The sequence below is a fragment of the Lissotriton vulgaris genome, chromosome 1_1, assembly GCF_964263255.1.
Source record: "Lissotriton vulgaris chromosome 1_1, aLisVul1.2, whole genome shotgun sequence".
Taxonomy (NCBI): Eukaryota; Metazoa; Chordata; class Amphibia; order Caudata; family Salamandridae; genus Lissotriton; species Lissotriton vulgaris.
Genome location: NC_141685.1, coordinates 188,268,249 through 188,534,258, shown reverse-complemented (window position 1 = coordinate 188,534,258; position 266,010 = coordinate 188,268,249). Strand labels below are relative to the sequence as shown.

The following is a 266,010-nucleotide window of genomic DNA, read 5'->3' as shown; positions in this document are numbered from 1 at the left end:
GTGACTGCATCAGAGTAATGCGATTATACAACCTGAGTGAGTAGCCTACAAAAAGCAGGAAAAGCCAGTAAGGATTTAAAGGTTGCACTACCCCCAATATACACAGAAGTCACAGCAAAATCTTATTTTGCCAATGTTGCCCACCTCTTAGGTCCACTGCCTAAGGACCCCAATTTTTACAGAAAAAGAAAGAATAGAGAGGCAACAAAAATCAAGAACAGTACATCAAAAATATCAGACAAAATATTTGTATGCATTCACAAATGAGTAATAGTCCTTCATTGATGTTCATAAGATGATTTTATTGCAATCTTCATAAAGTATCTTGAAAGAGATGAACAATCAATACAGCAACTCGTTTCGCCCAGATTGGGCTTCCTCAGGGCAGATATTATAAACAACGAAAGCAAAAAAGGTAAGACACTCTTAGAATGGCGCATAAGGGTCTCTATTTCCGAGTTTGGTACTGTCTAGAAGTTGGGGTATCCAAGAGCTTCCTATTTCCACTGAGAACAGCAGTGTACGCTGAGCAGACGTGTAAGCATATCAAGGAAGTAGAGCTTAATAGATAGTCGTAGCGTCTCGATCACAGATTTCAGTGAACTATTGCTGGTGAACACTATATGTGTCCCTAGACATCATGAGTAAGGTAAGCGTACCGCTTCTACATCCTTCTCCTGGTCATGTTTCTAACCGACATATGGGTCAGAAAACCGTGCGGTTTTCTGACCCATACGTCAGTTAGAAACACGACCAGGAGACGGATGTAGGAGCGGTACGCTTATTTTACTCAAGACTGATGCCCCATAATGTTGATGCAAAGTCATTTGTGGTGGAGTATCTTAGACTCTTGTTGAATTGTACCATCCACCTTGTAGGTACTGCTATTTGTATCAGGTCCACGTTGTAGGCAGACACAAACGCCTAAATTGTGCACTATTTATATGAAGCATAATGTAGGTGAGCAGATGACAGTAACCACTGTACAAGCTGTATTTGGTGCTTAGAAGTAGAGTGACATAGAGGGCAATAAACATTCCACTAAATCTTTTTTTATTATGAACAGTGCTCATAAGACCATACAATTCAATACCATGTACGAATAGCCCATTGGGGAACAGTTCAGGCATCATCTGGGGATTACACATGTAAGAAACACAAGTGTCTTTCATGAATACAAATTGACTACTCCTCCAAGGAGTGCACTGTATTATTGACACAGGCGAAAAGGCAAACAAGCAGTCAGGAGGCGCATTGATTGTATACCCCCACCTGACAGGATGGTGACAGCCCCAAACACCTGCAGGGGAAATGTGCCACCTCATTTAATAGCTGGCAGACGCTTTACCATGTAAGCAGACTGGTGGTTTACAACTGCACCTACGTTGGGGCACCACATGTTTTTTCCAGCATAATCTGGTGTACTCCCCCCTGTGTGGGATGATAGCACCCACTGTAAACTGCACCGTTGTGCAGTCTGGGACAGTGCACCTTCCATGTAATTCTGAACTGGGCCTTTAAATACGGTACTATTTTGTGTGCCTATTTAATTCAGGTATACAAAGAATATGGTACTACGTGTATACTAGGGTAGGACAAGGAAGATTAGATTAAATTTCTAAGGTGGCGGAAATGTTTTTGTCAAAGTGCTTTATGCCCTAAATACTCTCCCGTACCCTGAACATAATGAGATTACGTAGAATACACCTCTGCGTGCCTAATACTGCCATTTTGCATTTCAAGACCAGTGATTAATGTGGCTTTATCAAGTTCCAAGCCATTAGGCGTTCCCGACCTGTCTGATACTTGCATATGGAAAAGATGGGTCTTTTGAACCTAAAGATAGATAAATATATTCATAGGTCACGATTTATGTCTGCATCTAATATGAAACTGTAAATTAGGAGACCTGATAAGTGAGAAGTTAAAAGACATCCGCTAATCGAGCTGCATTTGTACATAGGCCTTCCTATATTATGATATCTATTACTGCTTCAGTCTTTAATTGTAATGAAAACTTTAATACCCAGGCATGAAGTCATCGTCGAGCTGTTTAGATAATCCACCTGTCTCGCCACCTCTTCCCCACTGCATCCTTAACCAGTGGCCTAGCCAGTGTGTCCTGGGCCCCAAGGCAAGAAAGGAAATGTAACCTCTGCCCTTTATTTGGACTGTAGAAAACCGCAATAATCATTTTTCCGTGGGCCCCTCAAGCCTGTGTTTGAACTGTGACAAACAGCAGTTATCAGGGTTCAATGGGCCTTTAAGGCATCTGGGACCTGGTGCCACTGCACCTGCTACACCAATGGGAAGCTAAGCCCCTGCCCTTTAACAGCTTCTATTCTAGCCCCACTGGAGAACCGAAACAGCCAAGTACTGATCTGGCCATATATGCAGGCATGCAGCCACCTCTTCCACTGAATGGATTTAAGTTGCATGAAAGCAGCATGCGGGAAACAACCATTTTCTGAGGTAAAGTCAACCAACACCTCGTCTGTTCCAACCTGAATCAATTTAAAACCAGGGCCGAAAAAACGGTTCATCGTCATCCCTTGCTTATCAGAAGGGTAAAACAGATTCATCTAACATTACAGTGTACCACATAACAAATTGTGATTCTGTTTACCAATTAAAACTAGCATGCATATAGAAAGGGGAGCCTTTGGCCAAAATAGCCATTTTCCATACCCATACGTTTAACCCCTTCAGCGCGGCGCGAATTTTCGCGCTGTGCTGAAGGTTCTAATGAGCCAACGGGCTCATGACGGAACGGTTCCGTCATGAGCACAGCTCAACCGACGCTCATAACGGAACCGTTCCGTCATGAGCCTGGAAGGGGTTAACACATCTTATACAAAAAATGCTATTTACATTGTCATCCAGAAATAGTCATTAGCGCCTACTCATAACTAAATGCCACTTAGAATTGTCTTTCACTTCAAGCTTTCAAAAGTAAATTGATATAAAAGCAGTATTGATTTTTTTGACATTTAGAAAGGGGAGCCTTTGGCCAAAATAGCCATTTTCCCTACCCATACTTTTAACACATCTTATACAAAAAATGCTAATTACATTATCATCCGGAAATAGTCATTAGCGCCTACTCATAACTAAATGCCACTTAGAATTGTCTTTCACTTCAAGCTTTCAATAGTAAATTGATATAAAAGCAGTATTGATTTTTTTGACATTGTGTACTCTTACCAAATTTTAGAGCATCAATTTTTTATATGACACACCATAGAAAAAAGGAGTTGTTTATGTATACTAAACTTCCAGAAACGTTCGATTAACCAGTTATAAAGTCACGTCTAGCTTAGTTTATAGTCTTCTTTTTTTTTAATAAAAATTATTTCACATTGTTACTGAATCTGCTTGGCTAAACACTTATAAGGTCCCAAAGGCAAGACCTATTGGCTGTGACAATGCTTGTTATTGATTGAGTACATTAAGCAGCAGAACTTTTGATTAAGTCCTGAAGAATGCTGCAAACACCTCTTTGGAGGGTTAATAGGCTGAAACATGTTGACCACTTATTGACTCGAACAGTGCATATACATTTCTCCAACAGTGTCCTGTTTTTAATCTTGGCCCAGTGGAGTACAAATAATGGAAACCACATACCCTTTAGCAAGTTTTAACTTTCACTCTGCTGCCCCCACTACCCTGAGCTCATTATTGTGATATTTAGTATACCTTTATCTATAACAAAATATGCCTGAACTCCTCCCTCTCAGTGAGGGGGTTGTATCACGGTGCAAGGAGATTCCCAATGAGGAAGCATGCCAACTATGGTGGGTAAGGGAAATCGTCCTTTTAACCCCTTCGATGCTGGTGACGGAACCATTCCGTCATCAGTCACGGTTGGGCTGTGCTGATGACGGAATGGTTCCGTCACGACCACGCCCATTATCATAGGGTCCCAGCACAGGAGGAAAATATCGCCCGCAGCGATGCGGTTAAAGGGATATTTTATCTTAGCTAGGTCTTCATTTGCAACAGTAATCCTCAAAGACCCAAGGTTTTCTTGATTGTGGTAAAAATAAGTTTTTACCCCTTCATTGTACGTTCAAGCACAGACCATTGCATGAAATGTTGTGATCTATGTAGGGAAAATACACTGTGCACTGAGAAAATATGTTAAAAAAACAGAAAATTGATAACCGCATTTAATACCTTTTCATACCTGGATTTATCGAGAAGAGAAACTGTTAATTCTAGCAGATTTTTGATATCACAAGGTATAAGAAATTAGGGGATCTTTATCTGATATCTTTATCAGTAAAGTATCTGAAATTATTGAACATAAACTTTTCCAAGTATTATTTCTAAAGATTAAGGAAGTTCTATATTAGTCTTTTCTAAACTAAACCCAGGGCGTATGACTACAATAACCACCTCTCTCAAATCAATATTGTGCTTGTTTTAGTGAGAAAGCTAAATGATCTAGGAGAAACCAGGATCTGGCGTCAGTATTTTTGTTAGGAAGCTTAGTTAGAGAGTGAAAACACTTTTTAGAATGCCCCAAAAAATGTGATTAATATATTTCAATATGTTTGACAAAAAGAAGAGGTATATTTCATGACAATATTGAAATGGGAAATAACAGGAACAAATATTTACACATTACAAAAATATTAAAGACTACATTTCAGCAATGCAGGAAATACTGAGATTCATGTACTAATAATCCATTTGGTAAAAAGTGGTTGCTTGTAGAGTCAGCACACTACTTTGTATGTGATAGCTTTTAAATAAAGGCATTTTTAATGCACCCCATTTAACTTTCTGATTCATAAATGTCCCCTTGGGTTACTACCTCCTGTTACTGCTTTTCAGCCCACATATGGTTTCAAAGCTCAATACATACCTTAACAATGTATTAAATATTCAGAAGGGAAACTATTAACATTCCCCTTCCAAATTCTGAATTGTTAAATGGGCTTAGTACATTTCAAAAAGGGGTTTAGCATTTGCAAACTCTGTAAATTACTGAACCAGTGGATTTTTTAACACTAAAACATGAGGCCATTTTTCTCAATCTCCTCCAAATTAAGTTTGCTAATAATGTTAGTTGAATGATAACCGGTGCACATACCTATTTAGTGTTAGTGTTGCTTCAGATCAAATAAAGACAGAATTTCTGTTAATGTTTTGTTAAGTATATTTGCAAATGTTGTCACTTAAACAGGAAAGCAGCTAAAGCAGTCTCTGGACATAAAATAGGATGTAATCATAATCTTTAGATATATTTTCTGAGTTTCAGTAACAATGTGTGTCTTCTGGGTTTACTCTAAACCACTATAGTAAACATATTCAATGCTTTTAGATTTGATCTGTTTGTACTGGTTTCTATTGCAGACAATAATCTAGATTTATACCAAGGATCAATTCCACCCATGGCTTTTAAATGTATTTAGCAATGAATTCTATTAGTGTTATCGCAACTAAAACTGTAATAGAACTGATCCGAGAGATGGACCTTCAAGTATTATGCTCAGTCAATTTATTGAACAAACTATGGAATTAAAATCTGAATAGATTAGATCCACAAGCATTGCCTGAGCAATGTATTTTACATCAATAGATTACTTATCAGCACATTTTCTGTAAGTACAATTCAATCGTCTTCTATTTTTCACGGAACTCGTGCATGGTCTGTTAGAACTCTTTTAAAATAGGACATTTAAATATTCAAAAGTTCAGGAATTCTAGTTTCAAGCCTGGTCAAACCTTAATGAATGCTATACCAAAAGATGCCCTTCTGTTCCTACATTTTATTGCGCATCATGATTCAGAAATGGCATGTTTTTGCTATCGGAGGTAACATTCTAAACATATTTATTGTTGTTGCCAGCCGAAACTTTTTTTTTTGCAGAATTTTATATAGCGTGAACTTGAACCGAATCGGATATCAGAGCGCTTTACATAGCACCAGTTACGTTACATGAGGACAAATATTCATTTTTGTTAGGCACGGGGAGATTAAGTGATTTGCCCCGAATCACAGGATGTTTGGCGTCGTTACCAAGACTCGAAACCAGATCCCCAGTCGAGCGCCCTAGCCGTTAAGCCAACTCCTCTACCACATTATCACTAATTGGGAAGATAACAACAAGTGGTCTTGTGATGCTTGCTGGAATGGGAAGTGTTTAATGAAAAAGTGGATGGAATTCAAGTTTAGGAGACAATTTTACAAGTGTATGGATTTTGTATATATTTCAAATTGTTGATTTCCAAAATGGCCTAAATCAATAAATTGAATTGAAATTCAAGTTTATCATTTGAATCCTATTGTTGGAAAATATGTGATTTTGAACCCCATGAGGTAGTTCCTTTCCAGAAAGCATTCAGGTTGTAAACATGAGTCTAATAATGCTGAGGAGGTTAAAATATTCAAATTGAATTCTAATTACATATGAAATGTTCATTGTTCAATATATTTCTCTTAGTATTCTAATGTGAGGACTTTATTGCTTGAGGAACATATTTAGTATTTGTTTTTCTATATGTAGGAAGCATTACATTAATGAAATCACTGTATCCCACCTTCTTTGTTTCCTTTCCTGTTCTTTATGAACGTTTCTATCGTTGAACTTTAAAGATTGCCTGAAATTAGGAATTGTGCTCTACATAACTTTGCTGTGTTACAGTATGTTGATTTTTATGTACTACTTTTGTCTCTTATGTGTATGGCAACTGATGTTTTGTTTTGCTTTAATAATCAGCTTATGTATATTAGGTTTTATTATTCAATAAAATGTTTCAAACACAACAAATGGAAGTTGATATGTATTTACAACTGCAGCATTTTTATTGTATGGGCAGTTTCAAAGGGGCCAAAAAGCTGGTCTGTGGGATGTACATTGTGTGGACTGTGACTCCTGGAGTTATTGTGAGGGATACCATGCTACACTGTAAATGAATCCCCTAGTGATTATTATTAACAAACTTTATTCGGTTTTATAAAAGAAAAACGTCTTCCAAGTTACAGATTGAGAAATATAATATGTCCAAGTTAATCAGAACACAAGATAAAAATTCATGAATTACAGTACAGAAGTTAATCACAGCTTGACCTGAGTCTAACAGCGACCCGTAAAAAGTTAAGCGTATGCAAAACAGTGTCATTAGAGAGCAGTTGTGAAAAGATAAGAGCTGGTCTTACCCTCCTAAAACTCGCTTTTTTGAGAATGGGAATAATAAATAACTTTCTAGGGACAGCATAAAAACTACAAAACATTCAAAAAGTGCACCGTTGCAGCCACAGGGCATGAGGCACAAGGCCTCTGTGGGAGCCGCAAGGGTGTGCCAAGATGAAATGGAAGAGGTTGAGCCGAAACTGGGTCAATAGAAAACGATCATTGATGCTTTTAAGCCCTAGAAGATAAGGTCCGGTGGTTGGTACAGTTTTTACCACAATATACTTACGCACATTAGGCTAATACAGCTCATTTCGCTCTCTATCACTGCAGGTCATTCTTAAAAAACACTCTTTGACCAGTGAAAGGTCTCTCTTACATATGCGCTCAGGGTTAGCCAATAGTTCCTACCTACCCTGGAGAGGCCAACTCTTATATACTGGAGCCACCGGATGCTTGAGACATGGTCAAATGAAAGGCATTCCCGTAGGACATCTTTGCTAAGTATATTTTCTTAATTAGCCCAAATATTAAGCCACGGGACGGAAAGCCAGTACATCTGAGAGGAAAGGCATCCCCAACTCTTCGTGCACAACATAAAATGGTGTGCTTTGTGGGACAGAAGGGGCCAATCACAGGAAAGAGTTTTCAGCACTATGTACTTCCCCTACACCAATGTGGCCCCATATCTCACTCCCATAACTATCCTTTGAAATATGTTTGGCTTCATATATCTTCAAAAGAGCCGCTATTGGCTTCCCTCCCACTCTGCTGGCAAAGTTAAAAACAGCTGCAAAAGCTTTCACTATATCCCCTTTCTTCCAGGTAAGCAAAGGGCACCAACTCAAGGAATTGTCAAACACAACTCTGAAATAGGAGAAACCATTGGTCTTCGATATTGACAAAAGTCCAAATTTATAAGTGAACTGCTTAGCTTTACGAGGTCCCACCTGCATAATGAACTACTTGGAATGATTAAACGAAAGATACAAGTCCTTCATAAAAAGGGCAAAAGAATCCAGAAGAAGTTGTAGGCACGTAGCTGTCTTCGCCAAGAGGACTGCATTGTCCGCGTATAGGAGGACTGGCAGGCTACCCTTGCCTACCTGGGGACAATCCGCATTTGTGGCCAAGAGGGCCTTCTCTAAGGAATTAATATATAGGTTAAAAAGAAAGGATAATAAAATGCACTCCTGATACACCCCTCTCTTGAAGTCAAGTTGACTGGACACTTTCAGATCCTTTGAATAGTGGACAACCGCGGTTGAATCACGGTGAAGATCCCTCAGAAATAAAATGATGTTCCTGTCAATGCCAATGGAGGACATCAACTACCACAGCTTGGACCTATTGACCCAGTGGAATGCTGAGGACAGGTCCATGAAGGCTAGGTATATGGGGCTGGAATGAGCCACGGTGTATTTGTTCAGTACAATGTACAGGTTTAAACACTGTTCCACAGTGGAACGACCAGGGTGAAAGCCGTATTGGATATCGGATAAAAAGTTGTTTTCATCAACCCAAGATACAAGTGTGTCAAGTACCATGTGGCCCACCACATTAAGCACAGAGTCCAGTAGAGAAATGAGCCTATAACAATAGGTACTGTACCGATCTCCCTTTTTAAATACCGGGAGTATATAAAGCCCAAGAATCTGGGCGGCCAACCTGGACTGCAGCATTGATAACAGCTATGAGGACAGGCACCCAGGTTTCTACGTGGGTGCTGTAGAGATCTGGCGCGGGAGCCTTGTTTATATGAATACTGGCTCTTGGCTCTTGCCTCTTGCGTGGTGAAAATAATTTCTGACTTGCCTTCCACCCTTTCCTGCTCCTCTGTTGGCAGGGTATCCGAATGGAAGATACCCTCGAAATGATGTACTCAATTGTCCTCAGTGATATGGGCATCCAGTAAATTAGCATTATTTCCAGATAGAAGTGGGCTGTTAATAATGCCCCAGAACTTTGAGCTATTACACAGTGTACTAGCCTCCACTAAATCGATCCAGGCCTCCGCCTTCAGGGCCGAGTTGCTAGAGCAGCCTTATATGCTCTTTGTAGGCCTTTGACCGCCAGCCGGTCTCGGGGCTTAACTCCCAAGGCCTGTCTCAGGTTCCTGGAAGCCTGGGAGCACGCCGAACCAAACCATCTTGGACCTGGTTGCTTACAGTCCCCAGCCGGGGCCCGTAGTAACTTCCTAATGACAGTAGACATGGATCCAAATGCACCCATGATGTCCAGGGCACTTGCCTCATCATTGAGACAGGTTGCAAACTTGCTGCGACACTGAGTTAAAAGGGACTCGTGGAGTAGCTCTGGGACAATTCACCCCCACTTTATGATCCTTCCCTCTTCCACCACTTTAAGGGGGACACCAGCCCCCCGCCTACCCTGGCATGTCCGAGTTTTCGGGTATAGCCTGTTAAGACACAAATGGGGTTGTGGTCACTACATTCACTCGCCAACACAGACAAATCGGTAACTAGAGAATAAGGGGGGTAGATACAAAGGTGAATTCAATAAAGGTCTCGCATCCTATTCCAATAAAGGTGGGAGTAATTTCTGTTTTCCCCGGAGGCAGCTTATTCATTACAGATGTTAGATCAAATTCAAGCAAGATGGAGTTAAGCTCAATACCCTGGGTAGTATGTTTAATGTGTAAGCCTGCTTGTCATGCACAGCCCATAGCTTCCACTCCTCCTTGCCTGATGTCCCCACAGATATGAGTGTTAAAATCCCCTGTTAAACAAATGTAGTGATAACTCTGACCTTTCAAGATGCTATCCTGAAGTACAGACCCTAGCAGAGTTATGTAGCCCTCATTCAGGTGTGCAACTCCCACTTTGTAACAGTTTATCAGAAGTAGCTTGCTCTTTCCACTGGTTAACAAAATCACATGTAAATTGGGAGAGACGTATAGTGAGGTAGCGGAGATGCCAAGGACAGCTAGAGAAACAAAGGTGATAAGCCTCCCCTTGGCTCTCCCTTACCTGGATGGGGTAGCTGGAATGAAGAGGGTTTTATAGCCATCCGGGTGATAATTATTGTCTACAGCCCATGTTTCTTGGAGGCATATTACATCAAAACTCTTAACAAGAGCCAACCATTCAGTGTTTTCAATCTTGCTGTCCAGCCCCGCAATATTTCAAGAAAGACATTTACACCCTCCATTCACACTCAGTGCCTGTTCCGGGGGCGATACATTTCCCTGGGATGCGGGTGCCACAAGGTCCGAGAGACCTACACATCGTCAATCGCAATCTTCCAATAAGCTCAGAGGAGTAAACATTTGCTGTGCTTACCCCTATAATCGCCTCTGCACGACCCCTATGGCCCACCTCTTGGAGCCCCTCGCCCTGGGACCGTAGTTGGTAATAATTGAGTCTGTAGAAGTGTCTCAGCAGGAGTGTCAAGATTGCTGAGTTTCAACACCTGTAGTTAGACTGGGCAACCGTGCTTAAAATTCGGTTTACCATGACTGGATTGTTAAAATTGATGATAATGCAGTCCCCCAGCCAGGATTTCTTGGTACTACCAACCCACTGTGTCCCGTGCACCATGAGAATTTGGTTTTCCTCCCTAAGCCCAGGGGCAATGTTGGAATTGAGCCAGTGCACCACCTTTTTATTCAGCTGGTAAAAGTCTTGGTCGCGGGGTTGAGGCATGGTACTCTAGTTAACACCACAACAAGCGGAGTGGATTCAGGTAGGAGATGAACAAAGCCCAAAGTAGGAGAATAGTTATTCAAGTCCCCGGGGGGCATGGCTTCCAGCCTTCCCACCTATCATCGGAACTGTAAAATCCGCCCACTTTGAAACCCTGAGATTGCAGAGACTGAGAAGAAACTGGGTTCAGGGTGACCCCCGCCCCCTCCGGTTGGCTGGACAGTCTTTAGCGTCAGTCCTTGGCATAATAGGTGGTGTTGTGTCTCCTGCCATGTGACTAGGCTGCTTCATGATAGGCACTGCTCTGTCTCGTGCCCCCCTGCCACTACCACTGGGACTGGAAATGGTGGCCGAGATCATAGGTCTTGTAGGAAGGATACTTGTGGAGAGAAGGGCATGGTCCCCTTGCAAGGAGGCGATCAGTGCAGACAGGGTGCTTTCCAGTGCAGAACGTTGTAGTAGGGTGGGGTCCAATTTAGTTCCAAGTGCTGACAGCAAGGCCGTTTTGAGCATGTCTCATGAAATATCATCCAGGTTAGGCACTACTGGGTGGACCGCTGAAGATGACTGTGATCCAATGTTCTTTCTGCGTTTACAAGGGCCCACAACTGAGCGGCTCTTCCTTTTAGTGCCACCTGGCCCAACCCATTGCCTGGGGTCATGTCAGGGGCTGACCTAAAAATTGGCGACTGGGCACTGATCCATGTGACAACAACTAGTGTAAGGGGGTCGATACCCCCAGCCTGGTCTTGAGGCATATCTTGAGGTATGTCCACCAAGCCTACTTGAGGGGACTGAGGCTGGGTATGGGAACCAGCATATGGAGCAACAGAAGAAACCACTAGGGAAGGGTGGGAAGGTGAGCAAGATAATCGTCTAATAGCCAATTCAATCTCCTTGTTCAGAACCCCAGCCTGCTGCAAAAGAACATCCTAAGTATGACTTTTATGGTTTTAATCTATTATAAAACTGGATAAAGTTTGTTGAATCCCCTTATGTTTAGAAGAAACATAGACTAGACAGTACTGGAACTTAAAGTAAGCCTTTTCTGCCTGCTATTGCATTTAGTGAGCCAAGTTTATACAGGAAGTAACTCGACTGGTATGAAATACAATCTTAGGCATCACTATCTCCTTATGCCTTTAGTCTCTTATCTGTAAACACTTTGAGTGCTTGGGGAGACTCTTCGTTCTGCTTCCTGTGTGTGTGGGCCAGCGGGGCAAGCAGCCTGAGGACTTCACGCCCCACAAGTGACCGGCGGACCTTGAGCCCCTCCCCTCTGACACCGGGGGCTTTAATTGCGGCTCATGGCTCCCGCTTCGCGGGAAACGCTTCGTTCTGCTTCCTGTGTGTGTGGGTGTTAGAAAGGCGATCTTAGGGGGGGAGGCAGAGGCTATCTAGCCGACCACCCCGAGACCCACCTCATGGAACGGGCCGAGCATTGTCGAGAGGCCTCCTGGCGAGGTTCCTCTCCTAGGATCGTACAGGCGAGCAATCACACCACTACAGAAGGACACCACACAAGGATAGATTCTTAACGTCTTTATCGGTAATCAAGGCAGGTTATCGCGCCAGGATGCCCTTTGGGTGACAGCTGCGCTATACAAGTATGCCTACATACATGCCTACATACATACATTATCTCAGTGATATATGTACAAAGGGATCGAGGGATCCTTAAGGTCTCGAAAGTTGTGGGAAGGGGGTAGCGGGACAGTCTCGGCACCAGCCTGGTACACGGATACCCTGCGCTCCGCTCTCAATCCTCGAGCTGGGGGGTTCCTCGAGGTCGGGCCGCGGCAGCGCCAGCAGGGCTCCAAAGATGGTTCAGCGAAGTCGGGCCGCGGCAGCGCCAGCAAGGCTCCGGGGGTAGTTCAGCGAGGTCGAGCCGCGGCAGCGCCAGCAGGGCTCCGAAGATGGTTTCAGCGAGGTCGGGCCGCGGCAGCGCCAGCAGGGCTCCGAAGATGGTGTCAGCGAGGTCGGGCCGCGGCAGCGTCAGCAGGGCTCCAAAGATGGGTTTAAGGTTCCGTAGTGAGTTCGTCTCAGGGTCGGCCGCGGTTCAACCTGCAGTGCTCTCGACTCCAGGATACAACTCCCGACCCATTCCAGAGCTGCCCCAGATTTAGATCTGGAGTCCTTTGAAGTCCGGACCCTCGCACCTGGGGGTCAGAGCGGCTGGGATGAGAGTGTCCAGACACCCAGCAGGAGGGTGGAGCCAGCGCCCAGGGAGGCCGGAGGACGATCGAAACCAGGCGTCCGGGGCGGCTGGATGGCCATCGAAACTCCCCTCCTCCTTGATGTGTCACCTGGTCGGATCTTGGTGCCTCGATGTCGGGGCTTCGCTGGGGCTGCGGCCGAGGTCGGGCCGAGGCCACGGGGCCCAGACCTGGAAGGGCCAAGATGGAGTTGGGCCCTGAGAGGGTGGCCCGGGATAGGGGTCGGACCAACAGCGTGGGGCGAGTAGGGGTCGCCATGTTCTGGAGGGGGAGAGCCGGGGGTCGCCATGAGTGGTGGATCTCATGAAGGTTGGCGGGGGTAGCTACAGGCCGGAGGACAGGGGTCGATGTCGTCCAGGGCCCGCCATGCGGGAGGAGTGGGACCACGCCACGAGGCCGGGTCCAACACACGTCCCCCCCAGCTGAAGGCAGGGAGAGTCACCCATCTTCTTGGGGGTTCTCCTCGTTGAGGCGGAAGAAGCGGGACAGGCCGTCAGCGTTGGCGTGGTCGCTGCCGGGGCGATGCTCCACGGTGAAGTCCATCCCTTGTAGGGAGATGGACCAACGTAGCAACTTCGGGTTCTCCCCTCGCATCTGCTTCAACCACCGCAGGGGGCGGTGGTCAGTTTGCACCCGGAAATGGGTGCCGAAGAGATAGGGTCGGAGCTTCTTGAGGGCCCACACCACGGCGAAGGCCTCTCGTTCAATGGTGCTCCAGCATTGCTCTCGGGCCAGCAAACGTCGGCTGATGAAGGCCACCGGCTGATCGACTCCATCGGCGTTGATTTGGGACAGGACTGCCCCGACACCGTGCTCGGAGGCATCTGTTTGGACCGCGAATTCTCGGCTGTAGTCGGGGGCTTGGAGCACGGGGGCGGTACACATCGTGGTCTTTAGGGTCTCAAAGGCGGCCTGACACTCGGGGGTCCAGTGTACCTTCTGTGGCTGTTTCTTTGAAGTGAGTTCTGTGAGGTGCCCCACAATGCTGCCATTATTCTTCACAAATCGCCGGTAATACCTGGTGAGCCCCAGGAAGGCTCGGACCGCTGTCTGGGTGACCGGGGTCTCCCAGGCCAAGATGGCGTCGATCTTGGGTTGGAGGGGGGCCACCTGGCCGCTCCCCACTTGGTGTCCCAGATAGGTCACGGAACCTTGGCCGATCTGGCATTTGCTTGCTTTTATGGTCAATCCGGCCCGGCGGAGGGCCGCCAAGACCTCCCTGAGGTGCTGGAGGTGTTCGGCCCATTGGAGTCTGTACACTGCGATATCGTCCAGGTATGCAGCGCTAAACTCTTCTAGCCCCGCCAGCACCTTATTCAACAGTCTCTGGAACGTTGCGGGGGCGTTTTTCATCCCGAAGGGCATCACCCTGAAGTGGTAGTGACCATCGGGGGTTGAGAAAGCGGAGCGCTCTTGCGCGCCTGGAGTGAGTCCGATCTGCCAGTAGCTGGAGGTTAGGTCGAAGGTGCTTAGGTAGCAGGCCGCCCCCAAGCGGTCGATCAGTTCATCAGCCCGGGGAATGGGGTGGGCGTCGGTCCGGGTGACGGCGTTCAACCTCCGGTAGTCTACACAAAACCTTAGTTCGGGAGAGGCGCCAGGGGCGGTGGCTTTGGGGACCAGGACGACTGGGCTGGCCCATGGACTGTTAGAGGGTTCGACCACCCCCGGAGCCAGCATCTTGGAGACCTCCGCTTGAATGCAGGTCCGAACTCGCTCCGGAACTCGGTAGGCCCGGTGTCGCACAGGCGGGCTGTCCCCGGTGTCGACATCGTGGACGCACCACTGGGTGACTCTGGGGTGAGGGAAAACAAGTCTGCAAATTGTCCCAACAGCTCTTGGCAGTCTTGGCGTTGTTCTGGGGTCAGGGCGGAGGAGAGGTTGACTCCCTCTACGGAGCCGTCTTTCTCAGAGGCGCTCAGGAGGTCCGGTAGGGGCTCGGAGTCGTCTTCGGCCCCGCTGTCAGTGGCCATCAGGAGGCTAAGTTCCGTCCGGACAAAGTGACGTTTGAGTCTGTTGGCGTGGAGGACCCGGAGGGGGTTCCTGGGGGATTCCATGTCCACCAGGTATGTGACAGGGCTCTTGCGCTCCACCACTTTGAAGGGCCTAGTCCACTTGTCCTGGAGGGCACATGGTTCGACCGGGGACATGACCCAGACCTGTTGGCCCGGCTCGAACTCAATGGAAGAGGCGTTTTGATCATACCAGCGTTTCATCTCTTCTTGGCTGGCCTCGAGGTTGCTTTTGGCAAGTTCCCGGAACCGCGAGTCTGGTTGCCGGGGGTCAGGAGGTACCGGTATACATCGGGGGGAGTATCTTGTGCGGCCACCTCCCAGCCTTCTTTGACCAGGCTTAGGGGACCCTGGACGGGGTGCCCGTACAATATTTTGAAGGGACTGAACCCCAGGGACTTCTGAGGGACCTCCCGATAGGCGAAGAGGAGGCAGGGCAGCAGCAAGTCCCACTGGCGTCGTAAGAGCTCTTCCAGGCCCATGATCATCCCCTTGAGGGTTCGATTGAAGCGCTCCACCAGCCCGTTCCCTTGGGGGTTGTAGGGGGTCGTAAATTTGTACGTGACCCCGCATTGTTGCCACAGGGACTTCATGTAGCGGGAAATGAAGTTCGTACCCCGCTCACTGACGACTTCTCGGGGGAAGCCCACCCGGGAGAAGATCCCCATTAGTGCTCGGCCCACCACGGGAGCCGTCACGGTCCGGAGGGTGATGGCTTCGGGATAACGGGTGGCATGGTCCACCAGGACGAGGATAAAACGGTGACCTTGAGATGTTCGGGGCTCCAGGGGTCCCACGATGTCGATCCCCACCCGCTCAAAGGGGGTGTTGACGACGGGGAAGGGTTGCAGGGGGACCTTGTGCTTTCCGCCGCTCTTCCTGCTGGCTTGGCAGGTGGGGCACGTCCGGCAGTGATTGCTTACATCATTCCTCATCTTGGGCCAGTAGAAATGGTTCACCAGGTGGCTGTATGTCTTGTCCTGCCCCAGGTGCCCGGCGAGGGGCACATCATGTGCCAGATTCAGGAGGAAGTCTCTGAACCGGAGGGGGACCACCAGCACCCGGCTGGCCCCCAGCTCGGCAATCTTTTGTTCACTGTAGAGGAGATCGTTGTCCCAATAGACCCAGTGGGACCCCGAGGGGTCTTCGGCGGTTTGAGCGGCGGCTTGCTGGCGGCTCCCCTCCAGGGAGGGACATGTTTTCTGTTCTTGTCGGAACTGCTCTCGTGTGGGGCCACCTTCTTGGCGCCATTGGGCCAGTTCCGGGAGGTCGCTGAGCAGGGCAATTTCTTCGCGGTCGGGCCCCAGGGGGCCGGGCTCAGGGTCGGAGTCTCCGGAGAAGGCGGTGGCGGAGGCTCGGGCCACTCGGGTTCCTCGGTTGGGGTGGTGGCCCGGGCGGCCATGGATCGGGTGGTCGCACAGACCCACCCAGGAAGGCCTAGCATCCCCAGATGCTCTCTCCGTGCGACGTCGGCCCAGGGGGAACTGTCCAGGTCGTTCCCGAGGAGGCAGTCTATTGGGGCATCGTCCCGGACAGTTACTTTCAGCATGCATGTCACCCCTCCCCACTCAAAGGGGATTCGGGCCATCTGGCACAGGCTCTCTGAATTGTCTGCTGACCGCACGGGGCATAGTACATTGGGCAGGATCTGGTCAGGGGTCACCAGGTGGCAACGGACGGCCGTCACACTGGCTCCCGTGTCGCGGAGGGCTCCGGCCCGGTGTCCATTAATGGTGACCCACTGGCTGTACTTCTGAGTGTTGGCCGGGATTGGGACCCGGGGGACCATGTCTCTTTCACCAGACATACCAGGGACATGGGGGCGGGCTCCCACTCGGTCTGGTCTTGGTCATAGTCCTCTTCTTCGCCCCTCTCCTCTCCCAGGGAGGCGATCTGGCGGTTTGGCGGACCGGTGGTGCTGGCTCGTTGGTTCATGGGGCAGTTGGGGTCATTGGCATAGTGCCCGGGTCGCTGGCATTTGTGGCAGATAACGTTCGAGCGAGGCCCCGGCCGTCCTGGGGGGGGGGGCCCCTCTTCTGGCCAGGGAGGGCAAAGTGTTGATCTGGGGAGGCCCCGCGGGGGCGTCCCGGTTCCGGTTCTGGCCTCCTCCGCCGCCTCGCGGACGGTGGGGCCCCTGGGTAGCTCGACCGTGGTCTCCCATCGAGGTCCTAAGGGCGCCCAGGGGGGTTTTCCATCGGTCGGCTTCGATGGTGCGTTTACGTGGCTCGGTCAGTTTGCTGTCGAGGAGATGCTGCCTGAGTTCGACAAAACAGTTGTTGGAGAGGTGCTCCCATACAATGAGGTTGAACAGCTGCTCGTAGGTGGTGACTTGGCTGCCTTTGATCCACCCCTCTAAGGCTCTACTATAGAAGTTCACATACTCCACCCACGTAGTACCGGGGATTCTCTTACAGTCTCGGAATCGCTGCCGGTACATCTCGGGGGTGAGCCCATAGCGGGTAAGGAGGGCGGCTTTCATGTGTTCGTACGAGGTCATCTCGGCGTCTGGGAGCTGTAGCAGGGCGTCTCTCCCCTCGTTGACGAACTTTCCCCATAAGCCGGCACCCCAGTCTTTTTGCGGCACCCGGTGCGAGGTGATGGCTACCTTGTAGGCCTTAAACCATTGTTGGATGTTGTCATTTTTATAGTATTCCCTGACGACATCTTTGGGGATGTGGACCTTAGTGTCCGCAGGAGGAGGTGGGCTCCGGTTCCCGGAGGCGCTGGCCTCCCCATTTTTGGCCTTAATCTCAAGTTCTTTTAAGCCACGCTCGTGCTCGTACGTGAGCTTCTTTTCCTCTAAGTCCCTCTGCCTTCGTTTCTCCTCCAGGTCCCCTTGCAGCCGTAGTTGCTCAAGGGCTATCTTTTTCTCGGCCAGCCGTAGTTCTCCATCCAGACGGAGTCTGACCAGCTCCAGTTCGTGGAGCCGGCTCTTTTCTCGCTCTCTGGCGTCTTCGTGGGAGAGGCCTGTGTTTACATTGGTATTTCTTTCCTCTGATGTGATGGCTTCCGGGCGCCTATCTGGGATCGTGTCATCTTCGTTCTGGGGTGGCGTCGCTCCTGTCTCTACCCATGTTTGCAGGGCCTGCTTGAGATCGTCCTTGGTGCTTAGTCCAGTGGTAGCGATGCCCAGGTCCTTGCAGAATTGTTTCAATTCTTTGTGGTTAGTCTTCCAATCGTTCCTTCTGGAACTCCGTGGTCGGTCTGGTCTCCTTGGTAGTCATGGTCGTAGTGTGTTTCTGTCAGCAGTGGGTGAGTCACTCTCTGTACGATTTGCGTTGGCTCGGATCGCACCGCCTGCCACCAATGTTAGAAAGGCGATCTTAGGGGGAGAGGCAGAGGCTATCTGGCCGACCACCCCGAGACCCACCTCTCATTATGGAACGGGCCGAGCGTTGTCGAGAGGCCTCCTGGCGAGGTTCCTCTCCTAGTATCGTACAGGCGAGCAATCACACCACTACAGAAGGACACCACACAAGGATAGATTCTTAACGTCTTTATCGGTAATCAAGGCAGGTTATCTCAGTGATATATGTACAAAGGGATCGAGGGATCCTTAAGGTCTCGAAAGTTGTGGGAAGGGGGTAGCGGGACAGTCTCGGTACCAGCCTGGTACAGGGATACCCTGCGCTCAGCTCTCAATCCTCGAGCTGGGGGGCTCCTCGGGGTCGGGCCGCGGCACCGCCAGCAGGGCTCCAAAGATGGTTCAGCAAAGTCGGGCCGCGGCAGCGCCAGCAAGGCTCCGAGGGTAGTTCAGCGAGTTCGAGCCGCGGCAGCGCCAGCAGGGCTCCGAAGATGGTTTCAGCGAGGTCGAGCCGCGGCAGCGCCAGCAGGGCTCCGAAGATGGTTTCAGCGAGGTCGGACAGCGGCAGTGCCACCAGGGCTCCGAAGATGGTGACAGCGAGGTCGGGCCGCGGCACGCCAGCAGGGCTCCAAAGATGGGTTTAAGGTTCTGTAGTGAGTTTGTCTCAGGGTCAGCCGCGGTTCAACCTGCAGGGGTCTCGACTCCAGGATACAACTCCCGACCCATTCCAGAGCTGCCCCAGATATAGTTCTGGAGTCCTTTGAAGTCTGGACCCTCGCACCTGGGGGTCAAAGGGGCTGGGATGAGAGTGTCCAAACACCCAGCAGGAGGGTGGAGCCAGCGCCCAGGGAGGCCGGAGGGCGATCGAAACCAGGCGACCGGGGGCAGCTGGAAGGCCATCGAAACTCCCCTCCTCCTTTATGTGTCAAGTGGCCGTTCTACCACCTGGTCGGATCTTGGTGCCTCGATGTTGGGGCTTTGCTGGGGCTGCGGCGAGGTCGGGCCGAGGCCACGGGGCCCGGACGTGGAAGGCCCAAGATGGTGGCCCGTGATAGGAGTCGGACCAGCAGCGTGGGGCGAGTAGGGGTCGCCATGTTCTGGAGGGGGAGAGCCGGAGGTCGCCATGAGTGGTGGCTCTCGTGAAGGTTGGCGGGGGTAGCTTCAGGCCGGAGGACAGGGGTCGATGTCGTCCAGGGCCCGCCATGCGGGAGGAGTGGGACCACGCCACGAGGCCGGGTCCAACAGTGGGCCAGCGGGGGCAAGCAGCCTGAGGACTTCACGCCCCACAAGTGACCGGCGGACCTTGAGCCCCTCCCCTCTGACACCGGGGGCTTTAATTGCGGCTCGCGGCTCCCGCTTTGCGGAAGACGCTTCGTTCTGCTTCCTGTGTGTGTGGTGGTTCCTGTGGCATAATTACTTGTACAATTTATATTCAGTACAACAGCTAAATAGCACTTGAGTTTATCAGTGGTAAGTCAGACAGCATGACAACTCCTCATTTCTAAGTGAATGTAATTTCTGAGGTCCGTTTTGATCATTAATGCTTTGCTTTGCTTCCCGACAGTGCCCGGCTGGGTTCACTGTAAGTCAATTTAATTATTTCTTCACGCATGGGTTGCGTAATTTAAAGGCACCACGAGGTACATTTTCTTAATTTTAGTCCACGTTTAATCACTACTTAATGCGACTACACATATATTTATACACTCTCCACTCTTTCCCCTTAGATGTCCCTCACTGCTTAGTCCTGACGAGACCCTCATGCAACGGGCCGAAACGCCGTCGACGCCATAGAAAATATACCTTACAAACACAGTGTTCTATGATTGCAGATAGTCACTGATCACAAATTGTTTCTATTATCGCGTTTGGTCATTTTCCTTTTTTGTAAACATCTATAGCTGAAAATTGTATAGACCACTTACTGTTTTATGTTTTGTGTTTTTCGCTCACAATATCACTGGGGACACTGCACTTTTCTATGTTGTATATATGTCGCTGATATGACTACAGAATTATCTGTCTTACTTGAAATACAAAAGAAATTTCTACAAATTGGTATGAGTGTGCTTTTCTCTTTGCCAACCCCTCTCTGATAAACTAAAGTGCTATTTAGCTGTTGTACTGAATATAAATTGTACAAGTAATTATGCCACAGGAACCACTGTTCTTTGGATAAACACATTACCCTGGTTCTGTCGTGAGTAGGGTCTCCCTTGTTCTCTTTTCTCGCTCCTGTGTGTGTGGGCAAGCAGCCTGAGGTTTCGCGGGAGACGCTTCTTTCTGCTTCCTGTGTGTGTGGGCCAGCGGGGGCAAGCAGCCTGAGGACTTCACGCCCCACAAGTGACCGGCGGACCTTGAGCCCCTCCCCTCTGACACGGGGGCTTTAATTGCAACTCGCGTCTCCCGCTTTGCGGGAGACGCTTCATTCTGCTTCCTGTGTGTGTGGGCCAGCGGGGGCAAGCAGCCTGAGGACTTCACGCCCCACAAGTGACCGGCGGACCTTGAGCCTCTCCCCTCTGACACCGGGGGCTTTAATTGCGATTCGCGTCTCCCGCTTTGCGGGAGACGCTTCGCTCTGCTTCCTGTGTGTGTGGGCCAGCGGGGGCAAGCAGCCTGAGGACTTCACGCCCCACAAGTGACCAGCGGACCTTGAGCCCCTCCCCTCTGACACCGGGGGCTTTAAATGCGGCTCCCGGCTCCCGCTTTGCGGGAGACGCTTCGTTCTGCTTCCTGTGCGTGTTGGCCAGCGGGGGCAAGCAGCCTGAGGACTTCACGCCCACAAGTGACCGGTGGACCTTGAGCTCCTGACACCGGGAACTTTAATTGCGGCTCGCCGTTCTGCTTCCTGTGTGTGTGGGCCAGCGGTGGCAAGCAGCCTGAGGACTTTCCGCCCCACAAGTGACCGGCGGACCTTGAGCGCCTCCCCTCTGACACCGGGGGCTTTAATTGCGGCTCACGTCGCTTCGTTCTGCTTCCTGTGTTTGTGGGCCAGCGGGGGCAAGCAGCCTGACGACTTCACGCCCCACAAGTGACCGCGGACCTTGAGCCCCTCCCCTCTGACACCAGGGGCTTTAATTGTGGCTCGCGTCTCGCGCTTTGCGGGAGACGATTCGTTCTGCTTCCTGTGTGTGTGGTCCAGCGGGGGCAAGCAGCCTGAGGGCCTCCCTTGTTCTCTTTTCTCGCTCCTGTGTGTGTGGGCAAGCAGCCTGAGGCTTCGCGGGAGACGCTTCTTTCTGCTTCCTGTGTGTGTGGGCCAGCGGGGGCAAGCAGCCTGAGGACTTCACGCCCCACAAGTGACCGGCGGACCTTGAGCCCCTCCCCTCTGACACGGGGGCTTTAATTGCGACTCGCCTCTCCTGCTTTGCGGGAGACGCTTCGTTCTGCTTCCTGTGTGTGTGGGCCCGCGGGGGCAAGCAGCCTGAGGACTTCACGCCCCACAAGTGACCGGCGGACCTTGAGCCTCTCCCCTCTGACACCGGGGGCATTAATTGCTGCTCACGGCTCCCGCTTTGCGAGAGACGCTTCGTTCTGCTTCCTGTGTGTGTTGGCCAGCGGGGGCAAGCAGCCTGAGGACTTCACGCCCCACAAGTGACCGGCGGACCTTGAGCCCCTGACATCGGGGGCTTTAATTGCGGCTCGCCGTTCTGCTTCCTGTGTGTGTGGGCCAGCGGTGGCAAGCAGCCTGAGAACTTTCCGCCCCACAAGTGACCGGCGGACCTTGAGCGCCTCCCCTCTGACACCGGGGGCTTTAATTGCGGCTCGTGTCGCTTCGTTCTGCTTCCTGTGTGTGTGGGCCAGCGGGGGCAAGCAGCCTGACGACTTCACGCCCCACAAGTGACCGCGGACCTTGAGCCCCTCCCCTCTGACACCAGGGGCTTTAATTGTGGCTCCCGTCTCGCGCTTCGCGGGATACGATTCGTTCTGCTTCCTGTGTGTGTGGGCCAGCGGGGGCAAGCAGCCTGAGGGCTTCACGCCCCACAAGTGACCGGCGGACCATGAGCCCCTCCCCTTTGACACCGGAGGGGATATATTTAGCAGAACTTTCCCGTCTCGCAGGACGCGCGCCGGTGCACGCCGGGCTAAGCCCGGGCAAAGGGCGGGCCCTCTGAGGCCCTCAGAGGTCGAGGAGGCCGGGCCGGGTGCACCCCCCTAACATTGATATTGCAGGAATCCCCATGGTACGTTGCTCCGACACTCCTTGTTGCATCTGGATTGACTGCCGGACATTTTCATATCTCATATGAGGGATATAACGCTGACTTGCATTTATTTACCTGCCCCCTGTGAACTTTACTGCACTGTACGGCATATTGCTTCTCGCATCCCCCCAAGCCCAGTTTTACACCTACTGTCTTTTGTTTTGGATCTGAGTAACTTTCTAATTGTGATAATATAAATATTTCAAACTTACACTATGTCTAATAGGGGCACTAGAAGCAAAACAGCAGCTGGGGGGGCTCCAGTGATAGGCCCAATAGATAATTTTATAACAAGGGCCAATGATGCCATAGATCAGGGCATTCTACTCCTGGAGCGTAGGGTTTCGCAAGACCTAGCCCTAGCTAAACGATCATTCCTTGGACTCATTGCATCGGCAAGAACACCTATTCAGGCCAGAACTATCAATACCGGACCTACGGAGTAGCTTAGCGAGCATCCAAGATGGTCGCATGACCAGAGCTCCCCGGACCCTCGCCACTCCTCGCAATTTATCCTGAGGATATCCTGATTTCTTGGACGGTACTTCAAAGATGAACCTCAACTGAGTCCATAACTCTTCTCAGAATTGAAATCGGACTTGGGCAACCGAAATTACGGCACTTTGAACTTTTGAGGCCCACATGGAGGCTGTGCCGGGGACTTGGCTACTTGCAGATCCGGGACGGAGTTGAACAACAACTGCTGTGGTACCTCCCTGGTGGCCGCATCTCTTCTTTCGGTTTCGTTCCCGGATCCCCGCACGGTCTGATTGAGAGACTGTTTCGCCCGGCTGGGGACCAACCCAGCCCCCACCTAGTGTCTGACCTGCCTCCTCATCTCATCTCTTTTGAACCACACTGTGACTTCTTCTTGGCCATCCGAGCCAGCTCTTGTGGTTTTGTTGGCGCCCGGACTGCCGGCGGCCATTTTCACCAGGTCGCGTGGGCCCCTCCGGGGAGAAGTCTCCAGTATGGCGGGCAAGGGTGATGCAGAGAAGCGGAAGACCAAAACGTCTCTTCGTGGTGGACCGGTCCAGACAAACGTTATGGATCGGTATACTCAAGCCAAAGGCTCCCCTGGGCTCTCCAGTCGTACCCCGGAGGACGTCCGAGATGACCCTTCTGTTCCTGCTGAGTTATCCCTGCAGTATATTATGGGCGCCATCACCGGCAATACGAGGCCCTGGCTAATAAAATTGACACAGTCACCGTGGATGTCACCTTGATCAGGGCCGACTTGTCTAAAACAAATGAAAAAGTGAAGTCGCTGGATCTGAAGACCTCCAGCCTCAGGGCCGATGTGGTGGAACTCCAAACCGAACTTGGAAATCTGAAATCGGTGAATGATCAAATGTCCCATCGGTTGGAGGATTATGAAAATAGGGCAAGACGCAATAACATCCGCGTCATAGGTGTCCCAGGAAACCCCGAGACGCACTCGGTGGACCTCCTGGTCGAAGATCTGATCCTCACCCACCTTGCCCCTTCTGGCCTGAGTAAATTCTTCGCGGTCGAGCGTGCACATCGCGTCCCGGGCGGTCAGCCCAAGCCGGGTGCCCCTCCAAGGCCTATCATTGCGAGACTTTTCCATTTCAGGGACCGTGATGCGATTTTGCAGGCATCGAGAGTGCATTGCCCGGTGAAATTTGAAAACTCTTCGATTAACTTTTTCCCGGACTTCACTCAACTTTACAGAGACAAAGGATGGGCTTTCTTGGGGTTAAGCGACGTCTCCGGGACCTGGGCCTGAAGTACGCTATGCTTTTCCCTACCGGGCTTCGAGTGGAATATGAGGGACGGACCTTCTTTTTCGATCGACCGGACAGTGTGAGTGACTGGTTGGATACCCGGCCGAGGTGATCGGACGGAGCACTCTGGCGGTGCCGAGGGTGGTGAGCCTACACATAAGTGACTTTTCGGTCCCTGATTTCAGAACATTGGACTTGCTCAGATGGGTGCTATCTCTCCTGTGTATGTTGCTCTGTAGTAGTCCGCATTTGGGTGGCGGGTGGGAAGGGGCCTCTTTCCAGCTCCGGGGTCTTTTTGTAGAATGGGGTTGTTAGGGCGACAGGCACACTGCACTTTTGGTGGCTTTTTAGTCTTTTGCAGGGGTGCAGGGAGGGGGGGAGTTGTAACGGGTTCTAGTTGGGGGGTGGGGAGGGTGTTTGTTTTTGTGTTTTTCTTTCTCAAGGCGGTGAATTGGTTCTTTCTCTGCTTCTGATGTCCTTCTCTTTGTGGGGAACCCCATGCAACATGTCTGGGAATGGGGGGTAGTGGGTTGAAACTCATATCCTGGAACGTCAATGGTTTAGGTGATCGTATAAAGCGGGATGTTGTACTGCAATATTTACGACGTTTGTCCCCTGATGTGGTGCTCTTGCAGGAGACGCACCTAGTTGGCAATGTGTGTCATGCTATGAATAGATGGGGCTACCGTTTGGTTGTACACTCCGGGTTCACTACTTGTTCTAGAGGGGTTGGTATTCTGGTCCGGTCTTCCCACCCTCTTGAGATTGACGCGGTCATTCTCGATGATAGAGGGCGCTACGCCGCCCTCACTGGTAGATGGGAGGGCAAGACTCTCTCCTTGGTTACTGTTTATGTACCCCCAGGCCTCCAGACCTCTACTTTCTCAGATGTTGGTCGGATGTTGTTGGGGCTCCCTGATGGTCTTCTCCTTATGGGTGGGGACTTCATTTCGGTACTTTCCAGCGATTTGGATCGTCACCCCCCCCAGAGACCTTCCCGCGTCTCAATCATAGCTTGGTGGGTTCCTAGACACCTTTGGTCTGGTGGATTGCTGGAGGTTAATACACCCGACGCTACGTAACTACACCTTTCACTCCTGTGCTCATGGGAGTCTCTCCCGTTTTGATTACTTCCTTATGCCCGCTGTCCAGTCCTCCTACATTGGGGAAGTTAGCCACTTGGCCCGGGGTATTTCAGATCATTCTCCGGTTCTGCTTCTTTTTGATATGGGTCTGCACGCCGCGGGCGGGTCGCCTCTATCAATCCCTGGCACTTGCGTAACCCTAAGACCCACGCCAGCCTCATGAAGTCGCTTGACCACTATTTCCTGGAGAATGAGGGGTCTGTCTCGTCTTCGGTGTCCCTGTGGGAAGCCTTCAAGGCTGTTATTCGCGGACACGCCTTATCCTTAATAGCGGAGACTAAGAAAGCTAGGAATGGTGAGGTCGAGAGACTTGAGGCTGAAATTTTAGCTTTAGAAGATGACCTGGACGTGGGTGTCACCCGGGACAAACTCCACGCCCTTAGCTTGAAACAGTTTGATTATAAATCCCTTGTGACAGAGGCCGCTAAAACGATGTACAGAGAACAGCAAGGTAGATTGTATGATGTTGGTGATAAGGCCGGTAGGCTGATTGCCTGGCTCGATAAGAAGGAGAGAGCGAATCGTGTTGTCCCTGTGATTCCGAATCCTGATGGAGTGGAGGTGACTGACCCTGGTGAGATTGTGGAATGCTTTGCTGATTATTTTTGTGTGGTCTACTCCCCGGTGTCTGACAGAGACGAGAATGACTCTCGCTTTTTGTTGAGACATCGCGCTGCCCTGCCTGTCTGAAGAGGATCGGGAGAGTATGGAGGCATCGTTGTCGGTCGACGAGATTGCGACAGATATCCGTTCACCCCGTTCCGGCAAAGCCATGGGGCCGAATGGCCTACCCAATGAATAATACAAGCTACGCCCAGACAAGGTCGCACCATATCTTCGTGATATGTTTATCGAGTCGCGTGATCTTGGCTCCCTCCCTAGTGATCAGCGCCTGGCCACTATAGTGGTAATTCCTAAGGAGGGTAAACCTTGTGACCGCTGTGCCTCATACAGGCCTATCAGAGCTTCTGTCTGAACCGGCCATCTTGGCTTCCTTGGATGCCACGATGGCTTTCGATACAATAGAGTGGCCGTACCTTTGGGCCGCTCTTGAAAAGTTTGGCTTCGGTGCGGGATTCATCAGTTGGGTGCGGCTTTTATATGCTGATCCGCTGGCTCAGGTGGTTGTCAATGGTAGGGTTTCTCAGTCCTTCCGTCTTGGGAGGGGTACTAGACAGGGGTGTCCACTGTCCCCCCTGCTCTTTGCTCTTGCCTTGGAACCGCTCGCGGCCTGGCTCCGATGGGAACCCTCGATAAAGGGCATCCAGTGGACCCCTGACTTTGAAGACCGGGTTTTGTTGTATGCCGACGATATTCTTCTGTATCTCACTTCCCCTCGCAAGTCTCTCAATGTCCTCTTTGACGTCCTAACTTCTTTTGGCAAAAACTCCGGTTTGATTATTAATTGGTCTAAATCGTGTGTTTATGTCATCTCTGGTGGTCTTCCTCCCTTACCGACTAGGTTCCCCATTCAAATTTCTCACTCTGGCTTCAAGTACTTGGGGGTTTACATATCGTTGGACTCGGCTGCCCGCTACGAACATAATCTCCTTCCTCCTCTCCGACGCCTGAAGCTTGACGTGGCCCGTTGGCATAGACTGCCGTTGTCCCCACTCGGCCGAGCGGCGCTGTTTAAAATGATGTCCCTACCCTGATTTCTATACGCACTTCAGAACTTCTTTGATATTATTCCGGCGAGCTACTTTCGGGAGGTGGAGGATTTACAGAGGAGACTCGTTTGGGACGGTCGAGCACGCATCACTCTCTCAAAACTCACCCTCCCCTGGTATGACGGGGGCATCGCACTCCCGGACATCAGGAGGTACTATTGGGCCTCCCAGTTGTCCGCCATTAACCATGCTACCTATGCACCCGGTCCTAACCAGCGTTTGCGATGGATAAATACCTGTTGTCTGGTGGCGACTTCAACAGAGCGCTCTTCTCTCGGACGGCGGGGAGGAATCCCACGGGACCCACCAAAATTGCAGTGCATGTATGGAAGGATGCGAATGTGGCTACGGGATGGCATGATCGGCTGACGCAAGCGACCCCTTTGTTTGCGTCGGAACGACTGGGATGCCTCTGGACGACGAAAGGTTTTGAGAACTGGGACACAATTGGAATTAGTAGAGTGGGTGATCTTTGGGTGAAAGGTTCGGTTAAATCATTTGCAGAGCTTCAGAGTGAGTATGAGTTAAGTGAACGGGAGTTCTTCAGATATGCACAGGTGCGTCATGCTTTATTGTCGGTCTTCACGACCGGTACCATGGTCCCTGAATCTTCCCCGCTTGATGACCGTATACTCGATGGTCATCTGCCCGATAGTACTATTTCTTGATCTATAAAAAATTGATCAACTATCGGGCAGATCTCCTTGTGCGTCTCAGGGAGGCCTGGACTGGAGACGGGTTGGAATTGGACGACGAGGACTGGCAGTCTGCACTATCCTCCCCGAAAGAGGTCGCCATTCCGGCCCGTCTCCGCCTCGTCCAGCTCAAAATCCTTCACCGCGTGTATGTGACTGGTCCTCGTTTGGTTGCTATGGGTTTTTCGTTCGATGGGCTGTGTAAGCGCGGTTGTGGAATGAGTGCCACTTTCCTCCACATCCTTTGGGAGTGCCGTGATGTTGCTGCGTATTGGCACCGCGTGCATGCTGTGATGGAGTGTGTCACTGGGGTCGCTTTGTTGCCTGAGGCTCGAAGATGCTTTTTGAATGTGTGGGAGCCGAATGACTACAACGTTGCCCAGGCCCGGTGGGCAGCACTTGGGAACATGATTGCCAAAAGAGATATTGCACAGCTTTGGGGTTCCCAGCGGCCTCCCACCTTGTCTGTATGGGAGGAGAACATGGATTGGTGCATGTTCAGGGAAAAGACGGTATATTTAGCTAGGGGCAAGCCTAGGGCGTTGAGTAAAATTTGGGGCCAGTGGAACGCGTACCGAGGGAACATCTGTACACCCGCCTTCGAAGACATCCCCGACACTTCTCTGTCCCCCTGACCTCTTAAGTTCCTTGATTACTGTACTTTTGTCCGATTGTCCTGATTTCCCCACTGCTTTCCCCCCCTGGTTATCCCCATCGTTCTCCTGACTCCCTACCCGCTATGGTAGGTTTCCCCCGCTTGAGCTCGACATCTTCCACCATGACTCTCGCCTTGAGTATTTTGTTCTTTTGTTCTTTCTTTGTTCCTTTATAAAATTTAAAAATATTTTGCATCCTGCATACCTCCTGTGTTGCCGAACATGTATCCTGTATCTCTGCTGGACCTATTGGGGTCAGCCGCTGCCTTTCGTGCTACGTACATACTCTACAAATACTAGCGGCCGGCCCCTGTGGTTGTAGGCCCATATCTGTAATGCTTTGTTTTGCACAATAAAGTTTAAAAAAAAAAAATACCGGAGCTACAACTGACGCCCGTGCCGATATTCACAGTTTACCAAATGAGGTTAACCTTTCAGCATCGAACCCCTTAATAGACTCAGACTCGGAACCTAGCATGGATTTGGAAAGGACCCCTAACCTGTCCATTAATCCTACACCAGATGAAGCAGTCATAGACAGTACGAGGCAATTAAGGGGCAGGCGGGAGGGTACCATACGGAAACAAATTAAACACACAACAAAGCATAGTATGTCTAAGGTTAGAAAGCACAGCGCGCCAAAGTGAAAGCCTAGGAAGGGCGCTAACCCACACTCAAATACAGACGGAACAAACGTAACCATAGAGATAGAAAGCGAGGAGCCTCAGGGGAGGCTGTCGGGCACAGGGGACAAACCTGACGCAAATATTGCAAATGACCAACTGTTGGAAAGAATGGGCGAACTTCTTAGCATCTATTTGTCCCCGATAGAATCCAGACTTGCACGCATCGAAAAGCAACTAGCTGAATTAAGCGCTCCCATTAAAAATACTCCGGGCGATGGGGCGCCTACTGGTGTGGGAGCTAAATCAAGTTCCTCAAAACCTACATGTCCCAAACCCAAGAACCCCCCCAGCTCTAATCACAACTACAAAGCTTAAAACCCCACAGGTCCTAGGTAAAGGGACTGCTGCCAACCGACTGGCAGCAAACACTAGAGCTAATCCTACTGTTAACCCTTATACGACCAATGTAGTTTCAGAGTCAGGGAAGGGGCAAAACATTGCCCAGAGTAAAGGGATTTCTACGAGTCAAATTAATAACCCTATTCAAAATCTCCCAAGGGCCCAGCCCGCCCAAAATACGGCAACTAATATACCACGTATCAACCTGCCGCCTGAATGCGGGGCGTACGTGCTGGTCCTAGTTAATGTTTCCAAACTTAGGAAGGACCAAGAAGAAACCCCCACATCCCTTAAAATAAGACCCTACATTGGCTAATTGCAAACTGCAACTTCCCAATGGAAGGGGCAAGGGAGATTATTCATACCCAGAGTGGGATGGATAGGCCCACTGAGGAAAAAGTTCGAGGGGGACTGTATAACCATAAATTTTAAGAACCCCCAATGGGCCAAAAAAACTCTGGCTAGTGCACCATTACCCTCACCATGGGAATTTAACACCACCCTGCTCCCATTGGGTTACTTTTATAGACACCTGATTCCCCCTAAGCCGAACTTGGCGAACAACCTTGTTGTGCCTCACCAGGACCCAAATTTCTGTACTAGGATTAAGTCTCCACTCTTTCGCCAGAATCAAGACCGTAATCCCATGAAGGGCCCCGTCCAGCGTCATCAGGCCCCAACGTCAGTACATCCATTGTACTACCCTCAATTTCCCATAATGCCCCAGTACAACCTCAGTATACGCAGTGGAATGAAGTAAGGCCATTATTCAATATCCCAACCTATAATCGGTTTGAATATGCCTTTTCAAACTTAGATGAGCAGGATTGACTGGATAAAATGGTTGATAACAACATCGGAAGTATAGACACAAGCAATGACAACAAGGGATATCTATCATTAGTAGAAGATAGATCAATTCAGAATAGACTAATTGATAATATGGATGGCAATAGCGGCTGCTCAGTAGTTGGCAACAATAACGAGGAACACCCACTAGTAACACCACCTAACGTCACCCAGGATACACCAATACATGACCACACTGCTACACCTTTAGCCGCACATGAATATAAAACTCCCACACTTCCTGAACCTGATGTGAATCTAGTGAGGAGTCTTAGGAATAAGCCCATCAGACATCCCAGTCACCGTGGTTTGTCAATTCTTAGCTGGAATGTAGCTGGGCTAGAACCAAGGCTCTCAGAGCCTCAATGGGCCAAGATAACTGATGGCATAGATATTGTTATGTTTCAGGAGACTTGGGCTGTTGGGAACCTACATATAGAGGGCTATCATTGTTTCAGTGTAACAGCGCCCAAACCTAGTTTTGGCCGAGCAGTGGGTGGTTTGTTTATTGGGATTAAGATTTTGGCTGGTGGCACAATCAGAGATTTGTCCAGTGGGAATCCGAATATACAAATTCTTGAATACAAGTTAAAGACCCGGATTTATTTAATACATTTTTATAATAATTATTTTTATTGTGTACCTAACAAGAACTTTGAGGCACTTTCAAAGACCTTACACAATCTGGACTTTAGTCCACAGACTGACGCTGGGTCAGGGATCTTAATCGGGGGTGACTTCAATGCAAAGTTACTAAAGAATTACGGGACTGAGGATAGGACCCACTCAGATCAAGCGGAACGAAGGGGCATTGAATTAGCCAACATACTAACTGAGTTCACCCTCGGTGATGCCATGATAACAGGCCACACTCCCAATGCTTCTCATGCTCCTACATTCAGAGGTAGGGACAGCAGTTCCACCATTGATTATATCTTTATGACGCCCCATTTAATAGATTGTGTAGTAAAGTCTACAGTGATGGAGACATCGTTTGGCGATCACAATCCACTTACAGTAACTTTGGATTTTGCCCCTAGTTCGGTTTACGCGAACTTAAATGGCGCAAGGGATATCACACACTCGGCCGATGGTTTGCGATTAAAATGGAGGGGGGTTGACAGCGGGGCAATTTTGGATAGTGTACAAACTAAATACCCGCATCTGATTAAGTCCTGCTCATCCATGGACGGTAATCACCACAGGATAATTACCGACTTTGGCAAACTGTTCAACCATAAAAACCCTCTTGTCAGTACCGTTACCTAAGGAAGGGATAGAACCAAGGTGGTTTGATTCAGCTTGTTCACTGGCAAATAGGGAATTAAGAAGGGTACTTACCACTAAACCCAGGTGTATAACGACTGGCCAGACAGCCAGGAAACAGTACAAATCTAAAATAGCAGAAAGAAAGTCCGCACTACTCTCGGAACAGTGGGAATCGCTGGTCGCCAGCGCAAATCTGGGGGGCAGCGGGCCCTTCTGGTCTGCAGTCTGGAAAACAAGGGAAATGGGTTAAAAGCTAACACCAATTAGCTGTAATATAACTAGTAGTGTATGAGAGGCCCACTTCTCTAAAATCTATGCCGCACCACCTGAGAAGTCGACGACTCCCAGCCCAGGACAGTTGCGTGGCCTACAGATTGATGCCCACGAAGTAGAAATAGCTATAAAAGAGAGCCTTGGAAACAAGGCACCAGGCCCTGATTGTTTTCCCATTGATATCATTTTGTATAGCCCTGATTTATGGGCACCAATTCTTCTTAATGTCTTTAACAGCTTGCCAACAGTGCCTATGTGTTACAATGATGGAAGGTCCAGAGGTGGTAGGTTTCAAGTAGGTATTTATTGAGATACAAGGTGATATTAAAGCCAAGAAGTAAAGTAGGCCAGTAAGTATCTCTGTAAATATGCCCCACCAGGAGCTGTCCTCCTGGCAGCTCAGCCTTCAGTCACCAACTGAATCTGTCCACCCATCCAACATTCTATGACATGTATAACATTCCACACAGAGATCAGGGGAAGAAAGAGAATATAGAAATAACCATACAACACTATGCCCACTACTTGGGCAACCAGTACCATCGTCCCAATCTTTAAAAAGGGAGACAGGTCGGACCCAGTCAACTATCGTCCGATCTCCCTCTTGGATAACACCTTAAAAATTTTGGGGCGAGTAATCTATAATAGGGTGCTCGAATGGACTGAAGACACAGATTTACTGGATCCGTGTCAGATGGGATTCAGGAGCAGGGTGGGGACAGTGGAGCAATGCCTGAACCTAAAATTGATAATTGACAAGTATAGCATTGCTCGATCATCCCCCATCTACGTTGCTTTTATGGATCTTTCATCCGCCTTTGATCTAGTGAATAGATCTAAACTCTGGACCATCTTATTGAATTACGCACTAGACGAGGCTCTTGATAGCTTCCTGGCTTATCTCCATACTGATCTCAAAGCACAGGTCAGGATTGGGATGGGTGGAGAAATCTCTGGAGCTCTTGACATCGGCAGGGGGGTGAGACAGGGGTGCGTTTTAGCACCCCTTTTGTTTATTATCTACATTAATGGCTTAGCCAGAAGTCTTAAACAAGTCACTAGTGACGTCCCGACAATCCTGGGGGAACCCCTACCAGTGGTATTATACGCAGATGATGCGGTGCTTATGGGCCGCACACCAAATGTCCTCAGCTTACTTGTTCAAAGTTTTGTCCAGCATATGGAGGGATTAGATCTGCGTGTAAATTTAAAAAAATCTTTTATCATGTCATGTGGCCCTGGGAAACGGAAACTCAATACTATACATATAGGGACAGAGAAACTCGAATCTGTCCCTACATTTCCTTACTTAGGTTTTGGTTTTCGCTGCGATCGGCTCGTGGAGTGGGCATTTGGCCCACGCCACGAGCAAGTTCTCGAAAGCCACCAATTCTATTTTGAGCTTGCCTCGCCCGAAGAAAATAGGTGCCACAAGAGCTATCTTAAAATGTTTTATACTACAGTGCCTACCAGTATCCTCATATGGAGCTGAGGTTTGGGGGTTGGGAAGTAGCCCATCCATTCAGCGGGAAGAAAGTCGTTTTTGCAGAAAAATCCTGGGCGCCCCAATCTCATCCTCTGATTTTATCTGTCATAATGAATTAAACCTTCCCTATGTATGCGATTTTATCATAGCCAGACCAGCACTATTCTGGATTAGGGGATGGAGGAACAACTCAGCCACCCTCACACAAAATATTATAAAGGATTGCTTAAATTGTGACAATGGCATGGCAATTCCATGGCTCTCAGGAGTCTTCAAAACACTGAGCGCCGTGGACAGAGGTAATCTTTTCTCCAACCCCACCAGGATTGAGCTTAAGGATAACACTGAGGTTAAACATGCACTGTATGCACTTTATAAATCTGAACGGATGGGAAGAGAATCATCCAAATCAACTGTTGTAAAATATTTGGGAAACGAATTGTGCAGGCAACCACTCCCGCCTTATCTTACCCTACCCGTGACCAGCTGGGAGAGATCACTTTTGTTTCGTTTAAGAGCGGGTTCAGTGAAATTCTTGTTGTCCTTCCCTTTGAGTTATCAACACAGCACTGATTATAACCCATGTCCGTGTGATGGTGTTAGTACACAGGATGATTTGCACATCCTATTCTTCTGTAAATTTTACCTAAGATATATTAAATGGTTTTTAACCCCATATTTTAAGAAACCCAGACCCCTTTCGCTCGAGGAGTCTTATATAATGTTGGTTTCCCTGGATTCAGATGAATTAATCTTTCGCACTAGCACTTTTCTGAGACTGATAACACGAGTGCGCAAAATGATGGAAAATCCTTGAAATTAGCCTCATCAGAATTGTATTACATTTTAATTATGAATTTTTGTAATAATGTGTAATGTAAATAAATAGTTTTTATGTGGTACTTTTATGAAATTCGAATAAAGGTCTTTTGAACTTGGAACTTGAACTGAGTGCTTGGAAACGAGCTTTGTCAAAGTAGCGAGTGCTTTAAAAAATTCTTGTGAACCCAAACAAGGTGTTTAGTTCAATGAGTTGGGCAGCCACAAATCTCACTCATTTATTCCTGGCTTGACCTCTTTGCCAAAATATTGTGGTTGAGAACTCTCTATTAAAGGTCTGGGCAGCTCGCAGTCTGTGGCATTTCCTTGATAAGAACAGTACCAGTCTCACCATCACAGACCGTGACATCCACGTTTGTAACAAACCTAATGGAATCTATAAAACCAGGAGATTTTTTTATCAGTTCTCAGCCTACCCTTTTGACAAATTGTGTTCTCAAGATCTATCTCTTTGTTTTTAACAGTTACAGGAATAACTAAACATTTGAGGTAAGTTTGTGATAGAAGAACAGGACTGTAAACTTGGGTAGTCTTAGATGCATACTTTGTATCATCCCACTTGTACCATACAGCAAGCGGCAGCTAAACCGCCACCCGACTGATTGGCCATCTTACACGACGGCCTTTGAACTCTGCGCAAACGTGCATGTACACGCTGCAGCTGTCAGCTGCATCCCGCTTATGTTGTAGGTCTTCTCTGTCATGTTTCCTTAACCAGAAGCACAAAGAGAAGCCACAATGATTTATTTGTTCTTCAGAAATTGAACCAGGAGTTTTGAAACTTCTAATGAATATATGAATCCCTCTCTAATACTTTAAGTTCTCTGACTCTAGGTTCCTTGACTAATTGTAACAAAATATAAATTTTAGCTAGGACAAGTGGATATTGTCCTTATGGAATCCCTTTGGGATCGTAAAGAAGTGCCGCACTCAGCGCAACTTCCTGCAGATTCATTTTCTAAGGCCCTGCACTGAAAAACTAGGAAAGATTGCATCAAAGATGGCATTATGAACTTTGGTACTCTATGTTATATAGCGATCCTAATTTAATAAATTTTCCTAATTGGGTTACCTTGCCCCGTGGACAAAACATTGATCCACAGTTTTCATCTCATCCTGGCTGGGAGGTGAGTCGTAACATGCTTTCTACATTGGCTTTCTATTAGGCTAACAAGGGATTTTATTCCCATTCAGGGGTATTTTTAGGTATTTTACGACTCATCCTGGACATCCCGCGACACAGCCACATCTCCGGACACCTGAGAGACCTGCACTGGCACCCTGTCAGCAAGAGAATCACGTTCCGACTCCTCACCCACGCACACAAGGCCCTCCACGACCTGGGCCCCAGGTACCTCAACAACCGCCTAACCTTCTACATTCCCACCCGCCAGCTACGATCGACCAACCACGCCCTCGCCGCCGTTCGACGCATCCGAAGAGCCACCATGAGAGTAAGATCGTTCTCCTACCTGGCGGTCAAAACTTGGAACACCCTCCCCATCCACCTCTGCCTGACCCAGGACCACCTCTCCTTCAGGAGGCAACTCAAGACCTGGCTGTTCGAGCAGTAGCAGACCCCCTTCCCCAAGCGCCTTGAGACCCTCCGGGTGAGTAGCGCGCTATACAAATTTCGTGATTGATTGATTGATTGATTGACTGCCCCCTTACATGTGTTGCTTCGCTGTATGTTTTATTTACAATCTGGAGCACTATTTTCTTCTAAGACTTTCTCCAACCTGCTGTTGCAGGCACGACATTCTCACCCGCAACAAAATGACTTTTTTTTTGTTGCAATGCAGCATGCACTGCTTGGACTTTAATAATGGCGGCTGCTCGACGTTTCTTTTGTCGTGCATGTCTCATTATTATTGAAACATTGTAAGTTTTTTCTCCCAGCATGGCACGATGCTAATGGAGCCCATGTGCCTTCTTTTTAAAATGTGAGGCTGTACTGACTTGCCCGTCTCATAAAACTTGATACTTTATCAAACAAGCATTTGCAATGCAATAGGTCTCGCATTAGGAAAGTTTGAGCTATTGGTATTGTAAATAACAAATTTTGTATTTTCTGTGTTGGTTTTGAAAATAGCTAAATTAATAGCTTTGTCATTTACATTGCCAATAGTTTTAATGATGTGTTTTATCTAGGAACCCGATCAATATTGTGACCTTATGCCCCTATACGGCTATAATCAATAAATATCCCTATAATGGCATAATAATCGGAGCCATATTTCAGTAACTCGCCTCTGCAGTCCATGACAGTCCATGACACAGCAGAAGCCACTTCCTTAGATTACTAGATAGCACACCGAGATCTTTCGACACACCAAACCCCCAGCAACCTGGGAAAGCCCCGCTTGCTTTGTTTTGATTAGTAATAGAACTCCTGCGAGCACTGTAAGAATGACCAGTTCTTAGTGACATCTTTATTGACGTCTTATGTCCAAAAACGTACGTCAAACTCGGCACCTTTCAGGTATAAATATACCAACGTTGCATTAAGCAAACACACGGTGGTGGTGAATACTGGAGCAGAACAGCTGTCCCCTTGCAGAAAGCCCAGCAGATGCGAGAAGCCCACGGATGCTGCCCCTCCTCTTTGACACGCTGAGAAAGACGCTGTCTTTTCTCCTGTCGAGAAAATCCAGCTCCGGCGTTTCCAGCATACCCTTGCGGGTGACTGGGATATCGGGTCCTGAGAGGGAGATACCAGACCTTCTACATTCTATTCCAGAGGTACGGTGCTGACTAAACCCTTAGAGAGAATTCTTGAATCAAACTCTTGGCAAAACCAACTTAACTTAAACTGCTACTTACTCACTCTCTCCCACGTATTAGGCTTAGGTCAGGTACACCGGGGTAGGCGTAGTTAGAAGCACCAGTTGAGGTCGTTAGCCAATGTATATATGAATGTATATATTTTATTCATTTTAACTATCTTATGGCTAAGAAACCATATCAATGCTTTTACAGTATTATTTCGTAATACTCCTTTTACTGTACGCACTTTTCATAATAACAAGTCTTGCAATTGTGGTAATTCATTTCTCTTGCATGAGAAAGAAGACTGCTCAATAAATACATTTTTTATTGAAAACTCCTGTCTCTCTATTCTCTGCACCCTGGTGAAATTAAATCTGCACAACTGACTGAGTGAAATAGCTGTCTATTGTTTCACACAACTCTAGAGATTGACTCTTATTTTGGGGAGCAAAGTTGTCATGTTTATGCGGTTGTCGGAAGCTGAATCCCTTCCTGTCTGAGCCAGGGAAGCTGATCACTTCCTATTCAGTCAAGAACGTTTCCAGTGACCTGAGCTAGCTGGCGCAAACCTAAATTAAGTCTAACATAGTCAGTAGAGACCTAGAAGACCTCATTCCTACGTCTACACTGCTGTTTATGTTATTCCAATGCGCAGGGCCTATAGGGAAAATAGGAACTACACTACATGGCGCCCAACGTTTGGTAAGGCGATAAAACTAACGCAAGACGTTAGAGTAACTCAGTCGTGCTTTTTCACACAGACCCTTTCTCCCGTAAATACTCCAATAGACGTCTGGAGTGGGTGAAAGGTTAAAATCCGCCGGAACTTAGTAGGAAGAGATTCCTATGTAGAGTTTCTGGTTTCGTCAACGTTGAAGGATACAGTGTTCCAAAATATTGTGCACCTAATCTTTGTTTCCTTGAAAACTGCTCTGCAAACCTTCATTAATACAATGTCAGAAAATGGCGATAACAACGGAACCAATGAGGTCGCAGTAGATACGAATCAACCGGGTTTCGATGTTACAGGGATTAATGAACCGGGTGCAATTATCATCCCGGCAAACATAAGAAAAACTATAACTTTAAAACTTATAGAAAACGGACTGACAGCACGAGGTGGTACAGTCATTTTCGTGATAGAGGAACACGAATATCAGCAGACAGAGGTATTCTATTCTTGGATAAACTTTCCATCTGCAAAAGCTACAACACACGAGTTCCATTATTACAAAATAGAGGAACCACCGGAAGAGTACGCTCCTTTCGAGGAGAATGAAATCCCATTAAAATACCACGAGCACCTGCTCTGGTTTAAAGGCGCCCTAAAACATAATGATCACATCACCAGGCTCGGTCCACTAGGTAGACCATGAGCAACGTGGCCGGTTCTAGCCAGCTACACACCACATCCAGACATTGAAAAAATGTCAAGAGAAGAGCGTTTAGCACAGCTAAAATTATTAATTAAAATACACAGACAGTTAGTCCAATATGTAATGCGGACTGCAACAGTCCAAACAGCTGTTAATATTCCACAGCTAACCCCTCATCAGGGGAACACAAATAAATTCACACCACAAAACATACAATCATGTCTTGGAAAAACTCCCGCAAAACGGGAACAAATTCCTTTCTGGTTAGCACAGAAAATTACTCAAATAGAGGCAGTATTCCCGAATACTACCCCTATTGAGAAACACAGAATTCTGACTATCTGCCTTCCAATGGGGGTCGCACCACATATGGAGGACTGTGACACTTGGGGTACAGTCTTTGCTTCCATTTACACAAAAACACATGGAGTTCCGTCCATGGCGGTAATACCAGATGTGCTAAAACAAATTCAGAATGAATACGGTCCAGAACCTGCTTTAACTCTTGGTATGAAATTACTGAAAGACTTCAAGCAGGTCTCGGCTATATTACTAGCCAACATAAAGGGAGAAGCAGCATCTGTGGCGATCCGCCAGAAATTGAAAGAAACAGATATAACAGATCAACCAATTGAACTTGCCAGAATCATAGAAAAATGCTATGAAGATTAAGGTAGAGATAGTTTGGGTGGGAAACCAGTAAAACCCCAACTACTTGAAAATCCTGAAAAATTATTTATTAAAAATAATCTAAACACTCCTAAAAAGAGCTGGGATGGAAATAAACAATCCACTCCCAAAGAAAATGTTTTCCAGTCCAGAGGAAGGTCTCCTCGACGTAGAGAAAGTACTCCAAATCGAGAAAACCAGTCTCCCCAGAGGGAGCACTCTGAGAAAAGATATAACCATAGAAATAGGGATAACTTGAAAAAGCCTGATAGATATCAAAGTATTGATACACGTCCCTCTCGATCTTTTTCGCAGAAATCGGAAAGAACACGACGGTTAGAACCAAGGGAAGAGCACACCAAGTCCAAAGACAAGGAACCTGCTCAAAGTAAAAAATTACAATTTCCAAGAAAGAAGGTAGCCGGTATTAGAGTAATCGAACATGCCGAGAATACTGAGGACACAGCTGAAAAACGGAGAGTGGGCACAGACAATGCTAGACAGTGCAGCAGAAATCAGCATAGCTCGCAAGATTCTGATGAGTCATCTGGAGACAGTGGACACGAATGAATACATTCAAGTAGAAACTGCAGACACCAGAGTTAGCGAACCTCATCAGATATACGAAATAACACTGCGTATAGAGGGAGACAAGACTAGGAAAATAAGGGGTCTATTTTGGGATAACCTCTCAAAAGGCTATGACATCCTGTTAGCCGAGAAAGATTGGCCCCCAGAGTTTGTCAGGGAGTGCCCTCATGACGAAGAAATGATTATGCCTGCCTTCTCAAATCATATTCCAATTCACACTAAATATATATATGCAAGGAAATGGGCAGTAGCTCAAGCACCTGCACTATATAAAAATCATGTAGGATGGGATGAGGACTCTCCTCCTCACAAAATCCAGTTAAAATGTCAACCGACTGCACAAAGGCAGTACCCAATTAACAAGAAGCTAAAAAACAGGTCAGGGAAATTTTAGATCAACTTGAATACCAAGGGGTAATTGAAACAGGCACCTCTCAAATAAACAATCCTTTGTTTCCTGTCTCCAAACCAGACGATTCGTATCGTCTAGTCTTGGATTACAGACACCTTAACTCATGTTGCAAAACATTTGCGGTACAAAATTCGCACAGTGCGGCACTAATGAATAACATAGTTCGCAAAAAATACAAAACAACATTAGACATATCTAATGGGTTCTTTTGTCAAAATATTGTACCAGAAAGCAGGTACTTGACTGCTTTCTCAATAATGGGGTCACAGAAAAATTTCTGTAGGCTCCCACAAGGATTCAAGAACAGCCCAGGACTATTTTCAGCCAGAGTAACAGAGTTACTACAAATGTATGATGATGAGGCATTATCTTATGTCGATGACATCTATCTCACAGACGACGACTTGGATACTCACTTGAAAAGAGTGAACACCATAATACTTGGATTTGCAGCAAAGGGTTACAAATTCAACTTTAAAAAGTCACGAATTGCCCATCTAACAGTCCTGTTTTTAGGATACGAATTATCAAGTGAAGGAAAAAGCCTAGCAGACAACTTCTTAGAGAAGTGCGCTGTACTCCAAGCACCGAAAACGCTGAAGAACTTACAATCGATTCTAGGCTTCCTGAATTTCGGAAGAACTTACATTCTAAACTATGCAGAGAGGATTAAACCTCTCTACGAATTAATAAAACCTGATTTTAAACCAATCAACTGGACTCAAAAACACACAGAAATTTTGAGATCACTGCAAACAGACATGTTAGCTAAAACAAGATTAGAAACATGTGACAATACTCGCAACCTTGTAATCCGGATCATCCCAGGAAGATACGGATTCACGTACCTGACCTCTAATGAGGGAGAAATGGTACCAATAGCTTACAAATCACATTTGTACACACAAGCAGAAAAAACATTCAGTCTCACAGAAAATACTGTAAAGGCAGTTCAAACTGCTATAGCAAGAGAACGAGCCCTAGCCCAAGGCAAAAGAATCACTGTTTTCACAGCAGAATCAGCCTTCGAGGCACTATTCAGCCCAGTAAATCTAAAAACAGTGGCACTAGATCCGAAATGGATACAGTGGGAAAATTCTCTTGCTGCAGAAGACGTGACCTACTATTTGTCCCGAACATGAAAAAACTGAATGATTTAAAATATGAAAAAGAATATCCTCTGCCAATCGAAATTCTGCCCCTAGAACAGTACTCTTGTATAATATATACAGACAGATTTGTACAGCATTACAATGTAGAAGATAAATCCTACGATGCGGCCTGCGCGATTGTTAAAGGTCGCTGGCTCTGCGGTAAATTCAGACCAAAAATAACAAAAACTGAATCACTGAGAAAATGTTCGGCTCAGCGAGCTGAAATCAGATCTTTAAAGATGGCGCTTGATAATGCCGAACATGAATTCCCGTCACTAATCGTGTGCGATTCACATTTTTGCGTCAATTCTTACAATAATGAGTTGCAGAACTGGGTTCAAAATGATTACAAAGATGACAAAGGTGCCACAATCAAGCATAAAATGCTCTGGAAACAAGTAGTTCTTTTACAGAAAGAACTACAAAAGACTCACGTGATACACACTCTGAGTCATCAACGTGATGGCTTTCTCGTTGCAGGGAATTCATTGGCTGATACAGCCACAGCGGAAGCAACTAAACCGGCTTCCGTAGCCACAAAAAAGCGTTCAGAAAAATACATAGACGGGGAAACCATGCTGGCGGTAAAAACGTCTTCAAAAGGCAACTATGCAGCACTACCTGTGAACTATCCACTCAATTATACATACGTAAATGATGCAAACTCCGTTCCTTTTGCTCGAATCCCTGGAGTGGGGGATAGGGTAATTCCAAACACGAACCGGAGATTCTTATTAATAGCAGACGCACATATGGGTGAAGGTCCGAGGCACAAACAGATGAAGGAATCTCTGACAGAATTACAATCAGAATACTGGTGGCCAGGGATGAGCCTGCAACATTATAAATTTGCAAAGAGCTGTCCAGACTGCGACAGAGACCGCAGTAACGAGCCAACCGGAGTAATGCCATGGTCATTTCTGTAGGTAGCATAGGGCTGTCTACATATGAAATCCAGCGTCCTATTAATTTCTTTTTAAGACTACGTTCACATAAAAATGTGGCCCCTGCGCTCGGCTGACGCCAGAACTGTTCTAAAAGATTTGCGAGTCTTTATCGGCACATACGCAATTGCCATGCTTCATTCTGACCAGGGTCCTGCTTTTAGCTCTCGAGCTTATAAGGAGGCCATGACCAGCATGGGCTTTGGATTGCGGTTCTCTTGTCCCTTCCATCCTGAGGGAAACGGGGAAGTGGAAAGAAAAAACCGAGACATAAAGCAATCTATAACGGCAAAGGTATTAGGTTCGGGTGATGGGTGGGTCCAACATAGTCTTAACAACTTGCCAAGAAATTCTCCAAAAGGTTTCAGCCCGTACGAACTATTGTTCGGAACTAGAATGTATGTTCAGGACTTGGATAGTCATGCTTCAGTGGTAGAAGATAAGAAAAAAGACTTTGACATCAAAGATCGTTTGGCTGTTTTACAGGACTTCAATGAAACACGAAAAGCCCTGAGCAACATAAAGTTAAAGCAACAGCCAACAACCACTGAAGACACACCACTTGTCCCAGCAAGACCTGTCTGGATTCCAAAGATTGGGGATCTGGTCAGAGAGAAAATAGCGATGAAGAAGGAATTTGGGCCTTCGTACAGAAAAGCAGTACCTGTCTTAGCAATCAACGGAACAAGATCAGTCGTACTACCGCCGCTTGCTGGTAAAAAGGAAAACAGAGTTGTATCCATCGACCTGGTAAAACCACAATCATGTGGCCTATAATAAATAGTAGGCCGAGTGGACTCCCAAGAAGTAACAGAATACCCAAATTTGCAAGTATCCAAGAGGTTCAAACTGAAAGACTAATCACATTTGATAAACCTACAGTGAATAAAAAAGGACTATGCAGAAATGTCATGGAACTTTTGCCTCTTGAAACTCAAATTGAAACAGTTCTTCATAAAACACCAGTCTACAATGATGTAGCATCAGAATGTGCTAATGAAAGGCAAATGGAAAAAACAATTCCAACAATCGACAGAACTGCATCTGGCTACTTTATCAATTTCGATAACTTTTCTGAAGATCAAAGCGACCCTGAAGTGAAGCCAGAAACAAACTCTTTTAAATAAAAAGCGACAGAACTCTCATCAAGTCAAACAAGCATATCTAAATGCACCATTGATTGAGCATTGGATTGTATCAGGGGTACTTATACTCCTACTATGCCTAATTTTAGTTCTAATTTTAGGAACATTTATTACAGTACAATGGACACAGCAAGTCAGAACATCAACTTAGTTCTGAAGCCTCACAAATCATCTCACATCGAGAAAAGAGAACTATCATCAGTAAATGTCACAGCCATTCCAATACCCGGCGGGGTAGTTTGGGACAAGACAGACTACCAAATATATGGCCCGGTCGAACTCATGAAATATCCTCATCAATTTAAGGTTTCATTAAGTGACTTCGTAAAACCGAGTACATTCTCTGATGATTGGGACTTTGAAAGTATAAATAATATGATGTCGGATTTAGTTTTGTCAGCAAAATTTACAGAACATGATTATTTGCAAGGTTCATCGAATTATGAACAGATGTACTGTTTTACTCATTATGCAGACCACTATTTACATAAATCTGCTCAACCTAGAAATGTTTTTAAATATAACCAATGAGAACATTGTGCTACTCCACCTAAAAGCAGTTCAAAAACATTCTATGAGAAATTCCAATACTTCTCAGGCTTAACACAAGTGATGCAGAAACATTTTATTATAAACTGTTAGATAAAACAGGGACAAAAACCATGCGGACAAATACTAAATTGATATATTCAGAAGCATTTTATGAAAAAATGATTATATTTGGTTTTGATTTCTGGAAGAATAACATTGAAACAAAAACCATCTGGGGTACAAAAGATTGGCAGGTACAAGGCCTAGAAGCATTATTTCGGGCCTGCATGATCCCAGAACAAATAATGTTCTTGAATGACACAATTCAACAAACAACCTGTCTTGGCCTAGCCAAGATTAAAGACCTTAACAAACCGTCTATTCCAAAGCCAATACCTGATAATGCAACCACAGATATTGAGGTAGACGTATCTCAAATTTTAAATGAAAACAGAACACATCCTGATTGGAAAAAGTGGTTAATCTGGCCTACAGACACGAATAACTGTCAAGACAGATTCCTGAACAAAATACAGGGGTTAAAAATGACCAGTTCAGACCCTAGATACTCCCAGAGACACCATCCAGGGATAGTAACAACATACAGTGTAGGGAAACTATGCCTTGAATGGCTACAAATATCCACACTGGCACAAATTAAGCAACACTTGTCTTTACTTAAAGATGGTGCTGACTTGCGAGATTTCATAATGGGACCACGCAAACAGCGTCAAAAACGTTTCATAGCGGCCAGTATATATGCTGCTTACAACGAGGCATGGAAAGAGACTCAAATTGAAACCGCAGAGAAAATACGAGAAATTGATTGTATTAATTTGGAAAAATCACTTTCTGTTGTGGACAATGGGTTAATGACTCTGTCCTCCAGAATATATTCACTGGACAGTATTGTATCATCTGCTATAGATATAATAGACCAGGACCTGCTAATGTTACAACATGGTCAGTCCCAATTACGTTCTATTGTACAGCTAGGCTGGACGTTGCAAAACCTCGGTTCAGGCTATGTGCCATGGCGTTTAATCAGCACAACGTCATTGTTTTCTATCTTTAACCTTACTGATAAACAAATCAGTTTGGCACAGAAAGAAGCAGACTATACAATCCAGAGCATTGAAAAACTTGAGATATTACCATTGACAATGTCAGAAAGACCTGTCATTGAATGGATAATACACAGGATTATCACAATTCCGATAACAACTTTCCAGTTTAGAAATTGCCTTGAGTATATACCAGCAGGCCAGTATGAAAGGTTGGGTAAAGGATACATTAAGTCATCATGCAAATTACCTTATACACATACATGTTATAGTGACAACAACAAAAATGTATTTCTTAGTGGTAATGAGTGTAAACAATCACTAAGCGGTATACTTTTGTGCCAAGGTATTAACTTGCATGGGGCCTGTGAGGGGACTTCAAATAACCTTTCATGCCACCAGCACGGCACACCTGCAACACAGATAGAGCCATTCTTTAGACAACTTTCTAACGGGAGTTACGTTCTAATAACGGATCACAGCTGTTGTGGCTTGGTGCCAGGGAAAGCATATCTCTTAAGCGTCAGCTCCATGGTCACTTGCTGTATGCAAGCATTGCATCCAAATGGCCCTGGAGACTCAGTGGCTCCGATTTGGCCTCCTTTGAATATCTCTTCTATACGAATTGATACTTTAAGCAGAATGAAGTCTGTGCTTTTGCAGACAACAGTGCCCATCACGTCATCAAAAGAGACGTATGATCTCCAAGTTGCAAGGACAACTGCAGAGATACATACACTTTTATCAACAAATTGCCCTGTGCATTTCACAGAAATGCTCAGCTAAATCCTAAATATGTTGAATGCCAGTGGTATCTCGAATGTATTTAAGACAATTTTTTCGGGACTGTTAACACCCTTTGAAGCAGTCCTGGGCATCTTTCCCAATTTTGTCCATTCGGTCTTTGGCGGCCTACCACTACTTTTGGGACTCGTAGCAGGTATTTAATTTTTGACCCTGCTGCTCCGATATGGGAAGCCAAAACGCAGACAAGACTCCTGCAAGGATGGAAGAAACGATCCTAGCAATACGCTACCGGGACCGCATAACTAAAGTCCTTGGAGATCTGAATATGACTTGGTTTCTTTCATTCAGACCTATATGGCAGACCTGCATCTTACCTGTGCTTCGATGTATGCTATGCGGAGAGGAATGCGTGTTAGACACCTGTCTTGCACTACAATCAGCAGTACCAATGGATATCGATACTTTGCTAAGTCCAGTAACGGCTCATGCATCGTGTTGTCCCCAGCGGTTACCAATCCTGATGACGGCATTCGTTGAGACTCCTGCGCTACGACTAGGTGGTGGCAGTGAAGCAAGACATAAAAGCAACATCACCCAGGTACGACCTTCTGTGAGCATTGCTGATCCTGAAATCGATGATAGCAATCATTCTCACCACTGCCAGGTTACAGCATTATCAAACTTGGTCGAACTGTCACCTGAATATGTAGACCAATTCTTTGCGAGCCTGTCTGAAATTATGTTCTCCCCTGAACAGAAACAATAACATTTTGGAAAACAATCCGGCACACAGCGTTCCTATGAACTCTGAATTCGGCCTTCAGCTTTGATAAACAAAAGCTACTGAAAAGCGTTTGGAACTATTTTTGCACCGCTCATCATGAAATTATTTTTTTTCCAAAAATCCACAATATTTACCGTTTTCTGGCACAAGTACTTTGCTTAAAGTAGAACTATTCATAAAGAACAGAGCTTCTATTTTTGGTAGATCTAGAGACAAAATTTTACCTCAGCCTCTAGCACATTTTCAGCAACTGCATTTATGTGTGATGAAATAGCCTCGCCCTTCTTTTCTGTATTGAGAGACATTTCACGTGTAATTTTTCGCAAAATCGTTCAACTGAATATATATGCACATTTTTTTTGAATGATTACTCTGCTTAAAACTTACAGTACCTATTATCATTTTCATGTATTTCATGTACACCATTTCAAATGCAAATGCAAAATGTATTTTGGGGTGGGTAGAAATACACGTGCATCTTATTGCTTAAGTTTTTAGTAATTGATGGACATAAATTCGTGGAGTGGGTGATGTGTTTTATCTAGGAACCCGATTAATATTGTGACCTTATGCCCCTATACGGCTATAATCAATAAATATCCCTATAATGGCATAATAATCAGAGCCATATTTCAGTAACTCGCCTCTGCAGTCCATGACAGTCCATGACACAGCAGAAGCCACTTCCTTAGATTCCTAGATAGCACACCGAGTTCTTTCGACACACCAAACCCCCAGCAACCTGGGAAAGCCCCGCTTGCTTTGTTTTGATTAGTAATAGAACTCCTGCGAGCACTGTAAGAACGCCCAGTTCTTAGTGACATCTTTATTGACGTCTTATGTCCAAAAACTTACATCAAACTCGGCACCTTTCAGGTATAAATATACCAACGTTGCCTTAAGCTAACACACGGTGGTGGTGAATACTGGAGCAGAACAGCTGTCCCCTTGCAGAAAGCCCAGCAGATGCGAAAAGCCCACGGACGCTGCCCCCCCTCTTTGACACGCTGAGAAAGACGCTGTCTTTTCTCCTGCCGAGAAAATCCAGCTCCGGCGTTTCCAGCCTACCCTTGCGGGTGACTGGGATATCGGGTCCTGGGAGGGAGATACCAGACCTCCTACATTCTATTCCAGAGATGCGGTGCTGACTAAACCCTTAGAGAGAATTCTTGAATCAAACTCTTGGCAAAACCAACGTAACTTAAACTGCTACTTACTTACTCCCTCCCACGTATTAGGCTTAGGTCAGGTACACCGGGGTAGGCGTAGTTAGAAGCACCAGTTGAGGACGTTAGCCAATGTATATATGAATGTATATATTTTATTCATTTTAACTATCTTATGGCTAAGAAACCATATCAATGCTTTTACAGTATTATTTCGTAATACTCATTTTACTGTACGCACTTTTCATAATAACAAGTCTTGCAATTGTGGCAATTCATTTCTCTTGCATGAGAAAGAAGACTGCTCAATAAATAATATCTTTTATTGAAAACGCCCGTCTCTCTATTCTATGCACCCTGGTGAAATTAAATCTGCACAACTGACTGAGTGAAATAGCTGCCTATTGTTTCACACGACTCTAGAGATTGACTCTTATTCTGAGGAGCAAAGTTGTCATGTTTATGCGGTTGTCGGAAGCTGAATCCCTTCTTGTCTGAGCCAGGGAAGCTGATCACTTCCTATTCAGTCAAGAAAGTTTCCAGTGACCTCTGAGCTAGCTGACGCAAACCTAAATTAAGTCTAACATAGTCAGTAGAGACCTAGAAGATTTTTGCGCAGGGCCTATAGGGAAAATAGGAACTACACTACATTAACTTTCGCAAATGTGACACCTATAGCATTTGTAATGCAATGTGTGTTGTATTTACGTGACTTAGATGTATTGATGTTACAAATAACAATGGCTTTTAATTTTTTTAATAATTAATACTTAAATAAAAGGTATTGTAATGTATAATGGCAATAGCTTAAACTTTTGTAAATAACTTTTGTGAAGATTATCTTCAGTGTATTTTATTGTGACGAAAATCCAAGAACAGAAGTGAAAACATTCAACATGTTTTTATGACATTTGTAATAAAGCTTGAAACATTGACAGAACATATTTGAACCAGTTGTTGTTGAATGGTTGCACAGATTGATGCTGTGGTGGCGATTAGTGATGTTGTTTTGGCGACAAGTGATGCTGTGGCGTTCAGTGATGCTGTTGTAGTGCATAGTGATGTTGTGGTGCCCCTGAGTGATGCTGTGGTGGTGCTGAGTGATGCTATGGTGATGCAATAGATAGAGTGAGTGTGATAGATAGATAGAGGGAGGGTGGGCGATAGAGGGAGAGCAATAGAGGGAGGGCGATAGAGGGAGGGGCGATAGAGGGCGGGTGATAGAGTGATGGAGGGCGATAGAGTGAGGGAGGGCGATAGAGTGAGGGAGGGCGATAGAGTGAGGGCGGTAGAGTGATGGAGGGCGATAGAGTGAGGGAGGGCGATAGAGTGAGGGAGGGCGATAGAGTGAGGGAGGGCGATAGAGTGAGGGAGGGCGATAGAGTGAGGGAGGGTGATAGAGTGAGGGCGGTAGAGTGATAACATAACATAACATAACATGTGTATTTGTAAAGCGCACGTTCACCCAGCGGTTTCTTGGCGCTGAATAACAGATGTTTATTGTTACCCAACTCAATGGTACTCATTTTATCGACCTCAGATGGATGAAAGGCTGAGTGGACCCGCCGGGATTTGAACCTGTGACCATGAGGTCGAACACAGGCCCCTGCAGTGGACGCATTAGTCCACTGAGCCACCAGACCCGGCTTGATGGAGGTCGGTAGAGTGATTGAGGGCGATAGAGTGATGCAGCGCGATAGAGTGATGGAGGGCGATAGAGTGAGGGAGGGCGATAGAGTGATGCAGCGCGATAGAGTGATGGAGGGCGATAGAGTGAGGGAGGGCGATAGAGTGAGGGAGGGCGATAGAGTGAGGGCGGTAGAGTGAGGGAGGGTGATAGAGTGAGTGAGGGCGGTAGAGTGAGTGAGGCCGGTAGAGTGAGGGAGGGCGGTAGAGTGAGTGAGGGCGGTAGAGTGAGTGAGGCCGGTAGAGTGAGGGAGGGCGGTAGAGTGAGTGAGGGCGGTAGAGTGAGTGAGGGCGGTAGAATGAGGGCGGTAGAGTGGTAGGGTGAGGGCGGTAGAGTGAGGGTGGTAGAGTGAGGGTGGTAGAGTGAGGGCGGTAGAGTGAGGGCGGTAGAGTGGTAGAGTAAGGGCGGCAAAGTGGTAGAGTGAGGGCGGTAGAGTGGTAGAGTGAGGACGGTAGAGTGGTAGAGTGAGGACGGTAGAGTGAAGGTGTGAGGACGGTAGAGTGAGGGCGGTAGAGTGGGGGCAGTAGAGTGAGGGCGGTAGAGTGGTATAGTGAGTGCAGTAGAGTGAGGGCGTGAGGGCGGTAGAGTGGTAAAGTGAGGGCGGTAGAGTGAGGGCGGTAGAGTGGTAGAGTGAGCTCGGTAGAGTGGTAGAGTTAGGGTGGTAGAGTGAGGGCGGTAGAGGGGTAGAGGAAGGGCGGTAGATTTGTAGAGTGAGGGCAGTAGAGTAAGGGAGGTAGAGTGAGGGTGTGAGAGTGGTAGAGTGAGGGCGGTAGAGTGGTAGAGTGAGGGCGGTAGAGTGAGGGCGGTAGAGTAGTAGAGTGAGGGCGGTAGAGTGAGGGTGTTGGAGTGGTAGAGTGAGAGCCGTAGAGTGGTAGAGTGAGGGCGGTAGAGTGAGGGCGGTAGAGTCCGGCCATGGAAAACTAACAAAGGAAGCTAAGCATGCATACAGAGAGGCGAGTGAGAGACTAGTGCTGCCTGCTCTGTAAGCATTAGAAAGAAAAGTGTGTGGCAGAAGTACAGGCTACCTGACTCTTCGCATGCACCCATTCAGATGTTGGCCTCTCAGCGGAGTCTGCCAACTAGACAAAAACGTGGAGGTGGGGCGGTTAACTAATGAGCAGTAAAATAAAAGTGCGCTCTGAATTAGTGAGAGCGTGGCAGAAGTGCAGGCTACCTGACTCTGAAGTATCCAACAAAGTGGGTCATCATTCTGCCCTCCAAAGTCCAGCCAAGGAAAACTAACAAAGGGGGCTAAGCATGCATGCAGAGAGGCGAGTGAGAGACTAGCGCTGCCTGCTCCGTAAGCATTAGAAACAGAAGTGCGTGGCAGAAGTACAGGCTACCTGACTCTTCGCACGCACCTATTCAGTTGTTGGCCTCTCAGCTGAGTCTCCCAACTAGACAAAAGTGGAGATGGGGCGGTTAACTAATGAGGAAGTAAAAAAAAAAAGTGTGTTCTGAATTAGTGAGACTGTGGCAGAAGTGCAGGCTACCTGACTCTTCACACGCACCCATTCAGTTGTTGGCCTCTCAGCTGAGTCTGCCAACTAGACAAACAAGCATTGCCAATGTCAGCAAATCTGGTTTTCAAGTAATAATGTATTACAGAGTCATATTTACAAATTACATGTTATTAGAGTGCAAATGGTAAATCTGGGCAGTGTGGCTGAGGCTGAAGGGAACTGCCTGTCTGAAGTACGGAGGGTTAGAGTGATGCAAAATGAAACCAATACAACTAGCTCGAGTATTTACAATGAAGGCCGATAAATGCTGCATTTCTTAACAGCTTGCTACGGCTTCATTTCATTGAGCTATATCAAGAGTTGATGTCTAATTTGATGTTAGTGAATGTGTTCACACCTGTAGGATGTCCCAGCTGGCCGTGCTAGGGTTTGACATGTTTACTTATAGATTACAAATAGAAGTCTACAACAATGCTCGTTGCAAAGAAAGACTCGAGTTTGAGAAATTGGGAAATACTGAAAGCCAAACGTTAAACCAATTGAAGCTCCTTACTAGTTTTTTTTGAGACAGAATCTGTGGGAAGAGATGAACAACAAAATCACGCAGGGGTAAGCTTTCATGGGCGGGGGAGCGGATCCCTTTGAAGCACAGCCTCGCGGCCGTGAAGAAGTGTGAACAGCAGGGATGTAATTAGGAGGGGGGAGGAGAAGTGGAGAAGTGAGGCCAAGCAACAGATTGGATGTTTCCGACCCCCCTATGGGCGGTCGCATTCAAATACTGAGGAGGTAACCGCCGACCCAAGGTCAAGTGGTCGTGGTCCCAGACAGCTGCGGTGTCGGGTGGACGTAAGTCTGCCCCATCGTAAGGAGCCCCATTGTATCAACACGTTTTTGCGAGTGAGCGAGCCGGGGGCCAGCCTTACACGTTATTAAATTTGTCAAATTCCTGCAAGCCTTTCATTGGACACAGACTGTTAAATATGACTGTCTGTGCTCCAGGCCGACAAACCTACTGCAGGTACGACTCTGAATTGTGACTGGCTTCACCGCAGCCATAGCGCACTTTCAGAGGCATCAACCAAACATGTGACTGACAGAGTCCCAAAACGGTCTTCTTTTGAGAAACTCTAGGTAAACTTGTGATTCACTGTGCCCTGTTTCTCAGCACTTCGAGCTACCAGTCAGATTCCTCATTAGTAGCACAACAGAGTGCTATTGAATAAATATCACACAAGATAAAACTTGATAAAGCGTGTTCAGAATAGGGTGTGGTAATGACATCCTGATTGGGTGTTCCCCAAAGGGGTAGTTGGCGTTTATCGCAAACGATAAAATATGACACCCAGAGGACCAGAATTTATCAGATGTGATAAATAGCCCTTATTTTAAGTTATTTCTCAGAGTTGGGAATACCATCGATTTCTATGCTTACCACACCACAATCAGCATATCCAGGCATGAGTCCAAAGACACATGGGGAGGCGCGGCTGCTGCGGTCACTCTCTCGCGGTTTATTAAAGAGCCACACGTGACGACCCAGCTGCGGGCCCTTCTCAAGCTCAGCGACAGAGTTTGAAGGCAGCAGCTGCAAATTAGAAATGTCTATTTTTTTATTTACATGTGTCTGGGGATGCATGTAATTTATTTTCCTGCGAGTTGAGCAGAGCTGGGGCTCACGGACAGCTGAGTGAAAACAGGCACCTTGATTAGGCACGAGTCCGAAGACTGGCGGAGAGGCACGGTTGCAGGGTGGCTCTATCTTGTGGTTGTTTAAAGAGAGCCACACCCGACGAATCGACTGCGGGCTGTTAACCCACAGACCACGAAGGGCACCAGAGCCAGGCAGGAGGAGGTGTTGAAGTGCGACAAAGCAACTTCCTGAGCAGCAGAGTGAAACCATGACAGAAAAGTAGCATTTGGAAGACGAGACATCAAGTCCAATCCCCGTTAGAAGAAATCCAAAAACAAAACCTAGCAACCGGAAGTTCGGCAGCGTGAAGCCGGTCGTGGGGCGGGACTTCCGCCTTCTGCGTGAAGCACCCACATTCACGGAGTGCCAGAGAGCCGCATTGATGATGCGGGCGAGGCTCCAATGCCTGAGGGAGAGCCCCGCGGTGGCTGCCGAAGTCAGGAGTGACGGTGATGCGGTGAGTGGGGCTTAGTTGTAAGGGGGTCGGGGGGTATGTCTGTGTGTGTGTGTGTGTGTGTGTGTGTGTGTCTGTATTTGTGTGTGTGTGTGTGTGTGTGCAGGGGGGCGGGGCGGCAGCGTGTGTACAGGGGGGGTAGGGGGCTGCAGCGGGTGTATGCGTGCGTGTCTGTGTGTGTGTGTGTCTGTATTTGTGTGTGTGTGTGTGTGCAGGGGGGCGGGGGCGGCAGCGTGTGTATGTGTGCTCGCGCCTGTGTGTGTGTGTGTGTGTGTGCAGGGGGTGGGGGCTGGCTGTGTGTGTGTGTGTGCGCCGTGTTTGCATGATGCAAGCCAAGCGAAAGCACAGGCTGTGTGTGCGTCTGCGCAAGCGCGTCTCAGAGGCGCACTCCTGCTGTCAAAACTGAGACTGCAAAAGCGCGCATCTGACTCGTGTCTTCATTCCCAGAAACGGCTGACAATAGTTGCCGAGTTGCTTCGCATTGAATGCAGGTTGAGCTCGACCTAAAAACATATATATATCTATATATATATATATATATATATATATTGATATATTTCCAAATGCATGTGACACTCTGAGGATGCCCTGCCTGGCGGACCCGGGTTCTTTACACAGGCGTCGTCCGTATCATATATTCCAAAAGAGACCGCCTCTGCTTCCAGAGGCAAATAGAGACCACCAGTTGGTGTAGTCGTTTAGAATCCTTTATTGATTCGTTAGAAGGTTCAGCATCAGGCATTTCAGCCTCCTCTATGCTTTATTCATATGCATCTTGTGATGTGGTCAGGTGATCTGTTTTTAACCCCACTGGTCATATCAACACTAAAGATGGACAATGAGTTAAGTTACATACATTAGTTTGAATACTAAAGTAGTAGCTTTAGTGGTCCTCTGGTACAATTTTAACAAGTATGAATATTTATACCTTGTATCTGAACCAATAATTGGCATCTAAATCAAGGCTTATTAACAAACCATGTGTCAGTTTGTTTTGTCAAAACCACAGTAGTCATCCCTTTTCACAGTTCTTACTTGTATTACTGGCCTGTTCTATCACTTTCTTAGAGTAGCCTCTTTCTCTGAAACTCACTTTCATCTTATTCATTTCATCATTGTAGTGACAGAGGTATTGGTACCGATTGGCTCGGTTATGATCGTTGCCCACCACCATCTCAGTATATGCTGCTGTTACTCGAACATTTGTGTGATGCTCTTTCTGTTTCCGACTTTTACCTCGCCTATTGGCCGGGCTTGCCTACTTGCTTTGGCATGATCTTATGCCTTCTTACATACTGCCTTTGCTCTTTTTCGGGCCTTAAGGCCTATGCTCGAGTGATGCCATGTTCTTTTCTGACACCATCTTGCTGTGCCTCTTCAGGTAAAAGGCAATGTTTTAGTTTCCATGTGTTGTTCGTTTGCAGTGAACCAGAGAGGACCGGTTCTTATCGGTGGAATGTGCTCTCGCCGCGCTGGAGCCATAACAAACGCTTGGCCAGCTGCTGTTGTGTGTTTGGTACGAGGTGGTACAGGAATCCTATGAGAACGGTAGGCGGGATCTTCCAGAAGTTTCGAGAGAGAGCTACATTCTATATTAGAGAAAGTGGGTCCAAGTGAGGGTGAGATGCTGGTCTGGCGGTTTTGGCGGTCTGGTGAAACATCACAGTGCAGTCGTGTTTGTGGAACAGAGAGTCCTGACCCAACCAGAGAGGAAAAGAGAGCCGGACCCTTTTTCTACTACAGAATGTCTAAGACTATGGTGAGGTGTTCCATGTATATCTAACTATACCTTCATTTTCAGGTTCTATGTATATGTATGTGTTGATTATTGACAAATGTCTACTATGATATTTAGTTATTTCTTCTTCCTTGTCATTCTGTTATCATGTAATAAAAACCCTTGGAGCATATATTTCGTCCTTATTCTTTGTGGAGGAAGGTCGGGCCCCTTTTATACCAAGTACTTACAGAGGGATGGGCTATTTCCCCTCTAATTGGTAATTGTAGATACAGAAGGGAAATCGACTCTGAAGCAGGAGTATCCAGATTGCAGGTAGGCTAACCCAACATAGTGTAAGAGGTATGTACTCTTTTTCTCAGGAAGGTGTTGCTCGCGCAGGTGTGCGTTTGTTGGGAGACGTTGCTATTCGTACTTAAGTGCGTTGCTCGCGTAGGTACGTTGCTCGTGCAGATGCGTTGCTCATGCAGATGCACGTTGTTCATCGGGAGACGTTGCTATCCGTACTTAGCTGCGTTGCTCGTGCAGATGCGCGTTGTTCGTCGGGAGATGTTGCTATCCGTACTTGGGTACGTTGCTCGTGCAGGTGCGCATTGTTCGTCGGGAGACGTTGCTGATTCGTCGGAAGACGTTGTGGTGCTATACATACCCTCGGAGCTATGATCTGTAGTATCTTTAGCTGTTAGTATTATTTCTTTCTCAGATAGATATTCTAAAAGTGTGGTGTTTCTAGGAATTCTGAGAAGGGATTGTGGTAGGCGATGATCCTATATCTAACTAAGACACCTACATTAGAGAAAATAGTGATCATTACATCTTGGCGTCGTGACTCTCAGGATCGAAGGGTGAAAATTTGTAAGGGTAATCGATTATATTTTGGCGTTGTGACATTTATAGAGTTGAGGCTAAGTGAATTTTAAAGAAAAAGATATATCATGTTTTCTAGGAAAATAAAGACCGAGTTTCAATTGCCTTTGGAGATTCCCGGATGGGAATCGACTCCATATGGAGTATTGGCTCCTGAATGGGCTAATTCGACGGGTTTAAGTGAAAACTGGAATTTGTGTTTGCTCGAAGCTGAACCGGCTCAGGTGGTGTCATGTTTACAGAAAGTGCCGGTAGTGAAGGGAGAAGAGCTTCCTATATTAGGACGAAGGGGATGGATTTTGCTAAATGCTTACAGATTAGTGCATGAAAAATGTGTGAAATTACAGCGTGAGTGCAAAGAATTTGAAGGTCAATACGTGGAAGTAAAGAATGCTAACACACTGTAAGGATGTCAGAATAAATTACTGTCAGACAAGTTGGAAACTTATCAGACTGTCGCAGAAAGGGCTGCAGTGCGTATTGCTAAATACAAATACAGACATAGACGAGGCTGAGTCAATAGCAGAAAGGTATGTCTAGTTATTGCGAAAGCAGGGCTTGACTGGGATCCCGAAAAGTGGGACGGGAATATCTGGGACTCTTTGGAGTTTTCAGGCTCAGGTGAAGAGGAAAATAACAAAGCAGAATCTGTCAAGCCTCAAAATGAAGATAAATCAGAGGTGCGCAGAGAAGTGCAGGCGCAACCGATACATCGAAGAAAATTGCAGGGTGGTCCTAATAATCCCCAAAGGATAGCTCTAGATAGCTTAGAGGACTTTACGCAACAAGACATTAATGATGAGGGGGGGCGTGGCTAGCAGCCAATGCAGACGGTCGCAGCCTAACGAGGCTCCCGACCCTCTGCCCATAATCCGCCGAATCATCCTGTTTTGGACCCGGGATCCCCGCAGAAACCGGGTCGATCCCGCAGACGATACTAAGGTCTGTCCCGGCTGGAGTGGCGAACCGCGGGAACACCCGCAAAGGGCACTACGGACCGGAGATCTCCCGACCCTCGGAGCGCAAGATGGCGGCTGCCTGACCTAAGCGTAAGGGGAGACGACCGCGAGTCCGCCCGTGGGGTCATACCGCCCGAGAAAGGAGCCAAACAAAGGCCAGTACTGGATACCCTTAACAAGGGATGGTTATGGTCACCTTATGAACAAAACATAACGGTCCAAATTACGTCATAAGTCAGAATTTTTTTAATTTATTTTCTTTAGTTAAACTTTACTTTAGTAAATAATTTCACAAATAAATTGTGCATGTATAAACTTTTCAAACGTTAGACATAACAACACAAAAAATACTTTTACATATTTACAATTTTACAATTTACACACATCCTCTCAAACATTCATTCTGCATCCATCCAACTATACACACAAACAATAAAAAACCCTTTTGTCAAAAAAAGCAATTGAAATATGCAATAAATGATAATCTCTATTTGTATTTAGGAGCTGTTTTCAATTGAATATATGGAATATTAATTCTTTTTAAGAAAACCAAAGCCTTATTGTGAAGAATTTTAGTCATATGACAAAAGAGTTCAGTCAATCCTATTGAAGGTCGAAAGGTCGACGCGTTTCAAACCCCCAATTCTGGGGTTCTCATCAGGACCAATCTTTTTCTTATAAAGTCACTTAATGACCATGCGTGCTTCTGCAGGACATTCGACAGGTACACAATGACACTTATGACAGTGGCGCAGGGTCTGCTGCAAGCAGGAAGCATTGCTTCCTGCTTGCAGCAGTCTAAGTAACGATCGGCTTCCCGTCCCGGAGATTTATCCACTGGTTGAAGCAACGGAGTGAACTTCTAAAATTTCAGCGGACATGTAAAATGAGCCACCGCTAACCGGGAGACCCTGCGCCACTGTCATAAGTGTCATTGTGTACCTGTCGAATGTCCTGCAGAAGCACGCATGGTCATTAAGTGACTTTATAAGAAAAAGATTGGTCCTGATGAGAACCCCAGAATTGGGGGTTTGAAACGCGTCGACCTTTCGACCTTCAATAGGATTGACTGAACTCTTTTGTCATATGACTAAAATTCTTCACAATAAGGCTTTGGTTTTCTTAAAAAGAATTAATATTCCATATATTCAATTGAAAACAGCTCCTAAATACAAATAGAGATTATCATTTATTGCATATTTCAATTGCTTTTTTTGACAAAAGGGTTTTTTATTGTTTGTGTGTATAGTTGGATGGATGCAGAATGAATGTTTGAGAGGATGTGTGTAAATTGTAAAATTGTAAATATGTAAAAGTATTTTTTGTGTTGTTATGTCTAACGTTTGAAAAGTTTATACATGCACAATTTATTTGTGAAATTATTTACTAAAGTAAAGTTTAACTAAAGAAAATAAATTAAAAAAATTCTGACTTATGACGTAATTTGGACCGTTATGTTTTGTTCATAAGGTGACCATAACCATCCCTTGTTAAGGGTATCCAGTACTGGCCTTTGTTTTGTTCATTGGTATCTTTGGCTTAGCCTTGCTGGAAACAGCCAGAACCCTGTGTTGTTTTTTCCAGCCCGAGAAAGGAGAGCGGGGCAACATCAGACCACCGAGGGGAGACGGCGGCTGCCCGGTGAACCGGCGAACCCTGAGGGCGGTGTGCGGCTTGTCCGCGAACGCAGCTTCGGCGAGGCTCCGCCCCCTCGGCGAGGCAGGAAATCCAGTCCCCGGCTTCGCGGCCCATGACTCCGGTGAGTGCTGCCTGACCCCTGGCCCTGGCGGATTGCCTAGAGAAGACCGCTCCGTGACGGGACTGATCCTCCGGGGACGCTCCGGAGTCTCTGAACGGGGAGCCAGCCCCAGTGCAGCCGAACTCTGCCCGGGAGGCCTGCTATGCAACCAGGTCTCGGGGCCGAGGATTAGGATCCCTGCCCTCATCTGTACTGTGGTGCTAGCTTTGGCGGAGGGCCCGGGAGGGGCTCAGATCCACCACCGCATCATCGCGTTGAACCCAGGAGTCACTGGGGCAGAGACCTTCTGTGCGCTGGGGACTGCATCCTCTCCCTTGGGGGAGCCCGGCGGGGACTGCTTGGGGCCACCTGAGCCCTGACCTCGAGCTATGTGAGTTGCAGGCGCCCCTGCTTTGAGAGCTGAGTGAGACCGGCGGAGACCCCCTGAGACCACCTGCCCCACCCCGGGACTCTGGAGGGGCGCCCCCCGCCTGCGAGACACTGTAAGTTTGGGGAACTGGTCGAGGCTTGACTACTCCTTTTATCCGGGGGAAGGCGGCTCCGACCCGCCACTGCTGCATGGTGCGGACACCCCGAAGAGGAGCTGAGTGTGGTGAGGAGACCGGAGCTTGCCGCGTGGACTCTGAAGCGGACCCCTAGCTCTAGAGGCGGTAGAGGCGCACAGTGTGATCCCGAGGTGATATTCCCACGACCGGTGCCGACCTGATCCCCACGGATCTCCCCTGAGGAAGCATTACACCGCTGGACGTCGAGCCAGTAGCGGAGACACCGAGGGGCCGCCGGCCCGCCTGTTGCCGGGGTCATCGTCCCTGCCCGACGGCTTTGGAGGCCCGAGCCCGCTCTGAGGGTGAAAGATGGGGAGCCTAAAGGACCCAAGGGAGAGGGAGGTCCATCCACGGAAACGCCGGACGACTCCTCACGTCCTCCCACGGAGCTCCAACAGATGCAAGACCGGATACTGGACGCCAATGCGGCCACGAAGGAGGCACTACACCAGGATATTGGTCAGGTGGCGACGGGGTTGGGGCTTCTGCGGGCGGACCATGCGAAGCTGGCGGACAGGGTCAAGGAAACAGAAGACGCCCTAAAAGATGTTGTACCGGCTCAAAAGTCGATGGAGGGACGGCTCACAGACGCGATGGAGCGGATACAAACCCTAGAGAGGAGAGCAGAGGATGCAGAAAACCGCAGTCGGTGGAATAATGTGCATCTGGTGGGCCTTCCGGAAAAAAAAGAGGGCACGGACATGGTGGGTTTCCTGACCGACTGGCTAAAAACTGTGGTTGCCCCGGAGGGCCTATCTCCCTTCTTCACCTTGGAGCGGGCGCACCGCGTGCCTTCCCGACCCCCGCGTGAGGGCCTGCCGCCCCGCCCAGTGGTCATCAAACTGCTCCACTACAAGGACAGGGATTGGCTCCTACAGCGGGCCAGGGACGCAGGCCCATTTCAAATAGATAACAGCAGGGTCACATTGTTCCCGGACTACACGTTCGAAACCCAGAGACAGCGTGCATCCTTTCTCTCCATCAAAAAGGAATTGCGTACAGAGGGGCTGCAGTACTCCCTGCTGTTCCCGGCCAAACTCCGTGTGATCGTAGATGAGAGGGCGTTGTTTTTTGAAACATCTGCAGAGGCATGGACTTGGTGGGATACCTACAAAGCGGGAACGGACGGGGCCCGGTACCGGGCGGAGGAGGGGCGCCAGGGCCACTCAATCAGACGATCACGCAGGCTTCGTAACCGCGGCATGGGCCCCAGAAGACCGACGACCTCGCAAACGGAGGAAGAACAGAAGGCGGCACTACTAGCGGTGAAAGAGGTGTCGGGACCGGCACCGGCCCTCTCGACAAGGATGGCGCCAGAGGCCCGAAGGTCTCGCCGCAAATTTCGGGAGAGATCATCGGACCCTGACAGCTGTCTACGATTGCGGAGAGGTATGACTCTGAAGGCGACGCCTCCACGAACACTGGGACGGACCACTGTGAGACTTTTCTTTTATGAGTCACATTGGGAACTATAGGGCGGAGGGGCGTGGGGACTGGATTGGAAAGGGTCAGTAGCCAGTTCACATACCACAGGGCCCATAAGGCCTCCGTGGTGTTTACTACGGACTACAAAGTTTAGTGGGCACGATTGCTCACAGGTTTGGATGGGAGCGACTACTTTGCAGTTTGGTCCTATTCTGGGGGTGGGGGGGCCTGGAGAAGTTGGGGAGACTCGAGGTGGGGTTTGGGGTGGGGGAAGAGGGGGGCGTTGGGGATGGGAAGGGGCGGGATGGTGTCTGGTGTCCGGATGCGAACTGATATTGGACTGCAGCGAGTAAGTTGGGACAATGGCTAGTATGGGTTTGCTGAAATGTGTGTCCTGGAATGTGCGGGGACTGAATTCAATGACGAGAAGGCACAAGATACATTCCCACCTTGTTCGTAGAGGAGTACACATAGCCTTTTTGCAAGAGACCCATTTAACTAAAAAGGAGGGGGTTGCTTTGCAGAGGAGGTGGAGGGGTCACCTGTTTCACACCACATACTCGGCGTTTGCTAGGGGGACACTAATTTGGATCAGGGCGGGGGTTCCCTTCCAGGTCACTAGGCACACTGTAGACCCTGACGGGAGATTTGTGGCGGTTGAGGGGTTACTCAGGGGTCGCCAGATTGTTCTTTGTAGCGCCTATGCGCCGAACGTGGAGCAGGCTTCATACTTCACCAGGCTGTCCAGGCTGTTGGCCTCTTATTTAACTGGGCCGGTGCTGATGGGGGGGAAACTTCAACTCTATAGAGGATACCACCTTGGACAGATCGCACCCACCTCTGCAGGCATCTCCAGTACACAGACTAGCGAGGCACAGATCTATTTGGCAGGGGGGGTGGGACTTGACGGATGCATGGCGCGCACAGCACCCGGCTGAGAGGGATTACTCCTTCTACTCGGGCATACACGACCTTCATGTCCGCATAGACGCTTTCCTGTGCTCTTACTCGGTAATTCCGTCAGTTGCTCGGACGGAGTACCTGGCACGAATGATATCAGACCACAACCCCTTGCTCCTCACGCTAGCCTGGATGAACGAAGTCTTACCGATCCCGACGTGGCGGCTTCGCCCAGACACGCTAGATGACCCACCGTTCTGCGGAGCGTTGGAAGAAAGGATCTCCCAGTACTTTGCGGAGAATGAGGGAACTGCCTCCTCCAGGGCCGTGGAATGGGACGCGCTAAAGGTAGTGGTGAGGGGGCACTGTATAGGGAAATTTGCGGGTGCGCGGCGGACGCTAATGGATGACCTGGACAGGGCTGAGCGAACCCTGCGAGTGGTAGAGAAACAAAGACCCCCGCCCCGACTTGCAGGAAAGGGTATGCGCCGCGCGAGAGGCAGTGGCTATAGAAGTGGAGCGCCTCCGTAGTTTTGATTATAAAACATACTTAACTAAGGAGCTTGCTGAAGGAGACAAGACTGGGACACTCTTGGCCTGGCTGGCTAACCCCAGTAGAGGCGCTGTCCCGATACTGTCAATGGCGAATGCGGATGGCACTTCATCCAACTCCCAGCCGGACATATTGCGTTGTTTCAGAGGGTATTACGAACGGTTGTATGGGAGAGACCCGGTGGATCGAGCCGAAATGGCAGACGCCTTGCTATCGGAGATCCAATTGCCACACCTCGAGCAAGAACAGGCAGAAGCCCTCGGGGGCCCGATTGAATTAGGGGAAATTAGAGGGGCCATAAAGAGAATGGCGCGCAATAAAACGCCGGGTGTGGATGGACTACCAGTGGAATTCTATAGTAAATATATTGATATCCTAGCACCACGACTCCAACTCGTATACCACGAGGCGAAAGAGAAAGGGGAGTTGCCCCGCTCGATGCGCGAGGCGATCATGATTCCCCTATTAAAACCGCGTAGGGACGGCACTGATCCGGCGTCGTACCAACCTCTGTCGATGCTGACGACCGATTATAAAATACTGAGTACTATACTGGCCGCCAGATTAATAGCCCACATGCAGGACCTGATTCACAAGGACCAGTCGGGCTTCATACCCACCAGAAACACGTCACACAATATCCGCAGGTTGCTGAGGCTCGTGGCGGATCCCCCACCGCTCGCCAGAGCCCCAATGGTCATGGCGATTGACATAGAGAAGGCCTTTGACAGCCTGGATTGGTGCTACCTGTACAGGGTGATGCACTGTTTTGGCATAGGTGAGGGCTATATGCGATGGACGAAAGTGCTCTATGCGTCGGTTGGAGCCAGGGTACGAATAGGTGCGCTGATATCGGATCCCTATACAGTGCATAAGGGTACTAGGCAGGGGTGTGCGCTCTCCCCCTTGTTATTTGCCCTTGCGATGGAACCGTTAGCGGCACTGGCCAGAAGAGGAGACTGTTACCAGGGGCTGGAAGTTGGCGGGATCCACCACTACATATCATTGTACGCGGATGACCTCCTGCTGTTCTTGGACAACGCAGAGGAAGCGGTGGAGGGGGCGGAGCGCCTTTTGGCGCGATTCGGGGAGATCTCGGGCCTGAGAGTGAACTGGGCAAAGACGTGCCTCTTCCCACTCCGGAGAGCGGAGCGATGTCCCAGGGCCCGCCCCAGGCTCCGCTGGGAACCAGACTGCCTCCCTTATTTGGGGGTACATGTCTACCATGAGCCCGCAGACCTGCTGGAGGGCAACATCGGCCGCTGTATCCGTACATTACAAGGTAACATGACCTTTTGGGCCACTCTTCCGCTGTCCATGACAGGCCGGGTATCTCTGCTTAAAATGATAGCCCTGCCACGATTGTTATACTTCTTTAGGACTCTCCCAGTGTGGATACCGGGAAGCGTCTTTCGACGCCTGAAGTCCCAGGTGGTGTCCTTTCTATGGGGTACTGGCAGGCGGAGGATAGCTCTAGCGACCCTGACCCGCCCAAAGAACAAGGGCGGACTCGCGGTCCCGGACTTTGAACTCTATTATTTAGCTGCCCAGCTGCAGTTTTTCACACAAGAGGTGGCAAGGGTATACCGGGGCCCAGAACAAGAGAGGGACACTGGCACCCCCCGCTACGTATTGGCGTATATTACCTTGCAGCAGAAACTAACGCTCGGGGGTTTGTCCCAGGAAGAACGGATGCTGAGGCTCTGCTGGAATCGCATGCAGAAGCGGGCGGGTCTCGGTCACCCATACGCACCTGAAATCCCACTGGGTATGCTGCCAGCATTTCCACATGGCGGCGACTGGTCGAACCTCCAAGGTTGGGAGGAGGCTGGCCTGCAGATGGTGGGGGACCTATACATTGATGGGGTGCTCGTGCCGTACCAAACCTTGCAGGAGCAATATGACCTCCCGAGAGGTGACTACCTTTTGCATGCGGCCGTGGTACGCGTGATCCAGGCGCACTGGGGGGAAGGGCTGCTCGAACCCCCAACATCGCCAGCATGCCAATACACGATGATGGCTGCAGGGACGATCAAGGCAGTCACATGTCTGCACCCTAGACTACTTGAGGCTAATTTGCAGTCCCTGACGCGCCTAAAAACCCAATGGGAGACAGACCTGCAGTGAGAGATCCCGGACACGACGTGGGCTCAATTGGTTCAGAGAGCCACGAAAAGCACCAGAAACGCCCGCTTCCAATTAATACACCTATACATACTCCATAGGGCCTACCTCACCCTGCATAAAATATCACAATACTTTGGCGCGGTGGACGCAGCGTGCCCCAGATGTACGCTTTTAGGCGCAGACTTACTGCACATGCTAAGTGGCTGTCCACACCTGCAAGACTTCTGGAGGGAAGTGGGCGACACCTTGAATGAAGTCACGGACAGAGACCTGCAATATGACAGTGCGACTACACTCTTACATTGGTTCCCACACACACGCAAAAATAAACTGACAAGCAAATTCATAGACATGGGCCTACTTATTGCGAAGAGGGAACTCACCAGGGGATGGAAGTCAAAGACGGCGCCGACACACCGGAAATGGCTGACCGAATTTCAGAAGTGGGCGGCGGCAGAGAGCACAATCAGATACCAACTAGCACGACGGGGGTCAGACGAGAGAGCTCAGGAAATGGCACTGGCATGGGAAATCCTAGCCCAAGCGCTCAGGGACAGTGCAGTGGAGAGCGAGGAGGAAGGGGACACAGTAGACCCTGGGGTCCAGGGGGAGGCGGCGCCGATCCTTGCGCCTACCATGGACACACACACTCAATGATTTACTCCATCTTCCGCAGCTTACCCACATACTTTAGTACACTACTACTGGACGCAGGCACTGGACACCACAGAACACCGGAGGGGAGGGGGGAGGGAAGAGCGAAGGGGGAGGGAGGTATAGCACCCCAATGATACCGAGATTAGAAATACACACTGACCGGATGCTGGAGGGGGGGACCTGTTGGGGGGGAAAAAAAGTTAAAAGCAGATGGCGGTTGACCACTGGACATGCCTACACTGAGTAATGAAGAGAATGCACTGATTACGATGAACGCCACCCGGCCTCAGGGATGCGGGTTATAAGGCTGTGTACATACTACTCAGAAGTAATGAGAGACACTGGGGTCCTGCGCAAACATAATTGCAAATGCGTTGTAATGATCATATTGGAATCTGCAATAAAAATTGTTTTACAAAAAAAAAAAAAACAAGACATTAATGAAAGATAAAGCGTTGGGCTGGCTACAATCCTATCTTACAGATCGCTCCCAGAAAGTAGCGCTGGGCACCTTCACCTCAAAACCAAAACACCTCAAGTGTGGCGTCCCTCAGGGGTCGGCTCTCAGCCCATTACTTTTTAATGTTTATTTAGCCCCACTCTTTACCTTGATCTCAAAATGGGGAGTGAAGGCAATTTCGTATGCAGATGATACGCAAATAGTCTTCCCTTTCTCTGACGTATCGGAGGCAGCCTTCAGCAAATTGAGGGGATGTCTTCGGGATATTTCCAGCTGGATGAACACTAACAAATTAAAACTGAATGCTGGCAAAACGGAGGTTGTCTTTTTTGGCAAACATAATCGTCCTCCCTCTGACTTGTGGTGGCCTCCTGAAATGGGTCCCCCCCCTCCTCCTAGCACCTATGCGAAGAACTTAGGTGTCAGATGGGACGAGGGTCTCTCCTTTTCGTCACACATACAACAAGTCACAACTGGCTGTCTTTTCAAACTTAGGAACCTTCGGAAGTTCCTTGCGCTTTTGCCAGCAGACTGCCAAAAAATGGTAGTCCATGCAACAGTTACATCCAGATTGGACTACGCGAATGGCCTATATCTTGGCCTACCCAAATACTTGGTACATCGCCTGCAGATCGTGCAGAATGCGGCTGCGAGACTGCTAAAACACATCCCTTTTAGACAGCATGTCTCTCCGCATCTACACGACCTGCATTGGCTCCCTGTGGCTAGTAGAATAAAGTTCAAAGCTCTAACCTTGGCGTTCAGAGCACTTAAGGGGTCCTGTCCTGATTACTTAAAACTTAGACTCCAGGTATCACCAGGAGAGGCACCTGCGTTCTAACGCTCGGCTTCAGCTCCTTGTCCCTCGCGCCAAAAAAGCCAGACTCGGTGGCAGGTCCTTCTCTGCTAACACGGCAATTCTTTGGAATACCCTGCCGGTCGCCATCCAAGCTGCCACGACTGAATCCTGTTTCAAGAAGCTAATAAAGACCTGGCTTTTTGCCCAGAAAAAATAAGCACTCTCCCCCCTTTTTTGTTTTTCCTGCCTAACAAGAGTTGCCCACCTAGCGCCGGGACACCTCCTTGTGAGGTAGCTGATCGCGCTTTAGAAATATCAGTATTATTATTATTATTCTAGACAGATTTCGACAGAAATCTGGTGAGAGTTTACTTACCTGGATGGTCCGAATTTTCGATTTGGTTGCTGCTGGCATAATGTTAGACCGTGGAGATGCAGTAAAACTTTGCACGTTAAGCACAGACCCGACTGTTCAGGAACATTTTAGACGTTACAAAGATTATGAGCAAGTTAGTATGTTGCAATAGGCTGTGGCCGGTTGTAGTCATACATATCCTACTGAATCAAACTGGCCGGTAAATGAGAAACCTTGGTACACATTGAGAGATGCGACACAGGGACTAAAGGAAGAGGTAATGAAAACCTCTATTTTCCTAGGTGCTGCACACAGATTAATGGAGGGGTTGCTTAATACTTCTGTGAGAAACAAAAATCGTACTGCTCCTCCTGCTTATAAGCAGGTGATGATGACATTGTTAATAAATCAGACAGGGAATACATTGCTGAAGTGATTGAAGCGGTTCGTGAATTGGGTGAACTAGGAGAATGGATGAAGACAGAAAGGCTGTCTAGACCTGAAGTCCGTACAGATAACAATCGATTAACCAGACAAGATATGTTCCTTGTCCAACTTAAGGATGGGGTGAGCGCAGAGGAGATTGATGGGGAACCTACTTCTAAGTTATGCTACATCTTTCGAAAGCGAGGTCTAGATAGGAAGGAAGTTAGCAGAAAGGTTAATAAACAAGACCATGATCCCAAGAGGTTCAGATGGAAGTGGTGACGAAAGTTACCAGAGAGAGAGGAGAGAGGACTCCTTGAATTACCGAAATAGACGGGAGAGGGAAGAATCTCCTACACACAGATCATATCAAAGGCGAGAGAGAGAAAAGTACAGTGACCGCAGAGGCAGAAACGAAAGAGGTAGATCTTCAGAATTGAGAATGAGAGCTGAATGAAAGAAATCTCCCAATCGGAGGTCACAATCTTGCAGAGGTGGAAGGAACCCATTTCATGAGGAAAGAGTGTATGAGCAAGATGTGCTGCCTAAACGATATGACAGCCTGTATCCCGATTTATCTTGGGAATTTGACAAAGGCAAAACTGATTAGGAAATAGGTCTAGCTCCAGTACAAAATTGGGCTCGTAGAGATTATAGGCCCTATGTAGATATAGAAATCTTTTGGAGACATCGTAATATACAACGGGCCCGAGCATTAGTAGATACAGGAGCGGAGGCCACTTTGATATATGGAAATCCCAAGAAATTCAAAGGACAGTATTTTACTATCACCGGATTAGGTGGTAAGGAGACCCCAGCAGTGCAAACGAACCTCCAGTTAAGAATAGGGAAATTACCAAAAACAGAATATAGCGTACTAGTGGTGCCCCTTTCTGAATACATAATTGGAATTTACATTTGAAAAGGAATTACTTTACATTTGAGCGACGGTTATTACCAATTTGTATTAAAGAATTACATTTCAACTAAACCTGTGAGAGTAGGACGTTTAAAAATTCCTCCTGTAAAATAACCCCAAGCAACTAAAGTCATTTCAATGAAACAGTATAGAATCCCAGGGCATGATGAAATCAGTGCTACTATTCAAGACTTGGTGGCGCAGGGGTTGTAATTCCGATCACTTCTGCTTGGAACAATCCTGTTTGTGATGTCAAAATGTAATGATCACTATTTTCTCTAATATAGGTGTCTTAGTTAGCTATAGGATCATCACGTACCACAGTCCCTTCTCAGAATGCCTAGAAACACCACACATTTAGAATACCTATCTGAGAAAGAAATAATACTAACAGCTAAAGATACTACAGATCATAGCTCCGAGGGTATGTATAGCACCACAACGTCTTCTGACGAATCAGCAACGTCTCCCGACGAACGACGCGCACCTGCATGAGCAATGCACCTACGCGAGCAACGCACCTAAGTACGGATAGCAACGTCTCCCGACGAAAAACTTGCTTCTGCACGAGCAACGCACCTACGCGAGCAACGCACATAAGTACGAATAGCAATGTCTCCTGACGAACAATGCACACCTGGTGAGCAACACCTTCCGGTGAAAATTAGTATATACCTCTTACACTATGTTGGGTTAGCCTACCTGCAATTTGGATACTCCTGCTTCAGAGTCGATTTCCCTTCCGTCTCTACAATTACCCATTAGAGCCCATCCCTCTGTAAGTGCTTCGTATAAAAGGGGCCCGACCTTCCTCCACAAAGAATAAGGACGAATTATATGCTCCAAGGGTTTTTATTACATGATAACAGAATGACAAGGAAGAAGAAATAACTAAATATCACAGTAGACATTTGTCAATCATCAACACATACATATACATGGAACCTGAAAATGAAGGTATAGTCAGATATACATGGAACACCTCCCCATAATCTTAGACATGCCGTAGTTGAAAAAGGGTCCGGCTCATTTTCCCTCTCTGGTTAGGTCAGGACTCTCTGTTCCACAAACAGGACTGCACGTCTGCACCGTGCTGTTTCACCAGACCGCCAAAACCGCCAGACCAGCATCTCACCCTCACTTGGACCCTCTTTCTCTAATATAGAATATAGCTCTCCCTCGAAACTTCTGGAAGATCCCGCCTACCATTCTCATAGGATTCCTGTACCACTTTGTACCAAGCACACAACAGCAGCTGGCCAAGCGTTTGTTATGGCTCCAGCGCGAAGAGAGATCACATTCCACCGATAAAAAACGGTCCTCCCTGGTTCACTGCTAGCGAACAACACATGGAAACTAAAACATTGCCTTTCACCTGAAGAGGCACAGCAAGATGGTGTCAGAAAAGAACATGGCATCACTCGAGCATAGGCATTAAGGCCCGAAAAAGAGCAAATGTAGTCTGTAAGAAGGCATAACATCATGCCAAAGCAAGTAGGCAAGCCCTGACAATAGGTGAGGTAAAAGTCGGAAATAGAAAGAGCATCACACATGTTCGAGTAACAGCAGCATATACTGAGATGGTGGTGGGCAACGGTCATAACCGAGCCAATCAGTACCAATACCTCTGTCACTGCAATCATAGAGAACTTCCTCGGAGCTACAGTTCGTTAAAAGTTCTCCGTATGGTATGCTGTTAATAATATTTTTGGGGTGACAGCTATCAGCATGCAGGAAACTGTTACCAGTTATTTTTTTTTAAATAATGTGCTTTCCAATTTGTTGTTTACAACACTTATTTTTCCATCTAGAAATTCAGTTTCATTTTCATGTACTTCACTAGAAAATCTAAGATTAAATTCATTCCTAGTCAGGGTTTCTACAAAATCATTAACATCCATTTCTGTTCCTCTCCAAATCCAAAATATATCATCGATATACCTTACCCAGAGGATGGCATGTTGGTCAAAGGCGTTAATGTTATTGGCCACCTGCTCCTCCCACCAGCCTAGGTGCAACCCTGCATAGCTAGGGGCGAATTAGTTCCCCATTCCTGTTCCCTGGGTTTGTCTGTATATTACATGATTGAAAATGAAGAAATTATTTGTCAAACATGTCTACATCATGTCTAACAACATCTCAGTATACATGAAGTATGACATGGACCGTGCTCTTAAGAAATGGCGACACTCATTTATGCCTAAATCTTGCGGTATGCATGTGTACAGGCTATTTACATCCAATACCATCATCAACAGCCTTTCTTTCCAAATTATATTGTTGATCTACCATAAGAAGTAGCCTGCATCTCTTACATAGGATGGAAGCAGTTGCACAAAGGGTCTAAAAAAGTAGTCAATATACTTTCAAGTATTTCATTTAGGCTCCCCATGGACGAGACTATTGGTCTCCCGGAGGATTATCCTTATCCTTGTGGATTTTAGGCAACATATACATTGCCTATAGTTTCGGAAAATCACAGTTAAAGGAATTATACTCTTCCATTGTTATTAAACAATCATCTTCCCATTTCATTAGATTGGCTCTGTATCTCTCATTGCTTCTTTCATGGCTCACTCTGTCCGTTTTTTCATAATTGTTCACATCATCTAATTGTGGCTTGCCTTTCCTCAAATACATTTCTAAGGGCCAGACAACTACTTTCCCTCCCTTTTGAGATTTTTTTTAATTACTACTGATTTTTTGTCATGTCGTTCATTAATTGCCTTTTGTTTTAAAGTTAGGTTATTGTATTTAAAGTTTTTACCTTTGTCCTGTTTCTTAAATTAATTTTTTACACATCTTTCAAACACTTCTATTGCATCATTGTGAATTTGAGGTAAAAAATGATTTTAGGTCTGAAACCACTTACACTGGCTCGCTCTATTTCAAGATCTTCTCTTGCTAGACTCAACATAGGGTTATCAATCCATCCCTCACCGCCTTCCAATTTTCTCATTGTATGTCAAATTTCTATATCACCTATTGTAAGATTGGATGCATCACTGCTTATTTCCTCCAGATTTGTCCTGGCTCGCTACACTTAAATGATTGAATTTTTATCCAAATGTGAAAATCTGTCCCCTTTCCTAGTCAATTTGATCTCTATGAAATTTTCGTTGTTTCGTCATTTTAATTTCATCATCTGCTTTGTCTAATCTCGCATTTACTTTTTTCATCTCCAAGTCTAATTCATTATCCGTGTATTTTTATTTCAATGTATTTGTTATTTTTTCTATCTCCAATGATAGTCTCTGTGTGTCCTTTAGCGCAAATGTTATCAATAATTTCAACATAACAGTGGAACAGTTGTTGTTATTGGTAGCCCATTCATCAATTAAATCAGAATCGGGTTTATTAAAGGTTGGGGGTGATGAAGATACTTAAACCCCTTTTGGACTCTCACATTTTACATACTTTTGTAAAGATGTTGCTTCCCACCACTTCACCTGTACCAACTTGGCTGTTTCCACAGTTTGTCCTATAAATGTTTTTTTGTTTGGAACTCACTTCCAACACTTCTCACCCTCAGTCGTATCCTTAGACATGGGGGCAAACCGCATCTCAGCCGCATATAGTCTCTTGCTGTATCATGCATTTCAAAACGAGACAACCGATAGGATTGAATGGGGATGAAGAACTTTACTTTCATCTCTAAATACATGTACTCTCCAATCTGCCTTAGAACAATTAACAATTCAACTAACATTGGGAGATAATCTATGATCAAAAAACTTTTTGCTCTTTTCTTAATCAGTGTATATGTACATTTTGGTGTCTAATCAAAGGCAGTGGCAAGGGCACTCAGCCCGAGTAATACAAACTGTCAGCACAGATAAACCAGTTATTAACCACAGTAGCTTAAACGGAGGAATAAGCTCAACACATGTGCACAGTCGAGTACACTGCCGAGACACATAATCTAAGTGCTAACTGGACATTTATCCAATGGAGGGCACTCAGCCATGAACATTTCAAATACATAAGAATGCATATATGTAACAACATGATATAAATAATTTTGTAAAATAAGCTCTAAACTGCATGTCCCACAATACACTATTAGATGCACAAAAATATAAATAATTGAAAGTAAAGTAGGACAACTGTGTAACACTGCCGTGAGAAGAAACCATCTGGTTCGAAACGCGTAGGCTGTAACAGTGTTTGAATAAATTTCAACTGCATTCAACGAGCGGAGTGCTGGTTTTCCTTTTCGTGCAAGATATAATATATATATATCTATAGAATATATATCTATTCCATATGAAAAGCACCAGACAACTGGATGCCCTCTCTCAACGTGTTCCGCTTTATTTCAGCAAGGAGGCAGTGAACAACAGCCTGGTAGGTACAGCCAAAAATTTCCGCCAAAAATTCCCGACGCGTTTCAGGCATCTCTTGCCTTTCTTCATGGGGATGGCAGTGAGGGAAAAGCAGCTCGCCGGTGAGTCTAGTAATGCGGCAGGGATTAGTCCCACCCTCTGAGCGTATGCAGTCTTCGCATGCTGGTAGTTATAGTCTTTCAATCCTCGAAACGCGTCGAGCTTGGATGGAATTCTGGACTGACAGCAAGCAGGCTGCAAGAGGCGAACACTGTGGACAGCGTCGAGTGCCCCTCTTGAGCGCAAGGGCGCTTAGTGAGAAAATAAAATGCGTGGCTGCCCGAGCCGCGCCTAACAAGAGGAGCACCATTTCCTATGCTTGGGAAGGCTGTGGAAGGAAACATTCCCTCCGCGTGAAGCACGCTGACCAAATGCATAACAAGCCTGCATAAAGAAAGCCCCTTCCTACTAAAGGTTTTCAATGCTTTTAATTGTGACAGAGGAGCGGAGCCTACTATAGGGAATCACTGAAGTACTCACCTGCTGAACTACCATTACCAGCATGCCGAGGGACAACTATTGTCGACCACACCCACTAAAGGCGGTTCTTGAAAATAAATTAAGTATGAAACAGGTGATGTTATCCGCCCCTCTGTGTACAAGCTCATGACTAAGAGGCGTGATGCCTCGAAACGCGTCGAGCATGGATGGAATTCTGGACTGACAGCAAGCAGGCTGCAAGAGGCGAACACTGTGGACAGCGTCGAGTGCCCCTCTTGAGCGCAAGGGCGTTTAGTGAGAAAATAAAATGCGTGGCTGCCCGAGCCGCGCCTAACAAGAGGAGCACCATTTCCTATGCTTGGGAAGGCTGTGGAAGGAAACATTCCCTCCGCGTGAAGCACGCTGACCAAATGCATAACAAGCCTGCATGAAGAAAGCCCCTTCCTACTAAAGGTTTTCAATACTTTTAATTGTGACAGAGGAGTGGAGCCTACTATAGGGAATCACTGAAGTACTCACCTGCTGAACTACCATTACCAACATGCCGAGGGACAACTATTGTCGACCACACCCACTAAAGGCGGTTCTTGAAAATAAATTAAGTATGAAACAGGTGATGTTATCCGCCCCTCTGTGTACAAGCTCATGACTAAGAGGCGTGATGCCTCGAAACGCGTCGAGCATGGATGGAATTCTGGACTGACAGCAAGCAGGCTGCAAGAGGCGAACACTGTGGACAGCGTCGAGTGCCCCTCTTGAGCGCAAGGGCGTTTAGTGAGAAAATAAAATGCGTGGCTGCCCGAGCCGCGCCTAACAAGAGGAGCACCATTTCCTTTGCTTGGGAAGGCTGTGGAAGGAAACATTCCCTCCGCGTGAAGCACGCTGACCAAATGCATAACAAGCCTGCATGAAGAAAGCCCCTTCCTACTAAAGGTTTTCAATGCTTTTAATTGTGACAGAGGAGCGGAGCCTACTATAGGGAATCACTGAAGTACTCACCTGCTGAACTACCATTACCAGCATGCCGAGGGACAACTATTGTCGACCACACCCACTAAAGGCGGTTCTTGAAAATAAATTAAGTATGAAACAGGTGATGTTATCCGCCCCTCTGTGTTAGGCATGGGCGGAAAATCCGTTCCGCTCGCGGATTTTGCGGATTTTCGGGAAATCCGCAATCCGCGAGATTTGCGAATTTCCTGCAAAATCCGCAAATCCGCGAGCAGCGGATTTTGCTCGCACTGCTCGCACTGTTCGCGTGAGTTCGCGCCCCGCGAATAAGTGCGAAATTGCAGAAATACGATTTAAGCAAAACTGAAAGTAACTACTTACCAGGTTCAAAAGTTCAGGCACATCATTAGTAGCCATTTCCTGTAGTGCTTCCTGAGGGGCCCCTCCAGAGTTCAGTTGCCAGTTGAAACTATTATGTGACCCTGCTCTGAACCTCAGAATAGTTACACATATGCCACAAAGGTCATGAATTACAGCTAAGGGAGACAAGCAGGAGCCAGGCTGGAAGTTAAAATCCATTAATCAGCCCCTAATTCATTATTGTCAGTTGGGGCAGGGCAGGTGTTGTAACTAATTTTGCAACAATGAAAGCACTTAGCAAGTGCAAAAGATCACTAATCAGGGCGCACTAAGGAAGCAGGTGCCAGCTAAAAAAATATTCTGTGACACATTAATCAGCCCCAAATTAATTCAGGTCACTTGAGGCAGGGAAGGTGTGCTTTGCTTTGCCGAAAATAATGTACACTGGACAACCAGAGGGTGTGGTGATGAAACAGAGGGTGGCATGGGTGGGCCAGAGGGTGGCATGAGTAGTCAGAGAGTGGCAGTGGTGACAGAGAGTGGCAGTGATGAAGAAGAGTGTCCCAAACAGGTTGGACACGTAGAAACAACAAGTTCGCAAAACTTGCGACCCGACAGGTAAGTTCGCAAATTGCGAAATTGTAAAAACCCTCGCGAACTGGCAGAAACACGGGCGAACACAAAAAAAAAAAAAAATCCGCAAATTCGCGGGAATTCGCGGATTTTGCGGATTGCGAGTTCGCAAATCCGCAAATTCGCGGATTGCCAATCCGCAAAATCCGCTCATGCTTACTCTGTGTACAAGCTCATGACTAAGAGGCGTGATGCCTCGAAACGCGTCGAGCATGGATGGAATTCTGGACTGACAGCAAGCAGGCTGCAAGAGGCGAACACTGTGGACAGCGTCGAGTGCCCCTCTTGAGCGCAAGGGTGTTTAGTGAGAAAATAAAATGCGTGGCTGCCCGAGCCGCGCCTAACAAGAGGAGCACCATTTCCTATGCTTGGGAAGGCTGTGGAAGGAAACATTCCCTCCGCGTGAAGGTAACAGGAGAGGTAGTTGGCACCCAAGGACAACCTTTGGTGCCAAATACTACTCCTATTACCTCCAGTACGTCCCACACAGCAGCTTGGGAAGGTTCTCAAAGCAGGCCACACCCCTTTGCCCGCCAGTCGGTAAACAAGCTCTCTGGCGCACTATTGGATGGGGAGTGAAGTCCCCTTCGGTGCTGGGGGTCCTTAGGTGCCAACTAGTCTAGCTTATACCTCCAGTAAGCCCCATATAGTGGGATTGCTGAGAGGTGGACAGAGGCAATGCCCCCTTATTGCACCGTTCTGTAAACGCCCCTCCTGGCGCTCTTGGTTGGGGGCTGAAGTCCCCTTGCCTCCTGAGGGTCCATGGGGGCCAAGTAGCCCTCCTGTTACCTCCAGTAAGCCCCACACAACTGGATTGCTGAGAGTGGTCCGAGGCCATGCCCCATTTCCACACCACTCTGCAAACGCGCAGCCTGGCGCATTGCTGGTTGGGAGATGAAGTCCACTTCAGTCCTTTGGTTCTCAGGACACAAGCGGACCTTATCGCCTCAACATCAGCGCGCCAAAAAGCGCATTTCCAGAGTGTTGTAAAAAGGGGGCATGGCCTCGGACCAATCTCAGCAATCCAGCTGTGTAGGGCTTACTGGAGGTACCTGGTGGGCTAGTTGGCCTCTAAGGACCCTTACCATTCTAGTGGACTTAATCCCCCAACCCAGAACACGCCAGGAGGTGCATTTGCAGAGTGGTGCAGGGAGGGGGCTGGTCCTCTGGCAAAATGACGACTTTTTTTAATGTATTTTTTTTAGAAGGGGGACTGTGTGGCCCCCTTCTCACAGTAATTTCTGGGCCCTTGGGACCCCATGCCCCAGGGCATGGCCTTTTTTAATTTTTTTTATTAAAACTGGAGGGGTGTGCGTGGCCTACCTTCCCAGGGACACTTTTGGCCCCAGGGACACAATACCCCAAGGCCTAGTTTTAAAAAAATTCCCGGAGCCTGGCCAGACTTTATTTATTTTTTGGGGATGGTGGACCATGTGGTCTCCCCTCCTCAGGCCAATTATGACCTCGGGAACTCCATCACCCGGGGCCTGGCCTTACATTGGGGACTGCAGGGGAGCCCCAATCCCTGTGCGGTCCCAGCCGGTTCCCCGCCTCCTGCGGGAACCGGCATTGGTTCTGGACAAGGGGAGCTGCTGACATGCAGCTCCCCTTGTCCAAAAGCAATTCTGCTTTCCTTCGTGAAAGCGAGAGCAGGGTTCTTGCTCTTGCTTCCATGAAGCAAAGCAGAGTTTGCTATTGCGGGGCTCCCTCCCTGCCATAGCAAACTGCAATGTCCCGGTGTTGTGTGGCGTTTTAGGCTCCGAGTGAATTTACCCTATTCCTGCCCTTATATAGGTACAATATACATTGCCCTTATATAAGCATAGAATTAAAACCCTTATTTAGGCATAGACCATGCGATCCAAATACAGGCATGGCTACTTCCACCCGAACCAAACATCACAACGATTTTTTGGAAATTTGGCTTAAGCAGTCAGGGATTTCCCCTTGCTTGAATATTGATTTCTCCAAGAACTCAGTATGCTTTACAATGAGCAACTATTCCCAAGTGGTTCATTATGACGTTCTTATGCCTGAATTTACGTCAAACTATGGCATTCCTAAACACCTTCAAGGTATAAATATACCTTCACTTGATATCGCACCCTACGGTGCTTCGGAGCAGTTCGACTATTTACTTGCCCGACACAGCTCACTACAGCAAGTGCCGAAGGAAGCCGACTCTCCAACTAACGCACTAATCCAGAGGCTGCCCTTCTCCTGCCGAGAATCCTGCTACAGTGTTTCCAAGCTCCCCTTGCGGGGTGTTGGGAAATTGAGCCCTGAGACAGAGATACCAGACCTCCTTCATTCTAACCAAGGTATGGATCTGATTAGTACCTAGAGAAATCTTGGATAGATTCTTGGCAAAGAAAACTAAAACCTATGCTACACAATACTTACTTCTTCCCGCGGACTAGACTTAGGTTAGGTACATTGGGGTAGGCATATTTTAGAAGCACCAGTTGAGTATTTTAGTCTGTTTATTTATGTATGTTATGTTATATGGCTTAGAAACCATACAATGCTCTTACAGTATTATTTCATATTACTGTTTACACTGTAAGCATTATACTTTGCAGTCTGCCTAACGATTGTAGCAGTTCACTTCTCTTGCATGAGAAAGAAGACTGTTCAATAAACCTTTTTATTGAAAACGCCCGTCTCTCTATTTCTCTGCAAGTCTGTAGAAATGAAACATGCACGACTAAGTGAAATACTTATCTATTGTCTCCGCTACTCTAGAGATATATTTCTTATTCTTGGGAAACAAAGTTGTCATGTTTATGCGTTTGTCAGAAACTAATCCCTTGTTGTGAATTCAAGAAAGTTTCTAGTGACCTCTGAGCTAGCTGGCACTCACTATTCAGTTTAGTATATTCGATAGAGACCTAGTCGACCTCAGTCCTACATCATATCTATAGGATATACTATTCCAATGCGCAGAGCCTATTGGGAATATAGGAACTACACTACACCGGGGGTGGGCACAGGGACATTGCTTGCGGTCCGGAGGCCATCTAGGGCTCCAGTAGGGTGGCTCCCAACATGTAAATAGCCGTGGGGAGGTTGTAGTCTTCAGGACCTGGGGTCCGCAACGGGCCCCCGCATTATCTTAAATAGTTGCCTGGGGAGGTGGTGCTCCCCAGGGCAGTGTGGTTGGGGCAGGATCCCCCCTCACACTTATTTATTTAAATTTAAGCCCCGGGAAGGTGGCAGTCCCTGGGATTCACACAATATGAGAAAAGTCACAGGGAGGTGGTGGTCCTTGTTACTGCGTGGGCCCCTGCTTATTATATTTTCTGATTTCCCCCGGGATCTGGGCTTAATAAAATGAAGCGTGGGAGACTGCACTTCGTTTTTATTTTTCGGCGGGATTCACGCACCCAGCGTTGATTTTTTTTAATGCTTTTTTGGGGTAGCAGGCCTAGGGGGTCGGGGTGTTTCTACCCTGCTCCTTTTTCATCATTTTTAACCTTTGTTTAAAATCTTTTTCTTGTGACTCAGTTCAACCGAGTCACAAGATGGCTGCCAACACGTTTTGGTTTGGAGTGTTGGCATCCAATCAGAATGAAGCTTGTGCGAGTTCGTGAAGCCTCCTCGGCCACCAGATAACGATATTTTTCATTTTTGAATTTCTCAGGAAATACTGAACGGATTTACACGATTTAAAAAAAAAAAAAGCATGCTTTCTGAACCAAGACCTACCTTTTTGCTGTATTTGATGTAGGTCCGTTCAGCAGTTTGGCTGTAGCTTTGTCTAAAGTTTCCTATCGAAATTAACTTGGAGAAAACGTGCTTTGGGGTGCCATTTTTTCTCGCCCCCTCTTGACGAATCACCCCAAAACTTTCAATACAGGAGCTGACAGAGCGCCCCATTAGTTTTTGAGAATTTCGCGAAGATTCTTCAGACGCGCCAAAGATATTGGCAAATCAAAAAACACTTTTCCTATGGAAACTAGGTGCTAACTAGAGCTGCCTACTGGTGACTGCCAGTAGGTAATATATAAAACTTTTTGCAGCGGGGCACGCTTTAGGAATAGCATCCGCACACCTTGCTTCTGTTCGGCATAAGCAGGGGGGTGGGACCAGTCCCTCGCCACAGCTTATTGATGCCCTATAAACATGGCTTGTAAACTTGGCCAGGTGAGAGGGAGTAGACGGCCTCTCGCTTCAAGGAAACTGCTGTGGCAGAGCCTGCTTTATTTTATTGATTTATTTTATTTGAAAAGTTTTATAAAGAACGAACATGACCTGTCCGGGTATCAGAGCGCTGTACACAAAAGCAAACAATATGAACAGGAAAGGTAACAAATAAGCAAATAGTTAAATAATAACGTGAAAGAAAAATTACCAGGAAATAGGAGGTATAAAAAATACAAATGCATCATTGATCATTTAATAGTATTGAAGATCTGAAGTGTTAGTTAGTTTGGATGGTTTCGGTCTATTTTTGTAAGTCACTATTCAGGAGCAAACCTTTGACTTCTTTTTTTAATGTAGCAATCAAAGGATTGGATCTGATTTCGGCAGGAAGAGCAATCCAAATTCTTGGCTCCAAACCAGTGAAGGCACGGTTATAGGTTTTTCTTCTTTTTTTGTTTTTCTTTTTTTTTATTGAGATCTATTAAAATTTACAAATCAACTATATATCACAGTGTCAATATTAACTAATGCACTTCCGATCAATGAATACATCATACATGCTCAGGATTAAAAAAGGAATGCATAATTCAAATAAAATCCAGAGTAATTTTTGACTAAAGATCGTAGGAGACCCGATACATTTCCAATCCTCATTTTAAGAGCAGTTAAAGTATCTATAATGCAATAAACTGCAAATCGGATTAGAGTATAGAGATATAACAACAGAAAGAGCTTTTGATGGATTTTCACAATAAAAGAACAAATACAGTACTAAATGATTTTTTTAAAAGTATCTGTAGTGCATTAAAGTGCAGTAAATTATGCAAATATATCGACATATGGAGCTTCCAATGATGTTTCATCATATTAACAATCCATCCATAATAACTTTTGGACTAAAAATTGTAAGAGACCCAATACAGTACCAATTTCTCGTTTTAAGAGCAATTAAAATGTCTATAATGCGTTAAAGTGCAGATATATCAACAAGAAGAACATCTGACAATTATTCATCATAAAAGACCAAATTTCTTTTTTTTTTTAATGACTGAAGTGTCTGTAGTGCATTGAAATGAAATGAAGTATAAAACTATAACAGCATATAAGGCTTCTGATAATATTTCATCAGATTACCAGTACATTGAAAATTTGAGCTCACTCTAGTATTTAGTCAAAATTATTCCCATATTTTTTCCAATATCCTAATCCCCCCATTTCGCATTGCAAATAAAGGTTCACTATTTGTATCCTGCTTCATTTTCCTGACCCACTCACTCTTTGTACCTGGATTGCCATCTTTGAAGCAGCAGCGACCTGGCGACCGCTGTTGCAATATATATTAATTTAACCCATTTTTCATATAGAATCATAAATCAAAACTTTCAGCCAACTGCTAGAGTCTAGTTTAATTAGACATTCGGCCTCCAAATGTCAGATAATATCAATCCAGAAACTCTGAATTAAAGGACACTATGGAAAGGGGAGACCACTCGGTCACCCCGAACTTATGGCCGGGTGCCCCGATCCCCCGGGAAACCGTTGCGGGCGCGTGTCCCGGCCGGTATGCCCATAGCGGCGTGGTCGGAGCACGCCCCCGCCGCCTAAAAGGGTTGTCCTAAAACACCCGCCTGGAAGTCAGTGCACCTATGGGCGGGATGAGGTCACGGCCCTGCCTTCCCGCTGCTGGATAAAAGGCGTGGGAATCCAGGGAAGCGTCCTCTTGTTCCTGCGCTCTGAAGGCTGCACCACTTGTCGCTCGTGAGCCCTCAAAGGAACAAGCTGCAGTTTTTGAACAAGTAATCGTTGTTTTTTTTGTTTCAGTCGTCAATGCATAGCTGGAGTACGAGTCGCTACTGGGTATCAGGCAGAGATAAAGCAGAACGCGGAAATGCCTGGCAAGAAGAGTGGAAAGAGCTCCGAGATGGAACGAATGCTGCGCACACTGGTGAACCAAGTGTAGGCAATGGACAGGAAATTCGATAAAGTAGACCAGATGGGTCGCGGCCTAGAGGCCCTCCGGAAACAAGTAGAGGCCCAAGCAGGGCCCGCAGGGCGACCTAAGAGGATTGTGGGGCCTGCTTTGCCAAACATTACCTCAGGGGGGGATAAGGGAAAAAAGAGGAAAGGGAAAGCGGGTCCTAGTGAGGCCCCAGTCCCGATGGAGGTCCCGATGGTCCCGGTAGCACCAGCGACCAGCCCGGTACCTGCACCGGATGGGGGATTGCCAATCCCTGTGGTTATCACACCGGTGGATAACGACCAAATGCCTCCCGAACTAGCGCTTTAGTTGGCCGCTGTGTTACCCTGGTTGAAAAAGGGAGCGGGGATCCGCGGCCGTGGAAGACCCGGCCGAAGAAGCTAGGCAGATTGTCGAGCAGCTAAGGCAGACAAGGGGTGCTGGGACAGCTAACGTGCCTTCTATTCCCCCACAGGTGGTGAATCTGGTTGCGGGCGAAAACCGGAACAAGTCGACGGACACGGCTGGAGGTGCTGCGGAAGCCGGTAAGAGATCACTCCCAATGATGGGAGAGGGCGCGGTACCCTCAAGGCGGGAAAGCTTGGCGCAATACATTCCTATGGCAACCAAGGAACAGGTGTGGGCTAATAAGTACATAAATATGTTTTCATTGTTGACTGATAATCGAGAGTTAGAATATGCCAAGACTCAGAAGGATTTATGGCACCCCAGTGTATGGCGGGCAAAAATGGCAGAATTCAGGGTCGAAGAGTCCATGATGAACTGGATCAGGGCTTTTTCGATTTTTGTAGCAATTATCGCAGAACGAACACCTGAACTGTGTAGTGACCTAGCTTGCTACCAGAGCAGGATCACGGGTTTCCCTGAGAAGTATGGTGGAGAGGAATGGAAAGGGTATGACATGGCTTTTAGAAAAGCGAAAGAGTTTAATGAATCATTGACTTGGGATTGTTTGGATACTGTATCATGGCATGCGCAGTTCTTGACGGGATCAGCGGGTGGATCAGGGTCGAGAACAAATGGCTCCAGGGCCTTTCAACAGAAACATCCTCAGCCCTTTTGACCGACCTACGGGGGGGAGTCTCAGCCTAGATCGGGCGGGAACGGAAATAAGCGAGGAGTGTGTTGGGGTTTCAACAAAGGAACGTGTAGCAGGCCACAAGGAACGTGTAGGTTCAGGCATGCGTGCTCTAGTTGTGGTAACACCTCCCACCCCGAAACTAACTGCCGATCCAGAGCCAATGGTACCGGAGGGAAAGGGGGCACTAAGCAGGATTGATACGGTGCCGCGGAAGTCCAAACAATCGCCCGTAGATATTCTGACTTTGACCCCGTGGCTGAACAAATACCCTGATTATGTGTCCGCCGGGATCCTGCGAGATGGCTTCTCGTATGGCTTCAGAATCCCGGTGGGCGATTTTCGGGGGGCCCCCTTATGTAAGAACCAACTGTCAGTTCAGCACAACCCGGTGGTTGCCGCCACGAAGATCGCCAAAGAGGTTGGCTTGGGGCGGGTTGCAGGACCTTTTTGTGACCCACCAACGGCCGATTTTGTGTGTTCCCCACTAGGGGTAGTGCCTAAAAAGGACCCGGGGGAATACAGGCTCATCCATAATCTGTCGGCACCAAGGGGGGCTTCCGTCAATGAGGCGATCGATCCAGACATTTGCAGTGTGAGGTATGCATCTTTCGATGACGCAGTAGTAATGTTGAATCGCTTAGGCCCCGGTGCATTGTTGGCAAAATCGGATATTGAACCTGCATTTAGGTTGCTTCCGGTGCATCCCCAGGATCAGCGCTTGCTGGGTTTTACATTTCAGGGGAAATATTACATGGATATGTGCATGCCGATGGGTTGTTCAATTTCGTGTGCCTATTTTGAAATGTTTAGCTCATTCCTTGAGTGGGTGTTCTCGAAGGCCACAGGGCACCAACATGTGATGCATTATCTTGATGATTTCCTGTTTCTCGGCCCAGTGGGCTCTCAGGACTGTGCACAGGCATTGCAGGATTTCTGCGTGCTCATGCGGGGTTTCAGGGTACCATTGGCGCCGGGAAAGACGGTGGGGCCGACTACCTCCCTGGAGTTTCTGGGTATCGAACTAGACTCCGTGGAGGGTTGCTGCCGCTTGCCGGCGGAAAAGATCGCCAAATTCAGGGCTTCCTTGTTGCAGTGTCTCCGGAACGAGAAAGTGACACTGCACCAATTACAGCAAACAGTAGGTCAGCTTAACTTCGCATTAAGGGTTATGCCGATGGCTCGCCCTTTCTCACGATCTATTGCCCAGGCTATGGTTGGCCTCAAGGAAGGGCACCATCGCACGAGACTGTCGGCAGAGGTTCGCCAGGACATGCTCATTTGGCTGGCATTTCTGGCGGATTTCAACGGCCGAGTGGTCTGGAGCAAACCCCCGGCCTCGTCTGTGGAACTGGGCTTGTGGACCGACTCTGCGGGCAGCGTGGGGTTCGGCGCGATCCTGGGAAACCGTTGGTCGGCCCAAAGATGGCAGCATGGTGGGAAACCAGCGATTTGACGAATAACATTGGCTTCCTAGAGCTATTCCCCATCTGGGTGGCTCGGTCGGCATGGAGGAGTTCAGAGACCGCTCGGTGGTATTTTGGTCCGATAACATGACTGTGGTTGAATGCATTAATCAGCAGGCAGCACGCTGCAAATGGATATTGCGATTGCTGAAAGAAATTGTGTTGAAATGTTTGAGATTAAACGTACAATTCAAGGGCAAAACATGTGCCGGGTGTACTGAATAATGCTTCTGATGCGCTCTCTCGTTTCAAAATGCAGGCTTTCAGGGATTGTTTACCCTCAGCGGAGCTAGTGGCAGCGCCATTTCCTGAAGCATTATGACAGATCGGCACCCCAGACTACAAAACCTTGTGGCAGCCAGTTTAGCGCCCAAGACAAGGAAAGCTTATGAAGGGGCGTTCCACGCGTACTGCGCCTTTTTGGGTCCGACATGGGAGCATAGTTGGGGTCAGGAAGGCGCTGCGCGGCTGGCAGCGCTTAGAAGGGCGCGAAAAGGATACCAGGCACCCAATAGGATTTGAGAGATTGACCTCCTTGTTGGCCAAACTGGAGGAGACATGCTCCTCACCTAGCGAGGTAGTACTATTCCGGGCAGCGTTCTCCTTGGCTTTTTATGGGGCCCTGCGGGTGAGCGAACTAGTGGCTGCTAACAAAAGAGACACGGAGGGGGGTCTGCGCAGGGATCACATGCAGGTGAGGGGGGATTCTTTGCTGATCACGATAGCCAGGGCAAAGACGGATCAGGAGGCCCACGGGAATAGCATTGTGTTGCAGCACGCTCCAGGTAGTCCCTGTTGTCCAGTGAGGCATGTTGAGGCCTACCTAAAACAGAGGTTGACAACATGGGGGGGGCCTTGCTACGACATGCGGACGGCACCCCGTTAACGAAGTTTCAGTTTCAGAGGGTGCTGGCAATCACGATTGCAGCTGCGGGCTTGAACCCAAGTGATTTTGGGACCCATTCATTCAGGATAGGGGCCGCAACAGAAGCAATGGCTGGGGGTCTGCGGGCAGACAATGTTAAACAATTAGGCCGCTGGTCCTCGAATTGTTTGAAACGGTACGTGCGGCTGCACATGTTGTAATTTACTGAAGAAGGGCACTCACGCTTGTTGTCTTTTGTTTGGATTACAGTTTCACGAGCCTGTGACGCAGGGCAGAAATTGGGACCGGCCCAGTGTCAGCTAACCACCACTTCAGGAACAAGGAATGGAAGACGAGTGGTCTGGGTCGTGGGCCACTCATACGTGAGGCGTGCCGGGGACATATTCAAGACAGGTGATGCTATCCACACATCTGAGGAATATGGTTTCAGGGTGTCCTTCCATGGGAAGGGCGGCCTGTGTATTGACCGAAAGCAAAGTTTTGTGGAAGAATTATTAGGGCGGCACAGGTCACCGCCATCTGTAGTCATAATCCATATTGGGGGCAATGACTTGGTAAGGTTGGGCAGACGAGCTTTAATTGAGCACATACTTTCTGCAATTAGTTGGTTAGCAAAGACACTCCCGGGATGTACAATAGCTTGGTCTCACATGATTCCGAGGAAGGTATTGCGGGGTGGTTGGTCCACAACAGCGTTGAACCACTCGGTAAAGAGGGTCAACAATAAAATGGAGAAATTGTTTCGCTCTGATCATCTTCAAAGCATATCTCATGGGTGCATCCGGGGCGACCACTGTTATTCTAATGATGGGGTACACCTGTCCAGGGAGGGGAATGACTTATTGATAGGGGACATGATAGCTTGGCTAGTGGGGTTGAGGAGACATGACCTATAGGAGGTGTGGGGGGGCCAGATAGTTGGTCAACTATCTGGCCTGTGGCGGTAAGGTCATGATCGGTGAGCAGTGATTTCAAGGTCCCTAGGGGGGCGCCACCCATTATGGATGGGAACGCCCGGGGGGAGGTGGCCATTGGCCCCTCCCACGGGGGGCGGCACCCATTACGGTTGGGTCGCCCAGGGGTAGACGGCCATAGGCCCCTCCCAGGGGGAGACGGTTATATGCCCCTCCCCAGAATTTCCCGGGGACCGGATATCCGCTCCGGCGGAAGAGAGTGCGGGGAAAGGGGGGGAGTACACGCTGTCCTTCTTACGGATACCCCGCACGGGAACTCGGACGGCCTTAAGATGGCGTCGAGTGAAAGGGGGCCCCCACGACAAGGGAAGTTACAGTTGGCTACGAGGGTAAAGTCCTCTGCGCATGCACCACTCACACGTGAGGGCGGGAATTGGTGATAGGGACCTGACACCGGTTAAGACCTTGCCGTTGGTCCCTAACGTTAGGATGTACAAATTCATATGCAATGCATTATGTTATGATGTTAGACTCGGTTAGGAAATCTTTGTATTAGAGAATTGTTAAGGTTAGCCTGAATACCTGTCTTCATCAAATGTAATTTGTACATGATACATGAAACGTTTTTAATTTAAAGTTTTAAATTTTGTTTCATATTTTAATAAATACGGCCGGGGGGGTCGTGAGGCCCCCCTGCCTTCCAAAAGTTCAAACTGTGTCTGTCTCCTCCCATTGGGATTGGTGGTGGAAGGGGTGGCGGGCATCCCGGCCCATATGCAATAATATGTGTCCAGTTAGCTGTCGCCTGGTTTGAACTGCGAAAACACTGACTAGATTGATTAGGATAAACCTGGGATAGGGAATGTGGGGTTCTATATAGCAGCCATTTGCTACAAAATAGCTTCTGGTGCCAATTGGCTCCCCGCAACATACAGAAATTAAGTTTATTTACTTCAGTCCACATTCTCACTGTTACCTCCAACCCTTCATGTTTTTCCCATTTTAGTATTGCCTTCTGGGCGAGATCCCGGCCTTTGATAGGGGCCCAAAAAAATTTCCCACTCCCCAGATTTCCTATTCACCCCTTCTTCAAATTTGCTTCTACTGCGGAATCCGAGGATACATACCGGGACCTGTAAAGCAAAGCATCTGCTATCTCCGGTGACACTTTCAGCTGGGAGCTTTGCTCCATGTGGTGATCGGAGCCATTTAAGGCGAGCTGCGAGATGCACTTGTGATCAGCTCGGTGCCCTGTTCGGCGGCGGCACCCACTAGAGTGCCGCAGCTCCCCACATGGTTGGGGTCCTCATCAGGTGCGGACTGCAGAAGAATGTGGCCGCTACGTGCATTGTGCCTGCCAGTATAAGGATTTGTACACTGACGAGAGGGGATAACGGCGGTGAGAGTTGTAGTCCTGCGTCTCTGTCCCACCACAGCCCACTCGGATGGACTCCTGCGGCCCTGCTTGGCGGTGCGGACTGTGTCATTTCAGCCCTCATACCTGACAGGCATTGATAAATCACTGCGCTTAGCAAGGATCAGGAGTATCTCTGTGCATGATAGCCCTTTAGTCCACATAGGCTTGGAATATACGTACTACGCGGTGCAGAATTAGTGCACTGGGACCGACTGTGAATCTTTTTGGACCTTAAGCAATACTATTTGCGCGCTCAATTCTTTCCTCTTAGCACGAAGCCATTGGGAGCCTCATTGGCCGGCCCTGACCGGATCTTGTGTGCACGCGGCGGCCTGTGGCTTGGGCAGACAGTACTACTATACCTTCCCCGTGGCGGTGCACTCGGGACAATACCTGTATACTGCGCTGATGGTCCTGGAGTGGATGGTGGCTGGAGACCAGACTATGTCGCCCCCCCAGAGGCGCAATAAATACAGTACTGACTGAGCGTCCAGCCGACCTGCTTGCTGCTACGACAACTTCCCCCACATAGGGATTGCTTGGTGAAAATCTGTGCATCCCTCGCTGGCGAGCCGCCCCGTCCTGCACCGCCTGCGCTGAAAACTCTGGGAGAGGGGGGAGACCCTGAAGGACGGAGAGGTCCGTGGCAGCGTTCAGTGGCAGAAGTCCCCATTTGTAATCTTTGTGCCTACAGTGCGCAGTTCCACTCGCACACGCCTGGGGCAGAACATACAGTCCCGCATCCGTCATGGGCAAGCCGGATGGTCGACAGCCAAGAGGGTGGCCATGCGCTCGAACTCAGAAAACTCAAATCCAGTAACTGGTGAGATTGCACATTCACCACCCCCAGCGCAGGGAGATAAAGTCAAATCGTTGTGTTTGGCCTTGCAACACAGCATGTCCGATCTGCCCGGGAAAACGGATACCATGAATACCTGCCTGGATTTCCTAGTCCGGAAGGTGGACAAGCATGACGGGCAGTTGAAAGAAGCGGAGAGGCGTATATCGGACAATGAGGGATACCCCCCTCGAAACTACAGTAACAGATGTTGTACATAGATAAGCTGCTTAAAGTAATCGCAGCAAAAAATGAAGACCTTGAAGCCTGCAACTTCTGAAACAACAACAGGATCATGGGAATTCCAGAGAGCACCAACACGGGCCATATGGAGGAGTGCGTTGAGATATTGTTACGTGGCGCCAGTGAAGAAGATCCTTTCTCCTCCCAGTTCATAGTGGAACTTGCGCACCGCTCCCTGGTGCCTTTGCCCCCTCCTGGAGGGCCCCCAGACCAATTTTGGCACGCCTTCTCAATTATCGAGATTGAGACGCCACTCTGAAGCTGGCAATAGAGCATAAGAACTTGCAATATGGTGTAGAATTCACAATTTTTCCCGATTTCACTGTGGCTGTGCAGGAGGCGCGATGCAAGTTCATGGAAGTTAAACAAAAGCTCTGGAAAGCCCAGATTGAGTATGACCTTCTATATCCGGCCCGCCTGCGGGTGTCCCGTCAGGGGAAAAGCACCATCTTCACAAATCCGCACCAGGTGGAACAATTCTTAAAATGGATCCATCGTCGCTCTCATGGGGTTACATCGGAGGAGTGCGCTTGTCGTTCACCTTCTCCTCAAACGGATTGATGACTTTCTCCGGAGGACAAACTGTGACGCAAAGTACGAGACCTCTCATGGGACTAGTGCCTGCGGCAGGTTTCACCACATGTAGCCCCTGTGGTCTGATCTTGGGGGCCTGTCGGCGTACTAGGCTGGAGGTGGTGAGCGGATGACTATCAGCTGTATAGTCTGTAACTCTGCAGGCACCATGTTCATCCCCTTTGTAATCTTTGTTTGTAATTATGCTTTAGCATAGTAGATGGTAACACTCTATGATGAGCCAAGCATTCCCCTCCTCCCCCTGCTGATTCTCTCCCCTTTGGGACACTAAGTCCATCACTGTCCCTGGTGGCGGGAGGAGTGGTTTTTATGTTGCCCTAGTGACCTCCCACATGGGAAATCCCCCTCACCACTTGTTGGTCATTTTTGGTTTGACTCTATGAATTGTATTTATTTGCTATGCATTCTCACAGCTGAATCTGGGTTTGTTCGGGTGGGCTGGTCCCGGCACGATTTGGGTGCCGTGGTTGGTGGGGGTGGGGTAGAATTTTGTTACTGTACTTTAAACGTTCCAGCATGATACATCACCAACCGAATACACCGTTGCACATGGCACCGTTTACATGCAGACCACTTCATATTGCATAATTTATTACCCTGATACATTATAGTTATGGCAACGAACACTGACCCTTTGTGGATCAATATGCTCACGTGGAATGTCAGGGGCCTGGACGACCCCCGTAAGTGTAGACATCTCTTCGCATATCTAGATAGACACCAAACACACATAGCTGCACTTCAGGAAACACACACTACATCCCACAGGTTGCCCCGCTTTAGAAATAGAGGTTAGTCGGTCAGTCTTCTCATCCTATTCATCCCATTCACTGGGCGCACTGATACTTATAAGGAAAGGTACTCCCTTTGTCTTGGGTGGTTTGATGGGGGACCCCTCTGGTAGACATTGCCTGCTCTGGGGTGTCCTGGGTAGGCAATCAATGACCTTGGTTTGCTGCTACAGCCCTAACATTGATGACCCCAACTATTACACCTCTCTTTGGGGGCAGACCTCAAAAGTGGACTTGCTTTATTTACCTTGCTGAAACTAGATAAAGTTATATTTTATATATACTTACCTGTGTGGTCTCAGTTTGTGGTGGATTGGAGATTGCTGTTGTGTTAAGTGCATTTATTATACACATTGCCTTGGGGATAAGCCTGCCTGCTCGCGCCAAGCTAGCTAGAGGGAGAGCGGAGGTTATCTACTGTGTGTATTCCTTCACCCTGACTAGAAGCAAGGGTCCCTATTTGGGCTGCACTCTTTGCTTTGGTCTGCGCATTTAATAACTGCTGGCTGCTGTATGTCGTAGCGCTGTACTTCATTAAGCATTGTCGATTAATTGAATTAATTATAGCGCTTTACCTCACTTAAGCACTGTTGATTTATCTGCGCAGTCCTAGTTTGTAGCGCTCGCTGTGTAGCTTTGACTGTAATTTGTACTGCTCGTTTTGTGCATTGATAGCAATAGCGCTTACATCACAGATTGTTTAACCTCATCAATTACTCTTTGTGCCCCATCCTGTTTGTGGTTTCACTTTTACTGCTCGTGCTGCCATTTTGTTGTTGTTGTGCCTCGGAGCCCGTCCTCTCCACCCTGCTCCCACCTCCCAGCTGATCCTCCCTCCCACTGACTGCATAGCCTTGCCCCGTCCCCAGAAGCGCTGTGACAGTCCAGACGCTCTCAGTAGCGGTCGCTCCCCACGCTCCCTGCTCTCCTGTGGTATCGTTGGGCTGCATTCTTTGCTTTGCTCTGCGCATTTAATAACTGCTGGCTGCTGTATGTCATAGCGCTGTGCTTCATTAAGCATTGTCGATTAATTGAATTAATTATAGCGCTTTACCTCACTTAAGCACTGTTGATTTATCTGCGCAGTCCCAGTTTGTAGCGCTCGCTGTGTAGCTTTGACTGTAATTTGTACTGCTCGTTTTGTGCATTGATAGCAATAGCGCTTACATCACAGATTGTTTCACCTCATCAATTACTCTTTGTGCCCCATCCTGTTTGTGGTTTCACTTTTGCTGCTCGTGCTGCCATTTTGTTGTTGTTGTGCCTCGGAGCCCGTCCTCTCCACCCCGCTCCCGCCTCCCAGCTGATCCTCCCTCGCCCCTCCCCCCTCCACTCTCCACTTATGGCAGATGCATCTGCGTGCAGCGTTCACGCGCAGCGGTCGCGCCCCATGAGCGCCGAAGGTGCGCCAAAGGCAAGCCCGTCTACGCCTGTCCGCGCCTGGACCGCGCCCTGCGCCATACCCCCTGGACCTCACAAATCCCACTCCACCCGCATAACGTACGATGCTGCTTCCCTCTCGGCACTCAACCCCGGCCGCCTCCAAGACTGCTACCAAGCCGCCCCTGGACACACCCACGGACCCTTCACCTGCCATTCCTGCAAACTCGACTGCATCAAGTCCCACACCAAATCCACAAAAGCAAAACTGAGCTCCGACACTAACCACCTGAAGTGCATCCTGCTCAATACCCGCTCGGTCCACAAACACGCCATTGAACTTTGGAACCTTCTCGACACCACATCACCGGACGTCGCCTTCCTTACAGAAACCTGAATGAACGCCTCATCAGCTCCCGACATCGCCATAGCCATCCCGGATGGCTACAAGATCATCTGAAAGGACCTCACCATCCAAACAGGAGGAGGCATCGCCATCGTACATAAGAATTCCATCCGCATCACGACCAGCTCTGACGATCACCTCGCAGCCGCCGAACACCTTCACTTCCAGATCCACACCGACCCCAAAACCACACTCAGAGGCACCCTCATCTACAGACCACCAGGACCCCGCACTCAATTCAGCGAATACATTACTGACTTCATCAGCCCACACGCCCTCTCATCTGAGGAATACATTTTACTGGGAGACCTCAACTTCCACCTGGAAAAGAAAAATGACAGCAACACCACCACCCTCCTGGACAACTTGGCCAATCTCGGACTAATACAACTCATTGATACCCCCCACCCACTACGCCGGGCACACACTCGACCCAATATTCACCTCCAGCAAGCACATCTCCTTCAACCACACCACAGCTCTCCATTGGACGGACCACAGCTGCGTTCACTTCAACTACAAAAAATCCACGACCCACAACCTCCCACAACCAATTCCCCGAAGAAACTGGAACAAAATTACCACTGACCAGCTCCTCACTTCGCTCCAGAAAAACCCTCCTGCCAAATCATCGGACCCAAACCAGGCTGCCACCAAGCTCACACAATGGATCACCCACAGCGCCGACGAACTAGCACCCTTGAAAAACCATCAAATAAGACCTGACAATCACATCTGCATATTTTCCACCCTACACTCGCACCACTCATGCTGCATTCACTCTTCACCATCACCCAGCACTTGCATGAGAACACCTCCTACTCTGCACATATACAAATTGCACAATTCTCATGAATCTACACATATTTCTACAAAATCACCCACAGAATACCTGCTTTGTCCTTGGTACAAGATGCCTAGCTAATTACATCTTCAACAATAGGGTTGATGCAAGAAGGGAGAGTGGACTGAAAATGTGGGATGGCACAAGGAGGGAGACTAGTGCTGAGACTTTGGGGTACAGTGCTGGATTGAGGATTGTGGGACAGCTTCAACCATTTCTGGCTTTCCATTCACCACACTGCTTTATTTTGGGACACTAACAGCCTGATTCATCATTCTCCCGTTTTGCGAGGCCCTAATAGCGATTCATAGTTTCTATTAAGGACTCGCAAAATGGGATTCATGTAGAAATTGCATGAAGATATGCGATTCCTACATATTCCTTATTTGGCCCATAGGAATGAATGGGGAGTATTCCTTATTTGCGATTAATAATAAGATAGCGGTTTGAAGGGTGCCAGGGGTGTCCAAAGGACACCCTGTAGCACCCCTCAAATGAAATTTTACACAGGTGTTGCACACACACATGTCCAAAGGACATGTGTGTGTGTAACATGCAACTCAGAAAAATGCATTTAAATGCATTGTTCTGAGTTTTCGCAATTTACCACGAGGTCTGACCTCGGGGTAAATTGCGCCTAGAAATTGCGAATTCGCAAAATTAAATTGGATGATGAATTGCATTTAAGGAATCTCAAATAGAGATTCCTTAAATGTAATTCCTCGCAAAATTGCGAGATCGCAATTAGCGATTTTTGCATTTGGGATGCTGAATCCCAAATGCAAAAATCGCTCTCGCAAAGGGCCAGATTCTCAGAATCTGGCCCTTTGCGAGCGCTATTTTCTTTAATGAATCGGGCGGATAGTTTTTTTTAATAAAATCCATGGTTGCTGAAGAAGGCCAGGCATTTCATAAGGTCATTTGGATGCTGTGATATTACATGTTAGAACATGGATTAGTTCATTTCCAATACTGTAACTGCTTGATCCACATGTGAAACTAAATATAAGCCCGGTAAAGCTATTTTAAGGGTGTGCCCTTTTCATTCACATCATACTTGTAACAAACATTGACATGGCAATATATATATATATATTTTTTAAACATAGAGAGAATATGTTTTTATTAAGTTACACTAAAAGGCAAGCCAGGAATAGCAGAAGGAGCAGGGATCGCTTTTCTAACACACAAAAGCAAATAGACTAATGGAAGTGTGAATGGCAGTGTGTCTGTGTGTGAGTAGTACAAAAGACCATTAAGTGTAATGGGGTAACCCTGTAACCCTCAGAACCAGGGCGGGTAGTTAGACAAACAATAGTGGTTCTGTCGGGAAGAGCATATCAATTGAACACAGCAATTAATGGAACAATATACTTATACATCCAATGAAGGATATACATGGATTAAACAAACCAATTAAACAAATAAACACTGATCCCAATGGAAAGAAAGTAAATCTTTAGTATTCAGATCTCTCTTAGATCTTAATTATACAAAATATTGGGGTGCTGTCCAGTATACAAAACCATACATTGTGAATACGCAAGGGATGTAGATAGTGACTGAGTGTGACAGGTGAAACAACATATGTACATAAAATGAAAGTTTTTTCAAAGTATCCACTGCAAAATGCAATAGTATTAAGGGATTGGATTAGTTATTTTGTTCCTTGGGACTTTGTGCAGTCGGATGTGTAGTGAAGTACTTCGACGTTTCGACCCTAATGTTGATGTGCTGATTTATGCGCATCTAGAGTGGATCTTCATCAGGACTGGAAAGGGAGTAGGACAGCCTTATTGTTAGGTGTGTAAATCATCTACTTTTTTACTGATGGGGGTCCTTGTCAGCCGACAAGCGCTCATCGCGGTGTGTGTTCACAGGTTCTTTTATTGTAGATTCTTCTGCACCAGCCGGTGGGAAGATTTTTGGGTCTGGGTACAAAAGACGGCAAGAACTATAGTGAGAATGTGTGTGTGAGAGAATGTGTGTGTGTGTCTGGGAGAATGTGTGTGTGTGTGTGTGTGTGTGTGTGAGTGTATGTTTGTTATGCATTCAAGTGTGATGCTGGTTTGGCATACTGGAGGCTAGTCTTGCCTTCTCGACAAGGGCACTAACTGTAGATGGGAGGTGTTATCTATGGCAAACTGCAGGCACTGGCATGCTTCTAAGAGACACCATCATTGGCTGTGGGGACTCGAACTGTCTGAGAAAGCTGCTAACCTCAGCAGTAGGGACACGGAAAACGTGCCACCACATCTTGCCGAAGACCCTGCATGATGCAGGTAATTCTTAGTAAATGGGGTGGATCCATTGCAAAATAAAAAGGTAACTCTTGTCATAAGATTTCCTGCACTCATTGTATAGGGCGTGTCAATGGCAAAATGCGGACCCTTGTACAAAGAAGGGAATTTTAGAGATTCCCATGACTGTGGCTGTAGCATCCATGGTAAATTTCTGGCACTGTCATATTGAATGCACTCCTTGGCAGAATGATGACCTTGGTACAGTGGAAGTAATTTTTGACTTAAGACATTTGTAAAAAAAAGCGATCTACTCCTAGGAAAGACCGGGTTGCCCTGGTGCACCATGAAAGTACTGGAATCTTTTATGCATTTCCTATAAGGGTTTGCATTGTTTTGGAAATTTGATCCTAAAAATTTCTAAAAATTCTCAGGGGAGAAGTCTACCCTCCCCTAAATCATGTACAAGAAATATGTTAAATTGTTTTGCTTGCTGGAATTTGGTTGAAAGTATCATACCCCTCCACTTACATAGATATTTTTCCTCATATAATAGCTATACGGTTAGCTCTGGCCCACTTTCTGGAAATGCTTGTCCTGCCCCATTGCTGGGAGCAGGACTGGCTTTAGTGTGGTGGAAGCGGTGCAGCCGCACCTGGCATTCACTTTGGTGGGGCGATGTGTTTAAAAATATTTTTTGGTTTAAAAGCACATGAACTTCCTTGTATAGCAGACAGGTTTCAGGCAACAATAAAAATGTCAAGATAACTGTGGTGATTAATGTTCTTACCAGTGAGAGTTTTGTCTAGTGAAAGTTTTAGCTCATTGTAAAGGGGTAATGTGCCTGCTGCAAAGAACGTGTACCATGCAGATCACAGAACTGAGTGTGAGTGAACGATGAGCAGCATATAAAAAAAAAGTATACCTGATTTTTCACATTAGGTCTAATTACTTTGTGAATGTAAATACCAATAAAGCATACTTGCAAACTGTGACTACATGCCTGTCTTTCCCAATATTTCACTTCAAAACTATGTGATTGTATCTGTTTAACGTGCGTATACTCTCACACTATGGCGGATTTGTAGAGGGTCACTGGAAAGTCTACAAGGTTATCCCTGTCCCCCCCCCAGAAATGTAGTGTCTCCTACACCCCTGTGAACAACTCTGGTTAGATGAGTTGGATTTTTGTCTAAACGCTCCTGCAAAGATCATATATAGCACAGTGATGTACCTCTATCTCGGACTAAATAAGCGTTTTCATAATATAGAAGTCTATGTAGTCTTTGACGTGCCTATAAGAACTTTATAGTGCTAAAGTTATAGCATAAGGAATGTATGCAGCCGTTCCGTGGGCATACACAGTAGAGATTACTGGAGCTGTTCAACTAATAAAATATATTTGTTTGTACATCTGTGGGCTAGTAAGTCTGTAGCTGAATGGGGGCTTAATTTCAAATCTAATAAAGGCAATATATTGGAATTAAAACCTATCCAGTACTGGGCTAAGGTATACCGAGTAACAACCTGTACATATATATGTTTTGTTACATGATAAATTGCTCACTTACACTCTGGCGGGCTCCATACCCCACCTCTAGTCTCAGGGGCGCATCTGGGTTTCCAGGGGTTTGGGAAGAAGACTGTAGGAGAGTAGGGTCTGCTATCCTATGGTCACCCCAATTTTTGCTTTTTGCTTCACTAGTTTTCGACTTACTGAGGCTGTGGGCCTGCTAATCAGACCCCCAGCCTGCTGTCCTCTCTCTAAATGTATGATACATGTGCTATAGGTACATACCACAATTGGAAATGGACTCCTTGTCAGCCCCTGTACCATGCACTATAGGTGCTCAGGGCATAGGTGCCAACAAGGCCTACCAGGGGCTGAAACATAGCTTTTGCCACCCCTGGCTGGTTCTTAAATTGACACAACTGGCTGATCACTCAGCTGGGGCAAGTGGGTGTAATCACCCCTTGCTTAGATATAGTATACCTATATCTAAACCTATATCTGGACACATATAAACCTGTGAGCCACTCCTATGGAAGGCCTCATCAATCCTGGAGGCAGAGTGCGTGGTTCTATGTGAGATGGAGCTCTGGCATGAGCTGAGCCTGTCTGCAGCTGTCGGGAACAACTCCCTAAGCTGATCCGGGATAATGCCATACCATATACTCTTAAGCGCATTATAATCCTCGCGGTTATATAGCAACTTTGGTTTGGCTTTATCAAAACATGTCGTGTAAGGTGTCATACGAATTGGAATACTACCCCCTCGCCAGTTGTGGTGACGGGGGTAGCATTCCACCCTTCTAGAGGGATAAGACATGTTACTTTACTGAAACGCGGTTGATTTAAAATGAGCCTCAGATCCACAAAATGGATGCCTCTGCCACAGACACGGGTCTGGCCTCCTGCTGCTGACCGAAACTCAGCAAATGGTGGTCTGGACAAAGGGTTTCCTGTCGCAGGGCGGTGTCAAACCACCCCAGACAGGAGATAGTGGATTGCAGCAGGGAGGTTTCAAAGAAACCAGACACTGCCTGGGGAGCACAAGGCTGCCCCTTGCATAATCCGGCCAAACCGGTTCTGGGGCATCCCAGCCCCAGTCCCAGCGCGGCCTGGATCAAAGGAAAGGGGTGTAACCACCCCCTTCCTGGGTCCCACCCATAGGAGGGGACCTAGCAGGATGTCCAGCCTACCAGATTCGAATAAGAGTGGGAGCAGTGCCAATGCAACTCAGATCATCCTGAAGAAACATAAGAAACGAATTCTGGACCCTTCGACATTCTATTCAACATAGAAGATGGAAGAATCTCCCTTGTGGTCAAGGAGTGACCACCCTGTGCAAACAGGTACCAACCAGCCCTCGACTCTTGCTTTGTTGCAGTTCCGGCCGGAACTCGAGCGACAGAGATCGACGAGGTCAAGCTTGCCTGCCTTCTCCCAGCCCGATCCACAGTCCCTGCAGAGCTGAGACCAGTGGAGGCGACCGGAAGCGTGGGGCACGCCATCTTGAAAAGGCCACGAGACGCTGACCGTGCAGCCCACGGGTGACCCTCGAAGCTGTACACCGGGGTTTGAGAAGCCCCTACCCCGAGCTACACTTGCACCAAAGCTACCCCCTCCACACTCGACGAGTGCTGCGTGGGGCCCTTCTGCTTGCGTTGGCTCGACGCGTTGGCCTGGTCACTTGCCAGCTGGCTTGTGGCCCCTGTGCCGACGAAAACTTCAATACGACTCGCTTTTCTGGTTGCTCCAGATCTGCACCAGCTCCTGTGAAAAGGGGCCCCCACTCTGACCCTCCTGGTTCGAGTGAGAAGCAATCTCCCGGTTCCGCGTGGATTGCTTTTGCCAAGTGCTGTTTGCTGCAATCTTGAAGCCGACGGTGCTGACGGCGAGAGCCTACGTGGGACAGATCGTGACCTGCTCCTGGACGTCGCAGATGCCCCAGAGCCCACGTGACAGCGGAGAGAAGCCTCTCGACAACCACCTGATTGCGCCCGACATTGCCTGGTTCCGTCCTGGTTCCACCCTGGTCACTGCTGAGTTACCCAGACTCTGTCCCCTCTGCTTTCAGGTACTTTCCGACTTCGATCCACCCTTGGATCACACCGGACACTTCTGCTTCACATCGCCTGCAGCTTCTTCAGCTCCAAGCACCAAGAGCCTGCGTGTCAAAACCCGACGCCACTTCGACCCTGTGCACCCGCTTCCTGTGGGTGAGGTAACATTGCAACGCCGGTGTTCCCACACTGGTACACACCTCTAGGGTCTGTGTCTTAAGTTTTGTTCCTCTAGGTTCAGCGGAAGTATCTTTAAACTCACTTTGTGTAACTTTTACGCACCATTGACATTGCATTGGTGCAAGCCGCACTTTCCGTGCTGCACCCGAATTCCGTGGGCTACTCCCGACTTCAGCATTGCTAGTCCTGACTGCTCCCAGCGATTCTCTAGGCCCTAGGCCTAACCACTGTTCGATTGGTATCTCTTATACCATTTTTTTAGTATATGGTTTGAGTGACCACCGGCCCTCATCCAAAATTGTGCAACTTTGTATGTTATACTGTGCTTTTGATTTAACGCTTGTGCCCCTTTCCTCATAAAGAGTACTGGGGATTAATTTAGAAATAAATACATATATTTTTATAATATATACTTGTGTGGTGTCCTTTCATTTGATTACAGGATTGTATGTGGTAAAACAGCTCGCTTAACACGACCTCTTAAGTTAAGCCTTTAAGGCTGCTTAGTCCATGCTACCTCTAGGATAGCTTGTCTAACAAGGTTGACTTACAACCAGACATCTTTGGGGTTTGTTTGGACTGATACCAAGTTGTTCCAGAATTGGAAACACTACATATCAGGCCAACTTCTCACAAAGACCCATAATCTGAGCCTCCCAACTGGAACCTAAAAATCCAAAATGGAGGAAACTTTAAAGGGTAAGGAACAATGCGGAGGGCACCCCTCAAAGCCCCCTCTACCGAGTATCCACGAGCCGTGCAGGGAACTCAGCGCTCCTTTATGCGCATGTCATCCTCTGACCTTCCACAGAAGCTCCACAGGGACCCTTTGTTCAAATAATCCACTAACTGTCGGCAAGGACCGGTAAGAGGCGCTGTATGCTCCCTCCTTCGCTTGTCCACCTCCAAACCAGGTCCTCTTCACAAGCCCCGCCTACCACTTTCAAACTCTCCATTAAAAGAAAATAAAAAAATGCAACAAATGACTAGTTCTCATATCAAACTTTCACAGCAAAGAAAAAAAATAGATATTGTTTGCAAACATTGGATAATCTTGCAAACCGTAGCAAACTTTGGGCCATATGTATGAAAATGTCCATTTGCGATTCTCAAATAGCGAATTTTTGCGAATTGCTATTTGAGAATTGCAAAACGCTATGTATGTAGAATTTGCAATAAATTGTGCGAATCTTACATATTCCTTAATTGTGAATCGCAAATTCCAATTTGCAATTAAGGACTACCTCCCCATTCATTCCTATGGGCCTTGAGGCCCACAGGAATGAATGGGAAGACATTCTCAATTTGCGATTCTCAATTAGAGAATCGCAAATTGAGAATGCAATTTCAAGGGTGCCGTGGTGTCAAAAGGACACCCTGTTGCACCCCTGAAATGAGCATGGGTGCAGATGTGGAGCATATATATGCCCTAAGGGCATGTATGTGAGTCACTTGGCACTTTGAAAAATGCAAAAAAGTGAATTTTTCAAAGAAATCGCAAATTGCCACCAACTTGAAGTTGGTGGTAATTTGCGATTCCTTAAGTCCAAATCACACTTTTTCTGTGCTTCTTAAATGCAATAGCAAAATAGGGAATCGCAAAATGTGCGATTCCTTATTTTGCGAGGGGTGTTTTGTGTCATACATTGGACAACGCTGATTTGCGAACGCACACGCCGAAATTCAGCGAATTTCGGCGTTTGCGATCGCAATATTGCCTTTATACATATGGCCCTAATGGCCATGATTGAAGCTCAGTAGGAATGTGGCAGTGCAGTGTCTGTCATGCACCAACTTATTGTTTTGCATACTGATGACTTCACAGGGAGTAATGTCACCTAACATTTGACTTTGACAATGTCAAAGGGAGCTACATTAGTGAATTTAAAAAGCATGTAAGGGGGGCTGCCCGCAGCACACGCAGTGGGCCCTTGAAGAGGGCGGCCCTCTTAGAGCCGCCTTATGCGCACCATCCGCTGGGACCCCTACTCACACGAGTCTCCCTTATGTCCAGTGCCTCGTCATTTCCGGCATGCAGTGGGCTCTGGCCAGGTATTTATACCTGCCTCACCCACTGGCCATCCTCTTTGTTCCCATGCTGTCTAGCGCATCGCGTCCCTGGGTCAGGCGATACCACGTGTGTCGGTTTGGTTGCGGTGAGTGCGGGGGCATTATCAGCCCCCCTACTCTCCCTCCCTTTCGTCCTGTGGCTCCGACCTCCTGCTTGGGCGGCCTGGTTGCTCGGGTGGAGCTGGGCAGGTGTTTGGTGTTTGTATAAAATTAAACCTGCAGCAAACTGTTTCCCAAAAACTGGTGTGGACTGATTATTTATTGCAGTGCGACAAATACTGCTAAGCGGGGGAGGGTTCCCGATATCGGCACTATGATACAGTCTCACTAAAATAGACATTAAAATGAACATTACACTGACATAAAATGTGCAGTACTCAAGGTGAAATATGGGAATGGCGTTTGCTACCAAAATGTGGGACCGAGGGTCTGCTCTGTGCAAAATAGTTACTCAGGAGCTTCTCAGCACACAGCAGTCTTTTGAGCAAGTAACGTGTAAAGTTCTCGTTCTTCCCCGTAGTTTGGAAGAATTAGCCAGGTTTGAGTGCGACGCCTGCATGACTTTTAACATGTGAGTGTCACTCGTGATGAGTGAGGCTTGAGGGCTCTGATGTGTGTATGTCGCTGTTGAGGCACCCAAGGCCACTTGCAGGACAGTTTTACAAAGGGTTGATGTACTCGCTCATCAACGGTGTCTGGATGAAGAATGTACTTTGAAATGGGAGCCTGCATGAAGGAGTCTCACGTTTTCGAGTGCTGAAATACCCTTCTCTCCTCCAGGTCGCTGCGTCTCATTATACCATCCACACTGTGTGAGAAATCCCTGCACTACAAGGAATTTTGTGCAATTGCACGGCATCTTACTGTAGTATGAGAAATCTTCACACACTTCTCTGCATCGTATTGCACTCTGAGGAATGTGTGCATGCTGCATTGTATCTTACTGCACTCTAAGGAATCTGTCCCTCTGCACAGCTATCTACTGCGGTTTGAGAATTCTGTGCACTGCATCTTATTGCACTGTGAGAAATCTGTGCACACTGTGTCTTATTGTTCTGTGAAAAATCTGTGCACATTGCCCTGCATCTAAGTGTGCTATGAGAAACCTGTGCACACCCTCTGTTTGGCTTGAATTGTTGACTTGCCCACCTCTCCCCCAATGCTGGAAGCATGCCCCCTAGGCAGGTGAATGTCAAGGCTACCCGTGCTGCCCTGCGCCCCTTTTTCTCCCTTTGTCCTGTTTCCTTCTCTCAGACTAGGCAGAAGCTTCAGTCATTGCAATAGTTTCCTGTGCCATAGATTGGCTTATGGCATTATCTGCTACAGAGGTAGTGTGCCTGCTGCAGGGATTGTGTGTGTATATGTGTGCACAGACCTTGGGTGTGCCATGTACTACTCGGCACACATCAGACGTCTGTGCAACATCACATGTGAAGTTCTAGTTCTTCCCCATAGTTTGGAAGAATTAGCCTTCAGCTCGACCTCCAAATGTGTGAGTGCCCAAAGCACCCAGGATCACGTGTGTGACAATGCTACAAAGGGTTGCTGCACTCTCTCATCATGCGTTAATGAGGAGTGTACTATGATACAGGAGCCTATGTGGAGGAGTCCAAGAGACTCTTGAAGTCATTCTGCTCTGCTCGTCACTTCAGCAGGAAGGGGAGAACAAGATGAGTGAGCAGAAAAAGCAAGAAGAGGCAAGAGAAGATAAGTAAGAGTTATACACAGAGAGAAACGCAAAGGGTAGAGTAAAGTAAATAATAGATATCAGCAAAAATATGAAAGAAATACATCTCTACAAGAGGGAACCAGAGCTCAATAAGAAGAGCAGAAAAAGAAATGGAATGAACATTATTTATAATTTGTAAAAATATTGAATTATATGTCGTGAGCTAAAAATGTGAATTAAGTGTCCTGTGACTATTCAAGAGTTATAGGTGTAATTTGGTGTTGAGTGGTACAAATACTTGAACCGAGTTTAGAGCTATCAATCTGGGATTTAATTCCAGTCAGCAAACAGTGTAAATGCACCAACTTGAGGGATCCATGTATTTACCTGCGGGTTACCACTTTGAACTCTAGTGAGATAGTTAAGGGGTCCCAGGTCCCAGGTTCCAACCATCCTACCCTATGTGTCCTAGTGCTCCTACTGCACAGATCCGTTACCTTTGTATCACACAAACCAATTCTAGTAAAAAATGCATTGAAAAGCACTCATAAATTGCACCATTTTTTCACCAAATGTAGAAATGAGCCTTTTTAGGCGCTCACTGGTGCAGGGGTTCACCCTTATCTGTCCACTGGTTCATAAACCAACAAAGAAGATATTGGCACGGAAGCTGGAATATCAAAGAAATAAGTCTATTAACCTCTCATGTGTGGGACTACATCTATACAACACCCTCGGGCACTGTATGATGTAGTCCATGGAATACTGAAACCAAGGGTCTTCAATACCCTATTTACCGCTGAGTAAGCATGGAGACTCAAAGAGGAGGTTCAGGCATATACAGGAATAGTTATTGACTAACATGGGCATACAAATATGTCTTTGTCAACAAAGTGAGACCAAAACCTTCCTCATGGGTAAATTCCTCACCTAAGGGCTGCCCGCAACCACCTCATTGAGCGGGCTACTCTATGACTACCGCCTTCCCATATCACCAACAGCCCACGACGAGAACGTATGGAACCTTGTTTTTGCTTCTGACTCTGACGATGATTGTAACCATACATGTTGATCTTGTTTGTCCCTGCACCTTAATCATTTTGTTTGTTCAACAATGTATACCGTGTAAAGCGCTCTGATACCCTCACGGGTCATGTTCGCGCTCTATAAAACACAAAAAACAAATAAAATAAAAAAATTTAAAAAGTTGAAACAGCCTGACAGTTACTGTCTAAGAAAGGTGCATTCCAGCAACTACAGGCATTTCTGAGCATGCGCAGTGCTCTGGCTCAGTACTGAAGGAGTTAACTACAGTCGATGACTCAAGCAGATTCGATAAGCAGGTCACAGTGAAGACGGAAGAAGCACATGGCTAACACACGGCTAACTAAAGTGGACGCCACAAACAAAATGGCTTCAGCTTATGCTAACGGTAATTTTTGCGATTTCCACACCAATACTGCCTATAGCTGTCCCAACGCTAGGCGTGTTTTTGCTATTAAAAAGAGCTAATAATGTGTCTTATTGCCCAGCTAAAATTTAGGTAGTAAGTAGGACAAGTGGGATTCTCTAAAGGGCAAGTTGATTACTTTATCAATCTGCTGTTTGGACAAGCAGATTTTCTAAATAATTCCATATCCCTATAAGGGGTATGTACAGACCTGTAGGGTGCCCTGATTATCACTCACAGTAAGAGGGTGTTTAGACTTTAAGAAATCTGTGCACTCTGCGGTGATGTTTGCTCAAACTGTGGGGACCATATACATTTTGTATCTGACTGTTTCTGTTGCTTTGGCTGCCTTCCCTGATACTGGAACTAGGTGGTGGGAGGGTGTTGAGTCTTGACATCCCTTACATTGTAAGGCCAGTTTTCCACTGAGCTCAACAAAATCCAGCTTCCTTCTTTTTTTTGGAACTTGTGCTCTGTGACTTTATCAATGAAACGCAGAAGGTGACCTAGAGAAGTTGCGACTCATCTGACCTTGGAACTCAGGGCCGGACTGCCCATAGCGGCCACCGGGCATTTCCCTGGTAGGCCGCTAAGTTGGGGGCTGGTTTTGGCCCCTGTGGGGCCGTTTTTGTTACCGGGGGTCGGCAATATCGGCCCCCTGTAACAAAATCGGCCGAAACAGGCCCTCGCACACTGCTCGGCTGCACCCCCTCACCCCAGGGGGTGCCGGCTGAGCAGTTTGCCAGGGCCGGTTTCTGTTCCCAGTCCGGCCCTGTTGGAACTGCTTTGCCAGGAAAGGAGCAAGCCTTGACTGGAAGAAAGTTTTAGAAGATCTGCACAAGGCACCTCCTTCTTGGAGGCGGGCTCAAATGGTGAGGGACCCAAAACCCACAGGCTCCTCCAAGCCCAGCTGGCATAAGAGCAACAAATTTCATCCATGGGAAATGGTGCTGTAGAAACTTGTTATTTATTGATCGTTCTGTGACCACAGGTTTCATGGCAGTAGGGAACCAAGTCAACACAAGGAGATGATGGACAGAGAGCTGAAACGTTTCAGACACTCACCGCCCATCACAGATCTGGGTTGAATGCATCATCGTTTTTTAGCTCACTTCACCACCTCAGTTCAGACCCAGCTATATGCAAATCAGACTTGACCCTGTGCCTCATGGGAACAGTCCAGACTGAACTGCCAAGCCAGGTCTTCTCCTAACTGGAAACAAGGATCCTGGGATAAGTTTCGGGATAAGACCCCTCATCAGCCAGGCTAGCGGGAATCCAATCGCAAAGTGAGCAGGGGACCCACGTCTGGGCATACGCTGCCAACTTAGGGCAAACTTATACAAATGGCCCCTCTTTGCTCTGGTCTGTTACTGCAGCTCCTTTCATGCATGCTCCATTGTTGTGTAGTTCCCACTAATCTGTAGGATCTGCACATTTATTGGACAACATAAACTTTGGGTGAGGTGCCTAGACTGATTCCAAGCACCCCCGTTGGATATGTTGGCCTAGAGACCAGCTAGCTCACACTGCCACCCTAAGCCACCCTCACTCAACATGGAGCAAATGGTTTCTGGTGACTACTTAACAGGACAACCCTGACCGCTCGCGAACCGTGGTAACAGAGCAGAACCTTTCCGCTCAGTCAGTCGGGCTCTTTTGTTCTCAGAGCAAGAAACAGAGAATACAGAGTAGGAAGTTTTCAATATATTTCTTGAACACATATTATTCTTGTAGAGAATACATGTGCTACGATAATGAGTAGACAGGAGCAGATGAAAGTGATTACAAGCACCAAAAGAGTAAATAGCAGATACAGTTCCACCATGGTGCAAAGACGGTGTATATATGCAAGCATATAATACAAGGAAGTAATCAAGTATACTCCTACTATGCAAACCCTACTCTATGTGTGTCTTAGGTCTGTGTAGATGTAGAGCCAAGAATTCCCCCAAGGGATGATCCAACCCCATTACCTGGAGGGAGAAAATGTAGGACCACGTCTTGGTCACGAACTGGCTGGGGCAGATCCTCCTCTAAGTTGGAGGAGCATCGCCCCACTGCTCTTTGAGCAGTGCAAAAAAATGTATAAAATGATAATAACAAGACTTTATTATAAAAAAAAATTCTGTGCGGGGTCGGAGTGGGGCTGAGCTCAATAGAGCAGAGTGAAAAGTGGGTTCAACTCCCTAAGTCTGCTTGGCGGTTTGGCCAGCCATCTTGGGCCGGCCAAACCGTCATGTGCACTTAAAATGTTCTCCACCTGTCTGTGATGCACAGCCCAGTGGAGAACATGTTCAGGCTCTCAGGCAGTGCCTGAGCAGCTAAACAGGCCGCTCAGACTAATCACGACGCTGCTGATGCAGCATCGTGATTGGCTGGGAGAATCTGGGAGCCTGGGTGCTTACGGGGCTGCCAGTGCAGAGTGAGGAAGGAGGGGAGACAAAGGTGTATTTATATTATTATTATTTTTTATCCTACCACCCCTGTTCCAAGGCAGCCGCCACTGCGACCTGGGCACCCCTCACAGAAAGGTCAGACCGCTGCATTGTGAAGTCTCTGCGTGCAGGGACCCTCGGTGTCAGCTGAAGTGCCTACTCCGCTAATGCTCTGAGATGCTTAATATTTATAATAAAAAGGCATCCTTGCGATGCAATTATAGATTAGCAATGTTATGGATATGTAGATAGCCCTGTCGCCCCATGGATGAAGATAGAACACATTTGAACATCATGCGTCAAAACCTTGTACTTGGTGTTCAAGGCATCGTGATAATGTTATGAAGAGCCAGATGTATGCGCAGGAGTAGTTTCACAAAAACAAATCCAACATTGTCACGTACTGGAATATGTGCAAAAGGTCACAGCAGTAATGTTATTGTGCAAAAAGAGGACGATGGAAGAAAACGTGCAGTTATGTTACGTAAATGTAACACGGGCACATGACACTATTGGTGGAAAGGCAGTTTTGACTGCTAGATGCATCTGTTCTCAGTTTTTTTCAGGGAGTAGCTTTGTACATATGGTCCCTCTTTCCTCCAGTCCATTACTGTAGCTCCTTCCATATGTGCTCTGTTAGTGCTGAACTCGTTTTGGTTGCTAGTTGTGCACATGCTTTGGTTTGCTTTGTGAATACTTTTGTACATGTGGCACTTCTTGCCTGCATTCTGTTATTGTGGGTCCTCTAAAGGTTCCTGGATGTTTTAGCCCAGCAGAATTCTTTCTTTAATGATTTTCTATTTTAGATCCCATTTGAAGTCCGTCTCCCTCATTTGGAGTTTGAAGGGTGGCCGGCCGTCTGACCGAGGAGTGGAAGTAATATCCATCCACCACATTTAGAGATCTCCCCTCTCCCTTCCCCTCCCCTCCTCCCTCTCCTCCCTCACCTCCCTCTCCTCCCCTCCTCTCTCCTCTCTCCTCCCCTCCTCTCTCCTCTCTCCTCCCTCCTCCCTCCTCCCTCCTCCCTCCCCTCCCCTCTCCTCTCCTCTCCTCTGTTGTCTATGCCATCAGAGTAGACACAGCAGCTCCTCTGAAACCACAGAAAGTTTACTATGTGGCTCCCATGTTTCATGCTACTATGCAGCAAACATTTTTTGTTTTACGCTCTGTAGGGCTGTGTGTGTAAGGGTTCTTGAAGTCTGTCAGGGTGTGTGTGTGTAAGGGTTCTTGAAGTCTGTCGGGTGTGTGTGTGTGAAGGGTTCTTGAAGTCTGTATGGGTGTGTGTGTAAGGGTTCTTGAAGTCTGTCAGGGTGTGTGTGTAAGGGGTCTTGAAGTATGTAGGGGTGTGTGTGTGTATAGGTTCTTGAATTCTGTAGTGGTGTATGTGTGTGTGTAAGGGTTATTTAAGTCTGTCAGGGTGTGTGTGTGTGTGTGTAAGGGTTCTTGAAGTCTGTTGGGGGGTGTGTGTGTAAGGCTTCATGAAGTCTGTCGGAGTGTGTGTGTGTGTTTAAGGGTTCTTGAAGTCTGTCAGGGTGTGTGTGTGTGTGTTTAAGGGTTCTTGAAGTCTGTCGGAGTGTGTGTTTGTGTGTGTAAGGGTTCTTGAAGTCTGTTGGGGTGTGTGTGTAAGGGTTCTTGAAGTCTGTTGGGGTGTGTGTGTAAGAGTTCTTGAAGTCTGTCGGGTGTGTGTGTAAGGGTTCTTGAAGTCTGTGGGAGTGAGTGTGTGTGTGTGAGGGTTCCTGAAGTCTGTCAGGTGTGTGTGTGTGTAAGAGTTGTTGAAGTCTGTCGGGTGTGTGTGTGTAAGGCTTCTTGAAGTCTGTTGGGGTGTGTGTAAGGTTCTTGAAGTCTGTCGCGGTGTGTGTGTGTGTGTAAGGGTTCTTGAAGTCTTTAGGGGTGTGTGTGTAAGGGTTCTTAAAGTCTGTCTGTGTGTGTGTGCGTGCGTGTGTGTGTTTGTGTCTGTGTATAACTAGCTAACCATAAAGAGGACTGTTGGACTTGGCCCTTCTGGCAGGTTCACCCCTGAACTTTTTGCTTTTAAAGGTGACCTGGTGGTAGTGATTTTTGGTTTCTGCGCACTTTTACTGTGTCCCAGTGGAAAGTGCGTGCGCACTCTGAGTGTGAGGAGTGAGGTTGGCCTGCCCTCCCATAGGAGTGTGTGTAGTGTTCTTGAAGTCTGTAGGGGTGTGTGTGTAAGGGTTCTTGAAGTCTGTCGGGGTGTGTATGTGTAAGGGTTTTTGAAGTCTGTCGGAGTGAGTGTGTGTGTGTGTGTAAGGGTTTTTGAAGTCTGTCAGGTGTGTGTGTGTGTGTGTAAGAGTTGTTGAAGTCTGTCGGGGTGTGTGTGTGTGTGTAAGGGTTCTTGAAGTCTGTGGGAGTGAGTATGTGTGTCTGTGTAAGGGTTATTGAAGTCTGTCAGAGTGAGTGTGTGTAAGGGTTTTTGAAGTCTGTCGGAGTGTGTGTAGGTGTAAGGGTTCTTGAAGTCTGTTGGGGTGTGTTTGTGTGTGTGTGTGTAAGGGTTCTTGAAGTCTGTCGTGTGTGTGTTTAAGGCTTCTTGAAGTCTGTCGGATGTGTGTGTAAAGGTTCTTGAATTCTGTCGGGGAGTGTGTTAGGGTTCTTGAAGTCTGTCGGAGTGAGTGTGTGTGTGTGTAAGGGTTTTTGAAGTCTGTCAGGTGTGTGTGTGTGTGTAAGAGTTGTTGAAGTCTGTCGGGTGTGTGTGTGTAAGGCTTCTTGAAGTCTGTTGGGGTGTGTGTAAGGTTCTTGAAGTCTGTCGCGGTGTGTGTGTGTGTAAGGGTTCTTGAAGTCTGTGTGTGTGTGTGTGCGTGTGTGTGTGTGCGTGTGTGTCTGTGTGTAACTCGCTAACCATAAAGAGGACTGTTGGACTTGGCCTTTCTGGCAGGTTCACCCCTGAACTTTTTGCTTTTAAAGGTGACCTGGTGGTAGTGATTTTTGGTTTCTGCGCACTTTTACTGTGTCCCAGTGGAAAGTGCGTGCGCACTCTGAGTGTGAGGAGTGAGGTTGGCCTGCCCTCCCATAGGAGTGTGTGTAGTGTTCTTGAAGTCTATAGGGGTGTGTGTGTAAGGGTTCTTGAAGTCTGTCGGGGTGTGTATGTGTAAGGGTTTTTGAAGTCTGTCGGAGTGAGTGTGTGTGTGTGTGTAAGGGTTTTTGAAGTCTGTCAGGTGTGTGTGTGTGTGTAAGAGTTGTTGAAGTCTGTCGGGGTGTGTGTGTGTGTGTAAGGGTTCTTGAAGTCTGTGGGGAGTGAGTATGTGTGTCTGTGTAAGGGTTATTGAAGTCTGTCGGAGTGAGTGTGTGTAAGGGTTTTTGAAGTCTGTCGGAGTGTGTGTAGGTGTAAGGGTTCTTGAAGTCTGTTGGGGTGTGTTTGTGTGTGTGTGTAAGGGTTCTTGAAGTCTGTCGTGTGTGTGTTTAAGGCTTCTTGAAGTCTGTCGGATGTGTGTGTAAAGGTTCTTGAATTCTGTCGGGGAGTGTGTAAGGGTTCTTGAAGTCTGTCGGAGTGAGTGTGTGTGTGTGTAAGGGTTTTTGAAGTCTGTCAGGTGTGTGTGTGTGTGTGTGTGTAAGAGTTGTTGAAGTCTGTCGGGTGTGTGTGTGTAAGGCTTCTTGAAGTCTGTTGGGGTGTGTGTAAGGTTCTTGAAGTCTGTCGCGGTGTGTGTGTGTGTAAGGGTTCTTGAAGTCTTTAGGGGTGTGTGTGTAAGGGTTCTTAAAGTCTGTCTGTGTGTGTGTGTGCGTGTGTGTGTTTGTGTCTGTGTCTGTGTGTAACTCGCTAACCATAAAGAGGACTGTTGGACTTGGCCTTTCTGGCAGGTTCACCCCTGAACTTTTTGCTTTTAAAGGTGACCTGGTGGTAGTGATTTTTGGTTTCTGCGCACTTTTACTGTGTCCCAGTGGAAAGTGCGTGCGCACTCTGAGTGCGAGGAGTGAGGTTGGCCTGCCCTCCCATAGAAATGCATGGGGAATGTCTGTGTCCCTGGTAGTTCCTGATACCTGAGGCGTGCATGCTCAAGTTTGGTATGTGCAAACTCGTGAGAGTGAATGCTGCGCAATGGTATGTGCGGCGTGTATGTGTCTAGTGGGGAAGTGCCACTTCTAGACATGGCTGTACGTGTGCTGTGAGGGTGCTGGAGTGTGATTGGCTGGAGCTGGCTAGGATGCCAGGCTCCAGGATGTCTGGATGGGTCTGCCAAGTGGTGAGTGCTGAGATTAGCAAAAAGGTACTTGCAAAGCTGCACTACGCACCAGTTTAAGAACAACAGCTTCAACACTATAAGTCAAAAATGGAGAATTAATAGGCCAGGTTAATATTAAATTATAAACACGTTTGATTTATACAATATCAAAGTCTGCTCGATTCCAGTGCGCTCGAAAATGAAGGATGCACAGATATTGCAAATTTCTCGGTCTCTTTGGCAGCTGGTATAAAACAACTTGGTCTCAAACAAAGAATCTTCTGATAAATCAATTTTGATTAGGTTAAGAGTCAATTTTGTTTTCAGTGTCATCTTGGAAGTCAGGACTGGGATTTAAAGCACGAGGAAAGAACTAGAATGTGAGAAAAAGAGAGATCTTTATAATAAGGGAACCTTTGAAAACTAAAGGGTTTCAACTTCACAAAAAATTAAGAATCATTGCCAAAGTCAATAGCCCTAACTTCTGTGTGGCTCAGGGGTTAGAGGCGGCAGACCCGGAAGCTGAGATCGGTCCTGGACCAGGGTTCAATTCCCTGCCTCGGCGGGTCTTGGGCTCAAAAATTCCACGGACTCGATAATTCTCGTTCCGGTGCCTACTTGACTCACGGGTTCACACTCTGCGACTCTGGGCAATAGCTTGCTTAATCTCCACTACGGCCCCTCGCGGCGGGATGCCTGGCTTTCACCTTGTGGATTCCCTGCTGGGGTTATCTCACAGGGGAATACCAGGACGCGTTCCCAAGGCAAGCGCCTTGATGCCTTCGGGTGATACGTGCGCTATATAAATTGCAATACATTTACATTTACATTTACAGAGCACCATCATACACAAAGAGATGTAGACCCAGCTTATATGCACTAATGCTCATAGAACACCCCACATACAGCCATCCCTGCATACAAAAAGCAGCACAGCCCTTCCTGCACACACACAGCAACACAGCCCTCCCTGCATACACACAGCAACACAGCCCTCCCTGCACACACACAGAAACACAGCCATCCCTGCATACACAAAGCAGCTCAGCCCTCCCTGCACAAACACAGCAACACAGCCCTCCCTGCAAACACACAGCAACAGAGCCCTCCCTGCAAACACACAGCAACACAGCCCTCCCTGCACACACAAAGCAACACAGCCCTCCCTGCACACTCACAGCAAACCAGCCTTCCCTGCACACACAGCAACACAGCCCTCCCTGCACACACACATCAACACAGCTCTCTATGCACACACAGCAACACAGCCCTCCCTGCACACACAAAGAAACACAGCCCTCCCTGCACACACAAAGCAACACCGACCTCCCTGCACACACAAAGCAACACAGCCCTCCCTGCATAAACACAGCAACACAGCCCTCCCTGCATAATATTTACGTCGACCTCCCCCTGTGTAGTGCTATTACTTGCAGGTGCAGGTATGGACGGAGTGTTCATGTCTTTGATCTTGGCTATCCCAAGGCAAGACGTTTTTTGGACAGTGTCATTCAAAAACATAATTTACTCAGGGATGATACAGGCTCTAAACAAAGCTTCACCCCTGCACTTGCCCATCTTTTGTACCCCAGACAGATTTTGTCTCAATGTTATCTTTCCAAAAGTCAAAACCCTGTCTAGACAGTAGGGCAAATAAGGCTGCAGAATAAATATGTTTTGTATTGGTCAACATATATTGCGTTTCTGTCTTGTTCATATTTTAAAAGTAAAATGTTTCAGCATTGGATACATTGAACACTGAAAAATATGGAAACTTCATTGTAAAAGTTTTTGTGCTACCATTTGGAGGTGTAGGACAATGTTCCCATTGGTTATACATAAATACATTTCTAGGTGATGCAGATTTGTGCAAAAAATGATGACCATAATGGTTACAACAATATATTTGTTCATAGTCTGATGAACCCTTTAACTATTCATGATTTGTGAATACTGCAGACATTTCTGGATTAGACATCATGTTATTAACAGTCTCAAAGTCCCAATCATCAGGAAAGGTACTAGAGTTAATATAGTCACTTAATGAAATTTTAAACAAGTGTGGAATCTTCAAAAGTTCAGACGGGCCAAAAATGTCATATTCATTTCTGTCCCAGACTACACCATCTCGTATAGGGACAGCTGTGATGTTCACTGCTGACAAGTCTCTTGCTTCACAATGGGATGATTTGTGTGGCTGGAGAAGTAAGTTCACTCTATTACTTGCTGTGTCCATTCGAATATATATCTTCCATTTATCAGCATACCCAGAGTTATTAACAGAGATAACCAAGGTTGAAAGAAAAATATTCCCATAACAATCCATAGTTCAATCCATGGTGAAACTAGATAAGTCTTTATCAGGTGCTTGCTCTTTGAAAGTTCTTTCTGCTGGCGTCATTTCAGGTTCGCTGGGATCCTCAGAAAACGTGTCAAAGTTAATGAAATACCCAGAGGCAGTTCTGTCAACGGTTGGAACTGCATCAGGATTCATTGAAATCGCTGGAACCAGTTGATCACTTGTTACTTCGCTGTAGACAGGTGTATCAGGAGGAACTGTTATTTGGGTCTCAAGAGGAATGAGTTCCATAGCATTGTTGCTTAGTCCTTTATTTCTCACTGTAGAATCTTCAAAGCGGATGAGTCTCTCAGTTTGAACTTCTTGGATTGTAGCTAGAGGAGTGCGTCTGCTACATTGTCGGAGTCCACTTGGCCTACTGCTTAGTATCGGCCACATTGTGTGGTTTGATTAGGTCGATGGACACAAATCTTTTCTACTTTTTACCAGCAAGGGGCGGCAGAAGTACAGTTCTTGATCCGTGGATTGCTAGGACAGGTACTGGTTGTCTGTAAGAAGGCCCAAATTCCTTCTTGTGCGCAATCTTTTTCTGACCAGATCACCAAGATTTGGGATCCACACAGGCCTTGCTGGGACGGCCGGATTTTCCCCAGTGGTAGCTGGCTTAATGAACACATTGCTTTGTTTTGATCGTAGTTCATTTAAGTTCTGTAAAACAGCCAAATGATCTTTGCTATCAAAATTCTTATTTTCCACCACTGTCAATGACAATCAAGGTCTGGTACCAACATTCTAGTCCTAAATAGGACCTCATAGGGAGTGGCACCCCCTAGAGAACTTCTTGGCAAAATATTTAATGAGCGTTGGACCCCATAAAGATGTTTGACCCACCCATCACCTGAACCTAATAACCTAGCTATTATAGACTGCTTTATATACCGTTTTTTTCTTTCCACAACAGAATTTCCCTCAGGATGGAATGGAGAAGAATATCGCAATGCTACGCCCAAACTGCCCATGGCTTCTCTCTAAGCTCGAGAGCTAAACGCAGGGCCCTGGTCAGAGTGTAGTGTGCCTATTGCGTATGTGCCGATAAAGACTCGCAAATCTTTTATAACAGTTCGAGCGTCAGCCGAGCGCTGAGGCCACATCCACAGGAACCTTGAACATGAGTCCACTGCGACCATGATATATTTATAATTACCATCCCTTTGTAAGGGACGGCAGTGGTCAAGGTAAACACACGCTAATGGTTTATCTGAAATTAACAGGGGCGTCTGCGCAGGACGTTTCATCTTCTGGCATATTTCACAGTCCAAACCATAGTTTCTGGTCTGTTTCCTAATACCGGCCACCAGTATCTCTGTTTTAATAGTGATACTGTGGCGGAAACACCTGCATGAGAAGAGGCGATCCCTTCATGTGCTTCTAGGATTAGTCCTAATCTATGTTCCCTGTTTGGAATTACCCTATTCCCCACTCCAGGGATTCGAGCAAACGGAACATTGTTTGTGTCAATTATATATCAGTATTTGAGAGGAAACATTTTAGGTAACGCTGCACCGCTGCCTTTTCTTGAAGCATTGCCAGCCAGTATTATTGCACTGTCTATTTTTGTTTATGAACGAGTGATTGCAGCTACAGAAGCCGTTTGCACAGCCCCTTTCTCGGCTCCATCAGCCAATGAATACCCTTCAACGTGAACGCCATCACGTTGATTATTCAGCGTGTGTATCATGTAAGTGTTTTGTAATCCGTCTCGCAACAGAACTACTTGTTCCCAAAGCGTTTTGTGCTTCATTCTGCCACTTTTTGCATCTTTGAAACCGTTTTGAAGCCAATTCTGTAAATATTCATTATATGATAGAACATAGTAAAAAGAATCGAACACTATGAGTGTGGGGAATTCGCAATCCGTATTTTCAAGTGCCATTATGAATGCTTGTTGTTCAGCTAGCTGAGCTGTACAATCTCCTAGAGATTGCGTTTTTGTGACCATAGGTCTGAATTTGCCACTGCGCATATGACCTTTAACGATCGTGCATGCTGCACTATAAACTTGCTTTCCCCCCGTAGTGGTTGTGCAGATCCGTCAGTATAAATTATAAATTCATACTGGCCAAGAGGGAGAATTTCAGTAGGCAGAGGACATTCGTGTTCGTATTGCAGAAATGCTTGTGTTTTCAAATAAGGATCAAAAACATATTCAACATCAGCTGCAGGAAGAGAATTTACCCATTGTATCCATCTCAGATGTAAAGCTTTTGCATTCGGAATGCTAGCTTTTGTAACTGTCTCTAAGGCTGGTACAGGGGTTACAACCATAATGCGTTTTCCCCTGTGCTAGGGCTTACTTTTGTTACAGCGGTTTGAACTGCTGTCAGAATTTTCCCTGTTGATGTAAATTTCATTTCTGCTTCTGTTTAAAAATGTGATTTGTACGCAATTGGTACTTTTTCACCTTCGTTATATGTTTAGTAGGTGAATCTGCATTGACCCGGAAGGATTCGGATCACTAAGTTGCGTCCGTTTACGCATGTTTGTAAGTGTTTAGTTGCTAACATGTCAGCTTGTAGTAAACACAAAATTTCTGTGTGTTCTTGTGTCCAATTTATTATTTTAAAATCAGGTTTCATTAATTCGTAGAGAGGTTTAACCCTTTCTGCGTAGGTTAGAATGTAAGTTCTTCCAAAATTCAGGAAACCTAGAATCGACTGTAGGTTTTTCAGCATTTTTGGAGGTTGGAGCAGCGCACACTTTTCTAAAAAGTTGGCTGCCAGGCTTTTGGCTTCACTTCAAAGTTCATATCCTAGGAAAAGGACATCTAGATGGGCAATTATAGATTTTTAAAAATTGAATTTATAACCCTCAGAGGCGAAGCCCAGTATAATGGTGTTTACCCTTTTCAAGTGCCCATCCAGGTCATCGTCTGTCAGATAGACATCATCGACTTATGACAATGCCTCATCATCAAAAATATGTAATGACTCTGTTAGTCCTGCTGAGAATAACCCCGGGCTGTTCTTGAACCCTTGAGGGAGTCGACAGAAGTTACCCTGGGTCCCCATTATTGAGAAAGCGGTCAAATACCTACTTTCAGGTGCAATGTTTGGACAAAAGAAACCGTTAGAAATATCTAATGTGGTTTTATATTTTTACGCACAATGTTATTCATTAATGCTGTACTACGTGCATTTTGCACTGCAAATGTTTTACAACAAGAGTTTAGGTGTCTGTGATCCAAAACTAGACGATATGTATTGTCTGGTTTGGAAACAGGAAACAAAGGATTGTTCATTGATGAGGTGCATGTTTTAATCACCCCTTGGTATTCAAGTTGGTCTAAGATCTCCCTGACCTGTTTTTTAGCTTCTTGCTTAATTGGATACTGCCTTTGTGCAGTTGGTTTATTTTTTAACTCGATTTTATGATGAGGTGAATCCTCATCCCATACTACAAGATTTTTGTTTAATGCTGGGGCTTGGGCAACTGCCCATTTCCTGGCGTAAGTATATTTTAAATGTACTGGAACATAGTTGGAGAAGGCTGGCATAATGATGTCTTCGCCATGTGGGCACTCCCTGACAAATTCTGGTGGCCAGTCCTGTTCTGCCAGAAGTATATCATAACCCTTTGAAAGTCGCTCCCAGAAGAGTGCTTTCACTTTTCTTGGTATGTCTCCCTCCATCGGGAGTGCTATTTCATATAACCTATGTGGAGAACTAACCCTGGTGTTAGCAGTTTCAACTTGAATGCCTTCATTCACTCCGGGACCTACTCGACTATCTCCCCAGATGTCACCTTCCTGATGGAGACCTGGCTGAACCCCACCTCAGCACCCGGCATCGCCATAGCCATACCGGAAGGCTACATGATCACCCGCAGGGATCACGCCAATGGAGTAGGAGGAGGAATCGCCATCATCCACAGGAACACCACAGGAACACCCTCAGAGTCTCGACCAACACTGACGACACCCTCAGCACCGCCGAACACCTGCACTTCCAGATCCACACCGACCCCAACACCACCCTCAGAGGAACCCTCGTCTACAGACCCCGACCACACTTCAGCGACTCCATCGCTGACTTCGTCAGCACACACGCCCTTGCCTCCACGGACTACATCCTCCTCGGGGACCTGAACTTCCACCTCGAGGACAACAACAACACCAACTCCACCACCATGATCGATAACCTCGCCTACCTTGGACTGAAACCACTCCTCAACACCCACCCACACTGCCAGCCACACGCTCGACTCCATCTTTTCCGCAAGCCCCCACGTCTCCTTCAACCACACCACCGAACTCAACCGGACCAACACTCGCTCCATCCACTTCACCTTCAGGAAGCCCACCTCGCACCTCCATATCCAACAGATGCTTTGTCGCTGTTGGAGTAAAGTCACCAATGACCAGCTAACCACCACCGTCGCCAAGAGCCAGCCTGCCGACGCCTCAGAGTTCTTCAATATCGTGAAGGAACTCTCCAACCCCAGCTCCAACCCCAATGACATCCCACCCTTGCAAGGCCTGTGCAACTCGTTGGCCACCTTCTTCCACCCCAAGATCACCGACATCCATGACAGCTTCAACGCCACGACCACCCCGACAACCACTGAGACCTCCAACCCCTCGACCACCACCCGCACCAACCGCCTGCTTTCCTGGACCAACATCAACGACGTCGAAACCTGAAAAATCATGAACACCATCCACTCCGGATCACCGTCAGACCCATGCCCACACCACATCTTCAACAAAGCCAGCACAGCCATCGCACCCCATCTCCGCAAAGTAATTAACATCTCCTTCGAGACAGCAACCTTCCCGGAAAGCTGGAAACACGCTGAGATCAACGCCTTACTCAAGAAACCCAAGACGGACCCCAAGGACCTCAAGAACATCTGCCTCATCTTCCTGCTCCCGGCGAAGGTCATTGAGAAAACCGTTACTAAACAACTGACCCGCTACCTCGAGGAGAACAGCATCCTGGAACCGTTCCAGTCCGGGTTCTGTAGCAACCACAGCACCGAATCCGCACTCATCGCCGCCACTGATGACATCAGGACCCTGCTGGATAACGGAGAAACAGCGGCCCTCATCATCCTGGACCTGTAAGCTACCTTCGACACGGTCTGCCACCGCACACTACGAACTCGCCTCAACGATGCCAGGATCCAAGAGAAGGCCATGGACTGGACCACCTCCTTTCTCTCCGGCAGAACACAGAGCATCTGCCTCCCCCCATCCGCTCTGAGGCCACCGAGATCATCTGCAGCGTACCCCAGGGCTCAACGCTGTTCAACATCTACATGGCACCTCTCGCCCAAGTCGCCCAACAGCACAACCTCCACATCATCTCCTACGCCGATGACACCCAGCTGATCTTCTATCTCACCAAAGACCCCCACACCGCCAAAACCACCCTACACGAATGAATGAAGGCCGTCGCCGAATGGATGAGGAACAGCCGGTTGAAGCTGAACTCTGACAAGATGGGGGTCCTCATCCTCGGATCAAACCCTTCATTCTGGGATGAGTCCTGGTGGCTGACCACACTGGGAACAGCTCCAACACCCACCGACCATGCACGCAACCTAGGGGTCATCCTTGACTCCACCCTCTCCATGACTAAGCAGGTCAACACCGTCTCCTCCTCCTGCTTCAACACCCTCTGCATGCTCTACAGGATCTACAAGTGGATCCCCACCACAACGAGAAGAACGGTCACCCAGACCCTCGTCAGAAGCAGGTTGGACTACGGAAACGCACTCTACGCTGGAGCCTCGGCCAAACTCCTGAGACGGCTACAATACATCCAGAACGCCTCCGCACGTCTGATCCTAGACATCCCCCGCTGCAGCCACGTCACACCCAACATGAGAGACCTGCACTGGCTCCCCGCCAACAAGAGGAAGACCTTCAAGCTCCTCACCCACGCACACAAAGCACTCCACAACACTGGACCAGCATACCTCAACAGATGACTCAGCTTCTACACCCCCACGTGCCAGCTCTGCCGGCCTCAGCCTCGCCCTTGCCGCAGTCCTTTGGCGGCAGATCTTTCTCCCACCTCGCCACCAAGACTTGAAACACCCTCCCCACCCAAGACCTGCTGACCTTCAGAAGACTCGTCAAGACCTGTCAGTTCGAGCAGTAGCAGCACCTCCCACCCCCACTCCCAGAGCCTTGAGACGCTCACGGGTGAGTAGTGCGCTTTACAATTGCTATGATTGATTGATTTATTCATTCATTCAGGTCCACTGTCTCCAGAAGTCCCTTCAGGTTCTGGCAAGCTACTGTTACTTCTGCTGCACTGTCCAGCATTGTCTGAGCCCATTCTCAGTTCTTGAGTTGTGTCCTCAGAATTCTCGGCATGTCTGATCTTCAGACCTGCTACCTTCTTTTTGGAGAATTGAGGTTGTGTTTGGTTTTTCTGAATGTGTTGATCTTCTTTGGACTTCACACGTTTCTCTTTGTGGTCTGATCGTCCTCTTCTTTTGGACGCCTGTGACGATATCTGAAAGGTAGGAGAGGAACTTGTATCAGTATCTTAATACTGGTTAGGTTTCCTCAAATTATCCCTATTCCTGAGGTTATCCCTCTTTTCAGAGGGCTCCTTTTGAGGAACATTTCTCTTTTGAATGTTTTTTGCTATTTACCCACTTCTTTTTAGAGGTAGGATTGTTTTTTGTAAAGGCCTTTTCAGGACTTTTGGACAGTTGTGGTTTAACTGGTTTCCCACCCAAACTGTCTCTGCCTAATTCCTCATAGTATTTTTCAATTATTCTAGCTAGTGCTTGCTGTTACATCAAATTCCCTTAATTTCTGTCGGATCGCCACTGATGCTGCTTCTCCTTTAAAATTAGATAATATTGTTGAGACCTAGTTGAAATTATTCAGTAGTTTCATACCTAAGTTTAAAGCAGGCTCTGCCCTGTATTCATTCTGAATCTGTTTCAAGATGTCAGGTATTACCGCCATAGACGGAACACCCAGTGTTTTAGTGTAGATTGCAGCAAAGACTGTGTCCCAAGTGGTACAGTCTTCCAGGTGTGGTGTGATCCCCATTAGTGAGCAGATCGTTAAGATTCTGTGTTTCTCATAAGGGCTAGTATCAGGAAATACTGCTTCGATTTGAGTAATTTTTTGATCTATCCAGAATGGAATTTGTTCACGTTTTGCGGACAATTTACCCATGACTGCGTGTAAAGTCTGTGGAGTGATTTTTAGTGTATTCCCCAGGTGAGAGGTTTGTTTTGGAATAACTATTGGAGGTTGGACTGTGAAAGTCCGCATGACATATTGGACTAATTGTCTGTAGATTTTGATTAACTCTTTGAGTTGAGCAAGTAATTCTATGTCTGTCATGTCTTCGATTTCAGTATGAGGTGTATAACGGCTAAAACCGGTCATGTTGCTCCTGGTCTACCTTATGGGCCGAGCCTGGTAATGTGATTTACATGTTTTAAGGCGCCTTTAAACCAGAGCTCATGCTCCTGGTATGTGAATGGAATTTCAATATCCTCGAAAGGAATATATTCCTCTGGTGGATCATCTTCTTTGTAGAAGTGAAACATACGTGTTACTGGATTTGCTTCTGGGAAGACTATCCATGAATAGAATACCTCTGTCTGGTGATATTCATGTGACTATCACAAAAACTGCTCTACCACCTCTTGATGATAGGCCATGTTTTATAAGTTTTATAGTGACGTCATTCCTTAAATTTGAAGGAATTATTACATACAGCATACTCATCGGTTTCCTGGAAACCTGTTAAGTTATAAGCTGTTTCGGCGTGGTCACCTGTAGCTCCACCGGTTTCGGTGTTAATGTCTTCGGACATTGTTTAATGAAAGTTTCAGAGCAAGTTTCAAGGGAACAAAGATAAGGTGCACAATATTTTGGAACACTATATCCTTCAATGTTGAACAAACCAAAAAGCTAATACATAGGATTTTCCGTCCTACTCAGCTATGGCGGATATTATCCCTTACCCACTCCAGACGTCTATTGGAGTTTTAGGACTAGGGGTCTCTGAGAAGAGCACAACTGAGTTACTTCAGTATTTAGTGTTAAATTAGTGCCTTACCGTTGGGCACCATGTAGTGTAGTTCCTATAGCCCTAATAGGCTCTGTGCATTGGAATAATATACACTATAGTTTTGACATAGGACTGAGGTCGGTATGTCTCTATCGAGTATATTAAACTTAATTACTTGTGTGTGCCAGCTAACTCAGAGGTCACTAGAAACTTTCTTGAATGAACAAGAAGGGATTAGTTTCTGACAACCGCATAAACATGACAACTTTGTTTCCCTTTGAGTCTGAATATTATCTTCAGAGTCGTGGAAACCACAGATACCTGTTTCACTCAGTTAATTGTGCATGTTTCGTTTCTACAGAGTTGCACAGAAATAGTGAGACGGGCATTTCGATAAAAAGGGTTTATTGAATAGTCTTCTTTCTCATGCAAGAGATATGAACTGCTACAATCATAAGACAGAATGCGAAGCATAATGCGTACAGCGTGAGCAGTAATATAAAATAATACTGTAATAGCATAGTCTGTAGCTATGACATATATAAAAATACATACATAAATAACACAGGCTAAAATACTCAACTGGTGCTTCTAAAATAATCCTACCACAGTGTACCTAACCTAAGTCTAGCACGAGGGAAGAAGTAAGTGCTGTTTTAGCTATAGTTTAGTTTAGTTGTGCCAAGAATTGCCAAAGGTTTCTCTAGGTTTTAATCAGCTCCATACCTTACAATGAGAGAGGTTGGTATCTCTTTCCCGGGACTCGATCTCTAACACCCCGCAAAGGGAATCAGAAACACTTGAGCTGGATTCTCGGCGAGGAGGATGACAGCTTCTGGTCAGTGCGTCAGTTGGGGAGTTGACTTCCTTCCGGACTTGCTGTGGCGAGCCGCACCATGCAAGAAGGTAGCCGAACCGCACCGTGCCTTGCCATAGCAAGTGATGGTTATTTATACCTTGAAGGTGTTTAGGAATGCCAGTATTGACATAACAACGCCATGAATGAACCCCTAAGGAATAGATGTTCATGCATAATAAATGAGTTCTTGGAAAAATTAATATCCAAGCAAGGGGAAGTCCTAAACGCTTCAGTATGGTTTTTCAGGAACTCGTGACGTAGATGAACGGATGTAAGTAGCCATGCCTGTATTTGGGTAGCATGGACTATGCCTAAATAAGGACTGGATTTATATGCCTATATAAGGACAATGGGAAATGTACCTATATAAGGGCATGAATCGGGAAATTCATACGGAATCTAAATCGATACGCAACACTGGAGTGTACCTAAAGTACTTGGAATCATTTTAGAGAGGGTGCAGCTAGGCTGGGGTCCAGGATAGCAAAGCCCCAGTCAGACTAAAGTCGAAAAACATTGAAACATCAGCAAAAAGTGGGGGTAACTATAAGAAGCAGATCCAACTCTCCTACACACGTCACTGCAGATCCAGGGCTTGCTACCAGCTACAGCAAGCTCCGAGCACTCACCCAAATGTGGGTGGCGACCTGGGCACTGGTGTCTGAGTGACCCCAGAGGAGCCTCGCACAATGCCTAGCCTAGGAACGGCGGTCGCTGTGGCTAAACGAGATATTGCAGCGGCCTCGGCCCAGCCCAACCCCCCTATCCTGCGAAAGTGGCGCCGGGGAGTGGATTGGTACGCAGCCCAAGAGGAACCCCTCTTTGAGACACATGGTTGTCCTGCGAGGTTCCATAGGGTTTGGGGCAAATGGCCGAACCTACTCTTTTAAATTGCCAGCTTTGGCTCTCCCATGTAACGGGGTGCTGCTTTCCAGCTGGGGTGGCTTGCATAAATACTCCTACCCTAACAGTAGGGCTTTTTATTGTCTGTTGGAGATGGAATTGGCTTTACTGTGTAAGATGTATGCGGTCTTTTTTTCTCTCGAAATGATAATAAAATTGATTATCAAAAAAATAAAACAATTCTCACCAGAATAAACCATCTCAAAACATTATTAATTTTGTAACGGTCTCTCAGTTGAAACTGCACAATTATATGGTAGGTGTCTCCTTTGTAAGTTGTTAGAATCTGGACAGCCATGAATCCTCTTTTGATCTCTCAGCCTGGATGGGTTGTACAGAATATTGTCACAGCCGGTCTGAAGATACTGATAGGGAGATGTTCCTGGTTTAGTGATGAAAGGAGTTTATATTTTTTGTCCTCAAGTGGTTATTGATTCCTATTTCTTCTCCTAGTTTCTTTTTCCCATGTGCTCAGGTCTCTCAATAATTTTTTGTTGAATCCTAGAAGTTATGTCTCTTAAGATAGTTTATGATCCACACTTGGTAACAGGTCCTCAACAATGTATACATTTCATGAGAGTCTGACAGGTTTAATTCGCAGTGAAACAGCCTCTGTGAAGTTCGTTGCTTGGTGAAGTGAAGTGAGTGAAGTTGAAGAACCTACATTCTGTTTGGAGACGCTGCGAACGTTAGAGTTTGTCCTTTAACTCAAAGCTCTTCCTGACATTCAGAGGAAAGGAAAGATCTCAGCCCGGAAGGATTGTTAGATGTCATAGGAGGTTTAACTTCAGCTGTAGATTCTTAGATGATGTAAATGATTACATTTATTTTTTAAATGAAGGTTTTTTGGCAGTACTTTGAGAAGGTTTCCATCTCGTATGTGTTACTTGAGGTTGCTGAACACCACCTTTTGTTTACAGCAGTTTCCCTACCTCGTGCAGCGTCATGGCCGTCGCCTGTGTGCTCTTTGATGGCGTACAAGGCTTGCCTTAAGATCAAAGCTCTTGCTACACACAGTGCAGTGATAAAGACTCTATCCTATGTGTATGCTTTGATGGCGTACAAGGGCTTCCTTAAGAGTAAACCCCTTGGAATGCACAGTGCAGTGATAAGGTCTCTCTCCTGTGTGAGTTCTTTAATGCAGCACAAGGTTTGCCGTATGGGAAAAGGGTTTGGAACACACAGTGCAGTGATAAAGCCTCTGTCATGTGTGTACGCTTTGATGTCGTACAAGGCTAGCCTTCCGAGAAAACCTCTTGGAACACACAGTGCAGTGGTAAGGCCTCTCTCCTGTGTGAGTTTTTTAATGCAGTACAAGGTTTGCCTTATGAGAAAAGGGTTTTGAACACTTTGTTATGTTAGTATGAATTTGTAGAGCGCATGTTCACCCCAGGTTTTCTTGGTGCTGTGTACCACTGGGGAACCCGTCCGGGCTTTCCCTGTGAGATGGTCCCTATTGGGCATCCCCAAGATGAAGCCAGGCATCCCCGGCAGCAAGGGGGCCTTTGTGGAGATTAAGCAAGCTATTGTCCAGAGTTGCAGCGTGGGACCCATGGTTAGGGAGGCACTGAGGCGAGATTTATCGAGCCCGCTGACATTGGTTCCGTCACAGTGCAGTGATAAAGCCTCTGTCATGTGTGTACACTTTGATGCCGTACAAGGGTCGCCCTCCGAGAAAACCTCTTGGAACACACAGTGCAGTGATAAGGCCGCTCTCCTGTGTGAGTTCTTTGATGCAGTACAAGGTTTGCCTTATGAGAAAAGGGTTTGGAACACACAGTGCAGTGATAAGGCCTCTCTCCTGTGTGTACGCTTTGATGTCGTACAAGGCTCGCCTTCCGAGAAAACCTCTTGGAACACACAGTGCAGTGATAAGGCCTCTCTCCTGTGTGAGTTCTTTGATGCCGTACAAGCGATACCTTATAAGCAAAGCGCTTGGAACACTCAATGCAGTGATAAGGCTGCTCTCCGGTGTGTGTTCTTTGATGCAGTACAAGGTTTGTCTTCTGAGAAAAGGGTTTGGAACACACAGTGCAGTGATAGGGCCTCTCTGCTGTGTGTACGCTTTGATGTTGTAGATTTCCCTTCTGAGTAAAACTTTTCTCACAGATATTGCAGTGAAAGGGCAGCTCTCCACTGTGAGTTTTATCATGTGTTGCCTTTTCAGCAGACCTCATTTCATGCTCAGTGTAGGCATACCGATCTGTGTGTGTTTGTTCGTGCAGTAAAAGATGCGTCATTCCAGTAAATGTTTTCTTACACTCAGCACGGGCATAAGCTGTTAGGTCGGTGCATATTCTTTTCTGCTTTGCAAGTAGTGTTTTATTGTTAAAATTCTCACTCCTCTGTATTCCTTGATGTTTTCTTTCATTCATTTTATAAGCAAAATTCTTCCTTTCTCCAGAAGCTTTACGTTTCTCTTTCCCATTCATACTTTCTGTCTGCGACTGCTGTGCTGTAGAATAAAATGAACACTGAAAATTATACATGGGAAATATTTCTTGAAAGAAATGCACGGTTATAATATGAGAAAGGTGGACAGTAATTTCTAGGAAGGAAGGAAAATGTTACTACCTGTAAACAATCATTCTGATTCTGATGGGGGAACTCAAGCTCAGAAGGTCACTTAGACTTAGATGACTCAGCTAGCATCTACCGAAAAGAAAAACCTAACTGGCACTTTTTTCGCTGAGTACGGGTTACTGAGACAAGGACGGACAATGGAATATCATAAAAAAAGAAAAAACTAAAGCAAGAGGCACAAACAGAGGAAAAGAAAGATAGGAACGAGCAAAAGGAAGACAAAACGATAACTCACCCCATAGGAAGAGAAAGGTGATAGAACAAGGCGAGATATGATTATTAACTCATCACAACATTAACTGACAATGGATGAACTAAATATCCATAACCTTGGCTTATATTTCTGACCCAGTAGGGACTTAGATTACAGTTCATGTAGAATGTACATATTTCCTTTTCTAAGATATCAACATAAAATCAGACCCAAGCCAATGAACATGAGAATAGCGGAGCCCAATACAGAAAACATGACTTGTGTTCAAGAGACGCTGATACTTTATGACATTGGCTGGTCTGGATAATGGAAATATATGTGCAACGAAAGAGCAGGGAGTGTTCCTTGGATAGGGGTCACATATAGATCAGTGAAGCCTAACTCGGTTCAAAAACCAAGCTACATATAACTCCTCATTGCCTCATGATAATCTGGATGTCTTTAGTGACTCGGTTACCAAAGACCTGTTCAAATAAATTGTTCACCAGTCAAGGCAAGAAAGGAAGAATCAGATCTAACTTGAGTAGTGGACAAAGAGAGGCCATTAACACATTACGTAATGACAACAGAATGATCAAAGTCATCCGATAAGGGGCTAGAATGTGGTTTTAATGATGGTTTGCAATTAGGAGCAAAAGGCTTTTCAGTCATTATTAAATACTGAGGTCGCCAATTACCAGTCGGTAACGGCCGAATTCGGCCGTTACCGACCGGTAATTGGTGATTGAGATGTAGGGGCCGTTATTTTACAGAATCGGTAAATTTACCGAATCGGTAAATTTACCGATTCTGTAAAATACCGAATCGGTAATTTTACCGAATTCGGTAAATCAAGATGTAGGTGGCACTCCACAGAGTGCCTCAGGCCCTTAAGAGTCGGTATTTTACCACCCAATCCTATTGGTTGGCAAAATACCGAATTCAGGTGTGCATGCACATCTGTGCATGTACACCTGTGCCATGTGACACACAGACATGCCCTTAGGGCATGTATGTGTGCCAGATGGCACACAAGCCTGCACTTGCGGTGCTAGAGGGTGTCAAAGTGACACCCCCTGCACCCTTGCTGGATTCGGTATTTACCGATTCGGTAAATACCAAATCGGTCCTTCTCATTGATTCCTATGGGCTCCAAAGCCCATAGGAATCAATGGGGAATACCGATTCGGTATTTACCGAATCGGTAAATACCGAATCTTACAGATTTGGTAATTCAAAATAAAAAATTACCTACATCTCCCTCCTTCTAATTTACCGATTCATAAATACCGATTTGGTATGATTCGGTATTTATGAGTCGGTAAATTAGATTTACCTACATCTGGCCCTGATTGTTGTAAATTGGGGATATGGGAATGGCAACATTTTTATTTCTGTAAAACACTACCCTCTACTGTCCCATGCTTTTACCTTCTCCCGAAAGTATGCAAGAACAAAGGGGGCGGAGGGGGCGGAGCTAGCCGGCAAGCCAGATGGCTGCCTGATCCCGCGGCTTCGCCATGCACTAGATAAAATATCCTTCATTCCTCCTAAATAGCAACGTTAGCTGGCTGATTCCTGCTTCCTCATACTCCCCAGAACCAGTGAATCTATCGAGCGCCCCAGCGGCAGCGAGGGAGAGGAGACAGGGCCGAGCGGAACTGCGGTGGAGTCCCCGAGGTGATAGGCTGGGAGGCCGCGGGCTGGAGTGAGCTCGGGGCCCGGGCGACGTAACGCGGCGTGCGGCCGCGGACTGTGCATTGTGCCGGCCCTCAGAACACTTCTCGCCAGTGAGTGTGTGGCATGTCGGAGGGGCTGCGGCGAGCGGCAGTACCCCCACTTACCAACACCGATCGGTGAGGGACCACTGGGACTGCTCCTGCTCCCCTCCCAATACATTGGAGGACGGGGGTGGGAACTCGCCCCTTCCGGGAAGTCGGACGGGTGAGGGCCCGACCTTGGCTGGTTCTGGGGACCACTAGCGGCACTAGGAAGCACCTATCCTGACCTGCTTGAGTGAGAGGGACAAATTCTGCTTCGGGGGAGCATCGCGCCATTTCTCCACTTTCACGTGGCGGACTGGTGAGGCATCGCACTCCTGTGGCTGAGAGCGGAACCGTACCTGATGCGTGGTGGGCCCCTGGTCAGGACTACGCTGCAACGTTTGGTCAAAGGGCTGGGACTCGGACTCGGACCCCCCCAGGCTGGTCCTTCATTTGAGTGCCGTGCTGCGGCTGGTGGCGGCCCACGAGTCAGTCCCCCCCTCCTTCCTACTGTGGCACGCACCATTCTTGCCCTGGGCCGAGAAGACGCTTGGTTCCCGGTGCGAGGCGACAGCGACGTGGGGCTGGTCATTACCCTTCTCTGACATTTTGGGAGGCGGGTTGGTGTGCGGTGGCGGTCGCAGGGTGGCATGGCCCTGTAGATACACACACGGCGGCCAGCCTCTCAGCCACCACGTTTACTTGCAGACTTGGTGCGATAATAGTGGTGAGATGGGCAAAGGCGACAGAACCCAGAGTAAGTTGCCCTTTTCTCAGAAGCGGTTGCTGCAGCAGAGCCCGATAACAGAAGACGGACCTACGTCGCGATCGGAGGAGGCCCGGAGCGCTGACTCAGATATTAAGGCCATGCTGCTATCCATGGAGCAGGGCATCCAGACCAGCATCTCGGCCCTGGGATCCAAGATAGACGCTATGTCATACAGAATGGATAGAATGGCGGAACGGCTAGATAAACACGCCGAGAGACATGATATGGCGGAAAGGAGGATGACCGAAGTGGAAGAGGCACAAACAGACCTCAACACGGCCCAAAAGAAAAAGGAGAGACTGATGCAGGCCCTGCAGGATAAGACAGAGGATTTAGAGGCGCGCTCACGACGCTGCAACCTACACATTACGGGCCTTCCGGAAAGCACATCTACAGGCCCCATGGAACGCTTTGTGGAGCAACTGCTCACAAAACTTCTGGGTGACGGAGTGTTCTCAGCCATGTTCACGGTGGAGAGGGCACATAGATCACTGGCCCCTCGCCCGCAGCCGGGAGCGCCTCCAAGACCAATAATCGCGAAACTGCTTAACTATAGAGACAGGGACACTGCGCTCCGATTGGTAAGGACAAAACAACAACTGCATTATGAGGGGTCCGCTATATCGCTATACCCAGATTTCACTGCAAAGGTGCAGGAAGAGGGTAAACAATTCATTCCGCACAAAAAGCGCCTCAGGGAGATGGGCCTGGACTATGCCTTGTTGTACCCCGCCAAGCTGCGTGTCAATAGAGGAGGCCATTCACATATCTTCACGGATCCCAAGGCTCTGCAGCAAGCAATGAAGGGTTGGTCGAGGGAGCACAAGGAGAACGCTGAAAAGAACCCTGAGGACGGGGAGAGCGATAGCCGACTGGACGATCAGGATTGACCTCTTTACCTGCATGGTTGATTGCCTTGCGACTGTGCTGCGATGTCCCGGGAAGACCATCGACAGCCCCCCTGACGGGGTGGTGGGACATACAGCACAGACCAAGAAGACTACAAAATGTACAGATAAGTGGTTCTTGAAGCGGGGGGTATACACGGCAAGGATGGCTGCTCTGGTTGCATTATGGTACACTGTTTATCCACGTGCGCACTGGGCTCTAGCACGTTGGTTCTCTGGTTGATATTATGCAGCGACTCGCATGGAGTTGGGGACATTCACCGGGCTGTGGTTTGGGCACGCATTGCAGAGGCGTGGCGCACAACAGACAATTTTTGACTGCTAATGCAACGTTGCGCTATTTACAGGCACTGTACATGGCGGGAGCCGGCGGAGGGACGCACAAGAGCTCTGAGACAAGGTAGAGACTATGACTCCAGGCTACCTAGGCCCCCGCGCGTTCAGCACACTGTTGTGGTGGTTGTTCAAAGTTGGGATGGGATTGCAGGGGAGTGGGGTGGGTGGAAGACGGGTGGGGGAAGGGGAGGGTAGGGGGAAGTTCGCAGAATGTTCGCTGGCTCATTCAGATAACACAAGGAATGCTCGTGTTTTTGTGGATTCGTGCTACTGACATTCATTGCCTCAAATGTCTAGTGCTTCAGTGATGGTTTCGGAAAATCCTGTTGATACCCTTCGAGTGTTGACCTGGAATGTCAGGGGATTGAATGACCATAGGAAGTTAAGGAAAGTGCTCCACTACTTACAGAGACACAACATAGATCTGGCGCTCATACAGGAAACCCATTTACCACTCACGAGTAAGATGTTGCAACACCGGGGCCTGATGGGGAACTCCACTGTCGCAGGGTTCACTACACACTCTAGGGGTGTTCTGACTTGGGTCAATCCACGTTCCAATCTAGATCTAAGGCTAGTTCGGGCTGATACTGAGGGTCGCTTTTTAATATCTAGGTGCGTGGGGAAGGGCCACGACTTGATTGTAGTTAATGTGTACGGCCAGAATTATGACTCCCCAGATTTGTATGCCCAGCTGGCCCGAGGCTGCAGAGAATATGCCACAGCACACATGTTCGGGGGGGGGGGGGGGGGGTTACTTTAACTTGGTGCTTGACCCAGAGTTAAACAGATCCTCTGGGCCCCAACGTAGGCCGGCTGCGGCTGCTGTGGCTCTCCAGGCTGAGCTACTTACGCTGGATTTGGTTGATGTGTGGAGAAGTAGAAATGCTGACAGGGGTGGGTACACACACTACTCATCATTCCACAACATTCACACCAGGATTGATTACTGGTTGGCCTCTTACTCCATCACTAGCCGAATTTTGGCATGCACTGTACTTGCGCGCACATTATCTGATCACTCGCCGATACTGCTGGTTATGGAGACACCGACACGCAGGATACCCCCGTTCACATGGCGCTTTCCCCTGTATGCGCTGTTGGATGACGCTTTTAGAGGGGAACTGGAAGAAGAAATTGATCTCTTTTTCGAGAAGAATATAGGTTCTGTGGATGCTTTCCACGCGGTTTGGGAGGCGTTTAAGGTCTACATCCGTGGGATCGCTATGACCAAACATTCTAGTGTCTTGAAGGCCATACGGCAGCGGCTGCACGCCCTGGAATCTGAATTGGCAGACCTGGAGAAACAACTCTTGGCTACCCCAGACCCCTCTACAGCAGATAGAATACGATCCCTTATCTCGGAATTCAACGAGGAGGCGGATAGGGAGGTTTGCTATATGGGGAAATATGCCTCGGCGAGAACTTATGGAGAGAGCGAGCGCCCTAGCTCGCTATTAGCCAGAATATTACACGACACCAGGAGAGCTCCCAAATTGACTGAACTTATTACCTCGGGGGGAGGCATTGCCACGAAAGACGAGGAGATCATCACGGAATTCCGTGATTGCTACTCCAATTTATACACTACAAAAACGGTAAACCTAGACTCGGACATGGACGACTACTTGGAACATGTACAGCTGCCGTTCTTGGCTCAGTCAGACAGAGAGTTCCTAATGTCCCCCATCCAGGCAGACGAGATTTCTGACGCTCTGGCTAGTATGCGGGCACACAGCGCCCCCGGGTCGACGGTCTGACGGTGGGGTTCTATAAGTCATTAAGGATAAAACTTATTCCCCACCTGTCTTCCTTATTTGACGAGATATGCGAGGAGGGCAGCATGCCGCACACGATGAGAGAGGCCCTATTGGTAACCATCTTGAAACCTGGCAAACCTTCAAATGTTTGTAGCTCGTATAGACCGCTATCCCTCCTCAACGTAGACACCAAACTCTATGCCAAGGTTCTGGCCACTCGTCTGTCCCTGATCGCGCCGGAGGTAGTAGCGCCTGGTAGGAACTTAACCTATAACATCCGCACTGTGTTGGGCACTTTGCAACATGTGCGACAGGACGCGAAGGCTGACGCAGTTTTCCTGGATATGGAGAAGGCCTTCGACTCCGTTGAGTGGCCGTTCATGCTGAAGGTCCTGCGCAGACTGGGACTGGGGGAGCAGTTCTTGCAGATGATTGGTGCGCTGTACTGGAGACCTACGGCTAGGGTGCGCCCAGGAGACCGAGTCTCGGATCCTTTTGATATTAGCAGAGGCACGAGGCAGGGTTGCCCCCTGTCCCAGTTGCTGTATGCCCTCGTCGCTGAGCCGCTGGCCTGCGCGCTACGTGAGTATCACTGGCACCGAGGGGTTAGTTTCCCGACATATAAAATTGTCATCTCGACATACGCGGACGACACGCTACTCTATGTGAGGAACCCGGAAGCGAACCTATCCCCGGTCTTACGTGAAGTAGTGCGTTTTGGCGCCCTCTCGGGTCTGAAGATTAACTGGGAGAAATCAGTGGTGTTCCCGTTGACCCCGGTGACTGTCCGCTTTGACATGGAATATCCCTTGCACTGGTCGACGGACTCAGTGCGGTACCTTGGCATAATGATCCATACGAACGAGGAGGTACTTTTCCGCGAGAACTATGGTGTGGCATACAGTAAATGTGGGACGATGTGGAACGGTGGTGTAAACTCCCACTCTCCCTGTTGGGCCGTGTAGCCATCATGAAGATGGTGATACTGCCACGCTTCCTTTTTCTGTTTAACACTTTGCCCATAATACTCTCGAAAGCCTTCTTCGTGAACCTAACGAAACTTATGGTCCGGCTGGCCTGGGGTGGTAGACAGCCACGGGTTAAGTGGAGCACACTCATGCTTCCGTATGAGCTGGGTGGGCTCGGCGCGCCTGATCTTATGCGATACTATAGGGTGGCACAGGCTGCTCACTTGCACACGTGGATTCACGGCGAGAAGAACATCCCTCATGTGCGGATGGAGCAACTCTTCGTGGACCCTCTTCCGCTCCCAGCCACGGTCTGCACCCCAGTGGACCGTAGAGTCGGAGTACTGGACTCGATTACTGCCACGAAGCATGCCTGGAACTCGTTGCTGAGGGCCAGGGGAGGCGAGTGGCTCTACTCTCCCTCGATGGCGGTGGAGTGGCTGCTGTGGCCGGCACCCATCGAGGAAAAGAACGTTGTCCGAGCCTTACACGGGCTAGGGATTAAGACCGCGGGAGCGCTGTTTGAGGACGGGAAAGCTAAAACATGGGATCAGATAGTCCAGGGAGTGGATAGCCCGACGCTGCTACAGCGATTCCAGTTTCACAGGGTCCGATGCGCCCTGAAAGAAGCCCTTGGCCCATACTTTGAAGACCCGCCAGACCTACCGGAACTCTCCCATGTCATAGACACCGTATCTTCGCGACATATGACAACACACCTTTACAAGGGCATTGCCTCGCACAGAGCGCAGGAACCCTCCAAGGCCCGTCTTGCCTGGCAGAGCGACCTGGAGACCACGATAGACGACTCTATGTGGACATATTGCTGAATTAACACTAGGAAGCTGTTGCTGAATGGTCGACACAGGTTGATTCGTTTTAAATTCTTACAGAGAGTGTACTACACCCCAGAGCGTCTAAATCGTTACGGTCTTCGGCAGTCCCCTGAGTGCAAGCGTTGCCATGCACCTGTGGCTGACTTCCTCCACGTGGAGTGGGGATGCCATGGGATACACGAGTTCTGGGTGGCAGTCATAGCGGAGCCGAGTGAAATACTGAACCATGAACTTCCTGTCGACCCGGCCTTAGCACTACTGGGCTATTCAAGGACATTGCCGGTGGCATTCAGGCGTTTGACAGATATGGGCCTATTACTGGCAAGACGTGTAGTGGCGCAGTGCTGGATGAGGGGTCCGACGCCAACCAAGAAGCGGTGGGCCAGAGACATGGTATACTGCTGCACACAATCGGAACACTACAGTGAACTCCTCCCATCCACCAGTCGCCCGAAAAACTTTTGGGGTCTATACAACACCTTTAGGCACACTAGAGAGGACGATGCTGATACGCAGCGGGAAGGGAAGGATGGAGTGCAGTGACTCACACATAGGCAAAAGGCCTCCGTGGAATCATAGCGTGAGGGATTCGATGGTGACCCATGGCGAACTGCGGTGGCTGGGTGGAGTATTGATACCCGGTCGCCCCGTAGTGCGAGGCCAGCTGTGATACACACAGGACACTTCCTGGGGGTGCGCTGAGCTCATGCAGGTCATTTTGGGGCAATTACACTTGCGGTGGGAGACACGAACATTGGAACGCAATGCACAGTGACTTCTTTTTTGAGATATGAAGGTCAGCGAACTGGCTGTATTGTTGGGAGGGGGGTTTCTTAGGGGGGTTTGGAGGGGGGGTTTACTTCAGGGTGGGAGGGAGGGAGGTTTCTTTCAAAATAAAATACAGCTACATTGCTGAGCTTTGAGAGTAAGGCCTACACGGATCTACTGCTATGTTAACATGGACATTTACATATATGCTATAGGGATTCCTGCAGCTCCCAGCAGTTCATGTATGTTCTCTAAGGGACCCTTGCGCCGCCGTACCCCATGGTTGACGGCACATGGCTGTGTATTGATGGTTGTATGATTACTGAATAGGTATGTGATTATCGCATTGCCGGTCCGAGGGGGTTGTAGGCAGTAAGCCGTGTATGTACCTGTTTGTATTAATAAAGGTGTTTAAAAAAAAACAAAAACAAAAAAAAACAAGGGGGGGCGTATAGTGCCCTCCAACAATAGCTTACTGGCAAACACAGCAATAAACTAAAACCATTTAATGCTGATTCTTGTGGAGAGCCTCCCATCCTTTGTAAAGATAGAGGGAATTTTCTACAAAAGATACACAATGGAGACAATCATATTTTACAATTACCTAGGATGTGATCTTGCTAATTATGTATACAACACACGCAAGGTCTAAGAGCATACAAACACACTTTATGCAATAGACCAATATCTCCATATGACTATACATGGACGCTCAGGACCATGACTTTTGCCTAAATAACCATATTTTTATATTTAAAGACAGATAATTCAGACAAATCTCAGGGACCGCAATGGGCACCTGTTTTTCCAGCTATGCAAACGTATTTGTGGTCTTTGGGAAGGAACAGGTGTGTTGTGTAGTTCCCACTAATCCGAAGGACCTGCGCGTTTTTTGGGCCACATAAACTTTGGATGAGGTGCCTAGACTGGCTCCGGGCACCTCCGCAGGATGAGTTGGCCTAGAGACCAGCTAGCTCACAGTGCCACCATAAGACTTCCTAACCTTACCAGGAAGCGAACGGTTTCTAGCAACCTCTGAACGTGACGACCTTGACCCCTCAGGGAACTTGGAAACAGAACAGAGCCTTTTGCTCAGTCACTCAAGCTTACTTGCTCTCAGAGAAATATACAGAGAATACTCAGTGGGACATTTTCAATATATTTACTGAACCAACGTTATTCTTGTATAAAATACATGTGCTGCGATAATCAGTAAACCGAAGCAGATGAAAGTGATTACAAGCATGTAAACAGTATATATAGTTCTATCATGGTGCTAAAACAGTATATATATGCAGGCATATAAACAAGGCAGTAATCAGGCGGAATCCTACTTCGCAATCCCTACACTGCGTGTACTTAGAGTGTGTGTGGGTGTGAAGCCAAGAATCCCCACTAAGGGACTTGACAGGAGAGAATGCAGGCCACGAATTGGTTACAAGCTGAATTCCCCCTCACAGAGATGCCAGCCCACTTCATAATGAAGACTCAGCCTGCACGGACCCTGGATGTCAGCTGTAGCGCCTCCTCTACTAATCTATTGGGATGCTCATTATTTATAATAGAAAGCATCTTTGTGGTGTACGTATAGATTAGACAATGTTATAGATATGTAGATAGCCCTGTCACCCTGTGGATGAAGATAGAGATGACATTTGTACATAGTGCGTCAAGAGGGCTTGTACATGTTGTTCGAGGCATCATGATAATGTTGTGCAAAGCTAGATGTGTAAACAAAGTAGTTAAGGTCACAGCAGAAATGATCCTGTAAAAAATTGGACAATATGAGCCACTTCGCTACATGGGCCTAGCCCGGCACATAACAGGTGGTCTGGATATCACAAAATGAAAACATGACAAACCATGCACTGATTTGGATCAGGAATATAGATGACCTTTCCCTGCTGTGGGGTGGAAGTAGGGAAATGTCTAAAAGATTGATACAGAGATAGACAAAAACTGATCTCAACCAAAAATGTACTCATTAGATCAGAAATAAATCTATAAATGACCTGGTTATCCATACTGAGCTAGAGAGGCACAAATGGTCAAAAGCCTACATAGAAAGGAAAAAGCTGGGCGTTGTGAATAGTGTGGATCCACGGAAACTGATAGAAAGTATCCCCTATGTGAAATGCTACTGACCTGTAAAACTGTGATAGCCAAGAAGTGTATGAGAAGGAAGAAAAAAGTAAGCGGCCAGCAGCCAAGCGAGAACCCAGAACATGAATAAACTACTTTTAAATCAGAGACACCAAAGGAGGGACCTGCAATTACCGTAAGGTTCATCACTACAAACAATACGAGGTACACAGCAGCAAGACACATTCTAAACATTAGAAAATATTAAAAGCTGATCAGATGATTGGACACAATATTACCTCACATCCCTCCATCACATATCGTAAAGCCCTATCCTTAAATGACCAACAAGCCCATAGCTATATGGATAGTCAAATGAAAGAAAGGGGCCATCTAACCTAAAAGGTTTCAGAAAATGTGGGAAATGTATGGCTTGCATATCTGGTGTCAAAATGAAGGAGGTTATTCTGCATAACAGGAAGAAAAAGCAATCAATTCATAACCTTAAGCACAGATTTATGTGTGTGTATACGTGAAAGAATGCACACACAGAAACCAATATGCGGTCAACTTGATTTTCCCCATTGCTAAGTGATGGAGCATATGAGAGGCATCAAACACGCTGACAAAAATTCACCAGTGTCTGGAGATTTTGAAAAATGCCATGATAGTATTGTAGACTCGCTCAGTTTCTTTGGCCTTATATCAGAGGAGGTGATCAAGAGAAGAAATTGGAAAGAATTGATTTAAGATATAATACAGAGCAGGGTACAGAGGAAGCCAAGGGCCTGAATAAAGATGAGGAATCAGTGGCGTCACTAGTAAGGTGCCAGGGTGCGGCCCACAATGACACCAAAATCCTATTAATAAATAATATCAGAATACTTCAGAATGCACCTTCTTGATGCCAAGACACTCCCTCTTTTATGTCAAATGGATAATGACAAGCAGGGCGCCTTCTTTCCAGTTACAACACTAACACGAGGCTTTGTTGTCCAATTCATTCGAAGTTACTCAAATGCTCAGCAGTGCCCGCCATGTGTCACTGCTCCCTAAATCAAGGCATCCACGCCTCCTTTGCGTTTTTCTAATCGTCTCCAATTGGCATATTTTTGGCCCCTAAAGGCAGCCTTAGATATTAGCATTTGACTTGTAACTTTCATTCTAATGGAGAGTTTTCAAAAGCAATATCTGTGCAGCTGCAAAGAGTTTTAGTGGAGGTTTACTGTACAGTACTTTTTATAAAAAAGTGGTAGAGAAAGAGGACTCGCCTTTAAGCTGCAGAAGTAGGTTGATAAGTACCGGCTCGAGCGGTCTCTGAGTACCAAGCCCTGACCTGCATTTCTCTCTCTCAAGCACTTTGCGCCATTGCACTGCCCGATCTCTCCTCTTTTATTGTTTGGGGAACAAAGTTGCAGAGTTTGGCTGCACTGAAACCAAAGGATTGCCCTCCACTGCTTGCCCTTCTAATGGAGGGAACTCGAGCCCATGGCACGTTGGAGGGTCTGAGGGCTCTGTCAGGGGTGTACGGAGCAAGGAGCTGCCGAAGCAAATAGTTCTGGCATTTGTTTAGTGAACGCGTTTCTGTTCCTTTATTTACACACGCTCTTGCATAGCAGGCGCGCCAGGGGGATGATGGAGATGCATTTCTGACAAGTGCTCTGAATATTTGGAGGTAGTCGTGGTTCACAGCTCTGACACTGGTGCAGAACTGCATGAAGTCGAGCTCACTGTCAGAATAAACACAGACGAGGGACTTCGTTATAATGAAAGTTCACGCTGTGGCCTACATTACAGTAACCGTAATGCAGAAAGAAATTCACAATTTAAACCGGTAGGACTCGCAAACTAGGCGAATCATGTAAGCTGGAGGGGGGCGTGGCTTCGGAGATGATGGAGGAGGAAGCGTGAGCCTGTAGCTCTGCACCAACCCCACTAATTCTCCTGTTTTAGGGGCTGCTTTGGTCCCCTAATGTAATCCTTGCAGAGCGAAAGTGTGTCAGGAGATGTCCCTGCCCGTGCTGGGGAGAGCAGTTTTGTGGTCTGCCAACAGTTGGTTGCTAACGCGGCTAGTTTGGTGGGGCCCCTGGTGCCGCTACTATCTTCCCCTTCCAGCTGGATATTTATGGCCGCTCCGCTGTAACTGGAGTGCCCTTTTCCACGGCCTCATTGCACGGAGGAGCTAATCGTTTGAGGGCCTTGCCTCTGCTGCACTTCGGAGCTGGGACCACCTGGGCCCTGCCCTTGCTCTGTGGGGGTGAGCACAGACTGCTGCCGTGCCCAGTCTTGGTCCCCAGTCCCGGAGAGTGGCGGCGGTGGTGGGAGATGCCTGGCCCTGTCGGAGGAGAGAGGTGATCACCGGAGGGGGCTGTGAAGTGCCTACGACGGAACAGTACCAGGGAGTTGGGCCTTGGTTGGCCACCGTGGCTTGGAGTAGTTCCTGCCCTGTGATAGTGCATGGCCAGTGCAGTGGATTGTGTGTGGTAGGACGGTCTACACTGGGACCCGCAGGCTGACAAGTGAATCTGTAGAGGGCAGGAATTTTTCATCGCCCGTGGGGATACAGTACGCCTGGCCCATCTGCGCACTCACGGCACTGTGAGCAATCAATCTCTTGAGGTACTTTCCCCCTTTGCACTGCGCCCACTGGGCTTTACCATGGGGAAGCTCCGGGGAAAAAAGGGGGGTGTCTCCTTGGACCACCGCGTGGAGTCGGCGGCGGAACAGGGGCCATGGGACCTTGCGGCTGCTCCACCTGGGACACTGCCGCAGAACCAGGTGGACCAAATACTGCCGGCCATAACGGATACTAGAGCAGCTCTGCAGCAGCACATAGCGCAGGTGGCGACAGGCCTGGGGATCTTAAAGGCCGACCATGCGAAGCTATCCGATAGGTTGCAACAAACAGAGATCAGGCTGGAGGAAGTTGGGCACGGACAGCGCAAGCTGGATATTCAGATGGGAGAGGTAATGGCCCGGCTGCGGACTCTGGAAAAGCGGGCTGATGACGCTGAAGGCCGCAAAAGAAGGAATAATGTTTGTGTAGTGGGCCGGCCGGAACGCATTGAAGGGCCCGACATGGTGGCCTACTTGGTGCGCTGGTTCAGGGAAGTGGTCACACCGTAAGGACTGTCGCAGTTTTATACCCTGAAAAGGGCCCATAGGGTGCCGGCGCGCCCGCCGGATCCTGGGCGCCCGCCCCTTGCGGTGGTGGCACGCCTACTTCACTACAGGGATAGGGATTTACTCCTCCAAAAGGCCAGGTCCTCAGGCTACTATACTGTGGACAACAGCAATGTCACGCTCTTTCCAGATTACACGCTCGAGGTACAACGAGCTTGGAAGTCCTTCTTGACAGTTAAGCGAGCACTCAGGGAAGAAGGTGTACAATACTCCTTGATGTTCCCCGCCCGATTGCAAATTGTATTGGACGGTAAAACACATTTTAGCGACAATCCTGAAGAAGCCTGGACATGGCTAGAATCGTATCGAACAGGCAAGGGAGCGGCTGGTCTCCCTTCTCGGCATGCAGCAGAGGAACAACGGCCTTGTCGATCTCGCCGAGCTAGAGGATGACAGACAGTGCTTGAAGGCCCTTCTACGTCTCAGACGGAAACAGAACGGTTGGCGGAGCTACGGGCTATTACAGATATCTCCGGGTCCAAGTCCTCCACACCGGTAGCATCCACTGGCTCGGAGAAAGAAGCAGGAGATACGGACACCGAGCTCTCCGAAGCAAGCGGCCGGTTCTCCCCCAGGTTACACCGGGTACAGCGGATGACATGGTGGACGCTTCCTAGCAGGCAAGGTAGACTTTGGGAGTCTCCTTGATGGTGATTGTTGCTGTATGACCCACCAGTCACCATGTCCCTGGTCGCTTAATAATGTTGTGATCGTGACACTTGTTGTTCAGAGGGGGCAATTGATCGTTCATATGCTACTGCCCTTTCATCCGGGGAGTGTAATCCCTTAACTAGTGGGGGATAGGTTCTTGCTGGGGGGTTGGTGCTGGACATATCAGCTGACAATTGTTGATATTCTAGGTTCTACCCTACCCTACCGGATGGTTCCCAGTTAGTACGTCTTTGGTCCTCACTAGAGGGCATTTGTTGGGGTGTCAGTTTGGATGGGATTTACTATGTTAGGGCCTGTTCTGGGGAGGGAGGCTAATGGTGTGGGTGGGATGGTGGTTTCTAGGGATGTTGTGGGTTCTGATCGGGAAACAGTGCTCACCGGTGTGTCTTGGGGGAACTGGCGGCCTAATGTGCTTTTGCAATTGATCCATGGGTCCGTTACCTGATGTAAAATGTATGACCTGGAATGTGTGGAGCTTACACTCTATGCAGCGGCGACACAAAGTCCATTCCGTTTTGGTGCGTAGAGGCGCTCACATAGTATTTCTACAAGAGACACACCTTACTAGAACTGAGGGGTTAGCATTGCAACGTAGGTGTAGAGGGTAGCTTTATTATACTACTTATTTGGCTTTTGCAAGAGGGGTGTTGATTTGGATCAGAGCGGGAGTCCCCTTCCAGGTGACTGACCAGTTAGTGGACCCTGAGGGCCGAGGCGGAGGGATTGAAATTGCGATCAAAGCTCCGATGGAATGCTCTCTATCACCCCTGATGATAGACCATTGCGAAGCGGGCTCATTCACTATTCTAATGGGGCCTCAACACTCTCTCTCGGGTATTCTTGTATACAGACCCCCAGGCAGGCTATATGATTTCACGGCTAGCCTAGCGGAAGCTACAGCACACCTAGCCATATGAAAGAGTAGATTTATGGTGCTTGGAGATATGAATGTTCATTTTGATGATCTCCTCGACAAAGAAGCTAAGGACATCAGGCAAGAATTACACTCTCTACAATTAGACCTGAAAAACTGTGCCCCTACTCATAGACTTGGTCATCTGTTGGACCCTATCTTCGGGAATTGGACCGGAGTCCAAGTTCAACCACCTTTACCGGTACCCTTGTCAGATCATTCCCTGATTCCGTTCCACTTACGGATATTAGAGTCTGACCCTAAAAAAGACTGTGAACACCGCTACCAATGTCGGAAATGGAGAAATTTCTCTCAAGATACTTTTAATAAAAGACTTGAACTTGGAGGACCGCCAGGAGGCATAGATTGCGAAACCGCATATAGTAGGCTGCAGGATCGTATTTTAACTGCCTTAGAAAGCACTGCCCCTATTCGCACCATGAAAAAATCTAATAATAGGAAGAAGACCTCCCCGTGGTTCACTCCTGAAATACAGGTTGCTAAATCCGCCTGTAAAAAATTAGAACGGGAATGGCGCCTAAACTTCTGCCCGACAGTCAAAACTCAATACAAAAAAGCTCAAAAGGAATACAACATTAAAATACGCACCACCAAAGCCTTGCATTATAAAACTCGCATTGGGGAAGCATAGAACTCCTCTAAGGAGCTATTTAAAATCTTCAAGGAAATCTCTGTGCTAACCAATGATAATACGTCCCATACGGACTCTGTGGAAACATGTAATAAAATCGCCAAATACTTTTCTGGAAAGATAAAGACATTTATGCCACCTTCTCTGGTAACTTGACATCTGGTCATGATTTTATAGAAAGTGAAGGAGTTAGTTCCACAGAGTCTGCTGGTGCTTTTTCTGATGCCATTCTTTCACCCCCTTGTAGGAGAGTAGGGTCTGCAATCCCATGATCACCCAGATTTTTCGCTTTTGTTTCACTGGTTTACGACTTTCTCTGGCTGTGGGCCTGCTAATCAGACCCACAGCCTGGCTGTTCTCTTTCTAAAATTACGACATGTACCCTAGGTGCATTTACCAATTGGTACTGGGCCACCTTATCAGACCCTGTAACTCAGGGCATAGGTGTACCCAGGGCCGCCAGGGGCTGCAGCATGTATTATGCCACCCCTGGCTGGCCTCCTAAATTTGACACAACTGGCTGCGTGACAGCTGGGGCGAAGTCGTGTACACACACTTTGCTTTAGATATAGTAGCACTATATCTAACCATACAATGGACACTCGAGTTCCTATCAGTCACTCCTATGGCAGGCCTTGACAATCCTGAAGGCAGAGTGCATGGGCTCGTGTGAACTAAGCTCTGGCCCGAGCCGAGCCCGGTTGCAGCTTGCGGAATCAAGACCCAATGGCTGTTCCATGATAACGCGTACCATATCGGTAACTTCGGTGTCGCGTTATCAAGACATGTCGAGTAAGGTGTCATACGAATCGGGATGCTGCCCTCTCCCCAACTCTGGCGACGAGGTTAGCATTCCGCCCTTCTAGAGGGACACGACATGTACGTAACTGTGAACCCCGGTTAAAGTTAACTAAAGCCTCAGCTCCACAAAATGGATGCTGCCACCACAGACACGAGTCTGACCTCCTGCTGCTGGGAGTCCTTCCAGCGAGGAGAGCTTGGACAAAGGGTTTCCTGTCGAGGGTGGTGTTCGCACCGTCCCAGACAGGGTTTGTGTATTCTGGGTAGGTAGGGCTTTTGCGAGAAGGTGACTGCGGAGTGGCACCCCGGTGCTCACTACGCATCTGCCGGTTAGAACCAGTTCCAGGGGCGACAGCCCTGGCCTGGGGAAAGTCCGGCAGGGGAGAGGGGTGTAACTACCCCCCTTCCTGGTCCCACCCTTAGGGCAGGACCTAGTCATGTACCCACCCCTTTCTTTAGGATAAAGGCCGGAGTGGGGACCCTTCCAAATTAGATCATCTTTGATTCAAGAACTACTTTCTACGAAAGGACATTCAAGACTCTTCTCAAGATTTCTCCCTTGTGACTAAGGAGTAGTCACCCTGCATCAGCGGGCACCACCTAAGAACTCTGCGGTTTGCTGTAAGTCCTTCCTCAAGGAATCCGACGGCCCAGCTCGACGAGAACCGGCTTCCCTGGCACCTCTGACCTCTACCCACGTCATCAGCTCAGCTGTGATCTGTGGGTGCGACGAGACCTCGAGGGACCGGCCATCATCAAAACCTGCACGCTTTCTTAACCAGCACGACCATCGAGGTAACTCTCTGGTGAGTGCTCTGGGGTCCGAGAAGCCCCGACCCTGAGCCGCTCCAGCACCGAAGTGCAGTCCCCCAGCATCTCCACGATCTGCGTGGGGCCCTTCTGCTCGTTGCTCAGCACGTTGTCTGGTCACTAGCCGCTGGCTTGTGCCCTTCTGTGACGACATCCGGAAATCAACACTGCTGGTCTGGTTGCTCCAGCCCGGCCCTTGCTTCCATCTTATCGAGAAGCACCCCGGACCCTCCTAGTCCACTCAAGACGCCATCTTAGGCCCACCACGTGGCCCTGAGATTTGCCAAGGCTTGTTGCCCCATCCTGGGCCCAGCGACGCCGACAGCATCATCCTTCGTGGGACAGCTCGCACCTCCACCGTGGTCGCCGACAAACGCCTCCTGGTCCGTGAGACTGCCGAGCCTAGCGTCGCCCACTCACCTGGTCGAGGTGACGGCCAACCGGTGCCTTCCTGGTACCCTCTGACTACTGGCTAGTAGTACGAACTTGGTCCCCTCTGCTTTCAGGTATCATCAATCTCCGATCCAGGCTTGGATCTCTACGAACTATTCATCACTGGTCGCCGGCCAGCAACTCCTTTTCTTCCGGCTCCTGGCTCGTCAGCGAAGACCCCGACGCCTGTAAGACTTGTGCAGCCGCAGCCCTCGTGGCTAGGTAACTCGGCATTTCGGTGCCTGCATAGCCTCTTTACTCTAGGGTCCCGAGTCCCTCGCTTCCGACTTGCCTTATCGGGTCCTCCCGAGACCTTAACCTTTCCGTGTCCTCGGACACTTGTTTTAATTGTGCACTTGAAGTATTTGCTAAAGAGATTTGGTTTGTGCTTAGTACCCTGTCCTCATAACGAGTACAGGGCTGTTGTGATTCTTAATAAATATACTGTTTATTTTCATAACACTTGTGTGGTGTCCTTTCACTGGGTGTTCAAGGGGTACATGTGTGGTAAACAGCTGGCTTAACGCGCCCTCTCGAGTCTTTAGCCTTAGACTGCTCGTATCCACGCTACTAGGATAGCTGGTCTATAGGTTGACTTACAACCAAACACCATAAGGGTCGTTGGAACGATACATAGCGGTCGCTAGAATAGCGAACGTTGCATATCGGGCCAACTTCTCACATTGGTGAGCAGCGGTTGGGATTTGAGCTTGCTGTTGTTTTACCACATGTATCCTAAGAATATCTTGTTGAAAGATCACACAAGTACTGTTAGTACATATAACTAAAGCTTAGAATACTCTGAGTTCTACTGAACCAGCTGTTGTAGCTCCTCAAGGCTTAGCACACCTTGGCTGCAACTCTTAGCAAGGGAACAGTAGGTAAACACGTAGTGTAGGTAGGTGCATCACTTACACCACACTAGAAGCAGTATGTCGGACAAAGGAGGAAACTCTGAGTCTCCCCTTGTGTCAGTCGACCCTCCACAGGTCATCTCCTCAAGATATACTGCGCTTAACTTCCATGAGTTACGACAAGTATGTACCTCTAGGAAGATTAAGCAAGGGGCTAACCCCACCACCTCCTTTCTGATTGGTCTCCTAGAGACTTATGATGCCAGAAAGGCTGAGAAGCTTCTTAGCCATTCTAATCCAGAAGGAGACATGCCTCCCCTTGAGGGAACCAGAGACGATCCTGACCTCATCCACCTCGCAACTGAGAACAAAGATGTGGAGGACGATGAGGATGAGGATCCCTCTGGGGATGAGGCAGATAAGGGACAGGTAGAAGTCGTTAGACTAAGCAGGTCCAACTTAAGCAAACATGATAGTGGTACTGGGGCGCCCCCAGCGCTACTGTCAGGTCCGCTTAACATTGGGAATGGACGAGCCCGATCTCTGTCAAGAGACTCTGGCAGATCCCTTCAAACCAATGGCTCTCGCAACTCTTCGCAAAGAGGGATGACGTCCCCTCAGCGGAGAGTGTACGAAGCTAAGGAAAGGGCAGCTAATCTGAGGATCGAAAGGGAAGAACTTGCCCTGGCCAAAGAGAGGCTTGCCTTTGCGAGAGAGCAACAGTTAAGTGGGGTAGTCCCCACTGGTGGCAGCAATGTACCTAGCAATAGGGAAAAGAGTTTCGATACGAAACACCTGTGTAAGATAGTGCCCCCCTTTAAACAAGGGGACGACATCCACAAATGGATAACTGCTTTGGAGAGGGCCTGCACTGTGCAGGGTGTTCCCCAGAGTCAGTGGGTAGCTATCTTGTGGCTCTCCTTTGAAGGAAAAGGAAGAGACAAGCTCCTCACCACAAGGGTGGAGGACGCTAACGATTACCAAGTCTTGAAAAATACACTCGTTGAAGGGTTCGGCCTAACCACTGAACAGTACAGGGTGCTGTTCAGGGATACCCAGAAAACGCAGTCTCAAGATTGGTCTGACTTTGTCGATTGTGCCACTAAGGCTTTTGAGGGCTGGTTGCTGGGCAGTAAGGTTACTGATTACAAAGGATTGTATAATTTGATGATGAGAGAACAAATTTTAAACAATTGTCAGAACCAGTTGTTGCATCAGCATCTTGTCGACTCGGATCTGACCTCTCCCCAAGAATTGGGAAAGAAGGCAGACAGATGGGTTCGGACGAGAGTTAAACAGAACCCGGGCCAGAATCAAGGTGGTCAGAAGAAAGCAGACCAGAAGGGTAAAGATTCTAAAGGGGAACAAAATGACCAGAAGTCTTCGACAGGTCCCCAACAACCCAAAGAGGGTGGGGGTCAGGCTCCCCAAAAGAAGAAAGAAGGCCAATCCAAAAGATGGTGCCAGTACTGTAAAAGTAAATCTCACTGGTTTAGTGAGTGCACCAAGAAAGGAGGAGGGAAGACTCCTGCCACTGCAGCCCCTAAGGCACCTGTGCCCCCTAGTACAGTCAGCAGTGGTAGTGCGCCTCCCAAGGGTTTAGTAGGGTTAACCCTGGGTTCTGAGGGGCGTGACAACTTAGTTGGCACACTCACTCAGGCTGTCCTTGTCAGTACAGGGGACGTGGACGTGTCCCCTGACGTAAGCCCCAATACTTTGGGCAAATACCGACAAACGCCTTTCATAAATGGAAAGATGGCTCAGGCCTATAGGGACACTTGTGCCAGCGTCACCATGGTGACGCCTAACTTTGTGGACCCTGGACAAATCATGCCAGGTACAGAATTCCTGGTGACCAATGCAAGCAATGTCACTACCAATCACAGTATGGCAATTGTAGCTTTCTCCTGGGGAGGGGTAACTGGCCAAAAGAAGGTTGTAGTTAGTCCAGATCTCCCAGTGGATTGTTTGTTGGGCAATGATTTGGAGTCATCACAATGGTCAGAAGTGGAGCATCGGACTCACATGGAAATGTTAGGTTTGCCAGCACATGTGTTCGCTGTGACCAGGTCACAGGTCAGGAAATGCCCCACTGAACAGGTGCTGGATCCTGGAACAACGGACCAGACACCTCCCAAGAAAAAGAGCAGTAGGGTTAAGGCTGCGCCTTCCCCCTTGCCCCAGGTCGAGGATCAAGTCTCAGAGGAGGCTGACCTACAGGAATTGAGGGAAACTGAGCCTAGGGAGTTCGAACTTGATCAAGTTGAATTCTTGGGTTCAGGGGGACCCTCAAGGGAAGACCTGGGGAAGGACCAGTTAGACTGCCCTTCTCTTGAACCCCTCAGACAGCAGGCTGCTGCTGAGGCTGCTGGGAACGCCACAGGTACCCACAAGGTATACTGGGAAGATGGACTCCTGTACACTGAGTCAAGAGACCCCAAGCCTGGCATGACCAGGAGGCTGGTTGTACCCTTGTCTCAGCGGGGTTTCCTACTTACCTTGGCCCACGAGATTCCCTTAGCAGGTCACTTAGGCCAGACGAAAACGTGGGACAGGCTCGTCTCGCACTTTCACTGGCCTCACATGAACGAAGATACCAAGGAGTTTTGCCGCTCCTGTGTCACTTGCCAAGCCAGTGGTAAGTCAGGTGGCACGACAAAGGCCCCCCTTATACCAATGCCTGTGGTGGGGGTGCCCTTTGAACGGGTGGGGATCGACATCGTCGGTCCCATGGAACCACCTACAGCATCAGGGCACAAGTTTATACTGGTGGTAGTGGATCATGCCACCAGGTATCCTGAAGCTATTCCCCTTAGGACCACTACAGCACCTGTTGTGGCAAGAGCCCTAGTTGGAGTATTCTCCAGAGTGGGCTTCCCTAAGGAGGTCGTCTCCGACAGAGGTGCAAACTTTATGTCGAGCTTTTTAACTGCTATGTGGAAGGAATGTGGTGTCAACTACAAGTTCACTACACCCTATCACCCACAATGCAATGGGCTTGTTGAGAGATTCAACAGGACCCTAAAAGGGATGATTCATGGACTACCAGAAAAGCTTCGGCGTAGATGGGACGTCCTGATCCCCTGCCTCTTGTTCGCCTACAGGGAAGTCCCACAGAAGGGGGTTGGCTACAGCCCTTTTGAACTTTTGTACGGACATCCTGTAAGGGGACCCCTGTGTTTGGTGAAGGAAGGATGGGAGAGACCTCTCAAAAAGCCTGCAGCCAACATAGTGGACTATGTGCTTGGCCTCCGCTCGCGGATGGCTGAATACATGGAGAAGGCATCTGAAAACCTTAAGGCCAGTCAAGAACTCCAAAAAGCTTGGCATGACCAAAAGGCTGTCTTGACTGTTTACCAGCCCGGACAGAAGGTGTGGGTGTTGGAGCCAGTGGCCCCAGCAGCACTCAAGGACAAATGGTCCGGGCCCCACACCATCCTGGAGAAAAAGGGAGAGGTCACCTACCTGGTCGACCTGGGAACTCCCCGGAGCCCCCACAGGGTGCTTCATGTCAACAGGCTAAAAGCATATGTCGACAGGAAGGACATGAGTTTGCTCATGGCCCTAGATGAGGGACAGAAGGAGGAGAGTGACCCTCTCCCCGACCTGCTCACTCAGAATCCTGACGATGGATCGGTAGATGGTGTTGTCTTTTGTGGCAGCCTCTCCGAACATCAACAGAACGACTGTAAACAGGTTCTTCAGTCGTTCAGACATATGTTTTCTCTAACACCCAGTCAGACCGATTGGTGCACCCATGAGGTTGACACTGGTGACAGCTTGCCAGTTAAGAGTAAAATCTACCGGCAGCCTGATCACGTTAGAGACTGCATCAAGAGTGAAGTGCAGAAAATGTTGGAGCTGGGAGTCATTGAACCCTCGGATAGCCCGTGGGCTAGTCCCGTAGTTCTAGTGCCGAAACCTCACACCCAGGGTGGTAAGAGAGAGATGAGGTTTTGCGTAGACTACAGGGGTCTCAATGCAGTCACCAAGACTGACGCCCACCCAATACCAAGGGCAGACGAGCTTATCGATAGATTGGCTTCGGCCAACTACTTAAGTACGTTTGACCTGACCGCTGGGTATTGGCAAATCAGGTTAGCTGAGGACGCCAAGCCTAAAACCGCATTTTCAACCCCTGGTGGGCATTATCAGTTCGTGGTGATGCCCTTTGGTGTGAAAAATGCACCTGCCACCTTCCAACGGTTGGTGAATCAAGTCCTTACCGGGCTGGATGACTTCTGTGCGGCGTATCTTGACGATATCGCTGTCTTTAGCTCCACCTGGGAGGATCACCTGGTCCACCTGCAGAAAGCGTTAGAGGCTCTGCAAGCGGCAGGCCTCACTATCAAGGCCACCAAGTGCCAGATAGGGCAGACACAGGTTGTATACCTGGGCCACCTTGTAGGTGGAGGCCAGGTTCAGCCACTGGAGAGCAAGATACAGTCAATCAGGGACTGGGCTCCTCCAACCACCCAGACTCAGGTTCGAGCTTTCTTGGGCCTGACTGGTTACTATAGGAAGTTTGTCAGGAACTATGGTTCAATTGTGACACCATTAAATGAACTGACAAGTAAGAAAATGCCAAAAAAGGTTCAGTGGACAGCGAGCTGTCAAAAAGCATTCGATGACCTAAAGCAGGCCATGTGCACGGCGCCTATCCTCAAGAGTCCGGACTACTCCAAACCATTCATTGTCCAAACAGATGCGTCTGAGTTGGGTGTGGGAGCTGTTCTTTCTCAACTGAATTTTGATGGTCAAGACCAGCCCATTGCTTTTATAAGCAGAAGGCTGACCCCTAGAGAGAAGAATTGGTCAGCTATTGAGAGGGAGGCCTTTGCTGTGGTTTGGGCCCTGAAGAAGTTGAGGCCATACTTGTTTGGCACTCACTTCAAGATTCAGACCGACCATAAGCCCCTCTTGTGGCTAAATCAGATGAAGGGTGAAAACCCCAAACTGCTTAGGTGGTCCATTTCCCTACAGGGGATGGACTTTACAGTGGAACATAGACCTGGTACTGATCATGGCAATGCCGATGGGCTCTCCAGATATTTCCACTTAGAACAAGAAGACTCACCTGGTCAAGGTTAGCTTATCGTTCCGACGTTTGGGGGGGGGTCATGTAGGAGAGTAGGGTCTGCAATCCCATGATCACCCAGATATTTCGCTTTTGTTTCACTGGTTTACGACTTTCTCTGGCTGTGGGCCTGCTAATCAGACCCACAGCCTGGCTGTTCTCTTTCTAAAATTACGACATGTGCCCTAGGTGCATTTACCAATTGGTACTGGGCCACCTTATCAGACCCTGTAACTCAGGGCATAGGTGTACCCAGGGCCGCCAGGGGCTGCAGCATGTATTATGCCACCCCTGGCTGGCCTCCTAAATTTGACACAACTGGCTGCGTGACAGCTGGGGCGAAGTCGTGTACACACACTTTGCTTTAGATATAGTAGCACTATATCTAACCATACAATGGACACTCGAGTTCCTATCAGTCACTCCTATGGCAGGCCTTGACAATCCTGAAGGCAGAGTGCATGGGCTCGTGTGAACTAAGCTCTGGCCCGAGCCGAGCCCGGTTGCAGCTTGCGGAATCAAGACCCAATGGCTGTTCCATGATAACGCGTACCATATCGGTAACTTCGGTGTCGCGTTATCAAGACATGTCGAGTAAGGTGTCATACGAATCGGGATGCTGCCCTCTCCCCAACTCTGGCGACGAGGTTAGCATTCCGCCCTTCTAGAGGGACACGACATGTACGTAACTGTGAACCCCGGTTAAAGTTAACTAAAGCCTCAGCTCCACAAAATGGATGCTGCCACCACAGACACGAGTCTGACCTCCTGCTGCTGGGAGTCCTTCCAGCGAGGAGAGCTTGGACAAAGGGTTTCCTGTCGAGGGCGGTGTTCGCACCGTCCCAGACAGGGTTTGTGTATTCTGGGTAGGTAGGGCTTTTGCGAGAAGGTGACTGCGGAGTGGCACCCCGGTGCTCACTACGCATCTGCCGGTTAGAACCAGTTCCAGGGGCGACAGCCCTGGCCTGGGGAAAGTCCGGCAGGGGAGAGGGGTGTAACTACCCCCCTTCCTGGTCCCACCCTTAGGGCAGGACCTAGTCATGTACCCACCCCTTTCTTTAGGATAAAGGCCGGAGTGGGGACCCTTCCAAATTAGATCATCTTTGATTCAAGAACTACTTTCTACGAAAGGACATTCAAGACTCTTCTCAAGATTTCTCCCTTGTGACTAAGGAGTAGTCACCCTGCATCAGCGGGCACCACCTAAGAACTCTGCGGTTTGCTGTAAGTCCTTCCTCAAGGAATCCGACGGCCCAGCTCGACGAGAACCGGCTTCCCTGGCACCTCTGACCTCTACCCACGTCATCAGCTCAGCTGTGATCTGTGGGTGCGACGAGACCTCGAGGGACCGGCCATCATCAAAACCTGCACGCTTTCTTAACCAGCACGACCATCGAGGTAACTCTCTGGTGAGTGCTCTGGGGTCCGAGAAGCCCCGACCCTGAGCCGCTCCAGCACCGAAGTGCAGTCCCCCAGCATCTCCACGATCTGCGTGGGGCCCTTCTGCTCGTTGCTCAGCACGTTGTCTGGTCACTAGCCGCTGGCTTGTGCCCTTCTGTGACGACATCCGGAAATCAACACTGCTGGTCTGGTTGCTCCAGCCCGGCCCTTGCTTCCATCTTATCGAGAAGCACCCCGGACCCTCCTAGTCCACTCAAGACGCCATCTTAGGCCCACCACGTGGCCCTGAGATTTGCCAAGGCTTGTTGCCCCATCCTGGGCCCAGCGACGCCGACAGCATCATCCTTCGTGGGACAGCTCGCACCTCCACCGTGGTCGCCGACAAACGCCTCCTGGTCCGTGAGACTGCCGAGCCTAGCGTCGCCCACTCACCTGGTCGAGGTGACGGAAAACCGGTGCCTTCCTGGTACCCTCTGACTACTGGCTAGTAGTACGAACTTGGTCCCCTCTGCTTTCAGGTATCATCAATCTCCGATCCAGGCTTGGATCTCTACGAACTATTCATCACTGGTCGCCGGCCAGCAACTCCTTTTCTTCCGGCTCCTGGCTCGTCAGCGAAGACCCCGACGCCTGTAAGACTTGTGCAGCCGCAGCCCTCGTGGCTAGGTAACTCGGCATTTCGGTGCCTGCATAGCCTCTTTACTCTAGGGTCCCGAGTCCCTCGCTTCCGACTTGCCTTATCGGGTCCTCCCGAGACCTTAACCTTTCCGTGTCCTCGGACACTTGTTTTAATTGTGCACTTGAAGTATTTGCTAAAGAGATTTGGTTTGTGCTTAGTACCCTGTCCTCATAACGAGTACAGGGCTGTTGTGATTCTTAATAAATATACTGTTTATTTTCATAACACTTGTGTGGTGTCCTTTCACTGGGTGTTCAAGGGGTACATGTGTGGTAAACAGCTGGCTTAACGCGCCCTCTCGAGTCTTTAGCCTTAGACTGCTCGTATCCACGCTACTAGGATAGCTGGTCTATAGGTTGACTTACAACCAAACACCATAAGGGTCGTTGGAACGATACATAGCGGTCGCTAGAATAGCGAACGTTGCATATCGGGCCAACTTCTCACACCCCTAATGAAATATTTTGTTCTAGAATCTTCAACTTTTTTTAATGCTTTTTAGATTTGTATTAATCAGGTGTGTAAATTTCTCTTTTTGTATAATATTGGAGTGTTATTGTGTATGTAAATTTTATGTGGACCTCTCACGAGTTCCAAAACATAAATGAATAAACTTGAACTTAAACTTGAACTTCCACAGAGTCATGCTTACACTTTTTTTCGGTTCCCTCTCCAGAAACACTTATTAGCATATGTAAAAGCATCAAGTCGGGTTCCCCCCGTGACCCGGCTCCTCCTAAGGTACTAGGAGCGAGCTTAATAGTACTGGAACATACTTTAGACATGTGCTCCAAGTCTCCTTTGCCTCGGCCAGTCTTCCTGAAGTATGGAAGAAAGCTATTGTTCTCCCAATTAAAAAGAAACCTAATGTGAGCCAAGTCACCCTTGAAAATCTACGCCCCATTTCTCTGCTACCTTATCTAGCGAAAGTGGCGGAGAAAATAGCCAATAATCAGCTCATGGCCCATCTGGAAACCAACAATCTCCTTCACAGCTCTCAGTCTGGCTTTCGGTCAGGTTACTCCACGGAGACAGCCCTTCTGAGAGCGACTGAAACCCAACGGTCAGGAGCAGATGCGGGTCATACTATGGCACTTATTATGCTGGACCTCAGTGCCGCGTTTGACACTGTAGCACACTCCATCTTGATACAGTGTCTAAACAAAGCCGGGGTCACCAAGGCGGCACTGGGATGGCTGAAAGCGTTCCTTATTGACCGCAGCTTTCAGGTACAGAGGGGAACCTACCTCTCAGACAGCATAGCCTTAGAACAGGGGGTGCCTCAGGGCTCTGCCCTGCGCCCCACCCTGTTCAACTTATACATGGCTCCTTTGGCAGATGTGGTTCAATCGTACGGTGTTGAATTAGTATCCTATGCCGACGATACCCAACTGCTTTATCTCCCTATCCCAAGCTCCCACCACAGCAGCTGCCAACTTTAAAGCCTGTATGCAGGATCTTGCAGGCTGGATGAACCAACACTGCTTGAAGCTAAATGGCTCTAAAACGGAGGTATTAGTGATAGGAGGAAATGATGCAAGCTGGACAAGAGAATGGTGGCCAGCTTGTCTTGGTCCTCTACCTACTCCCTGTAAGGAAGCGAAGAATTTGGGTATATGGGTTGATCCCAAACTCTCTTTTGATGGCCACATTCATAGAGTAGTAGGGAAATGCTTCGGCGTTCTGAAGACCCTCAATCGCACCCTGGACCTTCTAAAATTAGAGGCCAGACGAACCATGACCCAAGCCTTAGTGACTTCCCGTATAGACTACGGCAATGTGCTACTCCTAGGAACCACGGAAAAAAACATCAGGAGACTGCAGGTTCTCCAAAATACGGCAGCACGACTGGTCCTTAGACTACCCAAAAGAGCAGCCTCCAAACCTACTCTGGCTGCTCTACACTGGCTACCAATAAAAAAAAAGGATCTTATTCAAAGCGCTCTTAATGTGCTATAGGATCACTTCGCACAAAGCCCCTACTTATCTGGCGGACTTAGCCATCACCTACGAGCCTAACAGAACACTCCGCTCTAGGGGAACTGGCCTACTTAAAATCCCTCGTGTAAAAAAAGCCAGAATGGGAGGCCGCTCCTTTAGAGTGTTAGCGGCCAACAAATGGAACTCTCTTCCAGTGAACATCAGGCTAGCGGATACTGAAACTAAGTTTAGAAAACTATTAAAGACCTACCTGTACACCCTCTAGTTCAGGCCCTTCGATCACGGCTTCCTCTTTCTCCACAGCGCGGGGACACGCCGGGATGGCATCGCCATGGGCTCTACAAACCCCTTTATTATTATTATATTATATTATTAGTGGGTTTCCGCTGGGCCCCGGAGCTTCCGGCTATACCATCTTGGCGGTTGCGCCCGGAGATGTTGGACGATCCGGTCTTCCGAGCTGAGATTGGAACAGGAATAGAACAATATTTTAGCGATAATGAGGGCACGGCTACGACGACCGCAATAGAGTGGGGCGCCTTTAAAGTGGTGATGTGAGGCTTATGTATTGCTAAGTGGGTAGGAGTACGAAAGATGTTATTACGTGATATTGACTTGGCGGAAGGTAAGCTTCGGGCGGCTGAGCGAACCCATTCGGCTAACCCTGAGGAGCGAGAACAGGTCTTGAGTGCCAAGAAAGCCGTGACGGTAGTGGCGAACGTTTAAGGTGCTTTGACCATAGGGCCCATCTGGCCCACACACATGCGGAAGGGGACAAAGTGGGTACTTTGCTGGCATGGTTGGCTAACACACTCCCCAGAAGCACCTCTATATTGGCGCTGGCTTCTCCGACTGGACAAATGGAATACACCCAGCATCGGATAAATGACCTGTTTCATAACTATTATACAGAATTGTACAATAGTCTACTGCAGACTGACGCGATTGACATGCAGGAATTCCTGGGGGACATAGAATGACCCCTCTTAGACGCGGAACAAGCCGACTCCCTTGGACAGGACATCACATTGACTGAAATTAGGTGTGCTATCAAACAGATGGCGCGTAACAGGACTACGGGAATTGATGGGTTGCCCATCGAGTTTTATTCGTCCTATATAGATGTCTTTGCCCCTAGTTTACTGACGTTTTTTAGAGAAACCAAGGAACTGGGGGTCCTGCCCGCCTCTGCTCGGGAAGCGGGCATTATTCCTCTGCTTAAACCAGGGAAGGCTACCCCGCTGACCCAACTGCGTACCGTCCCCTATCCATGCTCACCACGGATTATAAAATCTTGAGCCGTATCCTTGCCACCCGGCTCCTCCCACATATGGTGCGACTGATTCATCCCTATCAGTCTGGTTTTATTCCCACCCGTAACACCACAGGCAAATCCTTGGTGAGGACCAAGGAGAGGACAACCTAGCGGTAGTCCTCTCTGTGGACATTGCAAAAGCATTCGATAGTTTGGAGGGGCCCTACTTGTTTTTTATCATGAGAGCCTTTGGGCTCGGGGAGAGCTATGTGCGCTGGATGGAAATATTGTATTGTTCAGCGAGAGCCAGAGTGAAGGTCAGAGCGGTCATTCCTTCCATGCAACCCTTCCTGCCCCAATACACTAAAGCCTGTCTGGAGAGGTGCTGGCACATCCCCTGACAGGAAACCTATTGTCCAGGCCTCCCCTGCCGGAGTTTCGTCCAGCGAACAAAACAAAGGCCAATACTGGATACCCTTAAAGGGGGAAAAAATTGTGGTCACCTTTATGAACAAAACATAACGGTCCAGATTACGTCATCAGTCAAAAAAACTTTTTATTATTTTCTTTAATTTAACTTTCTTTTTAGTAGTTGATTTCACAAATTAATTGTGCATGTATAAACAGTTCAAACGTTAAACATAACAACACATAAAGTCTTTATACATATTTACAATTTACAATTTACACACATCCTCTCAAACATTCATTCTGCATTCATCCAGTTGTACACACACAGAAAAAATAGAACACCTTTTGTCACAAAAAGCAATTGAAATAAACAGTGGATGATGATCCCTATTTATGATTGGAAAATAATTTAAATTGAATGTTGAGAACATTAATTCATATTAAGGAAAGCCAAAACCTAATTCAAAAGAATTTGGTCATATGACAAAAGAGTTCAGTCACTCCTATTGAAGGTCAAAAGGTCGACGCGTTTCAAACCCCCAAGTCTGGGGTTCTCATCAGGACCAATCTTTTTCTACAAAAAAGAAGAATTGTAAACCAAGAATTAGCCAACCAGTTTACTATTGGACTAAAGACCTGCAAAACACCAGTATAAACCAAAGCCATACCTTATAAAGTCACTAAATGGCCATGCGTAAGTCTGTGGGACATTCGACAGGTACACAATGACGCTAGACGAATAGACAGGAAAAAATCAATACTCATGCGTTTGGGTGGACACTGGCAGAACCTAACTGGTCGTATACCAAAAAGCACTCACCTCTTTATGGTGGCGCAGGGTCTCCCTAAAAAAGAATAGGGGAGAAGCTGTAAGGACTCAAGCTGGGCGGAAGAGAAATTGCTGAAAACTGAAAAAAACTTTCGTGAATGGGCGCTTACCGGTTAGCGGTAGCTCTTGTTACATGTCCGCTTGATTTTTAGAGTTGCACTCCGTATAGTTGGATCGATGAATTTATCTGAAAAACGGAATGCACGGTAAGCAAATTGTGGCGATGAGTGCATACGGAGCTATACGAGGACAGATGGTGGTTCTTAGCAGGAGCCTTACCTCCGGGCCGGGAGCCGATGGTTTAAACTGTTGCACACGGGAAGCGTTAAAGGCATTAGTCCTGCCTCGATATTTACCCGGAAACTACAGAAACCACGTGACCGCTCCGGGCAGCCAGGCGGACGATTCCTTAAAGTGATAGTATCTGAGTCAAGTGCTTAGTGCTTTATTGACAACTAACAGCGATGGTCGTGGGCAGCCTTCACGAATGCGCTACGATTGCCTTATGTTAATTGATCCTTAGAATTTCCGATACTTCATTCAGTCCCGTGGATGCAGTGTCATATTTCATGATAAGCAGCGCTTCCCGCTGACTAAGTCTGCCCTCAATGTCACCACCTCTAGAGTCCATTTCGACTTTAGACAGCACAGTCCATTTTAAATCTGCTTCTTGATGCTGACAACGTTGCCAATGTAGTACCAACGGAGCATTTGGTGTGTCATTCCTCAGGCGTGATTTGTGTTGTGTAACACGATGCCTTGCTTCTTGGGTTGTTTTTCCCACATAAAGTTTCGGGCATGGGCACATGATGCCATACACAATATTTCTCGTTTGACAATTAGTAAAGGAATCATGTCTCCAATGAATCCCATTGAATGTAAAAAGGGATCCTTCAACGGTCTGAGCGCAACATGCACAATTGCCACACTTATGGTGACCTTTTACAGGAGGTAAGTTCAACATACTTCTTAAAGAAGGTTTCGGAGCAGTTGGTAAAGCAGCTCGGACAATGTGATTTGCCACACTTTTTTCTTTTTTAAACGCAAACAGCGGAACATCGGAAAAATCCCCGTGTAAACCTTTAACTAGATGCCAATTTTGTGTGACTAGCTTCCGTAGCTGATTGGCTTGGGGTCCAAATGTGGTTACACAAACAATTCTGCTTTGTTCCACACGCTCTTTCTTTTGCAGCAGGGTCTCCCTTGGCACCCACCACGCTCTTTTTATCGAGTTTTTTAACAATTTTTTGGGGTACCCTCTTAGTACTAATCGGTCTCTAAGTATATTAGCATGCCGAAAAAACTCATCTTTATTGGAACAGTTCCTCCTAATCCGGAGAAACTGTCCGAATGGTAAATTTTGCTTCAGACTCCTAGGGTGGTGGCTGGTATAGTGGAGTGCCTTGTTGCGATCAGTCGCTTTCCGAAACAAGGTGGTACACAAGGTGCCATCTAATGCAAACACTTGAACATCAAGAAATGTAATGTTTTTATTGGAGTAGCTGAAGCTAAATTGGATCTCTTCCATCCTTTGGTTCAGCCAAATCATAAAATCTTGAAGCTGTGCTTCTGATCCTGACCAAATCATAAATACGTCGTCAATATAACGAACGTATTTCTGGATGTATTCTGCAAATGGGTTGCCATTATAGATGTATTTTGTTTCGTACAGTCCCATGAACAGGACTGCCAACTCGGGGGCAAATGGACAGCCCATCGCTACTCCTTGCGTTTGATAAAAGAACTCACCATCAAACTGAAAGTAGTTCCTTGATAGTGCAAACTTAGCTAATTTGATCAAAAAGTCAGTGGGTACTCGCATCGGTTGCTCTCTCTGTTCTAAGAAGTAGAAGATCGTTTCTAATGCTAACTCCTGAGGGATCTGTGTGTATAGTGAAACTATATCCATAGTCACTAAAAATTGTTTTTCATCATTGAACTTAACTGACGATATGTGGTTGAGAAATGCCGTTGTATCTTTCAAATGTGATGGTATTTCATTGATAAATGGTTTTAGAAAAAAATCAATATATTTAGATACTGGTTCAATCAATGATGAACAGCCGGAAATAATCGGGCGCCCAGGGGGGTTGACCGCATCCTTATGTATTTTCGGAAGTACGTACATTATGGGTATTCGTGGGTGTTTATTCTGGAGAAATGAGAATTCTTTATCTCCTAATATCCCTAGGTCATGTCCCTCTTGTAGTAATGAAAATAATTCCTTTTGAAGGTCATTTGTTGGATCCTTAGTAATTCTTCTATAACACTTCTGGTCTCCAAGTTGGCGATTGACCTCTTGTTTGTATTTGTTAATGTCCCATAGGACGACCGCCCCACCTTTATCTGCTTTTTATGACCAATGTTTGGAGTTTCGTCCAGCAGCAGAAGGACACTCGTGTCTGTGGCAGCAGCATCCATTTTGTGATGCCAGGGCTCTGTTTAATTTTAACCGGGTGTACCAGTAACTACATGTCTTCTCCCTCTAGAAGGGTGGAATGCTACCCCTGCCGCCAGGACTCGCGGGGTGGTACTATTCCAAAGTGTTTGACACCTTACACGACATGTTTTGATAAAGCCAAACCAAAGTCCGCATTAACCGCGAGGATTATAATGCACTTAAGAGTATATGGTATGGCTATATCATAGAACAGCTACAAGGAAATGGTTCTGAAAGCTGTAGAGGGGCTCAACTCATGCTAGGGCACCGTCTCACATAAAACCAAGCACTCTGCCTCCAGGATTGTCGAGGCCTGCCATAGGAGTGAATTATAGGTGCATATGTGTCTATATGTAAAGGTGGGTATAGGTATACTATATCTCAGTAAGGGGTGATTACACCACCTTACCCAGGCTGTGGGAACAGACCTGTGGTGTCCGTTTGGAGGGCCAACCAGGGATGGCATAATACATGCTGCAGCCCCTGGTAGGCCTTGGATGCACCTATACCCTGGGTACCTATGGTACACTATACAGGGGCTCACAAAGGTGACCCAATACCCAATATGGTATATACCTAAAGTACATGGTAACAATTTAGAGAGAGTACAGCTAGGCTGTGGTCCTGATAGCAGGGCCACAGCCAGTCTAGAGTCAAAAAAACAGTGAATCACAGCAAAAATTGGGGGTGACCATAGGAAGCAGACCCTACTCTCCTACACAACCCCCCACCCCAAAACGCAGGGACATTAAACTAACCTTGACCATTTGAGTATTCATGTTCTAAGTGGAAATATCTGGAGAGCCCATCTGCATTGGCATAGTCACTCCCAGGTCTATGTTCCACTGTAAAGTCCATCCCCTGTAGAGAAATGGACCACCTGAGCAGTTTGGGATTTTCACGATTCATCTGATTTAGCCATAAGAGGGGCTTATGGTCTGTCTGAACCTTGAAGTGAGTACCAAACAAGTATGGCCTCAGCTTCTTCAGTGCCCAAATCACAGCAAAGGCCTCCCTCTCAATAGCTGACCAATGTTTCTCTCTAGGGGTCAGCCTTCTGCTAATAAAAGCAATGGGCTATTCTTGACCATCTTTATTCAGTTGTGAAAGCACAGCTCCCACCCCCACCTCAGAAGCATCCGTTTGAACAATAAATTCCTTGGAGTAGTCTGGACTTTGCAGAATTAGTGCAGTGCACATGGCATGCTTCAGGTCATCAAATGCCTTTTGACAGCTGACTGTCCACTGAACTTTGGCATTTTCTTGGAAGTTAAGTCATTGAGGGGTGTCAAAAATGATCCATACCCCTTGACAAATTTCCTATAGTAACCAGACAGGCCCAAGAAAGCTCTGACCTGTGTCTGGGTAGTTGGAGGAGCCCAGTCCTTTATGATCTGGATCTTGCTCTGCAATGGGTTGAACTTGGCCTCCACCTACTAGGTGGCCCAGGTATACAACCTGACTCTGCCCTATCTGGCACTTGGTAGCCTTAATAATTAGGCCTGTCTTTTGCAGGGCCTCAGAAGCATTCTTTAGGTGGATCAGGTGATCTTCCCGGGTGGAGCTAAAGACAGCAATATCATCTAGATAAGCTGCACAGTAGTCATCCAGGCCTGAGAGGACTTGGTTCACCAACCTCTAGGATGTGGCAGGTGCATTTTTCACACCAAAGGGCATTACCACAAATTGCTAATGTCCACCTGGGGTTGAAAATGCTGTCTTTGGCTTTGCATCATCAGCTAGTCTGATCTGCCAGTAGCCAGCTGTTAGGTCAAATGTGCTCAAGAACTTGGCAGATGCCAATTTGTCTATGAGCTCATCTGCCCTAGGGATTGGATGGGAATATGTCCCAGTGACAGCATTGAGGCCTCTGTAATCCACACAAAACCTCATTTCTCTCTTACCACCCTAGGTGTGAGGTTTTGGCACAAGGACTACTGGACTGGCCCAAGTGCTCTCTGAGGGCTCAATAACTCCCAATTCCAACATTTTATGGACTTCTGTCCTGATACAGTCCCTGCCATGATCAGGTTGCCTGTAAATCTTACTTTTAACAGGCAGATTGTCTCCAGTGTCCACCTCATGGGTGCACAAGGTAGTCTGACTTGGAGTCAGTGAAAACATATGTCTGTATGCCTGCAGAACTTGTCTGCAGTCACTCTCCTGCTGGTCAGTGAGGCTGCCTGCCAAGGCTACTCCATCAACTGACCCATCATCAGGGTTCTAAGAGAGCAGGTCTGGGAGAGGGTCACGCTCTTCCTCCGGTCCTTCATCAGTAGTAATGAGCAAGCACATGTCTGCCCTGTCAACATATGGTTTCAGTCTGTTGACACGAAGCACCCTAAGGGGGCTCCTGGGAGTTCCAAGGTCAACCAAGTATGTGACATCTCCCTTCTGCTCAACAATAGTGTGGGGTCCACTCCACTTGTCTTGGAAAGCTGCTGGGGCCACTGACTCCAACACCCACACCTTCTTTCCTGGCTGGTAAACAGTCAGTACAGCCTTTTGGTCATGCCAGGCATTTTGCAATTCATGGCTGGCCTGAAGGTTTTTAGATGCTTTTTTCATGTACTCAGCCATCCTGGAGCGGAGACCAAGTACATAGTCCACAATGTCTTGCTTGGGAAGTTTGAGAGGTAACTCCCATCCTTCTTTCACCAGACAAAGGGGTCCTCTTACAGGATGCCCAACCAAAAGTTCAAAAGGGCTGTAGCCAACCCCCTTTTGTGGGACCTCTCTGTATGCAAATAAAAGGCAGGGCAGCAGGATGTCCCATCTGTGCCTGAGCTTTTCAGGGAGACCCTTAATCATACCCTTTAAGGTCTTGTTGAATCTCTCAACTAGACCATTGCATTGTGGGTGATAGGGTGTGGTGAATTTGTAGTTTATTCCACACTCCTTCCACATTGCAGTCAGAAAACTAGACATAAAGTTTGCACCTCTGTTTGAGATTACCTCCTTAGGGAAAACCACTCATGAGAACACTCCAAAAAGGGCTCTTGCCACCACAGGTGCTGTCGTGTTCCTAAGGGGAATAGCCTCTGGGTATCTGGTGGCATGATCCACTACCACCAGAAGAAACCTGTGCCCAGATGCGGTTTGGGGATCCATTGGTCCAACAATGTCAATCCCAACTCTTTCAAAGGGAACCACCACCACAGGTAGTGGTATAAGGGGGGGCCTTTGTGGTGCCACCTGATTTGCCACTGGCTTGGCAGGTGACACAGGTGCAACAAAACTCCTTTGTGTCCCTCCTATGGGTGGACCAGGGGAGGAGGTGGTTACACCCCCTTCCCTTTGTCCAGTTTCACGCCAGAACTCGGACTTGCGCCCCAGCAACCTGTTTGAACTGGGCTATGCATGGAGCACCTTGTGTGCCCCAGGCAGTGTCTGGAAAAGCATTCCCTGAATGCAATTCTCGCTGCCCCAATACACTAAAGCCTGCCAGGAAAGGTGCTGGCACCTCCTCTGACAGGAAACCTATTGTCCTGGCCTCCCATGCCGGAGTTTCGCCCAGCAGCGGGAGGGCAGGCTTGTGTCTTGGCAGCAGCATCCATTTTGTGATGCCAGGGCTCGGTTAATTTTAACTGGGTGTACCAGTAACTACATGTCTTTACCCTCTAGAAGGGTGGAATGCTACCCCCGCCACCAGGACTGGCGGGGGGGGGGGGGTAGTATTCCAAACTCTTTGACACCTTACACAACAGGTTTTGATAAAGCCAAACCAAAGTTAGCATTATCCGCAAGGATTATAATGCACTTAAGAGTATATGGTAAGGCTATATCATAGAACAGCTATAAGGAGATGGTTCCGAAAGCTGCAGAGGGGCTCAGCTCATGCAAGGGCACTCTCTCACATAAAACCAAGCACTCTGCCTCCAGGATTGTCGAGGCCTACCATAGGAGTGACTTATAGGTGCATATATTTCTATATGTAAAGGTGGGTATAGGTATACTATATCCCTGTAAGGGGTGATTACACCCCCTTACCCAGGCTGTGGGAACAGACCTGTGGTGTCCATTTGGAGGGCCAGCCAGGGGTGGCATAATACATGCTGCAGCCCCTGATGGGCCTTGGATGCACCTATGCCCTGGGTACCTATGGTACACTATACAGGGGCTCACAAAGATGACCCAATACCCAATCTGGTATGTACCTAAAGTATATGGTAACAATTTAGAGAGAGTACAGCTAGGCTGTGGTCCTGATTAGCAGGGCCACAGCCAGTCTAGAGTCGAAAAACCAGTGAAACACAGCAAAAAGTGGGGTTGACCATAGGACGCAGACCCTACTCTCCCCCTCAACGACAGAATCAATGCCTATGCACACAACAGCACAGAAGTCTTCGCCATCGTCAATGAGTTGGCCAGGCCCAACAGCGAGCCCACATACGTTTCACCCTCCCTAAGACCTCTGCAACAAACTCAGCACATTCTTCCATCACAAGATCAGGCAGATCTATGACAGCTTTGACACCCAAGACCCTTCTACAGCGCCTGCCACCACCGCACACAACGAGGCCTCACCCAAACAGAACGTGCTCAACTGGACTCCACTCACCACAGATTAAACACTCAAGACAATGCAGAGCATCCACTCCAGAGTCCCACTAGATCTTTGCCCATATCACATCTTCCATTTAGCAGCTGTAGCACCATCAACTGCTCCATCAAAGCTGCCCCCTTCCCCGACGACTGGAAACATGCAGAGATCAACCCCCTGCTACAGAAGCCGTCTGCCGACCCGACAGACCTCTAGTACTTCAGACCTATCTCCCTCTTCCCCTCTCTTGCCAAGGTCATCGAAAAGGCCATCAACGCCAAACTCTCCAAGTTCATCGAAGAGAACCACATCCAGAACACCTCCCAATCCGGCTTCCGAAGCAATCACAGCATGAGACTGGACTCCTCGCCGTCATCGACGACATCCTCTCCCTGATGAGGGCGGCGAAACCGCCGCCCTCATCCTACTGGACCTCACGGCCGCCTATGGCAACATCTCCCATCGGAACCCTAATCACATGACTCCAGGACGCCGGTATCCCCGACAAGGCATTGGACTGGATCCACTCCTTCCTGACAGGCCGAACACAGTGACTCAGACTATCCAGTTCCTTTCAGAACTTACAGAAATCAGCTGTGGAGTGCCCCAGGGCTCCTCCCTGAACCCCACCTTCTTCAACGTCTACATGGCCCCCCTCACGGCCATTGTTAGAAACCACGGACTCAACATCAAGTCCTGCGCCTATGACACCCAGCTGATCCTCTTCCTCACTAACGAACCCACAGCCGCCTGATTCATCTTTCACAGTGGAATGAAGGACGTTGCCACCTGGAAGAAAGACTGCTCCCTTAAGCTCAACTCAGACAAGACCGATGTACTTATCAATCGACCCGCACCTCAGCCTGGGATAACTCCTGGTAGTCCGCTACACTAGGAACCCCTCCTACCCCTATGGACCACGCACACAACCTTGGAATCATACTCGATTCCTCACTCACAATGAACCGCCAAATCAACGCTCTAGCCTCATCCTGCTTTGAAAGACATTTAGATGGATCCCCGCAGAACCTAGAAAGATACTCACACATGCACTCATCACCAGCAGACTTGTCTACGGCAACGCACACTACGGCGTCACTCAGAAACAGCTCAGGAAACTACAGAACGCCCAAAACGCCACAGCCAGACTGGTCCTTGACATCCCCTGCTGCAGCCACATAACACAGCACCTCATACAACTCCACTGGCTCCCAATCATCAAGAGAATTACCTTCAAGCTCCTCACACATGCCTACAAAGCTCTCCACGACATAGGACCAGCATACCTGAACCTCTGTAAAACATTACACGTACCCGCCAGACGACTTCACTCCTCCCAACATGCCCTGGCCACCGTCCCATGGATCCACAAGACCAAAGCCAGAGGAAGAGCCTTCTCCTAACTCACCGCCCAGAGCTGGAACACCCTGCCCTTCCACCTCAGGCAATCCCAGCCGCTGATCCAATTCAGGAAGGACTTCAGGACCTGGGTCTTCGACTGAACCTCCACGCCCAGAGGGATCAGTAGCCCCCCCCCCCCCCCCCCCCCTCCGCTTAGCGCCTTAAGAGTAGCTGCACTATACAAACTCCTGATTAATGGAGCAATGCCTGCTTTTCAGAATAGAGCCCACTGGGTCTGTGAAACTGAATATATCAGAGGATCTGATCCAGTATGAATACTATGTACACGTGGCCCAATATGTGATTGTAGGAAATCATATGCGCACTGGGGTTCTCTCTCTGGTATTACCGCAATGACTTGCATTGTATAATTATACCCTCACTGTCAAGTCCCAAGCGATACATTCATAGATGGGGTTCTACTCTTCTGCAGTGGAACAGAGCATCGAATAATACATTGTGATACTTGCCTGCCATAGTTCTGGGCATTTCAGGTGTACACCCCTAAAAGGAATTTAAGATCAGCAGCAAGCTGTCTACTGTCTGTACCCCGTACAAGAATGGCTACTTGGGGTGACAAACGATTTCTGGTAGCAACTCCCATATTGTGGAACTCACTCTCCTCAGATATTAAATCTGCACCAACCCTCATTGGCTTCCGTAAGGCTTTGAAGACCTGGCTCTTCAATCAATAAGTTCATGTCCTGACTACTGTATTTCAGAGTATCTCATTGCGCCTAGACACCTTAGGGTAGTAGTTGCGCACTAAAAATCTCACAAATAAATAAATAAATAAATAAATAAATAATAGTTCTCATTTCACCCCCTCCCCTATAGTTTGCTAAGCTGCTAAGGGCCAGGCTCTATTTTTGCACTCATTATGATACACCACAAAAGAATGACATCATTTGATAAACCCACATGCATTTACATAGTAGAAAGAAATAGCTGGATGCTACAGAAACAATAATTTAATTATACATCTGTGACAGGTCGAGTTTAAGTCCCATTTCTATGTTAACTAATGACAGAACCAAAGCTGATACCGAATACCATGAAAATGAATGTAAAGCTCTAAACACTGTATGAATGAACAAAGAGGATTATAATGAACCTGTTTTTAGTAAGGTGCATTGGTGCACAAAAAATGCATCCTAAAAATGACTGTGATTGATGATGTGAAAAGGAGTAGGCAATGAGTATTGATTGTCTATTGCGGACCAATAGATGCAGATCTATGGAGATTAGGGCAGTTCACTTGAGGCAGAGAAAGGCCTGTTGTTAAGCCACAACGCATCACTACGACACTTGCTGAACAAAAATTAGGCACCCAGGTGTACTGGCTTGGACCTCTTTTGTGGTGAGTTGAGGAAATACGAATTACAAGTCTACACACACACACAGCACAGTGGCAGGCGTTATAGTTAGGTCAGAGTTTCCATAGGAAGAGTGTTTTCGCATCAATAATAACTTGAGTCCCGTTTGACTTAAGGTTAAAAGTAACATTATAGTTAGGTGTTGAACTACTACAAAAACCAATGTTAAATAACCAAAACAAACACTAATATTTAACAACTATAACCCAAACTAGAACTTGAGCCCCCGCCATGCACTGCTTATGACCTCATATATTATATCACAACTGACAATATTGATGACATCACTGATGAAACCATACAGACATCGTGACACCCTCATATTGAGTGTGTTGACTTGAAGAACCGGGTTTTTAGAACCCAGCAGCGCCAGGGGAAACGCCAGATGTCTTCGGATTCACCTGTCTTGGCAAACAGAGAAACGGGACACTTCTAGATGACGTCAAAGACCAAGTTTATTGGCTGCAACCAGGAACAGAGATTTACGAAGCACAACACGGGTGGTTCGCAAGAGACTGCACAAATTCATAGAGCGAGACATCGTCTTTTATGCCAAAAATCATGCTTCAGGCAACATTCCTGGCTAGCATCAGTTACGTACAAACTGACCAATGAAATAGTGACATTTCAAACATATCGCATGATGACAATCCCACTTTCCGTTGTCCGGCCCACCAGACATGGCCAAGCAAAAACCAACATTCCTGTTCGGACAGGTCAGGCAAACCCATCATAAAGACCTCAACCCACATCAATGATTAAGCCATAAAGGAAGGAACAGAAACAGATGTGAAACAAGATAGAAGGGTGTGTGCGTGTACCATAAACTCAGCAATGTCCTGTTCTTTGATCTCTATCTGACCAGCTGCCTAACAAGGAACTGGCTCAACAAGGTCAGCTTCGGGCAAGGGAGTCGACTTGCTCAGGTCACACAGAAGTCAGCTAAAAGTGTACGTGTCCCAAGGACTCGATCGGCCGAAGTCATCAGCCTATGTGAGGGCAACCACAAAATGGCTGCCGTACACAAAATGGAACCCGAAGGTCCAAACGAAGTCCCCAAATACATAGTGTTTCGCTCGATTGTTTATGACGAAAACACTCGTACATGCTGCACTCGTCATTTGCGGTCTGCTGATACCAAAATCGTCTAGATACGACGACTTTTATGAAACGGGTTCAGAATCACGGAACCTCAGACCCTCCTTTGCGCTTACATAGGCAATAACCTAAACTCACGTTAGTCTGAATCCAGGACTATATTCATCAGATCATCGAGATGTTGCTGTAACATCATCCTAGTACTTAGTAACTCTCTCTGGACAGGTCTCCTCGCACACAAAGTAGCACAAAGGCCAAATATAGCAGGAGCACACTGTACACAAAGACAGAACAGGAAAAGGATTGCTAAAACCATCCCAATGATCATCAGAATCTTCCATCCCCACGTGGATAACAATCCCCATAACCATCCCATCAATGACCAATCTCCTTCGTCCGTATGTATAGACTCGGAGATCTTATGTAGCTTGGAAATGGCTTGGAAGACTGTCGGAGCGTTGTCTGGAATGAAAACACAACAGCTTGATTGGATCAGTTTACAAACCCCTCCTCTATCTGCAAGTATGACATCTAACGAGGGGCGCTAGAGGGCGCACTGCGGGATGGCTGGCTGAACTGTCGGCTCCGCCGGGCGGACGCGACAATAACGGCCCTTTCACCCGTTACAATTGCTGTTACACCCGACCACAACGCAGCATCGGATGTCGGAAGGTGTAGCCGACGCGATGGTGTAACTGCGGTAGCTGCCAGAACGACCCACAGCGAGAAAACAGCGGAAAAGCGGAGAGCTGCCGGAGCACGCTCAAAATGGCCGCTCCGAGTGCTCGCCGGCAATGACGGAGATCTTCGCCTGCCTGACACTGTAGGCCACGGCAAGAAGGTGACGGGGAGGACTGGCGAGGTGGAGGACACTGCAGGGCCGCGAAACCGCAATAACGAGCGGCTGCAGCACGAAAAGCGATTGTTAGCGGTGCGTTCCAGCAGATCCAAGATGGCGGCGGCGCTGAAACGCACGGGACCGGCACTGTCGCCCACCCCCGGGGCAGGCGAAAGGTAACCACGGCGTACGAAGGCACACTAGCGGAAAGCGGAATGAACACACATGAGGTGAGCCTGCCAATGGATTGCTTCGGTTAGACTCGGACCGCTGCCCCGCATGAATTGCGCGCCAAACAGCTCAGCACACGCAGGGAGGGAGAGACAAGCACCGGTGGCACGGGAACACATGGAGATCCCCATGAGGCGCTAACAGCGCGAGCAGCACTCCACAGCCGGCCAGCACCCAGAGGACAGGGAGGGAACCTGCTGCAGACACTATCGCTACATATCCCACGAGTGGGCAGCGACTTCAACGACGCTCCTGACCACCGCACAGGTCGATGAGCAGACGCACCTCGAGGTGGGGGGCCCAGACACCGGCGGGACAAAGTACACGGACGGCCAGCGACTCGCACACGGCAGACCACACCTCGCCTCGCCAGCAGCGGAGCATGGGGAAACCGGACAAACAACAGTCCAAGCTCCCTTTTGAAGCAAGGAAGCAGCCCAAAAACGCGACGACCACCCCTGAAGTTGAAGGTGACGGGGAATTGGCGGAAGGGTCAGCCATGGAATCGGTGCTCCGCGCAATCCAGCAAAGTCTGCAAGAAATGAACGGTAAACTTGACAGTGTGGTGCAGAGGGTGGATAATATGGCGGCCAAAATAGAACAACACGACGGGCGGCTAGTGGAGGCGGAACAACGTATCTCTGACATGGAGGATGAGAATAAAACCGCAGCGAAGAAGTACGAGGGGCTGGAGAAAACGGTGGAGGTTTTGCGCGCGAAGGTGGAGGATCAGGAAGCGAGGTCCAGGCGGAACAACCTCCGAATCTCAGGCCTGCCGGAATCCACCAACACTGGAAAGATGGAAACCTATATCGAGTCACTCTTGAAAGAAATATTTGGAGCAGACAAGTTATCACCGGTGTTCTTGATCGAAAGAGCTCATCGCTCCCTGGCACCTGTACCGAAACCGGGAGCTGCCCCAAGAATGATCATAGCACGCACACTCAACTACAGGGACAGAGACGCAGTCCTTCGGCTCGCCAGGGAAATGGGCAAGATCACACATCAGGGGAACACTCTGGAGTTTTACCCCGACCATACCATGGCGGTGCAGCAGGCACGGAAAGAGTTTGCACCGATCAAGAAGAAGCTACGCGACCTGGGACTAGAGTACGCAATGCTGTACCCTGCTAAACTAAAAATCACAAACTTGAGCAAGCCGGTTATTTTGACATCAGTGCAGGCGGCTTATGATTTTGTCAAGCAACAAGGGAAGCGACGGAAGGAACAAAACAGGACGGAATCGACCAGCGATGTGGAATAACAGGAGAGGCGAGCAGAATACCCGGATGCACCCCGGTACAGACGAGAGACTCCGCTGGAGACCAGGTGTGTTAGGACAGCCAGCGTTGACCTGCTCTGGGGAACTTGCCCGGAACCTGTGGGACTAAAAAGACTTGCGACCTTGATGTCAAGACAAGAGAACCCAAGACGAACTACCCCACAGTGAGTATGTGTAAGGCTGGTGAGCTCTGATGAACGTACTGCGACACTGCATGGTCGGTGGTCCACATGGCTGCATTGGCAGTGACTATGATATTGGGGCCGCGAACACTGGCAGGCCTTTGAGCCGGACACTATTGCCAACACTGCCTCGAACTTATAATGGCGAGCGAAACTGGGGTACAGCGACTCGCATTGCTAAATGTTACTAGATGCCATACTTATCCCTCGAATGGCGGGTGAGGGGAAAAGGGTGAAAGAGATTACACACGACATTGCAGCCGTTACAGGCGTCTGCCCACGTCCACTACGTGGATGGAGATGTGTGTACCTGGCGACACCCCCAAGAGGGTGCGCCCCACACTGAGTTTTCGAAAGAAAGTTATGTTTGTTACGGGATGGCTTTGGCAAAGTTTGGGGGCTGAAGTGGGTGGGGGGTTAGAGAGGGGAAAGGGAATGTCCGAATCACAAACTCTGTGTCTGAGAAGCATGGCGAACTCCTTGACCGTACCAACACATTCAGGTTCAAACCTCTGTTTCACTGATCAGGCGGGCGACACGCACCATGGGCTCCACTATTTCCTGTCCACACGGTACCGTACAAGGCGGTCACACTTCGAGCGATATGTTCTGATGGGCTCAGGTACAAATGTCGAGAGTTAAAACATTGGCTCTACTCACATGGAATGTCAGGGGGCTAGGCAACCCGAAAAAGATCAGACAAATGTTTGCCTATCTTGACAGGCTGCATGTAGATATAGTGTTCTTGCAGGAAACACATATGGGCCCCACACACGCACCTACCTTGGGTAACAGATGGGCAGAATCGGTAACAAGCTCGAGCTACTCCACTTACTCCAGAGGAGTCAGTGTCCTAATACGTAAAGGGACCCACTTTGAAATCACAAGTGTGGACAGGGACTCGGAGGGTAGGAGTGTAATGGTGGAGGGAAAGCTTAGGGGACAGAGGAACCTGCTACTGAACACTTATGGTCCCAACGTAGATGACCCTGGGTTTTACAGACGCCAATGGCAGAAAATTTCAGATAAAAATGTAGATCATGTGCTGTGGGGGGGCGATTTCAATGTAACGTTACAAGACCACTTAGACCGAGCGGCACACACCACTGAACACCATGGTAATGCACGACACATGCTGGGGGAGGCGATGGAGGACCTTCAACTGACTGACATTTGGAGGGATGGTAACCCGGGGATCACGGCTGCGACTCACATTAATGCAGCGAACAATAGTTGGGCGCGACTAGACTACTGGCTGGGTACACGAGAAGTGCTATCTTGGGTTAAACACGTTTCACACCCGCCCAGGACATTGTCGGATCACAACCCGGTTCTGCTGAAGATTGAGATCCCGCAGTACGAGCCACCGCCATTCACTTGGCGCTTTAATGCGGCGGCCATGAAGGACCCACTATATGTCACCACTATACACGCAGCGATTGTAGACTACTTTGAAATTAATGGCCCGACAACGGACGACCCAAGTCTGCTGTGGGAGGCATTCAAGGCCACAATCAGGGGGGTATGCATCAGTACGTCCTCGGGCATACTGAAGGACATCAGACAACAACTTCGATCTCGCGAAGAGGCTATACAAGAGCTGGAGCACATATACACTCACACAGGGGACACTGCGGTACTAGGAAACATACAATCACTTCTGACTGAACACAGACAGTTCGCATCTGACGAACTCAGATATGCCACCAAAAGGGCCACGGCCAGGCGCTATGGAGAGGGAGGCAGACCAGGTAAGGCACTAGCAGACAAGATTTGTTCGGGGCGGGCCCCTCAAAACATAACGGCCATCAGTAGGGTCACAGGGGAAAAGGTGTCCGATATCAAGGAGGTCCTAAGGGAATTTATGGCGCATTACAGCACCCTGTATGCGGCGCGTCCCTCGCCCACACAAGAAGAATTACTGGCATATATGGAGGATGTGGAGTTGGCATGGCTGTCCGATGGCCACAGGGCCTACTTAGCGCGGCCTGTCACGGTGGAAGAGGTTACCGACACTATCAAGCGGTTGCCGAACAACAAAGCGCCGGGGCCAGACGGCTACGTGTCAGAATTCTATAAGGAATATGTGGATCTGCTCGCCCCCCATTTGGTGCGACTGTATGGCGCTTCACATGAGGCCCAGACACTGCCTGCATCCATGAGGGAAGCCTTGTTCATAGCTCTCCTAAAGCCGGGTAAGGACGAAGATAAATGCGACTCGTATAGCCCTCTGTCCTTACTGAATGTAGACACTAAAATAATCGCCAGTCTGCTTGCCGAAAGACTTAAACCACTTATGCCCCTCTTAATCAGGCCGGACCAATCTGGGTTTATTCCTGACAGAGCCACAACACATAACACTCGCACCCTGTTCGCCCTGGCACACTACTTGTCCCCCGACACGAAAGCAGTGGCAGTGCTACTTGACGCTGCCAAGGCGTTTGACACCATAGGCTGGTCTTTCATTCAGGCAATTCTGGTGCGCATGGGATTCCCCCTGATGTTCCTTGGGTGGATATCAATGCTATATACCAACCTTTCGGCAAGAATCCGCATTAATAGGCATATCTCAGAGCCAATCCAGATATGCCGGGGCACTAGGCAGGGCTGCCCGCTATCACCAATGCTTTTTGCATTGGTTCTGGAACCTTTGGCCTGTAAAATTAGGCAACACCATCACTACTCGGCCATACAGATGCCATCACGCCCCATTCACATATCGTTGTATGCCGATGACATGGTGCTCTATGTCAAGGAGCCAGCACACAACCTGACTCCACTAATGAGGGAGTACATTAAGTTCGGGACCCACTCAGGCTTACAAATAAACTGGGACAAATCACTAATCATAGCACTGACTGACAGCACACGACCTACACCCCTAGATTACCCGCTCGAATGGCAGGAAGACCCTACGAAGTACCTGGGAGTCTGGTTTCACAGGGACCCGGAGATTGTCATACGCACGAACTATGGGCGAGTCATAGCGACCTTGGAGGATAAAGTAAAACGTTGGAATAAACTCCCACTATCCCTAGCGGACCGGGCCGCCATAGTGAAAATGGTGCTCCTGCCCAAGTTTCTATACCTTTTCAATAACATCCCAATTAAGCCGCCAGCGGCAGTATTTCGACATATAAACACCTTGGTGATTAGTCTGCTCTGGGCCGGGAAGCAAGCTAGAATGGAGTTGCACACCATGACACTCCCATATGCGAAAGGGGGCTTCAAGGTGCCTGACTTTTATCTGTACTACTTATGCGCCCAGGCGCAATTCGCGCACTACTGGCACCACGAGGTTCCCTTCCTCACACATGGTGGAGGCAGGAGACACGGACCCGATACCACTGGCAAACATATTGTTACACAAACGCCCCAGACTGCATGAACGAGATATTAACACTGTAGACGCCACTACGGAGGCATTGAGACTGATGGGCAAGGCGGCTAACGCTCTGCCGCTGTACGCTCCGGCTCTCCCGCTGGCCCACCACCCACATATTTCCGTTACACACGAACAAGCAGGCATGAATCTGTTGAAATGGGCAGGTATAGACAAAATGGGTGACCTGTATCATAACGGGGTATTCCAACCTTTAGATGCACTGCAGTACATAAGTAACCCGTCCCTACTGTTCAAGTTTAACTATTATAGGCTGCAGAGGGCCCTACAGGAACATTACCCAGCACACCCGGAGGAACCGACGTCACTGGCGCCCTTGCAACTCCTACTCACCACACCCACGGCATCACACCTAGTGTCCAAACTATACACGAGCTTACAGGGAGCGATAGGGGGAGGCACTGACAAAGCACGGCAGCGATGGAATGAGGGCCTAGTGTCACCACTCACTGAGGAAGAATGGGCATCTGCTTGTATGCTGACACCAAATGGAAACTTACGGCTCATACATTACAAATATCTACATCAAGTGTACTACACCCCTCACAAACTATTTAGGTATGGGTTGCAGGAAGACTCAAGGTGCAAACGATGTAAACAGGAGGGGGCGGACTTCATGCACCTCGCTTGGCATTGTCGTAAAGTGGCGGGTTACTGGGAACAAGTAATGCAAACGTTGAATGTAATGTTGGGTACCTCCCTACTATGTGAAGCCAGGATTTGTCTCTTAGGTATCGAGCCACAGCTGAGAGCACGGAAGCGTAAGTTCTGCGCAGTAGCGCTATTGCTGGCCAAACGAAGGGTGTCCCTGCACTGGAACAGTAGCAGAAGCCCAGTAATTAAAAGCTGGTTGGAGGATATGGCGTACTGCCACGATACGTTGATCACATATGAAGAGGATCTCCCAGCCAGATCTAGGCCCAGGGACTATTGGGAATACTATAGAGATTATGTAACGCAGCAAGAGGCAGAACGGGAGGTAAATGATAACAACTAGGGCCGAAATGTGAAGGGGGTTACACTGATGAACACCAATAGCGTGGTATGGATCGGGAGGGAGGATGCTGTGACACAGAACTTTCAGTACTGATAGACACTACTAAGTTCAGTTAATGGACGGTTAATTTTAAGTACAGTTGGGAGAAAATTATACCAAAAATGTAAGAACACTGGCATTGTGACGAATGGATGTAGCACTGGAAACTACTACTATGTTTGCATTGTAAAACGCCGCCGGTCCTCGGGATGTCGGCTGATGGGCTGTGTACTTTTTTCCAGCGAGCCCATTTGGGCATACACACAAGCAGCCGGCCATTGATGGTTGTAGGCGAAGCAAATGTATGGTGTTATCATAACAGTTAAGTGCAAATAAACCTCTTACACCAAAAAAAAAAAAAAAGTATGACATCTAACGGAACTCTGTTCTGAAGAGTCATAAGGCGATCCGACTGGAGCTCAGCAGTCAAGTTACTAAGGGCACCGGCAGATGCTCGCTGACTAATGCTCAAACTAACTCCATATCCAGTCGCGTTCCATCTGGCATATGCTTGTAACTCATCCCTGAGAATAGTTTTATACGATTCAATGTCTCTGCTCATATTTGTGATTCCCTCTACCAATGCTTTGTTGCTCGAGTTACCTCTCGTGGAACGTGGGGGATAGGGTTCGATGGCATATATGAACATCGTCTGAAACGCCCACAAAGAACCATTGTAGCTAAATGGTAAGATCAAGTATGGAATACCCTTATCTGTCGTATGCGGCATAAGACCACACCCCCAACAAATAGTTGTGTTCACTACTAGCTGGTGTTGGTGCAGAAGCTGAACAAAGGAATTATTAACAAATTCCATTCTCCGAACAGTTTCATGTTCGGGCAGAGGATGAAAGGAATGTGAAGAAACAGTAAAAGCAGGCATAGGTTGTACAGTGGGTGCAAACGTCACTTGGAAAGAGAATGTCACATATCGAACGAGAAACGTCATTACACTAAACAGCATAAATAAACACAATATTACAAAGCGTTTTCTACTCATAACTGTACAAATTTTGCTCTTGAAGCTTATTCTTCCAACAGGTCTCTCCATCTCGAAAAACTCCATCCTCTCTAATGTGCTGCTCGCGGTGGTAGGGTGTTCTATGCTAAGGAATGCTTCTGTCAGTCAAGGGTAACTCCCTTAGACCAACCAGAACCGTCGACCTAACGTCTTCGGCTGCACTCCAAAGACTTCGGCAACCGCGACCCTACAACTGAACCCGGATGGCGGTTCGAAAAAACAAAAATCAAAATAGTTCCTCGGATGAGAGTTAAACCTTAAAAATAGCAAAGAAAGACTTGACATTTTTATTTGTCCCACGACTCTTGGTCGCAAATTATAACGCTCTTTTCCAGGCAATGTCTGTTCTCTGAATAACAGTTCAGGTTCAGAAGTACCCAAACGATTCGACGGAGGCACAGCTTCTTGCAGAAGATTGTCGCTTTCTCGTTCAGAGTTCATTTCAATCAAACATGCATCGCTAAAGGGCATAAAACGGGGCACGATCTCAGTCTCAGAGTCAGGAAGTCCTTTCTGCACCCACTGGTCGTACGGCAAAGGCAAAGGGGCCCTCTTACACTGTACACCGTGGATCCAGTTCTTTTTACCGTGCACTCGTACTGCTGAACGGGTGGCCAAAAGCACTTGATACTGTCCGTTCCACCTGGGCTGCTCGTTCTTAGTTCTCTGAAAGTTCTTTATTAGCACCCAGGTGCCAAGTTCGATAGCATGTCCTGGATCTTCAGACGCTTCTGACAGTGAATCATGAACCTGTTGGTGCAAAACACGCAATTTAGCCGTCAAATCGTACAAATAGTCAAGTAGTACATGATGTTCAATCTCGCAAAATTTTGTCGGCTGCGGCACTCCCCAAATATTTGCCGGGCGACCAAACACGACCTCATACGGACTCAAACCCATTCGTGAATGCAGTCATTCTAGTGGAAAGCAGGGCCAATGGCAAAGCATCGGGCCATTGCAGACCAGAGCTCGCCTGTATCTTGGCCAGTTTCAATTTAAGAGTGCCATTGTAGCACTCAACTAGACCAGCTGATTGGGGATGATTAGCAGCGTGGAACTTCTGCCTAATTCCTAATCCATCACATACTTTCTTCGTCACTTGACCCACAAATTCACTCCCATTATCACTCCAGATCATTCTCGGCAAACCGTACCTAGGGAAAAATTCCTTAACAAGGGCTTTAGCTGTGGACAAGGCAGTGTTATCTTTCAAGGGGTAAGCTTCTACCCATCTAGAAAAAGAGCAAACTACCACTAACACATACTTCAGGTTGTTGCACCTCTCCATGTGTATGAAGTCTAGCTGCAAAGCCTCGAACAGATACGTTGGAGGCGCAAAATGACCAGCTGGAGTTGGAGTTCCCTTACCAGGGTTGTACATCAGACACACCATACAATTTTTGACCAAATTCTCTGCACACTTGGGAATTCCAGCATTTTGCCATACTGGAGCCAACAACTTACAAATCCCTTTTGTACTGATATGAGCCATTCCATGCGCCATTGTAACCACTGGAAGCACATACGCATCAGGTAACAACCATCTCTGATGCTCTGACAAATCAATCCAACAACCATTCGAATCAAATTTACCCTTGCTCTCTCTCCATTCAACTCTTTTTCCGTAGCTTCAGCTTGAATGGACTTCACGCTCTCAATCGTATCTTCACACATACCTATATCCGGAACCCATCTTGCTGGACCCGCAACATACATTCGACTCATCACATTTCTTGCAGTTTCTTTTGCAACTTCATCTGCAAACGCATTACCACGACCAACACCATCAGTAACTTTCTTATGCGCACTGCATTTCGCGATCGCAACGGCAAAGTAAGTGACTCGAGGAGTTCGTTCACCAACTGACCATGCTGAATCTTAGTCCCATGTGAAGTCAGAAACCCACGCTCTTTCCACAGTCGTCCAAAACTATGAGCCACACCAAATGCATACTGACTATCGGTATACACAGTCACTCGCTTGGCTTTCGACAACACACACGCTCTTGTCAATGCAATCAACTCTGCTGCCTGCGCTGAATTGTGCGGGATACGTGCAGCTTCAACAATCGTATGCAAAGTCGTAACAGCATATGCCGCAGTCGTATCACCATTCGGAAGCTTAAAACATGAACCATCAACCCATATAGTACCATCACATTCTGTAAGAGGAGTATCACTAAGGTCTATCCTCCCTTTCGTTTCTTCCTCTGTCCTAAGGAAGCAATCGTGCGGTTCACAAGCATCTGTTTCAACTACAATCGGCAACAACGTAGCTGGATTCAACGTGTTGCATCTCTTTATATGTACGTGGCTTGCTAACAAGGTCAATTCGTAACCCGACAACCGAGCACTAGTTAAGTGATGTGTCTTGGTACGATTCAACAAGGTATCCACTGCATGTGGAACCATCACAATCAATATATTGTCCATCAAGCCAGTGGACTGTCAAATAGAAACAGCCGCTGCCGCTGTAGCTCTCAAACAACTCGGCAACGCTCTAGCTACCGGATCCAAAGTCGACGAAAAATATGCACATGGACGCTGCGTCCATGTTTATGTTTATTAAAACTTTAATAAAAGTTTTAATAAACATAAACATGGACGCTGCTTATCGCCAAACTGTTGAGTCAGGACTGACAATCCACATCCCTCTCTCTCGTGGACATATAATGTAAAAGGCTTGCTGTAGTCGGGAGTACCCAACACAGGAGCCGAACACAACTCGTTGCGCAATTCTGAAAAGCTCTTCTGACATTCGTCAGTCCAAGGAATAGGATTTGGAGTATCCTTAACAGTAAGAGCTATCAAAGGTTTTGCAAGGAGCGAAAAATTCGGAATCCACTGTCTACAATAAGACGTAATACCTAGGAAAGCACGTACTTCTCTCTGTGTCATAGGCACACTCATTTTCACAATAGCTTGAATTCGTTCCGGAGTCAACCCTTTTCCCTCCTTCGATAAGAGGTGACCTAAGTAGGTTACCTCTTGTCGACAATATTGCAACTTCGATAGAGACACCTTATAGTGGAAATCAGATAGATGACGTAGCAATGACAAAGTAGCTTCTTTACAAATGCCTTCACTGTCAGCAGCAACTAACAAATCGTCAACATACTGAATAAGGGCAGCACCATCAGGTAAAACAAGCAAGTCAAGTTGTGTCTTCAAGGCTTGACTATAGATTGACGGACTCTCACAATAACCTTGGGGAGCGCATTTGAACCAGAAACTTCGGCCTCCTAAAGAGAAGCCAAAGATATCCCTACTCTCCTCGGCAATCGGGAATCCGAAGAAAGCATTCTTCAAATCAATCACCGAAAACCAGGTAGCGGAAGCTGGAATCAGAGTAAGTAAAGCAGTAATATCTGGCACTACAGGAAATTGCGGAACTACAATCTTGTTCATCTTGCGAAGATCGATCACAAACCTATATACAGGAGGTTGTGAAGAATATGTTCTTTTCGGAACAGGCAAAACCGGACTATTTCACACATTACCTCTTGTTTCCTCAATCACACCTTTCTCAATTAAATCGTAGATGATCGCCAAAAGTGCTCTTTCACCATCACTGGAGATCCTGTATTGCGGAATACGTGGCAATATATCATTCGCTTTCAACGTCACAACATATGGCGGAATCTCTAAGAGACCCACATCATTAGGACCAGTAGCCCAAAGAGAATCAGGGAGAGAAGACAATTCAGATGGAAGTCGATCTTTAGACAAATACATCGGAGAGATCACTCTTTTACCAAATGTAAGCTGTACTCCTGAAGGAGAACAATATAGTGTCGCATACAATCTCTTTAATAAGTCCAATCCCAACAAGTTTTAACCACAACCTGTTGTCAGAATGAGGGGTGATTCAAATTCACAAGGTCCAACAGAAATGGACAATGGACTAGAAATCGGATTTCTAACCGGGGCGCCAGAAAAACCTACTGAAACATTCGTTAAGCCAGACAAAGGTGCGCCAGGGAGTTTAGAGTGCATGATAGAACTCTTCGCAGCACCAGTATCCAACAGAAAAGGCTCTGACACACCTGATGCAATCACTTCAACATAAGGTCCACTCTGATCTACTGGAACTGAAACAACTCCCTCTCTTTGTCTATGGCTGTCCTAGCAATCATTACCGTCCATATGCTCATCTTCGACGCAGTAGTCGTCAGCATAATACTGAGTCGTCCTACCAGATGCACCATTCTGCTGATCAAAACAATTCATAGAATTCTGCAAAGGAAAAGAACGCGCATTCTGGGGGGAACGCACCACGTCCCCTACCTCTAGAAGTTTGTTGAAAACCTCGACCGCTCATACCAGAAACACCATTCGTACGCTGCAGCAAAACCGGGCAACTACTCTTGAAATGACCCTCTTCTTTACAATATGCACACTAATTAGGGCCTACAGAAAAAGGCTGTTGAGAAGACTCGAATCTTTGCGAGTTTCTCTGATATTGCTGAGGTGGCTGAGAATCACGCTGATTACTACGAGGCGGATACGCTTGCTGCAGAAGAACCTTTGTTTTCAGATCTTTAGTCTTCTTGTCGGCTTTATCTCTTTCATCCTTATCCCCATTTTCATAGTATTGCGCAGTAGCCAATATCTGCGCCGACAATGAAACTGCCCAAGAACTCTCTGAATCCTTCAACTTAGTACATAACTCGTGAAGCAAATTATGTACAAACTTATCGACGAACAACCGTTGACCACCTTCAGTACTCATGTCTTGACCACTGTGGTCTACAAATGTCTCTTCGAACCTTGTGAAAAAGTCAGACACAGTTTCGTCTTTCTTCTGCTTGCATGCAGACAATTTGTCCCATTAACACGCATAGCCGGCATTAAAGTCTTCATATAATCAATAATTCTACCAGGGAGTTCTGTAATTATGGGCTCAGGTTTAGCACCACCAGTTTGTCGACCATCTGCAGCAGCAAGATTAACCCATGTATCACCTAACTCATGTGCATGGTTCTCATGACGAATCTTTGCCCATAATGGTTGTGGAACTACATTCCCAAACAACATATCTATATCGGCTAGATTCATGATACATGAACCTGCGGTCTGGGATAACTCCATGTAGTACCCTGCAGTATTTTTACGAGGATCAGGTAAAGTCTGTTTAAGGGCCAAAACTTCGGCTCGCTTCCACGGAACATGTACCCAAACACGCTGAAAATGAGGTAAAGTAGGCGGAGCAGCATTTGGGTTTCCATCTCTCCAAACTGGCGGAACTTCCCTCATTGGGTACTGTCGCACTTCCCTCCCAAAAGAAGGATCAGGCTCAAACAACGGCTGTGAAGGAGACTCACTCCTAAACGAAAACAGTGTCGCTACTGCTCTTTCAACATTAGGACCTACAATCGTACCTTTCGCAAACTCAGATTGTACACGGAACAATTCTGGCAGAGTCTGTCCCAACTCACCATCTTTCCATTCTTCACGAAGGAAAGTACACATTATCCCAAAGACATATCTCGGCTTTGGTTCTTCCCATTGCCGGAAAAGATCCATAACAGACTCTAGATCATACCTCGAAGTATTAGTAACCCATTTACGTGCTAAATCATCCAACGCTGTTCGCTCTTCGGAACCAGGCAAATGGCTACGTAATTGTTTACGCTCTAAAACAGGGGTCATACCTAGTGACCCAAAAAGAGGAGACAGAAGAATAGTAACAGTATCTGTCATCCTCTGTTGAACAGAAGGAGAAGCTGATAAAAGGACAGGAGACAACGCAGATTGAGAGGAAACCAATGTAGGAGCAATAGCAGAAGAGGTAGACAACACAGAAGTAGGAGTCGCAGGTGAAGGGGGTAGAAAAGTCGGCAACCCTTGAGAAGGCTGCGCCAAAGGAATAGGAGCCAACTGAAGAGGAGCTGGCGGTGGCACGATAACAGGAGGTAAAACAACTGAAGGTTGCGGAGGTTGCGCAGGTTGCGCAACTAAAGGTTGCGGAGGTGCTGTAGCACTTTGCGCATAGGGTGGCGGTGAACTTAACAGATGGGACATCAAAGAATCTTTCTCAATGTCCTGCTTCACACCTTGCAGTTTAGGTAAAGCTGGATAGCACTTATCAATCGCCATTTTACGTTGCCTGTGCAACTGTTTACGCTCTTGCTCTTCTTCGTTATGTTTAAACTGTATAGCAGCTTGCATTATCGAAATACCCTTCTCTCTTTTATTTCTCTTCGCTAACTTAATTTCTTTCTGTTTGGCTTCCTTTCGCCATAGGCGGAAAGAGTCAAACATCGCCGGCCGGGCTTTCTTCTTGAACAATTTAACTTCGAGATTGTCTAAAATCTCAGTTTCAAAGCTACCATAACGGGGCATTTGTAGGACACCGTCTTTCCTGGTATATCTAATCCATACCTCATTATACGTGATGGGGCCCACTCCATGTTTTACGTAAAGCTCCTACTTCGGAGTTCCAATCAGAGGAACCGGACACGAGTCCTCCAATCGGGAATCCCTAGTATAACCACAACTAAATATTTTTCCAAATCTGCTAAGACCAGGCATCTTCGCTTACTAGTCTAGCTTCAAACTTCAAGGGAAAATCGAACGTGATAGCCTTGTGAATACACAAGTCCCTCGGCTTTGGAACTTGCAAGACCCAAATCAAAGGGATCCCGAAGGGATACCAAACAAAACTAAGGACTGGGAGACGCTCCACTCATACTTAACTGAAATGTCGATGGCGTCACCAGAAGACCCGTCTATTGTCTCGCTATACAAATCATCAAACGGCTTCCAAGACAGGGTGACAGTCAGGGCAGCAGTCCTTTGTAGCCGTCGGAAAGCGGGGAACCTCGCAGCAAAGACTTTCGGACCACCACGACATACAAGTGTCGATGAAGTGGCAGGCCTTCCTCCAGAATTTTCACACAAAGCTCCTCGCGATCTTCAGGCTTGGACCGGTACCGCTGAAGTCGCCCCTTGTTGGGCGCCAACTGAAACCAGGTTTTTAGAACCCAGCAGCGCCAGGGGAAACGCCCAATGTCTTCGGATTCACCTGTCTTGGCAAACAGAGACACAGGACACTTCTAGATGACGTCAGAGACCAAGTTTATTGGCTGCAACCAGAAACAGAGATCTACGAAGCACAACACGGGTGGTTCGCCAGAGACTGCACAAATTCATAGAGCGAGACATCGTCTTTTATGCCAAAAATCATGCTTCAGGCAACATTCCTGGCTAGCATCAGTTACGTACAACTGACCAATGAAATAGTGACATTTCAAACATATCGCATGATGACAATCCCACTTTCCGTTGTCCAGCCCACCAGACATGACCAAGCAAAAAACAACATTCCTGTTCGGACAGGTCGGGCAAACCCATCATAAAGACCTCAACCCACATCAATGATTAAGCCATAAAGGAAGGAACAGAAACAGATGAGAAACAAGATTGAAGGGTGTGTGCGTGTACCATAAACTCAGCAATGTCCTGCTCTTTGATCTCTATCTGACCAGCTGCCTAACAAGGAACTGGCTCAACAAGGTCAGCTTCGGGCAAGGGAGTCGACTTGCTCAGGTCACACAGAAGTCAGCTAAAAGTGTACGTGTCCCAAGGACTCGTTCGGCCGAAGTAATCAGCCTATGTGAGGGCAACCACAAAATGGCTGCCGTACACAAAATGGAACCCGAAGGTCCAAACGAAGTCCCAAAATACATAGTGTTTCGCTCTATTGTTTATGACGAAAACACTTGTACATGCTGCACTCGTCATTTGCGGTCTGCTGATACCAAAATCGTCTAAATACGACGACTTTTATGAAACTGGTTCAGAATCACGGAACCTCAGACTTTAAGTAATTCAACATGCTTGATAATTTTCTGTGATCATCTTAAAGACTTCGGATTGATCCAAATTTTAAGTCCATTGGTTGACAAGTATACGTTTACTTCTGTAGGCTCCATAGGCTCAACGCTAAGAAGATTAGTCAAATACACTGTACACATCCTGGAGAGGGGCATCACAGCTGCAACCTTAGAGTCATGCCTACAGCACTAGAATGAGATAAACCACCCTACATTTTATATTATTCAATAATCTGTAATGCCTGAAAATCTTTAGTTAAGTTCTACAAATAAATATGCACATCTTACAAAATGTCTCTAGAACACTGTATCACAACTACTTAATTTGGGCAAGAAATCCACATTGTTTATGAACTGTCAACAGCTACTTTTGCCTTTTTCACAGATTTTCTTTTGAATGGGCTTAAAGCCACAACCTACTTTCAAATACACCTCTGTAACCAACTTCAGGTGCACTCCGCTATTACCATTTTCAACATGGATTAATTGTTCCCTCTGATTTTTAGTGATTTGAAAAGCATGCACAATATAGTTTTTAAAATGCACATTTACACTTGTCTCTTGGGCTTACACTATTTTTATGCTATTGACTTTCACATGTACATTCAGTAACTTTATGCTGCATACGACTATGATGTCATCAGTGATGTCATCAGTAATGCTGTGTGAGACGTCCAATGTTATCTTATCAATTATGTAATTTAACATATCATGATTGATGTAATATGTGACGGTATAAGCAGTGCATGGTGGGGGCACATGTAATGGTTAAATCAGTAAATTATCTGGTTATTGTATCTCCGTGCACTCGGTAAATTATTTAAATTTGAAGGCAATTTGGGCGCGTTTCCTTGTCGCACTATGCCTGATAGTGCCTTATATAATGAGTCTAAAATGTGATTAGGAAATCACTGAAAGGCGCGCTAATTTAACATGAAACTGGCCAGTAATGTTATGAAATATTCATGAGGGATATAAAATTCAACTAGGATTTGATGAAGGAACATCCTTTTGGAATGTAATAAATTCTAAATCAAGAACTCAAGGAAGATTCGATTGTATTCTTTTGAAAAAGTACAGAAATCTTTGAAGAAACTGGCCAGTTTCATGTTAAATTAGCGCGCCTTTCAGTGATTTCCTAATCACATTTTGGACTCATTATATAAGGCACTATCAGGCATAGTGCGACAAGGAAACGCGCCCAAATTGCCTTCAAATTTAAATAATTTACCGAGTGCACGGAGATACAATAACCAGATTTATAAAACACTTGCCTTCCTCATCTCCCAGTGCACCAAACAAAGGTTCGAAAATGCAGTTCGACGAAATAGCTCAAATAACTGCCAACCAAGCCGAGATGTTAGCCTTCACACCAGAGGCAGCAGAAGAAATATATGGACTCATACAGGAGACCAGAGCTTTCAGTCCAAACATTTCAACCACAGCACAACTAATTCGTCAATTTGAATTCCTAAGTAAGAAGGAAATTAACCAAAGACTACATGCAACCACATTGATACATTATCATAAGAATAAGAGAATCCCCAGAGGGTTGAGAATCGCTCTAAAACCGATGTTGTGTAAAAACAGTAAGCAATTTGTTGCAAAAATGGTACCAAATCCTGAATAAATGTTCGCTCGATCTAATCCTACTAATCATACAAGAACTTTCAAAAGTCTTAAGAGAAATTGAATCCGATCTAAACAACATGAAAAAGGAACTTGAAAAAATTCCAGATTTACAAACAACTTTAGAAGATGTGAATAAAAGATTAGATAAATATGCCAAAGAAGTAAATGATCGGAAAGTCAGGAAATACAAAAGAGATACAATAGACTATAAATATGATGAAGTGTACACCTGGGCTGAAATTTACAACCAAAAGAAATGGCAACAACCTAAAACTAAACCATCAGCCAATTCCTCACAAGAAAGCCTAGTTTCTGAATCAGATATTTCACAAACCAGACAGCCTATTGATAAAACTCAACAACCCAGCACATCCACCAGAAAGCAGCCTTTTTTAGACATCAGTCCAGCAGCCAATGCACAACCTATAGTCGCATCAGGAGGGGGAGAAGAATCTCCCGAAGAAAGAGCCAGACGAACAAGGAGTCAGAAATCAACAAAAACGACCTAGTAATCAACATTTCATCAAAATCTCTAACACCAGCCCAGATGGCGGTACTCAATAAAGGAACATCATTTGTACCTACTTACAAGACCAATTTGGCGGAAACAGAGATTGCGCTATTTAAATTTTTCAGAAACCTCAAATTGAAATATTTTTTTAAGGATGCAACACCTCCATTGACAACCAATACCACAGTATTTAAACCCAAGAGTACATTTTGTGCGCCATATTCGCACAAAACCATTGAAACAGTGGAAAGAATGATACTGACTGATATCCAACAAATCAACTTCAACAAAAATACTAAGAACAATTTGTCCAAAAAAGAATTAAGTATCATAATGCAGTTATCTAAAGATACAGAACTTACCTTTCAAAGAGCAGATAAAGGGGGAGCCCTTATCATTATGGACACTACCTTTTACCACAACAATGTAAATCAACATGTACACGACGTAAATACATACATTCCTCTGGACACCGATCCTACTAAAGAATATCAAAAAACTCTCACATCAATTCTGGAACGTGCGCTAGAACAGAAATGGATTGACGAAAGAACATATACATTTTTGGTAACCAAATATCCTCGGAGGCCAAAACTATATATGTTGCCAAAAATTCATAAAGACTTGAAAAAACCACCCTTTAGACCCATAATGTCTGCTTGCGGGTCTATATCTGACAGCATTGGTAAATACTTAGACTGTTTCCTACAGCCGATCGTACAAAAAGGGCAAACTTACATAAAGGATACTACAACCTTTCTCAACTTGCTCAAAACCATCGAGCTGGAACCAAATACAGAATATTGGCTTGGCACAATTGACGTAGTGTCATTATACACTTCCATACCATATAATGAAGGCCTCAAAGCTTTTGAATGGAACTTACTAAGAGATGAAGAATGTGAAGCTAATAAGATCTTTCTAATGGAACTCATGCACTTTGCGCTATATCATAGCTATTTCGAATCAGATAATAGATTCTACAATCAATGCAATGGCACATCAATGGGCTTTGGGGGAGCTCCCTCGTATGCGAACCTGTTTATGTCCAAATTTGAACATGAGAACATCCTGAATAACACTAACTGGACTGACCATCTAGTGACATTCAAAAGATACATAGACGACTGGTTTCTAATCTGGAGAGGTGAAAAAGAACAACTTCTTACCAATATCATGGAAATAAACCAACTGAATCCCAGAATTAAATACACGCATACTATTCAAAAACAAACCATTTCTTTTCTAGATGTTCAGATAACCATCATTAACCAAAAACTACATACTCAAGTCTACAAGAAACCAACAGATCGAAACTCCAGCTTGTTGTTCCAAAGCTTTCATCCTGAAACCTTAAAAAAACATTTGCCAACATCCCAATTCATTCGCCTCAAAAGAATCACTTCTGATCCACACAGATTAGAAGAAACTATTGCAGATCAACTACAACAATATCTAGAGCGAGGATATCCCAAAGATATCTTAGATGAATCAATCAAAAAAGTGGCTAACCTATCAAGAGAACATCTGTTAACACCTAAACCACAATCCACAGAAAAAAAGACAGTATGTGTCTTAAAATATTCCACAGTATCTAAACAAATCAAGAAAATTATCAATCAACATTGGAACTTGATCAAGACAGAACCGGATTTGAATAACCTCTACAGTGATCATTTGACTTTTGCTTTTAAAAGATCAAAAAACCTTAAAGAGGTGCTCACTGCAAAAAGAGTCATTAAAACTCAATCTAAGGGTATGCTTAAATGCCTCAATTGCATACATTGCAACAACACAATACTTGGAAATACATTCATGCACCCTACCAAAGGCTATAAAATAGACCTTCAATACACAGGAACTTGCGACACTAAAAATGTGATTTATGCAATCAAATGCCCATGTGGCAAAATATATGTCGGACAGACGGAAAGGAAGATCAAAACCAGAATATCAGAACATAAAAGTAATATTCGAACGAAAAACTTGAAATCAGCAGTGGCCACGCATTGGCTGGAAAATAACCATCAAATTGCACAGCTAAAATTTACCAAATGGATACTCCCGCAACGTCAAGACATTGATCCCACGAAACAACGTCTACAAGCTGAATTCTATTGGATCAAAAAACTGAATTCCCTCCAACCAGCAGGGATCAATGATAGAATTGAATATTCATGCTTCCTTTAATTGTGACACAACATTTGGTAACATGAGACTTCTCACTCCTCTACTTATGATATATAGGAATTATATAGAGCTAAATCCTGGACTTGTATAAAATAGTGGTATCTATTTCGTATGATTATGTTCATACAGTATGTTAACCTTATAAGCATGTTTTTGTCTAGCTTTTATTATGTATTATGGTTTTCATACACACCCGTTGTGCATAGACACTCCACTGCTATGCCGGATATTCAGCACCTCTTAGCATCAGTTATATGCTTACTTTATGTATAAACACACATCTGTCACTGCTTATTCCACACGCGATGCATTATTCAGTCACGAGTGCATTTATTTACTGTTAATCTTCCACGAGCGTTTGTTTATCTGCAGACGCCCGATCACATGACCTCTCGTGAGCCTATCATATAACATCCACCTCCACGAGCGTTTGTTTACCTTCAGACGCCCGATCACATGACCTCTCTTGAGCCTATCATATAACGTGTAACATTCGCACTACGGCGTTTTTTCTCCGTGAGTTAAAGATTTTTATTTTTCAACTATGTTGTAAGTAGAATTACGAAACCTGACATTTAACTTCATATTTAGCAATTTTGGGATATCGTTATCCTTTTATTGAGACGGAACTTTGTTACTTTCTTACCTATCCGGTCCATCACGTGACCTACTCGCATACCTATAACTAGCTCTCTAATTGGTCTCTCCCTAACGTGACCGGTTCAGCGTTCGGAACCTTGAGAGCACTACGCATTACTTCTCCGGTAAGTCCCGTCAGAACCGCTTCGTTTGTCCCACTCGTGTGTTTCATCTTCTCTTATATTTTCACTCCTACAGCTCTAACTGTTTTTTGCCCTTGCTCCACACTTGAGCGTCATTCACGTAGACTACATGCACTTTGTATGTAATACATTCCACGTAATAATAAGCAATCCTCATTTCATTTACAGACGTTGTAACACAATAAGCTGATGTAATTTATGATTTTTAATTTTTTGCTTGTAAGTGTTTTATTGTGATGACTCATCGTTAATGCATAGACATACTGTTGTTTTGAATGATTTATTGGTTCGTTTTCTGAAAGCTAAGGTCCTGTATGTTTACATTTAAGGCCCCCTGACGAAGGGTTATTCCTACTAACCCGAAATGCATTGGGCAAGCATGAAGTAATGTTATGAAATATTCATGATGGATATAAAATTCAACTATGATTTGATGAAGGAACATCCTTTTGGAATGTAATAAATTCTAAATCAAGAACTCAAGGAAGATTTGATTGTATTCTTTTGAAAAAGTACAGTAATTGAAGAAACTGGCCAGTTTCATGTTAAATTAGCGCGCCTTTCAGTGATTTCCTTATCACATTTTAAATCAGTAAATTATACCTGGTGAGCTTCAGGTTTGTTTTTCGTTCCTTTTTACCTTATTTCAACAACTACCTAAGACAGAGAGAAAGAGAGATTGGTTCGGGTGATTCGTCAAGCAGGGACCAAGAAAAAGGTGAGTGGGGGAGTGGGTCCCAAAACACATTTTCCCCATGCAAATTCCCGTAGGATTTTTGACAGGACTACAGCCCAAACCGCTGAATGGAATTACACCACATTTGGCAAAAATCTAGGTCTTGGCCCAGAAAGAGCTCTTTGTAATTTGGTGAAAATCTGTTCAGTAGTTTTGGAGTTCTTTAAGAAAAAAGATTCATGTATATCTTGGGAGCGGATCCATGCGCCTACAGCAATGCTGTGATTGTCTGGCTGGACCCTGAGAGAAAAGTTACAGCTGCCATTTTGTGAATTGGGACATGGATTTCGGGGTGGGGCAATAAAGTGTAAATAGGATATGAGGGGTAAGGATAGTGGTATCCTGACCCCATGGGACTGATGTAGGGGTCTGTGGGGACCCCTCTTTGGAAAGAAATTGTCCAATATAGTATTTTTGCCGCAGGAGGATCCCCAGCGTTGCTTAGCGCACACTCCCCGCCTGAATCAGTGGAGATACGCAGGTCCAGAGCCCAATAAAACCAGCGTTGGCACAGACAATAAGCCTTGCTGTTTGGACCAATAGGCTTTACTAATGCTGGTCAGCATAGACTAAAAAAGCTACTTAAAAAAAATTGATCTTCACATTTTATTTTCTCCTCGCTCAACAGGAAAAGTTTTCACACAGCTCTTTGGGGTATTAAAAATAATTATTTTTCAGGCAAGCAAATCTGACTTTGCACCCTCTGCTTTTATTGCATTTGCACTAAATTGCTACTTTCCTAATTTTTTATAAATAGGCCTGGATTTTGACAAGAGGATATTCTTCTCGTTTGGTGGATGTTAGAAATGGGATTTCAGGTTGGCTAAGGTTTGCGCCAAATCCAGGCAGAAACCAAGAATCTAGTCAGGGCAAGGGAGTTGCACGCCAAAGATAACCCCTGCTCACCCCCTTGGTAGCTTGGCGCGAGCAATCAGGCTTATCCCGGAGGCAATGTGTAAAGCGTTTGCGCAACACACACACACAGCAGCAACACACTAAGCACACCGCAAAAAGGAACTCCACACAAGGTTATATGTAAAAATATCCTTTGTATTACCATAAACACATTAGATCATAATCACACAATTACACTGTGCCAACTGGCACTCGGCAGTATTTACAGGGGATTATATACACAGGACAGGGCCACATGGGCCACTGTCAGAATCAGCACTGAGTAGAAATAGCATTTCTAGAACCTAGAATAATTGTATCACAAAATAACAATTGTACAACACAACCAGTAACCCCTGGTAAAAGGTAGTTACACACTACGCAATACTAATCACCATAGGCATAGATCACGCAGGGACAAATAAACTCACTAGTATAAACTATACTAGGCAAAACAACCTCCTAAGCATGAAAACGGTTAGAGGTATCACAGACATCAAGGCATTGCACATTACGCATAAATCACATTAGGCAATTATCAACACAAATCACCAATCCTTGCGCACAAATCACATTAGGCATAGACACAGTGCGCCCACGTGGGACACAACACAGGCAAATTGTCCCCAGGCCAACGGGCCTCTCAAAGGGCACCAACGCTCTATGTCCAGCAGAGTCAGGGCTACAAGCTGCAAATGCAGCAATGCGCAGGGTGCAGGGGCACCACCTAAACGTTGCAACTGCCCACTAAGTCTGGGCAGCTGGGGAAACTGAGCCTGGCACCAGCGTGCCTCCTGGCTCTCCTCTGGGGCTCCTACCAAATTAACTGTGCCCCCAAATGTTGGAGCCACGGGCGCATTAAAAGGAAATATGTCCCCAAGTCCACCTTGGGACTTCAAAACAAATGGCCCCCAAAGAAAATATGGCAGCTGCCCCCGGTCATATGGGGCAGCCGGGAAGATCAGCGCGGCCACCCTGGGCTAACTGCCCTCTAAAAGAAATGCCCCCAAGTCAAATGAGTGCAGGCTTCAGGGGGCTCCGCTCTGGGGCCCTCAGAACAAAATCACCCCAACGTTGGAGCGTCCTGGCTCTGCAATTGGGAGATGCTCCCCCTCGTGTGGGCGGTTGTAAAGTGCTGCCGTGGTCCCTTCCCAGTCCTCACTCACCGGGATTTCGCAGGACTCCTCTAGCTCCTCCTTGGTCTCCGGCGCGGTGAGAATCCTTCCCTGGAGAGCCTCGAAGCTCCAGTCTGGTCACTTGTCTGCCGTTTCTCCCTGGGAGCCTCCTCACGGCCGGACAGTCGCAGGGCTCCCACTCCTGCAGGGCTGCCGGACAGTCGTGGGGCTCCCCCTCCTGCAGATGAGCTCCGTAGGTTCACTGGGCATGGCTCCTCCAGTCTCTTTCTTCTCTGTGTGGCAATGCGGGGCTCTTTTCACTCCAGTGCGGCGGGGGCAGGCACCGACAATGTGCCTCGAGCCCCCTCCACTTTCACTCGTCCACAGCTGCGGGGCTCTCCCCTCGCTAGGGGAGCCCCGGGGGATGACGCCACGATCTTCCTCAGAGCACAGGAGCGCGGGGTGGGCTCCCGTCCGCTTCCTGTTGCTCCCATGAACTTCTGGGTCACTGCAGGCAGCGCGGAAGCCCTCACTGTTCCCCGCACCTTCTGGCTGGGATACAGGGCAGGTTCCCGTTTAAGGACCAGGTCCCTGGCGGGGTGGGCACCCGCTAGGGATTAAGAACAGCATACACGCGGGGTAGGCACCCGTGTAATAAATAATGAATGCGGCAAGGTACCTGGCCGGGTGGGCACCCGCTAGGGATAAAATTCAGCCGATATGCGGGGGACTCCCGTGTCCCTACCAAGGCGGCTGGCAATGCGGGGCGGGCACCCGCGCTGCAAACAAGCACGATCGCGGGGGAAAACTCCACGCCGGGGGTCCCCCCACCAAAAGGGATCACAGCCTCGCACTGCTGCGCAAATCAGACGTGCTGCTCCTCTGGGAACACCACCAAAACGCCTCTCCAGAAATGGGAAGCCCAGGGCTCCTCAGGGCAAATACCACAAAACACACTTTTAAAGAGGAGACATCAGGCGCTCTAGGCAAAGTCCAGTAAAGTCTTTTTAGGAAAGCAGGGAGGCAAAGGCTGGCCCAGGGGCCAGCTCACAGGGCCCTCCAGCAGGGAGGCAGTCCCCAGTGGCGGCCCTCCTGGTACCCAGCAGCAGACCCCCCCTTTAAGTTAGGTCACATAGAACAACTTGCATGGAGTGACAGCCCCTTTTTTATACACATATTTCCTTTGTCTGGAGGGTGCAAGGTAGGGTAAAACCAGACGCAGCTGGTTCTGGATCACTTTGTTGTGCTCAGCCCCTCTCCCCATTCACAGGACAGGCTAGGGACATCAGTCGCACCACAGGGGGCGGAGCCAGCATTGTGGAGGGAAGGTCCAGCCCTATTCAGGTCCCAGGTTATGTTATGTTATGTTAACATTTTGGTAAAGCGCAACAGCTGCCCCAGCAAAGACGCGTCCCGGCGCTAAGGAACCAATCAGAGCAGAAAAGAAAGAGGAGGAAAACAGGCGGGGAGTCCTAAGGCAAGGGGAACAGATGGGTCTTAATAGCTTTCTGGAAAGCAGACAGGTTTTCCAGAAATCTAATGTTCAGAGGCAAGGAGTTCAAGAGCTTGGCTCCCAGCACCCTAAAGGAGCGGCCGCCGATTCTGCAGAGTTTTGTACGGGTACAGTCAGAAGGTGCTGGCCTGATGAGCGCAAATTGCGTTGTGGCACGTAAGATGTTAAGAGTGGGCACAAGAGTTCTGGACAACCGAATTTGAGGATTTTAAATGCCATGATGAGGGTTTTAAACTGGATACGAGCTTCAATGGGGAGCCAATGCAGATTTCGGATGGTGGCTCGGACCGAACATCTGCGGGGGAGACCAACCAAGGCTCTTGCCGCAGAGTTCTGTACGCGCTGTAATCGCGCTATCTCCACTTTGTTGGCGCCCAAAAGCAAGACATTGGCATAATCTAAGCGGGAGAGGATTGTGGATTGAACAATGAGTTGGCGGACTTTAGAGTCGAAGAATCCAAGTATCGGGTTGAGGCTCCTCAGCAGGCCCACACACGTAGCTGCCACTTTTTTTGTGTGGGTCTGAAAACTAAGCGAGGAGTCTATCCAGACACCCAGATTTTTTACCAAGGTTTTAGGTGGTAGGATGGTGCCCAACGACGAGGGCCACCAGTGTTCATTCCAATAGCTGGAGTTCTTCCCGAGGAGCAACACCTCTGTCTTGCCTGCTTTAAGCTGCAGGCAGTTGTCTGTCATCCACTGGGCTATTGCCGCCAGGCCATCCCTAAATCTCGAGGCCGAGGTGGACGGGCCATCAGTGAGAGTGATGACCAGCTGTGTGTCATCTGCATATGACACCTGCGTTAGGCCCCACTCTTTAGCCACTGCCGCAAGTGGCTGCACATATAGGTTAAAGAGGGATGGGCTAAGTGCAGAGCCCTGAGGGACGCCTTGGCCGATGGAGTGGGACTGGGAGAGAAATGGGGGAGCCGACACCCGAAAGGATCTATCTTTCAGGAATGAGCGGAACCATTCCAGGGCAGGTCCGGTGATCCCTACTGACGCCAGGCGGTTTAACAGTATGTTATGGGAGACCGTATCAAAGGCTGAGCTGAGGTCTGATAGAATCAGCGCAGCACTCTGACCGGCATCGAGGATTGTCCGGAGATGTTCAGTCGAGGATAGGAGACTCAGTGCTGTGGCCCGGCCTGAACCCATTTTGAGATGGGTCCAAGGTGTTATTATGGTCCATATGTTGGGACAGAACGTTGTTTACATGAGCCTCCGCAAATTTAGATAGCCATGGGAGCAGCGAGATGGGTCTGAAATTTTCCAGTTTGGAAGGGTCTAAGGTGGGTTTCTTAATAATGGGGGAGACCCAGGCTTGTTTCCAAACCGTCGGGACCGTAGCCGAGGAAAAGGAGAGGTTTAGTATAGAGGCCAGGGAAGATAGAAAAAATTCTAAGGAATCAGTAAAATGAGCCGGCCTCATAGGGTCTGCTGGGGAGCCAGACCTAACCTTCCTGCAGAGTTTAGTTAGGTCCTCGTGAGAAATTTTTGGTATAAGCCTCAATGTAGTGCCATCATTAGTGAGGTTAGTGGAGTTAGGCGGGTCAGAAGAGTGCTGTGGAAAAGATCTGTAGATTTTTTGCACTTTTTCTACGAAGAAGTGGCAAGGTCCTCACATTGCTGCGCGGAGGTAATGCTGGAGGCTGGGGTTTTGATACTCTGCAGTTCTTGTACCAGTTTAAAAATCACTTTGGTGGGGTTTGGGCTAGAGTTGATTTCTTCTGCATAAAAAGAAGTGCGTGCGGAGCAAATAGCTTTGTGATCAAGTTTTTGTTTGGCAAAATAAGATGCTTTATCCCTGTCATTGTAGTCCCTTCTCCAGATTCGCTCGGCTTTTTTGCCCTTTTTTCCGCATGGATTTCAATGTATCATTGTACCATGGGCTGGAGGGGGAGCTGCGCCCCTTAGTCCATTTGGCTGTGATGAGGGTATCTAGTCCTTTAGTGATCCAATCATGATAGGCAGCGTATATCATATCGATATCCATATTTGCCTCATGTTGGAATTCTCCTAGAGTGGTGTGGAGGTCGCTGGTTAAAAGTTTATGCCACGGCCTCTTTAGGCGTCGAGTTGGCTCGTCTTTGTTAAACCTTTTCCTAACCATCATGGTGATTTTGATTAGGTAGTGGTCTGTCTATCCCATAGGTTTGGGCGCTTCTGTTATAACCTCCGGGATATTAGTGAAGACAGGGTCTAGTATATGCCCAGCCGAGTGTGTGGCTGCCTGGATTAAAGATTTTAATTGTAAGGCTGCAAAATCAGCCAGGAGGTTTTTGATGGTAGGGTCTTGGGACGAGTCAAAGTGGAGGTTGTGATCTCCTAGTATGGTAAAATTGGCCAGGCTCACCACCAAGGAGTTAGCCACCTCAAGGAGGGCTTCGATAAACTTTGAGGCAGGTCCAGGGGGTCGATAGATGTAGAGCCCAGACAAGGCAAAATGTGGGCCTGTCGTGATCTTGAATTGAGCGCTTTCACAGCCCCAGATATCTTCCTTAGTGAAGGAGCAGCTATATTGTTTTTTGTAGAGGACTGCTATGCCGCCGTCTCTAGCGTCTCTATTTAAAGTCTTCATTAAATAGCCCTCTGGCAGCGTGAGGTTAGCTATACAAGTCATGTCATCACGAAGCCAGTTTTCACATAGAAAGAGAATGTCAGGGGTTTTATCCAGTAGGAGAGTGTTTACCTCTAAGTGGTGTTTAACGAGGGATCTAACATTCAGTTGGAAAACGGTGAGAGGGGTATACTTAGGCGAGCCTAATGTAAGCCCAGATAAGCAAGGGCTGGGGGTAGCGAAATGACAAGACTTACATTGTAGGCATGTCTGTCCGAGATGGCCTGAGATTTCCTCACACCTCTGTCCAGGGTTCAGGGCGACAAGAAATTCCCTATCATAGTGGCGAAGTTCCCGTGGAGCTTGGCCAGGGAGACAGGCGAGAGGCGATGACTTGGCGATGACGGGCGTAGATGGGCTTGCCTTAGGCGCGCCCGCTGCGCGTCCGGAAAATACACATGTTTAAATGGGGAGGGTGAGATGACTATAGGGGGAGGGGCGTGGCCTCGAAAGGGGCGTGGCCTCGGGTAACGCCGGTAATGGCGGCGAGGGTGTGTCAGTTTCTCGAGTCCGCGGCAGTGTTGAACTCCACTGCGTGAGCTTCTTATGAACTAGCTTTTGTCCTGAGGATGTCAGGAAATAAGTAAGGTGAGTTTTTAAAAAGCACAGTAAATATAGTGACTCAAAATTTTAAATAGAGTGCAGGACCTGCTCCCGGCTTCCACCTCAGGAGTGAGTGGTTCTAGCAAGGCGCTCGCATTCAGCGTCCTTTTATGGTCTAAGAGGGGGGGCATGGCCTCGAAAGGGGCGTGGCCTCGGGTAACGCCGGTAATGGCGGCGAGGGTGTGTCAGTTTCTCGAGTCCGCTGCAGCGTTAAACTCCACTGCGTGAGCTTCTTATGAACTAGCTTTTGTCCTGAGGATGTCAGGAAATAAGTAAGGTGAGTTTTTAAAAAGCACAGTAAATATAGTGACTCTCAAAATTTAAAATAGAGTGCAGGTCCTGCTCCCGGCTTCCGCCTCAGGAGTGAGTGGTTCAGGTGCACTCCTCCCTCCCATCAACATGCAGATCTCTCCATTCACCACCAGGGCAGACCATCCTGACTCCTGGAGCCAGGCACACCAGCCAATCACAAGCCAGGCAGTCAATTCACATTTACTAGTCAAGTCAAGTCAAGTCAAAGAATTTATATAGCGCACTACATACCCAGAGGGTCTCAAGGCGCTTAGGAAGGGGAGGAGGATTACTTGTCAAATATCCATGTTTTAAGTTGCTTTCTGAATGCTAGGTGGTTCTGGGTAAGGCGAAGGTAAGTGGGGAGTGAGTTCCATGTTCTAGCAGCCAGGTATGAGAAGGATCTGCCTCCCATGGTGGTCTTGTTGATGCGAGGTACAGTGGCGAGGGCTTGGCTGGAAGAACGTAGTTGGCGGGAGGGGGTGTAGAAGGACAGTCGCGAGTTAAGGCATTCTGGTCCGATGTCGTAGAGTGATTTGTGTGCGTGGGTTAGCAGTCGGAAAGTGATTCTCTTATTGACGGGTAGCCAGTGGAGGTCTTTCAGGTGACCAGAGATGTGTTCGTTGCGTGGGATGTCTAATATGATCCTGGCTGAGGCGTTTTGGATTCGTTGGAGTTTCTTCTGGAGTTTAGCGGTGGTACCTGCGTAGAGGGTGTTTCCGTAGTCCAGTCGGCTCGTGACTAGAGCCGACTGGACTACGGGTGGCGTTTTTGAAGGCGTCCTTGGTGCTAGTGGTTGGGTCTTTTTTCCAGGCCTTTTCAAGGGAGCGGCAGAGTTTCTTGGACTTCTTAAGATCATCGTTGAACCATGAGGCCTTCTTGCTGCCAGGTTTGCATTGACGTTTTTTCAGTGGTGCTAAGGTGTCGGCGGTGTTGGATAACCATAGGGTGAAGTTGGCGGCGGCTTGGTCTGGGTTAGAAGAGTGGGCTGGGGTGTTTAGAAGGAGCGATGAGGAGATCTGGTCGATGGTGATTTTGTTCCAGTTTCTTTGCATGGGTGACAGTTTTCCTGGTTTCGGTGGGGATCCAGCGAAATGTTTTTTTGAGCATGCGAAGAATGTTGAAGCAGGACGAGGATACGGCGCTGACTTGTCTGTTCATTGATAGTGAAGAATCCAGGATGACGCCTAGGTTCCGTGCGTGGTCTGTCGGGCTGGGAGCTTTTCCAAGGGCTTCCGGCCACCAAGAGTCGTCCCATGCGGAGGGGGATGTACCTAAGATGAGGACTTCTGTTTTATCTGAGTTCAGTTTCAGGCGGCTGTGTTTCATCCATTCGGCAACTTCTTACATTCCTTCGTGTAGGTTAGTTTTGGCGGTGCTGGGGTCATTGGTGAGAGAAAGGATTAGTTGAGTGTCATCCGCGTAAGAGATGATGTTGAGGTTGTGTTGGCGGGCGATGGCCGCGAGGGGGCTCATGTATACGTTGAAGAGGGTGGGGCTGAGTGAGGATCCTTGTGGTACGCCACAGATGACTTCAGTGGCCTCGGACTTGAATGGTGGAAGGCGGACTCTCTGGGTTCTTCCGGTGAGGAACGAGGTGATCCATTCAAGTGCTTTTCCTTGTATTCCGATGTTATTGAGGCATTGTAAAAGGGTGCTGTGGCAGACTGTGTCGAATGCTGCAGAGAGGTCGAGGAGGATGAGGGCGACTGTGTCTCCATTGTCCAGTAGAGTTCGAATGTTGTCTGTTGCTGCGATGAGGGCGGTCTCAGTGCTGTGTTTTGCTCGGAAGCCAGATTGTGAGGAGTCGAGGGATTTGTTGGCTTCGAGGAAAGTGGCGAGCTGGTTGTTGACAGCTTTCTCGATTACTTTGGCCGGGAAAGGAAGGAGCGAGATGGGGCGGTAATTTTTGAGTTCGGTGGGGTCCGCTGTGGGTTTTTTCAGAAGGGCGGTGAGTTCAGCGTGTTTCCAGTTTTCCGGGAAGGTGGCGGAGTTGAAGGAGCAGTTGATGACGTCTCGGAGGTGCGGTGCTATGACGGAGTCTGCTTTGTTGAAGATGTGGTGAGGACATGGGTCTGTGGGGGATCCTGAGTGGATGGAGTTCATCAGGCGGATGGTGTCCTCAGTGGAGATTGGGTTCCAGTCGTTAAGGGTGTTCACGGGGGGAGAGTGTTCAGCATATGGTTGGGTGGGTAGGTCTCCGGGTTGTTTGTCGAAGCTGTTGTGGATGTCTGCAATCTTGTTGTGGAAGAATGAGGCTAGGGAGTCGCAGAGGGCTTGAGAGGGGGTGATGTCGTTGGAGTTGGCCGAGGGATTGGAAAATTCCTTGACGATGTTGAAAAGTTCCTTGCTGTTGTGGGCGTTGTTGTCAAGTCGATCCTTGAATGCTGTTTTCTTGGCCTTTCGGATTAGTTGGTGGTGAGTGCGGGTGGCGTTTTTGAAGGCGTCCTTGGTGCTAGTGGTTGGGTCTTTTTTCCAGGCCTTTTCAAGGGAGCGGCAGAGTTTCTTGGACTTCTTAAGATCATCGTTGAACCATGAGGCCTTCTTGCTGCCAGGTTTGCATTGACGTTTTTTCAGTGGTGCTAAGGTGTCGGCGGTGTTGGATAACCATAGGGTGAAGTTGGCGGCGGCTTGGTCTGGGTTAGAAGAGTGGGCTGGGGTGTTTAGAAGGAGCGATGAGGAGATCTGGTCGATGGTGATTTTGTTCCAGTTTCTTTGCAGAGTTGGTTGGAGGTGGTTGATGGGTTTTGGCTTGTTGTAGGTGAAGTGAACGCAGCTGTGGTCAGTCCAGAGGAGATCCGTAGTGTGGCTGAAGGAGACATGATTGCTGGAGGTGAAGATGGGGTCGAGTGTGTGACCTGCGATGTGGGTGGGGGAAGTGACCAGTTGTTTAAGTCCGAGGTTGGCGAGGTTGTCCAAGAGGGTGGTGGTGTTGCGGTCGTTGATCTTTTCAAGGTGAAAGTTGAGGTCTCCCAGAAGGATGTAGTCTTTGGAGGGGAGCGCGTGAGGAGTGATGAAGTCCGTGATGTCTTCACTAAATTTTGCACGGGGTCCTGGTGGTCTGTAGAGGAGGGTGCCTCTGAGTGTGGTCTTGGGGTCGATGTGGATCTGGAAGTGAAGGTGTTCGGAGTTGGCGAGGTTGGCGTCAGAGCTGGTTGAGATTCGGATGGAATTCTTATGGACGATGGCGATTCCTCCTCCTGTGTGGCCGGTACGGTCCTTGCGAGTGATCTTATAGCCTTCCGGGATGGCAATGGTGATGTCTGGGGCTGAGGAAGCGTTCATCCATGTTTCTGTTAGGAAGGCGACGTCCGGAGAGATGGTGTCTAGTAGATTCCATAGGTCAATGGCGTGTCTGTGGACCGAGCGGGTGTTGAGAAGGATGCATTGTAGGTGGTTGGGGTCGGGAATCTGTGGTGTGGTCGTAGCGGAGATGTTGTCGGTGCCGCTGAATTTGCAGGAGTAGCAGGAGAAAGGTCCATGGGTGTGTCCAGGAGCGGCTTGGACGCAGTTGGGGGCGCGACCGGGGTTAAGGGCTAGGAGGGTGGCGGTATCGTAGGTAATGCGGGAGGGCTGGGCAGCGCGAGGGGCAGGGGGTCTGGCGCTGGGCGCGGTCCAGGCGCGGAAGGGCGTAGACGGGCTTACCTTTGGCGCACCTTCGGCGCGGATTGGGCGCGGTCGCTGCACGTAAACGCTGCGCGCGGGAACTCCTGTCATATATGGAAAGTGGAGGGGGGAGGGGCGAGGGCGGCTCAGCTGGGAGGCGTGGCGGGCTCAAGGGAACAACAACAACAACAGAATCAGAATGGAGGGGAGGGCAGAGCAGGGCGCCGGGGGATAACACACGAGGTCAATTTCACAATGCGCAGGTAAATATTAGAGCGAGCAAGCAAGCATCCAGTAAAGCAGTGACCAGGCGGTGAAAAACGCTAATGAGTCCTGGCGCTGTTTAAATTAATAAATAAACGCTGAAACGCTATAGAATCCTTGCGCTATGGAAATAGATAAGTAAACAACACTGAAACGCTATGGAGTTCTGGCGCTGTTTAAATAAATAAATAAATGAGCAACACTTCGTCAAAAGCAGCTTTGCAGTACGATACCGCCTTTCAGCAGCAGGCAGGCAGGGGAGCGACCACTCGAGGCAGGAGCGAGGAGTGGATCACGTCGCTGTGAGGTCAGAGGGCGCTCTATATTGCTAGTGGGAGGGTGGCTCAGCTGGGAGGCGTGGCGGGCTCAAGGGAACAACAACAACAACAGAATCAAAATGGAGGGGAGGGCAGAGCAGGGCGCCGGGGGATAACACACGAGGTCAATTTCACAATGCGCAGGTAAATATTGGAGCGAGCAAGCAAGCATCCAGTAAAGCAGTGACCAGGCGGTGAAAAACGCTAATGAGTCCTGGCGCTGTTTAAATTAATAAATAAACGCTGAAACGCTATAGAATCCTTGCGCTATGGAAATAGATAAGTAAACAACACTGAAACGCTATGGAGTTCTGGCGCTGTTTAAATAAATAAATAAATGAGCAACACTTCGTCAAAAGCAGCTTTGCAGTACGATACCGCCTTTCAGCAGCAGGCAGGCAGGGGAGCGACCACTCGAGGCAGGAGCGAGGAGTGGATCACGTCGCTGTGAGGTCAGAGGGCGCTCTATATTGCTAGTGGGAGGGCGGCTCAGCTGGGAGGCGTGGCGGGCTCAAGGGAACAACAACAACAACAGAATCAAAATGGAGGGGAGGGCAGAGCAGGGCGCCGGGGGATAACACACAAGGTCAATTTCACAATGCGCAGGTAAATATTGGAGCGAGCAAGCAAGCATCCAGTAAAGCAGTGACCAGGCGGTGAAAAAAGCTAATGAGTCCTGGCGCTGTTTAAATTAATAAATAAATGCTGAAACGCTATAGAATCCTTGCGCTATGGAAATAGATAAGTAAACAACACTGAAACGCTATGGAGTTCTGGCGCTGTTTAAATAAATAAATAAATGAGCAACACTTCGTCAAAAGCAGACATGCCAACTTCTAGAAGTGGCACTTCTACACTAGACACATTAAATCTGCGCACACCATTGCGCAGCATTTAATCTCACGAGTTCGCACATACCAAACTCACCCCTGCACTCCCCACACATCAGGAACTACCATGGACACACACATTCCCCATGCATTCCAATGGGAGGGCAGGCCAATCTCACCACACGCACTCAGACTGCGCATGCACTTCACACTGGGACACAGGGTTAAAGTGCGCAGAAGCCAAAAACAACTAACACCAAGTCACCTTAAAAAGCGAAAAGTCCAACAGTGGAACTAACCCCAGCATGTTTTCGTTTGTGCGACATGAAGTTGTTGCATGGGAGTGCTGTTTAACTTCAAGGAAATATCTCTATAGTTTGTTTTTGGTTCTGGCAGGCTACGCCACGGCCATAAATGAAAGCTAAAGAGAGAGGCAGAGTGGAAAAGCAGAAAAGAGGCGGGCACATGCGCAGTGAAAAAGACAGAGATTCTGGGGCACAGAGAGAGGCAGAGGCAAGTTATGGAAAGATAGAGATGCAAAATGAGTGGAAAAGATAGAGGCAGACAGCAGAAAAGACCAACAGAGACAGAGATAGAAAGATGGCAGACCTGCTAACATCTGATTAGTTTGGTTACTCAGGGTGGCACAAACAGAGCTTCAGGCCCTAATGATCCCTTTAACTCCCCTTGGTTTCACAGGTACCACATACCAGTGACTTATAAGCGGGTTAAAGTCTTTGCCAACTGGGGTTACCAATTCACAGGTAAGAGTTTTTGGGTGTGAGCACTGGCACTGGGGTCTGGTTAGCAGGTCTCAGTGCACTTTCAGAGTCAAAACCATCAGCACTGGGAAACAAGTGTGGGGGTGACCATACAGAAAGAGAGCTTTCCCACATCATCCTTTACCCATAATAGATGAAATGGTAACACTTGCTGGAGCAAAAATCTTCTCAAAATTGGATATGGCCTCAGGGTATCATCAAGTTCTATTGAGCAAGGAGTCAAGACATATGAGGACATTTGTGGCTCCTGATGTAGTAGATCAGTTTTACACGATGCCATTTGGTCTCGCCCCTGCAGCAGCCATATTCCAAAGGAGGATGGCAGAGGAGGTGAATGGTCTCTCTGAAGTTTTGGTTTTCCAAAACAATGCTTTGATTTTCGACAAAGATTTAGAGAAGCATATGCGTACAGTTAGAATATCTTGAGAGCCTTCCTGAAAAGAGGATTGAAATTTAAAAAAAGTGTTAAATGTATGGTTGGTTGGAAATTTTGGGCGTGTGGTTTCAACTAAAGGGATTGGACTATGGCCAGGCCTGTTGACAGTCACTGAAATACCTGCTCCAAAACACTGTGACCAACAACTTGAGTTTAAGGGAATTGTGGGAGGGATGGGCAGAAATAGAAGCTAGGAGGCTTTAGGTGTTTATCAATTGTTCCGGTTTATTTGTAGTTTGTAGAGGAAATCAAGAGTTCTTCTTGAGCTGCTGTCCTGGTGGGTGGTCAGAGGGTCTCTTCTGGTGTGCTCCTGTTTCCTGGTGATTCCTGATATCCCCTTCGACTGTCTGTCCCCCAGATGGCTCGAAAAGAAAAGAACAAAACAGGATGATGAGACTCGGGTTCTTGGAACAGTCCTTGGTCAGGAGATGGGATTGTGTCCGTCACCACAACACGTTGTGCATGAAGAGGCGATTAAAGCCTATTTATTGTGGCCCAGGGCTTAACGGTCCCTTTACCCCCCTTTCAGTGTAGGTAATTCAAGCCAGGTCACTCAGGACTTATAGGAAGAGAATCACCAAAGACGAGTATTAGCCCAAGCCATCGGTAAACGGTGAAAGAAAAACAAAGGCAGACACTAAGGAAATATCCTCATAAAAGAAAAGACAATATGTGGCTTACTTTGGTGCAGTACAAACACCCCTTGACTTCCTCCCTGTACCTCAATATGCTCTCCCCTTCTAGCTTGGTGCCCTCAATTCACCCGGTTCACCCACCATCCTAGCTGCAGCTCTCCTGAGCTGCGGAAGCGTTTTCGCACCTCCTGGGCGAGGTGGAGATCCACCAATCCTCGCTCCACTCCTCTCCTTCGTCCGGGGTATCATTGCCGTCGTCCCGTTTTCTCAACGTCTCTTCCCTCTTCTCTCCTCCGGTGTCCTGCTGCTTCACCTCGATGTACACTCCGGCCTCCTCCTCATCGGGTCTCTCCGCGTCTTCCGTCTCTGCCTTTTCTTTACTTGTCGGCCTTCCTGATTGGTCCTTCTCCGTAAAGCCACCTCCTACTTCTTGCAAGGAGGAGGTCGGGAGCAACGGGTTAACCCTTGCCGCCCCCTGGTTTTCCATGGTACCTCCAGTTTCCAGGACAGGTAACGGGGGTTCAGGGCCCTACTCTTGGGGTCCTCCTCCCAGGAATGTATGAATTTTATTCAAAATGTACTGAAAATGTTGCTGTGATTGCTGAACCACTTCACAACCTTTTCAATAAGAAAGTTTGATTTGTCTGGGGTTGGAGACAGGAAGGTGCATTTGCAGAGATTAGGGGAAAACTGCTCAATGTAGCACTTCTGAGTCCATATCTACCAGGCAATGAGTGCTCTATCACTGATGATACTGGTAGCTTTGGCAATTGGGCTGTAGTGACTCAAGGTAAAGGAAATGATGAATGTGCAAGGGCATCACACACACTGTGACCACATGAATGTAAACACTCGACCATTGAGCGTGGGATGCAGGACTGCACGTGGGCAACTGAAAAGTTTCAGTCATCCTTGTGTGGGACCAAGTTTAGAATATGAACTGATAATCAACCTCTTTTGAATGGTAATAATGTGAACACCAGTAGGCTACTGCCAGGTTAGTGAGGTTAAGTTTAAAACTTTTGAAACATCATTTTGAGGTCGAACACACTGCAGGAGATAGGAACAAAAATACTGATTGCTTGCCTCGACTTCCCTGAGGGCAGGAAGATGTGGAACATAAGAATAAAAAGAATGACTGTGAAGATGTGGAATGTATTGCAGCAAGTATTTGTTGGCCGGGTAAAGAGAGTGTGTGTGGGAGGGGGGGGGGGGGGCAAAAGTAGAGAAAGACATTGGATGAAGATTCTATTTTATTGAAAGTGATTCATTTCATGAAGAAAGATTGGCCAAAAGAATAAAGATTTGTTGTGTGAACGGCAGACCGATAGCCAAGTTCATACTGTCAGAGCTGAGCCATGAAGGACATTTAGGTGTGATATCCAACAACAAACGACTGACAATGCAATACTGGTAGCCTGCCATGGACAGGGATGTGGAAAAATTAATTAGAGAGAGTCACCAGTTGTTTGCAAAATGATAAAAGGCTGATGTACACAGTTCTGCTTATGACAGAAGTGGGTTTTCCTGACAGTACGGGACAATGAATGTAATGTTTTTTTAGGTCAGTTTCAGATGCTTCCTGTGCATCAGAAATTTGCCATTGTGCTTGTGGACTACATGTCAAATTGGTTGCAAGTACGGTTTGTACATGGCAGAGAGGGTTTTCGGGGTGAATTGGTATTGGATAATGGTGTACAAATTGTCTTGAGGGAGATTAAGTAGTATTTGGATGGAACGGGTATCAAGAATAAATCTGCTAGTCTTCATCACCCACAGAGTAATGGCCAAGCAGAGAGGATGAACAGATTGGCTTATCAGGGTTTTTTTTCAGGGCGGGTATCAAAGTGGACGATGCTGCAAGGGATATGCTTACAGCTTATCGCAACACACTGTACTGCACCATTTTGTGCCGAGAGGCAGAAACTTGCATGATTTGGTCCTCGTAATGTGCACTGAATTGTCTAAAGAGGAGCTAAGACACAATAGCTATCTAAAGAAGGAAGAAATAAGAATTGGCCTTAAAAAAGATACATTTGATATCATAAACCTATTGTTCGCATAAATATGATCACAGAGCCAATAATCTTATGCAATCATAGTACTCTGGAATGACTGGGGGAATCAGATGCCTAATTTCCACAGTAATTCCACATATTTCAGAGCCAAATTTCCACAGTAATTCCATATATCTCAGAGCAATCACCACTTACTTCACTCACCCTCCAGCAGATTTTCTTTAATCGCTGATATTTCTGACTTGGACGGAGGAAAAAGTGAGGGAAATGTAATAGGAGACATAATGGCAGACATAGCTAAGGCCTTATAATGGGGCTCATAGTAGATAAAATAAACATAATAAAATAGATCACCCTATCCTGTATACTGTAATACAACCAACCCAGTTTGATATTCAGACCACCTTGTACTGTGCACATAACCCTACAGACCACACTTAATCTTGAAACCTCTCTGAACTTGTACATTTTTCTACATGATGTAGTATGTTATAACTACAACTGACCCTCTCTGACCTGCAGGCCACCCAGTTCTACGTACATGTACCTACACACTACAGATCTAGACCACTTCTTATCGAAGGCTCTGGGTGCCACGGACCTTACCCTACGCATTCCACCACTACAGACCTGACTTACAGATCACTTGTCTTATTCACACTGCTTTCCTCTCCTCCTAAGAAGCAGACCCTGACTGACCCAGAAATCCTCTTATATTCTGTGCACTCACACATCACATAGACCCAGCCCCATCTCTAAAGTGCTTTAGTATGCACTAGCAACAAAAAAGGGCAATGTTACTCTTGGTGAATAACACCTCACTTTCATCTCACACTTAGGGGATGGTGAGTATTGCGGTGCTTGAATTGAAATCACTGATTCTGGCACTAATTCCTCAGAGGTCCTGAGCCCGGATGGGGGAGTCTCATGCACAGACCAGAATTCATGTCATTTTTCATGTGCAGAGTCCCAATTCTTAGCCTATCACTGAACGAGAAGGAGAAACTCCTTTGCGAAAATAAAGGAGATACTAGGTACATAACCCCTTCTGGTGTACTCAAGGCCCCGCCCCCAAAGATACCAGTCCACACAACTCAGATTTGGCCCCCTGCAGGTCTTACTAAAAATCTGGAAAGATCCACTTTGGAGATATTTTATGCTACATTCCCTCAGATCTGTACAAATAACTCGACATTCTGCATGGTCATTCAGTATGAAACAAATACCTGGGATGGCTTTGAGCAGCAATCCATCTGCGTCTGTATTTCCTCTCTCCAGTGGGTCTGTAGTGATAGCTCCATCAGTATCAGCAGCATTCTGTGTCAGGAAGGATGAGGATCCAGATGGGCCCTGCGCATCAGCACATGTTGGTTGTAGGTCAGAGTTCTCATCTCGGTCCTCAGGATGCAGTGGTTCTTGCTTGTAGTTCTGATCGTAGTCCTCAGGGCCCAGTGGTTCTTGCTTGTAGTTCTGATCGTAGTCCTCAGGACTCGGTGGTTCTAGCTTAAAGCCGCGATCTGGACTGAGTGCCTCAAGGTGCATTGGTTCGGTCTTGCAGTTCTGATGTGGTTCATGTGTATCAGAAAGAACCTGCAGGCATGTGTTGAGCTGCAGACTCTGGTCTTCTTGAAATGCTGGTCGTCTGCAGAGGTTTTGCCGTTGACCGTCACCATCAAACCACAACAACTCTTGCTGTAGGCGTTCACTTGGTCCCTCCCCATCTGGGAGCATTGGTTGTGTGCAGTGGTTTCGCTGTGGCTCATGTCCCTTGTGAAACAGTGGCTGCAGGCAGACGTTCTGTTTTGCGCCCCAACTATCTGCATACAATGGTTCTTTTTTCACATGCTCCTCTTGTTCCTGTTCAACTGGGAAAACTAGTTGTATGCACTGGTCCTGCTGTGGTTCCTGCCCATCATCAAACCTTGGTGGAAGACAAAGATTTTGCTCACCTGGGATGACTTGAACATCCGGAGGAGGGCACCTGGAGCCAGTACCATCCTGGTGTGATCCAGGGCCAGCCGGAGACAGAGGTTGGAGGCACTGGCTCTGCTTTGGTTCATGCCCATGAGGAGACGTAGGTTGGAGACACTGATCCCGCTGTGGGTCACGACCAGGTGGAGATGTAGATTGAAGGCATTGGTTCTCCTCCTTTGCCCGGACTGAAAGATTGATCGGAGGGGACCTGCTGAGAGGATAATCTCTAACCACCACCGGACTGGCCATCTCCAAAGACACACCCCCATTTTCAAAGTAATCCAGACCCTTTGCTATCCAGATTTGCTCCATAAGCCCAGCGACTCTTGACGGCACACCCTCTAAGGTATTCTGCAAGTTATCCAGTTTGGCTTCCAACTGCTCCAACACAGATAAAAGGATCATGTTAGGCAGGTTCCCTGATAGAGGTTCCATCTCACAGACCCTCTGAGCATCAGTCTGGGATCTTGAAGAGGACACATTATGGATACAAGAAGAAGGGAGTGCAACTCTTACGGGTTCAGGTGAACACTGCACTTCTCCTTTTTGTCTTGGAACCTGCCTTTTCTCCATTCTGAAATTCTGATGTTCAAGTCCTCAAGTGTCTGTGAAGGGGAAGAAAATAGAAAAGACAACACATTATCACAGGACAATTAGGTCAAAATACTCCTTCCTGTCTCACCAAACGTTGTTTAAGCTTTAAATAAAAATTAATCAGTCCAGCTAATGGCTCGAAAGAACTAAATTGTCTCAAGAGCTGGAGAGGATCTACCCTGCTCAAGGTCAGGCTGTATCTGAGGACATCAGGAGTTACCCTGCTACACATCTAAATCCCGCTCAGTGCTGCCCTTATGTGATATGCTGAGATTTCATGCAGGTCTGCTCTGCCCTGCTAGAGAGGACTACCCATCCAGAGCAGATCTGTTAAGCTTCAAAATGTATCAGTTTGACCTCATCAAACCTAACCCTATAATTTAACGGACTTATTACGTTTTTGTAAGTCTTTATTTTTTTTTTTTACGAAAATTTGGTAAGCTTTACCATAATAGATATTCCCTATGAAATCGAGACTTGAGGAATAATAGATTTAAAATTTCCAGATAAAAATACTAATTTGCTGGTCAGGAATTGAGCTACCTAGGTCATGTAATCTCTGCTGATGGGGTCTGCCCCAAAGATGAATCAATTAAAGCCACACAGGAAATACCTAGACCCATAAAGAAAGAAGAAGAGGCACTCGCGCTTTTGGTGAGAAACATTCTATTCTCAGTTTGTACCTAATTTACTTGTGCCATGTGAGCCGTGCTGAGGAAGGGTGCAGACTATATGTGGAGTAGGGAATACGAGAAGAATTTGCAGAGGTTAATAATAATAATAATAAAGGGGTTTGTAAAGCGCCTGGTGACGCCGTCCCGGCGTGTCCCCGCGCTGTGGAGAGAGCAGCAGGAGAAGTGGGAAGGACCTACAGGGTATACAGGTGGGTCTTTAGAAGTTTCCTAAATATGGTTTCAGACTCTGCTAGTCTGATGTTCATTGGGAGAGAATTCCATTTGTTGGCTACCATCACTCGAAAGGAGCGGCCTCCCATTCTGGCTTTTTTTATCCGGGGGATTTTAAGTAGACCAGTTACCCTAGAGCGAAGTGCTCTATTGGGCTCGTAGGGGATGGCTAGATCCTTCAGGTATTCAGGGGCTTTTTGGGAGGTTATTCTATAGCATATTAAGAGCGCTTTGAATAGGATCCTCTTTTTTATAGGAAGCCAGTGGAGGCTGCTCTTTTGGGTAGCCTGAGGACTAGCCGTGCTGCCGTGTTTTGGAGAACCTGCAGTCTTCTGATGTTCTTTTCCGTTGTCCCTAAAAGTAGCACATTGCCATAATCAATACGGGAGGTGACTAATGCTTGGGTCATGGTGCGTCTGGCCTCAAGAGGAAGAAGGTCCAAAGTACGGTTTAGGGTCTTCAGAACCCCAAAACATTTCCCTACTACTTTATGGACATGGCCATCAAAGGAGAGTTTGGGAGAGTCTTGTGAATGCTCAAAGTCTGCATCATCATGGGGAAAGGACCTTTAACAGAACCCTAATAGAAAGAGCTGAGATTTCTTAGCTATTGTGTATAAAGGTTTCTATCCTATTAAGGACACAGATGTAAGGAGTACGCATTTCTCTCTTCGTATTATCCACTGTGTTGTTACGGACACCAGAGACAAGGGCCTAGGAGTGGAACTGAAACAGCGGTATGATCTGAAAGAAAGTCATTATTGCCTTTGTATCTAGGGCTTTGCCGGAGGCTGAATGTAGACATTCCACTACTGAGAAGGAGGCATTGGCCATGTTTTGGGCTATCAAAATAAACATTTGTGTGGAGTGTAGGAAACTGTAAGTAGTGAATGTTCGACTAGTCCAAACTGGACCCAATCTATGCAGCTGATGCAAGGTGCCTGCTTTCTAGAGTCAAATAAGGGGCAATCTTTTTCAGGCTTTTAATATGATACATGCATGGTGCGTCTGGCCTCAAGAGGAAGAAGGTCCAAAGTACGGTTTAGGGTTTTCAGAACCCCAAAACATTTCCCTACTACTTTATGGACATGGCCATCAAAGGAGAGTTTGGGAGAGTCTTGTGAATGCTCACAGTCTGCATCATCATGGGGAAAGGACCTTTAACAGAACCCTAATAGAAAGAGCTGAGATTTCTTAGCTATTGTGTATAAAGGTTTCTATCCTATTAAGGACACAGATGTAAGGAGTACGCATTTCTCTCTTCGTATTATCCACTGTGTTGTTACGGACACCAGAGACAAGGGCCTAGGAGTGGAACTGAAACAGCGGCATGATCTGAAAGAAAGTCATTATTGCCTTTGTATCTAGGGCTTTGCCAGAGGCTGAATGTAGACATTCCACTACTGAGAAGGAGGCATTGGCCATGTTTTGGGCTATCAAAATAAACATTTGTGTGGAGTGTAGGAAACTGTAAGTAGAGAATGTTCGACTAGTCCAAACTGGACCCAATCTATGCAGCTGATGCAAGGTGCCTGCTTTCTAGAGTCAAATAAGGGGCAATCTTTTTCAGGCTTTTAATATGATACATGCACAATGACAGAACTGACAGAACTTGCCAGACCGAGAGAGAACTGTTGATCTTTACTTTCAAGCTCTACACATTTTGAGCAAACAGTGGAAGAGTGCCCACCTCCGAAGGCTAGTAGGCATCAAGCCATAAGTCATTATGACAATTAATAAGTAGAACTTCTGTCTTCGCTACGTTTCACTTTAGTGTATTGCAACCCAGCCACTGCTATAGACAGGCATTGTTTGGTGGAATGTGAGGCGAGGGGAGAGTAACTGTCTAGAGACAGCAAGATCTGGGTGTCGTCAGAATACATAAATGCTCTAACACATTTCTCAATTAAAGCTCCAACAACTGGGATTACATAGCTGGTGAACAAATGGGGCGAGATTGAGGACCCGCGAGTCACTCTGAAATTGCATGCAATGTGTTGGACGAAAAGTTGCCCAATCTGGAGATACATGTTCAGCCTGTAAAGAATGATATGAACCTCTTTAAGGCCTAGCACCCGATGCCCAAAGCTTCAACATGGTTCACCAAGGAGAGTACTCAACTGTGCAAAGGCAGCAGAGAGATCTAATGAGAAGAAAGCATTGGTTCCTGCTCCCATTCCAGCTCATTCATAATCGGGAGAGGCACTGTCTCTGTATTATGTAGTGGCTGAAATAATGCCCTAGAGTCCTTGAGAAAGTGGTTTTGCTACAAACCTTTCCACCAGCTAAGAGCAAAAGGAAGTAACAATATCAGTAATAACTTTTTTCAAACCAAGAAATCTGCTCCTGGCTTCCAGAGAAAGGGATTTGCGGTGGTGTCTTTAACAGCAGCAGGAACAATCCCATTACCAACTAGGTGGGGATTAATGGCAGAGGTACTGGTCCAACTTAGTGGTTCAGTTGTTTAAAGTTTGTTACTGGACTCACGTTGTTCAGCTAACCAGATCTAGCCACCCCAAAAAGAAGTTGCAGAAGTCTCAGGGAAGAAAGTGGAGAACTCCTTGTGTCAAATAATTTGAGGTGCTGAAGTGGTCTCTACCAGGGGGGAAGGTACGTGAATCAATCTTCTCCATTAAGGTTTTAATTTTGTTGTGTCACACAGTTGGTGCAACAGTGTGAGAGTGAATTATAAATTGAAAGTTTCTGTGAAGCTGACATACAAAGGGACACGGATGAGTTGGATGACAAGATGAAGTCATTGTAGGAGGCGACAAACAGATACTCTCAGCTACAGCAATAACCCCGCCACATAACTTAGTTGAGGAAAATTAATATAATATTTCAGGAAAAGCAGGAGGACTTAGAGAAGAGGTCCTGAAGGAATAACATCAGTATTGAGGAGTATACATGCGCGAAGAAGGGGAAGACAAGTAAACATGTTAGAGAAATGTTGCATACAGTCCTCGACCAGAGATGATGCAGGACTGAAAGTCCTGGGAATGACGAGGCTATGACACTATGGAGACAACTGCTTATCATCATGGGGAAAGGACCTTTTAACAGAACCCTAATAGAAAGAGCTGAGATTTCTTAGCTATTGTGCAGAAAGGTTTCTATCCTATTAAGAACACAGTTGTAAGGAGTACGCATTTCTCTCTTCGTATTATCCAATGAGTCTCATGCTCAGAAAAAACAGCCCCTCTTTTCCATGTAAAACAGGCACAAGGCGAATCACTTCCTCTTTATTTGTGCAAAATCCCCTCTCCTTTGTCATTTCTTCACTAGTTATAATGTTTCGGTCAGAGCTTGATAGATATAGATAGGACAAGCCGAAACGTTATGGCGGCATATTGAAAATAAATTAATTGCACTTACTTGCTGGTCCATGTCCGCAGATTGTGAGGCGAAGGAAAACTACCTGCTATCCAGTCACGGAAGTGAGGAGATTATATATATATATATATATATATATATATATATATATATATATCACCCTGACAGTTTGAAGTGCCTCTTCCTCGCTGATTGGGGCCCGTTATGAAGTGTGTCAGACACCTCTGTAAATCCAAAAGGAACATGCGCTTCCTACAACGCTGTACGGACCACACCAGAACTACTTGAGATGTTCTTTTATTGAAAAATTCACAGGCATGACACGTTTCGACTCTTCATCATATGCCACTTGCTGCAATGTCAGTGGGTTAGTTAGAGTTTAAAAAATGTAGCTTCTAAGACATTGAAAAGGGACAAAGGTCCGTTGCTTCCAGCTAAAAAGGGACAGGTCTTTCAAGGTTTTCTTAGTGGTAATTAACACTGTATTTTGATAGAAACAAAGGAGAGTACTTATTATCGGTTTAGGTTGCCTTGTAACCCCCAAATGGTATTACTATCATAGTTTCCCTTTGTTAAATATTCTCGATATCAGATGTTCAGATGTAAACCCGACTGGTAACCTGCTGCCTGGGCTGCAGCCTGTTGCAGCATACCCGCTTGAGAAAGGCAAACTCTTTGCTGTTCACAAAATTCCTCCCTGGTGGGTCCTCCTTCCTGCTGCCAATGGGTCAGCTCAGGCAGGTACCCCAGGTTGGCACTCTGCTCCCCGATAGGCTCCCGGTCATCCCCCTCGGGCCGTGGGAACCAAGGGGGCCGGCTCCCCGTGCCCCCTGCCCCTTCTCTCTAAGGCAGGGATCTGAGCCATACTCTCAGGTCACGGACGCTTCTCAACACCCTCCTTGGCTGCCATAGACCTAGTGGTAGAACACGCCCACTCAGGCAGACCCATTTGCAAATGAGCTCTCCTCTCCACTGTAGCCCACGGGGAGTTCTCTAAATCATTGCCCAACAGACAGATGAGCACCTAATGTACTCCCCACAATACATCCCTACCTCCTGCATAAATGTCAGCTTTCTGGAGGAAAAAACTCAAGCACCCTCTAGTAGCACACACACGTCACTGCGCGACGCGGATTACTGACTGGGGCATGCAGCACTAAAACTGCCCTGGGGAGTGAACAGTTCAAGCTTTTGCAAGGGTGCAGTCACTGTGTGTGCACTTCCTGACCCACAACTGCCAAACAAAGCTGTCACAGGGGGTGGGAGGCCAGGCTGATGAAACACCAAGAACTCAGTGGGGAAAACTATTTAACTAGAATAATGACAAACACCCCAGGGGATGGCGTGACATATAGAAATTAAAGTAGCAGAGCAGTCACAAATCATGCACATTCTTTCCCTGTAATACCCATATATGAAAAAACCCTTATCCGGCTGCTGAGCAACAAAAAAAAGAAGGTGCTTTCGCTGGTAGTCTGTTTTGCTAGAAAGGAGGAGCTGTTATTAGTGACTGTTTTCTTTAGGCTTGGGTCTCCCATGGAACAGGTAGCCCCAGAATGGGTTTTATAGTTCAATGTTGCTGATGAGCTGCTGAGCTAATAAAACAGAGAGAGAAATGCATTATCAGAAGCCTCTGGTCCCAACATAGAATTCGCTTTAACTTTGCATATCTGAGAGCACTTTGGAACATTTAAGATGGAATACCACTGGTGCTCCACCCCAGATGTGTGAAACTTATGGAACTCAAAAGGTTTGAGGGTGATCAACAGCATTAGAGGGGTCACAGGCTGAAACCTGCCAACATATTTCAGGATGTGCGGTGGGGGGGCAAGTCCTTGAAGATGACAGGGCTTTGCGCAGAGCACAACCCGAGGCACTTTAAATTCACCCCTCCACCCCAACACAAAAATCAAAGTTTCTGAGGCAGCCGCCGCTGTCCCAGGAAGTTTAACACTGACATGGACATCAGCTTCACAGAACCTCCAATAATTCACTGGAAACCTGCTCTCTACTCTATTCCAGCTAATTGTGTGCGAACCGTGTGATATCACTTGCTCAGCCAATATTGTGTGACACACGGCGGCACCGAGTGAGTTGGAAGGTAAGCAAGTTACTGTCTCCCATCATGTGTTGTGTCCACACCCTGAGCTGCTCCTCTCAGTTCTTGACTCCAAAGGCCAAGCTCCACAGTCTATCTTCAATGCACATTCTAAAGGAAGGAGACAGAGACCTTGTGGTGTTCACTGGGCGTGGCTAAACCGGCGACCTACCTATGCTACTGTGGTGTGTGCAAGATGTGTTAGAATGTTGGTGATGGATGTTTGAAGTCAGTGTCTGGTGATGGAGAGGTGATAATACACTGCATATCTCGGTGCTACATAAGTGGTCACAAGTTGATGGCAGTGGCAGATAATCTTTGGTTCACGGCCAGAGTCCACACAGCTGTATCAGTAGGAAGGACAAGTACCAGATGTATAATGAGCTAAATCAGTGTTGCAAAGGAAGATTCCCTGGAATATACTGGCGCAACATTCAATATTTCAGGTGTGAGGTGTCAAATCTCACTTACCAGCATTAAGAGAGAAGAGCATGTGAACTTTTGATAGTACCTGTGCGATGAGGGTGTTAACCATGCTGCTTCATGAGACAGGCTGAAGAATGTTCTAAACCATTCCCTCTCCGGCACTACATAGCAACACATGACATGTGGCCTCAGAGAATCCTAGAGATGGAGAGGCATTATACATGCATCATACACATGAAGCTGTTCACGCTCACTCGAGTGAATGCCATAATTGAACATTTAAAGGGCTTTCTGTGAGCTAGATACTGTTCACGTGCACTGGAGTGTACAACGTAATAGAAGATTTAAAAGGACAAAAGGTTTAGCAGTTTTTGCGTCAAGAACAATCAATTTTATTAACAACATGGAGGTGAAGATTGTGCTTTTCATTCTTTGCTGCAATATTCGCAGCGCCATTAAGAACAAACACCAAAAACTTAATTTCCCATCAATTCAGTGACTGATCAGCACATGCATGTCCCTTTATCAACCAGAGACACCAAACCTACGCCTCTTTCTTTGCTGAGTCCAACAAAAGATCAACAACTTGGAACTTCACATCCAGAAGAACAAAAAGTCACTTTAACTTCACTATGGATGTTACGATACAGAATTCCACTATAGCGTAAAACCCTTCAGGTGGTCATGGAAGAGAAAACTTTGTGACCAAAGACAGCAACACCATCACCCTGCTCGATAACCTTGCATCCCTCGGTCTCAAGCAGCTGGTGTCCACCCCCACCCACCTCGCCGGACACACACTCGACGCAGTCTTCTCATCCTGCAAAGACATCGTCTTCAGCCACGCCACCGGACTCCACTGGACGGACCACAGCTGCCTCCACTTCACATTCAAAAGAACGACGATCCACCACCACCAGCAACAGGTTGCTCGAAGAAGCTGGAACAAGATCACAGCCGACCAGCTCGCCGCTTCCCTGAGCCAGCACCCTCCCGCCAGCTCAGCGAACCCCAGCCAGGCCGCCGACAACCTCACGAAGTGGATCAGCAACTGCGCGGACGAAATCGCCCCACTGAGGACCCCGCCTAGCAAACCCGGCAGCAAGAAGGCCCCATGGTTCACCGACGAACTCAAGAGCTCCAAGAAGAACTGCAGAGCCCTCGAGAAAGCCTGGAGAAGGGAACCAACACCGGACAACATGACCACCCTCAAGCTTGCCACCCGGAAGCACCACCAACTGATCCGCGCCACCAAGAAAACTGCATTCAAGGAACGACTGGACAACAACGCACACAACTGCAAGGAACTCTTCAACATCGTGAAAGAGCTCTCCAACCCCAACGCCGGCAACAACGCCATCACCCCATCGCAAGACCTCTGCAACTCCCTCGCCTCCTACTTCCACAACAAGATCGCGGACATACACAACAGCTTCAGCACTCAACCGACGCACGCCACGACCGAACCACCGCCCCCCACCACCACCCTCCGCGCCTGGACTCCGATCAGCACCGAAGACACCGTCCGCATGATGAACTCCATCCACTCCGGATCTCCAACCGACCCCTGCCCTCACCACGTCTTCAACAAGGCCGACGCTGTCATCGCACCCCACCTGCGGGTCATCATCAACACCTCCTTCGACACCGCCACCTTCCCGGAGAGCTGGAAGCATGCCAAACTCAGCGCCCTGCTCAAGAAACCTACAGCGGACCCCACCGAACTCAAGAATTACCGCCCCATCTCGCTCCTCCCGTTTCCAGCCAAAGTCATCGAGAAGACCGTCAACAAGCAGCTGGCCACCTTCCTCTAGACGAACGGATCCCTCGACCCCTCACAGTCTGGCTTCCGAGCCAACCACAGCACCGAGACCGCCCTCATCGCGGCCACCGATGACATCCGAGCCCTGATGGACAACGGAGAAACAGCGGCCCTCATCCTCCTAGACCTCTCTGCGGCCTTCGACACGGTCTGCCACCTCACCCTAGTGCAGCGCCTCAGCAACGTCGGAATCCAGGAGAGGGCACTGGAGTGGATCATCTCCTTCCTCGACGGAAGAACACAGAGAGTCCGACTACCACCGTACAAGTCAGAGGCCACCGAAGTCATCTGCGGCGTCCCTCAAGGATCCTCGCTGAGCCCCACCCTCTTCAACGTCTACATGACCCCCCTCGCGGCCATCGCACGCCAGCACAACCTCAACATCATCTCCTACGCTGACGACACCCAGCTGATCCTCTCCCTGACCAACGACCCCGCCGCCGCCAGAGCCAACCTTCACGAAGGGATGAAACACGTAGCCGAGTGGATGACGACCAGCCGCCTGAAACTGAACTCAGACAAGACGGAGGTCCTCATCCTGGGCTCCTCGCCCTCCGCCTGGGACGACTCCTGGTGGCCCCCTGCCCTGGGCACTGCACCCAAACCGACAGACCACGCACGGAACCTGGGCGTCATCCTGGACTCCTCCCTCTCCATGACCAGACAAGTCAACGCCGTCTCCTCGTCGTGCTTCAACATCCTGCGCATGTTACGGAAGATCTTCCGGTGGATCCCCACCGAGATCAGGAAGACGGTTACCCAGGCCCTCGTCACCAGCCGACTGGACTACGGCAACGCCCTCTACGCCGGAACCACCGCCAAGCTCCAGAAGAGACTTCAGCAGATCCAGAACACCTCAGCCAGACTCATCCTCGACATCCCACGACACAGCCACATTTCCGGACATCTGAGAGACCTGCACTGGCTCCCCGTCAACAAAAGAATCACCTTCCGTCTCCTCACCCACGCACACAAAGCCCTACACGATCAAGGCCCGAGCTACCTCAACAACCGCATCAACTTCTACGCTCCCAACCGCCATCTCCGATCAGCCAGTCACGCCCTCGCCGCCGTCCCCCGCATCCGAAGAACGACAACAGGAGGAAGGTCCTTCTCCTACCTGGCCGCCAAGACCTGGAACTCCCTCCTGACCGACCTGCACCTGACCCAAGACCACCTCTCCTTCAGGAAGAAGCTCAAGACCTGGCTGTTCGAGCAGTAGCAGCACCCCCCCTCCCCCCCCCCCCCCCCCCCCCCCCACCAAGCGCCTTGAGACCCTCCGGGTAAGTAGTGCGCTCTATAAATGTCTTGATTGATTGAGCAACTCCAGAAGAACCACAGGATACAACCTGTTAATGGTGCAGTGCCCATATTGCTGTGCAGCTTTCTAGAACGGCCTATACTCCTGCTCAGTACATGAAACAACTTCAAACAAGGTAACGTCCAACCCAAAACAGAACATTCAAATAACAGAGAAGGACAACGAATGAACATATTCAAACCCGGCACAATCGTAGAATATAATATTAAGAGCTTGATTTATTATTGGGTGGATGGTATGTAGTTCCGTCATGGGACGAAAGTAAATTACTCTATCCCCATGGTGGAGAGGCCGTCCGCCTAATTTATAAATGACCGCCAAGCAGACAGTAATTTATCAAAACATGACGGCGGTTCCTGGCAATGTGTGTTACTCTTTTCTATGGGGCTGTGCTAGCAGGACGCAGGCCAGTAGCATGGAGCAATTGTTTTTTATTTGCAAAAAGAAAATCCTGAAACTGGATTTTCTTTTTGTAAACAAAAGGTATAATGCTCCTTTCGCCATGGGAGTCTTCTCCCATGGTGAGCGGAGCATTATAATATTTGTATTGTTCCTTCTGGCGGTAAGAAACAGTAAAACAATTACTACATGTCCAGCATCCACATTGGACATGCTGCCAACATGTAAATGAGGTCCTAATTCACATCAAATGCACATGTTGACTAACAGTGGGATAGCCTTTACCCCCTGCCCTTAGTAGAATTGAAAATTCCTAAGGAAAAAGCTATAATATTTGTTATTCTAGTTCAGGACCAGAGGATGAGATTATGCTTGTTTAAAGCTTGTCAACGAGCACAGATGCCACATTGGCTTATAATAAAATGTTTTGATATTAGAATCAGATTAGCATATCTATACCCTCAAAATATTTTCCAAGCTAGAGCCTAATAAAAATGTTTTGGGCAGCACTGACCCCCTGACTGAGTGTGCCCAAATGTACTCACGTCTCCCCCGCCTTCTGCCATAAAATGCCCAACCCATCTGACCAGATCAGCTGATCTGACAGGACAAAACGGCTTTTGGCAATCAACAAATGGCCTTCAGCATCTGGCTTGAGTCCCACTGAGCAAAGCTCATACGCTTTCAAACATTGTACAACATTTAGAGTCATTAGGAAAACCTAAATATGAATCATTGAGAAAAGGTGATATTCTGTCCAGAAATGTGGACAGACATCCCTTCAGGCGAACATACCTCTGAGATCTAAAGCTCTTATCACCAAAGATCTGCTGCATGACACCAAGCATAGAAGCACCGCCAGTCTGAACAACAATCAAGAGCCCCTCTGCCCCTGAGTGCATGGAGGCAAGAATAATGACCCCTGGATTCACCTCGAAGCCCCCACTTCCCTCTGGTGTCCCCTCCCCCTTGGACTCACCTCGAAGCCCCCACTGCCCTCTGGTGTCCCCTCCCCTTCCCCATAGACTCACCTCGAAGCCCCCACTGCCCTCTGGTATCCCCTCCCCTCCTCCCTAGACTCACCTCGAAGCCTCCACTGCCCTCTAGTGTCCCCTCCCCCTGGACTCACCTCGAAGCCCCCACTGCCCTCTGGTGTCCCCTCCCCTCCCCCCTGGACTCACCGCGAAGCCGCCACTGCCCTCTGGTGTCCCCTCCCCCCTGGACTCACCTCGAAGCCCCCACTGCCCTCTGGTGCCCCCCTGGACTCACCTGCCCTCGAAGCTGACTATGCTCTCCTTTTGTAACTCCCGAACAGATCCACTTCCGGGTGACCGGAAACAGAGGCAGTTCCGAGCGGAGGTTGTTTAAAACATCTCTGTTTTCTGAGACAAATGGCTGCTTCCGAGTCAGCGCCGGCAGAGTCTCCCCTTTATCGGACGCTGATTGGCTCCTCAGGCCGGAGAGGTGAACAGTGTCCGGCTCACCGGGGGCAGACACAGCGCCAGCAGCGGAGGCGGAATGAAGCCTCCAACCAGGATAACATAAGCCCCGCCCCCGCACTCTCCCAAATGTCTGCTTCCGGGACAGCGGGCAGAGTCAGCAGCAGCAGCCCCCCTCTCTTCCAGTGAGCCCTGGCTGCAGGCACCTTCACTTACAGCCGAGGTAAGTGAGCCTCTCACAACCATTTGCAACCTAAGGAGTGTGAATGACCTCACACCCAGTCCTGCCAAGTATCACGCATCAGACCTGACACTAACGCATTTCAGTGTGGTACTCCGCATTACCGCACTGAAATGCATTGTCACGCATACCCATGTGGCTCAGCTGAGCTGTAACTGTCACTGAAAGTGCTCCCTAAAACTATGAAATGCTGCAGAGTGGCGCCGCCCGTGATGGTTGCGCTGCTCCTGCAGCCTGCTCGGGGCTCCCAGTAGTGTTAAGACTGCTGCCAGGGTCACTCTCATACTCTCATTCAACTGCTACAATGTAGCACAATGTATTGCGATTCCCGGCGGGGCTCGGCTTCCATTGCCTGTCAAACTGACGTCATCGAGGTAGTGTGTCCAATGACTGACTGTCATTGGACGGCTCCTCCGCCCGGGACTCACAGGAGTCCGGACCGTCTGGATTATTTATCACCGGAGGCAGGGCTGGGCGGCAAACCGAATTGCCATGGCTCTAGGTGTTCTACGGCCTGAGCCTGCTGCAACCAGCCTCACAGAGTAGAGTCGCTGCCTGCAATTATGGAGATCCACCCACCACAGCTTCGAGGCCGGACTGAATTTCATCTGCGGCCCAAGTAGGTACTATGTCTGTGTGTGGTAATTGCAAATACCGACACCGGTTGACTCTAGGCTCTGTGGTCACCACTCTAATTCCCAAAGCAGATTTTATTTCTGCGCCAGCCCTCATATTAGACGAAGGTAAATTAACTCACCCGACCCCCAGAAGTACCCAGCAGAACGGAAGCCTCTCCGAGATGCAAACGGCCATTGCAGCCCCTGCCTCGTGACCAGGGCCCGGCCTCTAGTGCTTTCCTGTCTGTTTATGTAAAGGCCGAAGTCGCCTCAGGGAAGTCCGAGGCCTGTTGGCCCTGAGAGCCCATTGATGCCTGCTGCAGCGCCATCCCAGGCCTCAGCTTCTCTCTGTTGGCCCTGAGAGCCCATTGATGCCTGCTGCAGCGCCATCCCCAGGCCTCCGCTTCTCTCTGTTGGCCCAGAGAGCCCATTGATGCCTGCTGCAGCGCCATCCCCAGGCCTCCGCTTCTCTCTGTTGGCCCAGAGAGCCCATTGATGCCTGCTGCAGCGCCCTCCCCAGGCCTCCGCTTCTCTCTGTTGGCCCAGAGAGCCCATTGATGCCTGCTGCAGCGCCATCCCCAGGCCTCCGCTTCTCTCTGTTGGCCCAGAGAGCCCATTGATGCCTGCTGCAGCGCCATCCCCAGGCCTCCGCTTCTCTCTGTTGGCCCAGAGAGCCCCTTGATGCCTGCTGCAGCGCCATCCCCAGGCCTCCGCTTCTCTCTGTTGGCCCAGAGAGCCCATTGATGCCTGCTGCAGCGCCCTCCCCAGGCCTCCGCTTCTCTCTGTTGGCCCAGAGAGCCCATTGAGGCCTGCTGCAGCGCCATCCCCAGGCCTCCGCTTCTCTCTGTTGGCCCAGAGAGCCCATTGATGCCTGCTGCAGCGCCATCCCCAGGCCTCCGCTTCTCTCTGTTGGCCCAGAGAGCCCATTGATGCCTGCTGCAGCGCCATCCCCAGGCCTCCGCTTCTCTCTGTTGGCCCAGAGAGCCCATTGATGCCTGCTGCAGCGCCATCCCCAGGCCTCCGCTTCTCTCTGTTGGCCCAGAGAGCCCCTTGATGCCTGCTGCAGCGCCATCCCCAGGCCTCCGCTTCTCTCTGTTGGCGTAGAGGACTAGAGCTGCTGGCAATTAAGGGGATAAAAACTCAGTGACCCGAAACTTCAGAAGGAGTGTGAGTGCCCAGAATCTTAAAAATGAAGGCCCTGGTGCCTGCTTATGTATTCGGGAAATCACAACCTCTCATGCACGTTTAACAGGCAGGGATGAACTATAGTGGGACCCAGCCATAGAAGGTAATATTTAGCCTGGACCGAGGGCAGGGTTCTCAGCTAATCTTATTTTTATCCCGATACCTATTGTTTCAGAGAGGAGTAGTGTAAAAAGCACTGAGGCAAATGCTGCAACGCCAGAAGGGGGCGATGTACAGCTCAACAACTTTAAAGCTGGCGCACTTAAGGAGCAATCAGCAGCTCACTGACCACACAGGGCACAGTTACATATCAAAGGCTCACATCGAGGATATAACACCTTGATTGAAAACACAGACAGACACACGTCCATCAGCGCAAGGGCATAGACAGGCAACTCACCACCTCAGTGCCAAAGGAAGGAGAAAAAAATAGATTAGCTGTCTTTCCCTTACTGAAAAACCCAGCGAAAAAGAAATAAAGAAATTCACTTCTATTGAGCAACAAATCAGGCAATGTATATTAAACAATGCACACCTGGCAAATTACCACCAATTTGCAGGTGTCATGTGAAATGTCATCAACCAACTGTGCATCTGCCCCGCAGGTGCACTGTCAGGCCTGCCTCTCAGTGTATAAGAAACACTTACGGCTGTGCGGAGAATTGTTCCTTGCATAGCACTGAGTTAGCGAACTGTCACTTCATTTTCATTTTATTTGTAACACCACCAAGCGACAGGGTGACACAGTACTGATGCCACAGCACACCAGTACAGTGAGTAGGTTTGTGTAGCAGTGTTGCACTTGCAGGCTTCAATAAAATACAAAGCTCATTTGGCTCACTTCAAGGCACTACATGCTGCTTTGAAGGTCGGAATTTAAACTGTAATTGACGCCCAAGTGTCTTAGCAAGGTAGCTTAAGGAAAGTATTCAAGGTGGAAAACATGTGTTTCCGGAGCACCAAAACACTGTAGTTTCTGCACAGATCTCGTGCAAATGGAGCATGGCTTTTAACACATTCCACATAAGAACACTGCCTGATTGGAAATAGATAAACATGCTTCCCCTAGAGTGCACTGCTACCCCTAATATATCTGACGTCATTTTTTACGTTTTGATTGTGTATCCCAAGAGTACTGGTAGTTGTTGCTTTTAAAGCCAGGGGGACACTTTCTGTCCCAGTTCTGCCTGTGTTCTTGTTTAACAAAGTATACATTTTCTGTTAAATCCTGCATTTGTTTTAGTAGTTTCTACATTGTCTTGTGGAGTTTATGCTGCCATGGGGCCCGGCAGCCAGGCTGCTGAGTGTGGCAGGACATGCCTATTGCTGATGCTCCAGCTCGCCAGGCTCGCAAAAAAAGTAATTGCCTGAGACTGAGTGAAGTTATAATCTACTAGTTGCACTTGCTATGCTATAAAACTTGCTTTTTAGGCTAGCACGCAATCATGAATGCTCAGATCAGTTAGATCATCTTCTGAGCTGCTGCAGTGCCTGTCTGCCCTCTGGTACTGAAAACTGCAGTCACGCACTCTGTCACTGGTTAGAGCCCTTCTATTACTCGTGCTTTGCTGTAGTTTTAAGAACACCTTCTCGTTGCTCAAATTGGTGCAAGTTTCTGATATCTATATGTTTCCCTCGTCTTCGCTGCTTGATTTTGCTCACGAGAAGGCGTCACTCATAGTCATTGAAATATCACTCATAATTACACTGAAATTATGGAAATGTCACACATAGTGATCTGAAACCGTGGTAGCTATGGAGATTGTCAGCACCTTCTGTTGTGTTTGTAGAAATAGACTGAATAATCCTGGAGGGAATCTCTGCAGGAGCCGGGCTGAGCTGGGCTCTTCTATCCGGGGGCCCCTGGGGCTGAGCTGGGCTCTTCTATCCGGGGCCCCTGGGGCTAAGCTGGGCTCTTCTATCCAGGGGCCTCTGGGCTGAGCTGGCTCTTCTATCCGGGGGCCCCTGGGGCTGAGCTGGGCTCTTCTATCTGTGGTCCCTGGGCCTGAGCTGGGCTCTTCTATCTGGGGCCCCAGGGGCTAAGCTGGGCTCTTCTATCCGGGGGCCACCGGGGTTGAGCTGGGCTCTTCTATCCGGGGGCCCCTGGGGCTGAGCTGGGCTCTTCTATCGGGGGCCCCTGGGGCAGAGCTGGGCTCTTCTATCCGGGGGCCTCTGGGCTGAGCTGGCTCTTCTATCCAGGGGCCCCTGGGGCTGAGCTGGGCTCTTCTATCCGGGGCCCCTGGGGCTGAGCTGGGCTCTTCTATCTGTGGTCCCTGGGCCTGAGCTGGGCTCTTCTATCTGGGGCCCCAGGGGCTGAGCTGGGCTCTTCTATCCTTCTATCCGGGGGCCCCTGGGGCTGAGCTGGGCTCTTCTATCCGGGGACCCCTGGAGCTGAGCTGAGCTCTTCTATCCAGGGCCCGATGGGGCTGAGCTGGGCTCTTCTATCCCGGGGCCCCTGGGGCTGAGCTGGGCTCTTTCATCCGGGGGCCCCTGGGGCTGAGCTGGGCTCTTCTATCCATGGGGCTGAGCTGGGCTCTTCTATCCATGGGGCTGAGCTGGGCTCTTCTATCCGAGTGCCCCAGGGGCTGAGCTGGGCTCTTCTATCCGGGGGCCCCTGGGGCTGAGCTCGGCTCTTCTATCCGGGGAGCCTAGAGGGGCTTTCATTCCGGTCCTGGGGGTGTTTGTGGGAATCATTTGTGTTAAAGACGGGATCTGAGCACTGCATCTTACTGCACTACGAGGAATCTGTGCGCACTGCATCTTACTGCACCACGAGATATCTGCATGCTGCACTGCATTTTGCTTTACTGTGAGAAGTCAGTGCACACCGCATTGCTTTTTACTGCACTCTGATTCATCTGTGCACACTGAACTGTGTTTTACTGCACTATGAAAAATGTGTGCACACAGCACTGCCTTTTGGTGTACTTATAGTAATCAATGTGCACTGCAGTTTACAAGACAAAGGCAGCAAACGCCCATTCCTGTGCACTGCATAGAGGTCACGGAGTCAGTACTGCCATTAGCATTATGTTTTAACCTAAAACTAAACAGTGAGCCTTGATAAACTGGATACAGAGGGGGCCAAAATGTAAAATACGTGTTGTAGAAAAGTAGGATCTGCTTCTGCGGTTGCCTCCACTTTTTGACTGGTGCTTTGCTGTTTCTGGCTAGTCTGACTGTGATCCTGCTAATCAGGACCCCAGTCTCTGTGCTCTCTCCACTAAATTGGTTATGGTAAGTACTTGGGTACATCCCAGATTGGTTACTGGTGTGCTCTTATAAGTCTTTAGTATATTGTATTGTAATTGCATTTATATAGCACTTACTACCCTTGACGAGGCGTCAAAGCGTTTTTTCGGCGAGTAGCACACTACTCTGGAACCCATAAAGGAGTGATGGTGAATTGGTATAGTGAAATATGACATTTGAGAAGTGGACACGTTAGTCTGTTATTTTGATTGAAATGATAGTGGGGGGATAGAAGAGTGACAGATTTAGGCTTTTTTTGTTTGTTTTAGAGGTCATTGCAGTAGGAGGAGGCTTGGGATGAGTAAAAAGGGGTGTGGAGGGGAAGAGTCAGAGAGAAGAGTTTAGAAAGGCTTGTTTTGGGGGATCGGTATAGTAAAGAGGTGTCAGATGGTGCAAGGAGGGGTAGTGTAAGGGAGAGTCTAGAAAGGGCTATTTGGGGGGTTATAGCAGTGGTATGGGGTTTGGGATGAATGGGAGAGTGGATGTAGAGGATACATTGATAGAGGTATAGGGTGGGAAATAGGGTAATGCATTGGATATTGCTGAGTTAGAAGAAAATAATAAATATATAGATCCATAAGTACATGGAAAGTATATAGACGTATAAAGGAAGTAAGTATATGTAGATTAAAGATATTGATAGAGGTTTACGGTGAGAAATAGGGTAGTGCTTTGAATATGCTTTTTTTGGAGAAAAGTAATATAGATTCAAGTAAATTGAAGGTATATAGATGCATAAAGGAAGTACATTTATGTAGATTAAAGATAAGAGGAGGTGAGACCTGTCCAGGGGTGCAGAGGAGTTGAGGCCTCTCCAGGGGTTCAGAGGAGGCGAGGCCTGTCCAGAGGGGTGCAGAGGAGGTGAGGCCTGTCCAGGGGTGCAGAGGAGATGAGGCCTGTCCAGGGGTGCAGAGGAGTTGAGGCCTCTCCAGGGGTTCAGAGGAGGTGAGGCCTGTCCAGAGGGGTGCAGAGGAGGTGAGGCCTGTCCAGGGTTGCAGGGTAGGTGAGGGGTGCAGATTAGGTGAGGCCTGTACAGGGGGTGCAGAGGAGGTGAGGACTGTCTAAGGGGTGCAGATGAGGGGAGGGGTGCAGAGGAGGTGAGGCCTGTCCTGTCCAGGGGGTGCAGAGGAAATTAGGCCTGTCCAAGGGTGCAGGGGATGTGAGGGGTGCAGAGGAGGTGGGCCTGTCAAGGGGTGCAGAGGTGAGGCCTGTCCAAGGGGGAGCAGAGGAGGTAAGACCTGTCCAGGGATAGAGAGGAGGTGACGCCTGTCCAGGGGTGTAGAGGAGGTGAGGCCTATCCAGGGGGTGTAGAGGAGGGGAGGCCTGTCCAGCGGGTGCCAAGGATGTCTTGTCCATGGGGCTTGGGGGTGGGTGTAGCGTAGGCGAGGCCACGAGGGTGGAAACGAGGTGAGGCCTGTCCAGGAGGGTGCAGAGGAGGTGAGGCCTGTCCAGAAGGGTGCTGAGGAGGTGAGACCTGTCCAGGAGGTGCAGAGGAGGTGAGGCCTGTCCAGCGGGTGCAACGGATGTCTTGTCCATGGGGCTTGGAGGTGGGTGTAGCATAGGTGAGGCCTTCCGTACCAAAGCTGGTACAGAGGAGGTGAAGCCTGTCATGTGCTGAGGGGTGCAAAGGAGGTGGGGCTGTGTAGATGGGTGCAGAGGAGGAGTGGCCTGTGCTGTGCTTGGGGTAGTTCAAAGGAGGTGGGGCCTGTCCAGGGGGTGAAGTGGAGGGAAGGCCTGTCCTTTGCTTGGTTGGTTTCAGAGGAGGTGGGGCCTGTCTAGGAAGGATGCAGAGGACACGAGGCCTGTCCAGGATGGGTGGAGAGGAGGTGAGGCCTTTCCTGTCCAGGGGGTGCAAAGCAGGTGAGGCCCGCACAATGGGTGGGGAGGAAGGGATGTGTGTCTTGTGCTGGGAGTTCAGAGGAGGAGGAGCCTGTCCTGAAGATGTGAAAAGATGGTGAGGACTGTCCGGGGGCTGCAGAGGAGGTGAGGTCTGTTCAAGGAGTTGCAGAGGAGGTGAGGCTTGTCTTGGGGGTACTGAGGAGATGAGACCAATCCTGCCCAAAGGGGCGCAGAGGAGGTGAGGCCTGTCTAGGGGGTACTGAGGAGATGAGGCCTGTCCTGCCCAGGTGGGTGCAGAGGAGGTGAGGCCTATCCTGCCCAGGTGGGTGCAGAGGAGGTGAGGCCTGTCATATCCAGACGGATCCAGAGAAGGTGAGACCTATCTAAGGGGTGCAGAGTAGGTGAGGACTGTCCTGGGGGGAGGCGGGGGTGTGTGCTGGGGAGGTGACACCGGTCCTGTCCAGGGGGTGCAGAGGAAGTGAGGCCTGTCCAGAAGGGTGCAGTGGAAGTGAGGCCTTACCTGTACAGGGGGTGCAAAGCAGATGAGGCCTGTCCAGGAGGTGAGGTGGAGGAAAGGCCTGTCTTGAGCTGGGGGTACAAGGGAGTTGGAGCCTGTCCAGAAGGGGTGAAGAATTGGTGAGTCCTGTCCGAGGGGCTGCAGAGGAGGTAGGGCCTGTCCAAGGAGGTGCAGAGGAGGTGAGGACTGTCCAAGAGATGAAGAGGAAGGGAGGCCTGTCCTGAACTTGGGGGGAGGGGATTCAGAGGAGGTGGGGCGTGTCTAGGAGGGATGCAGAGGACATGAGGCCTGTCCGGTGGGGTTGCAGAGGAGGTGAGGCCTTTCAGGAGGGTGTAGAGGAGGTGAGGTCTGTCAACGGGGAGGGGAGTGTTGGGAAGGGGAGGTCTCTCCAGGGCATGCAGGGGAGGTAGGGCCCATTGTTGGAAAGTGGCTTAATAGTTGTGGTAAATATTTATCTACCACTGGCAATAATACCACAGACACAATATAGGGCTCAGAATAGGTCTCAGAAAAGTATTTCCATGGTCAACCCTTGGTAGCTTGGCTGTGAGCAGGCAGGCTTAACTTCAGAGACAGGTATGTAACGCATTTAAAAACACCAATCCAGTAAATAATTAAGACACAACCCACAATAAAAATCCAACACCAATTTATAAAAAATGGAAATATGTTTCTCTTTTAAATGACATCAAAACAAAAAATCTAATGTTGGTTACCAGAGATGTGATTTTTTAAAGATTAAATACTTTCTAGTGCTCAGAAACCAATAGAGCCACTTCTGTACATTTGGTCGCCTCTGACTTGGACAAGGTCATAGTTTGAGGCTGACGAGATCGATCCCTGGTTGGATACACTAAGTGGGACGCCCCGGCCAAGAGCTTTGTTAACCTGTAGCTTGCACGGAGCCCACTCTTTATTCCTCTTGAAACAATTAAAGGGCTGTAGTTCAGATAATGCAGCAGGCGCAGTCAGTCAGAATGCCGGGCCTGATGGAGCAAATCAAATGTCCTGCTTGGCAATCCTTCTTCGTTTCTCAGTTTCAAGCAGCAGAGCTGAGAGGCATTGCACTCTCAGAAACTTATTCAGTGTTCTCTGGGGTCGCACAGGAGGGCACTCTTGTCCAATGAGGTTCAGGGCAACACCCCAGTGCATGACCATTTCCTCCAAAGTGTGGCACAATGGTTTCCCAGAAAGCACTATTTCTCCAAAATGCAATATGGCTGCAGAGAGACATAAGCTGACTAAACCACCCTCCAGGATGGCTCATCTCCAAAATATCCCTCCCCCTGGCCTCTGCACATTCCTTTCTTACACCTGCCATCTGGCTGGATTCAGAGGGTAGAAGTGTAAATGAAACTGGCTTCTTCTGCCTGTCCCCTCCTTCTTTTGAAGATCATGATTTACGACCCCTCCCCCTTGCTCTGGCATCCCTATGCAGCAGAACTCTATTGTCCCAGAATGGCTCTTCACCACAGGTGAGCGAGAGCGGGGTCTGTATCCTGATCCTCCCCAGGGCCAGGCTCACCTCCTGGTCCCCACCAGGCCACGGATCATGCTCTGCTCCTCACCGGGCTCATACGCTGGTCTTCTGGAGGCCCTGGCTCACATCTTGGTCCCCACCAGGCCCCGGCTCACATCCTGATCATCCCCGGGCCCCGGCTCACATCCTGGTCCCCACCAGGCCCCGGATCACATCCTGGACCACACCATGCCTCTGGCTCACATCTTGGTCCCCACCAGGCCCCGGCTCACATCCTGATCATCCCCGGGCCCCGGCTCAATCCCAGGTCCCAGCTCACGCCCTGGACCTCCCAAGGCCTAGCTCACATGCTGGCCCCTCACCAGCCCGGGTTCTCATCCTGGTCTTCCCCAGGCCCTGGCTCATGCCCTCGTCTTCCAAAACACAAAACAACCCACAAAAAAATGACTGCTCCCATGAATTAATTTTGCAGCTCAATTAGAGTCCCAAATTTACAAAATACAGAGGTGAGCTCACTGAAACCAGAAGAAGGACCACCATTTTAAGAAAGTACAAATATCAATTAATTTCTTTTTTGTACAATTTTTTTTCCCAATGTGTTATTTCATTACAGAATGAATCCAAATCAAGCAATAAAGCAAACACAATAAATAGTGGAATAAATGCCCCACATACTCCTACATACCTTCAATCAAACAATACAACAAACACACACATTTTACACATCCTCTAGTGTCAAACATACCCAAACATTCTTAATTTGTTCCAAGCTCATCATGCTTCCAGAGTTAGATGTAGCACAAGTATTCTGTCCCAGTCGTCCTCCCTGGAAAAGAATGGAGGACCAGATGGCAAGAAATTGACGGGACAGACTACAAAACGCCTCGTCTTCACCAGACCCCGGCTTATTCCCTGGTCCAGCCCATGCCCTGGCTCAGTGCCCTGGTCCCCCCCCCCAGGCCCAGGCTCAGTGCCCTGGTCCCCCCCAGGCCCCGGCTCAGTGCTTTGGTCCCCCCCAGGCCCCAGCTCAGCATATTGGGCCATACCAGGCCATGCAAAAGGGAAAGAGCAAGCAATGCATCCTGGTCCATACCAGGCCTTTCAAAGGAGCGGAAGAGATATCGACGCAGCTGTACTGCCATCTCTTCCATGTCACTGAAGGGAGACCGGCTGTATTGCCTGGTCCTTGCCTGGCTCTGTGATGGAGGGTGAAAAGCCATATCGTACCTTTCCAACCTCACCACAGCCACTGAAGCTCCCAACACTTCACTACACGCGCACCTTGGTGAATGGAAGCATCATCGAGGCAGTCCTCGAAAGTCTTTTATCTATGTCTTCTCTTGTAGTTTTTCTGATGGCATCTTCATCTGTAGCCACACTGGGTCCATTGTAATGTGATGCAATTTCCTATAAGCCATGGACATCATTAGGCTTAAAGGGATGTGATGCCATCAGAAAAACTACAAGAGAAGACATAGATAAAAGACTTTCGAGGACTGCCTCAATGATGCCAGGAATTCCCAGGAATCTCAGCCACTGGTCATTATATCGCAACAGACCGCCTTCCTCCACGGACCCATGAGGCTTCCTCACCCAGATACAAGGCCACTAACGCGTACCGCCACCTACAATTACACACTAAAAGGGACCGCGTGCTCCTAAAGGTCAAGGCTCATTGATCCTGGGCACAACACGTGTAAAAACCAGAATTATGAGTGAATCCGTACCCGCACTACAGAACTGCAGGAGTCATCCAAGCAGTTCCCTCGAGTCCTCACTGTGCACTGTGCCTTATAGACACAAACGGTGATGTATCCTTCATAGACTTTACTCAATGTGATGTTTTGTAATCGGGTTCACTACACTGTATTGAATTTGAATTTAAAAATACTTGTAGAGCGCACGTACACTGAGTCAGTTCATGGCGCTGGTGAGGTCCCTGGGTGAGGATAAATAGGAGAGCTAGGTGCCAAAGGCCTGCTGGAATAATAACGTTTTTAGTGACCTCCGAAACTCCATGTAGGAGGAAGAGAGTCTTAAAGGTAGGGGGAGGTCATTCCAAAAGGTGGGTGCAAGTACGGCAAACTTCTGCCCCCCTGCCTGCTTCTTTTTGAACCGGGGCGTAGTTAGTAAGGCTAGGCTAGAGGAGCGGAGGTCCCTAGAGGGAACATAGGGAGAGATTGCCGAATTGATAAAGGCAGGGGCTGTGCCCGCTCTTGCTTGAAAAGTCAAGCACCCTAGCTTGAACCTGGCTCGTTGTTTTATGGGGAGCCAATGTAAGCTCCTAAGCAAAGGGGTCGAATGATGGGACCTAGGCAGGCCAAAGACCAGGCGGGCAGCCTAGTTTTGTACTAACTGTAGGCGCTGCAAAGCATAAGCAGGAGCTCCGTTATAAATGATGTTGCCATAGTCAATCTTTGACAGGACCATGGCCATCAGGATCAGCTTTAGAGCAGAGGTGGAAAAGAATCTGGCAACTTTCCGAATAACTCGTAGTGTAAAGAAACAAGAAGAGACCACCGAATTGATGTGTGAGTGGAGGGTTAATTTGTTGTTAAGTATAATCCCGAGGGTTTTAACTGAACAAGAAGGGAGAGGAGGGGGTCCAAGCGAAGAGGGCCAGAAGGAAGATGACCAGGGATTGGCAGCACCGCCCGTCGCCACAAGTTCTGTTTTATCCGGATTGAGCTTTAACTGATTGATGTTCATCCAGTCTCGGATAAATAGCATGACAGACTGGAAACTGCCAACCCCTGAAGGGGAGAAAGATCAAAAATGAGTTGAAGATCATCTGCATAGTTATATACAGTGACCTCCATATTCTGTAAAGCAAATACCAGTGGGAAAATATAAAGGTTAAAAAGTAAAGGGGAAAGAGCAGAACCCTGAGGGACACCACAGTTGACAGTGCGTGGAGAGGCCGAGAAGGTGCCTAGATGGACTGTCTGATTACGGTCCTTCAGGAAAGACTCGACCCAGGCAAATGCAAGCCCCCCTATCCCCGCCGCCCTGACCCATGATAGCAGGATGTTATGGTCCACGGTGTCAAAGGCGGCGGATAAGTCCAATAGGACCAGGATCTTGGGGGTGTTGGCGTCGAGTCCTTCCCTAAGTTGGCCCATGACCGAAATCACCACCTTCTCGGTAGAATGTCGAGGTTGGAAACCAGCTTGACATGGGGCCAGATAGTTGCTGTCCTCAATAAAGGTGCTTAGGATTTGAGACACATGCGTCTCCGCCACCTTACCCAAGTAGGGGAGCAGGGATATGGGGCGGTAGTTGGCTAGGGAGGAAGGGTCAGCCCCAGGCTTCTTTAAAATGGGGATGATGGTGGCCGATTTAAATGCAGTGGGAACTACACCTTTAGTGAAAGTATTGTTTAAGACGGTGAGAGCGGGGGCAGGACAGGCCAGGAACACCTGGGCCAGAATACGGGCTGGACACGTGTCAGAGGGAGACCCAGATTTTACACGCTTAAGAAGCGGAGGGAGGGAGGGACTCACTGGTTAGCGCCGGAATACAAGTAAGGCACTGGGTGTTCTGTGGCGGGGGACAATCTGATGAAGAGTTTGATGGAGAAGGAATGCGAGCTTTTATTTGCGCAACTTTCTCAATGAAAAACTCGTTTAGTGAGTTGCACAATGACTGGGAGGGTATAATCGTAGGTGAAGGCCTGTCTGATAGGGCTAACTCATGGACTGTAGCAAAAATTTCACGTGGCTGGCATTCTGCTGCCAGAATGCGTTGGGAAAAGTAATCTTTCTTGGCCGCTTGGATGGCTTTTTTATACTCTGCTAGCAAGGTGGTATAGTGAATTTTGCTAGTAGAGCAGTATTTCAACCTCCAAGCCCGTTCAGCTTGACGGACAGTTAACTTGAGTGCTTTCAGAGCAGGAGTGAACCACTTGTTAGCATGGTGGTGGTGATTTATGGTAACCTTCTTTAAAGGGGCCTTTTCATCCCGAAGGTGGATTAACCAGCTGTCCAAAGTGGCCAGCTGTTGTTGAGGAGGTGTGTCAGTGAGATCTGGGCAGGTGGCAGTTAAGGACTCGCAGAAGGCAGAGATATCAACACGATTCCAACTTCTAACCCAACGGTTTTAGAGCCACGGGGGACATTTTGCGCGCGCAGGTCCAGGGAAAAAGACAATAGATGATGATCGGACCATACGCAAGGAGCGATGGACAAGTTAGTAGTAGGTAAATTAAGGGTCCATATTTGGTCTAAAGTATGTCCCCGAACATTTGTTGGGGCACGGACGTGCTGAACGAAATTTAAGCTTAATAGTAAAGAAGTGAAGTCCTTAGATGTGGGGTCTTCTGAGGGATCATTGGGCCAAAAATTAAAATCGCCGAGCACAAGAACAGACGCATTATTGACCACTAAAGGGGCCAATAACTCGTGAAAAGCAGGAATGAACTGGGAAGGGGTATGAGGAGGACGGTATACCAGCACACAGGTCACAGGGGACTTGGGTAAAGTAGAGCGTGCGACCAGGCAGTCCGCTGTAGGTAAAGAGGGGGATGCTAGTGTTTGAAACCGGAGGTTGTCACGGAAAATTAAGGCAACCCCAGCACCGGTTTTGCCATCCGGTCGGTCAGCTCGTAAGATGGAATAAGAGGGAGGAAGGGCCGCCAGGACACTAGGTTGGGAATCAGGACGATACCATGTCTCAGTTAAACATAGTATGTCGGGGCTGTCGCTATCAAGGAGGTTGAAAATCTCCTGCTGGTGCGCAACTGCCGATCTAGTATTTAGTAGGGTGATGGAGGTGCCCGGGTGCGGGGAACTGCTAGGGGGTGGGGGCAGGGGGTTAGTTATCTCTAGTGAGGAAGGGGAGCGAGTAATACCTAGGGCCAGGATGTGAGAGGCGGTTGTTGGGTCTATGGGGTAAGTTTTACACAGGGATAACAGGTACCTGGATGAGTATCCAATGGAGGATCGGGCATGGTGGCAGGCCCCGGGACCCGTGCGATCACGGGCGGGCACAGACGGGCTTTCCTTTGGCGCGCCTTAGGCAATCCGCCGGCGCGCCCGCTGCGCCCGTCCGCTGCGCTCCCGGAAGCACATTGCCTTATGTACCCTGTCCCACCCGAGCACTGGACCGCTAACTCCGGCCAGGCTCGTGGAACTTGATGCACATAAGGGTGACAACAAGAACACTAACAATGTTTCAGGGGAGGACATTACATTCTCCAAATCTCTACAAAGTTAATCCTCTTGCAACATAACTGGCGAGGGAAAGCGCCCCCTACTCTGACTATGATTGTGGTTGCTGCTTGAACAGGGCTCACATCCCAGTCAACCAAAACCCCAATTTCTAACAGTGGGATTATGTAGCGAATGAAAAGCAACATAACAAAATGTTGAAAGGTCAGGTTAAAAAGACCATTAACCATTGGCTGGATACAAGGTTGAGTTTATGGAAAAGAACATGGAGGGGGGAGGTTACAGAAGCAGTGGGTGATTTTACTTTGATTACTGATGACTTAGACAAAAGGAAAATAAAATCTGATAAGAAAGAACAACAACAAGGATGAGAAAAAAGAGATGGGAGAGAAGGAGAGGGGTTATGAAGAAGAAGAATTTCTAAATGATTTGTTGGTTGAGAGACCGTCTCCATATAATGAGGCTTGTATGGAAACGGTAGAGAAAGGTGCAGGAGAGCGAAGCGTAAGGATAGATGAAGCAGGACTTAGCTCAGTTGCCTCAGTTGAGCAAACAAAAGAAACTGATATTTTAAGACAAAAAAAATGTCACTAGAAGAAATTATAAATGGTACGATTGGCTCAGAGATGACAATGTTGTATAATGAAGAAGAATTTTAATATTTGAATTTGGAAACGTCAAAGTGTGCATGTGACGCTTATGAGAAACTTGAAGACTTTTCAAAAAAGAGCATATTGTGAATTCAGCAATATGAAGTGTAACAATTGTACCATTAAAAACACATCTAAGAAAACTAATAAGTACAATAAGAGATCGGGATGATGAGAAGAAATAATAAAAATAAATGGACAACGAAGGGGAGAAAAACACAAAGGAAAAGTATAGAAATAGGGAATGCTGATGAATGTGGTTCAGAATCACAAACACTTGATGTAAAAGAGTTTCCATTGAGAAGTGCATGGAGGAGCGTATGTTTATGTGCCGTGGTCGAGAGCTGATCTTTATACATTCACAACAAATTTCCACATGCTTAGAAGCAACCAGAAAAGTGGTGCTCGGAGGGGGAGAAGATTGTAACTGGTTTGAAGGTGCTGTGGATGGGTTTGAATCTGGTCTTTAAAATATTTGTCCCAAGAGATTTCTGGAATGAGTTAAATTAGGTTGTAACCAATTTGGTTGTAAACTGGCCAGTTGAAGAGTCACAGAGTGAAGCGCCTCAAAATAACCCAAGATTGTTTGCAAAAGTATAAAGAGTTAATCATTTAATTTAAAGACAAGTCAATTGATCAAAAATAATGAGAGCGACACAAGTTCGTGCAGATTTACACAATATAGCAAAGTCGGAGAACGGACAGAAGAGGGCGTGTGTGGTTTCGTGTCTGCCTGTATTTTAGCGTTGCATCCAGAATTTTATTTTCTCAAGGTATCAGTTTTACTAACCATGACAATATAGATACCTAAAATATTAATAATGTGCAGAATAAGACACACCCCTTGCCATGCTTGCATCAAACTGGGAAACGGGAATATGATTCAAATGGCACAGAATGGGATGTCACAGCCAATGGTCCCAGCCCAATTGGCCTCTGTGCCGAGCATGCAGAATCAAAGGCTGTTAAATCGGAGCATGCCTTCAGTCCCGATGGCCCCACAGCCCAATATAGAAAAGAACGTCAAATTCTCAACAAATTCCGGATTTCAACAGAATCCTTCAGTGATTAATAAGGATTTTCTACAACTTGCATGTACACTAGGAGTTTCTACTGGAGTGAATCAGACACAACGTCTGTGCCTGAGACGGGTGAAGGATTGCATGCTTGGTGCAGTCCTAGAGGTCACCCAGAGTGGCCCTTTTGTAAAAGAAGAAGTAAATGGGAATCCGGCATCACTTTTAATCAATAAATGTGCCTCCCGTTCCACAGTCAGACTGACAGGAACTCCCAACCCACCCCTCTTGGGAAAGGAGTCCAAGTTGTAGACATTTCTAATAAACAACTAATAAGCTGACAGCAAATGTTCCCGTACAAATTGTGTCAATGATGAATGGCCACAAACTTAAACTGTGATTAAGATCCAGTTATTATGTTAGGGAATAACCTTGTAAAATAACTTGTGTAATTTACTGTACACCGGATAGTGTTGGTATTCAAACACAATGAGTAGACTCTATATTACATTCGGCAGCACGCGAGTTAATTTGTTTTCAGGCTTTACGTAAGAGTATTTAACTCCAGATTTAAATTGCACGAAAAATCAAGAGGCTTGGGATTTTACAGGAAAGAAATCTGGATTGATTGGAAGTGCAGAGCCAGCTTAAATCCCGGTGAAACCGAATGCAGTGTGTCCACGCACTCCTCGGTACAACGTGAATCAGAGGCGGGCATATACCTGTCATTGATAAAATTATTAAGCAGGACATTCTAAAAGAAGAGATATGGAGCACATGTAACTCTACTATCACAGGAATTAAATAAACAAGTAGAAAAAGAAGGATAATAAAAGTTCTGAGAAGAATTAATACTATTGTTGTCCCGTGTTGATGTGTTTTATGGTAGAACATGCAAGATCCAATGCCAATCTCTTGCTTTTAGGTGAAGAGTCATAATCTTAATTATTATTTATTTTGTAGGTGTGGTTTATTAAATTACATTTTGTTGTGCCATGTTTTCATGAACATTAGTTGATTGCTGTCATTTTTACCTCATCATGAACCATGTCAATAATGTGGTCTCTCAATCTAAAAATGTATAAAATGACTGTTTTGGGATATTTGCTGGAATTGTTTTATTTTATACTTTTCCTAAAGGCAGACTACATGTCAGTCCTCTTACTGATTTTGTACTTAAGAACTTTTCCTTGATTTTTAACTAAGCAGATTCTATATCAGTTTGCTATTTGATATTATAGAAAAAGGTTTTCTTATTTCTTAGCACACATTTGTTGTGTTGGTCTATTGATTCTACATCTAGAGTTATTTCTAAGTCTGGCTTTTGATGAGTAACCATGTTTATGCCTTCAGTAATTATTTTAAACTTTTAATATAGCTTTGAAGATTGTTGTACCTCTAAAGGAAAGGGCCTTTACCAAGGGAACAGTCCTTTAAAGGCAGTATTGCCAGCGACGGCTGACTATAAGGTCATTACACTGTTTGCCCCATGAGGGTAGAATGTGTTAATTAATAAAACAACGGTGTACCATAGACCGAGGGGCTTGAAACACCTCCGGTACTCCGAACTGCTGTAAGTGTGAATGTTGAACAGTTAACACCCGCATGCAGGACCACAGTGGTTAATTGTTGAACATTCAAAGCAATAGCTGTGAAAGCAGGTTGAAGTCAGCCCCCGGTTCTCTCTGTACTCGGCTAAACTGCTTTTCATAATTCAGGTGAGCATAGGAGATGCAGGAGATGAGCAGAACCCCCCTCCTTCCGAGACGCCAGTGACACTGCGAGCTACGGGAGGAGGAAGGGGGGAGGCTCCTGTGTGCCCTTCTGCAGGCTGTATCTTCTGCCTTCTCCTGCCCAATCCATGTATTTTGGAGAGGCAGAAGCTGTGTATAAGGACATTGTAATGTTGAGAGTAGCGGGCCTATATCAGGTTGTATAGGCAGCTGCTGCTCCGTTGTCTTCAATGGATCTCAACATTTCAATGTTCTAAGCTTTGTCTCGTAAAGGATTTATTCCAAATTCTAGTCCTTGGGTCACCATCCTATATGGCTCATAAGACACTGGCCCTCCACATCATCCCTTCAGATAAGTTATAGATAAAAAGCGCCAACACATTGATGCCTTGTTGCTTCCATTGCTCAGCATTCAAACTCTGCATCAGCTTGAACTTGAATTGCAGTTTCTCTGAGAGCATGGTTTCTATGAATCTAAGAGTCTGGTTGACTGATTTATGAAGTGTGGGCAGAATTATGTACAAGGACATTAACATACCTTTGCAAATAAGATTGTTTTGATTTGCAAGTTTCATGGTCTGTAAATGGAAAGATAGGGGTTATGAAGACGTGGACTGGGTTGTTAGGGTTTGTTCTCTGAAACTGTGGGTGCACTCTATATTCACAGAGACCTTTTCCAGAAAGGGATCATGGTTCTTGGTGAACCAAAAAACTATTTATTCATTAACCATAGTTTCTTCACAATGGCCTCCACTGAACAAGAGATTCTTTTGTTTTGGAAGTTTAGGAAGGTTATTTGTAAAGTGTGATTGTCGTGTAATGCAAAATTATTTCTTTACCTCCTTTCAAGGTATTCTGGGATGACCAGGCAGTGCAGCGTGGCTGCCAACCTTGGGGGAACAAAAAATAAAATAATTGTCAGGTAAGGATTCCTATAACTCTACGTTTCCTTTTCCCCTGTTTCTTCTTTCTCTATTTCCTTTCTTGGTCTCTGTTTTTTTGTCTCTTCACTTCAACAGTTGACTCCCTCTGTGCACTATTCTTGTTGTTATCAAACTTCTGATAATAATATGATGGAGCCACATTCCTCCTGGAAATGTTGGGGGTGTAGTGCCGGTCCAATTCCTTTTTAGGTCAGTTTTGCCCAGCAGTTCCTTAACTATTGGCACATTTGTCTTCTCTACACCACGTGATACTCTCCCCCCTCTGATTGTTCTTTTGGCATCTATTCTCTCTTGATCTGACTTCCATCTCTGTACGTCCTCCTAAACTATCCTTTTCTGTCTTATCTACTACAAGCAAAAGACACAGTATATGTGCGTGGACACACATGCACACAAGGCTTGCTTTAGGGTGGTGCAACCGGTGGAGCCGCACCTGGTGCTGACCTTGGGGGCACTGTGTTTAGAAGTAACTTATGGGTTCACAAGCATCTGCTGCACAGTTTCCTGTGCTGGAACATGTGGTGAAAGTGGAAGATAGCCTTTTTTCTCTTTCTTCTGTTTTGTGTTTTTCTAGACCCTTTTTCGTTTTCTTTACTGTTGTGCTGTTTTTTTCTCTTTTTCAGGTGTTGCAGTGCCTGGGTCCTGTTGGAGGAGCATGATGAGTTCTGGGCCACCAAGTAAGTCCTTATCATCCGCACAATTTGAAATAGTGAATTCCACTGAGCTAACTGGACACAGCGTCAGTCTACAGTGGCAATTAAAGCAGTGATTACAACAAGGTGAATTCCTTTGTTCAATAAAATGTCCCTTCCTAGATCACTGGAAAAAGGAATATATTAACAGTCTAGGTGGGCAGGGGAGTAAATAACATCTGATAATTCATTAAAATTATTACAAATATCTAATTGTGATGCCAGCCTTTGCCATAGAAATTGACATTTTTTAGTGTTGGCTGCTTCTGAGTATCTGTGTCACAATATATGTGCAACTTGTGTTTCTTTCTTTTCTCTCACATCCATGAGCTCCAGTAATCCAAAGCTCCCGATCTACAGTGTCCCCGAGCTGTTTCACCACTATCAGAAATGATACTCAATTGATTTCCTATCTTGTTTTTGTCCATACTTTCTTTGTGCAAAGTATAAGGTCACAAATATTTTTTCTTTGTGTTCATTTACAATTTTTGACTCCATTTCTACAGGTGACTGAAGCATGAACAGAAAAAAGAAGGTTTAAATTTAGTGAAACACAACGTAAAGGATTATTTCAAGGAAAGTTAAAACATTCTCGAGCTCTTAAGAAGAAACACATTCTATGTGCCAGGAATGGTGAGGATGTGGTGCAGAAGAAAATGGTGAATGTGAAAGTTGTCAAATCTCTATAGTAAAATGGCCATAAATGTTTATCAAGTGTCAGGAACTGAGATTGAGGAGAACATTGACCACAATTGATACCTACACAGTGCACTTGAGAAAACTCAGTGTTGTAAATTCTGTTTGATGGTTTATGAGAAATGCTTTGGAGACGCAAACCCTCCCCAACAGATCAGCATCCGTAGACGTGTTGTGATGTGACAGAACCGTCAAAAAGACTAATATCCTTGGTTTACTAGCGCAAGCTTTTGTCTTTGTCTCCTAAAGATGAGAGGAGAGAAAAGGTTGTTTAAAAGAAAGTCATTGTAAATACTCTTTCTCAGATGTCGTTACAGCAAAGATGCTGGATTATCATATCCAATATAGGAAGATTTTCCCCCACCAGCTCTGTCTCTTGGTTTGATTTTCCCCCACCAGCTCTGTCTCTTGGGTTGATCCGAGTGGTTTCAAAGTGTCCTGTAACTCCAAAGTGGATCATGTACCTGTCTTAACCACTGAACCAAAAAGCATATTCTGGCACATAAAGTATAAAAGGGGGAAGTGTTACGCTATTGATAATTCATAAACCTCCCTGGCATGCCCTAATCATCTGTCATTACTGGTATGAACGAACATACCTAACAGGCAAACACTAAAGGCCAAAGACCTTAAAACTCCTAAATCAAATGTGATAAACTAGAATAACTAAATAAGACTAATTAAACTAGAGGGAACTCACCCGGGCATAACTTGGAGAAAATGAATCCATGTGAGGCATCTTAATCAATACAAGGGGCTCCTCAATAAAAGTTAATAAGACCAGTTAGATCGGTGCCTTTAAAGGTAGGAAAATGATCTCCAGGTAAAAACTATCATTAGTTAAATATATGTTAAGAAGAGCATCTGAAATGTATTTTAGAAGTTAATGCTGAGTTGTAACATAAACAAGTACACAATCAGAAATCAAATTCAGTCTTAAGATGGCATGTATCCAGGAGCAAAGCCAACTCGGAGAAACAAACAACTCGAATAAGAGCAATGACTGTGAGAACAGCTTTAGTTATCAATCCCACCTCACTAAACATGAGAAAACTAGCACTGGACGAAAACCCTATCAGTGTTCTGAATGCCAGAAACTCTTCAATCACAAATCCAGCCTTACGGTACATGAAAGAACCCACACTGGGTATAAACCTTATCAGTGCTCTGAATTCTGTAAAAGCTTCAGTAGCAAATCCAATCTCACTTCGCATGAAAGAACCCACACTGGGCAAAAACCTTATCAGTGCCCTGAATGCCAAAAAAGCTTCAGTTTTAGTTGCAGTCTGATTCAACATCAGGGAACTCACACTGGCCAAAAACCTTATCAGTGCTCTGAGTGCCAGAAAAGCTTCAATCATAAATCCAGACTTACTGCACATGAAAGAACCCACACTGGACAAAAACCTTATCGTTGCTCTAAATGCTTTAAAAGCTTCAGTCATAAATCTAGCCTTACTGTACATGAAAGGACCCACACTGGACAAAAACCTTATCAGTGCTCTGAATGCGGGAAAAGCTTCAGTCATAAATCCAGCCTTACTGCACATGAAAGAACCCACACTGGGCAGAAACCCTATCAGTGTTCTGAATGCCAAAAAGGTTTCTATCACAAATCCGGTTTAACTCAACATGAGAGAATCCATACTGGGCTCAAACCCTATCAGTGCTCTGAATGCCAGAAAAGCTTCAGTCGGAAAATAACTCTCACTCACCATGAGAGAATTCACACTGGGCAAAAACCTTATCAGTGCTCTGAATGCTGTAAAAGCTTCAGTCATAAATCCAGCCTTACTGCACATGAAAGGACCCACACTGGACAAAAACCTTATCAGTGCTCTGAATGCTGTAAAAGCTTCAATCAGAAATACAACCTTACTGTGCATGAAAGAAACCACACTGGGCATAAACGGTATCAGTGTTCTGAATGCCAAAAAGGTTACTATCACAAATCCGGTTTAACTCTACATGAGAGAATCCATACTGGGCTCAAACAGTATCAGTGCTCTGAATGCCAAAAAAGCTTTGGTCAGAAATCCAACCTTACTGTGCATGAAAGGACCCACACTGGGCATAAACCATATCAGTGCCCTGAATGCCAGAAAAGCTTCAGACTGAAACAGACTCTCACTCACCATGAGAGAACTCACACTGGGCAAAAACCTTATCACTGCTCTGAATGCTGGAAAAGCTTTGGTCAGAAATCCAACCTTACTGTACATGAAAGAACCCACACTGGGCTCAAACCGTATCAGTGCTCTGAATGCCACAAAAGCTTCAGATTGAAAACAACTCTCACTAGACATGAGAGAACTCACGCTGGGGTAAAACCTTCTTAGCTCTCTGAATGCTGGAAAAGTTTCACTTGGAAATCTAGTCTCACGCAACCTGCGAGAACTTACCTGGAAAAAACCTTGTCATTGTTCTAAATGCTAGGGAAGGGTCTGCTGGAGATTCAGTTTCATTCAACAAGAGAGAACCCACATCGTGAAAGAAAATGATCCGTGCTCTCAATGTGACAAAAACTTCAGTTGTAAATGTAACCTTTCCACATAAGAGAGACATTGTGGGAGAATAAAAGGTGCTCACTGTCAACCCTGAGGAGGAGCTTTCAGCATCGCAAAACATTTACATGAAGGAGCCACAAAGAGATCAATCCATTGATTGTCCAACAAACCATCTACTGAGAAAAGTACACAACGTGGGATGGAAATGCTTGAATTAACCTCATTCTTTTGTAACTATTTGTGGCCTCATTCCATTCAGCGTGTTGTGTTTGCTGAGTGTTTATAAGCAATGACTGACCCACAAAGTCCATTTGATCCTGAACTTTGAGGCCACGCCCCCAAGGGTCTGGAATGTATGTAACCTCAAACTGTTTCCAGCCTTCGTGAGCCTCACCAGGGGGCTGCAGCAGGAGTCCCTTTGTCGTAGGTCTCTATGTGACCAACATCTGTTCATGTCTGTACCACGTAGGGCTGATCATTGAGAAAAACTAAAGGTGATGGATGAACTGGTAGTTAATCTCGGCAACCTCTAGCCACATCATTCTCTAGTCCTGTGAAACTACAGACGAGGCCAGCCATATGCAAACCACTCTTGGCCCCACCCTAAATAGTCCTAATGACTTCTGTTCCAAAAGGACACAGCCTCGTATTACAAGGATCCACACGAGTGGCCTCTTTCCATCTTTTTGTTTCAAATGGAACCTGGTATCCCCTTAACCATGCCTCAGGCCTGCCACGTTCCATGCTTTGGCTCTTATCATCAACCTTGAACCATCTCCATAACTTGGAAGCTCCGAAGACTACGCAGCTGTTGTAACTGCTTGAAGGTTCACACATTTTGATGGCCGTGGATTCAGGTTCAACTTGATGACCCAACTCTACTTTGTGGGAATTTTGCACTTCAAGCCACTTCTGTGCAGCTCGTCGCCTTCTGAAACTGATTCAGCCAAAAACCTTGCATCAAATTTCAGTGTTAATCATCTCCAGAGACTAAACTTATCTTTGTCCTTTCGAGCATAGCTACCAAAGTCAGCTACAATTTTGTAGGTGACTTCCTGATTGATTCAGTGGAACTGCTTGTTTTTATTCATTTACCTTTTTGTTTGGTTTTGACAGTTGTTTTTGCTAATTAATAATCCTTAAATCACAGCCCACCTTTAGATTTTGCTTCTGAATAATTATTAATTATTAAATATTCTTTTTGATCTAAACTTGGTTTGAATCTTAAAGTTCCTTGCCTATTTTTAATACACTGTATTGAAATGTGTGACTTCCACTGTTTTGCTTTACCTTCGAGCGTGCCTTAGGCCATACTGCTCAAGCCACGTTACCAAAAGCGAGCTAAGAACACTTTAGTAGAAGACACATTTAGCTTTGGTGGCCAAAGTTTGGGGAAAGCAAAGCAGGCTGACTCTAGAAAGCACACTACCTAGCTGGAAAGGTTACTCTCTTAGGTGGCATCTGCACCACCTGTAGATGCAAAAATCAAAGATTATGAGGGAAGCTGTTGGTATCTATGCCCCCAGAATTTGAGACTGCCACCCTCTCTCAAACTGTTGAAAGAGCTAAAGATGCACCCATCAGAGATTCATGTCTCAGCAACTAAGACTGCTCACTCCTGTCATTCAACACTCACACTGTTACCTGAATCACACTCCCTGTGCAATGTACAAACTTTTACATAAACAAGTTGTGTTGTGCTTTGTGAAGAGTCTTTCACCCCCTTTATATGTAAATGATTTTCTGTGATCAGACACCCCAGGCTCCCATCTCTTCTAGTGCGGATGATAATGTGAGAACTGTAACGAGATCACAAACAAGGGCTGTATTGAGAAATAATCGTCTTTCAGGTCACACAGTAGTTTGTAGTTCTTTATTAGTCTTTTAAATGTACATCCCCCACTCCCGTTCCAAGGAAGAGTATAGCTTACGAAGCGCGACTCTCTTGTGGCCCGCTCCCCTGATTAAGTCCATAAGAACAGAAACAGAGTTCAATTTCCTGAAGAAGCGCAGAAGCAGGTAAACTAGAGGGGTCGAGAAGCAGTATTAAATGTATTAACAGCATTTTTTCAACTTCCACTCTACCCATGGGTCGATATTTGCAGGGAGGCCCAGAACAACAGGGAGCTGCAAACCTTGGATATCACAGAAGTTGCCCTGTATACGTTCTTTGTCGGTGTGGTAAGTTCATCGCTTAATACCTGAAGATGTCGGGGTTCCACCCCAGTGCTAATTGGGGCAGTACTTCCTGTTCTAAGTTGTTAGTTTGCACATGGGATATAACTGGATTGGGTCCAATTTAGCCTTAGTCTAGAAGCCCTACCAAAATCGTCTAGAACATCCATCACCTGTGGTAGATATGAATGCACGTTCCTGAGGTACACAAATGCATCATCAGCATACAGTGATATGTCCTTTCAATTTGGCTCACTCTGTATACTGATTGCTGGGTCCTGTGAACGAAACAAGGCAGGAAACAGATCCATGGCTAGGGCAAACGTAATCGACAGCAGGCATCTTTGCTGCATGCTTCAAAATAAACTGAGATCTCTGCCTGTCCGAATGCGGGCCAGCGGGTTGGTGTAGAGGAGATTTATCCAGTGTAATATTTCTGGGCCTAGTTCCATGCACATCAGCACTTTCGTTAAGTAAAACTACTCCAGGGTGTTGAAGGCCTTCTCTATATCTAGTGAGACTGCTGTGTATGGAGGCAATTCATGAAGATTATTTTTTATCTGCCTTAGAGGCGCCATAGGTTAAGACATATTTTTCTCCCAGGTACAAAATCATTCTGGTCTTGGTGCCAATGTAGAGAGGCAGGGGAGCCACCTGTTTGCAGGGACCTTCCTGCAAATCTTGTGGTTAGTGTACAATGGCCAGTAGGAGCGTAGCTCCAGGGGCTCCCTGTTGGGCTTAGGCAGTACCAATATCATAGCTCCCATAGGGATCACGGTAATGTGCCCTCCTGCCGGGCCTGTTGGTACATTTGGAGTAGCTTTGGAGAGAGGGTTGCTCTGTAGCTGAAGTAAAAGTCCACCGGGAAACCCGTCCATCCCAGAAGTTTTGTTGCACGCGATCTAGTCAATCATGAAGCCAATTTCCAGGGTTTCATCTGGTGTATGTCCCTGAAGGGGGTTAAGTCTGGGGATCGACAGTCTATTCAAATACTCATCTAATTTGGGCGCTTGCACTCCCAACACAGCCTAGTATACAGCCATCTGGTGCTACAGGAAAGCCTGGTTTATATCTGCTTGTACATTCTGTGAGAAGTTGGCCCGATATGCAGTGTTCACTATTCTAGCGACCACTATGCATCGTTCCAAACGACCTTTATGGTGATTGGTTGTAAGTCAACCTTAGACCAGCTATCCTAGTAGCGTGGATACGAGCAGTCTTCGGGCTAAACTCTAGAGGGCGTGTTAAGCCAGCTGTTATACCATCACATACCCCTTGAACACCAAGTGAAAGGACACCACACAAGTGTTATGAAAATAAACAGTATATTTATTAGAATCACAACAGCCCTGGACTCTTTATGAGGACAGGGTACTAAGCACAGAACAAAACTCTTAGGAAAATACTTCAAGTGCACAATCAATACAAGTGCCCGAGGGCACGGAAAGTTTAGTGGTCTCGGGCGGACCCGATAAGGCAAGTCGGAAGCGAGGGACTCGGGATCCTTAAGTAAGGAGGATATGCAGGCACCGAAATACCGAAGTTACCTAGCCACAAGGGCTGCGGCTGCACAAGTCTTACAGGCGTCGGGGGTCTTCGCTGACGAGCCAGGAGCCTGAAGGAAGGAGTTGCTGGCCGGCGACCAGTGGAGAATAGTTCGTAGAGATCCAAGCCTGGATCAGAGATAGATGACACCTGAAAGCAGAGGGGACCAAGTTCGTACTACTAGCCAGTAGTCAGAGGGTACCAGGAGGGCACCAGATGATCGTCACCTCGACTAGGTGAGTGGGCGACGCTAGGCTCTGCAGTCTCACGGACCAGGAGGCATTGTCGGCGACCAGGATGGAGGTGCGAGCTGTCCCACGAAGGTTGATGCTGTCGGCGTCGCTGGGCCCAGGATTGGGGCAACAAGCCTTGGCAGATTTCAGGGCCACGTGGTGGGCCTAAAATGGCGTCTTGAGTGGACCAGGAGGGTCCGGGGTGCTCCTCTCGCAGAAGGGAGCAAGGGCCAGTCTGGAGCAACCAGACCAGCAACGTTGGTTGTCGTTTGTCGTCAAAGAGTCACAAGCCAGCGGCTAGTGATCGGACAACGGGCTGAACAGCGAAGCAGAAGGGCCCCACGCAGATCGTGGAGATGCTGGGAGGCTGCACTTCGGTGCTGGAGCTGCTTAGGGTCGGGGCTTCTCGGACCCCAGAGCACTCACCAGAGGATTCCTTCGGTGGTCGTGCTGATTAAGAAAGTGTGCAGGTTTTGATGATGGCCGGTCCCTGGAGGTCTTGTCGCACCCACAGATCTCAGCTGAGCTGACGATGTGAGTAGAGGTCAGAGGTGCCAGGGAAGTCGGTTCTCGTCGAGCTGGACAGTCGGATTCCTGAGGAAGGACTTGCAGCAAACAGCAGAGTTCTTAGATGGTGCCTGCGGACGCAGGGTGACTACTCCTTAGCCACAAGGGAGAAATCTTAAGAAGAGTCTCGAAGTCCTTTCGTAGAAAGTATTCTTGATTCAAAGATGATCTAATTTGGAAGGGTCCCCGCTCCGGCCTTTATCCTAAAGAAAGGCGTGGGTACATGACTAGGTCCTGCCCTAGGGGTGGGACCAGGAAGGGGGGGTAGTTACACCCCTCTCCCCTGCCGGACTTTCCCCAGGTCAGGGGCTGCGCGCCCCTGGAACTGGTTCTAGCCGGCAGATGCGTAGTGAGCACCGGGGTGCCACTCCGCAGTCACCTTCTTGTAAAGCCCTGCCTACCCAGGATACACAAAACCCTGTCTGGGATGGTGCGAACACCGCCCCGGACAGGAAACCCTTTGTCCAAGCTCTCCTCGCTGGAAGGACTCTCAGCAGCAGGAGGTCAGACTCGTGTCTGTGGTGGCAGCGTCCATTTTGTGGAGCTGAGGCTTCAGTTAACTTTAACCGGGGTTCACGGTTACGTACATGTCGTGTCCCTCTAGAAGGGCGGAATGCTAACCTCGTCGCCAGCATTGGTGAGGGGGCAGCATCCCGATTCGTATGACACCTTACTCGACATGTCTTGATAACGCGATACCGAAGTTACCAATATGGTACGCGTTATCATGGAACAGCCATTGGGTCTTGGTTCCGCAAGCTGCAACCGGGCTCGGCTCGTGCCAGAGCCCAATTCACACGATTCCACGCACTCTGCCTTCAGGATTGTCAAGGCCTGCCATAGGAGTGACTGATAGGAACTCGGGTGTCCATCTTAGGGTTAGATATAGGGATACTATACCTAAAGCAACGGGCGAGTACCCCACATTGCCCCAGCTGTCGCGCAGCCAGTTGTGTCAGATTTAGATGGCCATCCAGGGGTGGCATAATACATGCTTCAGCCCCTGGTAGGCCCTGGGTACACTGATGCCCTGAGTTACAGGGTCTGACAAGGTGGCCCAGTTCCAATTGGAAATGTACCTAAGGTACATGGAATCCATTTTAGAGAGATAGCAGTAGGCCTGGGGTCCTGATTGGCAGGGCCCCAGGTCAACTAAGTCGGAAAACCAGCAAAACACCAGGCAAAAAGTCGGGGGTAACCATAGTCAGGTATCTACCTTCCTACACAACCCCCCCCCCCAAACGAAAGGAGATAAGGCTATCCTTGTCCAGGTAAGCCTATATTGCTTGAGTGGCCATATGAGGTGGTACATGCACTGGCATGGTTACCCCCTATATCATGGTCCACTAAGCAACCCCTCACCCTAAGGGCATCTGAGGGTCTCCACCATAGGGAATCACTACCAGTGGTGTGCTTTGGCAAAGTGAAAGGCTGGTGTGGGAATGGAGTACTGAAGTGAGGCTCCACTACTGTTGGGCTCAACTTCTTCCAATCACTATCCACCATATGTGCCTTTCTTTCCAGTACTGAGTTGCTATGAGCTCTCAGGGTCAACCTCTGGCTACCTAAAGCTGGAGGCTGAGTCCCTCTGTTTGGCTTACTGGAGGGACAGGTCAGGTTTGGGGTTTTTAGGCCCCAGGTTTGGCTGTGCCCAACAGTGTCCAGCTGTGGGAGTTCCCTAACTAAGTTTAAGGGGGATCCCTCAGGAGTGTGTTTTATTTTCACTTGGCTAGGACTACTAGCTTCAGTGATCCTAATCTGCTGATTGGGAAGTTCTTTTGGACAGGGGGCCCTTTGGGGTCCACCACTGGCCTCCCTGACCTCTACAGCCCTGGGCTGACTGAGGCAGGGTAGAGAGGGGCAGGTTACCTGCTCCAGACTGGGTCCCACCTGGGAAGGTTCCACTGTCATCAGGGGCTCTGCCAGGCTAGGCCTGACTACCTTTGGGGCAGTTCCTTCACCAGGGGTAGAGTCAGTTCCCTGAGGAGGCTGGCTCTCACCTAGTGTCTGGGAGGGGGAAGACTTTTCTTCCTCCTCAATGCTCTCTGTTTGAGTGGAGTGATCCATTGTTTTAGGCTTCACAACACTATTATCGGTCTGAGTTTGAGCTGTGGCCATCACAACTCCACCAACCTTTTCAGGAAGGGACTCAGTTTGGGTTTGGGCTGTGACCATCACAGCCTTGCCAACCTGTTCAGGAAAGGCATCTTTCTGGGATAGGGCTGTGACTGGCACAGCCCTCCTGACCTGTTCAGGGAGGACTTCTGGGACTGGGGCTGTGGCTATCACGGCCCCACTAACCTTACCATGGAGGTTTACCATTTTAAAATGGGTTTCTTGTTCTACCTCAGCCCAGGCTGAGGTCTCTAAATCATTCCCCAGTAGGCAATCCACAGGTAAGTTTGGTGACACTGCCACTCTCTTGTGACCAGTGACACCTCCCCAGCTGAGATTTGCCACTGCTATGGGATGATCTCTCTGCACTCCATCAATGTTCACTACCTGGTATGTGGCACCAGGCATAAGTTGCCGGGAGGGGACTAGGCTCTCAGCCACTATGGTGATGCTAGCCCCTGTGTCTCGGTAGGCCTTAACTTTTGAACCATTGATGAGGGGCTCTTGTCTGTACCTGCCCAAAGTGTTGGGACAGGCTGTGAAGTTGGCAAACCCCATGCCGGTCTCACAGACAAGAGTATCTAAGTCAGGGGACCTGGTTAGGCCAGAGTCCCCAGGCACTCCCAAAGAAAATGCACCCAGATTCTTGGGGGCACTCCCACCACCTGTGAGATTACTACTAGTAGTAACAGGAGGCTGGGAAGCTTTATTTGGGGGTATGTTCTCCTTATTGTTGTTGGCCTTGGGACAACTGCTGTCAGTTTTGTAATGGCCCACTTGTTTGCAGGTGTGACAATAAGGTTTCTTTTTGGTTTTGGGAGAAGTTGGGGACCCACCCTTTTCAGAGGAATTTTAGGGCCCTGTGGTTTGATCAGAAGATTTATTCCCACCCTTCTCTTGAGGCTTGGTCGATTCCTTCTTTTGGTCACCACCCTGGTTCTTAGGCCTGACCCTGGTTCTGACCCATTTGTCCGCCCTCTTACCCAATTCTTGTGGAGAGGTCAGATCAGAGTCTACCAGGTGCTGGTGTAATAACTGGTTCTGACAATTACTTAAGATTTGCTCTCTCATAATTAGATTGTACAATCCTTTAAAATCAGTAACCTTACTTCCCAGTAGCCAGCCTTCAAAAGCCTTAGTGGCACAATCGACAAAATCAGACCAGTCCTGAGACTGAGTTTTCTGGGTATCCCTGAACAGCAACCTGTACTGCTCAGTGGTTAGGCCGAACCCATCAATCAGTGTGTTCTTCAGGACCTGGTAATTGTTAGCATCCTCAGCTCTAGTAGTGAGGAGCTTATCTCTACCTTTACCTTCAAAGGAGAGCCACAAGATAGCTGCCCACTGACTCTGGGGGACGCACTGTACAGTGCAGGCCCGCTCCAAAGCAGTAATCCATTTGTGGATGTCGTCCCCTTGCTTAAAGGGGGGCACTATCTTACTCAGGTGCCTAGTGTCTAAACTCCTGTTTTCCCGTGGGGGAATGCTGCCACCAGTGGGATTTGTCCAACACAATTCTTGCTCTCTAGCAAAGGCACTCGCCTTTCCTTGGCCAGGGCAAGTTCTTCCCTTTCGATCCGCAGATTGACTTCCCGCTCCTTCGCTTCGTACACTCTCCTCTGAGGGGATGTCATCCCTCGTCGAGAAGAGCCTCGAGAGCCATTGGTCCGAACGGATCTGTTAGAGCCTCTCGACAGAGACCTAACTCGTCCACTCCCAATGTTAAGCTGGCCTGAGAGGGGCCCCAGGGGTCTCCTAGTACCATTCTCGTGCCGGCTTAATTTGTCCTGAGTTAGCTGGCTAACTATGACTGGACCTTTGTCTGCCTCGTCCTCAGATGTCTCTAGCTCCTCGTCCTCCTGTTCATCTCCTGCGGAGAGATGGATAAGGTCAGGGTCCAATTCACACGAGGGGGGCATACTCTCTTCTGGATGAGAAGGGTCGGTGTTACCCGCCCTCCTAGCATCATAAGTCTCCAAGAGACCAATCAGAAACGGAGTTGTAGGGTTTGAACCCTGTTTTAGCTTCCGAGACGTACAGAGTTGTCGCATCTCTTGGAAGCTAAGTGCAGCATATCTGGACGTGACCTGTGGAGGGTCGACTGACACAAGGGGAGACTCAGAGTTTCCTCCTTTGTCTGACATGCTGCTTCTAGTGTGGTGTAAGTGATGCACCTACCTACACTATATGTTTACCTACTGATCCCTTGCTAAGAGTTGTAGCCAAGGTGTGCTAAGCCTTGAGGAGCTACAACAGCTGGTTTAGTAGAACTCAGAGTATTCTAAGCTAAGTTATATGTACCTGGAGTACTTATGCGATCTTTCACAAGATATTCTTAGGATACGCGTGGTAAAACAACAGCAAGCTCAAATCCCAACCGCTGCTCACCAATGTGAGAAGTTGGCCCGATATGCAGTGTTCACTATTCTAGCGACCACTATGCATCGGTCCAAACGACCCTTATGGTGATTGGTTGTAAGTCAACCTTAGACCAGCTATCCTAGTAGCGTGGATACGAGCAGTCTTCGGGCTAAACTCTAGAGGGCGTGTTAAGCCAGCTGTTATACCATCACATACCCCTTGAACACCAAGTGAAAGGACACCACACAAGTGTTATGAAAATAAACAGTATATTTATTAGAATCACAACAGCCCTGGACTCTTTATGAGGACAGGGTACTAAGCACAGAACAAAACTCTTAGGAAAATACTTCAAGTGCACAATCAATACAAGTGCCCGAGGGCACGGAAAGTTTAGTGGTCTCGGGCGGACCCGATAAGGCAAGTCGGAAGCGAGGGACTCGGGACCCTTAAGTAAGGAGGCTATGCGGGCACCGAAATGCCGAAGTTACCTAGCCACAAGGGCTGCGGCTGCACAAGTCTTACAGGCGTCGGGGGTCTTCGCTGACGAGCCAGGAGCCGGAAGGAAGGAGTTGCTGGCTGGCGACCAGTGGAGAATAGTTCGTAGAGATCCAAGCCTGGATCAGAGATAGATGACACCTGAAAGCAGAGGGGACCAAGTTCGTACTACTAGCCAGTAGTCAGAGGGTACCAGGAGGGCACCAGATGATCGTCACCTCGACTAGGTGAGTGGGCGATGCTAGGCTCTGCAGTCTCACGGACCAGGAGGCGTTGTCGGCGACCAGGATGGAGGTGCGAGCTGTCCCACGAAGGTTGATGCTGTCGGCGTCGCTGGGCCCAGGATTGGGGCAACAAGCCTTGACAGATTTCAGGGCCACGTGGTGGGCCTAAAATGGCGTCTTGAGTGGACCAGGAGGATCCGGGGTGCTCCTCTCGCAGAAGGGAGCAAGGGCCAGTCTGGAGCAACCAGACCAGCAACGTTGGTTGTCGTTTGTCGTCAAAGAGTCACAAGCCAGCGGCTAGTGATCGGACAATGGGCTGAACAGCGAAGCAGAAGGGCCCCACGCAGATCGTGGAGATGCTGGGAGGCTGCACTTCGGTGCTGGAGCTGCTCAGGGTCGGAGCTTCTCGGACCCCAGAGCACTCACCAGAGGATTCCTTCGGTGGTCGTGCTGATTAAGAAAGCATGCAGGTTTTGATGATGGCCGGTCCCTCGAGGTCTCGTCGCACCCACAGATCTCAGCTGAGCTGATGATGTGGGTAGAGGTCAGAGGTGCCAGGGAAGCCGGTTCTCGTCGAGCTGGACAGTCTGATTCCTGAGGAAGGACTTGCAGCAACCCGCAGAGTTCTTAGATGGTGCCTGCGGACGCAGGGTGACTACTCCTTAGCCACAAGGGAGAAATCTTAAGAAGAGTCTCGAAGTCCTTTCGTAGAAAGTATTCTTGATTCAAAGATGATCTAATTTGGAAGGGTCCCCGCTCCGGCCTTTATCCTAAAGAAAGGGGTGGGTACATGACTAGGTCCTGCCCTAGGGGTGGGACCAGGAAGGGGGGGTAGTTACACCCCTCTCCCCTGCCGGACTTTCCCCAGGTCAGGGGCTGCGCGCCCCTGGAACTGGTTCTAGCCGGCAGATGCGTAGTGAGCACCGGGGTGCCACTCCGCAGTCACCTTCTTGTAAAGCCCTGCCTACCCAGGATACACAAAACTCTGTCTGGGATGGTGCGAACACCGCCCCAGACAGGAAACCCTTTGTCCAAGCTCTCCTCGCTGGAAGGACTCCCAGCAGCAGGAGGTCAGACTCGTGTCTGTGGTGGCAGCATCCATTTTGTGGAGCTGAGGCTTCAGTTAACTTTAACCGGGGTTCACGGTTACGTACATGTCGTGTCCCTCTAGAAGGGCGGAATGCTAACCTCGTCGCCAGCATTGGTGAGGGGGCAGCATCCCGATTCGTATGACACCTTACTCGACATGTCTTGATAACGCGATACCAAAGTTACCAATATGGTACGCGTTATCATGGAACAGCCATTGGGTCTTGGTTCCGCAAGCTGCAACCGGGCTCGGCTCGTGCCAGAGCCCAATTCACACGATTCAACGCACTCTGCCTTCAGGATTGTCAAGGCCTGCCATAGGAGTGACTGATAGGAACTCGGGTGTCCATCTTAGGGTTAGATATAGGGATACTATACCTAAAGCAACGGGCGAGTACGCCACGTTGCCCCAGCTGTCGTCCAGCCAGTTGTGTCCGATTTAGATGGCCATCCAGGGGTGGCATAATACATGCTTCAGCCCCTGGTAGGCCCTGGGTACACCGATGCCCTGAGTTACAGGGTCTGACAAGGTGGCCCAGTTCCAATTGGAAATGTACCTAAGGTACATGGAATCCATTTTAGAGAGAGAGCAGTAGGCCTGGGGTCCTGATTGGCAGGGCCCCAGGTCAACTAAGTCGGAAAACCAGCAAAACACCAGGCAAAAAGTCGGGGGTAACCATAGTCAGGTATCTACCTTCCTACACATTCAATATCTCTCCCACCGGGATCTGCTGGCCTTTCTGGGGGTCTTAGGGGTCAACGACCTTAGTGGCCACGCTAGTATCTGATAGTGTAGTGTTCCTAGTCAGACCACAGCCTCTCTTTACTCCTTTCCGATAGGGTAGATTGTGTTCTAGTTTCATGCAGCTACCCCAGATATATTTCCGTTGTTCATATTGTTTGTTCAAGGGAGAGGTTCTGGGCTTGCAAGGCATGTTTTACACTGTGCTACATCTTTATGCACAGGCCTTATGTGAGACCCTTAAAGGTATCCCACTCGATCACTGTTGTAGAGGCAGTTCTTTCGTTTGCCTCAAAGATGGCAATATGTGTACTTACAGAATCACTGAAGACTCTGTCCTGTAGGGCCGGGGCATACCGCCTCATAGTAGGTAGTGGTGCATGTTGTCTGCCCCACTGAATCATCATTTTGAGGTGGTTGTGGAACTAAAGTGTGTGGCCTAGGAATTCAGATCACAAGACCAAGGGAGCCACAGAGGGATTGCATAGGAGCAAGCCGATTTTGGTGTGCAGTTAGTGTACTGGTGAGAACAAAATGTATTCTCATGTACGAGGATTCATCTGTCACCAGATGTTTCACGTCTGGGTAAGCATAAGCCAGTCCACAATGCATGGGTCATTCTTATTGCATTCTCATGTTGTGGTCGGGGAAGGATCTATCTAGGGAGGTGTCATGGGCAGAATTGTAGTTCCCACCCCATATACTTGGTGTTGCCAGGGCTTGTATCAAGGGCTTGGATGAAGTACACCTGTCTCAAACTCAACACAGACAAGATGGAAGTCCTCATTTTTGGGAACAACACCTCACCATGGAATGACTCATGGTGTCCCCTGGAGCACAGCATACCCCCGCATCAACATACCATGCCCATAACCTCTGCATCATTCTGGATAGCAAGCTATCCATGTAGAAACAAGTCAATGCAGTCTCATCCAACTGCTACCACACCCTTTGCAGGTTCCACAAGATCTTCAGATGGCTCCCGGCAAACACCAGAAGGACCATCATGCAAGCCCTCATCACTAGCAGACTGGACACTGGAAACACAATCTGCGTAAGAGTCATTGCACCCCTCCAGGATAGACTCCAGACAATACAGACCTCAGTGACAAGACTCATATTCAACCTCCCAGAAGGACCCAAGTCACACCCCATCTCAGGAAACTACACTGGCTCCTGATTCAGAAGAGATGCCAGTTCAAGATGATGAGTCATGCCTACATGGCCTTGCACTAAGAAGGACCAGCATACATCAACAAATGCCTGACCTTCCACTAACCATCCAGACAGCTTCGATCAGCTTCCCTCTCCCTCGTAGGCACCCCACAGATCTGCTGAGCCAACAGGAGAGGACGCCATTGGAACTGCTGCAGCATAGTGCTTACCCAGCACAAGATCCATGCATCTACCATGGATGGCAACCTTGATGACAACACCGACGCTGGCTTTGTAGGGCATTAGTTCTATAGAAGTTCAAGCCATCATGTAACCCCATTTCTCACCCTCCCTTCTGCACATCAAGAGCACCTGTGCTTTCCTTCACTATGTTCAGTCTAAGGCTGTGAACGTGGAGAACCTGACCTTATGGGCCAAGCGGCGCAGAGCACGCCTAAGATCTCCGGGCTCACCTGCCTTGACAGACAGAGACACGAGACACTCTGTTAGGTGTAGAATAACACGTTTATTAGCTGCAGCTAAGCACAGTTGTCCAAGAAGTACCAAACGGGTAAGTTCTTTAGAGACGGCTACTTCATTCCGTAGTGTACAGTCTATTATACAGAACAAGTTTACAATGACAACTCCCAAAACACACAAAACTGACAAATAGGAATAGTTCGGAAACAAGCTATCGGATGTCTAAAGCACACCTTCCTTTCAGACCCCGTGTGCTCACCTCCCCTCAAGTTAATTAACACTAGTGCCCGTGATTTAATTTGCAGGTGATAAAACATGTGTAGAATGCTTCAAAGGATATGCTATGTAACAAGAGAACACACAAATAGAATAGTGAAGGCCAGCTAAACAAGATAAAGTCGAGAAGAATGGTGGGACTCAAACAGTGGAGTAAGACATGGATTAATCAGTCTAGACATGACTTTACGAACTCGGCCAGACCCTGACATCGGTTTCGTAAACATGAGCAAGAGTTATTCTTTAATCAGGAAAGACACGTATCAGCTGAAAAGGCAAAAACACCACGTTTACCGCGTTAGCCGTGCTGCCTGAGTGAGGCAAGACAAAATGGCGGCTAAGTACAAAATGGCGGCTGAATATGAAGCGAAATCGAAAACTACGTAACTTCAGACCCTCTCTTTGCCATACTCAGGCAAAGCACAAAGAGACTCGCGTTAGTCTGAGTCGATATCAATGGTCATGTAGTAGCTCATGTAAGGTATTGGGGTCCATCAAATACCGTTCCAGGGCATAGGCCAGGTCGCTGCGGTCACCATACCACCATTCGTTTAACACCAACAGATGGGAAGCTTGGTAGTAAGATAAAATATCGGACGATGCCAGGCCGCCACAATACGTGGATAGGAAGCAGGTGCGAAGTGCCACCCGGACAGCACCCCCAGCCCAGAGGAAGCGGCCCAGCGCCAAGTTGACCTGGCGAAACCACTGCGGCGAGACAGGGTAAGGGTGGTTTTGTAACTGATAGAGCAGACGAGGGAGGGCCACCATCTTAAATATGGCCGAACGGCCATATAGATTGAGGGGCATGCGGGACCATGTCTTAATGTCCGATCGAACCTTGTCCCACACCGGAACTATGTTACGTTCCCATGAAACTCCCGGTATAACCGACAGGAATACTCCGAGGTATTTAAGGCCCCCCACCGCCTCCTGTAGAGCCAACGCCCAGTCACCCAGCGCCACACCACCACCAAGGGTCCATAAAGTAGATGTCTGTACATTAAGATGAAGCCCAGAGACCTCACCGAATATCCTCATAATTTCAAGAACTCTTGGGCCTGACCTATTAAGGTCGGTGAGAAAGAACAGCACGTCGTCCGCATAGAGAGCGATCCTATCGGACGACCCCGAGTCCCACTCAAATCCCTTCATCTGCACGTCTATGCGTACCCACGCCGCAATAGGTTCCATGGCGAGAGCAAATAAATATGGCGAGAGAGGGCATCCCTGGCGGGTGCCCCGCCCAATAGGGAAGGCTTCCGAGACCGCGACCGCCACCCAAACCGATGCCGTCAATCGGTATATAGCAGCTGGATCTAGGAAAGAAAATGGGGTCCAAGATTTAGCCGTGACCGGAGTGCCTGCAGATAGACCCAGCTCAGCGAGTCAAATGCTCGATCTATATCTGCTAATAAATGCGCCGCCTGGGTTCCGGGAGCTCTCATCATTTCCAAAGCAGCCTGGGCTCGCGTAATATTATGCCTGGTAGCTCTGTGTGGCATAAAGCCAGCCTGATCTGGGTGGACCATGGTGGTAATTAAGGGGAGGAGATGGTTGGCGAGGGCCTTGGCCAGTATCTTTGCCTCGGTATTCAATAGCGAGATAGGGCAATAAGGTTCGTGGCGGTCCGGGGGTCTCCCCGGTTTGCAGAAGACCACTATCTCTGCGTGTCTCCAGTATCCTGGCAGACGGCCAGACTCTCTAGCAGCATCCAACGCCCTCTTATAGTATGCCCCTAACTGAAGATGATATTTCCGGAAGAACTCACACGAGAACCTGTTGGGCCCGGGGGCCTTCCCTGCGTTCAATTCTCCAAGGGCCTTCCCCAGCTCTTCCGCAGACAGAGGGAGCTCAAGGCTATCTCGCTCATCATTGGAGATCCCCTGCGGTGGGAGATCCGCCAGAAATTTGTCAACCTCCTCTGCTGGAAGGGATTCCCTAGGGGAGTACTGTGCTGCATAATAGCATGCAAAGGTGTCAGCAATTGCCCTCGGGTCCGAAAGAGAGCCGCCGGCCCCATCGCGTAGCGCCGGCAGTGTCGGCGCCTGGAGTGTGCCCTGGCATAGACTATAGAGCATTGTGCCCGGCTTATCCCCCCACTGGTAGATTCTGCTCTGCGTCGCTAGCCACACCTGGCGTGATTCCTCAAGTTGCAGGGATGCGGCATCTCGCTGCGCCTGCAGCAACCGTCTAACATCTTCCTCCTCTCTGGTCTCCGTACAGGTGCTCTCGAGGGTACGCACATGGTCCACAGCCCTCTCCAGCTCCGCTCCGCGCAACCTACGGGCCCCCGCGCACCAGGCTATATCCAACCCCCGGAGTGTGGGTTTCAAGGCTTCCCAGAGGGTCACGTCATCCACTCCCGACCCCTCATTATCAGACCAATAGTGGGCTATAGCTTCTCGCATGTGGGATTGATAATCGTCCTGCTGAAGGTGCCAGGTGGAGAGGCGCCATCGAAACGGCTGTCATCTCCTGTCTTGGCGGATGTCGATCACTATGGGAGAGTGATCAGAAAGCCCACGTGGCAATATAGCTGTCGATTCCACTCTTCCTATCTTGGTGCAAGGGACAAACAGATAGTCCAATCGTGAGAAGGAGTTATGGACCGCCGAGACATAGGTGTATTCCCTACTATGAGTATGTTGATAGCGCCAGGCATCCGTCCAACCCAAGCTCCGCACCATATCATGCAACCTCGTAGGGGTAGCCAATGGTTGCCCACCACTCGGCCTATAGCGGTCCATCGCACCATCCATAACATCATTCCAGTCCCCTCCAATCGCCACCAGTGCATCCGGGATCTCAGACCAGACAGCGAACAATTTCTCCACTAGGGGCCACTGCAGTGGGGGGGAGCACCACACTGCAAAAGACAACCGGTTCACCATCAATCGTTCCCCTGGCAAACACATATCTACCCTGGGCATCAACCCAATGCGTAGTGTGAACATAGGACACCCTCCGGTGAATCATTACTGCAACACCCCGGGACCCTCTAACAAAACCTGCATGGTACACTTGTTGATATTCATAGCGCTGCAAGCTAAGGGTCTTGGTACCCAGGAGATGGGTTTCTTGCAATAATAAGACATCAGCCTTCTCCCTCTTCCCCTGCCTCAGCATAGCACCTCTCTTAATTTTATCAAGCATGCCCCGTACATTCCAGCTCACTATCTGCAGCGCCGCCCTGGGGAGCTCAGGAGCAGGGCCTCTAGCCACCATCAATTGAGCAAGTGTGCAATCGCCTGGGCGTATGGGAGTGAATCTGCCTATACCTCATCAGTCGAACCAGGTGGACCATCGTGTAACAATGAACTATCCCTGAGCACCCCAAACTCCCGCTTTCCCCCAGTGCCCCACCCCAGACCAGGCCCCAACTCAACTTCCCGAACACCAACCACCCCCCCCTATACCTCAGCAACATTGAAGTATCTGTCGCTTTGTGGGCGTGCCCCAACCCCCGACGGGAGGTCAGTGGCCACCCGCTCCAATGGATCCCCATAGGCCAACCGCACAACCCCCAACTAGCCCTTTAGAGGGGCAATTAACACCCGTGGAAAACTGGACTGCTGTTACCCTGAGGCAAATGTCCGCCCTGCAGCCCCCCTCACCCTCCCTCATCCACCATCCCATATCTGAAAGTCAGTGTCTTTATCCAAGGATGTCGGTGTGACCTAATTATGCCAGTCGCCTCGGCCTGGCGGCCTGAGTCTACCCGCCGATCTCACCCCACAGCGCCGTGTATAGTCTCAGCTCCATTCACGAATCCACAGTCTGTGTATCTGGGGGAGTGGTCTCCTCAGCAGCAACTTTCTTGGCGGGGGATCTTTTGGTGGAGCGGGACCTCCAATTGCTCCTGCTACGAGAGCGTCTATGTGTTTCCCTCGGCGCCGTCGAGGAGGACGAGTCTGAATCCCGAGCCGGCGGGGTATGCGGCCGGACTCGAACCGTCTCATCTGTCCAGTTGAATACTTCCTCCGGAGAGTTGAAGAACAGAGTGCGGGACTGATAGATCACCCGCAGATGGGCTGGATAGAGTAGGGCATACTGGATTTTGTGGCCTCTCAGGCGAGCTTTGGTATCCATGAAGGATTGTCTTTGTCGCTGCACCAGCTTTGTGCAATCCGGGAATATTAGGATCCGTTGGTTATCACACATGAGGGGTTCTTTCAAAAGGGCTTGTTTCAGGATAGTGTCCCGATCGTGATAATTAAGCAACTTGGCTATTACCGGTCGTGGTCGCTCCCCGACTGGTGGTTTAGGAGCAAACGCCCTGTGGGCCCTCTCGATGACGATACAACAGGAGAGGGACTCCGGTGGCAGCCAGCCCTCTAACCAGCGAGTAAGAAAGGCCTTCATGTCCCCCTTTTCGCAATCTTCCGGAAAATCCAACGAACCGTAGGTTGTTGCGCCGAGCCCGTCCTTCTGCATCCTCCACTCGGAGCGCCAGGCCCTTCTGGATTCCCTCCATGGCCGCGACCTTCTTTTTTAATTTTACAACGTCATCCTAGGTTCAAGAGAATTTTGAGAGAAAAAGGAAGATCGAAGAGTAACAAGCTTATGAATAGCGCTCTCCACAGCAGGACCCACAATAAGTCCCTTATCAAATTGATCCTGTACTTCAAATAAATCCTGGGGAGGTGAATCCAGATCCACATCTCCCCATCCTTTAATAAGAGTATTGCACATAGCATTGAAAACATACCGCTGAGTAGGCGCATTCCATTGAAGGAAAGTATCCAGAATATGACGCACACTATACTGTACACTACTCATGATCCAATTACGAGCAAGGGAATCTAACTTAGTCCGTTCCTCTAAATCTGGAATCTGGCTACGAGATTGTCTTCGAGATGGCGCAGGGGAAAAATACAGAGGTCCAAGAAAAGGTGACAGAAGACCTGAAACTGTGTCGACTAAACGTTGTCGAGCTGTAGGGGAATCCAACAATAAAACAGGAGACAGCGTATTCTGTAAAACAGGAGAAGAATCCGTAGCAAAAGAAACGACAGGTAAAGGAGACTCAGGCACAGAAGATTGGGGTACAGAAGTCGCTGGCAAAGGGGGCTGAGGTGGAATCACAGGAATAGGCAATTGTGCAGGAACCAGAACAGCTGGATTAGCAACAGGTTGTAATGGGGGTGCACTAGCACCTAACACATAAGGTAGAGGTAACGTTAATAAATGGGACATAAAAGAATCTTCGTCAGGATTCTTACTCTTTGATGTAGTAGGTGACACAGGATAACATCTATCTAGTGCCATACGATGCTGTCTTTCCGATACCTCAATCTCCTGATTATATCAGACTCAAAAGAACCATTTTGTGGCCACTGTAGGACACCATCCTTCTTTGTGTATCAGATCCATGTTTCGTTAAAAACAATAGGACCCAGACCATGTTTTGAATAGAGCTCGTAAGTGGGAGTACCAACTGGAGGAATTGGACAAGAATCCTTTAGCCGGGAATCCCTAGAACAACCAAAACAACAACATTTCCTAAACTTACTAAATCCAGGCATTTCATAACGAACTGGACTTCCTTACAAACGTCAAGGGGGTTTAGACAATATAGTCCCAGCACAAACGTACTTACCCCTTGGCTTTGGTTAGCACGCTAAACGAATAACAAAAACAAAAACAAAGAGTGAGCGCTACCCACGAATACTTAACTAAATGTTCTTCTCACGCCAACAGATGTTCGTCTAACGTCTCGCAAGACAGATCATCACCAGAGGGCCGAGGCAGGGCGAGAGTCAGGGCAGCAGTCGTCAGCAGCCGTCGGGAAGGAGTAGCCGCGCTTCAAAAGACCGTCGGTCCACTTCGACATGCAGGGGTCGCTCACGTGGTTCGCGAAATCCTCCGGAATTTTCTTGCGAAGCTCCTCACGACCTTCGGGCAATAACTACTAACACTGAAGTCGCCCACACGTTGGGCCACCAATTGGAGAACCTGACCTTATGGGCCAAGCGGCGCAGGGCACGCCTAAGATCTCCGGGCTCACCTGCTTTGACAGACAGAGACACAAGACACTCTGTTAGGCGTAGAATAACAAGTTTATTAGCTGCAGCTAAGCATAGTTGTCTAAGAAGTACCAAACGGGTAAGTTCTCTAGAGACTGCTACTTCATTCTGTAGCGTACAGTCTATTATACAGAACAAGTTTACAATGACAACTACCAAAACACACAAAACTGACAAATAGGAATAGTTCGAAAACAAGCTATCGGATGTCTAAAACACACCTTCCTTTCAGACCCCGTCTGCTCACCTCCCCTGAAGTTAACTAACATTAGTGCCCGTGATTTAATTTGCAGGTGGGAAAACATGTGTCGAATGCTTCAAAGGATAGGCTATGTAACAAGAGAACACACGAACAGAATAGTGAAGGCCAGCTAAACAAGATAAAGTCGAGAAGAATGGTGGGACTCAAACAGTGGAGTAAGACATAGATTAATCAGTTTAGACATGGCTTTATGAACTCGCCCAGACCCTGACATCGGTTATTCTTTAAACAGGAAAGACACGTAGCAGCTGAAAAGGCAAAAACACCACGTTTACCCCGTTAGCCATGCTGCCTGAGTGAGGCAACACAAAATGGCGGCTAAGTACAAAATGGCGGCTGAATATAAAGCGAAATCGAAAACTACGTAACCTCAAACGCAGGGTCCTAGTGGTGTTTCTGGGGTCATATCACCTTGTCCTCTGTCATCAGGGCAAGAGCAGGGCCCGTTCACAGTTCTGCTTGGATGTTCTTCAAGGCGAGGGCCAACTCCCCGTGCAGCAAGGCTCCCACCTGAAGTGTGAGTGATGGGGGGAGGCTACTGCAAGATTCCAGTTCCACCATGACCCTGGCTTGTTTGCGTGCTGCTTGCTCATTTTTAGGCTTGCTAGAGGAAGACCTACGCAGCCCTCTCTTTTAACAGGAGTTGTGCCAGTCTTGTTTTGGAAGTGTACAGCTTGGGACCTGGGGCACCCCTTTTGTCTTCATCCATTCCCAGGTATCCACGGTGTTTCAAAGATTAGTGCGGAATCTGCATCTACTACTTGCTGTTTGTCTGGGAAAATAAGCGAGTATTTTAGCCCCAGTTGAAGCAGCTTCTGCTTGCTTGACAGAACCCAAGAAGCATTCCACTTCAGCGGTATAGTCCGGATATATATTCTCTGTGCTATTATCAATTTTTCAGGGGCAACTGGTACTCGCCACTTGTAGGGTGTGGTTGCGATCCCGGTAGTTGAAGAGTTGTGCCACTACTGTCCGCGGCAAGGAGCCCGGGGACTAGGTGCTACCTTGGACCCTATGCACCATTTCTTTTGAGTAGAAGGTCAATCTCTTACTGCTAAGTACTGTGTCAAGGAGCAATTGTTCTAAGAAGAGCTCCATGGTAAGCCGCTCGGCCCCCTCTGGGAGTCCCACCAATCTTATGTTGTTTCTTCGAGACTCTCTGCATCTTCCGCCCTGTCTCACAGCTTTGTGACCTTCACTTGCAGGGCCTTGAAGTGTGACTGCATCTCGGTCAGTGTAGGGCACATTCCTACCAGGACACAATCATACGTCTCCAGCCTGACTGTAAGGTTGACCTGGTCAGCTCGAGGCAGCCCCACCTCTATTCCCAGAGTGTCCAGTTTATGTCTGAGTGTAGCCTTCACATCTTTGATTGCTCGCAAATGTTTGTCAAAGTGTTCTCCCAGGGCTTGTGAGCTCTGTGGGCAGTGGTCTGTAGTGCCTCTTGATCAATGAGAAGATGGAAAGGTTCCTTCCCCCCTGTCCATGTCCCCCTTGGGCTGTCGTTTTTTGGACCATCTTTGTGCAGGAGCGAGTTAAGAGGGGTCCGCGTCTGAAGTGCTGTGAGGGCCCAGTGCGCAACCCTCTATTCAATAGGATGCGTCCCCCATAGCAGCCACTCCTGCGGGGTAGGCATAAGGAATCTTCCCTTTGACGCCTCGCTCTTTCCTCTCTGTTGCTCACCAATGCAATGAAGGAGTCCAATGTTCCGTGCTGGGGTGGTGATTGTTTCCCTGTCTTCTAATACGGGGTAAGGTCATCACATGTGGGACCCTTTACATGGGTCTCGATGCTCCATATCCTCTTTGGTCCCACCGGCTCAGGGCATCAGGCTCGCTTAAGGTGTTCTCAACGCATCCCAAGGTGTTAGTCTGCACTGAGAAAGAAAGCAACAATTTGTGTTCATGGGAAAGCATTATACCCAGCCTTCCGTGCCTCTTCCAATGATCAGGGTCCTCTGTTTCGCACAGTAGCCCCCGAGGGCGATGGGAGGATGGCGCACCCTGTTGTGGTGGCTGGGGAGGTGCTGCACAGCCACCCCAGGTCCGCAGCCTGCAGATCGACCAGAGGGCTTGCGCCTCTTGCCCATGCCCGTCTCTTAGTGGGCATCTCCTCCTGGGGGTGCCTGACCAGTGTTATCTAGACCAACAGCCCTTCAGGCCCGTGTCTGCGATATCTTTCCCTCTACCACTGCAGAGCGGGCCCGCCCTCACAAGGCCAGAGCAATCCATGGGTGACCACGGCTCCAGATGCACGCAGGCTGCAGCTCTCTGGGTGGGTCATGGCACACTGGAGAGTCTCACAATAGTGGGGACGCTCATGCTACACCTCCACAAGTTCAGTGTGGTCCCTTATGTTTGTCGTTGCCTTTTATGTGTGTAGGGAGCTGTCAGGATGATGTCAGATGGGTTAGTCGGCATCTAGGCCAAACTAGAGCTCAGTTTTAAGGTCATGGAACTCAGAGGTGACTTGAAATATTCTTTTAATGCACAGCAGAGGGTATTTTCTAACTTATGACTCATTGACTGGACAGATCAATGTGCCCTTTAGTGTGCGTGGGAAAGCGTAGTCGAGTGATGCTTTTAACGTTCAAACTTCCAAGGATTAAAGTGTCAGTCTTGCCCCCACCCTCCCATGACCCGTAAGGGTTGAATTTCAAACTCCCTGGGCACGGACTCAGTTCAGGGCACCAATACAAATTGGAAACCTCGTTGAACTGTGTTCATACACCGCCCACTGTGCAGTGCTGTGCAGGAAGTGTTTTCCGGTCGTTATCATTCCCACTAGGTGATTCAGGGACAAAGTGAAACTCTGAACCCTCTTTCATAAGTGAATAACACTCAAAATTGCATTAAGAAGCATGGGATATGCTTTAAAATATGTAGTGCATAAAATATGAACGGTAACCACACAGAAGGTGAAAATAAATGTAGTAGTGTATGACCTGGTCAGGGAAAATTATATAAACTTTTCTAATATGATTGGAAAGTTCTTTCATCCTACCACCCTATACCTACTTCCAAGCTCTATGCTAAAACGTAGCACAAGCAGTACATAGAAACCCTGTGAATCGAGTTTCTTGAGATGATTGCTAAGCATACCTTCCCTCGGTGTTTGGCTGTTCTCTATCACAGCTTTGCCCAGGTACGACATAAATCAATCAATCAATCAGTACTCTTATAAAGCGCAAAATCTCACCTGTGAGGGTCTCACGGCACTGAGTGAGGAGGTGGAGGGTGAGTCTTCGGTTCAGTCAAAGAGCCAGGTCTTGAGGTCATTCCTGAATTGTTGCAGCTATAGTGATTGCCTGAGGTGCAGAGGCAGAGAGCCCCAGGTCTTTGCAGCGAGGTAGGAGAAGAATCTTCCTCCAGCCCTGGTGTTGCGGATCCGTGGGCCAGGGCCACTTGGGCAGAACGTAGATGTCTAGTGGGAGCATAGAAGGAGCAGTGGTGGTTGAGGTATGCAGGTCTGGTGTTGTAGAGGGCTTTGTAGGCATGCGTGAGAAGCTTGAAGGTGATTCTTTTATTGACAGGTAGCCAGTGAAGGTCTCTCAGGTGGCCGGTGATGTGCTTGCAGCATGGGATGTTCAGGATGAGTCTGGCATAGGTGGTCTGGGAGGTCTGCAGTTTTGTTGGTAGTTTCTGGGTGGTGCTGTCGTAGAATGCATTGGCGTAGTCTAGTCTGCTGCTGACGAGCGCATTGGTGACCATTTTCCTGGACTCAGTGGGGATCCTACGAAGGAGGCGGAGCATGTGGAAACAGGAGGATGAAACAGCGTTGATTTGGTGGTTCATTGAAAGCGAGAAGTCCAGGATGATGCTGAGGTTTCATGTGTGGTCTGTGGGTGTGGGGGGAGTCCGAGAGCTGCGGGCCGCCACGATCCATCCGAGGTGGAGGAAGAGGAGCCCAGGATTAGGACTTCAATCTTGTCTGAGTTAAGCTAAAGGCAGCTGTCCTTCATCCATGTGGCAACTGCCTTCAACCCGTTTTGGAAGTTGCTCTTGGCGGCTGTGGGTTCATCTGTGAGGGAGAGCATCTGCTGGATGTCGTCGGCGCTGGAGACAATGGTGAGTCTGTGGCTTCTGACGATGGCTGCAAGCCGAGCAATGTAAATATTGAAGAGGATGGGCCTCAGGAAGGATTCCTGAGGCACTCTGTAACTGATCTCTGTTCATTCTGAGTTATACGGCAGAAGTCTGACTCTCTGCGTTCAGCCAGATGCTGGCGTCATGGAGTCTTGCACAGAGGTTGTGGTGGGCGACGGTGTCAAAGGCGGCCAAGAGGTTTAGGAGGATTAGGGCAGCAGGCTCGCCTCAGTCGAATAGAGTGTGGATGTCGTATGTAGTGGTAAGGAGAGTAGTCTTGGTGCTGTGGTTGCTTCTGAAGCCCGATTGGGTGAGTTCCAGGATGTTGTTCATTTTGATAAACTCTGAGAGTTGGGTGTTGATGGCTTTCTTGATGACTTTGGCTGGAAAGGGGAGCAGAGAGTTTGGTGTGTAGTTCTTGAAGTCCGTCTGGTCAGCGAGGTCCGCACACGCTAAGGTGCGTCCTGCCCTAGTCCAAGTTAGAGTTCACAAATTATGAACCCGTGTAAAATTGTGCAATTTTCTGTATTCAGAAAAAACGCTTTGTTTGCGGCACTACCGCTTCATGGGCACCGGCACTTCTAAGACGGCAAGAGTCCGTCTCTTGCAGCTTCTGATCGTCAGGTGGAAAGACCTACTTGGTTCCGGCTGGAGGTGCCAGAAAATCGCACAATTTTACACGGGTTCATAATTTGTGAACTCTAACTTGGACTAGGGCAGGACGCACCTTAGCGTGTGCGGACCACCCAGTTCAACAACACGGTCCTGACGAAAACCAATGAATATATGCAATGGTTGAAACATGTAGACCTTTTTAATCAATAGCACTGTAAAGACCACACCTCACATAGCACACTTCGCTATTTTTAATAAAAACACTTCTTTTGACACCGAAGTCTTCCTAACTAGGCATAGGTACCACACAGTTTTTAACAAGGGTTCAGGCACTCAAGAATAAAATCTTGCAGTGAGTAGTTCTGGCCCTTTCTTAATTCACTTTTTTTGATCGTATGCACATATAAAAGAAAATACTAACCAGCTCCACTGTAGTCAGGTGTCGTAGCACACCCTATAGTCACTCGGACTATGGGGTGGGACCCCGATGATGAAGCATGTCACCAACTAGGTTGGTGAGTGAGGGGTCTTCTATAAGGATATGCATTATCCTCAAACAGGTTGGGGCAGATTGTGCTGACTATAGCATGTCAGCCTAGGTCCTGAGAATATTTTCTCTGCCTTCGAGGGGTTACTCCTCTGTTGTTTTTTGCAATCATCCGCGTACGTCATGAAAGTCAGCCCAGATTTTTTGGCTAAATCCGCCAGGGGTCTTAAGTACAGATTAAAGAAGAGAGGGCTCAAAATTGATCCCTGCGGTACTCCATGTGGGGAATTAAATGATTCCGAGCATGCCATAGATGAAGCTATCTGGAAGGTCCGTTGGCCCAGGAAGGATTTGATCTATTTCAAGGCATTGCCTTGAATTCCATTATTTTCTAGCATGATAAGCAGCTTTTTGTGTGACACAGTATCAAAGGCTGCGCTTAAGTCTAGTAGAATAAGCGCAACCGTTTGACCATCGTCAAGATGTTTCCGGATAGTCTCAGAGACTCCCAACAGAGCGGTTTCTGTAGAGAAACCCGCTCGGAAGCCCAATTGGGTTGGATGGAGAAGGGAATTTTCTTCCACAAATGTGGTAAGGGCAGAATGTACATGTCTCTCCAGACATTTAGAGAAGGCTGGGAGAAGGGAGATGGGTCTATAATTAGCTAATATATCGGGGTCTGCTATTGCTGTTTTCAGGAGAGGGGTTACTATAGCATGTTTCCATAGGCTGGGTACTTCGGCGAGCTCCAAGGATGAATTTAAGATACCAACAATGATTTTAAGGGAGGAGGAGTCTAGCTCTTTCATGATATTCATAGGAATAGGATCTTGCGGAGAGCCGGATTTAATAGACTTCACGATGGATTGAAGGGTATCAATTATTATAGGCGGCCAATTGTGTAGGGTTTGATTAACAGTGGGAGTGTTCACCAGATCTTGTTTAGTGGTAGTGTCAGCGTTGTTCTTGTCTATTCCAATGATTAATTTCTCTATTTTATCAAAAAAGAATTGGGCGAGGTCCTGACATTGCTTTTTATTCAATGGGCGGGCCGGGGCAGTGGTTTGAGCTCCCGCTAGATCTTTTACCGTATTGAATAAAGTTTTAGGTTTATTCACAGCTTCCGTGATGGTGTTAGAAACATATACGGCGCTTGCTTTCTTACATGCTGTATAATATATATTTCTGGCAATTTGATATCGTTTTTTCTTGTCCGGAGCAAAGTCTTTGCGCCACAATCTTTCTAGTACCTTGCATTTGGTTTTTTCCTCTTTAAGGGAGTCAGTGAGCCAAGGGACCGGAGGGCGGTGTCTGTTTCTCTTAGTGTTTGAGGTAGGCAGACATGACTCAGCCGCTTTAGCGAGCCATTGTTGAGTGGCAGTTGCATTGCCTTCCATGTCTTGGATTTTATTAGGTACATTTGCACAGAGTGCCGTGTTAAGTTTAGAGATGTGTAGTTTTTTCCAATTTTTTCTAAATAAGACCTGGGGTATAGGAAGAGAGAGGGAATTGGAAGGTGGTTTCAGATTAAGTTTGATTAAGTAATGAACAGACCAGAAAACCGGGGTATTATCCTGCCAGATAAGTTCTGGGAGATTTGAAAGAATAGGGTCGAGCAGATGCCCAGCCTTATGGGTGGGTCCAGAATTAATGAGGTTACTACCTAGTGCTGACAGATCTTCTAGTAAGCTCACACAGGGGGTGTTAGACAGATCCTCTAAATGTAGATTTAGATCTCCAATAATAGAGAAGTTTTTGCAGGCCAATAAAGAAGGGGTGATGTGGTCTGCAAATTCAGAAGCTCATTTGGTAACATTCCCAGGAGGCCGGTAGATTAAGGAGCCTGAAAATGTAAAATTAGGATTCAGACAGAGTTTAAAAAGTGTGGAATCGCAGTCAGGGATCTGT

General features: G+C 47.9%; 3 protein-coding genes across 4 annotated transcripts; 2 read left to right on the top strand and 1 right to left on the bottom strand.

Annotated features, from left to right (window-relative positions):
- Positions 1 to 119,632: 119,632 nt before the first annotated feature.
- Positions 119,633 to 216,512, bottom strand: LOC147738134 (uncharacterized). Its single transcript, XM_086952156.1, has 3 exons — positions 216,458 to 216,512; positions 203,544 to 204,896; positions 119,633 to 123,433 (listed from the first exon to the last, which is right to left on the bottom strand). The coding sequence occupies exons 2-3, from the start codon at positions 204,862 to 204,864 to the stop codon at positions 122,610 to 122,612; spliced, it is 2,145 nt and encodes a 714-aa protein (XP_086808282.1). The 5' UTR covers positions 204,865 to 204,896; positions 216,458 to 216,512; the 3' UTR covers positions 119,633 to 122,609.
- On the top strand, positions 183,862 to 184,875 carry LOC147738135 (uncharacterized). Its single transcript, XM_086952157.1, has one exon. It carries the CDS (start codon positions 183,862 to 183,864, stop codon positions 184,873 to 184,875), a length of 1,014 nt encoding a protein of 337 aa, XP_086808283.1.
- A 220-nt stretch (positions 216,513 to 216,732) lies between the features above and the next one.
- Positions 216,733 to 240,375, top strand: LOC147738133 (uncharacterized). 2 transcript variants are annotated; one of them, XM_086952147.1, is made up of 4 exons: positions 216,733 to 216,850; positions 235,176 to 235,247; positions 235,893 to 235,946; positions 236,468 to 240,375. In XM_086952147.1, the coding sequence occupies exon 4, from the start codon at positions 237,599 to 237,601 to the stop codon at positions 238,994 to 238,996; it is 1,398 nt and encodes a 465-aa protein (XP_086808273.1). In that variant the 5' UTR covers positions 216,733 to 216,850; positions 235,176 to 235,247; positions 235,893 to 235,946; positions 236,468 to 237,598; the 3' UTR covers positions 238,997 to 240,375. The 2 variants fall into 2 exon arrangements, with proteins under 2 accessions (XP_086808273.1, XP_086808274.1); XM_086952148.1 differs by having other exon boundaries at positions 216,777 to 216,850; positions 235,893 to 236,048.
- Positions 240,376 to 266,010: the final 25,635 nt, after the last annotated feature.

Coding starts and splice junctions, on each gene's coding strand:
- LOC147738135 (XM_086952157.1), top strand. CDS start 183,862: ATGGAAATAAACCAACTGAATCCCAGAATTAAATACACGCATACTATT.
- LOC147738134 (XM_086952156.1), bottom strand. CDS start 204,864: ATGGAGAAAAGGCAGGTTCCAAGACAAAAAGGAGAAGTGCAGTGTTCA. Junction 123,434..203,543: donor GCTGCTCAAAGCCATCCCAG/GTATTTGTTTCA, acceptor TTTATTCTACAG/CACAGCAGTCGCAGACAGAA.
- LOC147738133 (XM_086952147.1), top strand. CDS start 237,599: ATGGCATGTATCCAGGAGCAAAGCCAACTCGGAGAAACAAACAACTCG.